Source organism: Muscardinus avellanarius (assembly GCF_963383645.1).
Source record: "Muscardinus avellanarius genome assembly, chromosome: 7".
Taxonomy (NCBI): domain Eukaryota; kingdom Metazoa; phylum Chordata; class Mammalia; order Rodentia; family Gliridae; genus Muscardinus; species Muscardinus avellanarius.
In genome coordinates, this window is record NC_137793.1 from 61,248,518 (window position 1) to 61,496,390 (window position 247,873).

A 247,873-nucleotide genomic window follows, 5' to 3' on the forward strand; every position below is an offset into this window, starting at 1 on the left:
CGTTCATTTCCTTAGTGGATTTCTCTAAGAAGTTGGCAAACTGGCTACTGCTGCTCGCTGGGTCCTGAGAGCTGAGGCCTGGAGCCCCCAACCCATCCTCAGCATGAGGGAAGCCACAGGGTCTAGAGGGGGGTAGCTGTCTGCTGGACCTTTATCCTCATCTTGGAAGAAAGACCAAGATGTCTCCAGACTTTGTCATCTTACAGGCAGCAGCAGACTCTGGGTTTTCTTTTACTTGGACATGGCTGGGAAAAAGGAAGAAGCCAGATTGATTTGTGGGACTAAATTTTTCTTCAGACTTTTCCTTCGTGCCATCTGTGAAAGAAAGGGTGCATTAATTAGTATTATTATTCTATAAGAACATTATTATTCCATAAGGACATTCTTCTATAAGGACAGTTTTCCAATTTCACTACTATAGAGAACTTTTAACCCTCACTAGTCAATGTAATCCAGGTGTGGTGGTCCACACCTGTAACTCCAGTACTTGGGAGGCAAACATGGGAGGATTGCAGGTTCAAGGACAGCCTCACCAACTTGTGAGGCCCTCAGACACTTAATGAGCCTCTGTTTCAAAATAAAAACAAAAAGGGCCGGGCATGGTGGCGCACGCTTGTAATCCCCGCGCTTGGGAGGCTGAGACAGGAGGATCGCACAGGTTCGAAGCTAGCCTCAGCTACTTAGTGAGGCTTTCAGCAACTTAGTGAGACCGTTTCCAAATAAAATATAAAAAAGGTCTGGGAGTATAGCCCGGAGGTAGAAAGCCTCTGGGTTCCACTCCCAGTACCACCAAAAAAAAAAAAAAAAAAAAAAAAAAAAAAACTACCAAAAAACAAAATAAAAACAAAAAGGGCTGTGAGTGTCGCTCAGAGGTAGGAATGCCCCTGGGATCAATCCTGGGTAGAAAGAAAGAAAGAAAGAAAGAAAGAAAGAAAGAAAGAAAGGAAGGAAGGAAAAGAAAAGGAAAGAAAGAAAAGAAAGAAGGAAGGAAGGAAAGGAAAGGAAGGAAGGAAGGAAAGAAGGAAGGAAGGAAGAAAGAAGTCAGCTGGGCATGGTGGTGCATAGCTTGTAAGTACTTGGGAGGCTGAAACAGGAGGACCATAGGTTTGAAGCCAGCCTCAAAAACTTAGCCAGGTCCTCTGCAACTTAAGTTTCCAAATAAGAAAAAAAAATCAGACTAGAGGTTTAGCTCAGAAGTAGAATGCCTCTGGATTCAATCCCCAGTGCCACACACACACACACACACACACACACACACACACACACACACACACCTCATTTGCTTCACATTCCTGTGTGTTTGCAGGCAAGAGTGTTAAGATGTTAAGGTAGGAGTGTTAAAGAAAAGTGGGGGGCAAAAACAGAAGGTATAAAACGACTTAACTGGATAGTTATCCATTCTAGGGATCAGCTGCGTGGTATGGAAGGGTTGGTTCAAAGCAAAACAAGCAAAACTTGGCTAATAATTGATGCTGTATATTAATCACATTAGAGTCCACTGAAATCAAAGCAAGCCGTGGTCACACAAATGAGAAATGTGTGTCTGTTTTGAGTTGGATATTTTTGGGAAAAACATAATTTAATTGGATCAAGAAATACATAATTTTGTCAGTAATGTCCAACCAGCATTTGCAAAGGGCACTATGTGGACACCATATATTTATGGAAAATCGGTGGCTTTGGTTATATGATTTTGCAACACACATCGATGTGATTTTGTGGGCTGTTAGAAGAAAGAAGAAAAAGAAAAAAAGAGATGCACAAATTCAGAAGGTAAGTAAAAAGAGCAAGAAGCAGAATGGGGTGGGGGTACGGCTCGGTGCAGAACACTCGCCTCGCTTGCACAAGGTCCTGTGTTCCATCCCCAGCACCATAAAAAAGAAAAAAAGTAAAAGAAATAGATTTGCTCACTCAGATTCCTAGCTGCTATCTGATTTTTTCCTTCTCTATCTAGCAAAGTCATGATTTCTGGGACATATGAAACTGGAATATTAAAGCATGAACTGAGGCCAGTGTGGTGGTAAACACCTGCAATCCCTGTTTTTGGGAGTCTGAGACAGAAGGATTTCAGGTTTGCATCCAGCCTCAGCAACTTAGTGAGACTCTGCTCAAAATAAAAACTTACGAAAGGGGCTGGGGGTAGATCTCAGAGGTAGACTATCTCTGAGTTCAATCCCCCGTTCCAATAATAACAATAACAACAATAACAAAAATAATAATGGTTGGGGTATAACTAATAAGTAGAATGCCCTAGGTTAACCCCTAATACCAACAATAATAATAACAACAACAATAAATAAAAATAAAAAGGGCTGGGGTATAGATAAATGGTTGAACATCCCTGGGTTCAATCCCTAGTAACACATACACAGGGGAATATGAACTGAAATAATTTCAGGCCTAGGATGTTTCTGGGAAGAGAGAGATAATTAAAATCCAAACAGAGGGAATAGCTGCGGAATTAGAATCGACTGTAGCATTAGTAGAAACGTACTCTTTCATGTTGAACGTGAACCCCCTTCTTCTTCCCGGAAATGCCATCTACTGAGTCCCTCTGTGCTTCTGAACCAATGAGCGGAAGGAACCTTAGGCTAGTGGGGCTCGGTACCTGGGAACCAGGAAGAAAGGCCAAGTTAGACATACTTCATGTGGTTGCTTTTGGAATGTAGATTTCAGGAGTAGGGAGTGAGGGGCAAGAAGAGTCATCTATTTCAAGTCACAACCGCTCCTAGTTGGTCATTGTTAATTATTTAAAATATATATATATATATACATGTTAGGTAGGGAAATACTAAGAATTGAACTCAGGGGTGCTCTTCTTCTGAGATAAACTCCCAGTCCTATTTCATTTATTTTATTTCTATTTTTAAACATACTTTTACTTATTGGTGCATTGTATTTACACATCGTAATGCAGTTTAGAGCGCTAGGGACACATATGCACACTTGGTGAGAACCCCCGGCTTCCTCCCCTCCCTAGACACCATATTAAAATTGACACTGCTATTTTCACATATGTACATAACATCAGTGGAACTGTTTCCTTCATTAATTCTTCACACTCCCAGTCAGACCCCCTCCATTGCCCCACTGGGGTTTTCCCTTCATTATCTAAAGTCCCTCTTTTATCCTAATTGCTCCTTAGCGCCTGCATCTGAGAGAAAATATATAATCCTTCACTTTCTGTCACTGGCTAATCTCACTTAATGTTCTCTAGGTCCATCCATTTTCCTGCAAATAACATAATTTTTTTGTTTTTGTTTTTGTTTTTTTTTTTGGTGGTGGTACTACGGGTAGAACCCAGGGGCTTTCTACCTCTGGGCTATACTCCCAGACCTATTTTTTTACATTTTATTTGAAAACAGGGTCTAAGTTGCTGAGAGCATCACTAAGTAGCTGAGGCTGGCTTCGAACCTGTGTGATCCACTTGTCTCAGCCTCCCAAGCGCGGGGTTTACAAGCGTGCTCCACCATGCTTGGCTTTTTTTTTTTTTTTTTTTTTTTGCCAAGTAGAATTCCATTGTGTAGCTATCCCGTAATTTTGTAATCCATTCACCTGTTGATGGACACCTACGTTGGTCCCATAACTTAGCTCCTGTAAATTGTGCAGCTATAAACAAGGATATGCATGTATCACTATGACATTCTGATTTCAGTACCTTTGGAAAGATACCTAGTAGTGGTATAGCTGGATCATGTGGTGGATCCATCCCCAACTTTCTGAGGAATCTCCACACTGATATCCATTGCACTAATTTGTAATCCCACCAACAGTGTATAAGAGTTCCTATTGCTTCACATCCTCACCAACATTTATTATTGTATTCTTGATGATTGCCAATCTAACTGGGGTTAGATGAAATCTCAGTGTAGTTTTGATTTACATCTCCCTGATTGCTAATCATATTGAACATTTTTTCACATATTTCTTGGCTATTTGTATTTCTTTTTACGTGAAGTATCTATTTAGGTCAATTACCCATTTCTAGATTGGGTTGTTTTCTTAATGTTAAGTCTTTTAAGTTATTTGTATATTCTGAATATTAGTTCTCTATCCAGAGAATGTGCTTTGTGAATATATATATATATATATATATATATATATATATATATATATATATATATATATATTTGGTGGTACTGGGGTTCCTGGAAGCCCTTCTACCTCTGGGCTACACTCCCAGACCTATTTTATATTTTTATTTAGAAACAAGGTCTCCTAAGCCAGCGCACGTGGCTGGCTTCGAACCTGCACAATCCTCCTGTCTCTGCCTCCCAAGCGCAGGGATTACAAGTATGCGCCACCACGCCCGGCTATTCTTTATCTAGAATATCACAGATATTCTGTGATATTCTAGATAAAGAGAATCTTCCATTCTCTAGGCTCTCTCTTTAGACTCTTGATGGTTTCCTTTGATGAACAGAAACTTTTTAATTTAATACCATCCTGTTTATTAATTCTTGTTTTAATTTTCTGACCTATGGAGTCTCATTGAGAAAGTTTCTACCAGTGAATATATGTTAGAGTGTTGGTCCTATGCCCTCTTCTAGTAAATTGAAAGTCTCTGGTCTAGTTTCTGGGTCTTGAATCATTTTGAGTTGACTCTTGTGTAGGGTGATTTGTTGGAGTTTAATTCCATTTTTCTACAAATGGATAATCAGTTTCCCCAATACTCTTTGTTAAAAAGGCTATCTTTTCTTCAGCATATGTTTTTATCATCTTTGTAAAAAAAAATTGCCTATAAGAGTATGGATTTGTTTCTGTATCTCCTGTTCTGTTCCATCACTCTATATGCCTATTGGATTTTTTTTTTTTTTTTTTTTTTTTTGTGGTACTGGGGGTGGAACCCAGAGGCTTTCTACCTCCGGGCTATACTTCCAGATCTATTTTATATTTTATTTGGGAACAGGGTCTCACTAAGTTGCTGAGAGCCTCACTAAGTAGCTGAGGATGGCTTTGATCCTCCTGTCTCAGCCTCCCAAGCGTGGGGATTACAAGCGTGAGCCACCACGCCCAGCTTAAGTGTCTACTGGATTGTAAAAAAAAGCCAATACTGTGCTTTTTTATTACTGTAACTTTAGTATAATTTAAATTCAGGTATTGTGATGCATCCTGCATAGTTCTTATTGCTGAGAATTGTTTTGGCTATTCTTTTGTTTTTCCATATATATTTTAGTACTAATTTTTATAGCTCTGTGAAGAATGAATGACATTGTTATTTTAATAGGGGTTGAATTTAATCTGTAATTCACTTTGGGTATGGCTAAAAATCAGAATGGCAACTTTGATATTTATTCTGCCTACTCAAGAACATGGGTGATCTTTCTATCTTCTAAGATATTCTTCAATTTCTTTCTTTGGTGTTTTATAATTTTTGTAGTAGAGGTCTCTTACCTCCTTGGCTAGAGTTTTGAGTACTATATTGAAAATTAATGTTCATATGGGGCATCCCTGTCCTTTTCCTGGTTTTAAAGGGAATTGCAGTTTTTCCCCATTCAAGATGATGTTGGCTTTGAGTTTGCTGTATACTACACTTATGATGTTGAGATTAGTTCATTCTATCCTGATTTTCTGCAGTGTTTTCAATGAAAATCAATGTTCGATATTGTCAAATGCTTTTTGAGCATTTCTTAAGATGATCATGTAATTTTTGCCTTTAGTTCTATTCATCTGGTGAAGTACATGTATTGATTTGCATATTTTGAATGAGCTTTGAATTTCTGGAAACCAACTTGGTCATGGTATAAAAATTTTTTGATATGGATTTGAAGGCATATTACTAGTACTTTGTTTAGAATTTTTGCACTTATGTTCATCAAGAATATTGGTCTCTAATTTTATTTTCTTGAGGTATCTTTATTTGGTTTGGGTATTAATGCGCTACTTCATAGAAGGAGTTTGGAAGAATTCTATGTCTATTTCACAAAATAACTTGTGAAGAATTGGGTTTAATTATTCTATAAAAGTTTTGTAGAATTCAGCTGGGAATCCATCTAGACCTAGGCTTTTCTTTGATGACAGTGTACCAGTATTGGGAAGAGGCATCAAAATGTATTAATGTACCAGTATTGGGAAACATTTTCAATTTTCAAAATATATCTTCAGTAGTAAAAAAAAAAAAAAAAAAGCCAGGAGCTTCAAGGAAAGGGCTTCGGATTTCCAGGCACCAAGGGTAATTAGTGAGAGAATAGAAGAAGTCCAAAAGCCTAGGGTCTTTTTACATTTCGAAGAGAAACAAACTTCCTCAAGGATGTGGGGGAATCCCAGACTCCCAATAAGCAACTTAACACATTTTGAAGTGTAACAAAAGGTGTGGGGTCTGTGTCAACAGTGCAGTTTTATAAGGAGGAATCTCCATATAGAAAGACCTGACCCAGAGAAAGGACACATCTAGTTGGGTCAGAAGACTGGCTATAAAATACTCTGTATCCAGGAATCCTCAGTGACTTCTTTACAGGCACCCCCCCCCCATATTATCCCACGTTAGGGATAGTATAGGGCTGTATTAAACTATATTCTATATTTCCATCTTTGTAATAATAAACTCATTTAAGCTTTCAGCAAGAGTTTGGACTAGTGTTTTATCTATACCTAGTTCAAAACAAGAACCCTCTCACTGGAACAATTTTGGGGGCCTAATAGGGTCCCTGGAACAGTTTTTCCAACCATAACAACATGATTGTTATTATTGTCAAATGCTTTTGGAGATTTATTAAGATGATCATGTAATTTTTGTCCTTCATTCTGTTGCTGATTCAATCTTTTTGCTTGCTATTGGTTGATTTAGGTTTTTAATATCCTCTTGGTTCAGTTTAGGTAGGATGCATGTGTCTAGAAATTTGTCAATTTCTTATGTTTTCCAGTTTATTGGAAGTATAAGTTTTCACAATAGTTTCTGATGATCCTCTGAATTTTCCTGTTGTCTCTGGTGATGTTTCCTTTTTCATTTCCTAAGTTTAGTAATTTGGGTTGATTGTCTTTCTTTTGGTTAGGTTGGATAAAGGTATGTCCATCTTGTTTATCTTTTCAAAAGCCCAGCTTTTTGTGTTGGCCTTTTGAATTTCTTTTCTTATATCATTAACTTCTGTTCTGATCTTATTTATTTCCTTCCTCTACTGGTTTTGGGATTAGTCTGTTCCTATTTTTCAAGGGCCTTGAGGTAGGTATATCAATGGGTTGTTTATCTTGTGACTTCCTATTTTTCTTATGTGGATTCTCAATGCTGTGCATTTTCCCCTTAACACTGCCTAGTGTTCCATAGGTTTTTGGTATATTGTGTCTCTAGTTTTATTTAATTAAATGAATTTTTAAATTTCTCTCCTTATTTTTTTCTATGATCCAGTCCTCATTCAAAAATTATCCAATTTCCATGTATTTATGTAATGCCTTTGGGGCTTCCTGCTGTTGATTTCTACTTTTATTCCATTATGATCTGAAAGAATCAAGAAATTATAGTAATTTTTTAAAATTTGCTGGTACTTGCTCTGTGGCCAAGAATATAGTCTACTTTGGAAAATCTTTCATGAGCAGTTGAGAATGTATATTCAGCTATTGTTGATTGGAATATTCTGTACATGTCTATTAGATACTTTTGGTATATAGTGTTTTTTAGGTCTGAAGAGTATTTACTAATCTATTATCTGGAATATCAATCTAGTGATGTGAGAAATGTGTTAAATTCTCCCAATATTATTGTGTTGGGGGTGTATCTGAGTCTTAATGTTCTCAAGAGTTTGTTCTATAAAAGTGGATGAACCTATATCTGGTGCATAAATATTTAGTATCATTATATTTTCTTGTTAAACTGTTCCTTTTATCAGAAAGAATTGACTCACTTTGTCTTTTCTGATAAGTTTTGGTTTAAAGATGCATGGAGGTCTTTTCAGTCCTCTGCTATTTGTGCTTCTTCTGGCTCAACTACATTCCAACTCTTTCTTCTATTGAATCCTGACTGCTTTTCTTCTGCCAAGAAAGCGGTCTTCCTGCTGGTTGAATTCCAAGTCTCAAAGCAAAAACACACTGACTTCCTCTATTCTACCATCCTTAATTTATATAAATAAATATATATGTATATGTATGTGTGTGTATGTATGTATGTATGTATGTATATATGTATATATGTATATATATATATATATATATATATATATATTTTTTTTTTTTTTAAGACAAAGTCTCACTAAGTTTTTAAGGGCCCGGATTCATCATTGAGGCTGTCTTGGGACCTGTGATCCTCCTATCTCTGCCTCCCAAATACTGAGATTGCAGGTGTGTGCCACCATCCCCAGTATAATTGTTATTTCTTAATAGACTGCTGTTAGCATCATCTGTTAGCTTAAGTTTTTATATCATTATAATGAGCATGTCCTTGTAAAAGAGAGATAACATTTAAAATATAAGTGTAAGCCAGGCATGGTGGTGCATGCTTGTAATCCCAGCATTTGGGAGGCTGAGACAGGAGGATCACGGTTCAAGGACAGCCTTAGCTACTTAGTAAGGCCCTTTGCAACTCATTGAGACCCTGTTTCAAAATAAAGAATAAAAATTAGGATTGAGGGTATAGCTTGGAGGTAGAATGCCCTGAGTTCCATCCCAGTACCACACACACAAAAAAAATCTGTTTCCTTTAAATAGCTCCAAAAAAATGAAATTTAAGTGTATGTTGAGATATTTAGTAGTTGGTTTATTATTTCTTGATTCATTAATTAGTTCTTTAAAACAAGTTAAAGAGGAGGGGGAGACGTGGAGGTAGGGATCTGAAAGGAAGGCAGAGGTCAGCACTGGGACTATCACAGAGGTAATGACAGTCCAATAATGTTTAAGGCAAGTTATTTGACCTGTTTGTGGTATAGAAAGAGAATGTGGTTGGGAAAATGAGATCAAAGAGTGGGGGCGAGGTTAGACCAGAGAAAGTCATATACCATACGACTTATGGGTTTTATCCTGTAGGTGATGAGCCATCAGGTTAAAATTCCTATAGAACAGCAGAAAGAAGTGATTCAACCCACTAACACATGAAACCCAGGGCTCATCTGGGATTGGACACCACATGTACACAGAAATATCAGTGGGTTAGGTTACATGGCTTCCCCAAACCTTACTTGGTATGCAGGATCCCATTCCTATGGGAAGTCAGATTTTGTGTTGTTACCCCTCTAGTCCTAGGAACCTCTGACTCACCCTGTATATAGGTAGAGAACCAAAAACAATCCCTGCCTCTCTGTTTTCAGTCAAGAAACCTTCCAGGGCATATCTGCGAATCTGCAAAACAAAGGAATGAATGTTTAATGGAAAAAACTCTGTCCATCAGTGGTAGAATACCTGGTTCAAATCCCAACTCTTTCACTTATTGACTTTTTCTCCTTGATTTTTAGGCATTCTTTATGTATGCTGGATACTAATATTTTGTGAGTTGTGGTGTTACCAAGGATAGAATGGATTTGGACAGATAGACAGATGCTGTGGAAGAGGCAGACTCCTGGGTGAACTGAACTATAGGGACAGAAGCCCAAGAGGAAGGTAGGTAGCCACAAGTTAGTAATGGGAGGTAAGTTGAGGCAGATGTGTTTGGTTTATTTTGTGCAAAAGTTTGAGGAAGCTGGGCGTGGTGGCACACGCTTGTAATCCCGTACTTGGGAGGCTGAGACAGGAGGATCGCACAGGTTCGAAGCCAGCCTCAGCTACTTAGTGAGGCTCTCAGCAACTTAGTGAGACCCTGTTTCCAAATAAAGTATAAAATAGGTCTGGGTGTGTAGCTCGGAGGTAGAGAAACCCCTGGCTTCCACCCCCAGTACCACACACACAAAAAAAAAAAGTTTGAGGAAATCCACAGTAATTAATTCATTCTAATTCTTTAGCTTCATGCTATATCCATTTTCTTGAGTGTTAAAAATTAGAATAAGCCGGGCGTGGTGGCGCACACTTGTAATCCCAGCATTCGGGAGGCTGAGACCTGGAGGATCGCGGTTCGCGGACAGCCTCAGCTACTTAGTGAGGCCCTCTGCAACTCAGTGAGACCCAGTTTCAAAATAAAGAATAAAAAATAGGGCAGGGGGTGTAGCCCGGAGGTCAAATGCCCCTGGGTTCCATCCCCAGACCCGCAAAAAAAAAAAAAAAAAAAATTAGAATAGACAGCAGTATACAACAGTATACCTTCCTCTCCTAATTCTGCCCTGAAGAAAATTGTGTGAAAGGTAGAATAACAGCTCCCAAAGCTGTCTGCATCCTGTTCTCCCCACCCCCAGCCTGTGAACGCCATGAACTGACTTGGCCAAGAAGACTTGACAGATGTGACTAATGGTGAGGACCTGAGCTAGGGAGATTTTCCTGGGTTATCATAAGCGTGCCCAATCTAATCAAGTGAATGTTTTGAACATTCTCAGTTTACTTTTATTTTAATATTTTTATTAGTGCATTGTAATTATACATTGTAGTGAGGTTCAAAGTGATGCAATCATACAGGCACACTGCACTTGGTGGTATGACCCTCTGTGTCCCACTCCACCTCTGAACCCCTCTCCAGATACGTTAGTGAGCTGAGGACTTATCCCTTCCTATATGGACATGGCATTATTTGATGTTTCCTCCATTAATTCTCCTTTTTCTCCTCCCCTCTCCCTGCCCCTCCCACTCTTCCACTGCTCTCTCTCCTCATTTAACTGAAGTCCCCTTGTTTCCCATTTTCTCTCCAGCTTCCACATATGACGGAAAACACACAACCCTTGACTTTCTGAGACTGGCTTATATCACTCAGGATAATATTCTCTAGCGTCATCCATTTTCCTGAAAATTACATAACTTTGTTCTTTTTGTTCTCCATTTTGTGAATGTACCACATTTTCTTTATCCATCTGTCTATTGATGGACACCTAGGCTGGTTAATCACATGAATCTTTAAAAGCAGCCAGCCAGAGACATGTGATATTCCTGGCTTTGAATTTGAAGAATGAGGACACAGACTAAACGTGGAATTCTCCCTGAGAGCTTCCAGGAAGAAATGCAGCGATGGTGATGCATCAATTTAAACCAGAGAGACTCAGGTCAGACTTCCAATTCACACACTTATGAAATCATTGATCTGTATATTTTGAAGGGTACTAGAGCTTGAGCCAGGGGTGTTCTACCTCTGAGCTATATCCCCAGCCATTTATATTTTGAATCATGGTCTCACCAAATCACTAAATTGTTGAAGCTAGTTTGAAACAATGATCCTCCCGTCTCAGCTTCCCAAGTACTGGGATTACAAGTATGTGCCACCATGCCCAGTTTAATCTGTATTCTTTAAGCCACCAAATTTGTGATAGTTTGTAACAGCAGCTATATAAAACTAACACACCAATTCAGAAAAGCAAAAGCAAAACATTTTTGTTTTGTTTTGTTTAGTTACCTTGGGAGAAGAAAGAGACTTGAAAAACTTAAAATCCTGTTCCACTTCAAAGGCCTTGAGAGGTGTGCGTTTGAAGAGTAACGACATGGAGCTTATCTTTTTCCATCTGCACAAAAAATACACATGAAGAGTTGAGTACGTACTCACACCTTTATTCCTTGCCAACTACACCGGCATTCACTATGTCCTTCCTCTCTGCTCCCTAGACACCTTCTTGCTTGGCACTACTTCCAATGATGCTCCCTCTGCGCCCAATTTTTATTCTATTTAGTGTCTCAGATTCCCTGCTAGGGGCAAAATGGTGTTTCTTCTTCTGTCTGCAGATCTTATGTAATTAAATTCATCCACGGTCACTTGAAAAAACAAAACCGTATAGTAAAAATGGGGAGACCTCTTTTATACAGTCAGTGCTTGACTTCTGTGTGGCCTATGGAAGCTTCCCCTATAGTTAAAACAAATTTATATATGTATTTAGAAAATCATAACCAAGCACTAAAACATTTGAAAGGACATTAAGCAATATGTCCTAAGATGAAGTTATTCTACAGAACGAGGCCCGTTTTATTACAGGCGAGCATAATGATTTAGCGATAGCATAACGTGAGTGAGATCCGCATTTAACCTCTCTCGAATATACCACGTTTTCCTACTTTCTTATCCGCCATGCACACCTATTCCCACTGTTTGTAATAATCTCCATTTGTTCCTCTTTGGTTATTTCACAGATATCTCTTGAGTGTCTACTAAGTGCTGACACTGAATTAAGAACTAGGGACACAAAAATTCATAAAACAAGACCTTAGTCCTCAAAGAACTCACTGTAGAATGAATAAGTAATCTAGCACACGTTAGAACACATTGTCTTAAGTACTGAGATACATAATGTTTAAGGCAAGAAATCACCCCAGGGACAGGACTGGGTAACTTTGCCTGTGGGGCCTGGCTCTATGCCGAGGTCTCTTCCATTTTTGCTGGCACTCTTCCCCGGTGCTTCTGGATGCCCTGAAAGTCCAGCCTTGGGCACACAATGGAGTTTGGCAGTCACCTTTTTGATTGTCCCCAAAGCATCTGGATTTCTACCTGAATTCTGCATGGTCACAGCCTTTCAACTAGCCTTTGTATTAGATAAAGGCATTGGGCCTGCCCTCTTCTGACTCATTTTGGGTTCCCCTAATGGGGTTGTCCATCAACAGCCCTCTCCAGTGCTTCCCACTTGGGATCATATAGTTGGCTCGCCAAGCTCCAACCGGCACGGTCAGCTCCCATCTGGCGAGGTCTGGACTCCTGAGGGCTACATATGTAGACATCTACCATCTAAGGTTGAGATGTGCTGACAGTGACACCAGATGAGTACCAATCTCTCCCACTATGACAAAGGCCCAAAAGCAGAAAATAGCTTTTTGCTGATTCTTTTTTTTTTTTTTTTTTTTTTTTTTTGGTGGTACTGGGAATGGAACCCTTCTACCTCCGGACTACACTCCCAGACCTATTTTTATTTGGAAACAGGGTCTCTTAAACCAGCAAGGCTGGCTTCGAACCTGTGTGATCCTCCTGTCTCTGCCTCCCAAGTGTGGGGATTACAAGCATGTGCCAACACGCCCGGCCAGATTCTATTTTTATTGGAGAACTCTTTTCCCTCGTCTGTGCTTTGAAGCATGTTCATGTCTCCCCAAAAGAAGCACACTAATGAAACAAACTTTTCTTGTACTCTAGAGCTATTTGTTTTCTTTAAAAAGCAACTGGGCACGGTGGCACATGCTTGTAATACCAGTGCTTGGGAGGCTGAGACAGGAGGATCGCGCTGGTTCGAAGCCAGCCTCGCTGGCTTAAGAGACCTTGTTTCCAAATAAAAATATAAAATAGGTCTGGGAGTGTAGCCTAGAGGTAGAAGGGTTTCCAGGAACCCCAGTACCACCAAAAGAAAAGAAAAAAAAAAGAAAATAGGGCTGGGGATTGTAGCTCAGAGGTAGAATGCCCCTAGGTTCCATCCCCAATACTGGGGAAAAAAAAGGCAAACCATATTAACTAATTTGTGTGTATGTGTATGTGTGTAGGGTGCTGGGGATTGACCCCAGGGCATCTACCTCACAGCTACACATCCAATCCTAATTTTTTTTTTTTCGGTACTGGGGATGGAACCCAGAGGCATTCTGCCTCCAAGCTGCAACCCCAGCCCTATTTTTTATTCTTTATTTTGAAATAGGGTCTCAATGAGTTTCAAAGGGCCTCACTAAGTAGTAGCTGAGGCTGTCCTCAAACCAGAATCCTCCTCTCAGCCTCCCAAATACTGGGATTACAAGCATGCACCACCACGCCTGGATCTATTTTTTAATTTTGGAAACAGTCTCACTGAGTTATGAGAGACTCATTAAATTGTTGAGGCTGGCTTCAAACCTGCAATCCTCCTGTCTCAGTCTCCCAAGTACTAGGATGACAGATGTGTGCCACCACACCTGGCTTAACTGTGACTTTTTATTCTGACTATCTTGCCTCCCTCTTTTCCCCTTCTCAGCCTCTCATGGTTTCTATCACATATTCCAGTGAATTTACCCACATAATAATCCTGAAGACCCCCAAAACACAGCAATAAGGAGATAGAAACATTAATCACTGTGGTTTGATCAATATGGATTCTATACATGTATTGAAATAACACACTGTACCGCCTAGATAAGTACAATTATTATGTGATAATTTTTTGTGTGTGATACTGGGAATTGAGCTCAGGGGCATTCTACCTCTGAGCTACATCCCCAGCACTATTTTTAATCCTTTATTTTGAAACAAGGTCAGTAAGTTGCAGAGGGCCTCACTAAGTAGCTGAGGCTGGCTGTGAACCTACAATCCTCCTGTCTCAGCCTCCTAAGTACTGGGATTACAAGGGTGTGCCACCATGCCTGGCTGAAAAAGAATTTTTTTTAAATTTTAAAGAGAGAAAAAAGTTAACTACCCTGATTTGATCATTAAATACTAGACAAATTTATGGAATTAGGACTCCATGCCCCATAAATGTGCACAATTACAATTTTAAAGTACCCTATATTATCTTCACCTCGTATTGCCTCCATTTCTCAGCCACTGCAATGTGATTTTCAACCATTGTTCCACTGAAACTCTTTTCTCTGGAGTCATTGGTGACTTCCTCACGCCAGCCCGGAGTGTTCTTTGATGGACTGACCTCGCTCCCACGTTGGACATGTGGGTCCCTCTCTGCCTCTTCACTTGCAGCCCTCCACCTCCTGGAGTCCCTGTGCCACTGTGCTCTTCCTCTCAACAGCTCTTTCTTACCAAGGGGTTTCACTAGTATCTCCTTCTCCAACTGATCTTTAGAGGCAGCTTCTTTATTTAGTCCACACTTTTCTGGTTTTTTCACTCAATACAGAAGACCTGCCTGACTTATTCACAGTGAAAATACTACTATGATAATGACTCCAAAATCTTTGTCTACAGCTCTTTCCTTTTTTAGAGAAATGGACAGATCTATTTGGGTGTTTATTAAATACTTCCATCTCTATGTATCATAAGGACCTCAGACTTAAACATGTCCCAGACTAAACTAAGGATCTAAGTTGCTGAGGCTGACCTCAAATCTGCAATTCTCCTGTCTCATCCCCCAAGTACTGGGGATTAAAGGTGTGCACCACTGTGTCAGGCTCTAACTCAGTACATTTTCCTTTATACCTGCTTTTCCTGTTGTGTATCTTGTTACAATGAATTCTTTAAAGTTTAAAATTTTTACATTGGCCTATAAAAAAGTCCACTGAGATGTTTCCCCTACAGACTGTTCTAGCTTTGTCTTCAGTGTTTGGCCTTTTACTGGACTAGTTAAAAGATTGTATCACAGCTGGTGGTACACACTTGTAATCTCAGGACTTGGGAGGTTAATAAGATCACAGGTTCAAGGCCAGCTTCAGCAATTAGTGAGACCCTGTTTCAAAATAAAAGTATAATTGGGCTGGATGTATAAGTCAGGTCCTCTGTATTGAGTGAAAAAAACAGAAAACTATGGACTAAATAAAGAAACTGCCTCTAAAGATCTCCACTAGCACACACATGCAAATGCACACACACATGTGCGCGCGCGCGCGCGCACACACACACACACACACGGCAATATCATAGTCTCTTCTTGTTTGGTGCCTCTGCTTAGGCAATTGCCTCCTTGATCTCTTTTGGTTAAATCCAATTTACTCTTCAGTTATTAAGAACCAGGTGTTCCTGATAGTATTACTACACTAAATTATAGTTTTTTTTTGTTCATACCTTTCTCCCTTCCACCAGGTTGAAAAATTATTAGAAATTTCTGGTATTTTCACTTTTGAATTCTTCATGTCTAGCCCAGTGTCATGGTATAGTACTTTAATTCTTATCTGTTCATTAAAAAAAAATGGTCTCACCTTTCCCGGTCAAATATTAGAGGATATTCATATTTTGGCTTCTTTTCTGTGAACTTGCTTTCCTCCTTTATTTCTAAGGGCAATTCATTCACATCACAAGGCAAGATGAAATCACTCGTTTGTGATAATTCAAAGGTCCGTCGCTGTCCAAAATATCCACAGTAGTGGCCATTGAGGGCATGCCAGAGCCTGGGGAGGGTTAAGGAGGGAAGGAGAAGCAGTTGCTGGAATCAAGGAGAGTGATCGGTCACCTTTTCATAGTTTACTTGTAGGTTGAGCTGGTCTACCAAGGGTGTTAAACTTGAGTCCAGAACTTCATACTGAGTACTACAGAGCTAATCATCACGTAAAATTGTATTCTAACCCAGGACCTCGACCGTATTAGGCAAGTGCTCTATCATTGAGCTACATCTCCATCCCGTATTGTAAACACTTACATCACAACTCTAACCTACAACTTTTTGGGGAACTGTCATTTTATACTCAAATGCTCTACCACTGAGCTATACTCCCTAGAAAATGTCACTTTGAATTTATGTTTGTACTAGTCATTATCGGAAAATGAGGAATAAGTTTTTCACAAAATCACATCTCCTTAGATGTGTTTAATTAGAATGCACATTGATAAAGTCTGTTAGTTACATCAGACGTTGGAATGGGCTATCTCTCAGCTGTATACTTAAAAAAAACCTACCACCAATAGAACTGGTGAGAGGAGGGATGTAGGGATGCCTTTAGTAATGCCAAATTTCTCTTAACCTTCAGGAACAATATAATGCCAAATTCCTTTCAACCTTCAGGAATAACCTTCCACCACCATGAAAACAACATCCTGGTCTATAGCTGAGCTGTGATACAGGGTAGCAGTACGCATTCCTTCAACACTGATTTACTCCAAAAGGGTCCTCTAAATAGCCCATGTGGCTTAAAATAATGTTGAATAGCATTTGCAGAAGTGTGTGTGCGTTATAGTATAAAAAGATAGCAGAGTATTTGGAAGACCTTCCTTTTGTGTCTTGATTTCAACTTCAGGGTAACAAATGATGGAAACAGTAATGATGTGCAATTGTGCCATAACTCAGAAAGAGAGGGACAAGATAAAGGAACTAAGAGTGAATTCTACAAAGCCCAAGCAGTATCTCGCCTCAAAGAGGCAGATACCAAGGAGAAGCAGAAGCAGAGCTGTCAGCCTGCACTCCCCACACATGAAATGTCCTAAGGACCAAACATGGACTTTCCACATCCCCTATTCACTTTAGTCTCCAGCACACAGAAGTGCTGAGGTATTGTCAGAGCCTTTACCCAGGGACATGAACCAGCCCCTTAACCCACTAAATTCCAGGTTTTCAATTCTGCAAATATTTCAGCAAAATCAACAGAGGCACATTAAAATTAAAATAGGTTGAAAATCTAGACCTTATATATCTTATAGATATAAAAATTTATATTTCAAATGCTCTAATGCTCTAATCATTCATCTATTACTTTTCTCAAAAGAGTAAGCTTCCAGCCAGGCGGGCTGGCACATGGTTGTAATCTCAGCATTTGGGGGACTGAGACAGGAGGATTGGGTTCAGGAACAGCCTCAGCTACAGAGTGAGGTCTTTGCAACTCAGTGAGACCTTGTTTCAAAATAAAGATAAAAAATGGATCTGGGGATGTAGCTCAGAGGTAAAATGCCCTTGGGTTCCATCCCCAGTACATCAAAAAATAAAATAAAAAACTATTCCAAAGTTATCATAAATAATATATTTGTCATTGAATTTAAGTTGTTTTCTTCTTTCGGTACAGGAGACTGGATACAAAGGCATTCTACTTTCAGGGTATATCCCCAGCCCTTTTCTGTTTATCTTTGAAGCAAGACCTTGCTAACTTGCTGAGGCTGTTCTAGAACCTATGATTCTCCTGTCTTTGCCTCCCAAGTACTGGAATTGCAGGCACCACCATACCAGGCTAAATTCATGCTTTTAAGAGCATAATTCATAACCATGATTTTAAGACATTTCAAATCAACAGCAATTTGTCTCTAGAAATGCCATGATAATTTTTCTCTTTATATATGCATCCATATTTTTAGTCTTTTGTCTGTATGTACTTAGCATTATCTAGGCAATTAAAGAACAAGTAGGTTTTCTAAGTTAATCACACGGTTAATAAAATAAACACTTTTATTTAACTCACTCACTTTTTTTTCACAGTACTGGGGATTGAATCGAGGGGCATTGTACCTCCAAGATACACTCCCAGCCCTATATTTTATTCTTTATTTTGAAACAGGGTCTCACTGAGTTGTGGAGGGCCTCAATAAGTATCTGAGGCTGGCCGTGAACCTGTGATCCTCCTGTTTCAGCTTCCCAAGTCCTGGGATTACAAGCAAGTGCCACCACACCTGGCTCACTCACTCACTTTTCTCAGTATTAGATGCTGATTAGAATTTTAGTTTATTTATTGATTTTTTTTTTTTTGGTGGTACTGGGAATGGAACCCAGGGGCCTTCTACCTCCGGGCTACACTCCCAGACCTATTTTTTATATTTTATTTGGAAACAGGGTCTATTAATCCAGCTGAGGCTGGCTTCGAACCTTTGTGATCCTCCTGTCTCAGCCTCCCAAGCGCGGGGATTACAAGCATGCGCCACCACACCCGATGTTTATTTGTTTTTTAGGGGGTTTTGTTTGTTTGTTTTTGAGACAGGATCTTGCTATGTTGTCCAAGCTGGTCCAAGAGATCCTCCTGCTTCAGCTTTCCCAGCCGCTGGGACTATAGGTGTGCACCATGATGCCTGGCTAGATGGCTGTTCTATGACTGTTCTATGACTTCTGATCCCAAGCCTCCTTCTGTGATCTTCTTTACACTAGCTCTCTGAGATGCCTATATTATATTACTTAGTTCTTAGAGACAGTTTTTATAAAAAAAAAACCCACTTCTATTAAAATATTATTCCTTGCTAGGCGTTGTGTCGCACCCTTGTAATCCCCACGCTTGGGAGGCGGAGACAGAGGATCGCGCAGGTTTGAAGCCAGCCTCAGCTGGTTTAATAGACCCTGTTTCCAAAAAAATATATAAAATAGGTCTGGGAGTGTAGCCCGGAGGTAGAAGGGTTTCCAGGAACCCCAGTACCACCAATATATATATATATATATTTTTTTTTCCTTTTAATATAGATGAATATGCACCTTGTTTTTTTTGTGTGTGGGGGGGTCTAGGAATGGAACCCAGGGGCATCCTACCTCTGAGCTATACCCCCTGACCTATTTTTATTCTTTATTTTGAAACAGGGTCTCACTAAGTTGCAGAGTACCTCACCTAAGTAGCCGAGGCTGTCCGTGAACTGTGATCCTCTGGTCTTAGCCTCCTGAATTCTGGGATTACAAGGGTGTGCCACCACGCCCAGCTTGCATATTGTTTTACTTGCACACAGAAAAAAAATCCAAATCAGTGATGGCCTTCTGAAAACCATCAACTTGTCATCCAGGCATGGTGCGCACACCTGTAATCCCAGTCCTTGGGAGGCTGAGGCAGGAAATTGCAAGTTCAAGGCCAGCCTCCAAATTTAGTGAGATCCTGTTTCAAAATAAAAAGTACAATTGGGCTGGGTGTTAGCTTAAGAGTAGAATGTCCTTGGGTTGAGTCCCAGTATCACACACACACAAGTTAACTTATTTATTCTAACCAGTTAGAATCAATTAGATTAATTCTAATCAGCCAAATACTTCAACTTCAGTGTTAAAGACTTTGACCTTTCCTACTCAAAACCCTGAGCTCTGGATGAAGCCACCTTACTTTACCTCACGGAGCCATCGATGGAAGCGGTAAGGACCACCTGCTTGTCCTCCACGTAGATCACTTGGATAATTTCTAAGGCGTGAGCACGCCAGGAGAGCAGCTGCTTGAGTTTCTAGAGGGCAACAACAGGATGTGTCACGTGAATTAGGGAAGACACGTGACCTCAGCAAAACCACTTCCCACCAAAGGGCTACGTTCACGCCTGGATGTTGGACATCTGCACTGATGACCTAGTCCCTCCCCAGTTAGCTCTCCTCTTCTTAGGGAGGTACCCAAAGCCCCCACGTCCATCAGCAGATGAATAGATTGTGAAACTGTGGCATACAGACACAAGGGATTTTACTCAATCAAAAAGAAGAGCAAAATTACGTAATCTGTAGGAAAATGGAGCTAGAGAATATTATGCTGAGTGGGATCAGCCAATTTCAGAAAGTCAAGGTTCATATTTTTTGTCTCATATGTGGAAGCTAGAGAGAAATTAAGAAACAAAAGGGACTCCAGATAAATGAGGAGAGAGAACAGGAGAATAAGAGGAAGGGGGCCGGTGGAGAGAGGTGGGGAAGAGAGGAGACTTGATGAGGAAACAGTTCAAATAATGCTATATAATATATATAAAGTTTTCAATACTGATCTCAATACCATGCATGGGGAGGGGAGGAGCGGGGGACCTAGGGGCCACACCAAGTGCTCTGTGCAATGTATTTCTATCATTCGGAACCTCATTATGATGTACAATTACAATGCACCAATAAAAGCATATTAGAACAAATTTTAAATACAAATAATAAAAAGATTTATTAAATGCACATACTCCCGGAAGAGGAAGTACCATATGTCTTTAGCAATTGACCATGGGATGATTGAGAACTGGCAGTTCCTTTAGTTGGTGGTCAGTGGATGACTAGCTGAAAAAAGGTGCCTTGGAAGAGGTTGTGGGGAAACCGAGAATGAACATAATCAGGCAGGAGAGGACTCTGAGCTGGGAGGCAGGGGCCAGAGGCGAGACGCAGAAATGCTTTTCTGTTTACAAATCTCATGGAGAGAACAGACTGGCTGCTTTGCTCTTCATTTAGTATAGGGGTAGGAGGTACATACTATAAAGGATTAATAGAAAGAGTGGGCCTATTCTCTTAAAAAAAAAAAAAGAAGAAGAAGCCGGGCGTGGTGGCGCATGCTTATAATCCCAGCATTCGGGAGGCTGAGACAGGAGGTTTGTGGTTTGCAGCCAGCCTCAGCTTCTTAGTGAGGCCCTTTGCAACTCAGTGAGACTCTGTTTTAAAATAAAGAATAAAAAAAGGGCTGGGGTGTAGCTTGGAAGTAGAAAGTCCCTGGGTTCCATCCCCAGTACCACACACACACACAAAAATAGGCTTGATGGTATGTTCTCTCAGTTTGTCCTAAATTTGGAGCCCCTGATGAGCCTTGGAAGACATTCACTTTTGAAATTAATAATATTTTATTTAACCCACTATGCCCTAGATGTAGTAATTTACCAATATAATTTACCAGTATAAAACTTAGTTTGCATTCTTATGCTTTGTACATTTTCAAAATCTTGTATATAATTACATTGATAACACCTCTCAATTTGGATTAGTCACTATTTTTGGTGATAGTGAAAACTGAACCAAGGTCATTCTACCTCTGAACTACATTCCTAGCCCTATTTTATTTTTATATTTTGTTTTTGTTTTTTGGTGGTACTGGGGTTCCTGGAAGCCCTTCTACCTCCGGGCTACACTCCCAGACCTATTTTATACTTTTTTTAAAAATGTGGAAACAGGGTCTCTTAAGCCATCAAGGCTGGCTTCGAACCTGCGCGATCCTTCTGTCTCCGCCTCCCAAGTGCAGGGATTACAAGCGTGCACCACCACACCCGGCTTATTTTTATATTTTGAAATAGGATCTTGCTAGGTTGATGAGTCTCACTACTTGCTGAGGCTGTCCTCGAACCTGTGCTCCTCCTGTCTGTGCCTCCTCTGGATTACAGGCCTGTGGCACCACACTTGGCTGAATAGTCACATTTCAGGGGCCAATACTCACATGAACCTCAATTGCAATGAAAAGGCACTGACTTGCACCTTGCCACTGTCTGGCACTTCTCCTTGTAGAGGAGTGTTGTGATCCTCTGCTAGTGTCCAAATTCTCTATTCCTTTTCTTATAGATTAGATCAAGACACACCATCAGCAGAATTTGCTCATTATCAAAGATTAAACTACGAGACCAGCACAATGCTGGGTACTAGATAAAGGGCAACATAGGCTGCTAGGAGGAGGTTAATTCACCATTCACCTAGACACCAACTTTGACAATAGGAGTGGTCAGTCTTTTTCTTCATAGCATTTAACACAAATACTAATTTCCTGGATTTCCTTACTTGTATTGTGTGTGCATCTGTTTCTTCCTTCTTCCATGAAGGAAGAAATTACATCTACCTGTTTGCCATTATATCCCCAGCAAATGCATGGGATATGTATCTGTTAAATCCATAACCATGTAGTGATTGTCAGCCTCAACCGGCTTGTCATCTTGTTACTGTGTTTTCCAGTTAGTGGAAAACATTCCACATTTTCTCAATAAAAGTAAGCAAGCACTGTGCCCAAAACAGTTTCTCATAGCCTACTCCAACAATTAAAAAGTAATTCAAAGTTCCCCACTAGTCAGAATCTTAAAATTTGGTCTTCATCTACTTTCTTCCTCCAACACATAACAAAATCAATAGTGGTTGAGACACAAGTTAACAAGTGTAAAAAGTAAGCCTTTCCATCATCCCCTGAAGGAAAGAAGAGTGAAGACTGTTTCCTACTACACAGTCAACGGAGACTTGGTACTTCAGAGCTCTGGAGACTTCAGAAGTGCCTTTGGCAATCCATTTTAAACAACAGAAATATTAACATAGTAGCTATGATAAAAGAAAACTTAAAACTGGCAAATGTACCGAGTTTTTTAAAAAGCCAAATAAAACACCACGTAATAACTATTGGTGAAACCAAAGGAAGGGGGGACTTATTCTTCAACAAGAGAAATAACATTGTGATGTAGAATCCTTTTGCTAATCTTTTTTTTTTTTTTTTCTGTACCAGGAATTGAACCCAGGGGCATCCTACCTCCCACCTACACTCCCAGCCCTTTTGAAACAGGGTCTCACTGAGTTGCAAAGGGCCTCAAAAGTAGCTGAGGCTGTCTGTGAACCTCCATCTTTTGTCTCAGCAGAATGCTGGGATTGCAGGCATGTGTCACCACACCCAGGTCTTTTGCTAATCTTGAGACTGTATGGAATGTAACATCTTGAAAAATGCCAGTAGAGAATGAGAAGCTCTTATAATTTTATTCTATCTGCAATAAAATTGTAGTTTAATAATATTGGTATTAAACAAATCATAGTAGTTTTGTGATTTTTAACACAAAACTCTCTAACTCCTAGTCCAGTGCTCCCTGTTTTCTAAACTACCAGTGTACATAAGCTTTTTGTTTTTTAATACTGAGCATTAAGCCCAGGGCTGCTCTACCATTGAGCTACATCCCCAGCTGTTTTTCTTTTGACACAGTGTCTGGCTAAGTTGCTGAAGCTGGCCTCAAATTTACAATCCTCTTGCTTCAGCCTCCTGAGTTGCTGGGATTACGGAACCACACGCTACCACATTTGGCACAGCATAAGCATTTTGTATCATTTAAAATATTTACTTATCTTCTGCGTATAAATCTTTTAACAACTGAATCATGTTTAATATGCACTAAAAAAATTACTTTTTCTTTTCTTCTGAGGTGAGATTTCCAGGGCTGGGGTAATCAGCCTCTTCAGTATGTTTTTCTTTTCTTTTAACATGGTCGCCTTGGTAACCGCTGGCATCACTGCCTTGGAACAGCGGGGTCCTGATCCTCCTGGTGCCTTCTCTTCTTCCTTTTCTTTGGCTCTTCCTCCCAGAGGTCACGCACATTACCACTGCACCCCGGGTCTTCCTCCTCCTTTGGAGTAACATCTGCAGAATCTGTTAGTTCTGTGGTGCCATTATTTACTTCAGACATTTCTGGGTCTTTTTTTTTTTTTTTAGAGCTTTTTCAACAGATTTCTTAGTGCTGGTTTCTGCCACTTCTTCAGAAACATCAGAACACTTGGGTTGTAAACTAGTAATATTCAGTTTTCCTCGAATGCCGAATACTCCAGCAGCATCCGAGTCTAGACGCAATACTTCAAATTCTAGTTCGGTGCCCACATTTATCTCCAGGACTCGCCACTACTGAGCTGACATCTGCTCGGGTTTAGGGATGGAAACATTAAAACACCTGTGTACTAAACAGCCAATGTGGCTACAAGACAGTTTGTTAACTGTACCCAGAAGATTTTGCAAGCTGGGTGTGTGGTGGCACACGCTTGTAATTCCAGCATTTGGGAGGCTAAGACAGAAGAATCGCGGTTTACAGACAGCCTCAGCTACTTACTGAGGCCCTCTGCAGCTCAGTGATCCCGTTTCAAAATAAAGAATAAAAAAATAGGGCTTGGAGTATAGCTTGGAGGTAGAATGCTCCTGGGTTCCATCCCCAGGACCGCAAAAAAAAAAAAAAAAAAAAAAAAAAGATTTGCCTTGGTTCAGGGCTAAAAATAACAACAACAACAAAAAAAGCGTCAATGTTAAGATGAATGTGTCCTTGTTCATTATATATATCTCCCAGTTCACGGACAACTTTGATGTTATCATATGCAACAGGGACACCTCAAAGGCTCTTGGAGTAGTGCAGGAGCTCAGCGACCAGTTGCTCGGGTGGCGGGCGAAAGGGCAAAGTGCTTTCGTGCAGCTGGGCCACCTGGCGGGAGTAGTGGCTGTTCACCAGGAAGCGTAGGCCAGCAGCTTCAGCAAGTGAGGACGCTGGCAGGTCCCATCCCCACCCCTCCAAGGCCGCCCTCAGCCGCAGCGCCTCAGACCCACCAGCAGTGGAAGACACTTCTAAACCGTGAGAATTAGAGCTGTTGACCAACTTGCTCTGCAGCAAGACCAGTTCTGAGCATCTTTCCTCTCTATCACTGATGAACCTGTTACTAAGAGGACTCTTCCTCCTGGGTTATCCACCTACCAGCCTGTGTCCTGGCCTCCTCTGAGTCTCCTGATTCATTTAGACTTTAACTGAGTTTAAGCATAATACCTCCTAATTTTCTTGGCCTTCTGACTCAATTCCCCTTGGCTGTTCTTAGCAAGCCGGTTTAGGGTAAAATATACCCTTTCTCATTTCATATTGTTTCAAAGGTGGTTGAGAATATCTGCTCAGGTGGTCATGATGGAGCACGCTTGTAATCCCAGTACTTAAGAGGCTGAGACAGGAGGACCACAAGTTCCAGGCTAACCTCAGCAACTTAATGAGACCATGTTTCAAAATTAAAAATAAAATAGAATTGGGGGTGTAGCTTGGAGGTAGAATGCCCCTACATTCAATCTCTAGTACCATATGCAATAGGGATTAATAATTAATCAATTAATTACATCAGTTAATCTGTCTACCATCTATTTATCTCCGGTCATCTGAGGTTTGTTTCTTTGGTTAGGATAGCATTCTCTAAGGCCAATGTTTCTCTAACATGGACCCTAGCTGTAAAAAAGTTGATGTTTTACTTTACATCCTGGTAAACATGCACATGCTTCTGAAACAATTTTTACAAAAGGTTCTTAACCTATGTAAAATGTAGGCTGATACTGTCTGCTCTATTGCATATCATTCCATTCCATTGTATCTTTGTAAAAATACTGTTGCAGCTCATTGATTTCATGACCCCTTAATGGATTAGAAACTAGGACTGTGATCATCTGCATGCTTTTGTTTCAGTGGAGAGGCCCTATCTTAGACTATCTGCATTGCAAGGACATTCTTTTTAGTAGTGATGTTGGGAGAGAGCAAGGTTCTCCTCTGACTTACAGACTGATGAGCGAGGCTCTCTCTGCAGCTGCCTCATGTAGCTGGACCTGGTTCAACACAGGTTAGTCTATGAGACAATGGGGCATTTATAACCAGTCACATACAGATGGGATAATCACATTATACAAGTACTGAAAAGGTGAAATGCTACTGAATATGAAAAAGAATTTATTTACTTACTTGAGGTACTAGGGATTGAACCCAAGGACATTTTACCACCGACAATCACCCCCAGTCCTATTTTATTTTTATTTGGAAACAGAGTTTGACTAAGTTGCTGAGGCTGGCTTTGAACCTGGGATCCTCCTGTCTCAGCCTCCCAAGTACTAGGAGTATGTGCCACCACACCTGGCTACAAGTCCTTTTTTGGTGAAATCTTTACTTAGTGTTGGGTGGATATCTACATACACATAAGAAGTTAATTTTTGCTTGGCTAAATGTCTTATTATTTAAAGTTTATTGGTGCATATAATTGTATATAACAGTGAGGTGCATAGTGATACATTCATATAAGTGCATATGTACATGTTTATAAAATAAGGATGGTGACATTTACACTGTATTAACACTAAAAGAGATTAAATGTACTTAAATTATAAAGAGGATTTAGGCTATATATATGAGGAAGAGTTTCTTGAAAATAATGGTTTTGCATTAGGTTTGCAAGAAAAGGTTATGGAATGTCTATAAGGATACGTAAGAGCAGTAGTCTGACAAGGAGTAGATAATCTCTGAAGTTCTTTAAATTCTGGGTTTCTGCAGAGACTCAAATACACCAAACAGGAAGGAGATGGGACGGGAGAAGCAGCTGGCTTGCTCCCCGCCAGTGCCTATTCCACCAGATCATGGTTCTTTGTCTTACAGCTCAAACTGCAACCACTATGTGACCACAGGGAGTCTTGCATGTCTATCTTTTCTAGTTCTAGCCCAGAGACAAGTTCGATCAATGTATGGTGATTCATTTACCAAAGTGGAAAACAGGCTCATACCTTTTCATCATGAGGTGGCTCCAGGAAGGAACTGATGCTGCAGAGGATGACGTGTCCTTCTGTGTAGGATTTAAATATTGGAATCCTTGATCAGATATCACATCGTCTAAGGAAACACTACACAGAATGCCAAGTCATTTTCTGTTTTCTTTTTGTGGTGCTGGGGATTGAACCCCGGAGCATTCTACTTCTGGGCTACACACCCAGCCCTTGTCATTTTTTATTCTGAAACAAGGTTTCCTTAGTTTGCCGAGAGTCTCACTGTGTTAATAAGGCTGTCCTCGAACCTGTGAGTTTCCTGTCAAAGCCTCTCAAGTACTAGGATTCTAAATGGGCACTGCCATGTCTAGCTGCCAGGTAATTTTAATTCAGGCATTTGATTGGCAAATACAATAGTATCTGAAAAAGCAGATGTGAAAGGAAGAAATCTCATCAAAGTGATTATATGCCATAATTCTTTTGTTGCTGAATCAGTGGGTCATAATGAGGTGGTTTATCTACTCAGTCAAATTCATTCTAAGCCGGGCGTGGTGGCGCACGCTTGTAATCCCCGCGCTTGGGAGGCAGAGACAGCGCACTGGCTTAGGAGACCCTGTTTCCAAATAAAAATGTAAAAATAGGTCTGAGAGTGTAGCCCGGAGGTAGAAGGGCTTCCAGGAACCCCAGTACCACCAAAAAAAAAAAAACCAAAAACAAAAAAATTCATTCTAGACATGAGGGCAGATGGTAATATAAATGAATAGATCACTACAAAATTGAGCCCAAACTCACAGAGATAGTCATCCTGGAATCCAAATGAGAGTCCCCCAAACCAAATACTAAAAAACAATAATTACACTGAGGCATACAAAGTTTAAATTACAGGAAAACAAAGATAGAGAAAAAAGTCTTAAAAAATTGGATAGGAAAAAACAAAAAGACAAGAATTATACCAAACTTCTCTTCAAAAACAATACTAGTAAGAAAAGAATACAATATTTTAAAGGATTGAGAGAGTAAAAAACACCAGCCCAGCAAGTTGTACACTGAGAAATTATCGATCAAAAGTGAAGAATTACTTTCTCAGACAAACAGTAGTTCATGGAATTTGTGAGCAGTAGATCTGTCTTGCATGAAATGTTGAAAGTTGTTCTTCAGCCGGGCTTGATGGCCCACACTTGTAATCCCAGCACTTGGGAGGCTGAGACAGGAGGATCGCACAGGTTTGAAGCCAGCCTCAGCTACTTAGTAAGGCTCTCAGCAACTCAGTGAGACCCTGTTTCCAAATAAAATAGAAAGTAGGTCTGGGAGACTCAGCAACTCAGTGAGACCCTGTTTCCAAATAAAATAGAAAGTAGGTCTGGGAGAGTAGCCTCTCGGTTCCATCCCCAGCACCACACACACACACACACACACACACACACACACACACACACACACGTTGTTCTTCAGTGAAAAGAAAAGTAATATAGGTCAGAAACTCAGATCTGCATAAGGTAAGGACATTAGTCAAGTGATAAGGTAAAATAAAAACTTTGTCTTATTCTTAACTGATCTGAAATGTAACAATTTGTATAAAATGCTAATAGCAACAATGTGTTTAATGCTTATAGTTTATGAATAATTGATGTGGATGAGTCATTATTCTAGGAGTGGGAGGAAGGAATTAGGAATGCACTGATATTATCAGGTACTTAAACTATCCATGAAGTGATATAGTGTTATCTAAAGATGGGCATGGATAAGTTGTAAAATGTATATTGTAAGCTTTACAGAAAACTACCAAAATTTTTTAAAAAAACTTGGGCATGGTGATGCACACCTGTGATCTCTGTACTTGGGAGGCTGAGACAGGAGGAACACAAGTCCCAGGATGGCCTCCACAACATAGTGAGACTCTCAGCTATCTAGTGAGATTCTGTGTCAAATTTAAAAAAAATAAAATAGAGCTGAGGACATAGCTCAGAGGTAGAACACCCCTAGGGTCTATCCCCAGTACCACCAAAAAATTAAATGAATAAAATAAAGTTTAAATGAAGCATAACCTATATTCTAAGAAAAGAGAAGATGGATGGAATTATACAGAAAACTCAATTCAAACTTCAAAAGATATGAAACAAGGAAAAAAAGGAACAAGAGCAACAAACTGAAAACAGTAACAAATATAGTAGTGATTAATTCAAGGATGTCAATAATCATTTAAGATGTAAATGGTCTGAATATACCAATTAAATGGCAGATTTTTGGAAGGAAGTTTAAATATCACAATTCAACTTATGTTATCTACAAGAAATACCTTTTAAATATAAACATATGTAACTGGGCATGGTGATACATATTTATAATTCTAGTACTTGGGAGGCAGAAACAGGAGGATCACAGTTTTAAGGCCAGCCTTGGCAACTTAGTGAGACACTGTTTTAAGATAAAAAATATGGAGAGCCAGGCATAATGGCACACACTTGTAATCCCAGTCTTTTGGGAGACTGAGACAAGAGGACTGCAATTCCCAGACAACCTCAGCTACTTAAGTGAGCTCTCCCGCAACTTAGTGAGAACCTGTTTCAAAATAAAGAAAAAAAATATAGGGCTGGGGTTATACTTCAGAGAATGCTTCTGGGTTCCACCTCCAGTACCACACGAAAAAAATAAAGATAAAAATATGATGCACCAACAAAATACTTTAAGAAGGGCTGTGGATGTAAGCTCAGTGATACAGTGCCCTGGGGTTTAATCTGCAGCACTGCAAAAAATAGAAAATACAGGCATGTGTATATTAAAAGTAAAGGAATAAAGAAAGATATACCATAATACCCCTAATCAAAAGAAATCAAAGGGACTTCCGGAAAGATGGCGACCAAGAAAAGCAGCGTTTACGAGTCCTGCTAAAACTCGATCTCTGTTGTCACAAAATCAGCACTTTTCATAGCCAGAAAACACCATCAGCAGAGAAATAAAAAATATAAACACAAGAGACAGAGAAAAAAAAGACTAGAAGACCAACCAGAGAACAGAAATCAAGCCCACAATGCGGCAGCAGAGCCGCGCAGGCGCCATCTTCCCTCACAGCACCAGGCTCCAGAGAGGAAAGGTAAACAAGGAGCTGAAGTGAGCAGCTGCAGATTATTTGGGTGTAATTCAGTGGTTCATTCAGGGCAATGAACATCTAGAACTCCCAGTGGACAAGATCATCACGCCTTCCAGGGACTCAGAACTGAGCTCAAAACCAGAAAAGAAATACACCAGCCTCACGGCCGAGGGCATGGCAGCGGCGCCATATTACCAGCAGCCACAGTGAGTTCACCGCGCCCCACCACAGCTCCAGATCTGCCCGCACAATAACCGTGAGTGAAATTGCGGCCCCTAAAGGAGAAATCCCTGTACTGCACTCCCAGCGACTTGCGCAGCTTTGATAATCTCCTTGGGTCGGATATTTTGCAGTCCAACTAAGTGATGGAGTAGCAGTGGCAGAGATACCACACCCTAGTCACAACTCCCCTTGAGAAAACGCCCAGCCCGGCACCCCCATGGTCTCACGTAGCCTCGATTAACTTCCTAGGTCTGAGACTTTGCGATACAACCCAGTAAAGGAGTAGTGGCAGCTGATATCACAACAGACTCGAGATACAGAGCACCATAAGTGAAGTCGTAGTGACCCGGGGAATGCAGAAAATTCTGAAATCGTGGGAAAGAGGAACAACAATAGAGCAATGAATGCCCACAACCCCATATTATCAGAACCTGATAACAGAGAAATTCAGAGATCTCCAGAAGAACAAATCAGGAATATAACTGTACAAATAATACAGGACTTTTGAAAAGACTTTAGAGAGAGTTTAAAAGGAATAAAGGAAGCAATCATTGAGGCAAAAGCCTCAATTTAAAGTATAAACAATCGATTAGACCACATGGAGAATAGAATCTCAGTCCTAAAAGAGGATCACTCCAAAAACAAATGCATAATTTATAACTTAGAAAAAAAAGCAGACAGCAGGAATCAGACATTGAAGAAATATGGGCCCATTTTAAGAGAGCTAACCTAAGAATAATCGGAATAGAGGAGGGAAAGAAGGTGAAAACAAAGGGATCAATAATCTCTTCAAATAAATAATAGCAGAAAATTTTCCACACATAGAGCAAGAGGTTGATACACAGGTCCAAGAAACTTATAAAACTCCCTTTAGACAGGATCAGAGAAGAGGATCCCCATGCCACATAATTGTCAAAATGACCAATGTGGAAGCCAAGCAGAGAATCTTAAAGGCAACAAAAACAAAAGGCCATGTGACATTCAGAGGCAAACCAATTAAAATCACTCCAGACTTCCCAAACCAAGTCATGAGAGCCAGAAGGGCTTGGAGTAACATATTCCAAACTCTGAAAGAAAACAACTTCCAGCCAAAAATTTCCTACCCAGCAAAACTATCTATCAAATTAGATTGGGAAATAAGAAGCTTCCATGATAAACAGAAACTGAAGGAATTTATGTCTTCAAAACCAGTGCTGGACAAAATATTCAGAGATTAACTACAAAGAAGTAATAGGTAATACACACCAGAATCAGAGAAACAAGATTTTCCATCCAGCAGACAATTAAGCAAAGAAGAATATATTCATGTGTTTATAGGTTAAAATCTTTAGAGATTCATATTTATTTCAGTCTTTTACCTACTTCTAAATTGTATTTCTAAGTTGTTGCTAATTTTTAGGATCTCTATTTGGAATATTAATATACCTTCAGATATAGCATTTGGAAATATTTTATATCATTCTATCAATAACTTTTAACTCTGTTTACATTGTCGTTGGATATACAATATTTTTTAGGAAGTTTGTTTATTCTTTTGTTGCCTGTGCCTTTGAAATCATATCCAAGAAATTACTGCCATTTTCAATATTGTGAAGTATAATGACCCACGTTTTCTTCTAAAAGTTTATAGTCTTAAGATTTATATTTAGGTCTTTTATCTATTTTGAGTTAATATTTGTATATGGTGTTAGGTAAGGGCCCAATTTTATTCTTTTTTCATGTAATTATTATCTTTCAACAATATTTAGTGAAAAGATTATTTCCTTCACCAAATTTTCTTGGAAACTTTGTCAAAATAACTTGGCCATATATGGAAGAATTTATTTCTAGGCTTTTTAATTTACTCCACTGGTTTATATATCTGCTTTTATAGCAGTACTACACTGTTTCAATTATTGTAGCTCTATATGGTTTGAAATCAGAAAATGTAGAAGGACTTCCGGGAAGATGGCGACCGAGAAAAGCGGGGCTTAAGAGCCCCGCTAACAACCAATCTCCATTACCACAAAATCAGCGCCTTTCATAGCCAGAAAACACCATCACCAGTGAAACAAAAAATCACCAGGCTCCAGAGAGAAAGCGGACTGAGAACAGAGCCACAGAGGATATACACCGGCCTCATGTCCGAGGACACGGCAGCAGCGCCATATTGCCGGTGGCAGTGGCGAATTCACGGGACGGCTACAGCTAGCCGAGGTGAGCCGCTGCGGAACAGCCAGGCGGGATTTTTCAGCGCAGGGTACATCTAAAGCACCCAGTGGCTGAGCTCAGCACACGCTGCAAGTTCTCAGAGTGGAATTCAAAACCAAGAAGAAATAAGCCAGCCTCACGGCCGAGGGCTTAGCAGCAGTGTCATATTGCCACCAGCGGCAGCAGCAGCAAATTCAACGAGTCCAGTACAGCTACATCTGCGTACTCAAGAACAGTGAGTCAAATTGCAGGCCACAGAGGAGAAATCCCAGTACTGTACTTCCTTGGACTTGATCCAGTGGGGGAGTGGCGGTAGCAGAGATATCACACCATAGGAGAACGTGCAACCTGGCACCCCCCATAGTTTAAAGCAGCCTCTATCGACTCCCTGGGTCAGAGACTCTGTGATACAACCCAGTAAAGGAGTAGTGGGGTCTGAGATACTACAGACTCGAGATCCAGAGCACCTTAAGTGAAGCCATAGTGACCCAAGGGAAGAACCCAGAGAAGGCACAAACCTCCGAAATCATGGGAAAGAGGAATAACACTGGAGTAATGAATGTGCACAGCCCCACAACATCAGAACCTGATAAAACAGAAAATCAGAGATTTCTAGAAGATCAAATCAGGAAAATAACTGTAGAAATAATAGAGGTGCTTCGAAAAGAACTCAGAGAGAGCCAAAAAGAGATACAGGATACAATTAATGAAGTAAAGGCCTCAATTCAAAGCACAAACAACCGATTAGACCACATGGAGAACAGAATCTCGCTCTTAGAAGATGAGCAATCCAAAAATGAATGCATAGTTTCTAATCTAGAAAAAAATATCCAACAGCAGGAATCTGACATTGAAGAAATATGGGCCCATCTTAAGAGAGCTAACCTAAGAATAATTGGAATAGAGGAGGGAAAAGAAAGTGATACCAAAGGGATCAACAATCTCTTCAAGGAAGTAATAGCAGAAAATTTTCCAAATATAGAGCAAGAGGTTGATACACAGATCCAGGAAACTTATAGAACTCCCTTTAGACAGGATCGGAGAAGAGGATCCCCACGCCATATAATTGTCAAAATGACCAATGTGGAAGCCAAGCAGAGAATCTTAAAGGCAACAAAAACAAAGGGCCAAGTGACATTCAGAGGCAAACCAATTAGAATCACTCCAGACTTCCCAAACCAAGTCATGAGAGCCAGAAGGGCTTGGAGTAACATATTCCAAACTCTGAAAGAAAACAACTTCCAGCCAAAAATTTCCTACCCAGCAAAACTTTCTATCAAATTAGATGGAGAAATAAGAAGCTTCCATGACAAACAGAAACTGAAGGAATTTATGTCTTCAAAACCAGCGCTAGAGAAAATACTCAAAGAGATTAACTACAAAGAAGAAATAGGTAACACACACCAGAACCAGAGAAACAAGATTTCCCATCCAACAGACAACTAAGATTGGTTATCTCTGGAGATTCATTACTTATGTTAGTCTTTTACCTATCTCTAAATTGTACTGTTTGCCTTTATTGTTGTTAATTTTTAGGATGTCTAGTTGGAATATTAATATACCTTCAGATATAGCATTTAGAAATATTTTATCCAATTCTATTAGTAACTTTTAACTCTGTTTACATTGTCTTTGGATATACAATATTTTTTATTTTTTAGGGAGTTTGTATACTCTTCTGTTGCCTGTGCCATTGAAATCATATCCAAGAAATCACTGCCAATTTCAATGTTGTGAGGTTTTATGACCCAGATTTTCTTCTAAAAGTGTATAGTCTTAAGATTTATATTTAGGTCTTTTATCTATTTTGAGTTAATATTTGTATATGGGATTAGGTAAGGGTCCAATTTTATTCTTTTCCATGTAATTATTATTTTTCAACAATATTTAGTTAAAAGATTATTATTTCTACCACCAAATGTTCGTGGAAACCTTGTCAAAAATAACTTGATAATATAGGGAAGAATTTAGCTCTAGGCTTGTATTTAACTCCAATGGTTTATATATCTGCCTTTAGAACAGTACTACACTGTTTCAATTATTGTAGCTTTATATGGTTTGAAATCAGAAAATATATATCTTCTAGCTTTGTTCTTTTTCAAGATCATTTTCGGTATCTAGAATCCATATTCCATATTAGGATAGATTTTTTTCTGAAAATAAATATATAAATATATGATAGTTTCACCTAAAAAATAGAAAAAAAATATTCTCTGGTAAGAAAGAAAGCAAAAAGAAATATTGAAATGTTATCTTTAAGTCATCAAAAGCTTGGTATCAGACAAATGAAACTGTTATGTGAGATTATCATTTTTAATTTTGGATAAATTGCTATAATACTAGATGTCAACCACTTAGCCAAGCATGGGAAGGAGGGATGGGGAGGGAATGGGGTGGAGATCGCGTGGGGGCTGACTGGGCGATGTGTGCATGTATGTCTACAAAAGTTTGTATCCCACTATGATGTATGAATACAGTGCACCAATAAAATAAATAAATAAATAAATAAATAAATAAATACCAAAAAAAAGAAATCAGAAAATGTACATTTTCTAGCTTTGTTCTTTTTCAAGATTGTTTTGGGTATTTAGAGTTCATATTTCATGTTAGGATATATCTTTTCTGAAAAAAAATAAATGTACTATAGTTTTACTTTAAAAAGAAAGAAAAAAAAATCCTCTGGTAAGAAAGAAAGCAAAAAGAAATACTGAAATGTTATCTCTAAGTGATCAAAAGTTTGATGTCAGACAAATGAATCTGTTATGTGAGATTATCATTGTTAATTTTGGATAAATTGCTATAATATTAGATGTTAACCACTAGGCCAAGCATGGGAAAGAGGGATGGGGAGGGAATGGGGTGGGGACTGGGTAGGGGCTAACTGGGCGATGTGTGCATGTATGTGTTTTTATCCCATTATGATGTATGAATATAGTGCACCAATAAAAAATTAAAAAATATATAGAATATATGACAAAAAAAGATAACAGAGGTAGTTATAGTGATTTCATACTGAACAGACTTCAGAGATTAAAACCAGTAAGAACAAAGAGGTTCCTTAAAAGAACTCTTTTTTTTTTCCAGTGGTACTGGGGGTGGAACCCAGGGGCTTTTCTACCTCTGGGCTATACTCCCAGATGTATTTTATACTTTATTTGGAAGCAGGGTCTAAGTTTCTGAGAGCCTCACTAAGTAGCTGAGACTGGCTCGGAACCTGTGTGATCCTCCTGTCTCAGCCTCCCAAGCACTGGGATTACAAGCGTGCACTACCACGCCTGACTAAAGAGAACTCTTAAAACTAAAAAAAAAAAAAAAAAAGGAGCCAAATTAAAAAAAAAAAGTGAGCAAAAGATCTGAACAGATACCTCACCAAACAGATAAGTATATGAAAAGATGACTCAAAGCTTACTTGGTCAGGGAAATGCAGAGAAAATCAACAACGAGATACCACTATACAACTATTAAAATGGCCCAAATCCAGAGCATGAGAAATGCTCTCTGCTGAGGCCTGAAGGTGCAAGAACTGACCTCCATTGCTGGTGGGAAATCAAGGCGGACAGTCACTGTGAAACAGTCGGGGTTGAGTTATTTTCTGCTTTAACTGAAAAGATGCTGTTTTATTCTAATTCTAACAAACGGATTTATTGTTTTGAAAAACTGAAAGGTAAACAATAGTAATGTTAAAAGCTATCTCAGAGTTGTGTGTGGTATGCCTATGAATTTAAAAGTTAGAGCTTTATGTTATTTTCAATAAATTAAGGTAAGATGATGGGTTGTCATATACACACTTTAAAGATGAAAGAAACAATGTTTTGCTTTCAGTGAAGAGATAGTAATCTAGGTTCTCCTGATATCCATTTATTCTTCTACTAATTCAGCAAGAAACCCATAACTCTGTTATGCTTGAATATATCTTTTAAGACTTTTCTTTTCTTTTCTTTTCTTTTTGGTGGTACTTGGAAACCCTTCTACCTCCAGGCTACACTCCGATATATATATATATATATATATATATATATATATATATATATATATATATATATTTTTTTTTTTTTTAATTTGGAAACAGGGTCTCTTAAGCCAGCGCAGCTGGCTTCGAACCTGCACAATTCTCCTGTCTCCACCTCCCAAGTGGGGAGATTACAAGCGTGTGCCATCACCCTCGGCTTTTTTTTTTTTTAAGACTTTCTTTATGCTCAATAAATATGTGTTTTTCCTGTAGCTATGTTGACAGTGTATGGATTGCTAAGATATCTGTGGCTAATGGAAGAGTAATGACTTACCCACGTTTCCAGCTAGTAGAATCCTGGAGCATGAGTCAGTGTATAGTGAAGTCAGAGAAATGGCAGAATGCTTTGTGAAAGGCAGCATGTCTTTTAGTAGTCTCCCCTGAATAAAAGACAATGCAAAAAAAAGCATTTTCTATGATCATAATCTCTGTAAATTCTTAATATTAATATTGAATAATCTTAATATGGAAACTGAATTTTCTCTGTATAGTTGTATAGTTCTTCCATCCAAGTATTAACCAGGTCTAGCCCTGCGTAGCTTCTGAGATCAGAGGAGACTGGGCACCTTCAGGGTAGTCTCTCTCTCTCTATTTCTCAATTATTAGCTCTACTACTGAAATGATTCTTCTACTTATAATATAAATGATAAAACTATCCATAAGCCAGCCAGCCTGCCTGCCTTTCTTCCTTCCTTCCTTCCTTCCTCCCTCCCTCCTTCCCTTCCTTCCTTCTTCCTTCCTTTGCTTCCTACTTCCATAGTGGGGATCGAGCCCAGGAGTATTCTACCTCTGAGCTATACCCCTATACCTATTTTATTTTATTTTTTAAAAAGAATCTCACTAGGTTGCTGAGAGTCTTGGTAAATTGCTGAGGCTGGTCTCAAATCTGCAATCCTTCTGTCTCAGTCTGCCAGTGCTGGGATTACAGTGAATGCCACCATGTTTAGCAGAATTTATTTTTTTGAAATGAAAAACTAAAAGCTTAGTCAACAATTCTAAGCATGTAGACTGATTATATTATAGAGTCCCTCTATTCCTGGGGTTTTCCACTGTTCTGTTGAAGTAGTTCTTCAGATGGTATTCTAATTTCATGTTCTCCACTTATACAAACACAAATTTGGAGTTTAAGCATTATCTCTGTTGTTCTACATAGGACTACTTCCTTTTCCAGAAATATCTGTTTTTCAATATTGGTGCAAGATAAGAATTGTAAGAGATTCAAATTCACCTCGACTGTTTTCAGTGCTTGGTGTAAGCCACTGCTGGGGAGGGCTTTCAAACCGATTGTTTCTCTTGGAGAATAAACATCTCAGCTTGAGAAGAGTTTGAACCTGCTACCTGTTTCTGGAGACTTTGCTTGGACACAATCTCTCTTGCTGTTCCTCTCACTCTTGTATTTTCCAGGGAAAAACAAAGGCACTGTTCTAATACCAAAACCATCTCAGAAACATTGTGTTTTCCAGCCAGGGTGTCACTCGCAAGCTGGAATCCAGGACAGACTGGAGCTGGTGCAAGCCTTCCGGCCTGGCACCCACTGCCGGCCGCATGCCCTGACTCTTCCCGGGTCTCCCTGCGGGAAGGAGCCTCGCAGGGCAGGTCGTCTCCGCGCCCTCTCAGGATTGCGCTGTCTCTATCCTGGTCTGCTCAAGAGCCTCCAGGCTTGTCCTAATTTGCAATTCCCATTGTCTTCCCCAAATTGCTTAAAATCTTCTGCTGAATGAAAGTTTTTTAGTAAACCGTTTAAGTTCAAATAATAGTATGGCAATATGTGACAGTGTCGCTACCAATCTCACTAACGTGTGGGGAGGGAAGAGCGAGGTGGGATATGAGGAGAAATACACCCAGAGCTGTGTGCATGTGTGTTCGCATCACACTGAACCTCACTATAATGTATAATTGTGGTGGACTAATAAAATAATTTAAATGTTGCAGGACACTCAAAAATTGCTTATACTCTGCATTTCAGTGTTATATTCTTTTACTGTATTATTTATATTCTTTAACATTATTTGAAGTCCAATAAAATATCATATATTCATAGCTTCATTTAAATATATGAAATGTCAGCAGTGTTGATTTAATTGCTCTCTCTCTCTCTCTCTCTCTCTCTCTTTCTCGGTACTAAGGATCGAAACCAGGGGTATTCAACTTCTGAGCTCTACCCCCACCCTTTCTATTTTGTCCTGTTAAATTGCTAATGATCTCACTAAACTACTGAGGCTGGCCTTGAACCTGCAATCCTGTCTCAGCCTCCCAATTGTTAGGGTTCCAGGCCTCACTGATTTGATCTCTTGAGTTGCATAACTGGCATATCATAAAATTTGAGTAGCATGATCAGCAAGCAGGCTGCAGAAACATTTAATTGGCCAGAAGGACGAAACACATCAGACTTGGAAGCCATATGGAAGAAGGCTAAGATTCATTGGATTATCTCTGTTCTCCTCGCCTTCTTTCCTGTCCCCAGAAAGCCCCATGCTCAGTCACCTCCAGGGTCCACAGGCGAAGGTGCCCGTCCTCGTGAGCGGTCACCAGGATGGGAGGCGGAGCTTCGGTCACACTGGCGACTCCCGGCTGCTTCTTGTCCACAGGCTGCTGCTCCTTCATCGCATCAGTTTGCTCACCTGTGGGAGGAATTAAGGAGGCATGAAGGTAAGTGCAGCACTTGGAATTCCAAATCTTATGGAATGTAAGAGGAGGCAGGCAGGAGAGTAGTGCAACAGTGCATTCTTTTCCCAGATTTTTTTTTTTTTTTTTTTTTTTGCGGTACTGGGGATGGAACCCAGGGGCATTCATCCTTTCACCTACACCTCCAGCCCTATTTTTTGTTCATTATTTTGAAACAGGGTTTTACTAATTTGCAAAGGGTCTCACTGAATAGCTGAGGCTGTCCATGAACTGCGAGCCTCCTGTCTCAGACTCCCAAATGCTGGGATTACAAGTGTGCGCCAACACACCTGGCCCCCAATTTTTTTAAAATTATTTTATTTGAGTTTATTTATATTTTTGAATTTAAATTTTTTAAAATTTGAATTTATTTATATTTTTTAATTTTAAAAAATTAATAATTTTTAAAATTATTTTATTTGAATTTATTTATATTAAAATTTATTTTACTTGAATATTTGTAATGAAGTTCATTGTGTGTTTCCCTCTACATCCCAACCTGCTCCCTGCTCCTTCCTCCTAACAAGAGTTAGTGAGACTGGTAGTGATACTTCACATATTGCCTCAGTATTTGAACTGCTTCCTTTTTCAGTCCTCCCCCTTCCCCTATCCTCTACCACTACTCTGCTGGTCTCTCTCAGCATGATCAAAGTTCCTCTGTTTCCTACTTTCTCTTTGGCTTCCACATATGAGAAAATCATACCATCCTTGACTTTCTGAGACTGACTAATCTTGCATAGATTTTTTTTTTTTTAACTCAAGAACAAAAAACTATTAAGGGAACAAAAAAGAAAAAAAAAAAAAACAGAATCCTGGATCACTGGGAAACTCTAAACGGCTTGTTTGGGTACTTCAGCAAACACCTCTATATCCTGTATATGACAGTACAGTGTATGTACATGTCAGAGAAAACCGAGACTCATCTCCTGTGAGTTGTAGCACATCCAGCATGGCTTTCAGATCGAGTGTAAGTTTTGGGGAGATAGGCTGGAGACTAAGGAGCTCTATAATATTGGGAATTTTTTAAACACAGAGTTAGTCTTTTTAAAGGTATCATCATGACAGAAAGTCTACCTAGTAGACCACCAAGTACCAACACCTGGACCTGTGGTCCAGTAAGGGCATGTGTGGAGAGCGTCTCAGCAAGGCAGGTCCCCACGGAAGTGTCATGGCTGGGCTGAGCGGCTGCAGGGCACCTGCCCAGCCCGTGTGACCCCCCAGGTCTGCCTCCAGCACTACAAAGAGCCAAAAGGAGGAGCTGTTTTGTTGTAAAGAAGAGAGGGACATACTGACCTTTAACCTCGCTGTCTTGTATGCTCTGCTTGCTTCCCTGAATGAAAGAAGAGGGGGAGAAAGGACTTCCATGACATTGTAAGGAGCCAACGAGCTGACAGTCCTGAGAGTTAACTTTGCATTCCTAAGCATTGACTTTAAAACTATTTTCAAATTTGTTCTCTGGGCAAACAATAAAAATGTACTGCAGAGATTTTTAAAGTTCCTAAATAGGGAATTCATAGTGCACATTTTCCTAGTGGCTCAGGAATAGCACAATAACGAGGATCATTAGATGTAACTCCAATGCACACCCAGCGTTTGGCGCACTTCACCTCAATTCCGTTATCCACCAGACCACTAGGTCTTCACTGTTCTCTTTTTACTGATGAACAAACAGAAACACATGGCATCTCTAAAGCTAACCAGATACCAAATGGAAGACTTGGATTCAAGTTCATGTCAGCCTGGCTTTTATGTCCATCAGTATAAGTTTATTCTTTTCATCATGATAACTCTTTTAAAATAATTTTTGAGACAGGTACAGTGGTACACACCTGTAATCCCATTACTTAGGAGGCTGAGACAGAAGGATACTCAGTTTAAAGCTGGCCTCCACAACCTAGCAAGACCCTCAGGAACTTAGCGAGACACTGTTTCACAATAATAAGCAAAATAAAATATGGCTGGGGTATAAGTCAGAGGTAGAATAGCCCTGGGTTTGAGCCCCAGTACCAAAATAAATAAGTAAATGAAATAAATTTAACTGTAAGAACTTTCCTTCAAACAAAATTCTCATTAGAAATATAATGTGTAAGCCGGGTATGGTGGTGCATGCTTGTAATTGAGTACTTAGGAGGCTGAGAGTAGAGGACTGCAGGTTGAGGACAGCCTCAGCAAGTAGTGAGACTCTCATCAACCTAGTGAGACCTTGTTTCAAAACAAAAATAAAATAGGACTGGGATGTTGCTGGGAGGTAGAATGCCTCTAGGTTCAATCATCAGTACCACACACAAATATAATTATATATTATATATACACACATATATATAATATATATTACATAAATTATATATATATATATATATATATATATATGAAATTGGAGTTGAGACTGAAGTTTGAAAACTACCGCATTATCTTCTGTGTTGTAATATAATTACATTTACCAGCTTTCTCGTCCCATAATAATTATTTTGTTATTTTATGAATACAAAAATGACACTGGGTAATTTGTTTTATTAATGACCATGTATTGATTCTTTACAGGTGTAGAAGCCTGAGGAAATTGAAAATGGCATAGGTACTGATTTTTAAGAAAAAACTAAAGAAAGCTTTCACACCCTCTCCATCTCCGCCTGGCCTTTTGTGGAAGGCGGGGCAGGCGGCTCACTGTTTTGACCAACGCGGAGCTCGCAGGAAGAGACATCCTCCGCCTGTCGCTTACCTTGCTGCTCTGCGGACCTTTGCTGGACTCGCACTGGGACGAGGAGCATATGGAGTCCTGGCTCGATCTCCTAGGACAGGAGGAAGGAAGCCCGGGGCGGACATGCAGGCGCTGTGACCGCAGGCGGGGGCACTTTCCTCACCCGTGGGCACTGGCAGCGCGCTTGGACACTAGCGGGGCCTTAGGTGTCAGAGACTGAGCAGTGCTGCAGCCCTGGTCCTGGAGGGCGCCCAGAGTCTGCCCCTCGCCGGGGCCCTGCCGCTCCAGTGCAGGAGAGGGGAGGGTTGAGGTGGCCAGCGGCTGGCTTCCTGCGCTGGCCTGGCACTGAGAAGTGGCTGAGGGCGCGGGGGCAGATGCACACAGAACACGTCCCCGAAATAGTCCCCAAATGGTTTCAATGACATTTCAAGCCAAGATGTAGCGAAGGTTGTATTCTGGCTCACTGGTACCTGAACCCAAACTAGCAGAAACCTTTGATTTCTCTCCAGAGACGTGTTTAACATTGTCTACTGCCTGAAAGCTAAAGTCCTCAAGCACTGCCAGAAGGGAGGCACATCTGATCCCCGAGGACCTGACTCCAACTATGGAAAGACAGATGGGGAAGACGCAGGAAGCCAGCAAGTCAGCTCAGCTCCGCACCCTTCAGGGATGGCTTTCTAACTGCTGGGATGAAGACAGCTCTTCATGTTGCCCTGTAAGTCCCAGGTGAAGCCCCCTGATCAGTAAGTCCCCTGTTACCTTGCACACTCAGGGCTGCGGAAGAGGAACAGTATGTCATTAATCCTAAAGCGCTGTGGATCCAACTCAGGGTCCACAGTTAGGCAATCTTCAGGTCGGTACCTGAAAAATAAGCACGCATGTACACTTTGTGTACACAAAGTAGATAAATGGCATTGCATATATCGTACATCCCTGCAGATCTGCTCCACTCAGAAAATATTGATACCTTTGAAGAGGACACCTAAAAGTGCAGAGTTTGAATGTGACCTTTTTTTTTTTTTTTCTTAACTGGAGGTATTCTACCATTGTGCTACACTCCAGCCCCTTTTTTATTTTTATTTGTTTACTTACTTATTTTTTATTTTTGAAGTTCTGGGAATGGAACCCAGGGACATTCTACCTCTGAGCTACACCCCAGCCCTCTTTTTTATTCTTTATTTTGAAACAAGGTCTCACTAAGTGGCAGAAGGCCTCACTAAGTAGCTGAGGCTGTCCACAATCCTCAATCTTCTTGTCTCAGCCTCCCGAGTACTGGGATTACAAATGTGTGCCATCATGCCGGACTTTGTTTTTTGTTTTGAAACAGGGTTTTGCTAAGTTGCTGAGGTTGGCTTCAAACTTAAAATCCTCCTGTCTCAGCTTCTCAAGCACTGGGATTACAGGTGTGCGTCACTGAGCCTGGCTGACTCTGTCTTCTTTAATAAGGCTCTGACTAACCACATATCATTTAAAGCTTTAAAAGTCTTTGAATTCAATTACTCAGACAACCCTTCCTAACTGAGTGTCTGTGCAGACATGTAATCCTGTGTTGGCACCATACAGTTTAAATAAGAGCATTCTCTTCTCTGAGTACCGAGTGGGTAATAAATTTGAATAAAGCATGGGTAACTACCCTCAAGGGGCTTATAACCAGGTGGAGAAGGACAGGTACTTTAGCAAAATCACTGCCTCCGCTGCTCAAGCCTCCTAGTGACCCAGATTCCAAGGTGTGATGCACCTTCCTAGGCAGTGCCTGGGAAGAGAGTAACGTCCCTCAGGGCCCCCGATGGCATGTCACACTTAGTCCTTATGCCACACTTCACATTCCTTTTGGCAAATAGACCTTTTAGCAGAATGTCCTTTTTTTTTTTTTTCCTTTCATGGGAATAACTTGCGCTCACTTGAGCTGAGGAACGTCAAGGATCTGAGGTGTCCTCCCAAGGCCAGACACTAAAGGCTGGGTCCCCTGTGTGCTGCTTTTGGGAGCTGGTGGAGACATTAACAGGTGGGCCTAGCGGAGGGTCTTCTGGTCACTGGGATGTGGCCTTGAAGGACAGCGGGACCCCACCCCTCTTCCCTTTTTGCTTTCCTGCCAGGTGAGAGGTTCTACTTTACCAAGTGATCCCGCCATGATGGGTTACCACAGGCCCAGAGCAAGAGGGCCAATTGAGCACAGGCCAGGGCTTGTGAAATCAGGAGCTCAAATAAACATTTTCTCTGTTAAGCTGGTTATCTCGGGCATTCGTTACCATAAGGGAAGGCTGACTAATGCAGTGGTGAAGGACCTCATGGGAGTGAACCAAGTTCAGAACAGAAGACTCTGGGCTTGATTGATCGTCGAGCTCAAAGTTCTTGGTATTTCTGCTCTGCAGATGAGCTGAATGGTGAATTCAATTGTTAATTAGCAAGAGTAATACTGAGTTTGGAGCTTGGTACAGTGGTGCACACCTGTAATCTCGGTACTTAGGAGGCTGAGACAGGAGGATAGGGGGTTCAAGACCAGCTTCATCAACTTAGTGAGACTCTCAGCAACCTAGTAAGACCCTGTTTCAATATAATAAAAAACAAAAAACTGTGAGTGGAGTTTGGAGTTTGAGTGCCTCTGGATTCAATCCTTAGTACCACAAAAAATGAAATAAAAATTTAAAAAGATGTTGAGGTGTAGCTCAGAGGTAGAATGCCCCTAAGTTCTACCGTAAGACGACATACAGCTCACAGGAGTGGTGCTTTTCTCTGACTGGGCATCTCATTTGCTCCTGTCCCTTGGCCCATCGCCTGGTACTTCCAGGAGGAGGGTCCCACCTTTAAGCTGGTGCAGTCTCAGGAGAACTGCCCCTTCCTCCTTACTGAGTCATATACAAGCTGACATAGCGCAGCACGAGAACTGTGTTGGTAAGGTGAGGAGCTGCATGGTGCCTGCAGAGCCAGCCGCCCAGCCAAGGGTGGTCTGCAAGAGGAGGAGCCCGTGGGTGAGTGCTGCCAGGAAGGGATGGAGGGAAGGTAGGACTGGAAGGACGGGCCCAGGTGCAGAGAGAGGTCTGCAGAAATGGCTACGCCAACTAAAGCTTCAAAAGAGAATAAATCCAGAGCCCAAACCAGAACAGACAATCTCCTCTCAAAGCTAGCTTAAACAATGACTCAAATTTGAACAGGAATTGGGAACCCAGTAGTATGTAAGGTTCTGGAGAGAGGCAGGGGTTGCTTAAATATTGTCCTCTGCCTTTCCAACTTTCTCTTCTCCTCTCCTTTATACATTTTCCTTTCCCAAAAATTCTTAGGCAATCTTGATTTTATTTCCATTTGTTGTTAAAATTCGTGGCTACAGTGAACCTTTAAATAAGATACATCTGTAATCCCAGTACTTGGGAGGCTGAGACAGGAGGATTACGGGTTGGAGGCTAGCCTCAGCAACACAGAAAGATTCAGATTAAAAAAAAATTAAAACGGGTGTAGCTCAGAAAGGTAGAATGCCCTTGGGTCCAATCCCGGGGTGGGAGGCTCTAAAAATCCCCTTGACCTGGGTGTTCACACATGGCCCTTGTAAACAGCCCAACTGCAAAATGGGACATAGATTGCTATTTACAATCCATTCATACAAATAATACAACCAATGTTCCTTTAAAACCTAGAGCAAGAACATTTAGAAATGGATGACAGGGGAAAGTGGATGGATGCATTGTGGTTCTGTTTGCTTTGTTGTGGTGGTGGTGTACAGGGGAATGGATCCAGGGGCATTCTACCTCTGAGCTATACCTACAGCCCTTTTTATTTTTCGTTTTGAAACAAGGTCTCACTAGGTTGCTGAGAATCTTGCTAAGTTGCTGAGGCTGGCCTCAAACCTGCGATCCTCCTGTCTCAGCCTCCTGACTACTGCAATTCGCATGCGCCACCACATCCAGATGAAAATATATATTTTGGTCATGATACAGAGTATCTCAGTCTAAGTATCTGAGAGGCAAAACTGTACCTGCCAGCTAGGCGTGGTGGTGCACATTTGTAATCCCAGTACTTGGAGGGGGGGGTGTTGAGACAGGAAGATGGCAGGTTTCTAGCCAGCCTCCACTACTTAGTGAGACCCTTCACAACTTAGTGAGACCATGTTTCAAAATAAAAGAATAAAATAGGGGTGGGGGTGTAGTTCAGAGGTAGAATGCCCTTGGGTTCCACCCCAAAAAACACACACATTGTACCTGCCACAGTGGCCCTTGTTAGCACCAATGCAGAATAAATAGGACATGTTAGGGTAGTGAGTGAGCAGGAAAAGCTCTCTTGGAGACCCCTCCCCATTCAGCTGGGTGGCTCAGTGGATGGCAGGGCTCTGGTAAGAGAGACTGGGGGAGGCGGAGGTTGAGAAGGACTTCAAGCACCGTGAGGCCTGAAGGATCTTGGTGGAAAATCCAAATGGAAATTGCCAGGAGCCAACTGGATATGTAGGTTTGAGTTCTGCAGAGGTTAGCATTTGAAATTACTATGTATTTTAAATATTTGTTAAGGTCATACATTTGGATAAAATCACACGTAAGAAGATCTGGTATTCATGTGAAAAGAGTAAAAGTCAAGGTCTCAGGAATATAAATCAGTGAGGCTCACCATACATTATATATATATATATATATATATATATATATATATATAATATTTTTTTTTCTGGAATTGAGACATTAAGTACATAGTCTCTTCATGCACATCACCTGCAAGAAAAGCTCCCTGACAGTCACCACTACTTGTATCAATGACAAATTTTTTAGTACTTTATTGCATGTTATTGTGAATCCTTTGTAGTCAGAATTTTATATAATTTAAGCAAAGACACAACTTACACTTCTTTGACAGTAGATGTTACGAAATTCCATAAGATGATCATACCATTTAAAGTTCCAGTAGCTATCAAGTTATACCCTTCTATTTGTAATAAATCAATGCAGTTAACCTCAATATTGATGGAAGGATTCTAAAGAAAGAAAGAAACAGATTCAGTAACCATGAGGAATACCACATCTAATCACTGCAGTATGAATACTGTGTCTTCTTAAAATTTCTTAAATCATGGAACACAAAACTTAGTAAATTCAGCTGGGCATGGTGGTGCATGCTTGTAATCCCAGTACTTGGGAGGCTGAGTCAGGAGGATTGTATAGGTTTGGAGCCAGCCTCCGCTGCTCAGTGAGGCTCTCAGCAACTTAGTGAGACCCTGTTTCCAAATAAAACATAAAATAGGTCTTGGAGTGTAGCCTGGAGGTAGAGGGCCCCTTGGTTCCATCCCCAGTACCACACACAAAAAAACTTAGTAAATTCGAATCTTTCTGGCATTCAAATTTTTAATTGAAATGGCAAAAATATACTCTTCATCTCTGCTGGCTCTTTTCTCTCAGCCTTGACTTATTCTTCCTTACCAACCACGAGCTAAACTTTCTTTCTTTTTTTAAAAATTTTTTATTGGTGCACTGTATTCATACATCATAGTGGGATACAAAAAAACTTTTGTAGACACACATGCACACATCACCCAGTCAGCCCCCACCTGATCCCCACCCCATTCCCTCCCCATCCCTCCTTCCCATGCTTGGCTTAGTGGTTGACATCTAGTATTATAGCAATTTATCCAAAATTAAAAATGATAATCTCACAGACCAGTTTCATTTGTCTGATACCAAACTTTTGATAACTTAACGATAACATTTCAATATTTCTTTTTCCTTTCTTTCTTACCAGAGAATATTTTTTTTTAAAGGTGAAACTATCATATATTTATATATTTATTTTTCAGGAAAAAATCAATCCTAATATAGAATATGGACTCTAGATACCCAAAATTATCTCAAAAAAGAACAAAGCTAGAAGATATATATTTTCTGATTTCAAACCATATAAAGCTACAATAATTGAAACAGTGTAGTACTGTTCTAAAGGCAGATATATAAATCACTGGAGTTAAATAAAAGCCTAGAGATAAATTCTTCCATATATTGTCAAGTTATTTTTAACAAGGTTTCCACAAACATTTGGTGGATGAAATAATCTTTTAACTAAATATTGTTGAAAAATAATAATTACATGGAAAAGAATAAAATTGGACCCTTACCTAATCCCATATACAAATATTAACTCAAAATAGATAAAAGACCTAATATAAATCTTAAGACTATAAACTTTTAGAAGAAAATCTGGGTCATAAAACCTCACAACATTGAAATTGGCAGTGATTTCTTGGATATGATTTCAAAGGCACAGGCAACAGAAGGGTAAACAAACTCCCTAAAAAATAAAATATTGTATATCCAAAGACAATGTAAACAGAGTTAAAAGTTAATGATAGAATGGGATAAAATATTTCCAAATGCTATATCTGAAGGTATATTAATATTCCAACTAGAAATCCTAAAAATTAACAACAATAAAAGCAAACAATACAATTTAGGGGTAGGTATAAGACTAACATAAATAATGAATCTCCACAGATAACCAATCTTAGTTGTCTGTTGGATGGAAAATCTTGTTTCTCTGGTTCTGGTGAGTGTTACCTATTTCTTCTTTATAGTTAATCTCTTTGAGTATTTTCTCTAGTGCTGGTTTTGAGGACATAAATTCCTTCAGTTTCTGTTTGTCATGGAAGCTTCTTATTTTTCCATCTAATTTTATAGAAAGTTTTGCTGGGTAGGAAATTTTTGGCTGGAAGTTGTTTTCTTTCAGAGTTTGGAATATGTTACTCCAAGCCCTTCTGGCTCTCATGACTTGGTTTGGGAAGTCTGGAGTGATTCTAATTGGTTTGCCTCTGAATGTCACTTGGCCCTTTGTTTTTGTTGCCTTTAAGATTCTCTGCTTGGCTTCCACATTGGTCATTTTGACAATTATGTGGTGTGGGGATCCTCTTCTCTGATCCTGTCTAAAGGGAGTTCTATAAGTTTCCTGGACCTGTGTATCGACCTCTTGCTCTATGTTTGGAAATTTTTCTGCTATTACTTCCTTGAAGAGATTGTTGATCCCTTTGGTTTCACCTTCTTTTCCCTCCTCTATTCCAATTATTCTTAGGTTAGCTCTCTTAAAATGGGCCCATATTTCTTCAACGTCAGATTCCTGCTGTCGGATATTTTTTTCTAGATTAGAAACTATGCGTTCATTTTTGGATTGATCATCTTCTAAGAGCGAGATTCTATTCTCCATGTGGTCTAATCGGTTGTTTTTACTTTGAATTGAGGCCTTTACTTCATTAATTGCATCCTTTATCTCTTTTTGGCTCTCTCTGAATTCTTTTCAAAACACCTCTATTATTTCTACAGTTATTTTCCTGATTTGATCTTCTAGAAATCACTGAATTTCTGTTTTATCGGGTTCTGATGTTGTGGGGTTGTGGGCATTCATTGCTCCATTGTTATTCCTCTTTCCCATGATTTTGGAAGTTTGTGCCTTCTCTGGGTTCTTCCCTTGGGTCACTATGACTTCACTTAAGGTGTCTGGATCTCAAGTCTGTGGTATCTCTGTCCCCACTACTCCTTTACTGGGTTGTATTGCAGAGTCTCAGACCCAGGGAGTCAATCGAGGCTGCTTTATACTATGGGGGGGTGCCAGGTTGGGCGTTCTCCTATGGTGTGATATCTCTGCCACCGCCACTCCCCCACTGGGTCAAGTCCCTGGGAGTCAGTACTGGGATTTCTCCTCTGGGGCCTGCAATTTGACTCACTATTTTTGAGTATGCAGATGGAGCTGTAGTGGACTCGGTGGATTCGCTGCTGCCACCGCCGGTGGCAATATGGCACCGCTGCCACGCCCTCAGCCATGAGGCTGGCGTATTTCTTCTTTGGTTTTGAGCTCTGCTCTGAGTCTCTCGGCTTGCTGTCTGCTGCTTCTCTCTGGAGCCTGGTGGGCTGTTGAGTGCGTTGGTCTGTAGCCGTAGCCATCTGGTGAGCTCGCCGCTGCCGCCGGCAGTAAGGTGCTGCTGCTGCATCCTCGGCCGTGAGGCCGGCGTATCTCCTCTATGGCTCTGAGCTCCATTCTCAGACCCCCTCCTCTCTGGGGCTGGTGATGTTTTTGTTTCTCTGGTGATGGTGTTTTTTGGCTATGAAAGGCGTTGATTTTGTGGTAATAGAGATTGGTTGTTAGCGGGGCTCTTAAGCCCCGCTTTTCTCGGTCGCCATCTTCCCAGAAGTCCTCGAGCTAAACTTTCTATACCTTCAAGCTTCTTGAAAGAATATTCTACACCAGCCGTTTCCACTTACTGACCTGCCTTTCACTCAGCCACTCTGAGCAGCTTCTGCCCCACCCCATCTGTGGAAGCCTTTTTTATGTTCCATGAAGGACTTCTCATTACCATTTCTACGTGACACTTTCCAATGATCTTGCCTGAGGGTCTGTTGGGCACCTTGGGTTTTTGGAATACAAAGTCAAATGGGATGTGTGGGACTTGAGACCTGTGTTGATTATTGTGCAGTGAGGAAGAGTTACATCAGAGACAGGCATAAAACTTGATGGGGACATGGGGAAAATGACATCTGAGCAAGACTGGAGGGTGAGTGTCCTGCCACTCTTGATGGTTCTCTTCTGGAAATGCCTCACTCTTTCGGGCCAGGCTCTCCCGTTCTGCTTATGCTGATTCAGCTCTGTAGTGTCCCTGGAAGGCCAATGTATCGCAGGCTTGTTTTCCAGCCTGTGGCAAAGCTTTAAGAGGAGTGGTGGGATCTTTAGAAAGTTGGACTTAGTGGAAAGAAGTCGTCATTGGGATGTGCCCTTGAAGGTTTATGGCTCTCTCTCTCTCTCTCTCTCTCTCCTCCAGCTGCCATGAGGTGAGCAGTCTCCTCTGCCAAGTGCTTCTGCCATGACATTCCAATTCTTCACAGGCCCCAAAGTGACCATGGAGTGAAACCTCTGAATCCATGAGCCAAAATAAACCTTCCTCACTTAAGTTGATTTCCTTGGGTGTATTGTCACAGTGATGGAGAGCTAACAGTCTGTGTCCCTATGGCCTTTGCCTTTGCCTTTGCCTTTTCTGTCTCCTATGTGGCACTGAGACGGAGCTGCTAGGGTTGGGCTGAGGAGAGGAGGCTTTGGTCTTGGACCTGCAGCTTACCTTGGCTCTTGTGTTCAAGAGCTAAAGAATTCAGCTCAGGAGACATAGGAGCCAGGGTACAGGGTTTAACAGGAGGAGGCAGCAAAAGGCAGCAGGGCTCCCAATAGGGTGGCAGGGTCCCAGCAAGCCTCTGTTGCAGCCACTTGCTGTTCTTCCACTCTGCAGCCTCTAGTATTGCTATTGTGTTGCTGCTGGTGGTGCAGCTCTGGGGCTGCGAGCGTCCTGCTCTTGCGGGCCACACTGCTGTTGCTCTTCTCCTTGCCATCGCTGTCCACCACTGCCCCTCCTTTCCTTCTGCTGGTTGTCATTGTTGTACTTGGTTTGCTCTCAGGAGGCTGGCTTATGAAGCCTGGCCACTCTTCTGATTGGTCCTTAGATCCAGGCCCTGATTGGTCCTTAGGTCTGGGACCTGACTGGTGGTGCAGTCTGGCCCTAATTGGCTCGTTTTCAATTCCTCCCTGATTAGTCTTAAACTAGAAATCAGAGAGGGCTGCCTGCCCCAGCCCTGACCCTGGCTTGCCCCCCTTTATCAGTACCTTCTTCTCTGCTATGTACACACACACACACACACACACACTGGGGATTGAACCCAGGGGCATTCTACCTCTAAGCAATGCCCTTAGCCCTATTTTTATTTTTATTTGTTTATTTTTAATTTTGAAACAAGGCCTCACTGAGTTGCTGAAACTGGCCTTGAATCTGTGATTCTCCTGTTTCACTGTCTCCCAAGTGCTGGAATTATAAGCATGTACCACCACCATGCTTGGCTCTGCTAGCCTTTTAAATGTTAATATCCTTAAGGTTTTCCTCCAGTGAATTTGCTCTTTCTTTTTCCAACACTTTCTGGGCAATTTCATTCCTTATATTAAGAATCACCCCAATGTTAATGACCTAATAATCTAGTCTAGTCTAGTCTCCACCCTCAAGCTTGGGTGGAGACTAATTACTTCTAATCACTACTTAGAGTCAAGCTCTAAGTAACCCCAGTACTTGGAAGGCTGAGGCCGGAGGATCACAAGTTTGAGGCCAGTCTCAGCAAATTAGCAAGACCTGTTTCAAAAGAAAAAGAAAAAAGGAGTTGGAGGTGTAGCTCAGAGGTAAATTATCTCTGGGTTCAATTTCCCAACCCCCCCAAAAAAATGTTTATGCATGTCCAAGATAACATGTCAGCACCTCACTGAAGCATGTTCTTGGAGCTGTTCTTGATTCCATTCCATATTGTCTGGCAGCCATCACTAGTCAACGATTGTAAATCCTGCTACTTTTATAGCAGGAATGTTTTCTGAAACCATCCCTTTCTCATCATACCCACTATCATGTCCTTGTATCTTTCAGCTCAGACAATAGCCTACTGCCTGAATCTTCTGCCTTCGGTCAGGCCCCATTCAAATCTGTCCCCTATGCAGTATTAAAACCAGCAACCCACAACACAAATCCTATCACGCCATTTCCCACGCAAAGCCCCTCAGCGATTTCCCATTTCTTACGGAATCATCAAGCACCTTGCCATCATGAAACTGAACGTAGGGACAGTCTACCTCTGAGCGATCCCTCCAACTCCTTTTATCTTTTTATGTGAAACAGGGTCTTGCTAAGTTGCTGAGACTGGCCTCAAACCTGTGACTCTCCAGCCTTTTTTCTTTTTCACTCCGTCTCCTACCATGCCAGTCTTCTCCAGCCGCACTGAGACATTTGTAGGTATTGTTCACAGATCATGCAAATCTTATTTCCATGAAATTATTGTTACCGGCTGTACACGGGACTCACTTTGTCCTTTCATATGCCTTAAAAATAAGCCTATTTGGGTCAGGCATGGTGGCGCACGCCTGTAATCCCCACGCTTGGGAGGCTGAGACAGGAGGATCACATGGGTTCGAAGCCAGCCTCAGCTACTTAGTGAGGCCCTTTGCAAATTAGTGAGACCCTGTTTCCAAATAGAATATAAAAATAGGTCTGGGAGTGTAGCCCGGAGGTAGAAAAGCCCCTGGGTTCCACCCTCAGTACCACCAAAATAAATAAATAAATAAATAAATAGAAATAAAAAAGAAACCTATTTGGGCCAAGCCAATGCCCTATAATTCTGTAATCTAGTCCAGCAACTGTCTTCCTCGGGAGCCCCTGGCTTCTGCTGCCCTCCTATAGTGCAGGCACCGGACCTCAGCAATCCTGGTTTTCCCGTGCTAAGAATGGCACACACAGCCGGGCGTGGTGGCGCACGCTTGTAATCCCAGCATTCGAGAGGCTGAGACCTGGAGGATCGTGGTTCGCGGACAGCCTCAGCTACTTAGTGAGGCCCTCTGCAACTCAGTGAGACCCGGTTTCAAAATAAAGAATAAAAAATAAGGCAGGAGGTGTAGCTTGGAGGTCAAATGCCTCTGGGTTCCATCACCAGACCCGCAAAAAAAAAAAAAAAAAAAAAAAAAAAAAGAATGGCACACACGACACAGGAGGTGTTCAGCATAAAAAGAATTTCCATGTGCAATCCAATTTTTCCCAAGTGACTCTTGCACTTTCTCTTGAGAGGCACTGTAGAGTACGCTGCAAAAAAGAGGTGCTATCATGCTAGTTGTTATACATACCAAGAATAAGAATTCAAAGTCAGAGCTAATTGATACTTGCGTACAACCCTGAAAGGCACTCGTATTAATATATAACACTGTTACAGTAGTCTTTCTTTCTTAAGGCACTGATGCTTTCATCACCCATGCAAGTCCTTGACACCTGCTTTGATCCTGATTGGCAGCATATTCGTCTCCTTCCTGGTTTTGTTGGCTATCAGCAAGGTTTCATCATCACACACAGTGACTGTACCTGGTTTCCCCATCAGGCATGGAGTGGGAAGGAGAAGTAGGCTGGAATTCCTCTATGAGGAGATATTCTGTCTTTCGCACACAGTCTGAAGTAATGTAATTATGATCCACCCACTATATTTCAACTTTAAAGGCTTGTTAGCAAACGAAATCTAATTATTTAAACTACCAACGGATTGAATTCAAATTGCAGTGATGAATTGACTTTAAATGTGGAGAAAAGTAGCATTATCTGCCTGTCCTATAGTAGAATGATAGTTTCCAATTCCACAAAACAGACTGTACCTTTCTGCCTTTACTATGCTACAGTTGATTCACTAACAGTAGGGGTCAAACACTTAGGAAGACCCTTCAATTGCTCCTCTAGAGCACACAGTTTTCTCCAAGTCTGGAGGGTCTGAGCAGTTAGTTACCCATGCAAAAGCTGAAAAGTGTGTGTAGTTTGAACTAGTATTAGAGTAAACAAATAAGGCTCAGGACACGTCTCACTGTGGAAACATCTACTGGTCTAAATGTGGGAGCAAAAGTTCAGCCTCCCTTCTCCCTCCTGGCACATTTCACCTCTCCAATGTGCTCGTGTGCCTGCCTGGTGTGGGGAGGGGTCAGGACCTCATACAAATGTTTTGGAAAAGACTGTGTGTGTGTGTGTGTGTGTGTGTGTGTGTGTATGTTTGGTGCTAGAGGTAGAAACCAAGGGCAGTCTATCTTTGAGCTACACCCACAGCCCTATTTTATTTTTTGTTTTGAAACAGGGTCTTGCTAAGCTCTTGAGGCTGGCCTCAAACCTGGCATCCCCCTGTCTCAGCCTTCTAGGTAGTGGGATTACAGGTGTGCAGCACCACGTCCAGCTAGAACTTCTTAAATGACCCTCAAGATGGCTGCAGTCACTAACATACAGATGGTGGGAGACCCTGGCACCCGTTGTCCAGTTTCTTCAATGCATGAATTGTTAGGGGGGGAAAGAGAAATGGAAAGCTGCTTATACACTAAAAGATGCTTAGTGGTTTGACAACTAAATGCAACAAATGGATCTTCTTTGGATCCTGGTTGAAACAAAGTAAAATAAAAGAAAAATTATGAGGACAGCTGTGAAATTTGAATGCTGAATGATAAAGACTTTTTGTAAATTATTTTCAAAGCGGTTGTCAATTTTTTTTTTTTCTTTAGTACTGGGGATTGAACCCAAGGGCATTCTACCTCTGGGCTACACCCTCGGCCCTAGTTTTTAAAAGTTTATTCTTTATTTTGAAACAGGGTCTCATCGAGTTGCTGAGGGCCTCACTAAGTAGCTGAGGCTGGCGGTAAATTTATGATCCTCCTGTCTCAGCCTCCCAAGTACTGGGATTACAAGTGTGCACCACCACACTCGGATTGTTGTCATTTTTTGAAAAAGTCATCATTGTTTAGAGATAAACACTGAAACATTTAGGGATGAAATGACAAAATATCTGGGATTGGCTTCAAAGCCCTTAGGTGGTTATTACAGGGAAGTGGCAGAAAGAAAATAAATTCAGCCATAAATAAATGCACAGAAAAGTTTCAAAGCTGAGCAATAGTACATAGAAGTTCACCATATTGTTTTCTGTACTTTTGTATATGTTCATAATTTTCTGTAGCAAAAATGGAAAATTAAAAAGTGAAGAAATGCAACTTACTTTAATATGTTGAGAAAAACTTCTCTGAACGATTAATTCGACATCTGGGAAAGGAATGGCCATGCTCCTGTCTTTCGTGGATGTCTTCAGATGCACAACGTGGTACCTGTCTTGTAGGTAAGGCACGGCGTCAGGCAGCTCCCATATCACCATGAGGAAAATATCATCTTCCTTACCCTTTAGTAAAAATTCAGTGAGTATATGAAGAGTCTGATTATTTATTATTACTTTAGGCTATTTTAAAGAAAAATAGATCATATGCTGCTGTCTTGAATCATCCAGCTTTATCAAGCCTTGAGCCCTGTCAGCCCTTTGCTGATACAATTGCTCTTCTTCCTCCCTCCACAGAGTAACCAGTACCTTGAACATGGTGTTAGTCATGAAACTTTTAATATATCTACATATACATACACATATTCTCTTTCTCCACACACCAACACACACACATGTATGCACATATGCATGCACACACTATTGCCTTCAGACTTTTAACCATATTATAAATGTTATCAAACTGTATAGATTTTTCTTCCAGTGGCTTCTTTCAAGGTTATGTTTATGGGATTCATTCTGGTTACGTGGAGCTCTAGTCCATATGTGTTTGACTATTTTGCAGTACTGTCCTAGTGTTCCACAGTGCAGCTGTCCATTCTCCTCTGTGGCCGCCGGTTCTTTGCTGTTTGCGGTTATGGCCAGGTGCCACATTTTCCAGGACATGAGTGGAGCATTATAGGACGGGCTCACCTCCAGCTGTACTAGCTCCTGCCCTATGGCTCTTCCTGACAGAATGACCGTGTATACTCACCAGGAACAGACGCCAGTGTTTCCCTCCGAATCCCACCCGCTGCCCCTCCCTCCCTGCGCGTGTCAGTGACATCGGCGGTGACGCCTTCGTGTGTGGACATGGCATTATTTGAGCTGTTTCCTTCCTCTGTCCTCCTTTTTCCCTCCCTGCGTCCCTCCCAAACCCCTCCCTCTATTTGACGGGTCTGTTTCCTCAATCCGAGGTCCCTTGTGTTTTCTATGACCTCTCTAGCTTATGCAAGTAAGATCAGCTGTTTGGAGTTTTTAGATTTCTTCTGCCTTACAAGAAATCTCTCCCATTTCTTTCTTTCAGGGCTTTGTGAGCACTATGATAGGCAGGGCAAGAATACAAATACAGAGAGAGGTATTCAGTCCTCTTCAAGCTGAATCTACAGGTTGTGAGTAGAGAACTGGAGTAAACAGTGAACCATGCTACCGTGCAATCCAGAATATTTCAGTGCCAGAGCAGCCCCACACCGCATGTGGCAGCACGAGAAAGGTAAAGAAAGGTGGTTTACACGCAGTGGAGTCCTACTCAGCCACGAAGAAGAGCAAACTGTTTGCTGTACTGGCAAGAAAATGGATGAAGCTTTTATGCTAAGTGAAACCAGCCAGTTTCAGAAAGCCAAGTATCATAATTTCTCTCATATGTGGAAGCTAGAGAGGAAACAGAAAAGGGGACTTTAGAAAAATGGGGAGAGAGGCCAACAGAATGGCAGAAGGAAATTGGGGGAAGCAGGTGGGGAGGGAAAAAGAGGCCTAAGAAAGGGCGCAGTTCAAATCCTGTTATGTCTATACATGAAGGCATCACCACCACGTGAGTCACTAACACGCGCAGGGAGGAGGGAGCGGAGCGGTGGGACGCTGAGGGAAACACCAGGTGCTGAGTACCTGTGAGTTTGCATGAGTTTGAACCTCACTGTGACGTATAATTACAATGCACCAATAAAAGTAATTTTAAATGGATCATTTCTCACAACAGACATTGATAGGAAGAGCCTCCTGGCAACAGCACCAACTTAAAGAAGGGAAGGTGACACCCTGCTGCACTTCAGAAGGTGCTACTGAGAGGTGCCTCTGCCTGGGCCGCTTTGGTGTGTGCAGACTAGAGGGGAGAGTATATGGAATCAGGCAGGTTTTCATTCCTTTTTACAGCTAAAAGGCCAGAAGTCATCTCATTCAATGCTGGGACTTCACGATTTCTATCCTCTAAAGACTTGTTTCCTAATCATAGCTTCCAGAAAGAGAATAATAAAAGCCATAAATCCTGAGTTTCTAGCTAATAGGGTGAGATCCTCTCAGCCAGGGTAGATAATGAAGGCTTCCTTTTAAATTTGGAGACGGCATTTGTATTCCCAGGTGGTTACAGACTCACAGGAGAGATAAACGAGACTGCTGAACCTTCCCTGAAGGCTCTGAGCAGAGGGCACCATTAACCTTAAAACAAGGGTGACAAGGGGAAAGTGGCTACGTCTCTGCATGCACCGGGGTCACAAGGGCCGCGCCTGCGGGGCAGCAGTCCTGGGAGCGGTGGCTTATTCTGAGAGAAGGTCAGTGGTGGCAGAGGCGGCGGTAGTGTGTGAATTTAACCTCCTGACACCAGCCATTGCAGAGTCCATCAGGTTCTGCAACAGAAGCCTGGCGGCCATGCTGCACCTAAACAGCTACTCTTTCTGCTTTTGCCTGGACCTGGACAAAGGGAACCCACAGCCTCACTGCAGGGGGGTGGATACATTCTGTATTCAGCCGACTGACCGCCTCCTCTGATGCCTGCCCTGCCTTCCCACGGCCACCCACAGCACAAGTGCGAACACAGGCATGTGGACCTGGATCATTCGGATGGACCCGTTGCGCTCCAGGGCCAGGATCAGGTACTGGTGCTTCTCCTGAGCCTTGAGGAACATCAGGCGCCGCAGCCAGTGCTCCTCCTCCTTCCAGTCCTTCCCCTCCGGTAGCACCTTCATCTCCTGCCCGCTGCCAAAGTCCCAGATTTTTACTGTTCCTAACACAGAGAAGAGACAGGTGTACAGAATGACTTACAGAAAGCTAGGCTTTTACCTGGGCATAACGGTGCAAGCCTATAATCCCTGGATTTGGGAAGCTGAGATAGGAGAATTGCAGGTTGGAGGCCAGCCTTAGCAATTTAGACCTTTAGCAATTTAGTTAGACCCTGTTTCAAAAGAAAAAAAAATATGAAGGGCTGGAAGTGTAGCTTGAGCTTGGATGGAGAATGACTTTGGGTTCAATCCCCAGTTCCACAAAAAGAAGGAGGGGGAGGAAAGGATGAAAAAAAAATCTTGGAATTTTTTGTTTGTTTCATAGGAGAGAAAAATATATTTGTTAAAACCTAATTCCCAATGTAATAGTATTTGGTGGGGATTAGGCCAGGCATGAGGGTGGAGCCCTTAAGAATGGGATTAGTGCCCTGATAGGAAAGGCCTTAGAAAGAGCGCCCTCACCCCCACCACCTGAGGGCTCCGCAAGGAGGTGCCGCCTATGAGCTGGGGAGTGGGTCCTCACAGACAAAAGGCCTGCCAGGGCCTTGGTGTTGGGTTTCCAGATGCCACAGGTAGGAGAAATAAATCTCATATGTGTAAGCCAGTCTGTGGTGTTTTGTTACAATGGCCCAAGAAGACACAGTTTCTGTATGAGTAACTATTCATTTGATTTAAGGGACCTGGACAAAGAGCCAGAATGTGGTGATTGTTGAGGGCTTATTTTCAGCTTATTACTAAAGAGAACAGAGAATTATCTCCTCACGTGGTGTGTGTGTGTGTGTGTGTGTGTGTGTGTGTGTGTGTGTGTGTTTTGAACTCAGGAGCATTGGACCTCTGAGCTACACCCTCAGCCCTTTTTATCTTTTATTTTACAACAGGGTCTCACTAGGTTGCTAAGGCTGGCAACCCTCCTGTCTCAGCTTCCCAAGTACTGGGATTATGGGTCTGTACCACCCCGCCCAGCCACTCTTGAGCCTTTAAGGTCATCCTGTGCTGGGTGTGGTGGCCCATGTTTGTAATCCCAGTACTTGGGAAGTTAAGACAGGAGGATTACAGGCTCATGCCCAGTCTCAACTACTTAGTAAGGTCCTCCCATCTTGTGAGATCCCGTTCCCCCCCCCTTCTCTCTTTCTCTTTCTTTTTTTATTGCAACACTGGCATAGGCATTCTACACCTGAGCTATACTCCCATCCCTAATTTTTATCATTTTTATTCCTTTTATTCTTTTTTTTTTTTTTTTTTTGCGGGTCTGGGGATGGAACCCAGGGGCATTCGACCTCCGAGCTACACCCCCTGCCCTTTTTTTTTATCCTTTATTTTGAAACCGGGTCTCACTGAGTTGCAGAGGGCCTCACTAAGTAGCTGAGGCTGTCTGCGAACCGCGATCCTCCGGTCTCAGCCTCCCAAATGCTGGGATTACAAGCGTGTGCCACCACACCCGGCTTTTATTCCCTATTTTGAAACAGGGTCTCACTAAGTTATAGAGGGCCTCACTAAGTAGCCAAGGCTGCCGCGAACCTGGGATTCTTTTGTTTCCCATGTACTTATGCCCAGCCAAGACCCTGTTTCAAAATAAAAGAATAAAATAGGGTTAGGGTGTAGCTTGGAGGTAGAACGGCCCTGGTTTCAAACCCCAGTACCACACACACACACACACACACACGAGTCATCGTGTTGGCTAGCTGACAGCCCACTTGATTTGTGTGTTGTACAATCTGCACGTCTCATGTACACTGCACCCAATGGCACTCTTACAGAAAGGTGAATCTGAACAATGTGCTGACTTATTTTCAGTCTGGTGAAATATTTATTAGTAACTAAAAAAACAGCTATTGCATTTTAATTTCCAACTTTAAAAATTTACTGAGCTATATGCTACAACAGACACGCTTCAAAGACATTATGCTAAGTGACAGAGCCAGACCCCAAATCCTGCACATTATATCATTCCAGTTACATGAAATGTCTTGCCAGGTGCAGTGATATGTGTCTGTAATCTCAGTACTTGGGAGGCTGAGTCAGGAAGATTGAAGGTCCAAGGTCAGCCTCAGCAACTTAGGGAGACCCTGGTTTAAAATACAAACTACAAAAAGGCTGGGGGTGTAGTTCAGAGGCAGAATGGCCCTGGGTTCAATCCCCAGTGTCAAGAAAAAGAGAAACAAAGAAGTAGCGAAAAAGAAAGAAAGAGAGGAAGAAAGAAAGAAAGAAGGAAAGAAAGAAGAAAGAAGAATGTCTCAAAGGGCAAATTTGTAGAGGTAGGAAGTAGGTCGGTGACTGCCAAGGGTTGGTGATAGGAGCCTATAGTGCATCTCACAAAACCCACACAGGATTATATTAAACCCTGGGCATCCTTCCAAGCTACAGCCCTGTTTTTTATTCTTTATTTTGAATGAGTCTTACTAAGTTGTGGAGGGCCTCACTAAGTAGCCGAGGCTGGTTGCAAACCTATGACCTTTCTGTATAATCCTCCCAAGAACTTGGATTACAGGTGTGCGCCACCACACCCAGCTTTACTGATTACTGCTAACATCACTATCAAGACATTATCATTAAATAAATAAGAAACTCATCACTCTTCACTGAGGCACAACAATCTCTCTGGCATGACGTATCCAGCCCAAATCATGTTTTCCTTGCACCCCCAAACTATTGAGATCTTAGCATAAATTCCCAGAACATTAAAGCACGGAGGCCATATTCTGGATATTGGTCTGACCATTATATGCTCCTGTGGCAAAAAGAAAACCACTGTCATCGATGGCTGCGGCCGTCAGCTCGACATTGAAGCCATGAGGGTCTAGAATCTGGTATATTTGGAGGCCAGTCTCAAGTTCCCAGACCTGTAGAAAAGAGCAACATAAAACACCAAATCAAATGATCCACAAAGATGCCCTTCCTGGCTTAACATGGTTTGCAGTATTCAAAACGGCCTCCCGGTCAGCACTCTGCACACCCGCGCCTTCGCCACCCTCTGCCCTGCACGCTGTCTTGATGAGAGACAGCTCTAAGGGGCGCAGAGGACGCTGTGGGGCCCGAGAGTCTGTGCTGTGCCTCGGCTGTGAGTGGGGTGAGGGAGGCGGCTCCCCTCCAGCTCCCTCCTGCTGAGGGGAGGCAGTTAGTTGTACTTGTTGTACTGGGGCCTTGAGTGTACCCCACCCCCTTGAAGGCCCCCAGCTGGGTGCAGTTGGGAGGTGGCGGGACCCCTAGGAGGTAGGGCGTGGTGGGAGGTCTTTAGGTCACTGGTGTGGTCTGGAAGGGGCTAGTGGGGGTGCTGGTTCCTCCTCCTCCTCTCTGGCGTCCTGGCCCTGCGGGGAGCAGCTTGTTCACCCACACTCCTGCCCCGCTTTGCTGCCTCACCACAGGCCCAAAGCAAGGGGCCCACTGACCCTCGACTGCGAGCCCAAATGGACCTTCCCTCTTAAGCAACTGCCTCTAGTCTTTTGTTACAATAATGGAAAGTGGATTAACACTGTAAGTGTGAAAAGTTAGGAGCAAATAGAAATGTAAAAAAAAGTGTGGCAGATAAAAAGAAATCAGCCGGGGGTTGTGGTGCACACCTGTACCTTCTAGTACTTGGAGGCTGACACAGGAGGACTGCAGGTTCAAGGCCAGCCTCAGCAACTTAGTGAGGCCCTGTTTCTATATAAAAAAATAAAGAAGGGTTGGGGATATAGTTTGGAGGTACAATAATCCTAGGTTTAACCCCCAGTTCCATACATGCACAAACAAAAATTCCAATTTGATAGAAAAAACTGCTTTATTTATTCAACACAGTATGTGGTATGGTAGCCAGAAGTTTGAACTGGCTTAAAATGCTGGGCTTTCATATATTCATGAAAACTTCAAAGAGCTTCCACGTACAATCATCATATGCACGAGCATATTTTGTCAATCATGCAAAGATTTACCGACCAGAAGAGAAAATTCTTTTTGCCCCGCCTCTTTCCGAGGAGCCAGCGTGTGCTCACCTTAATTATGGATTCCGAGCAGATGGTGAGCACCTGGTGGGAGTACTTGTTGTAAAGCATGACGTTGATCTCCCGCTCATGACTATGAGGGGTCTGTTTTGTGTCTTGAATCATCCTCGTCAAAGGATACAAGTCCATCACACTCGATCCTGGAACAGAAACCAGTTTCATAAGAGCTCAGTATGAGAAGCTGGGACTTATACAGGGTTTTATTCAACCAGTCTGGGTCTAGAAACAACCAGAGTCAGTGAGACTGACAATATCAACACCTAGGAAATCTAAGGAAGTTAAGATACATTTGTTTAATATAAAACTTTTTTTTGTGTGTGTGGTACTGGGGATGGAACCCAGAGGCTTTTTACCTCTAGGCTATACTCCCAGACCTATTTTATTTGGAAACAGGGTCTCATGAAGTTACTGAGAGCCTCATTAAATAGCTGAGGCTGGCTTCAAACCTGCACGATCCTCTTGTCTCAGTCTCCCAAATAATAGGATTACAGGCATGCGTCACCATGCCCAGCTACTATAAAACTCTTTGACAAAGTAAATATGATTCAACTAAAGAAAAACATTCATTCTAAACTATGTTATTTTTCAAGGGCATTCATTTTTTTCTTCTCCTTCCCTCCCTCCTTTCTTTTCTTCTAGGAATCGAATTCAGAGGAATTCTACCTCTGAGCTACACCCCATCCCTAGTTTATTTTTTATTTTGAAACAGGGTCTAAGCTGCTGAGGCTGGCCTGGAACACGTGATCCTCCTGCCTTGGCCTCTCAAGTGCTGGGATTACAAGTGTGTGCTACTGATTACCCCTTTTTAGTGACCCCCAATTTTCCATTTTTACCCCACTTTCCCTCCTCTCTCGTGCCTGCTGATGCCCTTCCCTCTGGAGCACAACGATGGCAGCAAACAGCTTTCTGCCAAAGCTGAACTTCCATTAAAGACTGAGGTTCATTGTTAGAGAGCCCCTTTCAACCAACAAATGATAGAGTGCCCTGCCAACACGGTCGTATTAAATATAATGAATGAGACTGATTGCAAGCCAGAGCTGGCAACATCATTGTTAAGGAAGATTAATTTCTACATTGCCACAGTGATGAATGCAGTTAGCACGGTCATGAGATGGAGGGGAGATAAGCCGGGCATGGAGGCACAAGTCTGTGATCCCAGTACTTGGAAGCCTGAGACAGGAGGATCGCAGGTTTGTGGACAGCCTCAGCAACTTCCTGAGGCTCTCCACAACTAGTGTCAACCTTCTCTGTGTCAGTTGAGCTGTTTGAGAATCAGTTTTGTCATTTATAAATAAGGAAATTAAGCCGAGCGTGGTGGTGCACGCTTGTAATCCCCGCGCTTGGGAGGCGGAGACAGAAGGATCGCGCAGGTTCGAAGCCAGCCTTGCTGGCTTAAGAGACCCTGCTTCCAAATAAAAATATAAAAAATAGGTCTGGGAGTGTAGCCCAGAGGTAGAAAGGTTTCCAGGAACCCCAGTACCACCAAAACAACAACAACAACAAAAACAAAATAAACAAAACAAAAAAAAACAGGAAATTAAGAATGCCTACCCTGTTTTGAACAAACAAATAAAATAGGGCTCAGAGGTAGAATGTCCCTGGGTTCAACCCCTGATACCACAATAAGTAAATGAATATTTGGTTTGGTTTTATAATTATACTACCATCTCTAAATATTAATGCTCAAAATCAACTCTTTGCATGTTCTAATTTAGTATAATATCTAGAAATATTAAGAATAATTTCCAAACATTTTGTAGTTAAAAAAAAAAACCAAAACTTTCTTTGTGGCGATGACATTAACAGCAGCAGGGCTTACACTAAGCTTCCCAAGTCTCCCTAAAGAAATCTCAACAGTAAGAGCTACTAAATATTTTACTAAACGGCAGGAGCTACTTACTAAACATTTTACTAAGGTGCTTAAAATTTTTATACTTTTAAGCCGGGCATATGGCGCACACTTGTAATCCTAGCATTTGGGAGGATGAGACAGGATGTTTCACAGCCAGCCTCAGCTACTTAGTGAGGCCCTGTGCAACTCAGTGAGAACCTGTTTCGAAATAATAAAAAATAGGGCTGAGGGTGTAGCTTGGAGGTAGAATGCTCCTGGGTTCCAATTCCAGTACTGCAAAAAAAAAAAATTATACCTTTATTGGTACAATATAATTATATATCAGAGTGTGAATCAAAGTGATACAAACACACACGCACTCAGCACTCGGTGTGCTGCCGTCCTTATACCTACCCCAAAGGTGTTTACATTTTAAGAAAAAGAAATCTATTCATGAGTGAAGGACTGAGATGGTTCATCTGAAAATATTCCTTGATACGAATACTTCAGTTCAGCCATGAGAGAGACCTACGGTAACCGGAGGAGCAAACTCGATACCATGATATTGATCCTGACCGGAACCAACTTCATTCAGAGTAGGCATCTGCGGAACTGGACAGGCTGAGAGACAAAGGGAAATCTACCTTTTTTTTTTTTTTTTTGGTGGTACTGGGGTTCCTGGAAACTCTTCTACCTCTGGGCTACACTCCAGACCTATTTTTATATTTTTTATTTGGAAACAGAGTCTCCTAAGCTAGTGCGGCTGGCTTCGAACCAGCGCAATCCTCCTGTCTCTGCCTCCCAAGCTCGGGGATTACAAGTGTGCGCCACCACGCCCGCCCCTTCTACTTTTTTTTTTTTGTTTGTTTGTTTGTTTGTTTGTTTTTTTGGTGGTACTGGGGTTCCTGGAAGCCCTTCTACCTCCGGGCTACACTCCCAGACCTAGTTTTACATTTTTATTTGGAAACAGGGTCTCCTAAGCCAGAGCGCGGCTGGCTTCGAACCTGCGCGATCCTCCTGTCTCTGCCTCCCAAGCGCGGGGATTACAAGCGTGCGCCACCACGCCCGGCTCCTTCTACTTTTTTGACTGGTTGTACTACAGCCGTGAAAGTACAGAGTAAGTGCAGACCCAGGCGTCAGGACCTGTGCCCACCTTCTGCTAGGCAGTTGAGTTGTCTGAGATTTCAGTTTGCCACTTATGAAGTAGGGAATGAATAATTCCTACCTCAAAGGTAGATAAAATGCAAAGGTAAAAACTATGCAAATGGTCCCTGTCTTCACAAGACTGATAATGACAATGGCAGAGGTGGCCGCAGCGTACCCCGCGGACCCTTCCAGAACGTGCTGCCTATGGCACCGTCGTTACTGAGACAGCTGACAGGGCTGCCTTGGCAGAGTCAAAGCAGGAACCAATAAGCTCCCTCTAATTCTGTGGTCACACTGACGGGCACACTCGGTATACACAATTTCAAGCCAGTGTACATTTCTAGTCCTAGTGTTTGGGAGGCTGAGACAGGAAGAGTGCAGGTTCAAGGCCTGTCTTAACTTAGCAAGGTTAGCCTCAGCAATTTAACAAGACTCTTTAGAACATCAACAATATACAGGGCTAGGGATGTAGCTCAGTGGTAAAACGCCCTTGAGTTCAATCTCCAGTACCAAATATATATTTAAATATATTTGCTATCCACACACATACAAATAAATATACATACATACACCAAATATGTATATACACACACATACACATGCAATTTTAGTGGTTAAGTACTACACATAGCTCTATATTTTTGCAAGGAGTGTTACCAGCGTCACATAAAATTGGGAAGAAGTTTTGATTCTTGTTTTATCTTTCTTCTTCTTGGTACCAGCATCCTTAGTTACTCTGATGATTGGGAATGCGAGTGGGGACTGAGAGAGACGATGTGAGTGTCATCGCTGGATGCCCTCTCCAGAAGCTGGACAGAGGAGCTGCTTCCAGCTGCAGCTAAGTTCTGTTTCATAAGCTGGAAGATTATTTATCCAGGATGCAGTGCTAGTTTACTCCCAATCCGGAGGGGAGAAAAACAACACAAAAACTAAAAATAATCATTCTCTCCCGGAGCTAGCGCCAGGCCCTTCTCTGCCTTAATTAATCCCACAGGGACTCAGAGCAGGTGCTGAGAGGGGGCGCACTCAGGAAGTGCCCGCCTGCCTTCCCAAACCAGGCGGAGGAGCTACTATTAATAACATTCACTTTCCTTATAAAGCCCATGGGGGCTCACATGAAGTGTTCAATCCAAATGTCTAAGAGTATTTTGTCTTCTGAATGTATCTAAGAAAAGTTGGTAACAAATCTGTCGGTGCAGGCACCACACCAGGGACTCGCCCTCCTGGTTCTACATTCTCGCCCCACTGCAGAGGCAGATGGAGGGTCAGTGTCCTACTTATTGGGTAATTGCCTGGCTGCCAGAGTGCCTGGGGCCAAATCGCCGCTCTCTGACCTTCATCTGCTTCTAGGCACTGTATTCCTAATTTCCAGGACTTAGAGAACCCATCTGATATCTTCAGAAGTGCCATTATACGTTTTATCCACCTACCCAGAGAACAACAAGAAAAAGTAGAAATGAAATAAATGTCCACTGCAGTGAATTATGATTTGTAATTTCCCCCTCTCCTATGGGAGGTCTTCATATTCTAATTTTTAAAAAAGCTAAAAGTCAATCTTGAAGCTGAGTATGGTGGTGCACACCCATAATTCCAGTACTTGGGAGGCTGAAGCAGGACGATCACAGGTTTGCAGCTACCTAGCAAGACCCTATATCAAAATTAAAAAGTAAAGTTGGGCGTGGTGGCGCACGCTTGTAATCCCAGTACTTGGGAGGCTGAGACAGGAGGATCACGGTTCGTGGACAGCCTCAGCTACTTAGTGAGACCCTTTGTAACTCAGTGAGACCCTGTTTCAAAATAAAGAATAAAAAAAAATAATAAGGACTGGGGGTGTAGCTCAAAGATAGAATGCCCATGGGTTCCATCCCCAGTACCACAAAAACAAAAACAAACCAAAAAATGAAAATAAAAATGGATGGGGTATAGCTCAGAAGTAGGATATCCTTGGATTTCATCCCCAGTACAAAAAAAAACAAAAAACAAAATAAACTCACTTCCGGTTTTCATTTTCCCCTCCGGGTGCACGCACCTGTGATGAGCATGCCGTGATTGGTGTCATAGATCATAGAATAAATCTGCATGTCTCCTGGTCCCCCCTGGCTGTCGTGGAACACTTGTAACAGGGAGAGAGTCTGTATATCCCACACCCTGAAAACCTGGAGGATAAAGCACAGAATTCACCAGTTTATGCTTTATCATTCTCATAAAAGAGATTTAGGTAAAGCATGTTCAGATCCTGCAAAATACACAGCCAAGTAGGATTTGCATTGTGAGCAGACAGCTGCTAAGCTCGAATTTGTTTCTTGGCTCCTTTCTTGTTCATTTACATAGAGAAAAACAAGCACACTGAATAAAGCTTCACATTAAGTTATGGGTTGAAGGACTGGAGCTTTCTATCAAAGAAAGGAGGAGGAGACAGTATTTATTGTTCTTTAAGAATTTGGAGAAGTCACGCAAGATTGATCGTGACTTAGGGATGAGCTGAAGCCACATTTCTCTTTCCGCCGTAGATGAGAAAACTGGGAAAGATGTGTAGAGAACCCTCCGAGAGAGGGAGGCTTCAAATGATTCTTTTGTGCTTTGTGAAGATGAAAACATCTCAGTGAGGCTTCTAAGAGCCTCCCCTCTTCCTGCCCAGAGATATAAGAACTGTAGAAAGCAGGCTTCGGGGATGAGGTCGAGGTAGTGAGAACACAAGGAAATGGGTTATGAGAGCCCCCCTTTGCAAGGAAAGAGAGCTACACAGTTAATCTAATAGAATGTAAGGCCATATAGAGAATAAAAAGAACAAGCCGGGCGTGGTGGCGCACGCTTGTAATCCCCGCGCTTGGGGGGCGGAGACAGGAGGACCACGCAGGTTCGAAGCCAGCCTCAGCTACTTAGTGAGGCTCTCAGCAACTTAGTGAGACCCTGTTTCCAAATAAAGTATATTTTAAAAAAAAGGTCTGGGAGTATAGCCCGGAGGTAGAAAGCCTCTGGGTTCCACCCCCAGTACCACACACACACACACACACACACACACACACACACACACAATAAATAAATAAATAAGAATAAAAAGAACAATAAGATACAGAAATTCTGCAAAACTAGGTCAGCTTTACACTTTATTATTTGAAGAACCAGTGTTAGTCTTCTTTGTTATGCTGTTTTTTAGCAAGGTACAATGTGAACAAATTTCAGAACTAAGTGTGATTTAATCAAAGATTATATTTTATACACATGCATCATTTCTAAGTAATGTGTTCATATTATAATAATTACTATTAGCCAATCATCAAAGACTCCAGATGCTCTTGGACTTGTGAAAAGGTAATGTCCCAATAAATAGAAAAAGTTGTAAGAAAAATACATTTACTCCACTTAAAACACGTTTAATTGACATTTTTAAAATTTCAAAACAGGATTTTACTAAATTGCTGGGGGTCTCACTAAGTTTCTGAGGCCGGCCTCAAACCTGTGATCCTCCAGTCTCAGCCTCCCAAGCACAGGGATTATAGATGTGTGCCACTGCGCCTGTGGCTGATTTAAGTTTAATGTTCACTCATCATCCCAGCCTATTTGTGCAAGCTACTAATATCTTTCCATTTGGTCTCATTTGTTAAATGTAGAGGTGCTTAGACCAAAGGGTTGTTATAAAGATTAAACTAATTTCTCCCATTCTTTAGGCTCTCCCTTTAGACTCTTGATTGAGAGAGGGTTTTGTTTGTTTTGTTTTTGTTTTTGTTTTTGTTTTTTTGTTTTTTTGTTTTTTTGGTACTGAGGATGGAACCCAGGGGCATCCTACCTCTTAGTTACACCCCCAGTCCTATTTTTTATTCTTTTATTTTGAAACAGGGTCTCACTGAGTTGCAGAGGACCTTAGTAGCTGAGGCTGTCTGTGAACCGTGATCTTCTTGTCTCAGCCTCCCAAATGCTGGGATTACAAGCATATGCTCCCATGCCTGGCTTGTGAGAGAGGGTGTGTGTGCGTGTGTGTGCGTGTGTGTGTGTGTGTGTGTGTGTGTGTGTGTGGTACTGGGGTTCCTGGAAGCCCTTCGACCTCCAGGCTACACTCCCAGACCAATTTTATACCTCTTTTTAATATGGAAACAGGGTCTCTTAAGCCAGCGCGACTGGCTTTGAACCTGCGCGATCCTCCTGTCTTGGCCTCCCAAGGGCGGGGATTACAAGTGTGCGCCACCACGCCTGGCTGAGAGGGTTTTGTTTTTTTGAAGCCATCCAATTTAATTGGATGTCATCCCATTGATTGATTCTGTTTTATTTCCTGAGCTTCAGGGAATCTTATTAAGGAAGTCTCTGCTAGTGCCTATATGCTGGAGTTGATCCTATGTTTTCTTTTAGCAATTGCAGTTTCTAGTCTAATTTCTAGGTCTGTGATCCATTTTGACTTTTGTGTAGGGTGAGAGATAGGGCATCTAATTTTATCCTTCTACAAGTGGAGAGCCAGCTTCCCCAGCACCATTTGTTGAAAAGGCTATCTTTTCTCCAGTATATGTTTTCGGCTCCTTTACAAAAAATCATCTGGCTCAAAGTGTAAGGATGTGTCTCTGTATCTTCTGTTCTGCTCACCAGTCTACGTGTATGTCTTTGTGCCAATGCCACGCTGGTCTTGTTCCTATAGCTCTGTAGTGTAATTTGAAATCGGGTGGCACAGAAGATGTGGTGTATACTCACAATGGAGTTTCACTCAGCCCGAAAGAACAAAATGAGTTCCTGTGCAGGAAAATGGATGGAACCAGAGACTATTTATTATGCTAAGCGAGATCAGCCAGTTTCGGCAAGTCAAGGGCAGTATGTTTTCTCCTATGTGAAAAAGCTAGAGAGAAAATAGAAAACCCAAAGGACTTTGGATAAATGATGGGGAAAACCAGAAGAATAGTGGAAGGGGGTTGGGGGTGGAAAGTGGGAAGGAGGAGAAGAATTGGGGGAGGAAGCAGTTCAAATAATGCTGTGTCCACATTTTTTTTTTTTTTTTTTTTGGTGGTACTGGGGTTCCTGGAAGCCCTTCTACCTCCGGGCTACACTCCCAGACCTATTTTATACTTTAAAAAAATTTTTTTGAAACAGGGTCTCTTAAACCAGCAGGGCTGGCTTCGAACCAGCGCGATCCTCCTGTCTCTGCCTCCCAAGCGCGGGGATTACAAGCGTGCGCCACCACGCCCAGCAGTGTCCACATATTTTGACCCCTACAAACCTCAGGAAATGTAGGGGAAGGGGACGCGAAGGTCAACACCAAACGCTGTGTGCACGCATGTTTGTGCCGCTTCGGATCTCACTATGATGCACTTACAATGCACCAATGAAGGTATAAAAGATAAAAAACACAAGATGAAATGAGGTCGTTCAGCGGGTTATTCAGCAAACATTTATCTCCCGAGAGTCAGCTCATGCAGCAGGTGCTACTCTGGAATCTGGAGATAAAATAGTCAGCACGCTGGACAAGTTCACGTCCCAGGAAGAGAGAAACAGACCAGAGAAGTAACAAGCACGCGAGAAGACGGCGCGGTGAGGATGGTAGTAACAGACACACAGCAACACCGAGTGAGCAACTGCCACCGCTCAGGAGGTGACATGGAAGCAGAAGCCTTCGTGGCCAGCGGAGCCAGCCCAGGAGACCTGGGAGAAGAGCGACGGAGGCAGAAACCACTGAGGCAGCCTGCCCCGGCCAGCAGGACCAAGGCACCGAAGCCTCAGGCAGGCTGCACACACCTGCGCCTTCAGGTCAGGGCGCACATCAGCTTTCACTGCGGCAACCTTGAGTAAATCCCTGCACCTGGGCCCGTGGAAACCGCGTGCTCCTCCTCAGCTCCGGAACACAGAGCCTCTCAGCCCTCCTCCCAATCTTGCAGGATCTCCACAAGGATATTATTTTCTCTTCCAACCACTAAAACTGTCTTTCTCTTCCAACTGCTAAAAGTACGCATCTAGTCACAGAGCTCGAGTGCACAGCAGTTGCGTCGTGTCTGTTGCTCCAGGGGAACCCACAAATGTTGCAAAGCCAGAAGACGTGCAAACGTCATCCCGCTCGCAAAGCCCATGGGGGCGCGGGCTGGCAAGCTCTCAGGCGCAGCACTCCGTACCAAAAGGCTGGCTTTTTATGCAGAAGAGAAGAAATACACAGGCCTTGATGATTTGCAACAGATTGCAACTGGGCGTAGAAGTTGCTGTTTTTCTTAAATTTTCACTTTACAAGTGATATGTAGGAATCTGAGAAGAAGGCAAAGCTAGCTAGGCTCAGGGTACACCTTAGTGTAATGAGCAATGGCCGAGGAACCCCAGCACTGGGAGGCTGAGACAGGAGGATTGTGGTTTGTGAACAGCCTCAGCTACTTAGTGAGGCTCTCCGCAATTTTGTGAGAACTTGTTTCAAATAAAGAATAAAAAACAGGGCTGGAGGTATACCTTGGAAGTAGAATGCCTCTGGGTTCCATCCCCGGTACCACAAAAAAAAAAAAAAAAAAAAAAAAAAAAGCAATGCCAGGACATGATGATGCATGCCTGTAATCCCAGTACTTGGGAGGCTGAGACAGGGTGATTGTAGGTTCAAGGCCAGCCTCAGTGACTTAGACATTTGTTTCAAAGTAAAAAATAAAAATAAAAAAGAGCTGAGATTGTTCTCCAAGTTAGAAGGCCTCTGGGTTTAATCCCCAGAACCAAAATAATAAATAAATAAATAAATGCAATGCCTAGAAATCAGGAGCCAGGTAGATTAGGTCGGCGTAAACACGAAGCTTTACAACCTGGGCTGCAGGTGGGCTGGGCTTCCGTTTGTCCATGACCACATCTAACAGTCCTATGAGGGTACCACTACACTCTTCCCTCCAGGGAGCATGCTGAGAGAATCCCCTTTAGAAGCAGGTAAACCTCAATCTAAATCCCGGCTTTGAAAATGACTGTGACCTTGGGTGAACCATTTGACCTCAGGGAGGTAACAGAGTTATCCTTACCGGGAGGAATAAATAAGGCCATGCAAGAGACATTGCAAAGCAAGCAAAGAACAGGAAGCTACCTCACATCCACACCGAATCAGTAACTTGATGCAAAAGCCTGTGAAGAGAAGGAAGGAAAAGCAGGCGGGAGGAAGGAGGGGCACCCCCTGGAGGATCTGAATGCCAGTGGATGGGAAGGAATATTAGGCACTTGCTGCTTCTGTCCTCAAAACATTTAAGAGGACCTAAAGCCAGTTACTGTGGTGCACACCCATAAACCCAGAATTTGGGAGGATTGTTGGTTTGAGGCTAGTCTCAGCAATTTAGCAAGACCCTGTTTCAAAACAAACAAACAAGAGAAAAGGGGCTTTGGGGATGGCTCAGAGGTAGCCAGGGAGACCCTGTTTTATTTTATTTTATTTTATTTTTTATTATTTATTTATTTATTTATTTATTTATTTATTTATTTATTTATTTGGTGGTACTGGGGTTCCTGGAAGCCCTTCTCCCTCTGGGCTCCACTCCCAGACCTATTTTATATTTTGAAACAGGGTCTCTTACGCCAGCACGGCTGGCTTCGAACCTGCATGATCCTCCTGTCTCCGCCTCCCAAGTGCAGGGATTACAAGCGTGCGCCACCACGCCCAGCCTGAGACCCTGTTTTAAATAAAAATAAAAATGCCTCTGGGAGTGTAGCTTGGAGGTGAAATACCCCTAAGATCAATGCCCAGTAACACACACACACACACACACACACACACACACACACACACACAGATAAGGAGTTTGGGGAGAAAATCAGTGCTCCACTGTTGAACCCTGGGCAGTGATAAACTGTCCTTATTCCATCAGTGAATTTCCTCTTCACTCATTCATTCCTAATACTGCTCTTGCTCTGGCTTTTTGTCTGCATGTTCATGCTAAAGACTTGCTATCATTTCACTCCCATCCTTCAGTGTGACTGAGCTTGACCCATGACTCTGGTCAACATCTCATCTTTTGACCCAATCTCACTCATTAATAAAGGATCAAATTCACTTATACATAAAGATACTCACTGTATGTCGTAAACTGAAAATAAAAAGTTATGTATATACTTTATATGCACATTTATATATAACAATTAAAAGCAAAGTGTTTGGATTGTTAGACTGGAAAGGTTACAGTGAATCTGTGTGCGTGGGGTGTGTGTATATGGTGTGGGGATTTTCTCTTCTGTTTCGTAGGTGTGACTCTGCCTTCGTCAACTTCTGTTCTTGTTTTTTATTATGGCTTTATGTTTTGATATCTGATAAAGTGTCATGTTGTAATTATATTTTCCAAAGTTTCTAGAATATTCTTGTATACCAATTTTATACTCATTTTAAACTTGGAAAACTGATATTTAACTAATCATGAATAGTATTAAGTATATTAATAGTACTAGTGTAGATTAATTTGTATTAAATAGATCAATCTGATGGAGAGTATCTTCACAGAACAATGTTCCCATGTAGGAGCATAGTATAGCTCTCTATTCATGTTCTTAAATAAAAGTACCTCAGCAAAACTTTTAAGAGTAAACTAAGAGAGAGACTTCCGGGAAGATGGCGACCGAGAAAAGCGGGGCTTAAGAGTCCCGCTAACAACCAATCTCCATTACCACAAAAAGAGCGCCTTTCATAGCCAGAAAACACCATCACCAGAAAAACAAAAAAAACCACCAGGCTCCAGAGAGAAAGCGGACTGAGAACAGAGCTCAGGGCCACAGAGGAGACACACGAGCCCGAGGACGCGGCAGCAGTGCCATACTGCCGGCGGCAGCGGCGAACTCAACGGATGGCTACAGCAAGCCAGGTGAGCCGCTGCGGAACAGCCAGGCGGGATCTTTCGGCGCAGACAGCATTTAAAGCTCCCAGTGGCTGAGCTCAGCACACGCTGCAGGGACTCAGAGTGGAACTCAAAACCAGAGAAGAAAAAATACGCCAGCCTCATGGCCGAGGGCGTGGCAGAGGTGCCATATTGCCACCGGTGGCGGCAGCAGCAGTGAATTCACCGAGTCCAGTACAGCTACATCTGCGTACTCAAGAACAGTGAGTCAAATTGCGGGCCACAGAGGAGAAATCGCAGTATTGGGCCTCCTGGGACTTGACCCAGTGAGGGAGTGGTGGTGGCAGAGATATCACACCATAGGAGAACGTGCAACCTGGCACCCCCCATAGTTTAAAGCAGCCTCTATCGACTCCCTGGGTCTGAGACTCTGTGATACAACCCAGTAAAGGAGTAGTGGGGTCTGAGATACTACAGACTCGAGATCCAGAGCACCTTAAGTGAAGCCATAGTGACCCAAGGGAAGAACCCAGAGAAGGCACAAACCTCCGAAATCATGGGAAAGAGGAATAACACTGGAGTAATGAATGTGCACAACCCCACAACATTAGAACCTGATAAAACAGAAAATCAGAGATTTCTAGAAGATCAAATCAGGAAAATAACTGTAGAAATAATAGAGGTGCTTCGAAAAGAACTCAGAGAGAGCCAAAAAGAGATAAAGGATGCAATTAATGAAGTAAAGGCCTCAATTCAAAGCACAAACAACCGATTAGAACACATGGAGAACAGAATCTCGCTCTTAGAAGATGAGCAATCCAAAAATGAATGCATAGTTTCTAATCTAGAAAAAAATATCCAACAGCAGGAATCTGACATTGAAGAAATATGGGCCCATCTTAAGAGAGCTAACCTAAGAATAATTGGAATAGAGGAGGGAAAAGAAAGTGATACCAAAGGGATCAACAATCTCTTCAAGGAAGTAATAGCAGAAAATTTTCCAAATATAGAGCAAGAGGTTGATACACAGATCCAGGAAATGTATAGAACTCCCTTTAGACAGGATCAGAGAAGAGGATCCCCACGCCATATAATTGTCAAAATGACCAATGTGGAAGCCAAGCAGAGAATCTTAAAGGCAACAAAAACAAAGGGCCAAGTGACATTCAGAGGCAAACCAATTAGAATCACTCCAGACTTCCCAAACCAAGTCATGAGAGCCAGAAGGGCTTGGAGTAACATATTCCAAACTCTGAAAGAAAACAACTTCCAGCCAAAAATTTCCTATCCAGCAAAACTTTCTATCAAATTAGATGGAGAAGTAAGAAGCTTCCATGACAAACAGAAACTGAAGGAATTTATGTCTTCAAAACCAGCGCTAGAGAAAATACTCAAAGAGATTAACTACAAAGAAGAAATAGGTAACACTCACCAGAACCAGAGAAACAAGAGTTTCCATCCAACAGACAACTAAGATTGGTTATCTGTGGAGATTCATTATTTATGTTAGTCTTTTACCTATCTCTAAGTTGTATTGTTTGCCTTTATTGTTGTTAATTTTTAGGATTTCTAGTTGGAATATTAATATATCTTCAGATATAGCATTTGGAAATATTTTATCCAATTCTATTAGTAACTTTTAACTCTGTTTACATTGTCTTTGGATATACAATATTTTCTTGTATTTTTTAGGGAGTTTGTATATTCTTCTGTTGCCTGTGCCTTTGAAATCATATCCAAGAAATCACTGCCAATTTCAATGTTGTGAGGTTTTATGACCCAGATTTTCTCCTAAAAGTTTATAGTCTTAAGATTTATATTTAGGTCTTTTATCTATTTTGAGTTAATACTTGTATATGGGATTAGGTAAGGGTCCAATTTTATTCTTTTCCATGTAATTATTATTTTTCAACAATATTTAGTTAAAAGATTATTATTTCCACCACCAAATGTTCGTGGAAACCTTGTCAAAAATAACTTGACAATATAGGGAAGAATTTAGCTCTAGGCTTGTATTTAACTCCAATGGTCTATATATCTGCCTTTAGAACAGTACTACACTGTTTCAATTATTGTAGCTTTATATGGTTTGAAATCAGAAAATATATATCTGCTAGCTTCGTTCTTTTTCAAGATCGTTTTGGGTATCTAGAATTCATATTCCATATTAGGATAGATTTTCTTCTGAAAAATAAATATATAAATATATGATAGTTTCACCTAAAAAAACAGAAAAAAATATGCTCTAGTAAGAAAGAAAGCAAAAAGAAATATTGAAATACTATCTTTAAATCATCAAACACTTGGTATCAGACAAATGAAACTGTTATGTGAGATTATCATTTTTAATTTTGGATAAATTGCTATAATACTAGATGTCAACCACTAAGCCAAGCATGGGAAGGAGGGATGGGGAGAGAATGGGGTGGGGATCGGGTGGGGGCTGACTGGGCGATGTGTGCATGTATGTCTACAAAAGTTTGTATCCCACTATGATGTATGAATACAGTGCACCAATAAAATAAAATTAAAAAAAAAAACTTTTAAGAGTGAACACTAGCTGGGTGCATGCATGTATGCCCCCCCTGGGTTCCACCCACTAGTACAAAAAAAAAAAACCCAGAATGAATACTTTTTGTTAAGGTTATTCCTAGGTACTTCATATTTTTATAATTGAGAAAACTTTGTCTCTAAACATTTTTTTCTAGCTAGTTGTGGTTACTATATAGAAATGTATTTTTATAAATTGCTATTATAACCAGCCACCTCATTAAACTTACCCTTTCTAAGAATTATAAGTTAATTTTACTGAATTTTGCAAGCAATCACATCATTTGAAAATATGGTAATTCGGTGTTCTTATTGCTAATATTTATAATTTATTTTTATTTTTTTAATTGGTGCACTGTATTCATACATCATAGTGGGATAAAAAAAAACACCTTTGTAGACATACATGCACACATCACCCAGTCAGCCCCTACCTGATCCCCACCCCATTCCCTCCCCATCCCTCCTTCCCATGCTTGGCTTAGTGGTTGACATCTAATTTATCCAAAATTAACGATGATAATCTCACATAACAGTTTCATTTGTCTAATACCAAGCTTTTGATGACTTAAAGATAACATTTCAATATTTCTTTCTCCTTTCTTTTTTACCAGAGAATATTTTTTTCTTTTTTTTAGGTAAAACTATCATACATTTATTTATTTATTTTTCATAAATAATCTATCCTAATATGGAATATGGACTCTAGATACCCAAAACGATCTTGAAAAAGAACAAAGCTAGAAGATACATATTTTCCGATTTCAAACCATATAAAGCTACAATAATTGAAACAGTGTAGTACTGTTCTAAAGGCAGATATATAAACCATTGGAGTTAAATAAAAGCCTAGAGCAAAATTCTTCCATATATTGTCAAGTTATTTTTGACAGGGTTTCCACGAACATTTTGTGGAGGAAATAATAATCTTTTAACTAAATATTGTTGAAAAATAATAATTACATGAAAAAGAATAAAATTGGACCCTTACCTAACACCATATACAGATATTAACTCAAAATAGATAAAAGACCTAAATATAAATCTTATGACTATAAATTTTTTTTTATTTGGTGGTACTGGGGTTTCTGGAAGCCCTTCTTCCTCCGGGCTATACTCCCAGACCTATTTTTACATTTTTATTTGGAAACAGAGTCTCTTAAGCCAGCACACGTGGCTGGCTTCGAACCTGCGTGATCCTCCTGTCTCTGACTCCCAATCACGGGGATTACAAGTGTGCACCACCATGCCCGATGACTATAAACTTTTAGAAGAAAATCTGGGTCATAACACCTCACAACACTGAAATTGAAAGTGATTTCTTGGATATGATTTCAAAGGCACAGGCAACAGAAGGGTATACAAACTCCCTAAAAATAAAAAAATATTGTATATCCAAAGACAATTTAAACAGAGTTAAAAGTTACTGATAGAATTGGATAAAATATTTCCAAATGCTATATCTGAAGGTATATTAGTATTCCAACTAGAAATCCTAAAAATTAGCAACAATAAAAGCAAACAATACAATTTAGAGATATGTAAAAGACTAACATAAATAATGAATCTCCAAAGATAACCAATCTTAGTTGTCTGTTGGATGGAAACTCTTGTTTCTCTGGTTCTGGTGTATGTTACCTATTTCTTCTTTGTAGTTAATCTCTTTGAGTATTTTCTCTAGCGCTGGTTTTGAAGACATAAATTCTTTCAGTTTCTGTTTGTCATGGAAGCTTCTTGTTTCCCATCTAATTTGATAGAAAGTTTTGCTGGGTAGGAAATTTTTTGGCTGGAAGTTGTTTTCTTTCAGAGTTTGGAATATGTTACTCCAAGCCCTTCTGGCTCTCATGACTTGGTTTGGGAAGTCTGGAGTGATTCTAATTGGTTTGCCTTTGAATGTTACTTGGCCCTTTGTTTTTGTTGCCTTTAAGATTCTCTGCTTGGCTTCCACATTGGTCATTTTGACAATTATGTGGCATGGGGATCCTCTTCTCTGATCCTGTCTAAAGGGAGTTCTATACGTTTCCTGGACCTGTGTATCAACCTCTTGCTCTATGTTTGGAAAATTTTCTGCTATTACTTCCTTGAAGAGATTGTTGATCCCTTTGGTTTCACCTTCTTTTCCCTCCTCTATTCCAATTATTCTTAGGTTATCTCTCTTAAAATGGGCCCATATTTGTTCAATGTCAGATTCCTGCTGTCAGATTTTTTTTTCTAAATTAGAAACTATGTATTCATTTTTGTAGTGCTCATCTTCTAAGAGTGAGATTCTATTCTCCATGTGGTCTAATCGGTTGTTTGTACTTTGAATTGAGGCCTTTACTTCATTAATTGCATCCTTTATCTCTTTTTGGCTCTCTCTGAATTCTTTTCGAAGCACCTCTATTATTTCTAAAGTTATTTTCCTGACTTGATCTTCTAGAATTCTCTGAATTTCTGTTTTATCAGGTTCTGATGTTGTGGGGTTGTGGGCATTCATTGCTCCATTGTTATTCCTCTTTCCCATGATTTTGGAACTTTGTGCCTTCTCTGGGTTCTTCCTTTGGGTCACTATGACTTCACTTAAGGTGCTCTGGATCTCGAGTCTGTGGTATCTCAGTCCCCACTACTCCTTTACTGGGTTGTATCGCAGAGTCTCAGACCCAGGGAGTCAATCGAGGCTGCTTTAAACCATGTGGGGTGCCAGGTTGGGCATTCTCCTGGTGTGATATCTCTGCCACTGCCACTCCCCCACTGGGTCAAGTCCCTGGGAGTACAGTACTGGGACTTCTCCTCTAGGGGCCCCAATTTGACTCACGTTTGTTGATTGCGCTGATGGAGCTGTAGTGGACTCTGTGAATTCGCTGCTGCTGCTACCAGTGGCAATATGGCGCTGCTGCCACACCCTCAGCCGTGAGGCTGGCATATTTCTTCTCTGGTTTTGAGCTCTGCTCTGAGTCCCTGCAGGGTGTGCTGAACCCAGCCCCTGGGAGCTTTAGATGCACCCTGTGCCAAAAAATCTGCCGAATTCCGCCCGGCTGTTCCGCAGTGGCTCACCTCAGCTCGCTGTCTGCTGCTCCTCTCTGGAGCCTACTGGGCTGTTGAGTGCGTTGGTCTGGTGCTGTCCGGTGAACCCGCCGCTGCTGCTGGCAGTAAGGCGCTGCTGCCGCGTCCTTGACCGTGAGGTCGGCGTATCTCCTCTCAGGTTCTGAGCTCTGTTCTGAGACCCTCCTCTCTGGGGCCTGGTGCTGCAAGGGAAGATGGCACCCACGCCGTTCCGCACCGCGGCTCTGGTCGCAGCACTGCGGTCTGGTTTCTTTCTGGTGTCTCGTTTTTCCAGCCCTCTTTTTCTCCATCCCTTGTAATTATATTTTTGTTTCTCTGCTGATGGTGTTTTCTGGCTATGAAAGGCGCTGATTTTGTGGTAATAGAGATTGGTTGTTAGTGGGACTTATAAGCCCCGCTTTTCTCTGTCGCCATCTTCCCGGAAGTTCACTATAATTTATTTTTATAATGACAATAACAGAATTGTGTACTTTTCAGCCATTAACTAGGATATTTCTGTCTATAATGGACTGCCTCGTGTGTGTTACTACTGAGGATAATATTAGTTTTCTTCTCAATATTCTGTCCTTTCTTTTCAATATTGTATCCTTTACCATTTGTCTTTAAACATCTTCTTTTGTGTGCTCTAATCTATAGAAATAAAGAACAGAAGCTCACCCATTCTTTCTCCACACTGACAATATTTTTCTATCAGTTATTTCATTAAAAAATGGTATATAAGCCGGGCGTGGTGGCACACGCTTGTAATCCCCACACTTGGGAGGCGGAGATAGGAGGATCACACAGGTTCGAAGCCAGCTGCACTGGCTTAAGAGACCCTGTTTCCAAGTAAAAATATAAAAATAGGTCTGGGAGTGTAGCCCAGAGGTAGAAGGGCTTCCAGGAACCCCAGTACCACCACACACACACACACACACACACACACACACGCACGCACGCACGCACACACACACACAAAATGATATATAAGCTAGGTCTGTCAATAGATAAGTTTAAGAAAAAGAAGCTGTTGCCAGATGTGGTGGTGCACGCCTATAATTATAGTACTTGGGAAGCTGAGACAGGAGGCTCCCGGGTTCAAGGTGAGCCACAGCAACTTGGTAAGACCCTCAGCAACCTAGTTAGACTCTGTTTCAAGAGAGACATGGGATGTAGCTTGGAGGTAGAATGACCTTGGGTTCAATCCGCAGGACCACCAACAGGAGAAGGAGGAGGAAGGGGAGGAGGAGCAGAGGGCTTTGCTTGTGTGACTTGCTACCTTGGCAGAGGACAGGCTGATGACATGCTGGTCTTTCTCGTTGGTGACGATCTCCGTGATGCTGAACATGTGTCCCACCAGTTTCCCCACTGGCTTGGTGCTAATGTTGGGGTGCCATAATCGGAGGACTTTATCATCTCCTAAAAAGGGGAACGGTGGAAGATTGTTAATTTTCTCAAGCATCCAAAGTGTAAGCAGTACCCCTCTCACTCAGCCTGTCCTCACCTTTGTCTGGTTGCAGCCAGTCCCCCCAGACTGTCGCTGGCTTGTGGCTGGGGACCAGCCCCTTCTTGCCAAGCCTGTGTGGTGATGGGCGTATTTATCCAGACAAGTGTGAGTTCTCATAAACTTTTTATGAGTACTTGTGTTGATTCCATATCTCCCTACACCTTTGAACATTAATATATTATTGATGCTTCATTTACTTCCACAAAGTATTTAAAGAAGCTGTTTTTTTTTTTTGTTTTTACAGTCCTAAAGCAGCCTAACATAACTATAAAAGAATTCAAACGAATAAGAAAACTACACATAACCTCAACATGGAACACATCGACTGCTGTTACTCTTCACTGTTCCCCTAATATATATCCACATGCACATATAATTTATTTGTAATTACTATCATAGCTCATCTCAGATACTTTTTTAACTCATCTGGGTACCATGATAGAAGATTTAAACAGTATAGAATTGCATAATTTTTGCATAAAAAGTCTTTCCCCCACAATCTCTAGAGCCGCTCTCCTATAGGAACTTATTGTTAATTATTTTTATACTTTTATTGGGGCCTTATGGTCTCACATTATAGTTCATAGTGATTGTGACATGATAACTTTAAAAATTATAAGCCAGCTGTGGTGGCGCATACTTGTAATCCCAGTACTTGGGAGGCTGAGACAGGAGGATCGCAGGTTCAAGGTCAGCCTCAGCAGCTTAATGAAGCCATCCACAAGTTAGTGAAACACTATTTCAAAATAAAAGAATAAAATAGTACTGGGGGTGTGGCTCAGAGGTAGAATGCCCCTGGGTGTTCCATCCCTAGTACCACAAATACAAAACAAATTTTTTTTAATTTTGTGGAACTGGGAACAGATTCCAAGTGCATCATACCTCCAAGTTACACCCCCAGTCCTATTTTATTTTCTATTTTGAAACAGGGTCTCACAAGGTTGTTGAGAGTCTTGTTAAATTGCTGGGGCTGGCCTCAACATGTAATCCACCTGTTTCAGTCTCCTAAATACTGGGATTACAGGCATGCACCACCACACATAGGATAGATACATTTTTATATCTACTATTTACTTTCTTTTGTTTTTGAGACTGGATCTCATTGTGTTGCCCAGGCTGGCCTGGGATGTCTGAACTCAATCAGTCCTCCTGCCTTGGCCTTCAGAGTGGCTGTGTACCACTTTGCCCAGCTCCTACTATTGTTTGTTTGTTTTTTTAAGTTCAAGGAAGGCCTATAATCTCATAATTATTACTTTAGTTAAAATGTCATAGTTTCTTTTTTAAAAGAAATGTTTTTATTTTATTGTATTTATTTATTTATTTTTGGTACTGGGGGTGAAACCCAGGAGCCTTTTACCTCCGAGCCCCACTCCCAGACCTATTTTATATTTTATTTGGAAGCAGGGTCTCACTAAGTTGCTGAGAGCCTGTGTAGCTGAGGCTGGCTTCGAACCTGTGCGATCCTCCTGTCTCAGCCTCCCAAGTTGCAGGGATTACAAGCGTGCGCCGCCATGCCCAGCAAATGTTGTTTTCTTTTCTTTTCTTTTTTTTTTTTTGCTGAAGATTTAAAGAAGTTTATTAGAAAGATAGAAATACAGAAAATAGAACTAGAGCTCCATACCAGACTGGCATGGAGGGGTGACTCGAAATGAATACACCCCAGCAAATGTTTTTATTTTAACTGACAAATATTAATTGTATACATTTATGGGATTAGTGTAAAATTCCAGTACACAGACATAATATGCAATGATCAAATCAGGCTAATCACCTCACACATTTGTTTCTTTGTGTTGAAAACATTCAAAATCCTCTGTGCTAGCTATTCTGAGTTAACTGTTGCCAGCCACTGTTGTTCTGTGTTCTCTACAGACATTAGAAGCTATCCTTCCTGTCCAACTGGGCACCTCTACCTACCAGCCTTCTTTCTTCGTCTCTGCCTCCCACACCCTTCCCCGGCCCTGGTGCCATGATTCCACTTTCTAAGCCAGATGTGGTGGCGCGTAAATGACGAGGTGCGTCTTGTCTTTTTGCATCTGGCTTGTTCCCCTTAACACGGCGCTATCCAGTTACATCCATGTTATTGCAAATGACGGAATTTCGTCCTTTCTCGTAGTTTCCCATTATGCTCTCACAATTTCATAACCATTCATCCATTGATTATTCAGCTACTTATCATTTTAAATTTTATTCAGTAATACTATAAGGAATAGTTATTTTATTTGGGTGATCTTTCCTTCTTTTGACCTGTGTACTGAGAATAAATTCCCAAGAGTGAAATCATTATGTTGAGGGTCACAAACATTATGACTTTGAATACATTGCTAAGTTGATTTCCAGACAGTTCTACCCAACTGAAGGCTGCCAGCTTCACCAAACACCACCCCGCATGGGAATGTTATCATGATATTAACTCTTTGCTATTAAGTGATATTTTACTTTTGTTTTAATTTTTATTTTATTTTTTTGTAGTCCTGGGAATTGAATCAGGAACATTTTACCACTGAGCTTCACCCCCAGCCCTTCTTATTTATTTTAATTATTTATTTATTTTTTATTTATTGGTGGTATTGGGGGTGGAACCCAGGGGCTTTCTACCTCCGAGCTGTACACCCAGACCTATTTTATAATTTATTTGGAAGCAGGGTCTCTCCAAGTTGCTGAAAGCCTCACTAAGTAGCTGAGGCTGGCTTTGAACCAGTGTGATCCTCCTGTCTCAGCCTCCCAAGCCCTGGGATTACAAGCATGCATCACCACACCTGGCCCAATTTTTATTTTTGAGACAGGGTTTCCCTAAATTAGCACATGCTGTCCTTGAACCTGCAATCTTCTTGTCACTGCGCCTGAGTTAATTTAATTTTATAACAGCTTGTGCTGTTATTTTCCCCCATACATTAATTTAATTTTATAACAGCTTGTGCTGTTATTTTCCCCCATACATATCTACTAATTTCAGCTCCTTCTATAAATTGCTTTATCATATCTACTGGAATTCTAATGATAATAAAAATAAAAGTTGAGTGAGTGAGTTTGCTACATTAGCCTATATATATATATATATATATATATATATATATATATTTTTTTTTTTTTTTTTTTTTTTTTTTTGCAGGACTGGGGATGGAACCCAGGGGTATTCAACCTCTGAGCTACACCCCCTGCCCTATTTTTTATTTTGAAACAGGGCCTCACTAAGTTGCAGAGGGCCTCACTAAGTAGTAGCTGAGGCTGTCCACGAACCGTGATCCTCCAGTCTCAGCCTCCCGAATGCTGGGATTACAAGTGTGCGCCACCACGCCCAGCTTATATTTTTTAAATGAGTAATATAAACTATGTGCAATAGTTCCTAAAATATAGAATATTTTAAGATATTGGATTTTCTGTTTCACTAGTAACTTATTAAATGTCATTTTGGAGCCAGGTATGGTGACGTATACTTGTAATCCCAGTACTTAGGAAGCTGAGACAAAAGAACGACAGGTTCAAAGCTAGCCTCAGCAACTTAGTAAGGCTCTGTGCAACTTAGTGAGACCCTATTCACAAATTAAAATAAAACCTTGGGTTGAATCCTCAGAACAACAACAACAACAAAAAGTCATTGCATGCCTGCAATCCCAATACTTAGGAGGCTATATCAGGACTATTGTAGGCTCAAGGCCAGCCTCAGAAATTTAATGAGACCTTCGGCAACTTAGCTAGACCTTGTTACAAAAATAAAAGTATAAAATAGGGCTGGGGGTGTCACTCAGAGATAGAATGTCCCTAGGTTTAATCCCCAGTTACACACACATACATGCACACACACTCACATGCACACACACACTAAATGAGATGGTACATGTGTAACTGGACTGATCCCAGATGACAGCTGAATGTCGCCATTACTGTTGTCCTTACTGTGAATCTCTGCCTGTATAGTACAGTCTACAAAATGACAGAGGTCGAGAGAAGCTTTTACATAGATATGCAACATGGTCCAGCTCTTATTATTTATATTCCAATAATAGCAATAAGGTAAGCATGAAATATATAGAAGTATTCACAGAAGGTATCAAATGTGTAAACAGGGTTTTCTATTATAATATATTAGGGCTCATAAGGAGTTAATGTCCTGTTGGCTATTTTTCATTTGACTCACTCCTTCCTTCCTTCCTTGCCTGGATTTGGATAAGACCTCTTAGCAAAGTACTGAGACTTGAACCCAGAGGCATTCTACCTACAAGCCACACCTCTAACCTTTTAAATTTTTATTTATTTATTATTTTATTTATTATTTTTATTTTTTGTGGGTCTGGGTATGGAACCCAGGGGCATTCGACCTCCAAGCTACACGCCCTGCCCTATTTTTAGTTCTTTATTTTGAAATAGGGTCTCACTAAGTTGCAGAGGGCTTCACTAAGTAGCTGAGGCTGTCCGAGAACCATGATCTTCCTGTCTCAGCCTCCCGAATGCTGGGATTACAAGCGTGCGCTATCATGCCCAACTTTATTTTTTAATTTTGAAACAGGACCTCACTAAATTGCTGAGGCTGGCTGTGAACCTGTGATATTCCTGTCTCAACCTCCCAAGCCTGCGCTTGGCTTAGAATGTTCTTCCTTGGAGCTGGGTGTGGTGGCGCACACTTGTAATCCCCGCACTTGGGAGGTGGAGACAGGAGGATCATGCAGGTTCGAAGCCAGCCTCGCTGGATTAAGAGACCCTGTTTCCAAATAAAAATATAAAATAGGTCTGGGAGTGTAGCCCAGAGGTAGAAGGGTTTCCAGTAGTTCTTGTGCTGGGTGGCGAGGCACTGTCTGACGGATGAGAAGGCTCCATTCACAGAGGAGAGAGAGCACAGGAGAGACTGCCTCTTGTAAGCCTGGTGCAGGGGTCCAGGAGCAGCACTGGGCTGGGAGCAGAGATCCCTGTCTCTGCCTCAGCCCCATCAGCAAACCGTGCAGAACTGTCTTCAGATTTTAACATACAGTTCTGACTTGCAAAGCAGCTTTTACTGTGCATTTTCAGTCACTGGCTGGCACATCCTGGGCGCTTTATGATGCGCTTGGCTGAGTTCCTAATCAACAAAGATATTCTTCTGAAAAAAATGTAGTTTTTCTTATTGAGAATTTGTATTTTCCTACTAATAGAGGCTCCCAAACATTGACAATTCCATAAGTGATTCATGGTGAAAAGTATTAGTTGCTTGTTGGTCATGCTACTAAATATTCGATTGCCTTTGTGAAAGCTAGAGCAGGTTTAATTAATAAGTTTTCAAAGGTATAAGTGAGGACTTTATATTATAATGAACACTGAGGTTAATGAAAGTCAAATCCCTAAAACCACAAACACTGAAATCATTTAAGTCCCAGGACTTTACCAAACATATTTTCCTATGGAAATGATTAAAACACTAAGATTATATTAAAGCTGTTATTTCTAAAGTTTTACTTTCTTTTGTGTAAGAAGAAAGGGCTGCCCAAAGGCACCGAGTCAGATCAATATGACAGTCACGCTCATCACATGGCAATCACAATTCAGGAATCAAATCTCACTTTGGCTATATATTGAAGTGCTGCTCTGTCGAAGGGTTCGAGTGTGGCTTTAGGTTGAAATATAATGGAAAGCTAATGTTCTTACTTAACTAAGGACCTACAGTGCTGGGGGCAGAGTCGATCAAGTCTGGCTCTCAGGCATTGCTTTGGCTTGCATCTGGAATGGCCCCACTGGCCTGGGCTGGTGCTGAAGGCATGGTCCCAGCCTGCATTGCTGTTGGGAGGGCATGGGACCTTCTATTAATAGAGCCCAGTGGGAGTAAGCTGGCCATTGCAGGGCATGCCCCGGATGAGATACTGGGGGCAGATCCCTTCCTGTCTCTTGGCTTCCTGGCTTCTGTGAGGTTTCCTGTGCCTTGTGCTCTTGGTCAGCAGGCCAAGTGCCCATGGACTAAAACCTCGGAATCTGAGCCAAAACAAACAAGTGGATTCACCCAGGCATTTTTTCACAGCAATGGGCAAGGACTGACTCACATGGGCCTGTTGACGCTTCATCACCACCACACTCTGCAAGCCTTCTTTCATCTCCGGGTGCCCACCACTTCTTTCTGACTTCTAGTCTAGGCCAGGAAATATGTCTATTTCCATTGCAAGTGATAAGCCAAGACTCTGGCAGAGGCCTTAGGAATCAAGAATCGTGATACAAGCTTCTAGCTTATTTTTTGAAAGCATCTAATTCCATAATTTGTGCCTTTGTGTGTTAGCAACTTCAGTGGGGAATCTTTAAAGACTCATCATAATTAGTAAAGTTGGGAGATTTGGCATCCAACGTGCTCTTAGAATCATAATCACCAAGTTTCAGGAAACTGGCTCCCTGGCCAACTCATAACGCCCACGTGCTACTCTGCAGACTTCTCCATGTGCTGCCTTTCTTTCTTTCTTTTTTTATATCCTTCACTGAATTTTGAAAGTTTATGGCTATTAATGCTTCCCTGTTCTGAGTGCACAACGCCATGACTATATATTGGAGTAACATTTAATTATCAAACTGGGTTCCAGACTTTCCAAAAGGTATTTCTAGTTTACCTTCCTATGAAAGGGAAGTTCTTTGGAAATTGTCACCACATTATATCAGGTCAAAAGGATCTCAGGATATACGTAGTTCAATTTCCTCATGAGGAAAATAAACAATAGGAAACAAATGATTGTTGAAATTATACGATCTATTAGAGGCTAGCTATCAGTACAACCAGCTCTCGTAATTTCTAGTACATTTGTTCTTATTTGTCTGAACTATAGGGTAGTTTCAGCTGAGTATTATGGAAGGCATATAGCTGAGCACAAATTGAAATATAAAGTCTGAATGCACAGTGCATTTGTAATAAAACAATATCTGAGCCGGGCGTGGTGGTGCACGCTTGTAATCCCCGCGCTTGGGAGGCGAAGACAAGAGGATCGCGCTGGTTCGGAGCCAGCCTTGCTGGCTCAAGAGACCCTGTTTTCAAATAAAAAAAAAAAATAGGTCTGTGAGTGTAGCCCGGAGGTAGAAGGGCTTCCAGGAACCCCAGTACCACCAAAAAATTAAAAAAAAGAAACAATATATGATTGCTCTCAGGGGAGATTACCTAGTTCAGATTTAGGAGCATAGTTGACTTTATATTTAGTAACACAGGCATCTTGGGGCTGAGGCTCTGATAAAATTTGGATTTTCCAGGAAACTGTACATAAGCATACAAGTGTCCTTATGCCTTTGGGGACTCCAGGACTCTTTCAAAACTTAGGAACCTGTGTTCACACACATGAAAATAAGTTCTTAGATTGATTAAAGCTCTAAATAGAAACCATAAAACAACACAATAAAGCAAACTATAGTAAAATAGAGGGAAATTGGTTCACATATCCTGGGGCTAAGGAAGGTTTTTCTAAGCATGCCATCATATCCAGAAGCCACACAGAGAGAAACAGATTTGACTATACAAAATTTTAAATTCCCTAAAAGTGCATTCCTGGTAGTAAGTACAGGAGAGCTCTGTTTGAAAGGCAGAGCGTGTCTCTGAAATGTTCTCTCTTCTCTCACCTCCAGTCACAATCACGTTTGCTTTTACACAGTAGCAAAAGGTATTCGCTCCTCTTGGCATGGCGAATTCTCTGACAGGCCTGGGAAACAAAAATTAGACGTAAAGTGTGTATATTTTCTTTATAAAGCTAAGTCCAACTTGTAAATAGATTATATTCAATAAGTAATTTGCTTATAAATTGCTTATAAATTCATTTGCCCACAGAAAATATAAGTAATAAGTAAATCCTCACTGACCCACAGGATTCACTTGCTCTGTGCTATGGCTTGGATAAATGTCCCCTAAAGTTCCCTGTGGCAAGGGCTTGGTCCCCAGGTCCAGGTGCTACAGGATGATGGTGGAACCTTTGCGAGGTAGAGCCCAGTGGGAGGAGGTTAGGTGATTGGGTGTGTCCTTGAGGGGATGGCGGGTCCCTGGCCCCTCTTCTTCCTCTTTGCTTCCAGCTGCCATGAGGCGAACACTTTGCTCCATCATAAGCTTTCGCGATGTGCTGCCTCCCCACAGGCCCACAACTGATGGAGCCAACCAGCCAGACTCGAACCTCTGAAACTGTGAGTCAGATCAACCTTGCTAAGTTGATTACCCCCAGGTATTTGCTACAGGAACAGAAAAACACATATCTGAAAGGATAAAAACTCTGTAATCCCAGTTCTTGGGAGGCTGAGACAGGAGGATTGCAGGTTCTAAGTCAACAATTTAGAACTCTCAACAACTTAGTAAGACCTTGTTTCAAAATAAAAAAATAGAAAGGGGCTAGAGAGTAGAGCTTGGTGGTAGAATACTCCTGGGTTCAATTTCTAGTACCCCCCCCAAAAAAATATAAAAGCTAGCCTTAGTTCACGGAAGTTATAAAAACTAGTGGTCTATGGAATTTGGCCTTCCTCCAGGCCGTATTTGCTCATCCTTGCTGGAGATGCAGGAACGGGAAACCCAAACCCATGCCAGCTGATAGCGACTGCACCTCATCTCCTCTGCATCCACATTTTATTTTCTAGTGCTTTTCAGTGTATTTCTTAGTTCTTAGGGGAACAAGAAAGACAAACTAACATTTATTGCATGACACTGTGCTAGGAATTAAATCAGGCACTTTCTATGAACTGATTGATGTAATTTTTATGACTATGAGGTAGGTATGTTCGTTCTCATTCACAAATGGGAAAGCTGAGGCCAAGCAGAGAGAGCTGTCCTGTACTCACTGGTCCCAGAGCTGGTGCAGGGACAGTTACCAGTTTCATTTGGTTCCACAGCAACTCTGTAGAAGGCACTAGCAACTTTCCAACAGAATAAGCTGCCTCCTCATTGTTCACTAGTGAGAAGTAACACTGAACTGTTAGTTGTACATCTTTTAGAAGCTGTCAAGCCATCAAGGGGTAGAGGTTCACTTCTGTATTACAACAGGCCAACCTGCCCTGCCAGTCGTAATTAATTGCAGGTGTTCATTTTCCTGCTGGTACAAAAATTTCCATACCAAATTATAAGCAGAATGGTAATCAGTTCTGAAATGGAATTTTTGCAGCAGCAGCAGCAGCAGCATCACCAGGGATTGAACCCAGAGGCATTCTACCTCCAAGCTACACCCCCAGCCCTATTTTTTATTCTTTATTTTGAAACAGGGTCTCACTAAGTTGTGGAGGGCCTCACTAAGTAGCTGAGGCTGACCAAGAACCTGTGCTCCTCTTGTCTCAACCTCCCAAGTACTGGGATTATAAGGTGCACCACCACAATCAGCTTGAAATAGAATTTTTTTTTAGAGGAGTTTTCCCCTGCCTTTTGGGGAGCTGCACTGGCTCCTATTTTAACAGCTGGACAATTGTGTGTTTGTAGAAATGCAGTTTCATCTAGGTCAACTTGAAACTCATCATGGGAAATTGTAGAAACGGGAACATGTTGCATCTAAGAATGAAGGCAACCCAGCTTTCACTCTGCTGAGATGAGTGTCCAGTGGCTGCAGGATTCAGAGGCCATGACTGCTCAGCATCACTAAGAGGCCTCCACAGCTGCGGGGTGGAGAAGCCAAGTGGTCCAAGAGGAAGCAGCTGAAAGGCTCGGCCAGAACCTGCTCACAGCTCACTGTTTGCTGAGCCCTCTGTGTATTTTTATCTCATAGTTTCCTGGCTCTTGACTGATTATATCACCGACTGAATTCCTAGAGATGGGGTAAATAGGAAAGTCCAGAACTAGTTTCATAGACAGATTCTGGACCACTGCAAAACAGATGCTCTTCAGAGCAAACTGTAATGCACTGGCTAGTTGTAAAATTAAACCTTGAAGACAAGCTAAGTGTTTATAATTACTAAATATTAAGTCTATGGGACACCATAAGCAGTAAGAATTTAAATTCCTTACAATGCCATTCCATAAATTAAAAATATATTCAGCCAAGAATGGTGATACACACCTATAATCTAAGTACTTGGGATGCTGAGACAGGAAGATCACAGGTTCGAGGACAGCCTCAGCAAGTAGTGAGACTCTCATCAACCTTGTGAAACCCTGTTTCCAAATAAAAATAAAATAACACTGGTGTGTAGCTCAGAGGTGGTATGCCCTTGGGGTCAATCCTCAGAACCATAAACCAAAAACAATAATAAAAAAACATTCACACATGTACTTTGAAGAAAACATATAAATGAAAAGATGCATAAACCCAGTAGAATATCATGGTGTGTGCGTGTGCGTGTGCGTGCGTGCGTGCGTGTGTGTGAGACAGAGTACAGAAATAAAAAAATAAAATAAAATAGTCTAATTCAACACTAGAATCATGCTAGTTGAAAGGTACATTTTTCCTGATTAAAAAATGGGGGAAGCCGGGCGTGGTGGCGCACGCTTGTAATCCCCGCGCTTGGGAGGCAGAGACAGGAGGATCGCGCGGGTTCGAAGCCAGCCGCGCGCGCTGGCTTAGGAGACCCTGTTTCCAAATAAAAATGTAAAAATAGGTCTGGGAGTGTAGCCCGGAGGTAGAAGGGCTTCCAGGAGCCCCAGTACCACCACCAAAAAAAAAAAAGAGGGAAGGTATCTAATCAGAGTGAGATTAAAAAAAAGATTTCTGCCTCATTTAAAAAAGATTGACCTCATTTAAAACTTAATACAAAAACTCACAACTTGACTGACAGAGCCTAACACCTAAAAAGAAGAGGTCATCGTCATTTGCTCCTGAAGGGAGATGTATCTCCTTCCCGGCCTCAGGGCCTGGGATATTGATAATTGTTGTGGATTTCGACAGTACTTGGAGCACAAAACCCTTGTAAAAGTCCATTTCTCATGAAAGGACACATGCACTATAAGCAAAGCAGAGCACTTTCATTATTTTGTTTTTGCTGTGGAAACTCTTATCTTTTTTAATTAATTTTTTATTTGGTGCACTGTGATTATACATCATGTTGGGGATGTCGTGATAGGAGCACACATGCACCCTTGGAGCACTTCTCTCTGAGTCCTACCCCTCCCTTCCTCTCCCCCTCTGTCAAAAACTGGGATTGGTCCTTTTGTATAAATATACAGCATTATTTCAGCTCTTACACTCCTTAAGTTCCTCCCTCTTCTCCCTTCCCCCAGCGCCCTCAATCATTACAGCTTTTTCAAACCCTGGCCCCCACCTCAGCTTCCTGGAGCCACCTATGAAGGTTGAGACGGTTGCCTTTTGTAAATGAGGTTACTGAGATTCAAGAAGCTCCAGTACCACACCAAGACCACGTGGCCCCCACAGAGCCGCAGAAGTGACCGCAGGTCCAGCACTCTTTGCCCTCACCAGTTTCTCCCTTCAGTCACTGGCCATCAACCGCCATCTCCTTCTGGCCGTCAGGATTCTCACTCCCTTGCTGTCTGCCTTCCCCATGTGGCGGCAGAAGACTGCCCTGTAACCCCTCATCTGACAGTCTCCAGAGACCTCCTTATGTGCCAGGTTAGAAATCAGAAGCCTCAACACATTTTTCTAAAATGTCTTTCATGAAGTATGATCTCCATACCATAAAATTCAGCATTTCTAGGTGTCTAATTCAGTGATACACTTATGTGTACAAACACCACTATAATTTTGAAACAATAAGCTTGATCACCCTAGAAAGTTCCTTGGTCCATTTGGGACTCTCGTTCCTGTTACTGGCTCAAGGCAACCACTGATCTACTTCCTGTCTCTATAAATTTGCTCTTTTGGACATCTTTCTTTCTCTCTCTCTCTCTCTCTCTCTCTCTCTCTCTCTCTCTCTCTCTCTCTTTCTTTCTTTCTTTCTCTCTCTCTCTCACTCTTTCTTTCTTTCTTTCTTTCTTTTTCTTTCTTATTGGGGGTGGGCATTGGGAATTGAACCTAGGGTTATTCTGCTTCTGAACTATACCCCCAGCCTTTTCATAATTTGTATTTTAAAAGAGTCACACTAAAAAATAAAAATAAAAAAGTCTTGCTAAGTTGCTGAGGCTGGACTTGAACCTGAAATCTCCCTAACTCAAACTCAGCCTTTCAATTGCTGGTATTATAGACATGTGCCAGCGCATCTGACAGGATATTTCATATAACTGGAATAATATAATATTCAGGATTTGGGGTCTGGCTTCTGCTACTTAGCATAATGTCTTTGAAGTGTGTCTGTTGTACTATATAGCTCAGTGAATTTTTAAAGCTGGAAATTAAAATGCAGTAGCTGTTTTCTAGTTATTAATAAATATTTCACCAGATTGAAAATAAGTCAGCACATTGTTCAAATTCACCTTTCTGTCAGAGTGCCATCTGGTGCAGTATACACGAGACGTGGTGACACACGGACCAAACATGCCGTCAGCTAGCCAATGTGACTTTAAAAGTTGGGTGGCTGGGCGGGATTACACACCTGTAATCCTAGTACTTAGAAGGCTGAGACAGAAGGGTCACCAGCCTTAGCTACTTAGTGAGACCCTTAGCAACACAGTGAGAGCCTGTTTCAAATAAAAAATAAAAGGGCTAGGGGTATAGCTCAGAAGTAGACTGCCCCCGAGTTCAATCTCCTGTACCAAGAAAAGAAAGCATAAACAAGGCACGGTGGTGCATGCTTGTATTCTCAGCATTTGGGAGGCTGAGACTGGAGGATCATAGTTTGTGGACAGCCTTAGCTATTTAGCGAGGCCCTTTGCAACTCAGAGAGACCCTGTTTCAAAATAAAAGAATAAAAAGTAGGGCTGAGGGTATAGCTCAGAGGTCGAATGCCCCTGGGTTCCATCCCCAGTACCCCCCCTCCACACACACACAACATAAAATTGACCAACAGAACACTGATTTGAAAATGCAGTGCTGGATGCAGCTCCGTGGACTGATTCCAAGAGGCTGCAGCATTAATGACAAGTGGCCAGGAGAAGGGATGTGCTTGAGGTATCTCGGTTCCCTTCTGAAGATCTAATTAAACTTACCAAGTAAATGGAATAGTTCACACCTGATTTTTCTGCAAAGCAGTCTCAGAGCTCACGGGCTGTAATGGGCTTGTCACCACAGACATTCTGGAAGTCACAGACCGTTCATGCACACAAACTGCCGTACTTACAAGTTATCCTCCAGTCTCTTCAGGGACTCCAAAACCAGCGAATGAACACTGTCCAAGGAGCAGGACCCAAAGCAATTCAGGGCTGGAATATATCGGATTTTCATGACCCAGTCATTGTGTAGCTTTCTTTTGATACTGGGAATGAAGAGAGAGAGAGGGTAGAGTGTTACATTCAACTCAAGTAAAATTCAGTTTTTTTCTAGTTAGCATTGCACTTGACTTTCACCAACCTGCAACTCCAAACTCTGCTGAAGTCTTGTCCGTATAGTACAATCTTGTGCACTATAACAGTGCTTTTTAACTAGTTTCCTAATCTAGTATATTTATTTATTTATTTATTTATTTATTTATTTATTTTTACAGTTCTACAGGGTGGAACCCAGGGGCATTTGACCCCCGAGCTACACCCTCTGTCCTATTTTTATTCTTTATTTTGAAACAGGGTCTCACTGAATTGCAGAGGGCCTCACTAAGTAGCTGAGGCTGGCTGCAAACCACGATCCTCTGATCTCAGCCTCCGGAATGCTGGGATTACAAGCGTGCACCACCATGCCTGGCTTAATCTAGCATATTTAAAATAAACTTTCATCAAACTTTGAGCTGTCAATTCAGAATTAAAGGAAAAATCCAGAAGAATTTCAGTCCAATATCAGCAATCTCATCCTTACTTTGTTGATCATTCAAAAGAAAGATTAAGTTTCATGCAGTTCTATGTCTTCTGAGTCAATTCACTTGAAAACATACATTTGCATTTTCCATTGATCCAAGTGGGACCTTTCTAATGCTGGTGGCTGGTGAGGCTGGGCTGGCTACCCACCCTACCCTTGGGCAGCATGGCTTTTCATCAGTTCAGCTGACACTTGAGCAAGAGCCTTCAGGTTGGAGGCCAAAACCTTTGCCTCGAAAATCTTGTCTTGACGAGATCAAGGCAGCCTCGTGGTGCTACACTTACGCATATTTAATGGCTTGTCTCCTCACCAGGCATGTATTTGAAGCACCTAATCTATCCCAGGTACCAAGGATGAATGGGTGATTGCGGTAAAACTTTTCTAATTGTGGTTCTTAGATTCTAACTTAGGGATAGAGGTTTCTAACTCAAGGTATGAATAGTATGGGATCAACAGAACAGAGAGAAAGATTTTTTTTTTTAACCATGAACCATTGGGCTAAAAGAAGGGCTAAAAGATGTGAAAAAATATTTTCTTAGACATTATACTTCCCACATAAAATGCATACCCATGTTCTAGAACAGCCCAGATGGCACTGTGTAAATAACTCAATGAGAAAAATAGACCCCGCATAGTGTTTTATTGCTATGAGCAGCCTTGTGAGAAAATGCCTCTCATAATTTCCATGTCCCAAACATGTACATGCATAAAGCATCTTTATTTTCAAATGTATGTCTTCTGTATTCATCTGATTATCATTCTTTAAAATATCATTGACTGCCTAGCATTTTTTTTAATGTACTGGTAGCTGGGCACAGTGATGCATGTCTGTAATCCCAGTACTTGGGAGGCTGAGACAGGAGGATCACAGGTTCAAGGACAGCCTCAGCAAGTAGCGAGACACTCATCAAACTAGTGAAACCTTGTTTTAAAATAAAAATAAAAAGTAGGCTCAGAGGTAGAATGCCCCTGAGTTCATTTCCCAGTACCAAAAATCAAATATTGGAACACTGTAATTGTACATGATATTGATATTTACAGTAACACATTCATATATGCATATCACTTGCTCTGTTTCCATCCACAGGCCTCCCCTCTCCCTCCCACATCCCCTCTAGTCTCTTTCCTAATTTTTATGAGATCTCTTTTCTTTACTATTTTCTCTCTGGCTTTGACATTTGAGAGAAAACCTGCAGCTCTTGATTTTGAGTCTGGCTGATTTCACTTAGCATGGTGATTTTTCTTTCTGTATGCCAGATTTTAACTTCAAACTCCTGCTGCTGGCTAATGGTTTAACGTGTACAGTGTTCAGGAATCGGTGTTGGATACCCACACCTTTGCCCATTCAGAGTGAAGGATCCGGTGCACGCCAAGGCAAGTCACTCGCACAGTGACTCGGGAATGAGCCACTCTTCCGCCTTTGCAGCCTTCATCCAGTCAAGGCTGAGGATGTCTTGGTGCAGGAAATGTCTCAGCCTTCAGCCTCTCTATACATCTGAGTCCTGAGAGACTGAAATCGAGCTGGGCAGTGCAAATAAATGATCAAACAACATTTCAAAGTGACCATCAGACAAAAATGCTAGCAGTTGTCACCAACTGGTAAGATAATGAGTAGTTAGTGTCTTCTTTCCATTCCAAGTGATATGAGCAACTTTTAGTACAAAATGTGTACTTCTTTTTACTAATAAAAATATATATACTTTACTCTAAAAATTTTAAAGACAGCCGGGCGTGGTGATGCATGCTTGTCATCCCAGCACATAGGAGGCTGAGACAGGAGCCTGTGGTACACAAACAGCATCAGCTATTAGTGAGGCCCTCTGCAGCTCAGTGAGACCCTGTTTCAAAATAAAGAATAAAAAACAGGGCTGGGGGTATAGCTCAGAGGTAGAATGCCCCTGGGTTCCATCCCCAGTACTGCAAAGAAAAAAAATTTAAAGACATTTTAATTTTAAGGAAGACAGTAATAACCACCCATATCTTATCAGTTGGTGATAACTGTTAGCATTTTTGTCTGCTGATCACTTTGAAAATATTTTAATAGATTGATCATCTATTTGCACTGTGTTGGTATGTGGGTGACTTATTGATTCATGGTTCTTGTTCATTCCCTTGGAGAATTAGTGTTTTTTCAATTGAATTATAAGACCTGTTAAAGAGTATTGGCCCATTGTTTGTAATACTTATGACAAATATTTATATTATGCTTTTTATTTATTTATTTAATTTTGTGGTAATGAGGATTGAACCGAGTTTTTTTTTTTATTTCTGAGCTACACCCTTCAGCTTTATTTATTTATTTATTTATTTATTTATTTATTTATTTGAAATGGGGTCTTTCTAAGTTCCTGAGGGCTTTGCTAAGTTGTTGAGGCTGGCATCAAACCTGTGATCCTCCTGTCTCAGCCTCCCAGGTACTAGAACTACAGGCATGTGTCACCGTGTCTGGCTATTATTTGCTTTTTAAATAAAAATATTGATGCTTAAGAGGTTTTATTTGGTAGTTGAGATTTTTATCTCTTTCTTTGAATTCTATATCTATTGGTTTTATGCTTAGAACCTTACATATTAAAGTGCTAGCAATCATATACATACATATATGTATGTATGTATATATATTTGTGATCTAAATTTTTTATTTAACGCTTCAATATATTCAAGAACTTGTAGGTTTTAGCTGGCAATAGTACTTTAAAAAATAATTTCAAAGCCAGGCATGGTGGCGTACTCTTGTACTCCCAGTACTTGGGAGGCTGAGACAGAATGATTGCAGGTTCGAAGCCAGCCTACACAACTTAGCGAGGCCCTCTACAACTTAGTGAGACCCTGTTTCCAAACAAGAAATAAAATTGGACTAGGGATTTAGCTGGGAGGTAGAATGAATGCTTCTGGGTTCAATCTCCAGTACTACAAGAAAAAAATAATAATAATTTCAGTTGCTTATTTTCCTGCTGTCCTATTACACTGGAAGTTCCTTAAGACAAGAAGCGTGTCCTCTTCAGCTTTGAGTCTCAGATCTGTACTGTGGGACTGGCATCTTGTCTTCTCTCTTTATATAATTGAACAATGACTGTAATAATGAAAGCAAATGCATTTCTCATACCATACTCGTACCTTTTAAAGTTCTTTGAGTCTAAGACCTGAGTTTGTAATTTCTTCTTGGATTTTGCCTGCTTTAGTCCAAAGTCATCACTGTTGACTGTGAACCTGTTCACAAAGCCACCATCGTCCCCCAGGAGGATGTCGTCTCTGCACAGCTGCTCAGGCAGAGGTACCACACATACACACAGGAGGCAGTGGTCCATGGGCTTAATGACAAAATAGTTCTCCTGGAAGCAGAAGAATGCGTTGAATGGGTCATTACATCGCTCTAATTAATATTAGCCAGGTGCAATACCATATAGTACCTGGGAGGCTGAGGCAGAGGGATTATAAATTCGAGGCCAGCCTTAGCAACTTAGTGAGATCCTGTTTTGAAATGAAAAAAGAACTAGGTATAACTCAAAAGCAGAACCCCCCTGAGTTCCATTTCCAGTACCACCCCCAAATAAATAAACAAACAAATAAATAAATATTGCCAGGGCTGGGGGTGTGGCTCAGCGGTAGGGCATTTGTTTAGCAAGCATGAAGCCTGGGCTTTATCCCCAGCAGTAACAGTAGCAGTAGCAATAGCAATAAAAAATTTCTCCATTATTTGATAACAATTTTACTATGTGACATTTCTTTTTTTTTTTTTTTTTTTTTTTTTTGGTGGTACTGGGGTTCCTGGAAGCCCTTCTACCTCCGGTATACACTCCCACAGGCTACACTCCCAGACCTATTTTTTAACATTTTTATGTGGAAACAGAGTCTCTTAAGCCAGCGTGGCTGGCTCCGAACCAGCGTGATCCTCCTGTCTCCGCCTCCCAAGCACAGGGATTACAAACGTGCGCCACGTGCGCCACCACGCCCGGCGCTACGTGACATTTCTTACTTTAAATACTTACTTTAAATACTTTAAATACTTACTTTAAATACTTTTTTAAAGAGGAACTTTAAAAAAAAAAGCAAAGTTAACTAAATAAATGTTAATGACCAACATTATGTGTTTGTGTATTTTGTGGGGAAAGAGGTAGAGTACCTACCTTTGGCTCAATAAGTAATGAGATTTTATGATATATTACTTTGAATAGTCTTCTCTTGAATTTGTAAGGAAATATTTTAAAAAGTATAAATGGGTTCAGACAGGCATGCATGTTGGCACATACCTGTAATTCCAGTACATGGGAGGCTCAGACAGGACAATCAAAGGTTCAAGGCCAGCCTCAACCATTTATCAAGGCCCTCAGCAACTTAGAGAGACCTTGTTTCAAAATAAAAGTAAGCCGGGCGTGGTGGCACACGCTTGTAATCCCAGCATTTGAGAGGCTGAGACGAGAATCTCGGTTCACAGCCAGCCTTAGCTACTTAGTGAGGCCCCTTGCAACTCAGTGAGACCCGGAGTCAAAATAAAGAATAAAAAGTAGGGCTGGGGGTGTAGCTTGGAGGTAGAATGCCCCTGGGTTCCATTTCCAGTACCGCAAAAATAAATAAATAAATAAATAAATAAATAAATAAATAAAATAGTGTTGAAGGTATAGCACAAGGGTAGAATTGCTCCTGAGTACAATCCCTAGTACCAAATAAATAAATAAATAAATAAATAAATAAATAAATAAATAAATAAATGGCTAGGGGTATAGCTCAGAGGTAGAACACCCCTGGGTTCAATCCCTAATGCCACAAAAATAAAATAAAAATAAAAAGTTTCAGGTATTAATATATTGACCTAAAACCAGATGGCTAAAAAAAAGAATACCAAGTGTTAAAGTCTCATGTACTTTATTAGTTACCAGGAAAAAAATCCTAACACTCAAGTCTATCTAGCAACATTCAACAAGCTCTTGCCGCGCTAACTCTGTCCCACGGAATGGGTTCACCAGGTTATGCAAGTATTGTTCTTCCAGGACTGAATCTCTACCTAAACTAGAAGAGAATTTTTTTTAACATTTTTTGTTAGTTCTATTTCCTTTCAAATGAGTGAGAGCTGAACATATATAGAGGCTTACTCAGTCACTCAACATATTTTCTGAGCACCTACCATATGCCAAGAATTATTCTAGACACAGTTGCATAGTGATGAACGAGACCAAGCTTCCAGGCTGGGGTTGGAGTGTTGGAGCGCTTGCCCAGCGTGTGCAAAACCCTGAATTCAATTCAATTCAATACGATGGGGGGGGGGGCAGCAAAGTTTCTGATTTTGTGGGGCTACCATCTAACGGGATAGACTGAAGAATAAAATACATCATGTAACAGGACTTGCAGCTAGAAAAAGGATTTGGAATTTGAAGCGCTGTATACAGAGGGAAGGGGCCACCTTAGGTCCCACAGGCAGAAAACGTGACCTTTGATCTATCTGGGTGATGAAGAGCAGAAAGGGGCCCTAGAAGGAGATTTGTGCCAAAGACGTAAAGAGGAAAAAGACCACAGAGCTTTGTCCAGCAAGCCAGGAAGAGATGCAAAGTCTTGCAGATGCAAGGCTATTTTGTCTTCAGAGAGAGGGGGAAGTCAGGTTGTGTTTCTCCAGTATGACTATAGATGGGAGGGCTGGAATTTGAAAAAGGACAAGAAATAGATTCAGCTTGTCCAGTTAAATAAGAGCAAATCCATCTTCCAGGAGGGAGTGGACTGAGAATGAAATTCTGGAACACTTGGAGGAGCTGGAGAGCCAGGTGGCCAGGACACACAGCAGAATGGCCGGTGGAGCCACTGAGGCTGAGTCCGCAGAGCCTGGGGTTGTGGCGGTGCCCACTACAGTAGCTTGTGTCCTTCTCTGGCCACACCAGCCAATGTGAAAGAGCAGGGAACTCTAGCATCTCCAGGTGGAAAGCTGGGGATGGCGGAGGAGGCAGGGAGGATGACCAGCTCACGCCATCAGGCCAGGATGTGCTGGCATTGGAAAATTGCTCTAGTATTAATTTCCAAAATGTAAAAAGCAGTCGGTGTCTAGGTGCTGTGCAGGCACTCAGGCAGGGAGGGGCGGCGGCTGTCACTGCAGAGCTCCCCCCTCTCTCGGCCCTTTGTTCTAATGATTACTCTATAGCAAGGATGTAAAGGAAATTAAGGCCTTTAGCCTTAAAAGCCCTACAGACAATTTAGCCCTTTAGCCCTAAAAGTATGTAGAGGCAATCAGTGCCTCTGTCTCCCTCCTCTCCTTTGTGAGCTGGCCTGGGTATAGGACAGGTAAACTGTGTGTTGCTACAAAGCACTCATAGTGGGTGAGCAATCAGTACAGCCTAATACAATAGAGGCAGAAGCCAGGTAGATTACTGACCCCTGCACTTAGTAAGTACACTGTCTGGAGGCAAAGAGGCACTGCCTAGCTAATAAGTTACTAGCTGATTGCCTTGGTAACACTGATACACACATACCAATACAAAATCTATTTAAAGGCCAGGGATGGAAAAGGTGTCAGAGTTTCATTTTCAGCCTCTCTACATGCTGTTTTTACTTCTTTTCTCTCTCTATTTCCTACTGATTTTGCAACAAAGACTTGTTAAAGCTGCACCAAGCTGTCTATTAGTTTTAATTTCCCTATTCCGCAAATCTGAGTTGAACAGAAGAAAAGGAGCCCACAGCGCCATTACACAGGCAGGAAACAGAGCTGGGGGGGGGGGGCAGGGGGGGGCTTGAGGCTGGGGAGGAAGCTTCCCACAGAAAGGGGAAGCGAGAGTGGCAGCAGGAGAAGTGGAATCAAAGTCCAGGGCCTTCTGACAAATGAGTAAGGCTTGGGCTCTGCCACCGGTGAGAGTGCCAAGCACCTGTGACGCTCCCTGGGCGCTAGCACTGTGAATACAGAGCCCCGCTACCAGCACTTGCCAGCCTGGACGCCAACGGCACAAGTTTAGCTTCCTCCTGAGGCTAGAAATAGGCAAGGCATGGAGGGAGGTTGGATTATCTCCTAATCGTCCATGTTCTTCAAAGCCAGCCTGCTTCCTGAAGACGGTTTTCTCTCCCAGTGCTCAGCAATCCGCCTCTCCCTGAGCCCACTGTCCGTGCTCCTTTGTACTGTGTCGTTTGATGCACTGTTACAGCAGCATTGCTTCTTCCCTTGGGGTCCTTCACGACTGAGTGAGTGGGGTCTGATGGCGAGGAACATGTTCATTCCTTCTAAGTATCTGCAAACTCTAGAAACACTGTGGATGGTTAACGAGGAAGAGCGCAGCCACGGGGACCACCTCCGTACATGTTTTTTTCAGAATTAAGTACCTGATTTTTGCAATGTTCCTATCCAGTGAAGGTGGGCTGGAGAGAAAGGCTTTGGACTTGAAAACAAGATAACAAGGAAGATGATGCTTGGATTCAGAGAGGGCTACAGAAGGAGCCTGGAAGTATTCTCTTCTCAAAACCAAAGCAAAATAGAAGCCCCGGAATTACCCATGCAGTAAATGGGAAGAACATTTCCTTTCAATAGCAGAATGTTAATGCTGAACTTGATCTGAGAGTTATTTAGTTAAATTGTCTCATTTTGTAACTGAGGAAACCGACATTCACTAGAGAATCCTGTTTTAAAAAACAAAAATAGTTGGCCGGGCGTGGTGGCGCATGCTTGTAATCCCCGCGCTTGGGAGGCAGAGACAGGAGGATCGCGCAGGCTCGAAGCCAGCTGGTGCGCTGGCTTAGGAGACCCTGTTTCCAAATAAAAATGTAAAAATAGGTCTGGGAGTGTAGCCCGGAGGTAGAAGAGCTTCCAGGAACCCCAGTACCACCAAAAATAAATAAATAAATAAATAAATAAATAAATAAATAAATAAATAGAAAGGGCTGGGGGTGTGGCTCAGAGGTAGAATGTCCCAGGGTTCAATTCCCAGGGCCAAAAATAAAAAAGAAAGAAAGGGAAACAAAGATAAAGGTTGTTGTATCCTCACCAACATGCAAAGACAGTACAGACAACCACATTCCTTTGCGTGCTCCTCTTGGCACAGTACCTGGCTGTTCCCTTGGGCTTTGTAATCCCAGACAATAATGGTCCTCTCTGTAGTGGCAACAATTCGTTTTAACTGGGGGAGGTAGTCACAGCCTGTAATCCAGGAGGTATCCTGATAGAAAAGCAAAGAACGGAGGGTTATCCTCTGTTTCCTTCCGTGACATGGTGTTGGGTACTGGAGTAGGTTACTGACATTAAGCATCATAAGGAAAAGTTCCCATCTGTCTCCTGTCCCCCTTGCCCTGACTTTCTCAGCACCATCAGCTGGAGATGGATGAGCTAGTACAGGAGCTGCTACGCAGAAGCACCCGGCAACTGAAAAAACTGGTTTTTGCACCACAGGCATAGGCAGACTAGATTCAGGGCGCTGGCTAAGCAAGTTCTTTGGCCCTCTTATTGCATGCTAAAGCGTGTGTGTGTGTGTGTGTGTGTGTGTGTGTGTGTGTGTGTGTGTGTGGTTCTGGAGAACTCATGGCATTCTACCTTGAGCTAGACCCCCAGCCCTATTTTTTATTCTTTATTTTGAAACAGGGTCTCACTGAGTTGCAAAGGGCCTCACTGAGTAGCTGACACTGTCCACAAACCCAGATCCTCCTGTCTCAGCCTCCCAAATGCTGGGGTTATAAGCGTGCACCACCACGGCCAGCGGCATGCCAAAACTTTTAACTAGAAAAGACCTTAGCAAGCACTTGATGATGCTAAGCTGACACTCATAGGTTTGTCTTGTGTCTTACCTAAAGTTTCCCAGCTAGCACAGCTGGAATCTGTAACATCAAGGACAGACCACCAATAGACACAACGGCTTTCATTCACAAAGGCCTAGTGTGCCAGAAATGATGTGAGTTCCAAGAGGCCCTCAAACCTTCTGTAAAATCAGCTAGGAATTCTAATGGGTTTGCTTAGTTTAAGAAATGGAAGCTCAGGGGTTTAAAGGGAATCTAGATCCCTGCGCCAGGCAGCACAGCACCCTGCTTTATAGCTCAGTGTGACTGTCCAGCACATGCAAGAGGCTGATAGTTGAACACCTCCTGTCTCTCATCAATCCACACAGGATTCAGAAATCAAGCTTTCTGCAGCTTCACACTGCCCGCCGTGATACAGACTACAGGAATGACATAGTGAGGAGATAGAAAGGAAATAGGCAGATAGGGAAAAGGCCTTGGTAGAAAAAAGTTAATTTCCTGAGTTTCGTGAGGGGCAACAAATGCCTGAAACTCCAAAGGCTCAGAGATAAGAAGGCCAGAGCTTCACAAAGCCATCTGTTTACTAATCAACAAACCCAGGAGCCCTCACAGAGCAAGTGGACACTCCTACTGAATGAAAGGAGATGAGCCCCTTCAAAGGACTTGCAAATACCCTATGCAAATTCTCCTTGGAATCCCAAAGTCACCCTAACCAAAAATGGACTTGCAAGCGGTCAGGCAAGGCCTGCCCAGATGATAAATGGGGGACTTTCCCGCTCAGGGCCCCCTCCCCTTTTGGGGAGCTGTTCTCTCTCTCTCGCAGGTCGTGTTGGTCCTGAGAGAAGGCAGACTGCATCTGAGGGCACGTGGCTCGGGCAACTCTCAAGTAGTGACCTGAAGACCTCTGCTGGACATCATGGCTGGCCAGGCCCCTAGGGGTGACCTGTACCTCTTTTCTGGCAGATCGCGTGGACTCTGGGAGAAAGTAGTTTGCAACTGATGGGCACCTGTACCTCTTTTCTGGCAGATCGCGTGGACTCTGGGAGAAAGTAGTTTGCAACTGATAGGCACTTGGCTCGGGCGACACTTGGGTAGTGACCCTGAAGGCAGCTACTAGACCCTGAAGTTCCGACCACCCCTTTGGGGTGTTCGGCCACTTTTCTCTATTCCCTTCTGGCAGATCGTGCGGACTCTGGAAGAAAGCAGCCTGTACCTGAAGGCAATTCGGCTTGGGCTACTCTCAAGTATTGTCCTGAAGGCAGCTGCTGAACCCAGAGTTCCAGCCCCTTTTGGGTGTTCAGCCATCCTCCCCCCATTCCCTGCTGCTTCCAATAAACCTTTTACTCCCCTTCCTGAGGTCTGTGGGTGTCATTCTTCACTCAACATAGACAAGAACTCGCCAGGTTTCCTCTCAAGAAACCCCCCGTTTCAATAGCTGCACTAGAATGATAAATTTTCAAGATAGAAATAAACTGTTCTCAGTCAGGCACAGTGGCACACACCTGTAATCCCAGTGCTTGGAAGGCTGAGACAGGAAGATCAGATATTCAAGGCCAGCTTCAGCAATTTAGTGATACCCTGTTTCAAAATAAAAGATAAAAAGGGTTGGGGGTATAGGTCAAAAGTAAAGCACCTCTAGGTTCAATCAACTTCACACCAAACAAACAAACAACCAAAGTGTTCTCAAATTATTTCATTGGCTACCTCCTTGTTGTTATGAAAACTGAGATTTATGTTCATTTTTATATCCCTTGGTCATGGGTGCCCAGGAAAAAAATCAGAAGCTTTCAAATTGAAATTTCCAAGGAACAACCAGTTTCAAAATAATTCTCTACAGATAATTTAGCTCCAGGAAGCAAAACCTAGGTCTTTGCTATTGCGCAAGTATTCATAAACCGGGTGTGGTGGCGCACACTTGTAATCCCAGCATCCGGGAGGCTGAGATCGGAGGATGGTGGTTCATGGACAGCCTCAGCTACTTAGTGACGCCCTTTGCAACTCAGTGAGACCCGGTTTCAAAATAAAGAATAAAAAATAGGGCTGGGGGTGTAGCTCAGAGGTAGAATGCCCCTGGGTTCCACCCCCAGTACCACACACACACACACACACACACACACACACACACACACACACAAGGATTCATTTTGGCCTTATTAAATAGGTATAAATTTACAATCTACGAAACATCTTAAACTCAGAGCCTAGTCAGGCACTTCATTAGACTCTGCTGGTTTATGGAGGGACTACAATCACAGCCTATGTCTGACTTCATTAGAAATTTTTAAAATGTACTTACTGTTACATTGGTGCTGGTCTGAACTCTCATCTATGAAGAAAGGAAGAGAATCATGAAACCTAGTTGGCACTATAGTTGAAGATAAGAACAAGGAGACTGTGGCCGCACACCATCTCCCACATTTACTAACTTATTCTACCTGCCACAAGTTTCCTTCTTGTTCTCCTTCCCCTGAAACATGTGGCTCTGTGAAATAACGCAGTTTGGATTGAACAGGTTTAAACCTCAATGGCTTGTCCTCTGCTGTTAAGGATCTCAAACTTAGCCGGGTGTGTTGGCGCACTCTTGTAATCCCAGCATTCGGGAGGATCGCGGTTCGCGGACAGCGTCAGCTACTTAGTGAGGCCCTCTGCAACTCAGTGAGACCCGGTTTCAAAATAAAGAATATAAAATAGGGCAGGGGGTATAGCTTGGGGGTCAAAAGCCCTTGGCTTCCATCCCTAAATCCGAAAAAAAAAAAAAAATCTCAAACTTGTGCCGGGCGTGGTGACGCTTGTAATCCCCGCGCTTGGGAGGCGGAGACAGCGCACTGGTTCGGAGCCAGCCTCGCTGGCTTAAGAGACCCTGTTTCCAAATAAAAAATATAAAATAGGTCTGGGAGTGTAGCCCGGAGATAGAAGGGCTAAAAATTAATAAAAAAATAAATAAGTAAGTCTCAAACTTGCCAGGCATGGTGGCACATGCCTATAATCCCAGTACTTGGGAGGCTGAGGCAGGAGAATACCAGTTTTGAGGTCAGCCTCAGCAATTTAGTGAGACCCTATTACAAAAATAAAAAATAAACTGGGTATGGTGGCATATGTTTGTAAATCCCAGTACTTGGGAGGCAGAGACAGGAGGATTGCGGGTTTGAAGCCAGCTTCAGCAACTTAGTAAAACTCTCAGCAACTTAGTGAGACCTTGTTTTCAAATAAAATATAAAGTAGGTCTGGGAATATAGCCCAGAAGTAGAAGGCCCTGGATTTTATCTTCAGTGCCACAAAATAATAAACAAATACATAATACATAATTAAAAAGAAAATGGGATTGTGACTGCATACCATCTTCAATGACAAAAAAAAAAAGTCTCATAGTTTGGTGACTATTTTGGTCTTTCTGTCTGCAAACCACCTAGTGTCTTTTAATTTTTAGCACAATATTTGATAACAAAAGTTGGAAATGCAAATTCATTCTAACATCAATAACAAGAACATTTGAAAGACTGCTTAATAGATCAATAGAAACATAGAGCTAGCCGGGCGTGGTGGCGCACGCTTGTAATCCCCGCTCTTGGGAGGCGGAGACAGGAGGATCGCGCAGGTTCGAAGCCAGCCGCGCGTGCTGGCTTAGGAGACCCTGTTTCCAAATAAAAATGTAAAAATAGGTCTGGGAGTGTAGCCCGGAGGTAGAAGGGCTTCCAGAAACCCCAGTACCACAAAAAAAAAGAAAAAGAAAGAAACATAGAGCTATGTAAAACAAATAGAACATTATATTTGACAGATCTTTCTCCAAGTTATTGAGAAACTCAAAGAATGTTTTACACCAAGGAATGTGAGCACGTGCATCTGTAGCACTCTGAATTCTACTATGATGTACAATTACATTGCATCAATAAAAGTACACATGTGTGTATATGGACATATGGATATTTCCATTCAAAGGCCTCCTCTTTTAGTCAGCATCTGCCGGGGGAAGACTCTGCTTTAGGTTCTGCGCTGGATGAGAGTCACAGACTAGTCCCATGCAGAGAGCTGGAAAGTGCCAGAGCCCTCCACAGCCGGAGGGGTGATGACTGCTCCCTACATGAAGACAGGTCATGGGAGTAGCTCTATGGCCCCCCTTCTTTTTTCATGTTTGGATTGTGAAGCAGAACAAGTCAGGGAGCACTGGACTGTCTGATATGGCCACTCACAGGCTATCTCTCATCTGAAGAGTTCAGAAGGGCTTTTCCAACCAGGGACGTCTGCTGTAAGAAAACCAGCAAGGAGCAGCAGAACGCCTGTGGCTCCTGTTCTCTTCCTCTCCCCAGCTTCAGGGAAGGCCGCCTGCTCCAGCCTCCTGTCCTCCTCCAACTCCCACAACCCTAGGGACCTCCCGAGTGTGTGTGTGTGTGTGTGTGTGTGTGTGTGTGTGTGTGTGTCTGGGGATGGAACCCAGAGGCATTTGACCTCCAAGCTACACACCTGCCCATTTTTTATTCTTTATTTTGAAACAGGGTCTCTCACTGAGTTGCGGAAGGCCTCCTAAGTAGCTGAGGCTGTCCGCGCACCGCAATCCTCAGGTCTCAGCCTCCCGAATGCTGGGATTACAAGCGTGCGCCACCACGCCCAGCTCCTCCCAAGTTTTTAAAATCTAGTTTTTTTTGGCAGGAATTTTTATTAATGACATTTCCAGTCTGTATCATCAAGAAAATCCTTGCGTGTATTTATTCGACTTCAGATAGAGCCTAAATTGTGGATTCATTTATTTAAAGACACTGGAAGTTACAAATGGCTACCTTTTAGCAAATCATCCACATGACCTACACATCCAGATTACTTCTCTTGCACATGATTTGTAAGGCATGTACCAAATAAAATAAAATAAATAAATAATAACTATTTCACCTGGCACGATGGCACACACCTGTAACCCCAGTACTGGGGAGGCTGAGACAAGAGAATCACAGGCTTGAGGCCAGCTTTAGTAATTTAGTGAGACCTTTAGCATCTTTTATTTTTCAGTACTGGGGACGGAACCCAGGAGCATTCTGCTTCCAAGAGACAACCCCAGCCCTATTTTTTATTCTTTATTTTTTGAAACAGGGTCTTGCTGAGTTGCAAAGGGCTTCACTAAGTAGCTGAGGCTGTCCTCAAACCACGATCCTCCTGTCTCAGCCTCCCAAATGCTGGGATTACAAGTGTGCGTCACCACACTTGGCAACCTTTAGCATCTTAATGAGACCCTGTTTCAAAATAAAAATTGAAAAGGGCTGGGGTGTAGCTCAAAGGAAGAATTCCCCTGGGTACATCCCCAGTATGCCTCCCCATAAAAAGAGCTATTTAATCCTACAGACCATTACCTTTCCTCATGCAGAATTTCTTAAGTAACATCTTAGTTCAGATTTTGAGGAAATAAAGGTGAAAAAATGAGGAGGGAGATAACACTCAGGGGGAAAAAAAATAGACACAGAAAGTTTTTTCATGTTAAATGAAGCAAACATTTCTGTTTTCATGTCTTTTGCCGGCCACACTTGTGGGTTTTACCCCATGTGCATTGACTCATTTAACTAGCACAACTCTGTTGGGAACAAAAGCCCATGGTTCTGGATAAGGATCCAGGGCACGGAGATTCTGAGGGCTGTATACGGCCAGGCTGCAGGCCCACACTCAGAAGCCCAGGCGCTGCTCCCGCCCTGCTGGGCCTGCTCTGGCAGAACCCACTGCCCGCCTGAGTCTTCAGTGTGCGAAAGACTCCTGAGTGGAGCATTGCTGAGGGCTGAAAGGTACTGTGGAAACTGTGACAAGGGTTGATTATCATAAATATATTTTACACTGGAAATCAACTAATAATTAGATTGTGGTTTGTTTGCGCATGTGTGTGTTTGTGTGTGTGTGTGTGTGTGTGTGTGTGTGTGTGTGTGTGTGTTTTATCCAGGTCCTGGGGGATACACCCAGGGCATCCCACCTCCAAGCTACACTACCAGACCATCTTATTTTTTATTTTTGAAACAGGGTTATGCTAAGTTGCTGAGGGTCCCCCTAAGTTGCTGAGACTGGCCTCAAACCTATAACCCTCCTGTCTCAGCCTCCCAAGTTCTGGGATTACACACAGGCACCACCACACCCAGATATGATATATTTAATATGTAACATTCACTTTTTATATGATATATTTAATATGTAACATTCACTTTTTATTTTCATAGTAGGATATTATGTAGAATATATAATTACAAAGTCTTTTAAAATATCTTGTATTTTAAAAAGTAGAAGTCCAGGACTTCCGGGAAGATGGCGACTGAGAAAAGCAGTGTTTAGGAGCCCTGCTAAAACTCGATCTCTATTGCCACAAAATCAGCACTTTTCATAGCCAGAAAATGCCATCAGCAGAAAAATAAAAAATGTAAACACAAGGGACAGAGAAAAAAAAAGACTTGAAGAACAACCAGAGACCAGAAATCAAGTACGCAATGCAGCAGCAGGGCCGCGCCAGCATTATCTTTCCTCACAGCACCAGGATCCAGAGAGGAAAGGTAAACAAGGAGCTGAAGTGAGCAGCTGTGGATCATTAGGGTGTAATTCAGCAGTTCTTTCAGTACAAAGAACGTCTAAAACTTCCAGTGGTCAAGCTCATCACGCCTTCTAGGGACTCAGAACAGAGCTCAAAACCAGAAAAGAAATACATCAGCCTCACGGCCGAGGGTGTGGCAGCAGCGCCATATTGCCAGCAGTGACAGCGAGTTCACCGCGCCCTCGACAGCTCCTGATCAATACGCACAATAACCGTGAGTGAAAGGAGAAATCTCTGTACTGCATGCCCAGGGACTTTGATAATTTCCCTGGGTCTGAGATTTGCAGTCCAACCCAGTGAAGGAGTAGCGGTGGCAGAGATTACCACAGACTCGAGATACAGAGCACCCTAAGTGAAGTTGTAGTGACCCAGGGAAGGCACAAACTTCTGAAATCATGGGAAAGAGGAACAACAATAGAGCAATGAATGCCCACAACCCCATATTATCAGAACTTGATAACAAAGAAATTCAGAGATCTCCAGAAGATCAAATCAGGAATATAATTGTTGAAATAATACAGAACCTTTGAAAAGAATTTAGAGAGAGTCAAAAAGACATAAAGGATGCAATCATTGAGGTAAAGGCCTCAATTCAAATTATAAGCAATCGATTAGACCACATGGAGAATAGAATCTCAGTCCTAAAAGAGGATCACTCCAAAAATGAATGCATAATTTATAACTTAGAAAAAAAATCCGACAGCAGGAATCTGACATTGAAGAAATATGGGCCCATTTTAAGAGAGCTAACCTAAGAATAATCAGAATAGAGGAGGGAAAAGAAGATGAAACCAAACGGATCAATGATATCAAAGAAATAATAGCAGAAAAATTTCCAAACATAGAGCAAGAGGTTGATACACAGGTCCAGGAAATGTATAGAACTCCCTTTAGACAAGATCAGAGAAGGGGTTCCCCATGCCACATAATTGTCAAAATGACCAATGTGGAAGCCAAGCAGAGAATCTTAAAGGCAACAAAAACAAAGGGCCAAGTGACATTCAGAGGCAAACCAATTAGAATCACTCCAGACTTCCCAAACCAAGTCATGAAAGCCAGAAGGGCTTGGAGTAACATATTCCAAACTCTGAAAGAAAACAACTTCCAGGCAAAAATTTCCTACCCAGCAAAACTTTCTATCAGATTAGATGGAGAAATAAGAAGCTTCCATGACAAACAGAAACTGAAGCAATTTATGTCTTCAAAACCAGTGCTAGAGAAAATACTCAAAGAGATTAACTACAAAGAAGAAATAGGTAACACACACCAGAACCAGAGAAACAAGATTTTCCATCCAGCAGACAACTAAGCAAAGAAGAATATATTTATGTGTTTATTGGTTAAAATCTTTGGAGATTTATTATTTATTTTAGTCTTTTACCTATTTCTAAATTGTATTGTTTGCTTTCATTGTTGCTAATTTTTAGGATTTCTATTTGGAATATTAATATACCTTCAGATATAGAATTTGGAAATATTTTACCCAATTTTATCAGTAACTTTTAACTCTGTTTACATTGTCTTTGGATGTACAATATTTTTAGGAAGTTTGTTTGTTTATTCTGTTGTTGCCTGTACCTTTGAAAACATATCCAAGAAATCACTGCCAATTTCAATGTTGTGAAGTGTTATGACCCAGGTTTTCCTCTAAAAGTTTATAGTCTTAAGATTTACACTTAAATCTTTTATCTATTTTGAGTTAATATTTGTATATGGTGTTAGGTAAGGATCCAACTTTATTCTTTTTCATGTAATTATTATTTTTCAATAATATTTAGTGAAAGGATCATTATATCCTTCACCAAATGTTCTTGGAAACCTTGTCAAAAATAACTTGACCATATATGGAAGAATTTATTTCTAGACTTTATATTTTATTTCACTGGTTTATATATCTGCCTTTATAGCAGTACTATACTGTTTCAATTAATGTAGCTTTACAAGGTTTGAAATCAGAAAATGTACATCTTCTAGCTTTGTTCTTTTTTGAGATTATTTTGGGTATTTAGAGTTCATATTTCGTGTTAGGATAGATTTTATCTGGAAAAAAATGTATGATGGTTTCACCTTAAAAAAAAAAAGAAAAAAAATATCCTCTGGTAAGAAAGAAAGCAAAAAATATATTGAAATGTTATCTCTAAGTGATCAAAAGTTTGATATCAGACAAATGAATCTGTTATGTGAGATTATCATTGTTAATTTTGGATAAATTGCTATAAAATTAGATGTCAACCACTAAGCCAAGCATGGGAAGGAGGGAGGGGGAGGGAATGGTGTGGGGTAGGGGCTAACTGGGCGATGTGTGCACGTATGTCTACACAAGATTTTTATCCCATTATGATGTATGAATACAGTGTACCAATAAAAAAAGAAATAAATTAAAAATAGAAGTCCAAAACATTTGGAAAGAAACATTGATAATATAGTAATGTTTTGCATTTACGGAGGAATGTATTGTTCAAAAAGTGCTTTTACAGCTGCGATGAGAATCTGTTTCTTTTGTATGAATTTTGCTGCTTAGCCAGCAAGTAGTTTACTCAAAACTGACACTTCCCCTCATTTTCTTTCTCCCTCTCCCTATCCATAGGGAAAGCAAGATCAACATTCTTATCATGTCTTCCTTGTTTACATTCTTTTATTGGTGTTTTGCAATTACACCTCACAGCGAGGTTCACGGTGATAGGAGCAGGCGTGCACGCAGCAGTCGGCGTGTTTCCCCCCCACACGTTAGTGATACCTTCAGATATAAACGTGACATTTGAACCATCCCTTCCGCAATTCTACTCTCCCGCTCCCCACTTCCCTCCTCCAATCCCCTCCCAGTATCTCACTGTCTCTCCTCATTTAGCCAAAGTCCCTTTTGTTTCCTATTTTCTCTCTAGGAAACAAAGCATGAGAGAAGACACACAACCCTTTACTTTCTGAGACTGGCTGACCTCGCTTAGCATAATATTCTCTAGTCCCATCCGTTTTCCTGCAAATGATGTAATTCTGTTCCTTTTTTTTTTTTTTTTTTTTTGCGGGTCTGGGGATGGAACCCAGGAGCATTCTACCTCCGACCTACACCCCCAGCCCTATTTTTTATTCTTTATTTTTAAACAAGGTCTCACTAAGATGCAGAAGGCCTCACTAGGTAGCTGAAGCTGTCCTCGAACCATGATCTTCTGTCTCAGCTTCCCAAATGCTGGGATTATACGCGTGTGCTACCACGCCCGGCAAATTCTGTTCTTTGTTTTATGGCTGAGCAAAATTCCAAATGTGTGTATAGACCACATTTCCTTTATCCATTCATCTGTTGATGGGCACCGAGGTTGGCTCTTGTACATTGTATCCCTATGAGTACATGAAGCATGTATCACTATAGTATTCTGTATATGGAGGTACCTCAAAATGTATATGGAGGCTTAGTGGTTGACATCTAATTTTATAGCAATTTATCCAAAATTAACAATGATAATCTCATATAACAGATTCATTTGTCTGCTATAGTATTTTAATTCCGTTAGAAAGATACCGAGGAATGGTATAGCTGGCTCACACAGTTCTTCCACTCCTAGTCTTTTGAGGTACCTCCATATCGATCCCAAAGTGGTTGTACTAATTTACAATCCTATTAACAGTATATAATAATTCCTTTTATCTCCCCCACAAAAAAGAGCAACTGAACTGAATAGAGACTTCTCAAAAGGCAAAAATCCAAATGGTCTATAAATACATGAAAAAAAATGTTCAACACTGTTATCGTTCAAGGAAATGCAATTCAAAACAACACCAAGATTCCATCTAAGTCCAGTTCAAATGGCAGTGTTGCGGACAGTAATGAGAGCTGGCGTGTGCCTTTCAGGACACTGAGTGGACGGATGAGGATCCAGGCCACAGGGTCTGAGGAACACTTTCTCCAGGACACTATTTCGACATAAACTTTGTTTTTTGATAAATATACCTGAAGCTTAGTCCTTGGATCTCTTCTTTATTTTTTTTAATTTTTACTTTTATTTGCTTGGTGGTACTGGGGTTCCTGGAAACCCTTCTACCTCTGGGCTACACTCCCAGACCTATTTTATATTTTTTTTAAATTTGGAAACAGGGTCTCTTAAGCCAGCGAGGCTGGCTTCTAACCTGCGCGATCCTCCTGTCTCTGCCTCCCAAGCGCTGGGATTACAAGTGTGCGCCAGCACGCCCGGCTGGATTATTTATTTATTTATTTATTTATTTATTTATTTATTTATTTTGGTGGTACTGGGGTTCCTGGAAGCCCTTCTACCTCTGGGCTACTCTCCCAGACCTATTTATATTTTTCATTTATTTAGAAACAGGGTCTCTTAAGCCAGTGAGGCTGACTACAAACCTGCATGATCCTCCTGTCTCCGCCTCCCAAGCGCGGGGATTATAAGCCTGTGCCACCACGCCTGCTGGATCTCTATTTATTTTTATTTTTATTTATTTTTATTTTTATTTTTTGGTGGTACTGGGGTTCCTGGAAACCCTTCTAACCCCGGGCTACACTCCCAGACCTATTTTATATATATTTTTAATTTTTGGAAACAGTCTCTTAAGCCAGTGCGGCTGGCTTCGAACCTGCGCGATCCTCCTGTCTCCGCCTCCCTAGCGCGGGGATTACAAGCGTGCACCACTATACCCGGCTAGATCTCTTCTTTAAAAAGGCTGTTTTTCTTATTTTTGAAGGGAGGGTTGTCAGCTATTTTCAAAGGCCAGTTCTCTGTCTTTCCCTATTGTCAGCAAATCAATAAAACTTCTTTTCCCTTATTTCAAAGCCCAGACTGTGATGATTTGATCTGGCATTGGACAGAACTGAGATTTTGGTATCACATTCATTGTTTCATTTGATCTTGCCTACCTACAATCCTCTGAGGAAGAAGGGGCTGGTCCTATTTCCTTAATGTTGTAGTTACAAAAAAATCAGATAATTAAAGATATAAATGACTCTAAATTTCTCTTGCAACATCATCACTGGTAAATAAAGGGGTAAAATGTGAGCCATTTTATCTACTCCAAGTCTAGGGTTATTGTTGGGACCTTTTATCATTGGCCAAGTGGTGACAAAATTACTCGCTTCTGATTTATCTTAAAAATTATCTGGTGCCAACATTTAATTGTGCCACACTCTCAGAAACAGGTGCAGTTACCGAAATCTCAAAACTGTCTCAAGGCTCCTCATCACCATGTGTTTGATTATATTTTTGGAATAACTCTGAAATATGGCCTCTGGTTTTGTTTCTGTTTTTTCTTTTGGTAGTAGAGTTTGGGCCCAGGAGCATTCTACCTCCAGGCTGTTTAAATATGTATTTATTTATTTATTTATTTATTTATTTTTGCGGTACTAGGAATTGAACCCAGAGGCATTTGACCTCTGAGCTACACCCTTAGCCCTATTTTTTTTTTTAGTTATTTTTGAAACAGGGTCTCACTAAGCTTCAGAATGCCTCACTAAGTAGCTGAGGCTTTCCGTGAACCCAAGAGTGAACCCAAGATCCTCCTGTCTCAGCCTCCCAAGTACTAGTATTACAAGCATGCACCACCACACCCAGCTATTTTTTAAAATTTTGATACGGTCTCACTAAGTTTCTGAGGTTGGCCTCAGACCTATGATTCCCTGGTTTCCGCCTCCCAAGTACTGGGATTGCAGGCATGTGTCTTGGCTTCTGTTTTACCTGAAAGATATGCATAGGCAAAGCAAAAAAGAGGGGAAAGGAAGAGCAAAAAGGAAGACAAGTGAGGGAGGGATGGAGCTACGCTTTTAAGTTACCTGGCTGTTAAAGACAGTAATGAGGCCTTTCTGAGAAGCTGTTATGAGTATGTCCAGCTGGGGAATCTTAACAATGCACTTGATCACATCCCGTCTTCTGCTACCTGTTGACAGCATGAGATTCATTTCAGTTCCCAGTGGTAAAGGCTCTGGAACTCATTTGTAAAGTTGGCCTAAAGAAAAAGGAAGAAGAGAAAGAAAGGAAAAAAAAGAAAGACCCCAAAAAACAAAACCACCCAACATTTTGCTAAGTTTTCAATTCCTTAAAAAGTGAAGTAGAATAAAACCCAGTAACCATTGCTTTCTAAACATACTCAGAGATACAATCTGAATAATTTCTAACTAAATGTGGACCACGAATTCCCAAATAAAATGGAAGATACACACCACGCGCCATGTACACACACATGTATGTGTGCACGCTGCACAGAGGGTTAGTTTTCTAAACATCACTTCTGCTGTGAGGTTTTTCACATCTCTTAGGGATTTTTTCTTTCAACTTCACCATTGTGGTTTACATGGAATGAAAACATAATATCTCATGCTTTCTGCTATACAAGAATAAAACTATTTCAGTGCTGTTAGCAAGTTTTTTTCTTTTTCTTTCTTTTCTCTTTTTGTACTTTTTTTTTTTTATCAAACCCAGGGCATTCTAACTCCAAGCTACAATGCAGTCCTATTTTTACTCTTTCTTTTGAAACAAGGTCTCACTAAGCTGCAGAGGGCTTCAGTAAGTAACTGAGGCTGACTGCAAACCTGTGATTCTCTAGTCTCAGCCTCCCAAGTACTGGGATTACAAGCTTGGACCACCATGCCTGGCTGGCTTTTTTTTTTTTTTTTAGTTGTGTGCATTTTGGGGAAAAAGCCCACTGCACTCTGATGTCTCGATGCCCACATACTAGATGATAGTGCCATGTGTCCTGGATTTTCCCCGGGGTGATTGCAAAGTCTTAGAGGAAGGCAGCAGGAATGACCTCATACCCCTGCATCAGCCCCTCACTTGCGCTCCCACAGAGATCTGAAGTGTTAAATGTCATGGAGCGGAGGTGCTGGGAGAGGAGGGGAGACTAGGGGAATGTATCATAAAAAAGGCTCGTGACAGAGCAGCAATGCAAAAAGGATTGAGAACCACCATCCTGTTCCAAGTCGCCGCCACCCTCTCTGCATCCTCTCCTTCCCATTGTAGATAATTTTTAACGCAGACGCCAGCAAAACATTTAAAGAATAGCTCAGCGCATGGCTCCTTAGTCCTACTCAAAGGTCTCTGGTTACCTGCCTCACTCAGAAGGCCTTGGTGTAGTCACAGATCCCCACACACTGGTCCCCTGGGCCGCTTCCCCTGCAGCCTCAACACCAGCTCTTCTTGTCCACACCACCTGGGCTCCTGGCCAAACGCATGCCTCGGGCGCTCTCTTCTCTCTCTCTCTCTCTCTCTCTCTCTCTCTCTCTCTCTCTCTCTCTCTCTCTCTCTCTCTCTCTCTCTCTCTCTCTCTAGTGTGTTATAATTGGTTGGCTGGTACTGGGGATTGGACACAAGGCATTTTCCCTCAGAGCTACACCCCCAGCCTCTGAGATTCTCACTAAATTGCTGAGGCTGATCTCAAAACTGTGATCCTCCTGTCTCAGGCTCCCACTTTCTCCAGGTCTTTTATGGACCATCCTCTTGCCCCATCCACAAACCAATTTCTACATCTAATATTCTTGCTTTAAATTTCTTCATAACCTGCTTATTTAATTTTTTCCCCAACAGTATTTATTGCCATCTGACTTACTGTATATTTTGCATATTTGACTTTTGTTGTCTTCTGTCTCTCCTTATGAGAATGTAAACTTCATGAGGTCAGGGGTTGAGTCTGTCTGTCCCCAGCTCTTGGAAATGTACCAAGCCCACATTATACAAAATAAAGAAGAGAGAATCCACGGGGTCAATAGTGGAGAAGTTAGGCTAAATTTGAATATAGACGCCGAGTGTGGTGGCACCTGCCTGTAATACCAGTACTTGGGAAGCCGAGAAAGGAGGATCACAGGTTCAAAGCCAACCTCAGCAACATATTGAGACCCTCAGGAACTTAGTAAGACCCTGTTTCAAAATGGTAAAAAGGACTAGGGTGTAGCTCAGAAGTAGATACCCCTGGGTTCAATCCCCAGTACCAAAAAATGAAAAATAAAATAAAGTAAATGTTCTTTGCCCTCACATTTTCTTAGTGTCATTGAGAGCCATACTATTTCAATTCTGCCTACAGGAAGAGTCTCTTCCTGTGACAGCACACACGTGTCACTCCCCCCCGTTATGAAGAATCGAGCAAGTGAGTAAAGGTGAGTCTATGGAAATGGCTGGTCCCAAAACCTATGTTTGAAAAAATACGAAAGCGCATTCTAATTTGGAAGGAAAATTAAAAACGTCACCTGAAATTACAATTCGTTGTTTTCTAGACACAAGAAAAACCAAGTTTTCTTCATCCAGCTGGGAAGCAAGAGATTCATCTTCAGAGGAGAAGTATCCAAAGATCTAAACCAAACAGCACGTGTGAGCACCGGCAGCATCGCAGGACTGGCTCAGCGTAACGACACTAGGCGTTGTACTAGGGATTGAACTCAGGGGCATTTTTTTTTTTTTTTGGCATTACTGGAAATGGAACCCAGGGGCATTCTACCTCCAAGATACACCCCTGCCCTATTTATTTTTTATTTTTTAATTTTTTGCGGCACTGGGGGTGAAACCCAGGAGGGTTCTGCTTCCAAGCAACACCCCTAGCCCTATGTTTTATTCTTTATTTTGAAACAGGGTCTCACTGAGTTGCAATGGGCCTCACTAAGTAGTAGTTGAGGCTGTCCGTGAATCGCAATCCTCCTGTCTCAGCCTCCCAAATGCTGGGATTACAAGTGTGCGTCACCACACTCGGCGGCATTCTACCTTTGAGCTACACCCCTACCCTTTCTGTTTGCGAAAGGGTCTTGCTAAGTTGCTGAGGGTCTCACTAATTTTCTGAACCTGACCTCAAACCTGTGGTCCTCCTGTCTTAGCCTCCCAAGAACTGGGATTACACACGTGTGCCACCATGCCCAAATAGAGTAATAATACATTTAATATTGGCTGAATCTAACTTAGTCTAACTTAGATTAGCAGCCAGCACTTTGCTTTACAATGTTATGGAGTGCCACACAGGAAAGAAAAACAGTTTAATATATTCAACAAACTGCAAACTAATGGTACATGATTTCTGAGTGGTCGCTGATTTTCCTTTGCTGTGGAACAAGCAATGTTCCAAACCAGTGTGTCTGCTGAGACAGAGATTTATTAGAATCAACAGTTATTTGTAAATCAAATCAGCCTTCATCTGGCAAGGTCTCAGCTAGGAATTTCCATAATGAATTTGCTCACTCTCAAATGATTGCTCCTAATTTTTATTCTGGTTAGAGGGAGTTTCAGAATTTAAGAGTTGGCACAATTTTTTTTATTTAATTATTCCAAACTCTACTCTTTAGAACTTGCATGAGAATAAATTATAATAAAGATCAATCCTGAAGAAAAAGTTGATCTTTAGCATAAATAAGTTTTTAAGTTATGACAATTTAAAATTCTGGGGAATCTGAAAAAAAATAATAGTTATAGGTTAGTTATGGTGGCATATGCTTGCAGTCTCAGCTACCTGGGAGACTGAGGGAGAAGTGTCATTTGACCCCAAGGGTTTGAGGCCAGCTTGGGCAACATATTGGGATCCATGTCTCAAGAAAAAACAAAACAAAACAAAAACCTGTTTTTCAATTTTATTATTGGTAAACAGAAATAAAATTCTTATATGTTAATGAGAAACTTTTGAAATATTTAAAATTTATTTTTAATTGCTTATAATTAAATTCTTGCATAGTTAATATAAAATATTTCTCATTAAGTTCAGATTAACTGAAGGTGGGCATGGTGACCCACACTTATAATCCCAGCATTTGAGAGGCTGACACAGGAGGATCAAGGTTCCTGGACAGCCTCAGCTACTTAGTGAGGCCCTCTGCAACTCAGTGAGACCCTGTTTCAAAATAAAGAATAAAAGAGAGGGCTGGGTGTATAGCTCAGAGGTAGAATGCTCCTGAGTTCTATCCCTAGAACTGAGAAAAAAAAAAAAAAGATAAGATTAGCTGATGCTTGTTAAAGAAAGGGTAGCCAAGTCGGGCATGGTGGTGCAAGCTTGTAATCACTGCACTTGGGAGGCTGAGACAGGAGGATGGCACAGGTTCAAAGCCAGCCTCAGATACCTAGTGAGGCTCTCAGCAACTTAGTGGGACCCTGTTTCCAAATAAAGTATAAAATAGGTCTGGGAGAAAAGCCCCTGGGTTCCACCCCCAGTACCAAAAAAAAAGAAAGAAAGAAAGAAAGAAAAAAAGAAAGGAAGGAAGGAAGGAAGGAAGGAAGGAAGGAAGGAAGAAAGAAAGAAAGAAAGAAAGAAAGAAAGAAAGAAAGAAAGAAAGAAGGAAAGAGGCAGCCAAGCGTGGTGGCACACACTTGTAATCCCAGCATTTGGGAGGCTAAGACAGGAGGATTGCGGTTCACGGACAGCCTCAGCTATTTAGTGAGGTCCTTTGCAACTCAGTGAGACCCTGTTTCCAAATAAAGAATAAAAAGAGGGCTGGGGGTGTAGCTCAGAGGTACTGGAAAAATAAAGAATGGAAGAAAGGAAGAAAAGGCAGCAGCTTGGGAGTGTTTGGAAATGTTAGCACACACACCAGCCACCCAGAACCCTGCAAATCCTGTTCCATAAATACAGGGTAGGGTCCTTTTTTTTTTTTTTTATAGGTACTGGGGATGGAACCTAGGGGCTTTCTACCTCTGAACTACACCCCCAGCCCTAATTTTTATTCTTTATTTTGAAACAGGGTCTCACTATGTTGTAGAAGGTCTCACTAAATAGCTGAGGCTAGCCACAAACCGCAATCCTCCTGTCTCAGCCTCTCAAATGCTGGGCAAGCGTGCGCCACCACGGCCAGCTAGGGTAGGGTCTTAGAGGCTGTATTTCCAACAAGCTGCCCCAAGGACCATGCTTTAATGAGAAGGGAACTAGTGATAACCAGGCCAATTGAAAGTAGGTCAAAACCAATGGTACTTCAGCTTGGTTTTGTTTTGTTTTGGTACCTCGGAGCCATACCCCCAGCCTTTTTATTTTGAAACAGAACCTCATTAAGTTGCTGAGCCATGCCTTGAGCTTGTGATCCTCCTGTCTCAGCCTCCCAAGTACAGGGTCTTACTAAGTTGCAGAGGGCCTCACTAAGTAGCGGAGGCTGTCTGTGAACCGCAATCCTCCAGTCTCAGCCTCCCGAACGCTGGGATTACAAGCATGCACCACCACCCTCTGGCATCAGCAGTATATCTTAACATGTGTCCTAACACCAGCTGCTGCAAAAATGTTACAACTTCTCCTTTACAAACCACATCTAGGCCTCAAAACTTATGGAATCTTACTAAGATGCTGAGAGCCTCACTAAGTAGCTGAGGCTGGCTTCGAACCTGTGCAATACTCCTGTCTCAGTCTCCCAAGTACTGGGATTACAAGCATGAGCCACCATGCCTGGCTGGAAAAAAAATTTTTTTTTTTGATGTACAACTGGATTCAACTTGTTAACATTTAAGACTTGGGATTTATATTCATAAATATTATTGGTTTATAGTTTTAATCATCTACCACTATTTTAGCCTTTTAAAATTAGTTGGATAGCCGGGAGTGGTGGCGCACGCTTGTAATCCCCACGCTTGGGAGGCTGAGACAGGAGGATCGCGCAGGTTCGAAGCCAGCCTTAGCTCCTAGTGAGGCTCTCAGTAACTTAATGAGACCCTGTTTCAAAAAAAAAAAAATGGGTCTGGGAGTATAGCCCGGAGGTAGAACGCCTCTGGGTTCCACCCCCAGTACCACCAAAATAAAATAAAAAATAAAATTAGTTGGATAGCTTGTCAGGTTTTACTAAATTATAACAAAATCAATATAAATGAGAATTATGTTTTCTTTTGAAGGCTTTAGTAGAAACTAGTTTTTGTTTGCAATTTCCCCAAAGTTAATTATTAATTTTGTGCTTGTCTTATTTAGTTGGCTGTGGGGTTTGGGCTATCATCTATTTTAAGTTTCTAATTTTGTTCTAGTGGAGTTTATTGATAGGTTCTCTTTAACCTAATATATGATAAATTTTGTGATGGTCCCATGTGTAGTTTAAATCCTATGTCTTTGGTTCAAAGTTTTATTCACACATGTTTGTCAAATTCTTTAAATAATTACTTTTCCCCTTGTCTATGATATGTACTGATTTTTGAAAGCCAGATAACTCTGTGTGTGTGTGTGGGGGGGGGTACTGGGGGTGGAACCCAGAGACTTCCTACCTGTAAGCTATCCTCCCAGACCTATTTTATTGTATTTTTTTGGAAACAGGGTCTCACTAAGTTGCTGAGAGCCTCACTAAGTAGCTGAGGCTGGCTTCGAACCTGTGCGACCCTCCTGTCTCAGTCTCCCAAGAGTTGGGATTACAAGCGTGCGCCACCATGCCCGGCTGAAAGCCAGATAACTTTTAAAAAATCATTTAATTGTTCTGTACATAGGTATATACTTTTTTATTAGTCAATATTGTGACAACCAGGAAACAACTCACAGAATGACAGAAACAGCCATGTCTTAATGGCTCTAGGCGTTGAAACATAGTGTGACCACCTTGTGTATTGAATCCCGGCGGGAGTATGCTTTGAATTGTCTATCTGAACAAATGCCCAAGTCTCATACTACACACATGAAAAGTGAGTACCTCACACCAGTCTATAGCTGCATCAGGGTTGTTGCAGAGCTTCCGATAAAAGCACTTCACATCCTGGTCCTTCACTTCTGGGCCAAAGAGCTCCTGCACCAAGGCGTAAAACTTGTCGTAGTCAATTGCTTCTGCAGTGGAGAAAGTACAAGCCCGCCGCCATCAAATCCAAGGATCATATTTCATATTTCACTTCTTCTGTTTCCTTTCTACCCCCTACTTCAACCTATAGAAATCAAAGTTATCTACATTTAAAAGATCTTGTCTTTGGAATCATATCTATGCCTTTGGCCAAAATGTTAGCTACTAAATCAGAAAATATTTCCCTTTGTTGTTCTGGGCCTTCTCCATAGACTTTGTTTCACCTATTTTAGGAATTTTTTTTTTTTTTTTGCAGGAACTCAAAAATAACAAAATGAAGCACTTCTTTCTTACTGTGAAAAGTTTCACCAATTGTAGTCTCTGCTAGAATTCACCTCACATGGAGGGTAAAAGTGTGCAGGGAACAAATTATTGGTTGGTTCTTTGATACCCACACACACGGGCTTGAATCTTAATTTTTCCAAAGCTACTGATTCTCTAGGGTAATACTGTAGTCTAAGGTCAAGAAAGAGCTAGATGCAAGGGTTCCTCAAGCTATATAGATCAGAGTCTTTTATTGAGTTACCAAAAATATATGGAGCATCTGTGTCAGAACTGAGCTTGACATTGCACTTGAGCTGGAAATGCATTGAGAGAGTCCCCTTGTTGCCAGGGAGCATACATTCTAGTAAGAGGATCAGAAAATTAAAAGTAAACAAGTCACAGATTATGACAGACAAGGCTCATTAGTAGAGATAGACATTAAATTAGTGGTTCTTTACAAGATGGGAAGTAATATTGCTGCAAAGAAGTTCTGAGAGGATTTTTTGCAGTGCTAGAGATCTTCGTGTGTGTGTGTGTGTGTGTGTGTGTGTGTGTGTGTGTGTGTGTGTGTTACTGAGAATGGAAGCCAGGGGCCTTCTATCTCCAGGCTATACTCCCAGACCTCGTTTTTATATTTTAGTGCTTCACTAAGTAGCTGAGGCTGGCTTGGAACCTGCACAATCCTCCTGTCTCAGCCTCTCAAGTGCTGGGATTACAAACATGCACCACCATTCCTTGGCTTTTTAGAGATGTTCTTTGTTTTAATTTGGTTGGTGCTTATGGGTATGTTTACCCATGTTCATACTTAGGGAGCTACATAAGATTAGTGTCCTTCACCTGGGTGTGGTCATTGCGTGCCTGTAATCTTAGAACTCAGGAAGCTGAAACAGAAGGATCACAGGGTCAAGGGCAGCCTCAGTAACTTAGCAAGGCCTTCAATAACTTTGAGAGACTCTAAGAAAAAAAAATATAAAGGAGTTGTACCTCAGAAGTAGAATTTTCCTGGGCTCAATTCTCAGTAACCCCTCCCCCCCAGAAAAGGTTGTATACTTTATACTTCATAGGTTGGTGGGTGACTTCATGTCCACACCCAGTAAAAGCTGCCTGAAATAAAATAAAATAATAAAAATAAAATAGGTGAAAGAAAATGTTCTATATGCACCCAACGGAGTTTTACTCAGCCATAAAGGAGAACAAAATTATGTTATTTTCAGAAAAATGAATGGAGCTAAATGAATTCTTCCAGTCTCAGAAAGTCAAGGGATGTATATTTTCTCTCATATGTGGCAGACAGAGGAAAAGAAAAAGATAAAAAGTGACTTCAGGCCGGGCGTGGTGGCTTACGCTTGTAATCCCCGCGCTTGGGAGGCAGAGACAGGAGGATCGCGCAGGTTCGAAGCCAGCCGCGCGCGTTGGCTTAGGAGACCCTGTTTCCAAATAAAAAATGTAAAAATAGGTCTGGGAGTGTAGCCCGGAGGTAGAAGGGCTTCCAGGAACCCCAGTACCACCAAAAAAAAAAAAAAAAAAAAAAAAAGTGACTTCAGACCAATAAGGAGAAACACCGGTAGCAGAGTGGAAGGGGGTTGGGGAAGAAGGTGAAGAGATCAAGGAGGATGGGGAAGGAAACTGCTCAGATAACGCCATGTCCATATAAGGAGTTACTACGACCAATCTCACTAAATGTGGAGGTGGCAGGGAGGATGCAGAGGGAGGCACACTGAGCATGTAGCACTATGAATCCATGATGAACAGTTGTGTTTGTTTGTGGTACTGGGGATGGAACCCAGGGGCATTCTACCTCCAAGCTATACCTCCCAGCCCTATTTTTTATTCTTTATTTTGAAACAGGGTCTCACTGAGTTGCAAAGGGCCTCACTAAGTAGCTGAGGCTGGCTGTGAGCCTGTGATCTTCCTGTCTCAGCCTCCCAAATGCTGGGATTATAAGTGTGCACGCACAGCTTGGAGACATTTTTGATAATCACGCTGGGTTGGGGTGGGGGGCTGCTGGCTCCTAGTGGGTAGAGTCCAGAGATACACAGCAGAGGACGCCCCAACCTGCCCTGCCTCACCTGCCCTCACCCACACAAAACACAGAACAGAGTCAGTCAGCTAAAGCGTCAATGGCACCATGACACCTTTTTATAGGATGACATTCAGGCTTCTGGTTTCAAAATTCAGAAAAATGCTAGTAATACTTCCCAAGAAGAAGTAACCAGGGAGGAACTGTACCTCTTGGGGAAAACAAGGTGCTCTATTTGTTCATATTAAATTTGAAATTCCTATGAGACATCCCAGTAGTTAACTTAGTTGTTTTCGGTTCATACAACAAGTAAAAGATATGTGTTTCCTTGTAAATGTCCCTAGATAAAAGTGATAAGATTTTTCTGTTCTGGGATGATTTGAATTCTACCAGGTCATTTTGTCAAGATTTAAGAGCAATATTGCTGGGGCTAATTGCTTGAGTCTACTCTAATATCATTTTTTGCAGTACTGGGCATTGAACCCAGGGACATTCTACCTTTGAGCTACATCCCCAGTCCTATTTTAGTCTTTATTTTGAAACAGGGTCTCATTAAGTTGAGCAGGGCCTCACTAAGTAGCTGAGGCTGTTCGCAAACCCACGATCCTCCTGTCTCAGCTTCCCAAGTACTGGGATTATATGCATGCCCCACACCAGGCTGTACCCTAATATCATTTTTTAGGTAGATGCTGTTACTTTAAAAGTGGTCTCTCAGCTGTGTATGGTGGTGGAATACACCTGTAATCCCAATTCTTGGGAAGCTGAGACAGGAAGATTGCGGGTTCCAGGCCAGCCTCAGCCGCTTTGCAAGGTCTCAGCAACTTATATTTCAAAAATAAAAAATAAGCCAGGCGTGGTGGCTCACACTTGTAATTCCAGCATTCAGGAGGCTGAGACCAGAGAATTGCAGTTCATGGACAGCCTCAGCTACTTAGTGAGGCCCTTCGCAACTTAGTGAGATTCTGTTTCAAAATAAAGAATAAAAAACAGGGCAGGGGGGTATAGGTCAAAGGTTGAATGCCCCTGGGTTTCACCCCCAGACCCATAAATACATACATACATACATACATACATACATACAAAGGGCTGGGAGTGTAGCTCAAAAGTAAAATGCCCCCTAGGTTCAATTCCCAGTACCAAAAAAAACAACAGCAAAATTCTAATTCTTAGTTCCTTGCCTGTAGTAAAAAGTCACCCCTATTGATGAGTATGAATTTATTTCAAACAGTGTTAGAGGGTGATACAAGTTATGATTATATTTTTCCCTCTTCCAATCTTTCAGACCAATTTTTCACTCATAATCCCTGGTCTAATCATTTGTATAGCAGTACTTAGTAGCAGTACTTAGTCTTTATATAATCTTAAACACTCTAGAGTAAGGCCATTTTTAGTGTGGCTTTGTGACTGCTAGCTTCTCTGTGAAAGCAAGGTGAATGCATTTGCTTCTCGGATGTTGAAGGAATATCTCGACCTAGGCTTGCAAAACCTTCAAAGCACTCAGGTCAATGGTGGAACAGAAGGGACAGGAACAAACACACATGTATCAATTTCAGCAGGCTAAACCCAGCCGGCCAATTCACTGAGAGCAATGAACAGGTCAGCAGTGCTGAAGGTGCTGAAGGTAACTTGGCTTGGGGGAAATGTGGGAGTTTTTACAGAGAGGTTTACATTCAATTTGGGTCTTAAAAGATGAACAGAAGTTTACAGTCAGAGAGAGAGAGAGAGAGAGAGAGAGAGAGAGAAATTTTTAAAAAGAAAAAAATGGAACTGTATATTGGGGAATGATATGCAAAATATTCAGCAAAAGTATGACATATTTAGAAATGCTGAAAAGTTCATGATAGGACAGAAGATTCAGAAGTCAGAAGCCAAGGCTGGAAAGGTAGGTTGAGACATCATTATAAATTGCCCTGCATGCCAAATTAGTATATATATATATATTAGAGGTGAGCAAATAATCCAGGAAAATGGAAAACTCTTCAAAAGAAGTACAGAGGAAAAACAACTCTTGGCAGGAAGATTATCACATTAAGAGGCCACTGAAATCACCCAAGATAAAGATGATATGACATTGTCCAAATTTATCCCAATATATGTGGCTTAGAAGATGAGGTAGATGGTTTTAGGCCATAAGACTGATTGAGAACACAATAGGCAAAGCTCAAGAGAAAGAGGAAAAGAAAGAATGAGTTGGGAGGCTGAGACAGGAGGATTGCAGGTTTGCGGCCAGCCTCAGCAACTTAATGAAGTCCTCTGCAACTTAGTAAGGCCCTGTTTCAAAATAAAAAATAAAAATAAAATAAAAAATAGGTCTGGGGATGTAGCTGTGCTCTGAGGTAGAGTGCCCCTGGATTCAATCCCAAGTACCACAAGCAAGTGGTATGCAAGACTCAAGAGGAGAGTGTCTCTTGAAGCAGAGGCAGCTAAAAGTGCTAATCCAGAGAAATCACCAAGAAGGCTGCAAAAGAGAAAGCAATTGATTAAACCTGGCAACCGTATTAGGTTGCAAATGTCTCACCAAGTGTCAAGGAAAGCCAGGCTGGAAGCAGTTCCAGTGACCTGGTCATGCTGTGAGAACAGAGGAAGAGACGCCCAACCAGCTTCGCAGGCAGAGAAGCCAAGGTCAGGGTGCTTGGGGATATTTTTAGATGAGAGGACAAAGCCGGTGGGGAAGGAGATCTTGACGCTGGGGCAGCGAAGTCGTAGGCTTGGAGGGAAGGAGAAAGGTCAGGTGCTGCTCAGGTGGCTTGGAAGTAGAGAAAAGGGAAATTGAGAGCTTCTTGTTTGGGGCCTGGCTTTCTCAAATAATGTAGGAAGCTCGGTTGGGGGGAGCAGAGATCTCATAGAAGAATCAGAAAAAATGATAAGGATTTGGAGAATCGGTATTAGGGAGGTGAGACAGGAGGATCGCAGTTTTGAGGCAAGCCTTGGCAACTTAGTGCGCCCCTCAGCAACTTGGTGAGACCTGTTTCAAAATAAAAGAAGTAAAAATGACGGGGGTTTAGTTGGAAGCTAGAATGCCCCTACATTTGGTCCCTAGTACCCCTTCACACACGCAAAGAATTTGGAAAATTAATTATAAAAGAGAAAACACACTGCCTGGAGGAAATGATAGTTTTGTTGAGTATTTTCAAAAGCCTAATCAAGTTCACAACCATCCACAAAATGCAAATCTAAAAGGTGTGAGTCCTACCTCTAATACTTAGAAGCTGAGTGATGTGGGTAGGTGACTCCTCTGGCTCTCCCATCTTTTCACACAATGGACATATCAGTAATCTGACTATTTGGATTGCCATGCAAATCTTGTCAAATTATATCTACTAAAGTGGACTGAAGTTATTAAAAGCTATTGCAATAATACCTGTTTGAATACCCAGAGTCAACATGTTTACTTCCATATGACTATCCCACCTGGCACAGGAGGAGGCTGGCCATGTGGAACCTTCAGCAGCCGGCTGAGCCTATTACTTTTATTGTATTATCAGGAATTTTTCTGTTGGGTTTTTTGTTTCTTTCTTTCTTTGTTTCTTTCTTTCTTTGTCTTCTTCTCTTTCTTCTTCATCTCCTCCTTCTTCTTCTTTCTTCTTTTTTGTATAGGAGACTGAACCCAGGGACGTTCTACCTCCAAGTTACATCCCCAGCTCTATTTTATGTTTATTTTGAAACAGGGTATTGCTAAGTTGCTGAGGGTCCTTCTAAGTTGTTAAGTTGCCAAGGCTGGTCTCAAGCCTGTGATCCTCCTGTTTCCACCTCCAAAGTATTACAGGCATGTGCCACCATGCCCAGAAAACCTTTCCTCTTCTTAAGTCAGTCCCCTCAGGTGTTTTATTACACTGACAAGAAGCTAACACAGTGGGGCACATGGCTTGCCACATGGTCACATGCATGATCAAGACTCTCAAAAAAAATAAAAAATAAAAAAAAAATAAAGGCCAGCGTGGCGGTGCACATTTGTAATCCCAGCATCTGAGAGGCTGAGACAGGAGGATCGTGGTTCGCAGATAGCCTCAGCTACTTAGGGAGGCCCTTTACAACTTAGTGAAACCCTGTTAAAAAAAAAAAGAATAAAAAATAGGGCTGAGTGTGTATCTTGGAGGTAGAATACTCCTGGGTTCCATCCCCAATACCACAAAAAAAAAAAAAAAAAAAAAGAATCTCAGGTAAACCAGCTAGCCATTAAAGGATGGTGCCTGCAAAAGAACCTTCACTGTCACTTAATGCAATCCTCTATTTTTTTTTTTTTTTTGGTGGTACTGGGGTCCTGGAAGCCCTTCTACCTCTGGGCTACATTTCCAGACCTATTTTATATTTTTTATTTGGAAACATGGTCTCTTAAGCCAGTGCGGCTGGCTCCGAACCAGTGCGATCCTCCTGTCTCCGCCTCCCAAGCGCGGGGATTCAAGCGTGCGCCACCACGCCCAGCAATCCTCTAATTTTAAAATGAGACAAAGAAGGGTCAGTCCAATTAGCTTTTGTGGGACAGAGAGAGAACACAGGCTCAGATCTCAGACCCATCTGTGCCTTTGCTATTAGCTATGCTGTTCTTCTGGGATGGTTTAAAATACTCCCCAGTTCAAACCAAACACCCCAACTGGACTTCTCTGTAGTCACTGTTCTTACCTTCTTTGGAGACAAACAATCCTGTTCTTTCATCTCTTTTCTGAGCTGCTGTCTGTTCAATCAGTTTTTCAAACCCATTCAGGGCTGTTTTGAAATTGCTAACCTGAAGTGTAATGTTGAAATTCTTTTTCTCTCTGCCATCCATATGCGCGTAGGGTATCTTTTATTTCTATAGAGAAATAAAGTATTCTTTTATTTGCCAGTGTGAGAAACCTTCCAGCTCTTCTGATGCCTCTCTGCTGTCTCAAGTTTTGCCCCAGGTCTCATTCCTTCCATCTTAAAATCCCATCCAGAGGGAAGGAGTCAGAGTCCCTGTTGGGATGTCACAGGGAGGAGAGCAGGCTGGGTCCAACGCAGCTCACAGAGGCCGATATTTCAGCAACAGCCCTGACCTCATAATGTCACCAGTGTCTTCTGCCTGGTCCATACTGCATCATAATATCTCAGTGGCACACTGCTGTCTCACAAGGAGGATACTGACATGTGTTTCTCCCAGAGGTTATGTGGGTGTTTGACACTCTTTAGAAAGATGAGTAGGTAAAGACCAAGTGACAAAACTGGGTGCTACGCTCTCTCTCTCTTGTATCACGTCTTACTGCAAATCCTTTGTCTCCTTCAAAGGGCTGTGAGGAAAGTTCACTCTCATTTTTGTCTGTGTGTAGTACTGGGGATTAAACCCAGGGGCCCTTTACCTCTGAGCTACACTTCCAGCCCTATTTTTTTTTTTTTTTGAAACAGGGTCTTACCAAATTTCTGAGACTGATCTTGAACTTGTGATCCTCCTATCTCAGCCTTCCAAGTCCTGGGATTACAGGCCAGCACCACCATACGCAGCTCATTCCCATTTTGTATATACACTGGATATGGAAACTTGAACTTCTAAAGATAAAAATGCATCTCAGCACCTATCGTCTCTACCTCAAATTATTAGGACACTTTTAGAGATCATAAAGAATAACAGTGCCTCTTCTTTCCTCATGACTGGACCTTCATTTCACAGAATCAAGGGGATGGAGGACAAGGAAGCAAGAGTTCCTGACGGTGAGGGAGGCGTTTCCAGGTGAGATGCTGGCTGGATGAGAAGGCACCTTTCTACACACTTTACTTCCTCTAATTGCGATCTTTAATCCCACTTAGTCCAACTATTATTTATATATGCATGTTGGTGCATTGAAATTACACATTATAGTGAGGTTCAAAGTGATGCAACACTCATGCACACAGCAATTGGCTTCTTTTCTCTGCATCCCACCCCCGCCTGCCTCACATATTAGGACTGATGGTGATACCTTCATAAATGGACATAACTTTTTTGCGGAGGAGGGAATGGGGATTGAACCCAGTGGCGTTTCTACCTCAGAGCTACTCCTCTTTATTTTTTATTTTGAAATAGGATCTTGCTAAGTTGCTCAGGCTGGCCTCAAACCTGCGATATTCCTGTCTCAGCCTCCCAAGTACTAGTACTACAGGTGTGCAGCACCACACCTGGTTACATGATGTTATTTGAACTATTTCCTTCCCCAGGCCTCATTTGCCCCCCTTCCCCTCTTTTCGCAAACCCCTTCCACCATTCTACTGGTCTCTCTCCTCATTTATCTCAAGTTCTTTTCATTTCCTATTTCCACATATAAGAGCAAACATACAACTCTTAATTTTCTGAGGCTGGCTGATCTTAGCGTAACATCCTCTGGTTTTATTCATTTTCCTGAAAATGGCAAAATCTTGTCCTCCTTTATGACTGAATAAAACTCCATTGTGTGTATAGACCACATTTTATTTATTTGTCAACAGACACCTAGGTTGGTTCCACAATTTGACTACTGTGAATTGTGCTGCTATGAACATGGATATGCATGTATCCTGTAATGTCCTAACTTTCATTCTTTTAGAAAGATGGATGGTAGTGGTATAGGTGAGTAATATCGTGTTTCCATTCCTAGGCTTTTGAAGACCTCCACACTGATCTCCATACTGGTTGTACTAACTTACGATCTGACCAACAATGTATATGAGTTCCTATTTCCACACATTCTCAATAGCATTTATTGTTATTTATAGTTTCCTTCCTTCCTTCCTTTCCTTTTTTTAGGAACTGGGATTGAACCCAGAAGCATTCTACCTCCAAGTTATACTCTCAGCACTTTTTATTTTTTGTTTTAAAACAGGGTCTTGGTAGGTTGCTGAGGGTTTTGCTAAGTTTCTGAAGCTGTCCTTGAACCTTCAATCTTCCTGTCTCAGGACAAATGTCATTCCAACTAAAGTTAGATAGAGTTCCAGTGTGGTTTTAATTTGCATTTCTCTGATTGCCAATGATGTGTTCATATTTGTTGGCCATTTGTATTTCATACGTGTGTGTGTGGACTGAACCACTGGAGAGTTTCCCCTGTAACAATGAAAATATAGAACAAATAAAATATAGATTATGAATGTGGTCACAGTTCTTCAAGAACTGTTTGCCTACTTCAGTTTCTGCAAGGTGCCTAACAAGACACATAACAAGGCATTCAACCTTCAAGGTACACCTCCAGCCCTATTTTATTTTTCATTTGGAAACAGGGTCTCATTAATTTCCTGAGACTGGCTTTGAACCTGTTATCCTCCCATCTCAGCCTCCCAAGTACTAGGATTATAGGTGTTCACCGTCATGCCTGGCTTGCATTTCTTCTTTTGAGAAGTACCTAAATGTCTATTCAGCCCATTGTTTGATGTGTGTGTGTGTGTGTGTGTGTGTGTGTGTTAAGTTTTTTAAGTTCTTTGTATATTCTAGATATTAGTCCTCTATCAGAGGAGTAATTATTGATTCAAATTTTCCAGTCTTGGTGACTTTTTTATTTTTTTGGTACTGAGAATTTAACCTGGGGGCCTTCTATCTCTGGGCTACATCCCAACCATAGCCTGGAGGTAAAATGCCCTTGGGTTCAATCCCCAGTACCAGGAAAAAAATAGTAATAATTTTGTAACAGAGTCTCTAAGTTGTTGAGGCTGGCCTTGAACCTAAGATCCTCCTGTCTGAACCTCCCAAGTACTGTAATTATAGGCATGTGCCACCAAATCTGTCTCTTTATGCCTTTTTTTGAGGAGGTGTTGTCTTTCAACAATTCATTAGCTTCCCATGGTTTAGATGGGTTAGATGAAGTTCCTACCTCTTGGAAATCCATCTTTTAAACATCTTGCAAGCAGGGCGTGGTGGCGCACGCTTGTAATCCCCGCGCTTGGGAGGCAGAGACAGGAGGATCGCGCAGGTTCGAAGCCGGCCGCGCGCGCTGGATTGGGAAACTCTGTTTCCAAATAAAAATGTAAAAATAGGTCTGAGAGTGTAGCCCGGAGGTAGAAGGGCTTCCAGGAACCCCAGTACCACCAAAAATAAATAAATAAATAAATAAATAATAAAAAATAAAAAATAAACATCTTGCAAGATCTTCCGTTTTAGAGATGAATCAAATGACTCTGACAGGCCAATGTCAGTACCTTCAACCCCAGTACATCTCTGGGTACTATCTCTGGCTAGCATCTTTTAGAAAAGAAAATATATAACATCTTACACAGAGAAGAATCTCCTAACTTTATTTGTTAGATCTCAACATACTAATTGGGGGAACACAAATATACCCATGCATTGTTAATGTGCATTTTGCAGTTATATTTTAGAGCTTCATACTAAAATATTTATTGAGAACATACTGTAGACAAGGCAGTAGGCTGAAAACATAGTGGACATTAAACATACAGAATTTAAGTGGTTGTATAAGTCTTTGTTGGTAAATATCATATGTTGATAAATATCAAAACAAGGAGTGCAGAGCTCGACAGCAGGAACAAATTTATTCAGGGATAAATCTGGGAGTAAGCATCTGACCGGGTGAGAGTCCACTAGAATTAGGGGCTCCTGCATTACAGACTAGGGGCTTTTTGTGGGGCATTAAGAGGAAGGGATAGTAACACAGTTGTGGCTTTTCCCCATTGGTGGTCTTAACAGGGGGCAGACAGGTAGGTTTATGGGCAAGGGGATGGTTAGGGATACTTTTCCTGCCACTGCTAGAGTTCTTTGTTCTCCACCTCCTCTAGACAGGCCTCCAAATGCCCACGTTCCAGAGATTTTATAATATTTATATTGGGAAACGGGCAGCTAGATTTTCTCTGGCTACTTTCTGCTTGACAATGGGCCAGAGGTACACTGAGGGCTAGGCGCTGTGTTGCAGGCACTATGAGAGTCTTCAGAGGTCCTGTGCATTTGGGAGAATGTATTGGCCTTTGGTCTGCAAGAGAAGAACCTTGTTAACAGAGAGGTTACTGAGGTTTTTTGTTTTGTTTTGTTTTTTCAACCTTATCAGGTTGATTATGCATGGCCCAAAGAGTAGGATGAGGAGAAATAAAGGAGTTAGAAAGGGCAAGAGCCATGCTAGCCAGGAGGAACCATGCCCAAACATTCCACTTGATTGGTAAGTATTGTCTAGTTGTTTTTACATATCATATATTAAACTAGTTATGTTTTTTCATTATTGGCAATACTAAAACAAAACATCCCAGGAAATTTCTGACATCCCAAATGATGGAGTAAGAGCAGGTAATCAATTGTTTCCTTATTTTATCTGTTATGGGAAATATGGACAAGTGATAAAACAACAAGGGCAGTGAAAGCAAGGCAGAGTGGAATAAAGCAAATTTGAATGAGGGAATCAAGGAGAACGGTATAACAAGGTTGGTCATAATCATCTGGAGCTAGAGGGCTGAAGGAGTCTGGTTATCTTGGCTCAAAGTCATTTATGGTGGTTCAGTGAACATCTACATGAAAAAAACTGTTACAGTAATCTAGATACCTCACTATAATGGCTTTTTCATAACCTTATGCCATCCATTTGTTAGCATTCTAAGTTGGAGGCCAGGTAGCCAACCCATTTGCAACAGGCCATGAGTCATTATATATAATACCTCAAGCCTTTTGTGGCACAAATCTTGAAAAAGATCATTTTTTGTTTTGCGTTTTGCAGTACTGGGGATGGAACCCAGGGGCATTCTACCTTCAAGCTACATCCTCAGCCCTATTTTTATTCTTTATTTCGAAACAGGGTCTCACTGAGTTGCAAAGGACCTCAAACTAAGTAGCTGAGGCTGTCCGCAAACCGCGATCCTCCTGTCTTAGCCTCCCAAATACTGGGATTACAAGCATGTACCACCACGCCCAGCCAATAACATGTTATTTTGGACTTAGCTCAAACAGGGTTTTTGTTTGCAGGATTTTGAACAGGACTCAGATCTTCTAGGAGTTTGCAGGAAAGGAATTTCCATTTTTTGATAGAAATCTAATGGCCCTGGCCCTGTAAAATTTCAAGAATAGCAAGTTTAACTTTACAGCATCTTATAAGGACTTAACTGGAGGGAGTTTTTGGGTATTGGTGTCATATCTTTTTATTTTGTGGATTAAAAGGTAGAAATACTGTATAAATGGCTTTAGTACAGATCCTTTTGCCTCTGATTATACTGTTTTTCTGGTAATTCAAGGCCAAGCTGGAAAAACATATATATATATATATATATATATATATATATATATATATATATATATATATATATATATATTTTGGTGGTACTGGGGTTCCAGGCTACACTCCCAGACCTATTTTATTTTATTTTATTTTATTTTATTATTTATTTATTTTTTGGTGGTGATACTGGGGTTCCTGGAAGCTCTTCTACCTCCGGGCTACACTCCCAGACCTACTTTTACATTTTTGTTTGGAAACAGGGCCTCCTAAGCCAGCGCGCGGCTGGCTTCGAACCTGCGCGATCCTCCTGTCTCTGCCTCCCAAGCGCGGGGATTACAAGCGAGCGCCACCATGCCCGGCAGACCTATTTTATTTTTGGAAACAGGGTCTCCTAAGCCAGAGCGGCTGGCTTCGAACCTGCGCGATCCTCCTGTCTCTACCTCCCAAGTGCGGGGATTACAAGCCTGCGCCACCATGCCCGGCCTGGAAAAACATATATATATATATATATATATATATATATTTTTTTTTTTTTTTTTTAACAATTTTGCTGTTAAGGTCAGTCAAAGCGCCTAAGGATTCAGGGACTTGGTGAGGCTTCACCTCTACCAGTCGGACAGGTCGTGTCATGGTACTGCTGACCACTTGGCTTCACTTGAAGCATAGAGAACATTTTCCTCTCTGATGACCTTCCCTTTGCAGAGTCTATGTTGATGCCTCTTTCTTTGTGGTCTTCACAATCTCCCTTTTTGGGAGATTGGGTGACTTTCCAGAATTTACAAAGCCCTTAGAAGTCCCATCATTTATTCCCTGGATTGTATTTGACCTGGGAGGACTAGGACCAAAATATTGGTGGTTTTTCTTTAGTCTCTTATTTCCAGATTGTTCTATAAGTCTCAGTTTGATGACCCAGTTCCACCAGGTCTCTTAAGCTGCCGTGCAGGTGATGGAACAATTGCATAGCTCTTTTGGAAAAACACAAAGCAGAATTACCAGTAAAGAAGATGGTAGTGTAATTAAGCCTGTACATTTTGGGAACGCAAATATTAAAATAATATAGTCCATAGATATACACAGGTTTTATAAAACTTCATCAAAGTCAGGTCAGTGTGGTAGGAAGGAATCATCACAGCAATGTATAGTTCCAGGGACAAAGAAAAACCTTTAAAAGCAATGAACATTGTATTGGGAAATGCCCATGAGCTCTAAAAGAGTGAAAATGGCCATATTTCCTATAATAAATGCTACATTTCACTGTAAACTTGTATAGAGGCTTGCATAAGAAGATGAGTTTTGCAACTCACCCTTTTAGGTGTGTTGAGTTCCTAACTGGGAACAAAACCCAACCTACCATACTGAAAGCATAGATCTTTAGTAACCAGGCCACTATATTTATTTATTTATTTATTTATTTATTTATTTATTTATTTATTATTTTTTGTGGTACTGAGAGTGGAACCCAGGGGCTTTCTACCTCCTGGCTATACTCCCAGACCTACTTTGTGTTTTATTTGGAAGCAGAGTCTCACTAATGTAACGTTGAAAATAAGCAGCTTGAAAATAAGCAGCGGTGGTGAAGGAGGTAAACACCAGCCTAGTTATCAAAAGCTGCTTTAATCAACCGGCGCCTTCAGGCGGGTCTGCTAACCATGGGGGAAGGGACCAATGAGCCATGCGGTCAGCAGAATCACCTGGGGGAGCAGAAGTACCCCGATATATATATATATATATATATATATATATATATATATACATATATATATATATATATATATATATATATATATATATATATTTTTTTTTTTTTTTGGTGGTACTGGGGTTCCTGGAAGCCCTTCTACCTCCGGGCTACACTCCCAGACCTATTTTATATTTCTGAAACAGGGTCTCTTACGCCAACGCGGCTGGCTTCGAACCTGTGCGATCCTCCTGTCTCCGCTTCCCAAGCGCGGGGATTACAAGCGTGCGCCACCATGCCGGGCCATACCCCGATATTTAAAGTGGAGATTTGGGTGGGGCTAGCAGTGTGGGAATGCCTATTCTCTCATAACACCCAGAGTCTCGTGATGCCTGGAGTCTGTTTGCGATGTTTGGAGTCTCGTGACATCTGGAGTCTTGCAACATCTCTGCTCTGGCTTCCAGGGTTCCACCTCCTGTCCCCACTGCGGGGTCCCGTGGGGGAAGGGAGGGACCCAACCTATTATCCCGGCCTTTTGGTGATATTGGGTGACAACTGAGTACATAACTACTTCCTGCTGTCTGGGGACGTCATAGGGGGTCCCTTGGCCAGGAGATGTCGAGTCCTTCAGAAGTGGGCAGGTGGGAGTATGGCTGCAGCAGGAGTTGATTAAAGGTTACCCTGGACAGCTTGGTAATGCATGTTCAAATACACTTTACCAGATGAGGAGCTATTAAAAGAAAAGGCAAATCACGAGAGCGAGTTCTGAAGGAAGAAGCCCATCAGCTACTGGCCCTTGCCAAGAGGAGAAGGAGCCCAGCAGCTGCTGGCTTTTTGAACCCTTTCAGATATGAGGTAGACTGTTAATACTGTGTTTTTAGAGTCTTGCTTAACTTGGTCAGAGTTTAAATGCAAGAGCCACTTGAAAAAGCAATATGGGTCAGTCTGGTTAAATGGAAAACATGCTATTGGGTCAGGAGCATTAGTAATGGATTTTAGAGAGTTTAATACTTATGGCTGTCTAGCATCCAGAGAGGGAGAACACCATACTATGTAAACAAGTCGACCTGCTGAAATAAAAGCATTAAAGAGAATTATGCCAAGAGAAACGGAGCTTAGTGGGCCCCAACACTGTACAGGAGAATTTGTCATGAGGTTGCTGTAATGCAGCCATTTTTAGTCAAGTAAGGTGATACCAGTTGGGGTCCCCCAGCAGTTTGGCTGCAGTAGGTGTGCTGGGGAGCACTGTAAAAGGCCTAGTCCACTGTGGTTGCAGATGTTTCGGTTGGAACGACTTGAGGAGGACTTGATCCCCTGGCTTAAGGGCCTTGACTGCTGGGTGTGGAGCTGCTTCTTTAGCCCCAGGTTGGGGAAGATATCCGTCAGCATGTTCCCTAAGAAGTTGCCTGAGAAAAGACAAGTAAAGGAGATAAGAAACCAAAGGAGGGGTTCCTAAGGGAGAGTGTAAGTAAGCAAAAAAGGGTGACCATCCAGCAATTCAAAGGGGCTCATGAAGGTGGGGCTTCGAGGGGTGGCTCTCACACATGGGCCAGAGCCAGTGGTAGGAGTTTCAGGCCACGATACCCGCAGCTCCAGGGAAAGTTTTGTTAGATGTTTTTTAAAAATCCCATTCATGTTTTACACCTTTCCTGATGATTGCGGTCAATATTGGATATGGAACTTCTAAGAAATGCTTAAGGCTTGTGTCACCTGTTGAGTAACCTTAGAAATAAAAGCTGGTACATTATCAGACTGTAAGGAATTGGGGAGTTCAAACCGAGGGATGATGTCTGAGAATAGAACATTGCCCACCATGCTGGCTGTCTTGTCCTTTGAGGGAAAAGCATCTACCCAACCTGTTAGGGTGTCAACCATAAGAAGATATTTAGGTTTTTTTTTTTTTTTTTTTTTTGAGAAGGCATATGGGTGAAGTCAATTAGCCAGTCCTGTCCTGGCAAGTGTCCTCTCATTTGGTAGGTGGGAAAAGGGGCAAAGGCCTTCTTGGGGAGGAACAGAAGCAGACGTAGAACAGGAGGCACTGACTTTACTAATCAGCTGTTGCAGGAGGGGAGAATAAAACAAGGGGTTTAAAAATGTTTAAGTGCCGTAGGTCCCACGTGTAGGGAATTATGTATTAGGTTAATGACCTCTTTGGCCTGAGCCTCAGGCAGGACAATTTTGTCCTGTAAAAGAGGGCCTGTAGTGTGTGGGTGATTGGCTTACTCACTACCTTGAGAATTACCCTGGGCTGGCAAGTATGATAGCAGTTGAGGAGTCCAGGAGCTATCCGTCTTTGGCCAGGCCAAGTAGGGCCAGCAGTGGGATCTGGTCTGGAAGAGTGGCCCCCCTGTGTTGAGGCACCTGGGCTCACCGCTTTTCCTTTCTTTTCTTTTCTTTTTTGCAGTACTGGGGATGGAACCCAGGGGCATTCTACCTCTGAGCTACACCCCCAGCCCTATTTTTTATTCTTTATTTTGAAACAGGGTGTCACTGAGTTGCAAAGGGCCTCACTAAGTAGCTGAGGCTGTTTGTGAACCCGGATCCTCCTGTCTCAGCCCCCCAAATGCTGGAATTACAAACGTGCACCACCATGCTCAGATGGCTCACCGCTTTTCTAAGGGCACTGTTCCAGTGGCCCTCCTGGCCACAGACCTGGCATGGTCTGGTTGGTGGGCGTGGCCTTGCCGCACTTGAGGCAGGCTCCTGGAGGTAGTTGTTGTTGCTGTCCTCCACCCTAGGTGGCACTCCAGAGGGCTCAGCCTCCACCACTGGCCACAGGGCAGCTACCAGGGCTTGAGCCTGAAAATCTGCCTTCTGGCGAAGTTGGCGTGTATGCTCCATCTCCACTTGTTCCTCTCTGGAATTAAAAACTTTAAATGCCATGTTCACCAAATCTCAGATAGGGGTTTGAGGGCTATCCTCGGCCTTTTTAAATGTTTTTTGAATATCAGGAGCTGATTGCCCAATCAAATGGGTGCACAATCCTCCTGTCTCTGCCTCCCAAGTACTGGGATTACTAGTGTGTGCCACTATGCCTGGCTCTTCCCCAGGCCATTTTAATGTTCCTTTAGGGGAGGTAAATGCAGAGGCAAAGCTGAGGTGTGTTCTGGGAAGTTCTGTGTCAAGAAGGACTTGGCAGAGAGATACAGAAAGTGGGGGAGGGGCAAGAGTGGAGCAGAAAGAAAGTCTGAAAAAAAGGAGTTTTCCTCCTATCCTTGGCTGTTCCAGGCAATGTAGTTATCTAAGTCTGTAAGATTTTGGGGTCATAGTTATCTAAGTCTGTAAAATTTGTGGGTCAAATATGCCACTTTTTTGGCAAAACCTAGAGGGGGCTCTGAGGAATTGTGAAATTTGGGAGCAATAAGACAACTGCCAGGAGACCAAGGCTCTTCACCCAGCATCCCAGGGGGAGCATTGCACTCAGTCTGGATCACTTGCCTGGTGGGTGAATGGGTGGGGCCAGAAACAGAAAGGCAGGCTCCCCACATTTTTGGTTTTGGCAGTGAACAAAATATCCAGGAGAAAAATTTGGGAGGAGATTTTGGGGGAGCTCTCTCACATGTCAGATGGGGGCAGGACTTACCAAGCCAAAATTGGTGATCACTATTGCATGCTAAAGTCCCAGATCAACAAAAAGACCTTCAAAATGCTGGAGCTGTACCAAGAAGAGGAGTGGAAAGGAGGTGTGCTGGCCCATTGGAGAGTGACAGGCCAAAACCCAAAGCTTTCTGGATAAAGTTCTGGCCACCACTTTTGTCCCGAAGTTTGTTTCCCAGCCAATGCACCATTTGGTAAATATCAGGATAAGGAGTGCACAACTCGACAGCAGGAGGAGGCACCTGACTGGGACAGGAGAGAGAGTCCACGAGAGTCAGGGCCCTGGCTTACAGACTAGAGGCTTTTTGTGGGGTATTAGAGGGAGGGACAGTTACATAATCGTGGCTTTTTTCCCCCGCTTGGTGGTCTTGACAGGGGGCCAACAGGTAGGTTTATGGGTTGGGGGTAGGGGGATGGTTAGGGCCACTTTTCCTGCCACTGCTGGAGTTCTTTGTTCTCCACTTTCTCCGGCCCACTCTTTCTTTCTTTCTTTCTTCCTTTCTTTTTTGAGATAAGGGGACTTGAACCTGGGGCCTTGTATATACTAGGCAAATGCTCTACCGCTGCGCTAAGGTAAATCCCCAGCCATGTTGTAGTTTATCTTTTTGTACGTGTGTGGTACTGAGGATGAAACCCAGGAGCTTTCTGCCTCTGGGCTGCACTCCCAGACCTATTTTTTATATATATTTTATTTGGAAACAGGGTCTCACTAAGCTGCTGAGAGCCTCACTAAGCAGCTAAGGCTGGCTTCGAACCTGCGTGATCCTGCGGTTTTAGCCTCCCAAGTACTGGGATTACAAGCCTGGACCACTGTTGTGCCTTGCTTTAAGTGTTTTGTTTAAAGTTAGATATTAAGGCTTAGTTTAAGTTTTGCCAATACAAAATTTGTTATAATCATTAGTAAGATCAATAATTTAGTGTGTTTTTAGAAGTTATATCGTAATAGAGTTTGATTCTGTAAGTTATATTTTAGTCTTAAATTTAAGTTTTTTAGCTTAACTTCCTCTTGAGATTTAAATCCAGGCACAGGGCGGGAAATAACTTATAGGAAAATTCCTAAGGCAGTTAAAGAACAAGCGCCAGCCGGAGCCAGCTCCACTGCCCTTGTGTCTGAACAAACATTCCATAGATAAGAGACCATCTTCCGTGAGCCCCTGCCACCCCGAACATCTATGCGTCTCACGCAATTTAAACATAGGAGTTATAAATTTAAAAAGTGTATACCTTCCCAAGCCTGCTCTCCCTCATCTCCTCTATCTAATTAGCAGATAGAAAGACAAATGGGGCAAGGAACTCCGGCTGTCCTTGGGGGAAGGTAAAATAAAAGCAGCAGCCGACTCACACATCCCCGTTATCTCATTCCTCAACATCTGGGTAAACATACCATAAGAGGAGGGACCCTGTTCCCAGGTCAGTTGTGTGCTTTATGGTTGCTTTTCAAGTTGTAAATATCAAAAATGTCCAGGCTGATAGAATGACTAATGTCCTTGTAACAAGATGCTATATAAGGAGAGGGTTAACAAAAGACGGGGCCCTTGTCATTACCTGCTGAGCAGAGATGCTTGGGTCCAGGTTTGAACCTGTTAAAGTGTGGCTGTTCGGACAAACAATTGGCTATGGACAGTTATTCTTGCTCGCTAGTGTACAACACCACCAAGCCCAGCTAGAAGTTTATCTTGTAAAATAGTTTGGCTGGACATGGTGGTGCACGCTTATAATCCTAGCATTTGGAAGGCAGAGACCAGAGTGTCGCAGTTCAAGGACAGCCTCAGCTACTTAGCGAGCCCCTTAGCAACTCAGTGAGACCCTGTTTCAAAAAATAAAAATACTAAAAAGTAGGATTGGGGGCATAACTCAGAGGTACAATGCCCCTGGGTTCCATCCCTGTTACTAAAAAAATAAATAAATAAATAAATAAATAAATAAATAAATAAATAAATAAAATAGTTTAAGGGTGGGTGGGCTCCCAGAAGGCAAATCCAGGTTAGAACCCTTAAAGGAAAATAAAGATTTTGAGGGCACAGTACACTGCCCTTGACTATTTATTGCCCATTACATCAGACAGGCAATTGTCTTAGCTTCCACAAACTGTTGCAAGTCATCAGTGCCCAGGAGGGCCTGCGTGTGGCTCAGGTGAAGCCGGGAGGTGCTGGGTGCTCCCTCAGTGGGGCCATGTTAGGCACCATGAAGAAACGGAAGCAGGCTCAGTCCTGAAGAACCATGGCCACGTTCGCAGTCTATATTTGACTTGTACTATATTTTCACTGCTGCTGGGGAAATGGTCCAGAGGAAATGTGTGCTGTTCTAAATATAGCAGCTACTTCTCTATACCTGCCAGATTTAGGTTGATGCTTTGGGGGCACAGGCCAGCAGTGGCTTCTGGTGAAGGGTTGCAGCAGGCCCAGGGACCAGGCCTACCTGGATTTTAGAGCAGAATGGAAAGGCATGGGGGGGTCTAGCCTGGAGCTTCCCTCCTTATCTGGACCCTTTCTTCGGGAGGCAGGCTTCCTAAGCCCTGGCATTGCAGCACACTGCTTAAAAGTCCTTGGGCGTGTCCTCCAGCTTGTGGGTATGTGTGTCTTATAGACTTACCTATCATTTTACAGTTTTTTTCTCTCAGTTTCCTTGTTTAGTAACATTGTTTGGTACCTTATCCTAAGTTTTTGTTTGTTTGTTTGTTTGTTTGTTTTTGGTGGTACTGGGGTTCCTGGAAGCTCTTCTACCTCCGGGCTACACTCCCAGACCTATGTTTACATTTTTATTTGGAAACAGGGTCTCCTAAGCCAGAGCGCGGCTGGCTTCGAACCTGCGCGATCCTCCTGTCTCTGCCTCCCAAGCGCGGGGATTACAAGCGTGCGCCACCACGCCCGGCTATCCTAAGTTTTTCAGTGTTTCATTTATTTTATTTACATCAAGTGGATGAGGCACGATGGATGCTATTTAAGCTTCCCAGGAAGGGAGAGAAGACCACCCTGTAAATGTTTATGAATGAATGAAGGCCTGAGTGATAGGTTTGGACACGGCTTCCAAGGGAATGAGGAGCCAGTGAAGGAGGCCCCTTTATCTCATTCATGCACATCTGCCTAGGAGAGCAGGGATGAACCCAGAGAGGGGGCGGGGCTACGAGTGCGCGGGGCGTGGGGTGGACAAGGGCACGCCCATGGGGCGGGACTAGGAGGTGTTCCTGGACTGGGGGTGCAGGGTGGGAAGGGGCGGGGCCTTCTCACTTGAGGCCGTGGCCTGGTCGCCCGGGGAGGTTTACCCCCACAGGGAGGGAGGGGCTGGGAGGTGCCTGGGGGACTGAGACCACAGGCGGAGAAGGGGGTAGGGCCGGGTCAAAAGGGCACACCCACAGGGAGGGCGTGGCTAGGGGAACGCCACGGCGGGGCACGCCCACAGGGGTGGGGCCAGGGTCGTGCCTGGGTGACGAGAGCCCGCGGGGCGGGGCCCACCTCTGGGGGCGGAGCCAGGAGTGGCCGGGCGGGGGACAGGCTGGCGGAAGTGGGCGGGGCCCGGGGCGGGGCCTCGGCGGGGGGCGTTCCCGGCGCGGCGGCGGCCCTGGGGCTGGCGGGCAGAAGCGGGCGGCGGAGCCGGCCCCACCCAGAGCGCCGCGCGCCGCGCCGGGCCATGTTCTCGGGGAACGGCAGCGCAGGCCAGGGCTGGTGGGAGCGCGGCGGCGCGGCGGGCGCCGAGGGCCCGGCGGGCACGCGCAGCCCCGCGCCGCCCTTCAGCCCCGGCGCCTACGAGCGGCTGGCGCTGCTGCTGGGCGCGCTGGCGCTGCTGGGCGCGGGCGGCAGCCTGCTGGTGCTCGTCGTCTACTACAAGTCCCCGCGGCTCCGCGCGCCCGCCCACCTCCTGCTGGTGCACGTCAGCCTGGGCGACCTGCTGGGCTCGCTGTGCGGCGGCGCCTTCGCGCTCGCGGCCTGCCTGAGGAGCGGCGGGGCGTGGGACGCCGCGGGCTGCGCGTGGGACGGCTTCTGCGGCAGCCTCCTGGGTGAGTGGCGGGCCCGCCGCCCGCGCCCGGCCTGCGCCGGGGAGGAACCGGGGCCTGGGTCCCGAGACCCCGGGAAGAGGAGCTTAGCCCCGAAAGTCGGAGGAGGGGACGCGAGACTTCCTCCACACGCTACTGGCTCCCTAAAATCGGAGGCAGAAACCCCAGGTCGTAGCAGTGTGTAGCATTTATTGTCCTTAAGCTCATTAGCAGTTGGAAACCTTTGGCTACTTCCCAGAGAGTGAGAAAGTTTCATTCGCGTCCTCAGAATGAGAATCGGCATTTGCCCCATAAACTTTTTTTTTTAACTGTATTTTCCTCCCTACAGTTCCATCATCAAAATTTAAGGTGAGATCATTACAGATGGCTCCAAAAATACCGGTTCAGGTGAACAAATAATTAGCAGTGCAGCCCCTAGATTTCATTAAAAGTGGAACCTGGTCGTTAACTGAACATTTATTTGTACAGTACTGAGAAGATTTAAGTCACGTTGAGACTTGGTATTTTGGTAGTCAGTCCCGTGTATGGTCTTTTAAGCTTCAGAATGAAATTATTTTTCTTGTATCCTCCAAGAATTCCATTTGTACAAAGCTTTGGAATAGAAACTTGTATTTCTCAGGTCTTAAAGTTCCTTTTTTAAAATCCCAAATCCATTGATAATTTATTACTGCCTTTGTCTTGGCAGATATTGGAAAACAAAATTTGTGTAGCATTATTATAAATAGTTCTTATTCACCAGCCTCTTGTACGGTGACAGACCCAATTATTATACTCTTTTGTCATGATTCATTTTTTGATATTTCAGAGGAATCAACATATCAGGAGTCGTTATTTCATATATTTGATTATCTCAGTGATTCTGATATTCTCTCCCTCCTCTCCAATAAGTATTAATTTTAATTTGAGAATTTTCTTCGTATAAACATTTGAAACTGAGGGGCTTTAAGGTATGTTGGTGGTGATATAGATGGCTATGTGGCTACACCCTTTGTACTAATTAAAGATACCTATCAGGCAATTTTTTTTAGACACAGCTAAGTTTAAAGAAGGTGATTCAAAACCAAACCAAAAATGGCATCAGTAACGCTCTCTAGGGTGGGCAACAGATGATTTTTTGTTGTTCAGAGATGAAAGTTCTCTTTTCATGAAGTGCCTTTGCTGTGCTGGGAAATTCTGTGAACCTGGAAGTTCAAAACCAAGGAGATTGAGTTGTTTAATAAGTGCTAGCTAGCATCCACAGCTTCCTCAGATTTTCCCCTGCCAGCCGCACCTCCGTGTGTATTCTGCTTTCTTCTCTTCACCATTTCTCCTCTCCACTCATCCCAATCAGAAATGATTTTTCTAAGATTTCTAGCAATATTTATTTTGTCATATTTTACCTGACGGCTGCTCTGTTTCTCAGGGTGTTTCATTAGTGTTTTTAACCATGACTTTGTCCTCATTTTAGAATTACAGATAGACTTTGGGATTAGAGGATAGAAGACTTGCTTAAGCCCTGAAGGCAATTTCAGAATGAGGTTACTGTGGGGCTTAAAAAGTTCTTGGTCAGGAATTCCTTTGCTGCAGTATGTTTCTAGATTAGGGTTAAGAATGAAGAAAGGAAAATGCTTCTCTCCTTTTTGTCCCTGAGCAAGAACATGCCAACCATGGAGTATTGAAGGGAGAGGAAATTTTGAAATGCCAGGAGTAGCTGTTTGTTCCAGAATATTTGGAGAGGCTTTTCCATCCAGTGGGAAGATCACTAGCCTGAAGGCACCAGGGTGGATCCTGCTCCTCTTTCTGTGGCTGACTCTTTGGGTGGGCTTTCCCCAGGCATTGTTTTCTCATGTTTATTATGGAGTAGTTGAGCTTACTGTTCTTTAAGAACATCCCACTTGCTCTGTATTTTGAAGGACTCCTTTGATATCTGTAGGTTAGAAAGTGTGTTTATGGCCAGTGCCCTTCTCTCTTACTTCTCCATCAGCTCCATGGCCTTTTAAGCCAGGAGAAGGCAAATACTGTGGGTATGCTTCTTCAGATACCCTGTAGGTTCTTTCTCCCTGTTTTCTGTATAAGTAATTCAGACATACACATGCATCTACACAGACCAGGCAACTGTTCAATTCTATGCTCAGATCCTGATTTCTCAGGGGAAGCTGAAAATTTGTGGCAGCTCTGATATTTTTGAAGCCGAAACTGTACTAGATAAGGCTGTTAGGACCACCATTTCAGTTATATTGACCAGTCAGGCCAGCCATTTAGTTTTAAGTTGTGAATGAATTGCTTGTTTACCAATACCCCAAATAGTCAGTACTTTTAGTCTTGGCAGGTCTAACTTGTACCCATGTACGTGTCAGTAGATTAAACAGTAATGAAAGTTAGATGTTAAAAGATCACTCACTGCTACTGTGCAAAGACTGATAAAGGCTAACGCTATGGTAGGGTGGGAGGGTGCTTTAGTCTGAACACTTACATATGAGTATGCCCTTCAGGCCCTTGGCTGTGCCACATCTGGCCACTCCTGTCATTATAGAGATGTTCTACACAAAAAACATAGCCCACATTATGCTGCAGGTTAATTGAAATGACTTCCCTCACCACCCCTTGGGGGTTGGGGGGGGAACCTGTCATTGTTACTGTTACCCTTGGTGGAGAATGTGTAGAATGACCTTTTTGGGGGAGATACAGAGATTCAGTTTGCAGAGACAGTCTGGTAAAATGCAAACATCTCATTCAATTGTTACAAATGTTAAGATATTTTAATATATGAAACCAGAATTTCCTTTTTTTAACTTATAAAGCATATATATATATATATATACATTCATACAAAGATATGTTATAAATACATTTCCCCTCAGTAGGCCTATTCTTTTGTGCACCTAAATATTTTAAATACCAGCTGTTCTATTAATTCTTTTAATAATCTAACTAGTTAACTTAGACACAGCAGACTCGTGTTGCTTCCATAAGATCCTAAAGGTGACTGGGCAAGGAAAGGTTGTCTGTTCTGCTGTGCTGGAATCATTTACAGACTTGACCACAGAAATACTCCTAATCATAACCATATACATGTGGAACATAATCTGTTTCCTTAAACACAGTGAAGTCACACATTCCTTTTAGTCTAAGCTCATAGCTGTGTTTAGTTTTATTCAAGTATTCTTAAAATCAAAGAATTATATCATGTTAATTCCTTTTTTATTTTTGTGGGATATAATGTCCATTCTTTTATTATTGTAATACCTGATTAAGAGGAGGTGGTGGTATATCTCCACTATTCATTTTCAAGAAATTAGAAAATATGTGAGAGAAAGCATTTAATTATTTGTTTTGGTAGAGGTTTACAGCCAGATAAATCAGGCTTCAGTGGGTTTTAATTACTATTGCATGAAATTACTTCTCTTAAATTGTTTAAAGTTGTATTCTTTCTTGAATTTTCTTCTTTCAGAGAAGAGTTCCAGTGACAAATGCACATGTGATGCATTTTGATATTTACTGCTAAGCCGAAACGCAGAAATGAAAACCACACATCCATGTTAATATTCACAGATGTGATTAGATGTACTTTGTCATGTTTTTATGCTACTGACTTATAAAAAAAAGTATGTAAAAACAGTAACAGTTAAAACAGCTAGGACCAGCAAACCCAGTGCTTCTGGGATGAACTGGAACATCACAAGGAGAGTTTTTATTACGCACAAGCGCATCTCAGCGGAGCCCTCAGCCTAGATTCAGACACATTTCTCTTATCAGCAACTTCTGCCAGACCCTTTTCCTTCCAGGATGGCTGACAGTCTCCCCACAGAGTTTGATGTGATTATAATAGGCACAGGTCTGCCTGAGTCCATCCTTGCAGCTGCATGCTCAAGAAGTGGACAGAGGGTTCTGCATATTGATTCGAGAAGTTACTACGGAGGGAATTGGGCTAGTTTTAGCTTCTCAGGATTGCTATCCTGGTTGAAGGAGTATCAGCAAAACAGTGATGTTGAGGAAGAAAATACTGCTACGTGGCAAGACTTGATCCATGAAACAGAAGACGCCATCACTCTTTCCAAGAGGGATGAAACCATCCAACACATAGAAGTTTTCTCTTATGCTAGTCAAGGTATGGAGGAGGACTGTGTTCAAGAGACTGGTACTCTACAGAATGGTCTTTCCTCAGTGGCATCCAGTGCCCCCATCAAATCTCTGGATTCTGTGTACTTACCTGAAGAAAACCACACGTCATACTTTACTAGTTACAAAATGCCTGCCACACACACTCAAACAAGTGTTAGAGAGATTTCACCAGAAGTAACTGATGTAGAGGAATCAGTGGAGGAAGAAAATGATTGTGGAGATAAATCTTGTCTCCAGACAGTTTCAGATGGATATAATGATGGAAAAAAACCTACAGTGGAAGACAACACTAATCAACCAAAGATAAATAGAATTACTTACTCTCAGATGATTAAAGAAGGCAGGAAATTTAATATTGATTTGGTATCAAAGCTTCTTTATTCCCAAGGATCACTTATTGATCTTTTAATTAAATCAAATGTGAGTCGTTATGCAGAGTTTAAAAATGTCACTAGGATTCTTGCATTTCGGGAAGGAAAAGTAGAACAAGTGCCTTGCTCCAGAGCAGATGTCTTTAATAGCAAAGAACTCACTATGGTTGAAAAAAGGATGCTGATGAAATTTCTTACATTCTGTTTAGACTATGAACAACAACCTGAGGACTACCAAGATTTCAAGCAGTGTCCATTTGCAGAGTACTTGAAGACTAAAAAATTAACACCCAGTCTCCAACATTTTATACTGCACTCAATTGCAATGACATCAGAATCATCTTGCACCACATTAGATGGCCTCAAAGCAACAAAAAACTTCCTTCAGTGTCTTGGACGGTTCGGCAATACTCCATTTTTATTTCCCTTGTATGGCCAAGGAGAAATTCCCCAGTGTTTCTGCAGGATGTGTGCAGTTTTTGGTGGAATCTATTGTCTTCGCCATAAAGTACAATGCCTTGTACTTGACAGAGAATCGGGAAGATGTAAAGCAATTATAGATCACCTTGGTCAAAGGATACATGCTAAATATTTTATTGTGGAGGATAGTTACCTTTCCAAGGAAACATGCTCAAATGTGCAGTATAAACAGATCTCAAGGGCAGTGCTCATTACAGATCAGTCTGTACTGAAGGCAGAATCAGATCAGCAGATTTCCATTTTGATAGTGCCTCCAGTAGAACCAGGAGCTTGTTCTGTTCGGGTCACAGAATTATGTTCATCAACCATGACATGCATGAAAGACACCTACCTAGTACATCTGACCTGTTTGTCTTCGAAAACAGCAAGAGAAGACTTAGAGTTAGTGGTGAGGAAATTATTCTCTCCATTCACTGAAACAGAAGTAGAAAAAGAACAAATCAGAAAGCCAAGACTCTTGTGGGCTCTGTATTTTAATATGAGAGATTCCTCAGGAGTCAGCAGGAGCTCCTACATCGGCTTACCCTCTAACGTGTATGTCTGCTCTGGGCCTGATTCTGGACTAGGGAATGAGCATGCAGTCAAGCAGGCAGAAACACTATTCCAGGAGATCTTTCCAGGTGAAGAGTTCTGCCCTCCTCCTCCAAATCCAGAAGACATCATCTTTGATGGTGATGATAAGCAACCAGATACTCCTGGAACTAACAACGTAATAATGGCCATGCCAAAATCCCCTGAGGACAACAGCATCCTAGAAATCCCAGGGAAGAACCTTCAAAATTAGAAAAGAGCAAGCTGGAAATGTTCTTCATCCTGGCATCAGAATATTTTCCTTTGAAGGACAGCTTCCCATGTGACTAAATGGAAATGAGTATATGATGCATACTATGCAGATATTGTCTTCAATTCTCTTTGAGACATTGGGCATTGAGTCTCTTTCTTGACCTATCACTAACTGATTTATTGATCATTGGACTTTCTGTTTCAGAATCAATCAGCTCCATGACCCAGAATCTTGAAACAGAGTTGATATTTTGTATGTATATGAGGGTTCCATATTAGCAACTTTGCTTAAAGGAAGGTAGCATTGTGCCTGCTACTGAGCTTCAAGTTTTATCCATTTTCTGGAGAACAATTAATGATAGACTTAAGAAACACTTGAGTAACTTATGCAGCTGTTAAATTTGCCACCACTGTGTTTGAATGGGGAAACACATACACAAATAGTAAATTATGTGAGTCTTCTGTATATAATATAAATTTGTAGACTTGATAGGAGCGACAGCAACTAATACAGATGCCAATGTGATGAAATACAGTTGTCTCCAGTTATGTTTGGTGTTTACAATATATTTTGTAGATGACTTCACCTACTTGACCCTTGTAAACAGTGAGAAACTCAGATCACTGTAGCCTTCTACTTTACAAAATAAGTTGGAGTTAGTAGTTGAAGACGTACATGGCTTGTGGGAGATACATTCAAAAGAAAAGTTAGAAGATAAGAGATTAGTTCAAAAAATTTCTATAGACCCCTGTTCTAATGCCTAAAAGAATACCCAGCAAGTAATTTGGGTCAACATAAAAAAATAAAAATAAAGTACCCCAGAAAAGATATGTTAGGATAGCTTTCTGAAATTCTTAAAAGGGAATTCCAAAAAGAAACCAAGTGAGGCATTTTTAACTTGGCATCACAGTTTTAGAACCCTCTATAAATAGATTTTCTCATCCCAGTTTTCTCAGGATGAAACATACCACCTTGTTGTCTCTACCATTTTAGTTAGCAACACTGGGTAGTAAATTGAGTCAGAATAGTGTTTACCATGCCCCTTTGGTTGTCCCATTCCACAGATGGTGAGGTGACCGTCTTCATAATCGTTTATGCCTCTTGGCTGGGATCTGAAAAAGAACTTTTCTCTCAGAACCATCAGAAGTAAATAAAACACTGATGTGCTTTAGTAGTGAACACCTGTAGGCTGTAAGAGAGATGTATCTCCTCCTTCCTCAGGCAAAGAACAGTTAATCCTGTAGGAAATGAACCCTTTCATAACAGGTTTTGCTTATAACAGCATTACTCTGTGCTAAGTGCTATTGTGCTTTCTCATCACAGGTTCCCAACAAAGTAGATACAACAGCATACACTTTCAGAGAGGAATGGAGACTCAGTTACTGATTTTCTCTGAGTCTGCTTGTGGAAGAGCCAACATTGGAAACCACTCTCATGATTCTAAAACTTTTCATCAAAACGGAGCCTGGTGGTACATAACTCTAATCCCAATACTTGGGAGGCTGAGACAAGAGGGTTGCAGTTTGGAGAATAGTCTCAGCAAGTAGTGAGACGTTCATCAATCTAATGAGACTCTTATTTCAAAATAAAAAATAAAATAGGACTGGAGGTGCAGCTTGGAGGTAGAATGTTCCTGGGTTTAGTCTTCAGTGCCATAAAAATGAATAAATAAATCCCTTGATCTTTCCACTAACATCTATGGTTAAAAGAGTGAATGGTATGAGAAAAAAATGATCCCCTTGAAAATTGGGATCTAGTGTTGCTGGAGAAGATAGTATTGCTGTACTGGTCTTGCAGCTTATTACTGAACCAGAGAAATATGAGTAAGAGTAATATGTTTTTGAATCTCATTGAAGCAAAATTTGGCCAAGTCTTAACAAAATAACGCTCTTCAGCAACATCTTTTGATCTGAAGACTATGTTATAAAAATGTTACTAGGCCAGATACATTCTGATTTCAACTCTTCTTTGTATGTGAGGGAAATGAGGCAAGACAGATTTAAGTAACTGACAGCATACCAAAAGTAGAAAAGTCACTGTTGATATTTAATAGTGACTTTATAGTTACAGTAAGGTGAAACTGGGTAATCCTAGAGTTTAAACCTATAAAAACAACTGAAATGCCTGCTGGCTGACCTACAAGATAGTAATTTAAGTGAATAAAAATTTATATACTTTCATTGGTACATTGTAATTATACATCACAGTGAAATCTAAAGTGCCACATAAATGCATATACATTATTACCTTGTATATGCATAGATTTTAAGATAATTAAGGTGATGCAGACTCACTGCTCAGCATCACAGGTCATAAGAAATCGAGAAAAAGAATAATGAGAAGTGGAGAAAGGTGATGTTAGCCTAGGCCACAGTAAGAACCGTTTTTAAAAATTAACGAAATACATTACTTAATTAATACAAAGTAAAAGTTGAAAACGAGACAAATTATAAGCCAGTAAGAAGCATTTAAAAATGTATGGAATATTATAATCCAGTGTTAGGATCTGACTCTAATTGGGCTTATTGGTGAACTTTTTCAGATTAAAAGGAAAAAATATCTATTTGCATATCATGAAAGATGGTATGCAATTAATTACATTTTGAGGTAAATATGGTTTCAGTACTAAAGTAAAACATTCTTTAAAAAGTCACGTTCAGAGAGCTGGGCGTGGTGGCACATGCTTGTAATCCCAGCGTTTGGGAGGCTGACAGGAGGGTCACGCAGGTTCAAAGTCAGCCTCAGCTACTTAGTGAGATCCTGTTTCCAAATGAAGTATAAAATAGGTCTGGGAGTATAGCCCGGAGGTAGAAAAGCCCCTGGGTTCCACCACCAGTACCACCAAAAAGAAAAAAGTCACATTCTGAATACATGCAGAATGAAAAATGAAATTTTGGCAAACAATACAGCTACAAGTAAAAACATTCTACTTGTGACTTAGGATAAGAACAGCCATTTCATCAATATCACTAAAACAAAGGTGAAGATCTGAACTATTAACTGCAAGTAACTTTTAAAGAATTTATCATTCATCTTTGATTAATTATCTTTTGTAATGATTTCATAGGTTTCTCATAATGTGATAATTACTTAAAACTAATAACCTAGCATTCATATTGGGGAAAGACATAAGAAACATTTCTCAAGTCAAAAGCAATGTAGTCAGGCACAGTGCCACATGCCTTCAGTGATCCCAGGATTTGAGAGGCTGAGATAGGAGGATCACAGGTTTGAGGCCAGTTTCAGCAATTTAGTGAGGTCCTCTGCAATTTAGACTCTGCTTCAAAATAAGACAATGAAATAGGGCAGGGGTGTGTGTGTTGCTCAGAGTTTGAATATCCCTGGGTTCAATCCCCAGTAACACACAATCACACACGCACAAGCAATGTTGGTGCCATTTTTGTTTTTATGTGGTTGAAAAAGCTTGTTATTGCAATAAAAATTTGATAAAATGACAAAGATAAGAAAGCAACAAAAACATTATTTCCTGTTTACATGGCTTTATAACTAGCTAAACCTATTCTACCATATAAATGTACTAAACAATAAATAATTTATGAATTTTCAGGGTATATAATTTTTAAAGTTTTATTTCTGGGTTCCAACAGTGACTACAATGTAAAAAGCATTTGGGTGTTAATAGATATGAGCCATTTAAAGAATGTTATGCAACTATTTTGGGATAATTTAAGAAAGATGCTTCAAAAGAAGCAGGTTGAAAGAGCTAAATTTAAAATATGAGCATACTCCCCTGAGAGACATCTTGGTTTAGTGGAAAGTACTAAGTGTGGGGGGGTGTCCTTGCATCACTTCTTTTTAGTTGTCTCTTCTTGGGATAGCTAACCGGTCTTATCTTCTATTTCACCATCTGTAAAGTAGAAATAGTGAGGATTAAGTTAGTGAACATGACACCATGTCCAAAGAAATGCCAATATGTGGCACATGTAGATTTATTATAATACCATTTAACATTCCAACTGGATGCTTTATGTAATTTGACAGAATTATGATAAATTACCTAGAAAGATAATTAGGCAGAGATAGATGGTTTAATTTAGGAGGAAAAAATGAGAGCTTTTCCTTTTAAGTCCTTAGAGTATGCCATTAGGCAGCTTTTCTAAATACTTTGTGATGCTGGGTAGAAAGCTTAATACCAACAAACCTTTTAAGAAGTATTTAATAACTATTGGTAGAATTGCTGGAGCTGGCATGGTAGAGCACACCTGTAATTCCAGTACTTGGGAGGCTGGAACAGGAGGATTAAAGGTTCAAGATCAGCCTCAGCATTTAGCAAGACCCTGTTTCAAAGAAAAAAATAAAAATGGCTAGGGGTGTAGCTCAGAGGTGGAACCCCACTAAGTTCAAACCCCAGTACTAGAAAAACAAAGAATAGCTGGTAAGTGTGGAGATAGACACTAGTTCCTCACTTTCATGTTGTAGTGCAATTTATTCCAGATAAAGTGTTGTATACAAAAGTAAAAAGACTGCAATTTTCATCCCAAGAATGGTGCAAAGGAACTGTGTGGCAATCAGAAGTGTTGACAAAGTAGATCAATTAAAAGAGAAAAATGTATACTAAATAAGATGGAATTAACAAAAAACGCTGTCTGCATTATGTAAGTGGTATTAATCATGTTTTAAAATGGATGCAAATCCTTAAGCATTTGTCTTCTTTACTAGGCAAATTTAGAAATTGATAGCAGATGAGAAGATACAAATAAAAACAATTTTTAGGTAACACTCAAATGACTATTAAAATACAAATTTAAGCAACTCTGACCTAGTTCATACTATTATTTAAGCAATTTTTTGAAATATGTGCATGTATCTTCATACCAATGACATGTTAGTAATAATTTTAAAGAACTGTTTGGAAGACAGATAAGAACTCTATAATCTTTTGACATACTAAGTCACTTTGAGTGGCATATACCTAGGAAAATATTTAAAGGACAAAAAAGTACTTGTTCAAAGATATTTGTAGCAATTCCACTCGTACAAGTTTAAAAAAAGCCCGTAATTGAGAACTGAATAAATGTTGGTGTTTTGCTATTACTATCATAAATACATAGCCATTAGTTAATACTGATATATGTCAACTTATATGCCAAAATGTGAGAATGAAAAATGTTACAACAAATTAAATCTGTTGATTATATTTGTAAAAATGTAGGTCTACATTGAAAAGAATGAGAAGATATAAATAATTGGAGTTTAATACTAAGGAGTTCTTAGTGTTTCTGTAAAAATATTGATGTATGCAATAAAAAATTAAGTGATTGGTGAATTGGTTTACTGAATTAATAAGAAAATCACGGATTTCTTGGAAACTTCTAAAATTCTCTTTTAAATCTATTTTTAAAATGCTTGTCTAAATGTTAAAGTAAAAAAGACAATCTCTAAAAATGTATGGTAGAAAGTTTTATAAGTCTTGGTAGGAAGGAGAACTTAGTCAAGATGGATTTTGTATCTTTTGTTACTTACATGTTCAGCACTGAGGAATAATAGAAATAGTTGCAATGCAACCAGGACATCAGCATGAAGACATTTCATACTAATTAAAGTATGCCCCCAAATCCAAGAACACAGCATTTGGGAATGTGGGAGCGCAGGGAGATGAAGACTGGAGTCACAGACTTGGCATTTCCTTGGGACTGAGGATATGGGCCAACCCTTCCAGTTGCCGGAGAGAGCCAAGCCAAGGTGACTTAATTCCACAAATGTCACTTAAACACCTAGTGTTGGTTTTGAGTTGGCATTACTCTGGGGTTTCGAAATATAAAATGAACAGAACAAGTCCTCTGTACCTAAGAAACAGTCTGTTGGAACATGGAGCTTAAGGTAAGGTTCCTTTTACCTTAATGAGCATTTGAACCTTTTCTACTCATCACACTTTTCATTTAACTGCCACTACCCTACCATTAATTCACAAAGAGAAGAAAAGGAATCCTCTGACTTGGGATGCAAAGCATTTCTTTTAAAGGATGCCCACACCTTGTATTACACTGTTGGAAACAAGCTGCTTACAGTTAAAAGCTGGGCCAGTGAACCCTTCTGCACTCTATTGCAGCTAACATTCATTTAATTAGGTCTGACAGTCGAGTCAGGCTTCTCTTGCCTGAAGAGTGAGCAAAGAGAAAGATGCATTGGGTCTGGAAGCCCAGGGGAGGTCAGGGAATAGGAAATGTAAAGAAGTCCATGTGTAAGTAGATCATCAAGCTTCAATACCAGGAAGTTATCTGATGATTAGTTTTATTTGCCTTCTTGGTGGGTCAAGTGGGGGTCACAGTCCCATTGACCATGAGGTACTCCTCTTTGAGGATTTGTGTTTTAGTAGGTTTGCCTTAATTATGGAGGCCTTGTTTTCTAGGATCCTTCCATTTAGCCAACATCCTGATGTGTTCACACTTCAATGGCAGGAGGCACAGTACCTCTAGTTTTCTATAATGCACAAACAGTACAGAACATACATGATCCAACTGACAGGATTTGACTATATTGTGAATACTGTGAAACCCGTTCTGCTATAGTGCAGGCAGAAATGATGTTCTTCCGACAGCTGTACTCTGGTCTTTGGGATAGCTAAGTAAGGTAAGAAAGGGCAAGTGTTTGTACCCACTTTATAGATAAGACCTGAGGGTTAAGGTAACTCGCCTGGACTTACTCCTCCTTAGCATTTACATCCATTAATTAGACTTGAAATGCTTCTGTTCCACTTTGCCTCCATCTCAAGAGTGAATTGGTAAATGTTAGAGTACATAGCACATTAGGCACATGATATTCAACAATTCACTCTAAAAAGTGGTTTCTAGAGTTTTAGAGTGTTTTTCTGAAAAACAAATCCTATGTTAAACTAAAAATTGTTTAAAGTGTATGGATGGGTTGAAAGAGGAAATGGGGGTTATTTAAACTAAAAACAGACTTCATATCCTGGTATTGATGTCAGGGGCTTCATCATAATTTCATTATTTTCTGCTATTGACCTATGATTTTAGCATTTTCTTATTGCTATCTATGTCTAATTCTTAACACTCAGAACAACTAATTGAAAGCATACATGTAAGGAAAAAGCGATGACTTTGGATTCAGAGGTATAGCAGGATCACAGTTACCTGTTTATAACTGGCCAGGAAATACCATCTGTAGTTATTTTATAAATTTAAGAGAAAAAAAAATCCTTAGAGACATTAGTTCATTAGGTTTTATGCCAGTTCTTTTTATTACATGGTATACAAAGTCCTTTTAGTACTTCATTTCTGTTTGAGACTTATTTGGTCCTTTTTTTATCCATCCCTTTTATATAAAAATAACAGAACCACTCTGCAACTTAGAGCTTGTTTTTAAAGTAAAATAGGGATGGGGATCTAGCTTAGAAGTAGACTGCCCCAGCCAGGCATGGTGGCGCACACTTGTAATCCCCACGCTTGGGAGGCGGAGACAGGAGGATCGTGCAGGTTCGAAGCTAGCCGTGCGCTGGCTTAGGAGACCTTGTTTCCAAAATGAAAATGTAAAAATAGGTCTGGGAGTGTAACCCCGAGGTAGAAGGGCTTCCAGGAACCCCAGTACCACCACGAAAAAAAAAAAAAAAAAAAGAAGTAGAATGCCCCTGGATTTAATCCCCAGTACCAAAAAACAAAAACAGAAGCCTACTAACCTAGTAAAGCATAAAAGTTCTTGTAAGTTTCACAACATTCTTGTGTGGGGGGGGGGTACTGAGGATGGAACCCAGGGGCATTTTACCTCCAAGCTACAACCCCAGCCCATATTATTATTATTATTATTATTATTATTATTATTATTATTATTATTGGTTTGGGGATGGAACCCAGGGGCATTTGACCTCTGAGCTACATCCCCTGCCCTATTTTTTGTTCTTTATTTTGAAACAGGGTCTTACTAAGTTGCAGAGGGATTCACTAAGTAGCTGAGGCTTCTGTGAACCGCGATTCTCTAGTCTCAGCCTCCTGAATGCTGGGATTACAAGTGAGCGCCACCATACCTGGCTTCCTATTTTTTATTTTGAAACAAGGTCTCAGTAAGTTGCAGAGGGCCTCACTAAGTGCCTGAGGTCATCCGTGAACTTCAGTTTTCCTGTCTCAGCCTCCCAAGTACTGGGATTATAATCGTGCGACACCATGCCTGGCTGTTTCAGAACTTTTATTACCATTATAAAGAAGAAATTCTATAGAATATTCTACTGAAGAAGATACAGTGATTTTGGTTTTTAGGCAATTAATACAATTGTGGATTTATGGTTTCAGGACAAACCTATATAAATCAATGAGACTACTTGAAAATAGTGTGTATTTAAGTAATCTATAAACTGTTTCATCTAAACCAGGCACACACCTGTAATCATGGTACTTTGGAAGAATAGGCGGATTTTAGGTTCAAAGCCAACCTCAGCAACTTAGACCCTGTTTGAAAATAAAAGAGCTGGGCTTGTGGCCCCGAGATAGAAGGCCCTGGGTTCAAGGGTAGTGGTTCTCATACCAGAGTTTTTGCCCTTTGACATTGGGGAATATATCTGGAGGCATTCTGGGTGGCCCAAACTGGGCAGGAGGAATCTAGTAGCATCTAGTGAATAAAGGGCAACAGTGCTGGTGGACATTCTGCACTGCACAGGACAGCTCCTCGAGCAAAGAACTACACAGCTCCAAATGTCTGGTGGGCCAAGGCTGGGAAACTGCATTATATAACGAATACTTTGGATCTTCAAAGGAATCTGCTTTCCTTCCATTTATGCTTCATACTTCTGCCTCTCAAGTTTTCTGTTTCCATAACTTGTTCTTGAAAGGCACTCTCAAACCTTTGCTTTGCTGCTCCAGTCCATATTCCCATCTCCATTCCAACACCAGAATCAGAGGCTTCCTTCTGAAAGTACATGATAACATAAACTCCAAAACATTTCAGGGAATGAGGGAATAATTCTCGTTCTTTTCCAGTCATCAAAGAGTAAGTGTGTGGGATTTTTAATCATTCATTTTATAAAAATATAACTGCAAAGCAATTAGAAATGAGAGGATATCTTTCTACACACTGCAAATAACTACCTCAAAGTCAATGGAAAAATAGGTGAGCCTACTTTTTTTTTTTGAAAGGGTGTTACTTAAGCAACTCTGAGTGAATTAATAGAACTGCAGGTATATAACTATGTCTTGCAAGTTTCAGAAGAGCCAGTACAAGACTAAATAAGCCAGCCACAATTGAAACCACTCACATTTACACCCAGTGGAGGTGAGCTGCTTGACATTTGATAGATGAGTATTAGCTATGGAAATACCTAATTGTGATGGAAAGAGTCAGATAAAAACTGGACTGGATGGCACTGCAGGTAAGACAGAAGGCTGAATCCAACCCAACACCCAGCGAGCATAGAGCGTGTCACAGTTGCTGGGCCAAGTTTGGGGATGCATAGGTGGAAGTTGTGACTAACTTTCAGTGAACACAGCAGAGCTGTAGGTTCTTATTGCATCTGTCTTACTTAACTTCCTGACAGCCCAATCGGGTAGGTACTCTTGCCGTCGACTTTTTGCAGATGGAGAAGCAGACACTTTGAAGACAAAGAACTCAACCAAGAACACAGGCTGTGATGGTAAGTGGTAGGAGTGGATTCCAATCCAGGCAGCCTGACACTAGCCTCCACAAGATGTGACCAAGATGTGCTGCATTTGCAGAGGCATCAGGTCAAGTCTAGTGACACAGGAAACGACTTAGGTTCCAGAACTCTTCTCATTTCTCCAGCATAGTATCTCAAGTTTTAAAACAGCCCTGTAAACTGGGCATAGTGGTGCATGCCTGTAATCTCAGTACTTAGGAGGCTGAGACAGGAGGATTGCAGGTTCAAGAATAGTCTCAGCTACTCAGTGAGGCTCGCATCAGCTTCACAAGATGCTGTTTCCAAATTAAAGTAGGGCTAGGAGTGTAACTTGGAAGTAGAATGCCCCTGAATTCAATCCCTAGTACCAACCCCCCCAAAAAAGAAAGAAAAACCCAACATTTTGAAGGTTATGTATTGTTTCCATGTAGGTTTGAAATGAGGTTAATACCCAATTTACAGAATTAGGAGTGCAACTCTGGATTCATGGAGCTGATTGTTGCACAATCACTACATCCATTAGACTGAAATAATGAATTGTGATATAGGCATAGACTTTAATGGGTACACAGAGAAGTACTTTTAGCCTGGGGAAATCTGGAGATGTTTTATGAAAGAGACCCCAAGGTTGAAAAGGATTCCCACAGGAAAACATTCCACAGGATGAATCGTAGAAAAACAACAACAACATGCAGATCTGGTGCACCCAGACGTATGAGAGGTAGGATTCATGGGTAGGGTCCAAAGCATCATATTCGAAAGGCATGCTAAGGCTGGGACCTGTGTTCCATGGATAAGGAGGCACTGCAAAGTTTTCTAACAAGACTTAAGTGACAAAAGTGAGCCTGGGATAAGTGTGGGGAGGCTGGGAAGAGAGTGCAGAAACTGGATGTAGGTGGCTGATAAGGGGTAAGAGTGACAAGGCCTGGGCAGGGGAGGCAGGAATGAGAGGGGCAGAGAACAATTCAGGGTGGAAATCCAGGACCCAGAGAGTGCTTATGTGTCCCAAATAAGATCAAGGGAGAAGTAAGCTGAAAATGACTGAAATTTCATCTTTGGTCCTTAAATGAATAATACATTTAACCAAGCCTGGGATACAAGGTGATCACGATGTGGATTGGAAAGCCTCCGAGTGCTTTGTAGGCCATGCTAAAGAGTTTCAACTTTATCCTAGCAGAGATGCACTTAATGTTAATACACAAGAAAATGAGTTGGGAAACACACACAGACTTAACCTACTAGGGTCCAAATGGAGGATGATTCCCAAGGAGGTGAGACTGAAGAAGAAAGACCAGTCATGAGACTACACAATAGTTTGGCAGCAGATGAGAGGGTCTGAATGAGGGCAATAGTAGGCAGGACAGAAGGGCAGGACTGAGAACTACTGAGAAGATTAACTCAGCACGACTCAGCGGTTGCTATATGCTACTCAGCGTTGCAAGGAAGGAGAAAGAAGAAGAAAATTGAGAAAGATGGCAGGTACAAACCTGGAGGGAATATGGGCATGCGGCCAGCTGGGGTCTGACATGGGAGAATTCTGGTTAGGAAGATGCCTTTTCTAGGGCTCCCAAGGGTGCACTCATTAATTTGTTTGTTCCTTCTGGGCTTGTGAAGGATGAAGAATTTGAGTAGGCAACTTCCAGTGCCTTGGTGAGCAGAGTCTGTCCAACTCAGGCCAAATAGAGATCAAGCTAGAGATACCAGGAGGGAGATCAAGTCCTGGTGACAAAGCAGAGATGATGTGGCTCATGCTTATTTCTATTCAGCAGTTATGCTAAAATTGAGTACCTTCTATTTTTTTTTTCTTTCTTGCAGTGGTGAGAATGGAACCTAGGGCCTCACACATGCTAGGCAAGTGCTCTCCCACTGAACTATACCCCCAGCCCTCCCTCATAATTTTAATGTGTTCTTCTGGACTGACTTTCTTCTCTTGGTGATAGATTAGTAATGTAGGGAAGCACTTAAAAGTAGACTCATCGTTGTTGGCAGACCATCACAGGTCTGTTCCACAATTTATTCATATGTTGAATTTTTAGAAGAATTAAAAAGACCTCAAGCTTTTTGGTTTATCACAACCAACTTGCATTGTCAAATTTTTTTAGGGAAAATTTTTAAAAGAACTATAGACTAGCAGTAAGAAAATCTGGGATGTGAGAACTGGGCATGGTGGTACACACCTGTGACTCTAGTACTTGGAAGGCTAAGACAGGAAGATAGCAGGTTTGAGGCCAGCCTCGGCAATTTAGTGAGACCCTTTTCCAAATTTTTTTAGAAAGGACTAGGTAGATGGCTTGGAGTTAGAATGTACCTGGGTTTTGTTCCCAGTACAAAAGGGAGAAGGGGAGAGGGAGAAAGGGAGAAGTGGAAAAAGGAAGGAAGGGAAAAAAAGTAAATCTAGGTTGTTTACTTAAGGGGTTCACTCTTTCTGTAATAGGATTAATAGCCTCTTCTGTTCACCTCTTTTTCTGACTGGTTGAAATGCACTTACTCTTTAAGGCTAACTCTGCTTCCCACAGAGGCCTCCTCCTAGGTTGAATGTTCCTCTCCCCACTCATTGATGGAGTTTCTCTTTCTGTTCCCTTCTTTGGTGCCAGGGTTGCTCCTTGAAGGCGGGTCCATATCACATTAAGTTTTAATCTAACAAATAGGCATTAAGAGATCTGGGCTAGGGGCCAGTGAATACCTGTCCTAAGCACTTATTTTGTATAAATTTAGTAGTATAAAACTATTTATTATAAACTAGCTTCTCCAGAGTCTTAGACCATTGAACTATAAATAAGCTATTCAATATGGCTATTCAGGGGGCAAAGTAGAAAAATGGCTTCATTTTTAGGTACTTGTACTTATTTTGGGGTGCATAATAGATTCATCACACAAGCTCCAGGTACCTTAAGCATTAGGATTCTACTAAACACATTTCTATTCTCTTTTAACACACACACACACACACACACACACACACACACACACACTGAGATAGCATTTGAGTTTCATTATCTCTGTTCTACTGCTGAGCAAATCAAGGAATGTTACTCCTTTCCCAGAGTCACATAGTGATTATGTAAAGAAATTGGGATCTAATTCAGGAATTTGGCCCCAGACACACACCCCTGCTCTAAAACTCATCACACTGTTTTATTACTTGTTCCTGTTCAAAACTCACTTTTGTTTTCCCTATGTCCGTGATGCTGCTTCCCATGCTACCAGTGTGCTATGTATGTTTGTTGATAAATACAGAAAATGAGTGCTCTGTCATCAAGTTATATCAAAGACTACCTGACTCAAACTCATGCATGGAGTTAATATTTGAGTGCCTCTTCAATCTATGCTTTTGTACAAATATCCTTGGCCTTGAAATGTCTTCACCCTGTCATCTTGATGAACTCCTTCCACTCATTTCAGACACCAGTCTCCCTAACCCCCTCCTGGACGTCCCCTGACCTGGCTTCCTGGATACAGCTCTGTTTCAGCTGCATCTCTGTCTCTCCAGTCCCATGTTCCTGTAACTATAGGTTTACACAGCTGTCTTTTCCACATTCAGGTTTGCTGTCAGCATTTCAGGCAGAGAGGACAGTAGCAGCAAATTAATCAGCTCTGAGCTGGGTACCATGAAGCCTGACTGTAATCCCAGTACTTGGGAGACCGAGACAGGAGAAGTGCAGGTTGGAGGCCAGCCTTAACAATTTAGTGAGAACCTGTTTCAAAAATAAAAAGGGCTGGGGGTATAACTCATAGGTAGAATGCCCCTGGGTACAATCTCCAGTAATCCCTCACAAAGAAAGTAATAACAAAGTGCATTTTTATTATATGTTTTGCTTCTATTTAACAAAATATTCTGATCATTTGTTTTCTATAAATCATGTAATTACTATTAAATTATATAAATTACTATAAATTATAAATTATAACTCAATATAAATTGTAAATTGTAACTCAATATAAATTGTAAACTCAATTCAAACAATTAAAAAAATTTATTGGTGCGTTGTAGTCATACACCTTAATGTGGTAGAAGATGATAGAGGCATACACAAGACAACTTTTAAAATAGTTAGAGCCTTATTGTTCAGGAAATTAAAAATTTTTAGTTTCAAAATACATTTTTTTTCTTTTTACTTTTTTTTTGGGGGGGGGTACTGGGAATAGAACCCAGAAGCATTCTACCTCTGAGCTACACTCCCAGCACTATTTTTTATTCTTTATTTTGTATTTTTGAGTGTGTGTATTGGGGGGTCTGGGGATGGAACCCAGAAGCATTCAACCTCTGACTATACCCCTTGCCCTATTTTTTATTCTTTGTTGCAAAGGACAGCTGAGGCTGTCCGCAGACCGCGATCCTCTGGTTTCAGCCTCCAGAATGCTGGGATTACAAACCTGTACCATCATACCCAGCTACATTTTTTTCATTTTTACAGAATGAAGTGGATAATCCAAAGTCTCTCAGCCATACCAATATATTTCTTTGTGATAGCATTTTTAGCATAAAGGTGGAATTGATATATAAGTTCAAATGATAAGTCATTATTGCACATGTATGTTTTATATATATATATATACATATATGTACACAAACAGGTATATATGCCTATGTCTACAAAATCACTAATATATTTACAAATCATTCGATACACTGGATGTATTTATGAATGAGCTAATGTTTTTTAAAATCTTTATATTTACATTAGATAATTCTTTGTGTGTATGTGCCTGTGGTACTACTGGAGAGCGAACTCAGGGGTGGTCTACCACTGAGCTATACCCTAGCCTTCTCTTATTTTTTTTTTTTAATTTTAAACAGAATCTCACTACTTTGTAGAGCCTAGCCTCAGACCTGCAATCTTCCTGTTTCAGCCTACCAAGTGCTGGGATTACAGGAATAAGCCATTGCACCTGGCTTATATTTTATTATTTTGTTTTTGTGGTACTGGGGATTGAACCCAGTAATGCTTTATTTTTACTTTTTACTTTGAAGCAGATTCTTGCTAGTTTGCTGAAGTCTCGCTAGGTTACTGAGACTGCCCTCAAGTCTGGTTCTCTTGTCTCAGTTTCTCAAGTACTGGGATTACAGGCATGTACCACCATGCGCAGCACATCTGGCTTATATTAGACAATTCTTTAAACTTGGGATTTAAAAAATATAGATGAAACCCTTTAAGATATGAGCATGCATATAGTTTTTCAAAATTTGAATAGGGGAAAATAAATTGATGATCTCTACTGTGGATTTGCCTTCATAGAAGTTGCTCTTCTGGCCAGAAATAATGACTCCTCGGTTTCTTTCTTTCTTTCTCTCTTCCTTCCTTCCTTCCTTCCTTTCTTCCTTTCTTTCTTTTGTTCTTTCTTTCTTTCGGGTGCATCTGGGGATGGAACCCAGGGACATTCGACCTCCAAGCTACATCCCCTGCCCTATTTTTTATTCTTTATTTTGAATCGGGGTCTCACTAAGTTGCAGAGGGCCTCACTAAGTAGCTGAGGCTGTCCGTGAACCATGATCCTCTGGTCTCATCGTCGGGTCCTTTCTACTCCTTATACACATTCCATCTTTTAAGATCCAACTTAGGTTCTATCTCTTAACGAAGTCCCCACATGACACATTATCCTAGAGTCTACTTTTTCTGGTTTGCACTATAAACTTAAGTGGTTACCCTCCTCTATGTTGCGAGTAATTTAGTCCTGTCTTCATTAAAACACAACATTGCCGTCTGGCCTAGGGCAGGTACGTCACGGCTCTCATTCCTCCTAAAAGCGACTAAGTGAGACAGAAATAGGGTCTCACTAGGATCTCAGCACAGGGGTGGGTGCTTCAAAGGGACCCACCCATCTCAGCTCTGCAGGGAGAGACTACTGCCTCTACCCGCGGGTCGGCGGGAAAGGAGAGGTCTCCCTCTAGTGGTAGCAGGTGGTGTAACGCAAAATCACGAGTTTCGAAATCAATGCTGGGTTCTGAAAACTGGCCCTTAACCCTTCTGAGTAACACACTTCTTTTCCAGGAGGATCAACGTATGTAGGGCAACTGCCATGGAGCCTGCTGCATGGTTGGTTTCCAGTTTTCAGGAGTCATCTCCCCCTTTGCGTTCTACAGTTTTAAGGGAAACAAATGGGCACGTGGAACGATTAAGCTCAATTCTAGCTAAAATGCTTGTGCGTGCCAGGCGTGGTGGCGCACGCTTGTAATCCCAGCATTTGGGAGGCTGAGACCTGAGGATCGCGGTTCGCGGACAGTGTCAGCTACTTAGTGACGCCCTTTGCAACTCAGGGAGACCCTGAAAATAAAGAATAAAATTATGGCTGGGGGTGTAGCTCGGAGGTAGAATGCCCCTGGGTTCCATTCCCAGTACCGCAAAAAATAAAATGAAATAAAAATGCTTGTGCAAGGAAAGAGTGGTAAGACAGTTTATTCGTTATCATCTGGGTGTGTTCTGGAGGTCAAATCGAAGTCAGTGAATACTTTTGACTCGGGACCCACACTCGTTGGTAAATAAAATGTTCATGGAAAGGGAGATGTTCCTGCATAATTTGCAAGGAAGATGTCATTTAGATGATTTCTGATAGTTAGCCTTGAAGATTAAGTCAGTCTGGCTACTACAGCTATTGATCTCTACACCCAGGCTTTCAAGAATGAGCTGAGAAATGCAAGGTTTTCTCTTCCTAGGTCAGTACTGAACGTAGGCAATTGAAATCAGGCACTTGAAACATACTGTACTTGCCAACACAGAGACACCCCAAAAACTACACTAAGAAATTCAGTCTTGAGGCTACTGGGGCTGGAACTCTAGGGCATTATACTGCCAAGATACACTTCAGCCCTTCTTTATTTTTATTTTTTAAAACAATTGTGTGTGTGTGTGTGTGTGTGTGTGTGTGTGTGTGTGTGTGTGTTACTATGGATGGAACCCAGGGGCATTCTACCTCCGAGCTACACACCCAGCCCTATTTTTTATTCTTTATTTTGAAACAGGGTCTCACTGAGTTGCAAAGGGCCTAAGTAGCTGAGTCTGTCCTCGAACCATGATCCTCCTGCCTCAGCTTCCCGAATGCTGGGATTACAAGCATGTGCCAACACTACCGGCTTAAATTTTGAAATAGGGTTGCACTAATTGCTGAGGCTGGTCTCAAACCTGTGGTCTTCCTGTCTCAGCCTCCCAAGTACTAAGATACAGTTGCTCACACATCCACACTCCCTTCCCAGCCCAGGCCTCTGTCTCTTCGTCCCCTCTGTCTTCCAGTGTCAGCAGAGTGCCTGGCACACATTTGGTGTTCAACAGGTACATACTGAGTGAGTAAATCACTCTCTCAAGAGCAATGCACCAAATATATATATATATATAGTTAAAGTGCCTCTGTTACAAAACAGAGGTAAGCAAGAAGAGAGCAAAGACTTTCTGCCCATCCTTGGGGGAGGACCACTCCTACACTGCCACCTGCTGGTGGGAGTCTGAAACAACCGGCTGCCTAATTTTACCAGGACCTGCCATTGTGAGCCTGTGGAGCCCACTCTGATTAAAATATGCTGAGAGAAGATGAAACTAAAGGAGACACTGGCTCACATGCTCTCCTGCCTTGCTCCAGAGTTTCTCCTTGGCAGAAAAATGAATGCAATAGCTACACCACTGGGGCAAAGCTGATCAAAGGCTTTGAATTGTGTCCTATAACAATCCCCTCACCATTTTCTCTTTTCTCTTTTTCCTTCCCTGTTCTTCCTTTCTTCCTCCCTTTCTTTCTTTTTTAGTACTGGGGATTGAACTAGGGGACATCCTACCTCCACACTATATGTCAGCCCATTTTTTTAACTTTTGAAACAGGGTCTTGCTAAGTTGCTGAGGCTGGCCTTGAACCTGCGATCTTCTCACCTCAGCCTTCAAAGTACTGAGGTTAAAGGCATGTACCACTGTGCCCAGCATCATTTTCTATGCTATATATTTTATATAGTAAATACATTCCTAATCATATCTCTCAGGGAATCTTTTGGGTTTCAGAGCCCATCTCCATGGTCCCAGATACTCTCTGTGGATTTGCTTCTCCTGTGCTGGCTTCCTGTGGCCCTGTGCTATACTTTGCTCCTTTCTCTGCTTGCAGGTATTGTTTCCATTGCCACGCTGACTGTGCTGGCCTATGAACGTTATATCCGTGTGGTCCATGCCAGAGTGATCAATTTTTCCTGGGCCTGGAGGGCCATTACCTACATCTGGCTCTACTCCTTGGCATGGTCAGGAGCACCTCTCCTGGGCTGGAACAGGTACATCCTAGACATCCATGGGCTTGGCTGCACTGTGGACTGGAAACCCAAGGATACCAACGACTCCTCCTTTGTGCTCTTCTTCTTTCTCGGCTGCCTGGTGGTGCCCGTGGGCATCATAGCCCATTGCTATGGCAACATTCTGTATTCCGTCCGAATGGTGAGTTGAAGATGATGAAGGGCCTCCCCTGAAACATACCTGGGGTAGATTATTTTGTTTGTTGTTGGTATGGGGATTGAACCCAGGGGCATTCTACTTCTGGGCTATACCCCCAGCCCTTTTTATTTTGGAATAGGGTCTTGATAAGTTGCTGAGGCTTGCCTCCAACCTGTGATCCTCCTGTCTCAGCCTCCCAAGTACTGGGATTTACAGGTGTGCAACACTGCGCCAGACTCATGGTGGAAAATTTTGTGTGGGAAGATTCAAATCTTCCTACATAGTAGCTAGTTGCCCAGAATCACAGAAATTCCAGGGAGCCCCCAAAATTCCTTGTGGTATAATGCTGTACCACGAGTCCTCCCCTGGAAATATCAATGAGGAACAACATTTATTCTCTACATTACTCTAAACTAAAGGAAGGAAAGGGATTCTGGACAGATCAAATCACCAGCAACAACAAAACCCCCTAAACCATGCAGTACTCTTAGAATCTAAGCACTCTATAAAAGGGAACTCTATATTCCCATTATTTATTTACTTCGTTTTACTTTTTGTCACTGGATATTGAACCCAGGGTCATTCTTCTTCTGAGCTACACCTACAGCCCTTTTTATTTTTTATTTTGAAACAGGGTCTTGCTTAATTGCTGAGGCTGGCCATAAACTTGTGATCTTCTTGTTTCGCCCTTTCAAGTGCTGGGATTATAGGCATGTGCCACCACATCCAGTTTCATAACTTTTTTTTTTCTTTTTGGTGGTACTGGGGTTCCTAGAAACCCTTCTACCTCCGGGATAAACTCCCAGATCTATTTTATATTTTTATTTGGAAACAGGGTCTCTTAAGCCAGCACGGCTGACTTCGAACCTGCACAATCCTCCTGTCTCCACCTCCCAAGCACAGGGATTACAAGCATGTGCCCAGCCTAGTTTCATAACTTTTTAAGATCACATGAACCCATTATAAGAAAACTCCATGGATGTTTAGTCTGGAAATCACATACTAGTCACCAAGGACTAAATGTGACTGCAACAAATTTCATGATGGGAGCCAGTAAGAACGACATATGAATCAACCAAGAGTGTGGGACACTCCAGATCCTCGCCTCCACCATTGGCCATGTATGGTTATATTTCCTTATTCACCACATTAATAGAGCTGAGGACAAAAATAATATGATTATCTTAATAGATGCAGAAAAAAAATTTGACAAAATCCAATGCCCTTTCATGATAAAAAAAAATACTGAGGGATTTAGGAACTACCTCAATATCATAAAGGCTATATATAATAAATCCAAAGACAGCATCGTTATAAATGGAGAAAAACTGACAGAATTTCCCAAAGATCAGGAACAAGACAAGGATTCCCATTGTCACCACTTTTATTCAACATAGTACTCAAAACTCTAGCCTCAGCAATAAGACAGGAGAAAGGAATCAAAGAAATACAAATAGGGAAGGAACTGAAACTATATTTGCAGGTGATATGACCCTTTACTTAGAAGTTGCAAAAATACTCAACCAGAAGACTTCTAAAAGTGATAAATAATCTAGGTGTGGTGGCACACACTTGTAATCTCAGACTTTGGGAGGCTGAGACAGGAAAATGGTGGTTTGAGGATAGCCTCAGCTACTTAATGAGGTACTTTGCCAACTTAGTGAGACCCTGTTTCAAAATAAAGAATAAAAAACAGGGCTGAGGGTATAGCTCAGAGGTAGAATGCCCCTGAGTTTCAACTCCAGTAATGCAAAAAAAAAAGTAATAAAATAGTTTTGGCAAAGGCAGGATACAAAATCAACCTATGAAAATCATTAACATATCTTTACACTAATCATGAATCCACTGAAAAAGAAATACAGAAAACAATTCCATTCACAATAATCTCAATAAATATAAAATACCTAGGATAAATTTACCCAAGGAGGTGAAAGACCACTACAATGAAAATGATAAATAACTAAAGAAAGAAATGGAAGAGTATTTTAGAAGATGATTTCCTTATTTACACATCACTTCTTTCTATTCCATTGCGTCTTGCCTGCCTTTCCCTCACTTTCTTGCTTGCCTCCTTCCTTTCTCCCTCTCTCTCTCTCTCTCTCTCTCTCTCTCTCTCTCTCTCTCTCTCTCTCTCTCTCTCTCTTTCTTTCTTTCTTTCTGGATTGACCCCAGAGGCATTCTACCTCTAAGCTACTCCCTCAGCCCTTTTGATTTTTTTAGATTTGCAACAGGGTCTCACTAAGTTGCTGAGGCTGGCCTCAAACCTGTATGCTAATTTAAGACAAAAGCAAAATCTACTCTCAGTTCCCTCTGCCAGTCACTTTATTTCTCTACTTGCAACTGTGACCTCAGAGAACCATTGGTGGCTTTTGGTATCACACTGCCATTCAATAAGCATTTACTTAACTAATATATACTAAGCATATCACAGGTGTCAATCACTGTCTGTCATAGGCTGAAAGTTGTATTCCCCAAATTCAGAGGCTAAAGCCTGAGCCCCCAGTGTGTGGTGTCGGGAGGTGGGGCCTTCTGGAAGTAATTGGAGGTAGATGAGGTCGTGAGGGCAGCACCCTGCTCTGACAGGATTCCTGCCCTTAAAGAAGAGGAAATGGGGGCCTGCTCGCTGGCTCTTTCCTTCTTTCTTTCTTTCTTTCTTTCTTTCTTTCTTTCTTTCTCTTTCTTTCTTTCTTTCTTTCTTTCTTTCTTTCTTTCTTTCTTTCTTTGGGTCTGGGGATGGAACGCAGGAGCATTCAACCTCCAAGCTACATTCCCTGCCCTATTTTTTATTCTTTATTTTGAAACAGGGTCTCACTGAGTTGCAGAGGACCTCACTAAGTAGCTGAGGCTGTCTGCGAACCGTGATCCTCCTGTCAGCCTCCCGAATACTGGGATTACAAGCGCACACGTCACTACGCCCGGCATGCTCTTTCTCCCTGGCTTCTTTCATGGCAGCAAATGGAAATAGGGCCTCTCTCAAGACAAAAGAAAAGACCTCAGAGTGAAGCACACTTAGCCAACACCTCGATCTTGAATTCCGACCTGCATAATGCTGAAAAGTGAACATCTGTTATAGTTCAAGCCATCAGTAGCTAATGTGGCTGGCATTCATTCCTCAACCCATTAATTGCAAATCAGCACCTTCTTTCTCCACCAAACTCTCTGAAACAGCCCTCTCTCAGAGGCAGTGATGATCCCACACATTAGACACAATGGATACCTGTCTCTTTGTAGTATTTTCTGGCATAAGTGGTATTTAAGACTTGACAAACTCCACTTTCTTAGAACTTTCTTTTCCCGTTGATTCAAGGACTCTGTTCTCAGCTGTCTTTATAGCCAATTCTCCAGCTCTTTTTTTAAAAGATTGTACTGAGGATTGAACCCAGGGGCTTTCTACCACAAGCTACAACTCCAGTCCTTTTGATTTCTTGAAATAGGGTCTCATTAACTTGCTGAGGCTGGCCAAGAATCTGCAATTCTCCTGTATCAGCCTCCCAAGTCCTGGTTTTGCAGGTGTGTGCCACCGTGACTGGCCCAGCCTCTTCTTTAAATATCACCCGCAGGAGCTTCTCTTCCTTGGGTCTCCACAGCAGTCTCTGCTTAGTTCTTATCTCTGGCTACACATTAGCCTGGGGTGATCTCATATATTGCCAGAATTTCTCCTTCCAACAAGATCTTGATGACTTTGAAATTTGCATCTCCAATCTAGGTCCTTCTTCTAACCTGTCAGCTGTACCTTCAATTGCCTACCAAGCACCTCTATTCAAAGGATCCATAGACTTGTGAAATCCAACATACGTGAAGAACAATTCACCATCTTAACACATCCCCTACTCCTCCATTTCCTTCTTATTGTGAGCCATCATCAGTCCTGGTTACCTGCCCAGAAAATAGGGCATCATCTTGACTAGCTTCATCCGTGTCTCCCTGACACCCAACTCATGATTAATTCTTATCCTATTTAAAGATTTTTTTCATTTACCCATTTTTCCTCTCCCATGAACATAGACTAGATTAAAAAAGAACTTAGTTCTCTGTCTTTTATTCTGGCTTTCTTCTGATCGATCAATCCATTTTCAGCTCACTGCCACTTAAGGAAATCTACTGCACTCATGGCTTAAAATAAAGTATGGTGGCACACACCTGTAATTCCAGGTCTTGGGAGGCTGAGGCAGGAAGATTTCAGGGTTGAAGCCAGCCTCAGAAATTTAGTAAGATCCTGTTTGAAAATAAAAAATAAAAAGGGCTGGGGATGCAGCTCAGAGGTAGAACATCCCCAGGTTCAATCCCTGGCAACAGGAAAAGAAAAAAAAAGGACAGAAGCGAAAAAATAAATAAAGCCCCCGAGAGTAGCTCAAAGGTCCTAGGTGGCATCTCCTGTCTACAAGTCCAGTCTCATTTCTCACTTTTTTCTTTCTTTATTTCTTCCTTTCTCCTTCCTCCCTCCCTTCCTTCCTTCCTTCCTTCTTATTGAATCCAGGAGCATTCTAACTCTGAGCCACATCCCCAAATATTTTTATTTTGAAAGGATCTCACTAAATTGGTTGAGGGTCTTGCTAAGTTGGTGAGGATGGCCTCAACCCTGTCCTCCTGTCTCAGCCTCTCAAATACTAGGACACAGGTGCATATCACCTCACCCAGCCCAGCCTCATTTTCCCCCAGTCTTCCTGCCCCTCAGGCTCCAGTCAGCTACGTTTCTTGTTCCCAGGTCCTGATGTGGCATTTGACGTCCTGCCTTGGCACTTTCCCTTTCTCTGTGACATTCTGAAGTGTCTCCTCCTTCCTTGGCCAACTCCTCACCTCAGAAGGGCGGCACCAGGACTTGCCTGTTCTGCCCCGCCCTTGGGATGATGTCCTCTCACAGGCCCTGCTCCCTCCCTCCCTCATGGTATGCATCACCTGGGGAAGGGACTGAGTGTGCAGGCCTCTCCCCTCACCAAAGCTGATTGCTCAAGAGCAGAGCCTGAGCTTCTGCAGCTGGGAGAGCCTGCGTGGGGCAGGCCATCAGGCACTATGGGGTTTTTTGTTTTGTTTTTGTAATATTGGGGATTGAATCCACAGGTGTTATACCTCTGAGCTACACCCCCAGTCTTTTTTGAAGCAGAGTCTTGTTACTTGCTGAGGCCAGCCTCTAATCTGTCTCAGCCTCACAAGTACTAGGATCACAGGTCTGTGCCGCCATGCCCGGCTGATCAGTCACTATCTCTGAAATGAGTTACAAGTAAAGGCCATAGAGAGGAGAAGACAGGGGAAATGGCAAACTGTAAAGAAATTTGATTTAAGACGGTGCTACTACCTCGATGGAGAACTGGGTGTGAGTAATTGCCTGTCTCCTTATTCAGTGAGGGCAATTCTCAGGTGCGAGGAGCCTCAGCTGCTTACAAGAATGGGACTCCTGTGAAGTCATCATGACCTGCAGGCTCTCAATAAGCAGGGCATAAGCCTTTCTATAGGAAGGTGACACTGCTAGAAGGGATTTGGAAAAATTGTCTTCAGTGGTTGTATTCACTTGCACCTATTTAATTATTTAGGTACTAGGAATTGAACTCAGAAACATGCTAACTCCTAGTGACACTCCCAACCCTATTTTGTTTTTATCCTGAAACAGGGTCTCGCTAAGTTGCTGAGGGCCTCACTACGTTGCTGAGGCTGGCTTTGAAACTGAGATCCTCCTTTCTCAGCTTCCCAAGTACTGGGATTCCAGGCATGCACCATTATGGCCAGTTTAAGTGGTTTGTTTCTTTAGGAACATGTTCTTGTTTGGTCTTAGTGGTTAAATAAAGGGTTGAGACATAAAATAGAGCTCTTAATTTGGAAAATGTTGGCGAAGCAGAGGGAAGGAACAAGGAGAATGATGGGCAGAGATAAATAAACATGACAAACTTACATAAACAAATGCAGTGGTCAGAAACTGGAAACCGCTGGTCAGGATCTTCTCCTGTGCCAAAAGGGATCTGGGGAGCATAGACCCATGTCTGCCTAGACAAACTCCCCAGCAAGCCTGTGATTCCAAGGTGAGGAGCTAGTACTTTGCTCTATTTTGGGGTGGGGAGGGTGCTGGGGATGAGATCCAGGGGCCTTCCACCTCCAGGCTACACTCCCAGACCTATTTTATATATATATATATATTTGGAAACAGGTTCTCACTAAGTTGCTGAGGGCCTCACTAAGTAGCTGAGGCTGGCTTTGAACCTGTGATTCTCCTACCTCAGCCTCCCGAGTACTGGGATTACAAGTGTGTGCCACCACAACAACAAGCACTCTGCTCTAATAAGCAGTGAGTGAAAGTGGTGACCGACACACCCAGAGAGCAGCACAGAAAGCCCTGCGGGGACCCAGACCACGGGGCAGAGGACAGCGGATCCAGATGTGGATGCAGATTCCCAAGTGTCAGAGTGATGACTCCAAGCATCTTCTTGACCTAAAAGCACATCTGCAGATGTGAGTTTTGATGCAATGTGGATATAAGTGAATACCTGATCTCCAGGGCAACTGCGAAAGGTCAGTCCTGCTCCATGTGGAGTTAGACCCGCTTCTGTGATGCCCACAGCTGTTTGCTTTAACCTCTCTTCCTCTCTGCTTTTGGAGATGCAATGGACTTGCTCACCATCACCCTGGAGGCAAGTGGGAGCTTGGGTATGAATCCATAGCAGCTGAGTCCCCATCAAGAGCTTCATCAGAGCCTCTCCATACGATGGAGGGAGGACCCCTTCCTTCCCAAGAGTGGTGCTCTGGAAACTCAATCATATCGTAGCATACTCAGTAAGACAGCTTCTCTTAAAATAGAGTTGGACACACAAGGAATAGTCATCGCAGAAATGGACCCCCCCCCCCACATACACACATGTCTATCATCCCTACTGTGAAAGCCAAATGTTTTAAGCCAGGCATTGTGGCACATGCTTGTAATTCCACCTGTAACTTGGGAGGCTCAGACAGGAGAATCACAGATTGGAGGCCAGTCTCAGCAACTTAGTGAGATCCATAACAACTTAATGAGATCTTGGTTCAAAATAAAATAGGGCTGGGGTGTAGCTTAGAGGTAAAATGCCCCTGCATTTACTCCCAAGTAACACACACACACACACACACACACACACACACACACACACACACACACAATTAGAAAAGTATTAAAAACCACAAAGGATATAAAAGGCTATTTAGTTCAACCATTGTGTGTTACGGCTGAGAGACCGAGGCCAAGAGAGCTGAAGGCGGCTGCAGGGCTTGGACAGAGGCCAGTTTCTCACCCTCCTGCTCATCCAGGCAAGCCCAAGCACGCGACCATATGCCGCCATTAAGAATAGCTGAAGAAAACACGTCTTCCGTTCTCAGCCCTCTCTCCCTCCCTCTGCAGCTTCGCTGTGTGGAAGATCTCCAGACAAGTCAAGTGATCAAGGTTTTAAGACATGAAAGGAAAGTGGCCAAAGCGTGCTTCGTGGTGGCCTCTGCCTTCCTCGTCTGCTGGATGCCGCGCATCGTGACCTGCTTCCTGGTAGCTAACGGTTACGGACACCTGGTCACTCCAACTGTGTCTATTGTTTCTTATCTCTTTGCTAAATCCAGCACTGTATATAATCCAGTGATTTATATCTTCATGCTCAGAAAGGTAAGCTTTATAATTGATTGTTTTTGCCCTAGTGGGGGAGTTGGGAAATATAATACTTTTATTGAAGCAATACAGAACAGCTTCAATGACAAAAACCCCAAAACAAGACAGGTGCAGTGCTACACACCTATAATTTCAGCACTTGGAAGGTTGAGACAAAAGGATCACGGGTCTGAAGCCAGCCTCAGCAACTTAGTGAGACGCTCAGCAACTTAGCAAGTTTTGAAATGACAAATAAAATGGGGCTAGGGGCATAACTCAGAGATAAAATGATCTTGGGTTCAATGAATAGTACAAAAACTTTTTTTTAAAAACTTTATGCAGTTCAGGAAGACAAGAATATTTGAAAAGAAAAGAATCATTCTAAGATCTACCAGGAGGCTCACAGTTTCGAGGCCAATCTCAGCAACTTAGTGGGGCCTCAGCTTTAGAAAAGCCCTGTTTCAAAATAAAAAATAAAAATGGCTTGGGGGTGTAGCTCAGTGGTAGGGCATACCTGAGTTCAATCTCCGGTGCCTCCTCCAAATAGGTATTTAGTGGGTCCTTTGCTCAATATTTTGCATTTTTAACAAGCTTCTAATTGTGCACAATGTCCCCAGAAACACACTTGAATTAGACAACAGACCCGCAGAAACAAGCAGAAAAGAGTTCTTGTCCACAAGAATTACCATGTATTTGAGAAAGCAGCTTTTAGAATACATGCTCTATTTAATGCTTATAATAGAATGTCTTCAGCATTGAACCTGGTTTTCCAAAAAATTATTTGGTGAATAAATACTCAAACAAGTAAGTATTTTTAAATGTAAATATAAATTAAACACTAGCTTGCACATATTGAAGAGGCTCAAAGACAGAAATCAATGCAGCTATTAATAACTCTGGATTTTTTCTTTCTTTCTTTTTTCTTTCTTTTCTTTTTTTATTTTTTAGTTTGTGGTACTGGGGATGGAATCCAGGAGACTTCTACCTCTGAGTTACACCTATAGTCCTGTTTCATTTTATTTTATTTTATTTTATTTTTGTGGTACTGATGATTCAAATGTGAGCCATCACACCCAGCTTATTTTTTTTATTTTGAAACAGTTGCTCAGCATCTCACTAGGTTGCTGAGGCTATCCACAAACCTGTGACCCTCCTGTCTCAGCCTCCTGAGTACTGTGATTATAGGTGTGAGCCCCCACACTCAGCTTATTAATAATTCCAATAGGAAAACATACTCCACCTAATTAAAGTGTTAGCTCTGTCTTTCTCTACCTGCCTTTGCTGCTTATAGCCCCTCTAGGTGGTAGTACAGTTTCTGCCACTTAGTAAATATCTACTCACTGGATATTCATGGGTAAGTTTGTGCTCAAAATCCCTTAGACAGATAAAGCTGCCTTCAGAGACTGTGCACACATACTGAAGCTATGGAGAGTATAGACTACTAAAATAATCCTGTATAGTCTAGTTAATAAGAGTGATGTGAATAAAAGGCATAGAATTCTGAAGTGGCTCGGGCAGACTGGAGGACCACCATTTAACTCTACCCAGCACCAACTCACAAAAGCAACCCAGACGAAGCTCCCCTAATCTTCTTGAATATGAATCTGGATCAAAGACTGAGTTCATATCTAATGATCCACTCTCTCCCCGCGCAGTTCCGAAGATCCCTGTCACAGTTGCTGTGTTTCCAGCTGCTCAGGGGTCAGCAGCCTGCGGAGGACCGACCCGCAGCTGGGAGGGAGATGCAGGTCAGGCCTATTGTCACGTCACAGAAAGCTGGGGGCAGGCCGAAGAAGAGAGTGACGTTCAACTCTTCATCCGTCGTCTTCATCATTACCAGCAATGAGTCCCTCTCCGTCGATGATGGCCACAGAGCCCACGGGGCCAAGGCTGATGTCATCCAAGTGCGTCCTTTATAGGAACGAGCGCTGGGTCCTTGGGTCTGATGCCACATTTGGACCTCCCTTACGGATTGCTCTGCAAGCACCATTCTATGTGATGTCAACAGAACCTCTGTGGCCAGCAGGAAAGCTGAATTGCCCACAGGCTCTCGGGCCTCCACATGTGACAGAGCAGGACAAATTCTTTTAATTCAATGGGTGCTTTACATAATGGAAACCACTTGCGGCACAAGATGGGTGTCTGGCGCCATGGTCTTCTAATGTATGGGACATTTTATTTTGGATACATTTTTAAATGACTCTGTTTGCCAAAGCACACACAATGTTTCTCAAGACACTTCACTGTAAAAATAACTTTGTCTCATACAAATATGCAAAATAGCTAGAATTCCTTGAATTCTCTGTAGTGTTGTGTCCTATTGAGTCATGTCCTATGACCAAATTAAATTTATAAAAGAGATAATTCTAGGATGAAAATCAATTCCTTACCTTTATCTGAATCAAGAGACTGTTGCTAGCCCGGCACAGTGGTACATGCCTGTAATCCAAGTACAAGGTCAGCCTCAGCAATTTAGTGAGACACTGTTTCAAGATAAAAGATAAAAAGGTCTGGGGTGTAGCTCAGAGGCAGGTGCTCCTGGTTGTGATAGGTGTAGTATAAATAAAGCTTCATGCCAATATGCTGCTGAGCAAGTTCCAGTCCTGCAGTGTATAGTCAAGGTCCTGTAGCAGGTCAGTGTCTCCTCTTTCATCTCATGCATGACCATGGTGGGATTGCCATTTCTCTTAAAAAAAAAACAAAAACTTCTCATCTTTTGCCAAAAGTTTCGAATTTAGATATAGAGTTCCAAGTAAATGAACAAACATTCAAAAAGGAATGAAAGTAAATGTTTACGTGTATTCATATATTAATTTTCATCCCCCCTCAGTCAGTCCAGTGGATAGCTTACTGTTAGTGTTAGTGACAATGTCGTTTATCCATAGGTCTCTGTTTAGACTTGTGGGAGACCAGAATATACTGCTCCAAAATAGGCCCCATTTTGCATAAGGATTATTTCAACCTTGAGAGGAAGTAATACAAGAAAAACTCTTTGCTCTCCCTCTATTTGTCTAAAAGCAGGACATATGTTTACAAAGGCATAGCCCTCGCCTCTCTACCAGGAAGAATCTCCATAGACAATTTATATAGATACTTACCACCCTGGAGACAGCCCCAGAAAACTCTACACAAAGCACTCACAGGTATTCACCAGCCTGCAAGGTATCGCCCTGGAGCCTCAAGACCCTCTTCCTTGGTCTCACCACTTCTACAACTCACTGTTCTTTACTGAAGATGCTACATGAGCCAGCTCTTTAAGATTTACTCTTCTTCAGGTGTCTCCAGTGTAGATGCTAATAAATGTCTGTGTTTGCTTTTCCCTTGTTACTCTTGTCTATTGTTACAACAAACCTAAGATATATTAAGGTTGTGATGGCACTGTGGGCTCTTTTCCCTTTATTCAAATAGGATTTGTTGAATAGAAAAATTAAAACTAATAGACAGCTTCGTGCAGCTTCAACAAGTCTGTTCTAATCAGCAGGAAGTAGAAAGGGAAGAGAAGAAAATCAGCATGCCTGGGGGACACTGGAGAACATGAAATTGGCACTTACCCCCATTCGGGGCTTTTAAATAGATTTTATCTTGGTATTTTTTTATTTTTTAAATTTTTTTGGTGGTACTGGGGTTCCTGGGAACCCTTCTACCTCCAGGCAACACTCCCAGACCCATATATATATATTATTTGGAAACAGTGTCTCTTAAGCCAGTGAGGATGACTTCGAACTTGCACGATCTTGGTATGTTCTTAATCAGCATTACCAAGGCAATGGGCTAGTAACTTTTTTTTTTTTTTTTTTTTTGCCAGGTGCTGCCTCTTTGCCTCCAAGCAGTGCACTTACTATGTGCATGGTCAGTAGCAGACCTGGCTTCCGCCTCTATTGTATAAGGCAGTATTGGTTGCTCATCAACTATGGGTGCTTTGAAGCAGCACATGGAGTTTACCTTTCCTACACCCAGGCCAGATGGAGAGGAGGTAAACAGAGACACTGAGCACTTCTTAATTGTCTCTAGGGCTTTTATGGCTACAGGCCTTAATTTCCTTTACATTCTTACTATGGGTTGTCATTAGAACAAAGGGGCAAGAGAGAAAGGCAATATAACAGCCCGCCCCTCCCTGCCTGAGTGCTTTTTACATATGGTAAATTAATTCCAGAGCAATTCTCCAATATTGTCACAAGATGAATAAAAGGAAAAAATATTTTTATCCTGCACACTAAACATGGATTATTAAGACTCAGGATGCCTTTGACAATATGAAAAAGAAGCACTGAATTTCTTTATTTTGTTTTTATTTTATTTTATTGCCTAGTTCTTTATTTCTTAGACAGATCTCTTATGTGTTCTATTATTACAATTAGTCATGTCTGGAGGGCTTCCTTTTTTATGTTCTAAATGCTTTCATGCAAAGACTACTGAGCCTGAAGGACTTCTAAAGAACATATTTGGCCTATTAAAGAAAGAAAAATTAAAGAAAACATTTTTGTTAAGTGCACTTTAAAAAATCAAGCTTAGTCCATCACAGTGTCACATGCCTATAATCCCATTACTTGGGAGGTTGAGACATGAAGATAGTAGGTTTGATACCAGTCTCAGCAACTTAGTGAGACAATTTAAAAATAAAAAGATCTGGGGGTATGTGCCAATATTGGGAATGGCTTAGGAAGATTTGAGAAAGCTCTGATTATTAATAGATATATTTCAAAAATGATTCTGTCAAAATAGCAGACCTGGAGAGAGAAAAACTTGGTTTCTGTCAGGAATCAAACAGCTATTGAAACTTAGATTGACTTAGCTAAAAGTAATTAGCAAGTTGATAGGAGAGGGAAACTGGACTTTCTCTGTCTAAAGACAGATCTACGTAATAATTAGATAATCTAGCTAGGATGGGAGGAGGGGGTCGACCTGACCTATGATCATGACCTTCATGAAAAGAGACCTAGGCGGAAAGGACACTTGGGCCCCACCTTGGCAGGGAAATAAGGGGACTATGTCAGAATTACATGAACAAGATGGAGGTCATGTGTATAAAAAAGCCGGGTCCACATGTTGTATCTTTGGTGAATTTGTTCGAATTGCCGCCCCCGGCCCCCGCCCCGTGCCATTTCTGAGTGGCATGGGGCTTTAACTGTCTTCTGTACTTCTTGCTTTTTAATAAACTTCTTTAAATCTTCAGCAAGAGTCTGGGCTAATGTGTCTTTACCCTTAGCTCAGGACAAGAACACGCAGTTTTTCTGTTTTTTTTGTTTTGGGTTTTTTTGTGTGTGTGTTTTGAGGGAAATTGTGTCCGGAACCCTAACAGAGGTCCTCGGGGACAGTTTTCCCAAAACCATATCATCTCAAACCATAACAGGGTATAGCTCAGAGGTAGAATGCCCCTGAGTTCAATTCCCTGTAAAACACACACAACCAAGTCCATTGATTGGTGGTTCTATCACAGTATGTAATTAAAAAACAAGTTACTGAACTGTTTCTTAGGGCCTCAAATGGAATAAAATATGGTTTAAGATTTCTATAAAAGCTTCCCCCCCTTGTTTTCTTGCCACTCTCTTGCATAAATATTTGATTTATGAATAAAATCATTTTTTATTCTTTACTTAGTATAATAGCAATGGCCTTTATCTTATCTTCTGTCATGGCACAGACAGAGGATGGAAAGGAATTTCTAAGACAAAGAGTAAAGCCACAGACAGGTTTATTCAGGAAAGCAAGAGATACATACTCAAGGGAGAACATGGGCCATTGCCAGAGTGAGAGTGTTATGGTTTGGGAATAAGTGTTACCGTTTGGGAGAACTGTCCCCGGGGACCCAATTAGGCCCCGAGAGGTTATTCCCCATAACTACGGGTTCTTGTCCCAACTCAGGACAGATGTACACTGGTCAGGACCCTTGCTGAAGATTTAAATGAGTTTATTAAAAAGATAGAAATACAGAAGACAGTTCCAGCCTTATGTTACCCAGGAATAGCATGAGGGGGTTGCCCAAACAAAGTCACCGAACTACAAAACACAGAACAGTTTTTATAGATACGACATCCTCCATCTTGTTCTCCTATGTAATTTTATGGCATAGGTAAAGTCCATCCCCTTAATTTTCCTGCCTAACTCTTGGTTTACACCCAGGTCTCTCCTTTCAGGAAGGTCAATTCCTTCCTTCCATCCTCTTTACTAGATATCAGTTATTATGGAAACCTGTATTAGAATGAGAATGTCCTAGCTCACTCCTCTTCCCATTTGCTAATTACTTTTAGTGAGGATACTTTACATTATAATAGCTGCCTGATTCCTGGTAGTAACCAAGTCCTGACTTTCCCTTTCCTCTTACAACTCTGAACTTCATCTTCTGTGACCCAATTTTTGAAATATATATGTTAATAATGAGAGCTTCTTTCTCAAATCTCCCTAGGCCATTCCTAATACTGGTACAAGAAGACTCAGAGACTGGCCCTTTATTTTATTTTATTTTATTTTATTTTATTTTATTTTATTTTATTTTTGGTGGTATTTGGGGTTCCTGGAAGCCCTTCTACTTCTGGGCTACACTCCCAGACCTATTTTTACATTTTTATTTGGAAACTTGGTCTCCTAATCCAGCACGCGTGGCTGGCTTCGAATCTGCGCGATCCTCCTGTCTCTGCCTCCCAAGCGTGGGGATAACAAGTGTGAGCCACCACGCCTGGCATGGCTCTTCTTTTAAAGGAAACTTGGTAGATGATAGGCGCAAGGAGGGACTAAGCCCAGGTCCTCTGCTCAAAGAGTACAGAGCAGAATGGAAGTCCAGTTCTCAGAACCTTCATGTACCAGTATTGGGAATGGCCTAGGAAGATTTGAGAAAGCTGATTATTAATATATTTCAAAAATAATTGTGTCAAAATGGTGGCAGGCCTGGGTAAAGAAAGGACTTGATTTCTGCCTAAAAGAAGGCAGCTATTCCAATGTAAATTAATGTCACTAAAAGTAATTACAAGTCAACAGAGGAGAGCTAGGGCTTCCTCTTTCTAAAGACAAATCTACATGATAGTCTAGGGAGGATGGAGCAGGGGGTTGACCTTGTCCTTCATGAAAGGAGATACCTCCCCACACCTTGCTGGGGGAGGTACCTTACAGGGACGTTCACTAGTCAGTATTACGTAAACAAGATGGAGGTCATGGGTATAAAAAGTCCTGTCCATGTGCTGTATCTTGGGGGGGTGGTGAATTGGCTTGGACCACCCTCCCCCCATGCCATTCTGGCATGGGGCTGTAACTATTTTCTGTATTTCTATCTTTTTAATAAACTTCTTTAAATCTTCAGCAAGTGTTCGAGGTATGTACACTTATCCTTAGCTCAGGACAAGAACCCATTTTTTTGTTTTTCTGTTTGTGTGGTTGTGTTGGGGGAATTATTTCTCCCCTCACACACCACAACATATTTCACTGTAACATATTTGGCGCCCACGCAGGGCTGACTTTGTTTTGGGTCGTCCCACTGTGTCACTCTGTGGCGTGGTGCTTTACTCTAAGCTCTAGCTTTCCCTCTTTCTAAGGGCACCAAACCATAACACTTCAGGCTGTTAGAAACAACTTTTCATGGTGACAAGAAAAGGCATGTTCAAAAAATGCTTGGTAAGGCAATTATACTTTTTTTTCTTTTCAAAAAAAAGGTACTCCCTGATATGCAAGAAAGCACACCTAACAAAGAACCAGGTGGGTCTTATACCCCTGTTCAGCTCCTTCTGTGCTGAACTCCGATTGGTGAGAGTTACAGCTTCACATTTTTCTGGTCAGCTACAGCAGAAGATAGTGGGGGGAGGGTCAGCACCTGCAATAACTTAAGAGATGCTAATTTTGTGAAGGAATGTAAGTCCCTACCAGATTACAAAATGATAGTTTAAGTTTAAACTACTCCTTTGATAGAAAAGCTACAATTATATTCTTACAAGGCTGATGTCATATGGTTGATGGATGACACTGGGGCTATAACAAGTCTTTCTTGATACTTTTTTTTTACCAGTCTAAAAATACATCTGTAAGCTAACAAAACATGTAGGCTCCAATGAACTGGACTCAGAGTGCCCTAACATTTACTGGAGCTTTTTATGAATGCAGGCTTGGAGAAAAACAGGCCTTCAGAGTAAAGGAAAGGGTGATCATGGAGTTTTTAGATTTAAAGTTACAGCCCCTCTTTCCTTTCCATTTGTCTCCCTTTTACCCATTTCTTTTATTTCTTCCATCCTACCTCACCCCTACCCCTTTGTAATGTGCTGCGCAGCGCCCCTTTTCCACATTTAGGCAAGGCACCACATCTTCATGTCATGGAAAACACAATTCCTATGGGTTCTTGGCTTCTGTGGTGAAAAGAATTTCAGCACTCACCAGTCAGAGATAAAGGTAAAGTTTTTAATTAGAAAAAACAAGGGATTCGAGTGGAAAGGGAAGCCATCTTAAGGGGTGGATGGTGTCTGAGCAAGATCAAAAAAGTAAAAAGGGGGGTCTTTGTCACTTTTTCATTTCTTTTTTAGAACTTATATGAGCTGGTAGGTGGGGTCCCATAGTGGAGGTCTGGACTTCCTCTTAACTTTCGGGTTCCCATGGCAATGGGGAGTGGTGGCTGGTATCCTCCTCCTTCAGGACTCTTTGTTTACTAGGAATCCCAGGTGAGGAAAGGGAGCATTGTGATTAAAAGTGTGGGCAGCCAGCCAGGCATGGTGGCGTAGGCTTGTAATCCCAGCATTCAGGAGGCTGAGACAGGAGGATTGCAGTTCATGAACACCCTCAGCTGCCACCTCTGCTTCCTCTTCACTCGCATAATTGGCTGATTGTTTAAAGAAAGCAGTGCCCCGAGGGGGAGCGTTGTCTCTGGCCAGAGTATACCCCCACTCTTAGATATTCTTTCATAACTATTATTCTTTTGGTAATGATTCTTTTAACTTTCCACAGGAATTGCTCCAGTGATGTAAGATCAGGACTGTGGGAGAAACTGAGTCCGTGGAAAATAAATTTTCTAGTAATTTGTCTGAGCCTTTAAATGCCCTCAGCTTTGCTCAAACAGTAATAAAATCTCGTCAGAATTCAGATGCTATGGTAGCATTCCAGCTACAGCAATTACAAATGCAGAATTCCTCTCTATCTCTGACCTTCATTCTAATCATTAACCTATAGTAAAAGCCTTAAGAGTCAGCTGAAGTCATTAGCCCTAAAAACTTGCAAGGGAGGCAACCGGTGCCTCTGTTTACCCCCGCTCCTTGTGATCCGGCCTAGATACAGAGAAGATAAACTTTGTGTGTGACTTCAAAGCAGCCTAGCTGATGAGCAGCCAATACTGTCCAATACAATAGAGCCTGAAGGCTAGGAATATTCTTGACCTTTACACCCAGTATGTGCACTACTCGAGACAGGGAGGCACCACGTGGTTAAGAAATGAATGTCAGAACAAAGGACAGATATAATAAATGTGCAGGTGTGAAGAAAGGAAATATGGTGAGAATAAGAAAGCATTTTTGTATGAAGAGAGTTTATCCTAAGATTGTCCCAAATGGGAAAGAGAGAATTAGGGTAATCAGAAAAATTAAAAGGAAGTTGCAGAAGGTTTGTGGTAGGAAAATGGATCATTAAAAGAGGAATAGGCTTCTAATAAGCCTATCATTTGAGGAAAAGTGCTCAGCAGCTAGAGAAGTACATCTGACAATTAAATCTAAAAACTTCATGTTACTTTTTGGTGTTTATCTGCTAAACTGTGTTGTGAACTTGTTTAAGCTTTCAGACTTTAGATGGTACTGCAGACAAAACCTGGCAGACCTCCATCGCAGCCCTTTGGATCGCCATATCTCCCCATGCCAGCCATATGGACTAAGCCCTAGGAATGGAAAGTTCTGAAAAGAGTTAAAGGAGATTCCATGAGAGGCCAAATTCTCCAAGCCCTGGGCATTGCCTGTGCCTTCTGGAATTTGCCCTTTAGAGCCGCCTGTCTGCAAGGGCAGGGGGCTGGATTTGGTCACAGGATCCAGAGCTAATCTTGAATGCCGGACTAGTATCTTTTTACCTTGTTTACATGTCCTTCACTATTGTTTTGTGGTGATTACACTTCTTTTTTTTTTTTTTACTATTAATCTCACTGGTGAAAGAATATAAATTTTCCTGGGTTCTTGTAATAAAGTGTCAATTTCACAAGAGGCAGTTGTCCATGTTAATCATTTCAGATTTTTCCTGGAGAGGAATCTCTACTTTCAGTGTCGTAGACAGAAACTTAAAGGAGTTTATTTCATAAAAAGGGAAAAATTGCTGTAGAGAAGTCTCTGCAGAACTACAACTGAAGCCTTTGCCCACCTTTCTGAGAATCTCGGTCCCGAGCGGACTCAGTGCCCGGATTTATTGCCCAAGCTGAGCCAGTCTGTCGCACTCAGCTATTTAGTGAGGCCCTTTGCAACTCAGTGAGACCCTGTTTAAAAAAAAATAAAGAATAAAAATTGGGTTGGGGTGTAGCTTGGAGGGAGAATGCCCCTGGGTTCCATCTCCAGTACCTCAAAAAAAAAAAAAAAAAATGCGGGTAGCCTACAGGAAAAAAGAAGTCATTGTCATTAGTGTGGGCCTAAGCATCTGCCTAAGACAAACTATGATCTCCTTTCTTGTATTAGTATTGGGAAGAGGTTTCAAGATGTATTAATGTATCAGTATTGTGAAAGATTTCCAATTTTAAATATATCTTTGGTACTAAAGAAAGTCAGGAGATATAGGAAAAAGGGCCTTTTTACATTTCTAAAGAGAGGCAAGGTTCCTCAAGGATGTGAGGAAATCCCAGGTTCTGGAGAAGCAACTTAACACATTTTGGAGTGTAACAAAATGTGTGGGGGTCTGTGCCTGAGACAGAGCTGTCCCCTGCCTCAGAAGGGGCGAATCTGGCTGGGTTGGAGACAGAGCAGAATACCTGGGTTAGAGATAGGGCAGAATATCTACATATCAAAGGACCTGACACAGACTTGGTTGGGATAAGAACACTTGGCATGCAGGGATTTTTGGTGATTTCGTTCGAACCCCCCGCCCCCACCACTTCTGAATGGCATGGGGCTGTAACTATCTTCTGTATTTCTACCTTTTTAATAAACTTCTTTAAATCTTTAGCAAGAATCTAATGTTTATTTATCCTTAGCTCAGGACAAGAACCCGCACATTTTTATCTTTTTATCTTGTGGTTTGAGGGAAATTGTGTCCGGGACCCTAACAGGGGTCCCCAGGGACAGTTTCCCCAAACCATAACATATTCTCAAAACCATAACATTTCTTTCCCAACTTTGTCTCATTTCTACCTAAAACTTTATTTCTTCTATTCTACCTCATCATTCAGAAGGTCATGCTGACATTTGAAGACTGGGAAATAAAGCAGGTCTACTCTGTACCCCTATGGATCTCTCCTGAAACTTTAATTGACATTTCTAATTTTATCAAGTGAATAAGCACTGTAGCTAGACAAGCTCCATCCATGCGACCAAAGCCAACCAACCAACCAACCCACTGGGCATGGTGGTGTTAGATGTAACTTTTTGGGGCATTAAGAAAAGACAAGTGGTTAAAAATTGCTTGGCAAGGTGATTTTACTTTTTTTTTCTCTTGCAAAAAAGGTTTCTCTCAGGTATGTGAGAGAGCACACCTAACATCTGTCACAGAAAAACACAATGACTTCTGTGGGTTCTCAGCTTCTATGGCATAAAATAAAAATAAAAATAAAAAATAAAAAAAATTCAACATTTTCCTGGCAGAGATAAAGTCAGAGTTTTTCATTCAAGTAAAGACAAGATACACGTTCAGAGGAAATCTGGCCTTCTCAAAAGCATGAAAACATCTATGAGGAGAGAGACCAAGAGCTACCCTCAAATTACCTAGATATGGCAAAGAAAATGGCTCAAAGAAAAAAAATGGCAAAATGGCTCAAAAAAAAAAAAAAAAAAGAAAGAAAGAAAAAGACAAAAATGGCCCCAAATTGCTCAGAGCTCTACTTTTTTATGTGGCTTATTAGAGTGGGGGTGGCCAAGTCACATGGGATAGCTGCCTCTTTTGAAGCTTCCTGGTTCACAAAAGGTGGGAATTGCTTTTAGATAAGAATCCCAAAGAGCAGAGACCTGAAGCCAGGAAAAAGGAAAAAGGGAGCGAGTTAGGATGAGAGGGCATTGGATGAGGCTCTGATGGTGGGTTGAGATCAGAGAGGGAGGGTAGGTGGGGGGAACGGGTGGTGAGAAGGTGGACTCCGGTGGTGAAGGGAGATTAGCTATAGAGTAGCTGTGGATCCTCATACCTTTTTGAGGATCTTTCTGGAGACAAAATATGAAGCTCTCAGGTTTTAATTGCCTCAGGAATTTCCTGGGCCAGCCTATTTTTATTTAAACATGTGGGCCTGACCCAGGCATGGTGGCACTCACTTGTGATCCCAGTACTTGGGAGGCTGAGACACGAGTATCACAGGTTCGAAGCCAGCCTCAGAAACTTAGTGAGGCTCTCAGCAACTTTGCATACCCTGTTTCCAAATAAAAAATAGAATAGATCTGGGATTGTGGTCATTGCCTCTAGCTTCTCTCTTTGTCTAAATGCGCAGCCATGTCAGAGTTGTCCCAGACAACCAGGTTATCCTCCTCTGGCCCTAAGAAGGGAGTGGAGGCATCCCTCCCTCCTCCCTCTTGGCCCTGTTCCCAGACATTAAACAAGACAATGGGGACCCCTATCTCCTGTTCTTTGTTCTTGCCCGCAGATCTATTCCAAAATAGATCCCCAGTCCCTGCTGGGTTGTCCCCTTGCTAATCTCCAGACCCTGGGATTATTGGAGGATTTACACCCTAAGAACCTCTGCTTCTACTGTAACATGGTATAACCTCAGTACAAATCGAATAATGGGTCTCAATGGCCAGAAAATGAAATTCTGGATATCAATATCCTGACCCATCTCAGCCACTTTTATAAGCAGTCTGGTAAATGGTTGGAAGTCACTTATGTCCGGGTCCTATTTGTCTTGTGCTCCCATCCCTCCCTTTGTTCCCACTGTTCCACTGCCCAGGTTCTGCTGGCTCAGGACACTTCCGCCCATTCTACCCAACCTCCGACCCCATTTTCTAATTCTGCCGAGTCACAGTCGCCATCTTGTGACTATTCTGAGTTATAGGTGTACCAGTATTGGGAACGGCCTAGGAAGATTTGGGAAAGCTCTATTATTAATATATTTCAAAAGAAGATGATTGATATTTCAAAAATAGTTGTATCAAAATGGTGGCAGACATGGGTGAGGGGCAGATCTGTGCAAGGACTTGATCTCTGTCTAAAACAGGCAGTTATTCCAATGTAAGTTAACCTAGATCAAAATAATCACCAAGTCAATAGAGGAGAGCTAGGACTTCTGCTTTCTAAAGAGATCTACATGATGATCTAGGGAGGATAGGGCAGGGTTTGACCTTGCCTTTCAGGAAAGGAGCCGCTTTGCCACACCTGGTTGGGGGAGGTACCTTACAAGGTTAAGGGGAGATACCTTACAGGGACATTCACTACGTCAGAATTACATGAACAAGATGGAGATCAAGGGTATAAAAAAGGCTGGGTCCACGTGTAATTCCTTTGGTGTACTCATTCGAGTCATCCCTCCATGCCAGTCTAGTATGGAGCTGTTCCTGTTCTCTGTATTTTCATCTTTTAATAAACTTCTTTAAATCTTCAGCAACTGTCCAAGCTATGCATATTTATTCTTAGCTTAGGACAAGAATCTGTGGTTTTTCTGTTTTCCTGTTTGTGTGGTTGTGGTGGGGGAATTACTTCTCCCCTCACACACCAAACACATTTCAACCATAACAATAGGCACCATCTTCTAATTCCACCCCTAATCCCCAGGATCTCTCCTCACCGCCTGACCACCACCCTACTCTATAGCTAATCTCCCTTCACCACTGGAGTCCACCACCTCGCCACCGGTTCCCCCCACCTACCCTCCCTCTCTGATCTCAACCCACCATCGGAGCCTCATCCGACGGCCTCTAATCCTAATTCGCTCCTTTTTCCCCCACCTTAAGGGACCTTAAGGGACCAACACTTACCTTCCTCTCGCCTTCCCTCATAAGTCACCATACCCACTCCAAGGCCCCCCTCCACTCTTACCCCCACTCCGTGAGGTGGCTGGTGTAGAGAGTGTGGTCCTTATCCATGTCCCTTTCCCCACCTGGATCTTGCTCAAATTGAAAAAAAACAGTTCTTTTTCCACCAGTCTATCTGGTTTTATTAAGGAATTCCAACAGTAGAACAAGCATGTGATCTCACATAGCAGGATCTTCATGTTATTTTAGCCTCTACCTTAACTCCTGATTAACAGGATCATATCTTAAAGGCCACCTGAGAATGGGCCGACCAGGCCCATTTGACTAACCCTTCCCTCCCTACTGGAGCAACCACGGTATCTTCTGAAGATCCCCACTGGGATTACCAGCCAGCCCCACACAGTAAGGGTGAGGAAAAAGAGAGACCATATGATCCTATGCCTCCTTGACAGCATGCGGGCTGCTTCCCATAAGATGGTTAACTATGATAAACTTACAGAAATCACCAAAGGTCCAGATGAAACCCCAGCTGTTTTTCTTAAATAGGTTCCATGAGGCTTTCACCCTCTGTACTTGCTTAGATCCATTTACTGAGGTGGGATCTGTGGTGTTGGCAACCCATTTCATTGGGCAATCAGCCCCTGACATTTGAAAAAAAATTTAAAAGGTGGAGGATGGCCATTAGACCCCTCTTTGAGATTTGGTGAATATGGCATTTAAAGTTTTTAATTCCTAAGATGAACAGGCTGAAGTGGAGCACACGATCTGGCTCTGCCAAAAGGCAGATTTGCAAGCCTGTACCTTGGACCCCATAAACAGGACACAAACTGCAGCATGCCAAAACTCCTTAAAAATGTTCCTTTGTGAACCTCAGAGTTAAATGGGTCTAGTCCTGTTCAGTGTCCTCCCTTTTCAAACTAGCAAATGAACAAAATTAGTTTCCACCATCACTCAGGCCCCTCAGGGGACTTTTCTCTGGTGCAATGGGATGTTATACACCTTCATTAATTCTTCTACTCCAGGCCCTTGCATACTAACAATGGTGGTTCCACAGCTCACTCTGTACAGGAAGGGTGAGCTCTCTTGGCAAGGAGCCAAGAGATGCATCTCCTTTCTACCTAAAATTTCTACCTTAACTACAGTGGAAGATGGGGGAAGGGGTCAGCACCAGCAATCTCTTAAGAGTTGCTAATTTTGCAAAGGAATATAAGTCCCTACCACATTATAAAATGGTAGTTTAAGTTTAAACTACTCCTTTGACAGAAAAGATACAATTATATTCTCACAGTGGCACACACCTGTAATCCCAGGCTGAGACAGGAAGACCCCAGATTTGAGAACAGCCTCAGCAACTTGGCAAGATTTTGAGCAACCTATTATCATGGGAAAACATGATAATGAGGCAGGGCAGAGGACCTGGGAAAAAAACAAATTGAAGCAGCCATCTACATCCCCCTTTCTGTGAGGTTGGAGGAGGCAAGCAGGAAGGTGAGACTCATGGGCACCAGGGAATCAGGCCCTGACCAGCCCACAGATAATCATTCAAACTAAGGATTGAAACTTTGCAAAAGTCATTGGTCCCCCAAACCCAATTCTGGTCAATCCTAAAAAACAGATAGATAGCCTCAAGAAGGTTTAAAAGTCCACTCCCCAAGGCTTCAAGGTCTCTCTCTCTCTCTTCCTGGGACATACCCCTGGGGGGGGTGCTGCTTTGTCCTCTATCTTTACCTAATTTAATAAAACTTTAATATTTCTATACCCTTCGCTAGTTCTTGGACTTCATTCTTCAAGATCCATAGGACAAAAACCCTAATTAAGAGGAAGCACTCTCATTTCATCTTTGATGCTTTGGCCAGGAAGAATAGGTGGGTACATAGAAAAGAGGATAACTCTTCGGTGGCTTCTGCAAAGTTTTCTTATAGGCCCAGATCAGGCATTTGAATCCTATGTGGCTCTTTTTTCCCCCCCCTGGTACTGGGGATGGAACCCAGGGGTTCCTCCGAGCAACACCCCCAGCCCTATTTTTCTTTTATTCTTTATTTTGAAACAGGGTCTCACTGAGTTACAAAGAGCCTCACTAAGAAGCTGAAGCTGCCATGTGTGATCCTCTTGTCTCAGCCTCTTGAATGCTGGGATTACAAGCATATGCTACTACACCCAGCTTGCATGGCTCATTTTAAACTGGAGAAAAAACAAAAGGCAAATAACCAGAAGAAAATCCCCCAAAGGCAGGGCCTCACATAGCTGCTGCAGCCCCCAGTTGGCAGATGCTGGCTTCATTGGCCCCAGGTGCAATTTCCCAGTTTGGGGCCAGGCCACAGCTGTTCTGGGCTGGCCAGCCTGCCGCCCGAGTGGGCCAGTGCCTAGGTTTGAAGAACAAGGCCAGCCGGGCAGGGACAGTCAGGAGCCTGGGGCAGGTAGAGGCACTGGTTGGATCATCGACCCATGCCAGCATGCACTGGGCAGCTGAGTTCCCACAAAATGGGAAGGAAAAAGCGGGCAGCTGGCCTGCTCATTAGGTCCTTCTAGCCTCCAGCCACTGCGATGGAGGTGGGCCAACCTGGGCTGCACTTGGTAGCTCTGGCACACAGGCTCACCAGTGGCTCCACCACTGCTACAGGTAGTGCTGTGGCTGACAACTAATTCCTGGTGTGTGGATCCTATAGCTGAACATGGTGTCTTGGAAATTTGAACCCTGCAGCCTAGAGTCCCACAAAAAATGCAGTTTTCTTTTTTTTTTTGTTGGTTTGAAAAGCCCTATCTTTTTATTATATTGGTTCAATTTGAAGATGGCACACAATGATTTGTGTCTAAATATTTTAATTTTTCCACCAATCAATTAATAAAGTGAAAATCGATTTGTGAGAATAGTTGAAAGAGAGAAGTAATAAAGATGGAAATGATTTGCTTTAATATATATTTTAATAATTACAATTTTATATATTTTGAGATGGAATTATAAGATATTTTTTAACTTTTTATTTATTTATTTATTTATTTTTAATTTATTTATTTATTTTTAAAATTGGTGCATTGTAGTCATATATCAATCACATTGGAGTACAAGACTTGAGAGCATATACAAGCTCACATCATCCAATTAGCCCTCCTCCAGCTCCCATCCCATTCCCTCCCCCTCCCTCGATCCCTTGCTTGTTTGGTGATTAACTTTGATACATTTGTTTATGTACCTCCTGTGTTTTAAAGAGACTCCGTCCTCCACTATTACATACCCTCTGATTGGTCACATTAGTTGCTTCACTATAGGGCCCTTTCTATAGCTCAACCTCTTCCTGTTGCCCCTTTCCTCCTAGTTATTGCTGATTAAGAGAAGCGTCTGATTTATATTTTCTGCGATATTTCTCTGTGCATGCTGCGTTGCAAGTACCGATCCCACTCTTGAAGGCCCCAGTAGTGGACTGGCTACTCAGTGGACTGATCCAGACCTCGCTGGCTCAAGCAGCGGCCTTGCCTCATGGGAGGCCCCGGTTCTGGTCTCGCTGGCCCCTACACCGGCCTAACCCCTCAGCTGGCTTCGGTCCCAGCCTTGGAGGCCGCAGGAGTGGCCTTGCCTCACGGCAGGCTCCGATGCTGGCCATTGGCCTCTGCACCGGCCTAACCCCTTGGCAGGATTCCAATCCCGGCCTCAGAGGCCCCAGCACCAGCCTAGCATCATGGCAGGCTCCAATGCCGGCTTCGTTGGCCCCAGCACAGGCCTAACCCCTCAGCAGGTTCCACTCCCGTCCTAGGAGGCCCCAGCACTGGCCATGCCTCACGGCAGGCTCTGATGCTGGCCTCGCCTCACGGCAGGCTCCGATGCCGGCCTCGCTGGCCCCAGCACCGGTCTAACCCTTCGGCAGGCTGTTATCCTGGCCTCAGAGGCCCCAGTACCGGCCTTGCCTCAAGGTAGGCTCTGATCCCGGCCTCGGAAGCCTCAGCACCGGCCTTGCCTCACGGCAGGCTCCGATGCCGGCCTTACTGGCCCCAGCTCCGGCCTAACCCCTCGGCAGGCTCCAATCCCAGCCTCGGAGGCCCCAGCACCGGCCTTGCCTCAAGGCAGGCTCCGATGCTGGCCTCGCTGGCCCCAGCACCGGCCTAACCCCTCGGCAGGCTCTTATCCTGGCCTCGGAGGCCCCAGTACCGGCCCTGCCTCAAGGCAGGCTCCGATCCCGGCCTCGGAGGCCCCAGCACTGGCCTTGCTTAACGGCAGGCTCCTATGCCAGCCTCACTGGCCCCAGCTCCGGTCTAACCCCTCAGCAGGCTCCAATCCTGGCCTCGGAGGCCCCAGTACCAGCCTTGCCTCATGGCAGGCTCCGATGCCGGCCTCGCTGGCCCCAGCACCGGCCTAACCCCTCAGCAAGCTCTTATCCTGGCCTCAGAGGCCCCAGAACCGGCCTTGCCTCACGGTAGGCTCCAATGCCGACCTCGCTGGCCCCAGCACCGGCCTAACCCCTCAGCAAGCTCTTATCCTGGCCTCGGAAGCCCCAGAACCGGCCTTGCCTCAAGGCAGGCTCTGATCCCAGCCTTGGAGGCCCCAGCACTGGCCTTGCCTCACGGCAGGCTCCGATGCCGGCCTCACTGGCCCCAGCACCGGCCTAACCCCTTGGCAGGCTCTTATTTTGGCCTCGGAGGCCCCAGTACCAGCCTTGCCTCAAGGCAGGCTCCGATCCTGGCCTCGAAGGCCCCAGCACCGGCCTTGCCTCACGGCAGGCTCCTATGCCGGCCTCACTGGCTCCAGCTCCAGTCTAACCCCTTGGCAGGCTCCAATCCTGGCCTTGGAGGCCCCAGTACCGGCCTTGCCTCATGGCAGGCTCCGGTGCCGGCCTCGCTGGCCCCAGCACTGGCCTAACCCCTTGGCAGGCTCTTATCCCAGCCTCGGAGGCCCCAGTACTGGCCTTGCCTCACAGCAGGCTCCGATGCCGGCCTTGCTGGTCCCAGCACCGGCCTAACCCCTCAGCAGGCTCTGATCCCGGCCTCGGGGGCCCCAGTACCAGCCTTGCCTAATGGCAGGCTCCGATGCCAGCCTCGCTGGCCCCAGCACCGGCCTAACCCCTCAGCAGTCTCTGGTCCCATCCTCGGAGGCCCCAGTACCGGCCTTGCCTCACGGCACGTTCCGATGCCAGCCTCGCTGGCCCCAGCACTGGCCTAACCCCTTGGCAGGCTCTGATCCTGGCCTCGGGGGCCCCAGTACCGGCCTTGCCTAATGGCAGGCTCCGATGTCAGCCTCGCTGACCCCAGCACCGGCCTTACCCCTCAGCAGGCTCTTATCCTGGCCTCGGAGGCCCCAGTACCGGCCTTGCCTCATGGCAGGCTCCGATGCCAGCCTCACTGGCCCCAGCACCGGCCTAACCCCTCAGCAGTCTCCGGTCCCGTCCTTGGAGGCCCCAGTACCGACCTTGCCTCATGGCAGGCTCCAATGCCGGCCTCGCTGACCCCAGCACCGGCCTAACCCCTCAGCAGGTTTTCATCACTGTCTCTGTGGTTATTATTTCAAATGTTCCAGCTGTAATGTATCAGATGTCTGCCTCCCCTGAGTACTGGCCACTGCCATTGCCACTGCCTCCACCATTTCAAATCCTTCCCAGGCTCTTTTTCCACTCTGAATGTTGTCCAGTGTTCCTAAGCATGCGTGATGGTAGCATTCGACATTTGGTGTAATTTCTCCAAAAAAATAAGGTTGGTAGGATCCGGTTTCTGCTTCTCCTGAATACAAGTCTCCACCACCATCGCGGAGATCTCTTTCAACACTGCCTTTCTCCTTGGTCTCCGCTAAACTCTCTCCTTACAGGTGATGTCCGTGATTCTTAACAATATAGAGAAATAGCAGTCCTCCTTCACGGGGAATTTTTCCATAAATTCCAGTGCATTTAAATAAGTTTTGTCTGCATCTCCAGTGTCCTGGCATCCATAACAGCTTTCTTATCTCCTCTCCGATATTTTTCTTTTTCTTTTTCTGTTCCTTTTTTTTTTTTTTTTAATAAGAGAAGACAGTATATGTGGTTTGAGGAGGTAGTGGGATCAGGCACTCACTCAGTAGCACTGTAACCCGGTCGGTTTCCCCATGGGTCCAGAGTGATCCACACTACTCCGCCTGGGGCCCAGGGTCCTGTGACCCGGCCCCGGCTGGCCTGCTCCGCACGACCCCTGCCCGGAACCCAGGGTACTGAGCCCGGTTTCTCCAGGGGTCTGGCGTGTTAAGCGCATTTTGGCCCACCTGGGCCCCGGCTGGCGTGCCCCGCGCTCGACCCCTTTCCGGAACCCAGCGTCTTACTGGGCCCGGTTTCTCCAGGGGTCTGGCGTGCTAAGCGCATTTCGGCCAGGGGCCCAGAGTCCCGCGACCGACCCGCCCTGGCTGGCGTGCCCCCTGCAGTTTTCTTTGTAGGCAGCTTGCAGATGCAATCACAACGGGGGTAGTTCAGGCAATGGGAACCCCTGAGCCCCAAGCTTTAGTGAAGAAAGCTATTCTAACAGCCTAATTTACATATAAAAAGACCCTGTAGCCTAAGCTCAGAAAACATAAAGAACTAGTCAGAACTGAGCTGCCTGGTTCACAGGGGATCTAAAAATTTAGGAAAGGCTCTATTGGCAGCTTCTGGTTATGAGGGTGGGGTTAAGCCTCTGCCCCAGGTAGTGTGGTTGAAAGGAGAACAAGCGATCTCCACCAAACTATATTTAATATGCATGAGAAGGGAGGTGTCTGCCTCTGAACCTGGAAGACACTGGAAGAGTCAAGCAGCCCCTTTTGCCTTGATGACTGTTAACAGCTCATACCTAGGCCTCTGATGCTGCAGATCAAGCTCACAAAAGATGCTTATGTTTAAGTGTTTCTTATAAAAACCTGTAAGATAATTCTATTTTCAGCTGAGCATGGTGGTACATACTTGTAATCCCAACATTTGGGAGACCGGAGGATCACGGTTCACAGAAAGCCTCAGCTACTTAGTGAGGCCCTTTGCAACTTAGTGAGAACCTGTTTCAAAAATAAGGAATAAATCGGGTGTGGTGGCACACGCTTGTAATCCCTGCACTTGGGAGACTGAGACAGGAGGATTGCACAGGTTCGAAGCCAGCCTCAGCTACTTAGTGAGGCTCTCAGCAACTTAGTGAGACCCTGTTTCCAAATAAAATATAAAAAAAGCTCTGGGAGTATAGCCCGGAGTTAGAAAGCCTCTGGGTTCCACCCCAGTACCACCAAAAAAATAAAGAATAAAAAATAGGCCTGGGGCCATAGCTCAGATGTAGAATGCCTCTGGGTTCAATCCCCAGTACCACACACACAAAAAGATAATTCTATTTTCTAATGTGATTGGTTCTTTTACATACTAAAAGCCAATTTTGAAGATTATAAGAAGAAAAAAACCCAAAATCTTCTTATGTAACAATTTATATAAGTTTACAACAAATATGGCTTTTTATTACAGGAAATACAGCTCTTTTTGTTTTTTTAGCTCATGGATGTTTAAAAATGTCCCCCTGGATTTGTGCATATATATTTTCTGTTTTGATTAATTTTTATTTTGTCTCTGATTCATTTATTTTGGTTTTGCCTAGCTAGAGGCTTATCTTTTTAAATTTTTTCTCCTGCTGTCTTTATTCAGCAGCTATTGAAGTATCAATTTTCTTTGCTTTATTTTTTTAATGTTTTAATTTTTTGCGGTGCTAAGAATGGAACCCAGGGGCTTTCTACCCCTGGGCTACACTTCCAGACCTACTTTATATTTTACTTGGAAACAGGGTTTCTCTAAGTTGCTGAGAGCCTCACTAAATAGCTGAGGCTGGTTTCAAACCTGTGCAATCCTCCTTTCTCAGCCTCCCAAGTGCTGTGACTACAAGCTTGCACCACCACGCCCGGCTTCAATTTTCTGTTTAGTGTCTATATGTTGTTTGTTATGTTCTGTATGTAATGTGTCTGTCTATATGCTACTACAAATTAGCATATTAATAAAGTGAGTGCTCATAAAATTTTTAAAAAGCATAAAATCAAATGCCTCTGAATTTATATGACTTAAATCAATCTAACAATTGAGTAAATTTAAGATTTGTTCATGCCAATAAAATAAAAATGTCCTAAAATTATTAATACATCCCTTTTTCCCTAGGTAAATAGTCAATCAAGATTATTTTTTTCTCTTTAGAATGATAAAGGTTTTTCTTTGTCAGAAAAAATCTTTTAAGACACTAATGAGGGCCAGACATGGTGGTGCATGCGTGCAATCCCAGCACTTGGGAGGCTGAGACAGGAGGATCGCACAGCTTCAAAGACAGCCTCAGCTACCTAGAGAGGCTCTCAGCAACTTAATGAGACCCTGTTTCCAAATAAAGTATAAAAATAGGTCTGGGTGTATAGCCTGGAGGTAGAAAGCCCCTGGGTTCCACTCCCAGTACCACAAAATAAATAAATAAAGACACTTAATGATGTTTATCTGACATCTTAATTTTCAGGGGGTAATCTATAATTTAATTATTAAATTGGTAAATGCAAAATGTAACTAATGCTTTAAAATGTTCTTGGCTTCTTAGGTTCTAAAATAATATTTTTTGTATAATTAAATAAGATTCTAAATTGCCGGTATAACAAAAACCACTGTTGCGAAATGGCTTTGTTTTTGGGTCTTTATTGAAAGACAACAAAGGTTGCTGGAAATCAGGGTTCAGGTTAATGTGTAACTTTGCGTACATTGCTTTGATTAAAAAATAACTATGTATACTTTTACCTGAACACCCTAAAAATTGAAAAAATAAGGATCAGGTCAATTAAACACTCCTTAACAATCTTTAGCTGATAAAGTTGCAGATGCTAGACATCCTGAATTTCATTTCCTTACTGGTCATCATCCTAAGAAAAACTAAACACAATTAGACTACATATACTTCCCTTTGGCAACAAGGGAGGACACAGGCAGCAACATGTGCTGTGTTTGCCAGGTGCAGTCAGGTCCACAGTCGTCAGGGTTTGGTCTCCTGGCTCACTGACTCTACTACAGATATGTCACATATGTATCTGGCAGTCATAACTAGGCGTCAGCTCTTTGTCATGCTGGTAAGCATGGATAATCCCAGTACTTGCACCCTGTTTATGGCCATGCATAAAAAGGGTGCCAGGTAATGCAGAGGACACTCTGGGACAAGTCACACAGTGAGAAAACTAAAAGGATGCTTTTATTTCTACTCTGTCTCTCAGACGGGAAATGGCCCATCTGCTGAGCCTGCCAACACTCCCCTAAATTTCTATTTTTCTCTGTGCCTGAATTTGATAGAATAGACCAAAAGACAGAGAGGGTAGCCACCAAAAAAAGGGGAAAAAAAAAGTATACTATGTGTTACGGTTGGGGGAACTTTTCTGGGGACCCTGTTGGGCTCCTGGAAACTGTTCCAGTTACAGTGAGAGAGAGATGTAATCACAGTTTCTTGTTCTGAACTAGGTGTAGATAAAACACTAGTCCAAACTTGCTGAAAGCTTAAATGAGTTTATTATAACAAAGATGGAAAGATATAACATAGTTTAATACAGCCCGATACTATCCCTGACCTGAGATAGTATAGGGGGGTGACCTGAAAAGAAGTCACCGGAGTTCTAAATACAAAACAGTTTTTACAGGTACATAGCCTTCCATCTTGCTCTATCAGGTAATCCTTTGGCCTAGGTGTAAGTCCACCCCTTAACTCCATGCAGGTCCCTTTTGTCATGATTATGGGGATTTCTGGCCCTTGAAAAATCTTCCTGCCATACTGTAGGTGTAAGCCTAGGTTTGTTTGTTAGGACCAGAATGATCCACAAGGTCAGGGGCCACGTGGTATCTGCTCTCCTTTCACAAAGGCTGGTACCCTCCTCCTGCACTCTTGGGGAATTCTTAGCTTTTTGCTAGATGTCATTTATTACGCAAACCTGTTTTTAGAATGTGAAGGTCCTAGGTTCCAACTCCTCCATCCACTTGCTAGTTACTTTTGGTGAGGGTATTTTGCATTATAACAGCTATCTGAGTGCCTGGTAGTAACCAGGTCCTAACAGCTTTTCTTTTTCATTTTTGAACTCCACTTTTGATAAATAATATTTGATATATTAATACCAAAACTTTTTAAAAAATATTTTTAGGCCATTTCCTTAGACTGGTACACTATGACACTGACTTGTAGCTAGATGTGTTTTACAAAGAAAAGGAAAGTAAGGAATAAAGGATCTAAAGTTTGTATTAAGAAAAAATCCAGTTATGCCAGCAAGGTAAAATCAGTATGGCCTTTCTGGCCACACTAACAGATAAATGTCATACCGCCAAGCCCAAAATAACATTTGTGGACACGAGGGATCTTATAGTAAAGTTTAAAAAAAGACAATTCTACATTGAATTTCATTATATGCCATGTTTTTTATCTTTAAGAGAAACATTTGCTACCTCAGAACCTCTATGTCACTGGCTAATAAAATAGGGACTTTGTTCCAGTGACTCCACGAAGTGTGCAGGGAGATGTGCCCCACGGTCTGGAAGCAAACGGTTCCAGCTCCAAGGTCTTCTCAGGTAGTCCAGAGGGTTCAGTGTGGTGTAGTGCAGGAGCAGGTAAGTGCTTCCAATGGCTGCCAGTGACCCAAAGACAGTGAGTCCTTTGCTTATCACCTGTCAGGACAGCAAGAACTCTCATGTCTCTTGTCCAGAGATTAAATTGGGAAATAACTTCATTCTTACACTCCAAAGGAAGTTACAGTTTCCTCTCTTTTTGTTTTGTTTTGTTCTGTTTTTTTGTTTGTTTGTTGTTCTTTGCACTGGGGATTGAAGCCAGGAACATTCTACTTTTCAGCTACACACCCAGCCCCTTCTTTTATGTTTTATTTAAAACAGGTTCTCTCTAATTGGCTAAGGCTAGCCTCAAATCTGCAATCCTCCTGTCCCAGGCTCCCAACTACTGGGGTTACAGGCATTTAAAAAATGTTTTAATAGCATAATTCGTTCCCACCTTCTTTTGCCAATGCCAGCGCAACACTGCCTCGTGATATCTTATTCTGGAAAAGGTGACCTGTGGAGAAGTTCAAAAGTATTCATGTGTCTTCTTTAATGGCTAACAGTGGTTTAAGATGAGAACAAAATCTTAAATCCAGGACTCACCATGGTATAGAGAGGGATAAAGGTAGATGGCATAAGGGCATGAAGGACTCTCTCGATGTTCTTCTGAAAAATGAACCACCTGGAATTGACGTGTGCTCGCATCTGCAACGATAAGAGTCTTTAACAAATACCTTGAGCAGAAGAGCTCTATTCCTCACTACTACGTGTCACTTCTCATTCTCACTCACCTTAATGCTGGACACAAGGCCGTCAAACAAGTTTCTATTTTCATAAAATTTTTACACACTGTTGGTGGGATTATAGAATAGTACGACCACTAAGGAGATCAATATGGAGGTTCCTCTAAAGACTAGGAGTGGAAACTCCATACAACCCAGCTCTATGACTCCTCAGCATCCTCTCATAAGAATTAAAATCAGAACATTATAATGATACATACATACCCATGTTATAGCAGCACAATTCACAATAGCCAAGTGATGGAACCAACCTAGGTGTCCCTCAACAGAGGAATGGATAAAGAAAATAGGCTTTATGCACATTATCAAATATTGCTCAGCCATAAAGAGAAACTGCTCACCTCGGTAGCACATACACTAATTTTAAAATATGTACATGGGAAACACCCAGTGTTGTGTGCACGTATGAATGTACCACTTCGAATCTCACTGTGATGTATAATTACAATACACCAATAAAAGTATAAGAAACAAACAAAAAGATCAAAATTATATTATTTGCAGAAAAATGGATAGAACTAGAGAATATTATGCTGAGTAAAATCAGCCAGTCTCAGAGAGACAGGGTTGTAGGGTTTTTTCTCATATGCTGAAGCTGGAGAGAAAACAAAAAAGGTAAAGGTCTTTAAACAATGTAGAGAAAGAACCTGAAGAGTAATGATAGGGGACTGGGGAAGGAAGTTAGAGAAAGGAAGAGGGAAAACTGAGGAAAGAAACAGTTGGAGTAATACCATAGCAATATATGAAGATTTCACTACCAGGCAGATTGACACATGTGGGGAGGAAGGAGGGGAGAGAGGGCAGGATCTCGGAGGAAATACACCAAGAGTATGTACATGTATTTTTGATCATATTCAACTTCACTATGATGTATAATTGCAATGCAATTAATAAAAATATAATAAAAGATAATAAAAATATTATAAATAAAATTAATAAAAATATAATAAAAAATAAAACAGAAAAGCAATTTCAATATTGCAAGGTATTATCTTGAAAGTGTACAGTAATGAGATAAAGCTTATTAGAAAATTCTGATTTGCTCAGGGATCAGTATAAAAGCTTTATTTCAGAAAAAAAAAATTGGTTCAACCAAATCTGTGGGTAATCTGTCAACTCAAAGATTTGACCAAATTCTGTTGCTTCTTGATTGGTTGGTTGGTTGGTAATATCGATAGTAACAGGGATTATTTAAAGTTATGTTATTTGGACCTATTAGTTTTTATAAAGGACGAATATATGTTGTAGCTATCTATCCTTTAAAAAAAAAAACTCAGGAAAGATACATCAATAAAGTCTTCCATTATTTCTTTTCCACATATGATGCAATTCTACTCAGATCAAAGCCCCTGTATTTCTCTTTTTCTTCAGGAGAGATGAAAAACAGTCATTTTCTTCCTTAAATTTATCTTGTAATTTGCTGTTATCCTAAAACTATAATAAAAACTATTTGTTGTAAGCTTTTCATGTGGCTGACTCAAAATGGAACTAATGTGTAGTGTATTTTTTTCAAAGTACTCATCTTTCTAGCTAGGAATTTCTTGGGCATTGTAACATTTTATTTAGTAAACAAGTTTCCAAAGGATATTCAGTGCTACTCTAAATATGCAGGTTTTAATGTTGAGGATGGAAAGTCATTTGACATTTCTTAGGTTTTGTAATTAACATGTCTCCAAATTATTTTTTCATTAAAGATGAATATTACTAACTCTCCTAATGTGCTACGTTTGAGCCTATGAATCACTAGAGATTTTGTTATCTCTGTTACCTCTGAACGTCCCTGAGTACAGGTGGAAATGATGTGTGTGGGTCATTGCCATTGGCTACAAAGTCACAGTCCACCCACGCCTAAGGAATGCTGTGCGTTCTTGTCTGTAGCTCTTCTTACTTAGGCAGTGTGCAGTAGATGGGGCTGGATCAAAGAAAAAGAAAATATTGCTAGTCTATCAGTGTACCATTGTGTGGATGGAGCCAAACCTCGCTCACCTCTATGTAATTGTACATAGATAGGTCTGAAATCGCATGGTCATCTGGGATTCTAAATCTTGAGAATTCAGGAAGACACATACCTGGAAACCAAGTTAAATAATACATGTTTTCAAACAGTCTATAAAAAATATGCCAGACTTTATCTAGGTTAAATAAAACAGTATATTCACTACCAATATTCTGTAATCTCTTAAAACTATGGATAGCCATTCTGTACAACCGACTTTCTGGTATTATTGAACAATATTCATAGAGTATTTTTAGTTGTTATTAAATAAAACTCACAATGAAATGAGTATGTATTATGCATCTTTGTGTGTGTGTGTGTGTGTGTGTGTGTGTGTGTGTGTTACTAAGGATTGCACCCAAGGGCATTATGCCTCTAGGTTATATGCTCCCCCCAGCCCTTTTTATTTTTTGTTTTGAAATAGGGGCTCACTAGGTTACTGAGAGTTGTTAAGTTGCTGAGGTTGGCCTCAAACCTGTGATCCTCCTGTCTCCGTCTCCCAAGTATTGGGACTACAGACATGCACCACCACACACACCTGAGAGATCTTCTTGATTGATAAAATTATTACATTTATTATTTCACAAAGAGCAAACAGTTCATATAAATGACTATAAATGACCTTCAGCCCCACTTAGAACTTGTAACTTTCTTTTTTATGCTTAATCCCTGTGCATACTTGTTTCACTATTCCTAACACACTTTATTAGCTTAAACACTGGCTCACCCTCATTCTGTGAGCTAGAAGGCAGCCTCTATATTTTCTCTATATCTCTCTATATAAAATCTTAACCCAACATAGAGAAAATAGTGAATAAATACTTAACAAATGAGTGGGCGATCCCACTTTCATGCAGCTCACCACCTCTGGTTGCTGGAGATGCCGTTTCCAAAGTCTCGAAACCTATGCCCAGGCCCCAGGCCCACCATTTCCTAGCTGCATAAATTGAGAAACTTAACTATTTCTAACTTTATAAAATGGTGACAAGACTAGTATTTATGTCTCTTTTTGTGAAGATAAAATGAGATAATGCATTTAAAAATAGCAAGATGACAGTGATCGGTAACATATCAAGACCCTGTTTCAAAGTAAAACAAAAAGGCCTGGGGTATAGTTCAGATGTTGAATGTCCCTGGGTTCAGTCCCTAATAGTGCATGTGTATGTGTACACACACACACACACACACACACACACACACACACACACCCCAAGATGCCCAACTTGTGTTAAGTGTTCAATAGTGTTAATTATGATTGTTGTTTTATCTTTCTTCTCTACTGCTCAAAACCAACATAGTCAGCATGTTCTGATACATGAACTCTCCTCCACCTTTACCACTCCACGCAAACCAATCACCAAGAAGAAGTGAATCAAATGCCCCTGGATCCTGAGCATCCACATGAGCAGGAAAGGAAGACTGTGAGGAGGAGAAGGAGCAGCAGGAGGAAGAGATGACTCCCAGGAGCCCTACAACCCCTTTAGATCCAGGCATAGCATCTCATGACTTCCTGTAACACTATAAAGAACATTCATTGACTGTGAGCTTACTTTATGACAGGTTTTCTTTTTCTTTTTTCTTCTAGACATTTAATATAATTATTTAATCTTCACAACTCTCTGAATTAGTATTATATTTAAAAAATGAAGGCTTTAGAAAGATTAAGTGATTTGCTGAAGATCACACAGCAAAGAAGTTGATGAGTTAATACTTGAATCTGGATATACTTTCCAGGCTAGTTTTGTAGTCTATCCTTTACCTGAAACAGGTTTAAATTTAGAAATAACCTTTGAGAACATAAAATGCTGGGAAGCAAAAGAAGGTTGTCCAGTCCTGAGGCTATTATGTCCACTTCCACATGGATATACACATATGTGTATGCATATTTAAATACCACATATATGTACACATACTATACATGAGCATTTATAGTGTTTGCATATACGTATATATTGAATTCCATAATTACATATAAAAACACAGAGCCTCAGTATTAGAAACATTAATACATTGGCTGAACCAGTTAATCCAAAAGCAAACAGAAACACCAGATGCCACCTCTGATGGGCCCCACACGGAAGCGCTGCACTGCTCATGTCCAGTTGCGACAGGGAGACAGTCAGGGTGCCACCCAGGTGGGCCAGAGAAGCAGCCACTTGCCAAGCTTGGTTTTCTCAACTTTTATCTTTGCATGGGCCTTGTTTCAGTTTCGATTGTGAATGTTCTTCAAAGGTCCAGGCGGTAAATCCTTGCTGCCTGGAAAGTGTACTGGGAAGTGGCAGGACCTTTAAGAGGTGGGGCCTAGTGTCAGATCTACAGGCCAAAGGAAACCTTTTCTTTTTATAGGCTAATTATTTCCAGTATTTGTTAAGATAATGGAAATTAAAAAAACAAAACACAGTTTCCCTCTCTGGAAGCTCATTGTCTGACATGGGTAACAGTGGTGCATTAATAGGAAGTTTTATGATCCTGAACAGGGAATGGACAGCGTGACTTTGTGATCCCCAGACTCCAAAATAGGTTGATATTAACCATTTGGGCTAGGCCATGTCCAAATTTTACTTACTAAGATCATTATTGAATTTATCCATTAACTCATCAAATACCAAGCAGTCTTCAAAGCCCTAAAACAAAACAAAGTAAAATAAAAAAACTCGAGGAAAATAAAAAACCGGAAGTAATAACACTTCTTATCTTTGAATGGCACTTCCACCAGTGAGTGCAAAGCATGAGCTGTTTGTCTTCAACCAATGTGCGGCACAGGAATTGTCCGGCATCAAATTATGCTCATAAAATACCATCAAGTCCAAGTCTGACGGTGGCGTCTTTGCCCAACTCTCATTCCTATTCGATATAACAATTTTGAAGATGACCTAAATTTTTAATTATACTATTACAATATTGATGGATTCCAAGATTTCTTTGGAAAGAACAAATAATTATATTGCTCTACTGAGAGTTTTAGAATTTAATATTGAAACTATTCAACTCTTCAAGAGTCACATTTAGGACAACTTAATGATAGAATAAAACTAACTTAGCTCCACAAATCAAGATTAAAGCAAGCTCCTATGTTTAAGACGTCCACAAAGTTAGTATTCCAAACACAGTGGAGAATAAAAATGTCAAAAACTATTCCTGTTTTTTAGAAATTCAAATTATAGTTTTAGAGGCAGTATAAAATATTTAAAATCATGTTTCTCTTATCAGTTGTAGAGATTACATCTAAGCAAGTAAATTTAGTTGTCAAATTAATTATAGTACATAGACTCAATACTATTGGACTATAGAAATAAGATATAATTATATGAGGCTGAGAAGATAACTTAATTTATCTTATTTATCTTATTTTATTTATTTATTTATTTTTGTGTGGTACTGGGGATGGAACCTAGGGGCATTCTATCTCTGAGCTACACCCTAAGCCCTATTTTTTATTCTTTTATATTTATTTATTTATTTATTTATTTATTTTTATTTTTGGTGGTACTGGGGATGGAACCCTTCTACCTCCAGGTTACACTCTCAGACCTATTTTATATTTTATTTGGAAACAGGGTCTCTTACACCAGAGAGGCTGGCTTCGAACCTGTGCAATCCTCCTGTCTCCACCTCTCAAGCACAGGGATTACAAGTGTGGGCCATCACGCCCGGTTTATTTTTTTATTTTGAAACAGGGTCTCACTGAGTTGCAAAGGGCTTCATTAAGTAGCTGAGGCTGTCACTGAACTTCAATGCTCCTGTATCAGCCTCCCAAATACTGGGATTACAAGCGTGAGCCACCATGCTTGGCTAGAAGACAACTTTAAATTATTAAAAAAAATCATTAACTTGATCCAAACTTCTGAGTAGTTATTATTAAATTCCAGTTTTACAGATGAGAAAGTAAACATAAAGGAAGTAAGTTGTAAATGACACACTGAAGTAAATCCCAGAGCTGAGATTTGACCTATTCTAAAACTGGATCTTGGATACTCATCCATCACCCTACGTTTGATTTCTCCTTGTGTTTTTACAAAACAAAATATTTACCATTGCTTGCAGAAAATATGATGAATTCATCAATTATTTTTTACTTGGAATATAATTAAATCTCCGAAACAAGATATGAGTAATGATTACCAATTTATTAGCATGTGAGTTGTGCACATACACAGGACATTAGTTCAGGATTTTTTAAATTAGCATTCAGTATTTAAGAACTATTTTTTCCTGAAACTTCCTCCTAGCCAGAATAGTGCAATGTCCATGAAGGCAGTATGACCAACATCTACTCTTCTCCACAGTTTTATTTAACCCTGTGAATCACGTATCCCTTTCCTTTGGGGGGGAAAAAAGTGGAGAAGAAATAGATAATTTGGGATATTTTCTGTCTTTGAGGCTAATATCATTTACTTTTTTTTTTTTTTTGCGGGTCTGGGGATGAAACGAAGGGGCATTTGACCTCCGAGCTATGGCCCCTGCCCTATTTTTTATTCTTTATTTTGAAACCGTGTCTCACTGAGTTGCAGAGGGCCTCACTAAGTAGCTGAGGCTGTCCGCGAACCAGGATCCTCCAGTTTCAGCCTCCCGAATGCTGGGATTACAAGCATGCGCCACCACGCCCGGCTGCTAATATCATTTACTATGCATAATTTCTAAGCAAACATTATTTTAAAAATTAAGTCTTCAGCTGTGCACGGTGGCGCACATATGTGATCCCAGTATTTGAGGGGCTGAGAAAGAGGATCTCAGGTTCAAGGTCAGACCAAACTCAACAAGAACCCGTTTTAAAATGAGAAAAGACTGGGGGTGTAGCTCAGAGGTAGAATTCCCTTGGGATCCATCTCCAGTACCCCCCACCCCCAAGGAAACAAAAAAGAAAAAGAGAGAAAAAGGAAGGAAGGGAAGAAATGAAAGGAAAGAGAAATGAAGTCTTCAATTGCTGAAAACCAATTATCCAAATTTCTAGCTTATGGAAAATTTTTCAACTGAAAAGAATCCTGTATTAAGCTTTATGCTTTTTGTTTCTACATTGGATTATAGGATCTAATAATGCACATCTTGACTAGAGTTTGCTATCAATGTAGTTCAGTAACTGGCATGCCGGCTGAGTTGACTGTGTTCTTGGGGGTCTTCTGGGGATAGCCTTTGGCTTATCTTTCATGTAAGATCTCTTGGTCAGCACTGACCGGAACTTACCTGGGGAAAAAGGACTCACCGCGTTCATTCCTTGCCCAAAAAATGGCACGATAGCGTGGGCAGCGTCGCCCAGCAGCACACAGCGTGACTCGAAATGGTAAGAGGAGCACTTGACGGAGATCATGGGCTGGGCGGGCAGCAGAAAGAAGTCCCGCCCCAGGGCCTGCCTGCAGAAGGCAAGTGGAGGGTGCATGTGAGATGGGCTGGCAAGTGCTACAGCATTATCACTAGAGGAGTTTACTGAAAACTACAAGGATGCTAGTTATCCCAGTACTTGGGAGGCTGAGACAGGAGAATCACAGGTTCTCGGCCAGCCTCAGCTACTTAGGTTCTGTTTCAAAATAAAGAATAAAATATATGGCTATGGATGTAGCTTGGAGAATGTCCCTGGGTTCGATCCCAAGTACTGCAAAAAATAAAAATAAAAAATAAAATTCACTGGGGCTGGAGCTTAGAGCTATAATGCTCCTAGGTTCAATCCCACATATAGCCGGGCGTGGTGGTGCATGCTTGTAATCCCAGCATTTGGGAGACTGAGACCGGAGGATCGTGGTTTGTGGACAGCCTTAGCTACTTAGTGAGGCCCTCTGCAACTCAGTGAGACCCTGTTTCAAAATATAGAATAAAAAATTGGGCAGGGGGTATAGCTCGGAGGTCAAATGCCCCTGGGTTCCATCCCCAGACCCGCAAAAAAAAAAAAAAAATAATCAATCCCACATATATACATACATACACAAACACATACATACATAATTAGGGTTTGGGTATAGCTCAGAGGTAGAATGCCTCTGGATTTAGTTCCAGGAACAAAAAAATAAAATAAAATTCTCTTCTACTGTAGCCTGAATGTATATGTGCCTATAAAATTCATATGTTGGACTTCCGGGAAGATGGCGACGGAGAAAAGCAGGGCTTACGAGCCCCGCTAACAACCAATCTCTATTACCACAAAATCAGAGCCTTTCATAGCCAGAAAACACCATCAGCAGAGAAACAAAGAATGTAAATACAAGGGACAGAGAAAAAGAGGGCTGGAAAAACGAGACACCAGAAAGAAACCAGACCATAGTGCTGCGGCCGAAGCCACGGTGTGGAGTGGCATGGGCGCCATCTTCCCTTGCAGCACCAGTCCCCAGAGACGATGGGGACTCAGAACGGACCTCAGAGCCAGAGAGGAGATAGCCGGCCTCACGCCCGAGGATGCAGCAGTAGTGCCTTACTGCCGACGGCAGCCGCGAGCTCACCAGACGGCACCAGACCAACACACTCAACAGCCCAGCAGGCTCCAGAGAGGAGGGGCGGACAGCAAGCTGAGGTGAGCAGCTGCGGATCAGCCGGGCGAAATTTGGCAGATTTCTCAGCACAGGGAGCATCTAAAGCTCCCAGGGGCTGGGCTCAGCACACCCTGCAGGGACTCAGAGCAGAGCTCAAAACTAGAGAAGAAATACAACAGCCTCACGGCTGAGGGCATAACAGTGGCGCCATATTGCCACCAGTGGCAGCAGCAGCAAATTCACTGAGTCCACTAGAGCTCCATCAGCACACTCAACAACAGTGAGTCAAATTGCGGCCCCTAGAGGAGAAATCCCAGACTGCACTCCCAGGGACATGACCCAGTGGGGGAGTGGTGGTGGCAGAGATATCATACCATAGTCACAACTCCCAGCAGGAGAACGCCCAACCTGCCACCCCCCACCCCATGGTATAAAATAGCCTCAATTGACTCCCTGGATCTGAGACTTTGCGATACAACCCAGTAAAGGAGTAGTGGTGACTGAGATACCACAGACTTGAGATCCAGAGCACCTTAAGTGAAGTTGTAGTGACCTAGGGAAGAACCCAGAGAAGGAACAAACTTCAGAAATCATGGGAAAGAGGAATAACAATGGAGCAATGAATGGCCACAACACCACAACATCAGAACCTGACAAAACAGATTCAGAGATTTCTAGAAGATCAAATCAGGAAAATAACTGTAGAAATAATAGAGGTGTTTCAAAAAGAATTCAGAGAGAACCAAAAAGAGATAAAGGATGCAATCAATGAAGTAAAGGCCTCAATTCAAAGTATAAACAACCAATTAGACCACATGGAGAATAGAATCTCGCTCCTAGAAGATGATCACTCCAAAAATGAACGCATAGTTTCTAATCTAGAAAAAAAAAATCCAACAGCAGAAATCTGACATTGAAGAAATATGAGCCCATTTGAAGAGAGCTAACCTAAGAATAATTGGAATAGAGGAGGGAAAAGAAGGTGAAACCAAAGGGACCAACAATCTCTCCAAGGAAGTAATAGCAGAAAATTTTCCAAACATAGAGCAAGAGGTCGATACACAGGTCCAGGAAACTTTTAAAACTCCCTTTAGACAGGATCAGAAAAGAGGATCCCCACGCCACATAATTATCAGAATGACCAATGTGGAAGCCAAACAGAGAATCTTAAAGGCAACAAAAACAAAGGGCCAAGTGACATTCAGAGGCAAACCAATTAGAATCACTCCAGACTTCCCAAACCAAGTCACGAAAGCCAGGAGGGCTTGGAGTAACATATTCCAAACTCTGAAAGAAAACAACTTCCAGCCAAAAATTTCCTACCCAGCAAAACTTTCTATCAAATTAGATGGGGAAATAAGAAGCTTCCATGACAAACAGAAACTGAAGGAATTTTTGTCTTCAAAACCAGAGCTAGAGAAAATACTCAAAGAGATTAACTACAAAGAAGAAATAGGTAACATACACCAGAACCAGAGAAACAAGATTTTCCATCCAGCAGACAACTAAGACTGGTTATCTGTGGAGATTCATTATTTATGTTAGTCTTATACCTACCCCTAAATTGTATTGTTTGCTTTTATTGTTGTTAATTTTTAGGATTTCTAGTTGGAATATTAATATACCTTCAGATATAGCATTTGGAAATATTTTATCCCATTCTATCAGTAACTTTTAACTTTGTTTACATTGTCTTTGGATATACAATTTTTTTTATTTTTTAGGGAGTTTGTTTACCCTTCTGTTGCCTGTGCCATTGAAATCATATCCAAGAAATTACTGCCAATTTCAGTGTTGTGTGGTTTTATGACCCAGATTTTCTTCTAAAAGTTTATAGTCTTAAGATTTATATTTAAGTCTTTTATCTATTTTGAGTTAATATTTGTATATGTGTTAGGTAAGGGTCCAGTTTTATTCTTTTTCATGTAATTATTATTTTTCAACAATATTTAGTTAAAAGATTAGTATTTCCTCCACCAAATGTTCGTGGAAACCTTGTCAAAAATAACTTGACAATATAGGGAAGAATTTATCTCTAGGCTTTTATTTAACTCCAATGGTTTATATATCGGCCTGTTATTATATATCGGCCTTTAGAACAGTACTACACTGTTTCAATTATGTAGCTTTATAATGTTTGAAATCAGAAAATATACATCTTCTAGCTTTGTTCTTTTTCGAGATTGTTTTGGATATCTAGAGTCCATATTCCATATTAGGATAGATTTTTTTTCTGAAATATAAATAAATAAATGTATGATAGTTTCACCTAAAAAAGAAAAAGAAAAAAGTATTCTCTGGTAAGAAAGAAAGCAAAAATAAATATTGAAAAGTTATCTTTAAGTCATCAAAAGCTTGGTATCAGACAAATGAAACTGTTATGTGAGATTGTCATTGTTAATTTTGGATAAATTGCTATAATACTAGATGTCAACCACTAAGCCAAGCATGGGAAGGAGGGATGGGGAGGGAAAGGGGTGGAGATCAGGTAGGGGCTAACTGGGCGATGTGTGCATGTATGTCTACAAAAGTTTTTTTTATCCCAATATGATGTATGAATCCAGTGCACCAATAAAAAAATTTAAAAAATAAATAAATAAGTAATGCGAAAAAAAATCATATGTTGAAATCCCTGTCATCAGTGTGACAGTTTTGGTGTGGGCCTGAGAGGTGATCAGATATGGGATTAACGCTCTCACAAGAGACGCCTCCCACCGTGTGAGCTCACAGAGATGTCTTCTTTTTTGTGTGTGTGGTATTGGGGTGGGGGTTGGAACCCAGGGGCTTTTCTACCTCCAGGCTATACTCCCAGCCCTATTTTATATTTTATTTGGAAACAGGGTCTCACTAAATTGCTGAGAGCCTCACTAAGTAGCCGAGGCTGGCTTCAAACCTGTGACCTGTGTGATCCTCCTGTCTCAGCCTCCCAAGCGCGGGGATTACAAGCGTGCGCCACCACGCCCAGCCTGAGAAGGTGACTTCTATGAACTAGGAAGCAGCTCTCCCCAGGGCTAAATCTGCTGACACCTTGACTTTGGACTTCCTAGGCCTCCACAAATGTGAGAAATAAATTTCTGTCATTTTTAATCCTCCCAGTTTATGAGATTTTTTTGTGTGTGTGGTACTGGGGTTCCTGGAAACCCTTCTACCGCCCAGCTATGAGATTTTTGTTACCGTAACCCAAGGGGACTAAGACATTCTTCTGCAGCATTGTGCTGCCCAGTATGTAGACGTCTGGGAAGCTGGTGGCCCATCTTTCCAAAAGAAACCCGCCGTGGCCTGAGCTTCCTCAGCATTCTTGCTCACAGCAGGTCAACCACTTGGACTTTCCCTCTAATGTAGATTTCTGCCCAGGTTACCTCATGATCCCCATGGTTAATCAAAACTGAAGTAAGTTGCATAACTTTATCTTGAATTTGGAATAACTGAAATGATGGAGCCCAAAGCACCACTGAACACCTTGAAACTTACTCTCCGATGAGAGGGATGGAATCGGGGAAGTACTTCTGGAAGAAGGCCAGTACATCCTGACTGGTGAGTAGTTTCTGGAACTCTTCGAAGGGCATGAACAACGTGCAGGTGAAGGATTTGTTCTGTGAGAGAGAAACAGCATGGGGTCGGGCGGGCTGGGGTGGCCGGCTCTGAGCCAGCCCCCACGTCACAGGGCCCTCGCAGGGCCCAAGCCACTGCTGGAGGCCGTGGCCCAGCAAAATGGAAGGCACCGTCACCTGGCCCTCTCACCCTGAAAGGAAGCTTCTGCGAAGCCCGGGGCATTCCCAGCTTCCTCCTCATTAGAAAAAAATCTCTACCCAGCAGACTTCCCTGTCTACCAAGCAAACGCTGCCCTTCTCAAGTTCCTAATAGGTTGCTTTATTTGATGTCTTTTCTTTTTCTTCCTTTTAAGACATTATCAAAAAGGCACAGTACCCAGGACAGGGCGAAAGTCCCCAGGGTCCAAAGAAAGAAAAGCCATGCTCTGCGCCGGGATTTAGCTCAGTGGCCAAGTGCCTGCTTTGTAGGTGCGGCACTCTGGGTTCGATCCCTGGTTCCAAAAAGAGACCAAAAAAAAAAAAAAAAAAGAAGAAGAAGAAGAAGAAGAAAAGCCATGCTCTTTGTTGATAATGTCAATGTGCCAATGTGTCCTACAGACCTTAAAGGTTGGAGCTTTTTTTTTTTTTTTTGGTGGTGGTGGTGGTGGGGACACTGGAGAGAGAACCTAGGTGTGCTGTACCTCCAAGCTAAACCCCCAGCACTTTTTATTTTTCTATTTTGAAACAGGGTCTTGCTAAATTGCTGGGATTAGCCTTGAACCTGTGACCCTCCTGTCTCAGCCTCCCAAGTACTAGGATTACAGGCATGCGCCACCACATCCAGCGGATACGTCTTAATATATCACCTCAGATCTCTTTGGTTTAATTGGAAGCATTTCCTTCCAAATTGAATTTATTTGTTCACACTCCCTCACCCCAAAACTTCAGTTATCCATTCAAGTAAGTTAACTATCCCTTCCAAAGTAAACAATTGGACTTCCTTCCTTTCCACATTTTTTCTTAGTAATCTACGGTTACGAATACGCAATCACTAAGTGGGTAATCACAAATATGAATAAATAATCACAAATATATAACCGTTCAATGGAGATAGCAATTAGGTAGACATATGTGAAGTACCAAAGTAAGTAATGAAAAACATTAATTATAGAGGCAAAATTCTAGTTAATAGGAAACTCTATACTACCGTGTTAGGAAGAGCAATCATCATAAAGGTATTTCTAGGCCAGATGTGCAGATAATTCGGTTCCATGGCGTACTGCGGGAAAAAAACAGAATGTGTGTTTGATTAGGGCGTTAATATAGCATATCTCTAGTCCTGGCTCTGCTTTGTGTTGTTTCTGTGGTAATTTAAGCCAGTAACATATGCATGATCATAGGCACATCTGTTACTACACAAAGAAGAATTTGTCTTAGAAAATACTTTGTGTTAGTTGGGTGTGGTGGCACATGCTTATAATCCCAGTATTTTGGAGGCTGAGATAGGAGGACCGCAGGTTTGAGGACAACCTCAGCAAGTAACAAGACACTCAGCAACCTACAGAGACCCTGTTTCAAAATAAAAATAAAGTAGGGCTGGGGGTGTATCTCCTGCCTCAGCCTACCAAATACTGAGAGTATAAGTGTGTACCACTCTGTCCAGCTATGACTTAAAACAACCATTAAATGATTAAATCTCTAAAATATTACTATTAACTATGTAGCTAGAAAATAAGTGGCTATATTGAGTTTGCCTTTACAGGCAAAATTCTCCTTTTCTATTATGCTGTAATCCGGAATTATCTGATGTTGGGCTATGAGAACAAGACCCACCAGAAAGCAACTCAGTAAGCATTGGAAACTTAATGCGTACATTCTTGACCAGAAGAAAAGAAGAGAAAGGCAAGCCAGGCATGGTGGCGCACGCTTGTAATCCCCGCGCTTGGGAGGCTGAAACAGGAGGATCGCGCAGGTTGGAAGCCAGCCTTCGCTGGCTTAAGAGACCCTGTTTCCAAATAAAAAAAATATAAAATAGGTCTAGGAGTGTAGCCCGGAGGTAGAAGGTCCCTGGGCTCCATCCCCAGTACCACCAAAAAAAAAAAAAAAAAAAGAATAGAAAGGCAGCAAGATGCTGAAATATAGATGTCACTGGCTTTATTTTTTGGTACTAGGGATTGAACCCAAGGACATCCTACCTCTGAGTTTCACCTCACCTCTTTTAATTTTTTATTTGAAACAGGGTCTCACTAAGTTGCTGAGGCTGGCCTTGAACCCGTGATCCTCCTGTGTCAGCCTTCTAAATGCTGGGATTACAAGCATTCACCATCATGCCCGGCTTCTCAGCCTCCCAAGTATTTTGGATCACAAGCATGGGCCAACACACCCAGCTTGGACTGAACTGACTTTGGTAGTTTATTGTATTTTCTACCACTATTCCACACTTGTGTATGTGTGTGGGCGGGCTCCGGAGATTGAACTCAGGGGCATTCTACCTCGGGCCTACACCCCAAGCCCTACTTTAGTTTGAAACAAGGTCTCGATAGGTTGATGAGTCTTACTATTTGCCGAGGCTGTCCTCGAACTTGTGATCTTCCTGTCTCAGCCTCCCAAGTACTGGGATTACAAACATGTGCCACCACACCAGGCTCACTATTCCACACGGACTCTGTTACAGATTCTGCATTTCATCTAGAATAGATTAAACCAGCATCTTAAAGGGAGGTTCTCTCTAGCGCCGGGCGTGGTGGCGCACGCTCGTAATCCCCGCGCTTGGGAGGCTGAGACAGGAGGATCGCACAGGTTCGAAGCCAGCCTCAGCTACTTAGTGAGGCTCTCAGCAACGGAGTGAGACCCTGTTTCCAAATAAAATAGAAAATGGGTCTGGGAGTGTAGCCTGGAAGTAGAAAGCCTCTGGGTTCCACCCCAGTACCACACACACACAAAAAGGGAGGTTCTTTTTGCAAATCAAGCATTGGACGTTATCCACTTATCCTTACTTATAAGACAATATCTTTATTTCTTCTGCTGATATTTTAATTTTCTTTAACACAGTTCTACACAGTTATTTGACCATGACAAAGCAAAATTAAAAGACAAAATTTATTTTATTAAATATTTGTTTGGCACTGAGGATTGAACCCAGAGGCATTCCACCTCCGAGCTATACCCCAGCCCTATTTTATTTTTAATTTTAAAACAGAGTGTCTCTGATTTGCTGAAAGTCTTGCTAGATTGCTGAGGCTGGTCTCAAATCTGGGATTATCCTATCTCAGCCTCCTAAGTAGTGAGAGTACAGGTATGTGTCACCAAGCCTGACTTAAAAGTAAGTATTAGGATGTGTGTGTGTGTGTGTGTGTGTGTGTGTGTGTGTGTGTGTGTGTGTGGTACTGGGGATTGAATCCAAGGGTATTCTACCACTGAGCTGCATCCTCAGCCCCATTTCTTAAATTCTTTATTTTGAAACAGGGTCTCACTAAGTTGCAGAGAGCCTCACTCAGTAGCAGAGGCTGGCTTTGAACCTGCGCGATCCTCCTGTCTCAGCCTCCCAAGAACTGGGATTACAAGCGTGCGCCACCACGCCCGGCTAAGTATTAGATATTTTTAAATTTCATAAATAATTGTTATAGAGCTGGGCGTGGTGGTGCACGCTTGTAATCACAATCACAGCATTCGGGAGGTTGAGGCCAGAGGATCGTGGTTTGCAGACAGCCTCAGCTACTTAGTGAGGCTCTCTGCAACTTAGTGAGACCCTGTTTCAAATTAAAGAATAAAAAAACTAGGGCAGGGGGTGTAGCTCGGAGGTCGAATGCTCCCGGGTTCCATCCCCAGACCCGCAAAAAAAAAAAAAATTAATGTTATATAAAGTTTTGCTGCTGCTTACTTTTCTCTGAGGTTGCATATTGCTTGACAATGGAACCAGGGAATGAGGAAAACACAATGGAAATCTATTTGCAACAATTAGTCATTTGACTTACTTGATTTATTATTTATCTATTATGTCGGTTAGTCATTATTGTAGGGATTCTGATTGTCAGGATATGGGAAAATAAATTCTCAACCTGTTTTCTTCTCCCAGGAAAGCATAGGCAAATGACATGGTTATGGCTGGGCGTGATGGTGCACGCCTGTAATCCCCGCACTTGGTGGGCTGAGACTGGAGGATCAGAGGTTCAAGGCCAGCCTCGGAAAAATTTAGAGGCCCCAGCAACTTACTAACCCTTTCACACACACACACACACACACACACACACACACACACACACACACAAAAAAAAAAAAAAAAAAAAAAAAAAAAAAAAAAAAACCATAACGATAGGGGTGTAGCTCAGAGGAAGAACACCTGTGGCTTCAATCCTAGTGCCACAAAAAGAGAAAAGCGGGTATTAGAAGAGCACGGACTCCCTGTGTTTCCAGGAGGTCGTGGGAAACTGCTCTTCCTTCCCACTCAAGAAGCCCGTCAGAGGGTCCGAGGGTGACCGCGGGCACCTGCACTTCTGCCTTAAACACGTTAACCGAGTTCTCTGCAGACCTGAAATGACCAGGAAAGCCGCGGCGGCCGTGGGGGGGGGACTCACGTCGCCGCCCCGCGGCGGGATGCTCAGCTCCATGTAGCCGTGCGGGATGTAGCTCTGGCTGTAATCGAAGCGCGGCTTCTTCATCAGGTGGGTCCTGACGGCCGAGTAGGCGCCGTCGCAGCCCGCGATCAGGTCGTAGGTGACTTCTTTGGGGACTTTGTCAGGTCTGAAAAATAACAGCCGAATGCAAACCCAGCTGGGCGTGAAAGGCGGCCCGGGGCAGAAGCGCGGAAAGCTGTCTGTGAGTCTAATTTGGAGCTCTGCTCCAGGCGGGAGGACCCAGGCTGGGATGAGACTCCGGTCCTGCTCCCGAGGCCACGCAGGTGCGGCAGAGGCCAGCGCTAAGCAGGGCTGGGGGCTTGAGGAAAGGCTGGGTGTCCCTAGCGCCCAGTCATGTATTTTTTAGTTTGAAACAAGGTCTCAATATATTGCTTAAGATTTTGTTAAATTGCTGAGGCTGTCCTCGAATCTGTAAGCCTCCTGTCTCAGCCTCCCAAGTATGGGTATCACAGGTGTGTGCCAGCACACTTGGCTCTCATATACTTTAAATTATCTCTAGAATACTTATAACACTTAATTCAACATGAGTGCTATGTAAATAGTTGTTACATTGTTTAGAGGCAGCATTTTTGTTTAGAGACAATATTGTTTAGATAATGACAAGAAAAAGTAGGCTTATGTTCAATACAAGTGCAAAATGCTTTTTCAAATAGTCTTGATCTGGACTCGATCAAATCTATGGATGAGTAACCCATAGATATGAAGGGCTATTTATACAATGTAGGGACGGGAAGGAAGGAAAAGAAGACAGTTTCGGTATAAAGACAAAATTTTTAAATATACAGTTCTGGCAAAGGGGAGAAAATTTTTCTACTAGGCTGGGCATGGTGGCACACACCTGTAATCCCAGTGCTTGGGAGGCTGAAAGAGGAGGAGCAAAGGTTTGAGGCCAGCCTCAGAAACTTAGCCAGACCCTGTTTCAAAATAAAAAATAAAAAAGGTCTGGGGGTGTAGCTTGGGGGCAGAATGCCCCTGAGTTTGATCCTCAGTACCATAAATAAATATATAAACAAGTAAATAAATAAGACTCAATGGTCCAGTATTCAGAAGGCAACCAGCTTCTATTGTCAATGTAAAATTCCTTGAACCTAGGAACTATTTCAAATACCCTGTCGGTAATCACTTTAAACCCTGCTGAGCGCGCCAAAGAACGTTCACAGATACCAGGGGTCCACCTCGAGGTCGGGCGGCCGCCCGTGATTACCCGAGCAAGGTGACGGTCCCTTCCTCCACACGGCACTTCACCAGCTTGTGGCCAAAATGCACCTTGGCGTTGGGGTACCGCTCGACGGCTGGGGAGACAGAGCAAGGCCACTGCAATTCCTGCTTCACTCCAGCAAATCAAACATTAGTCATTTTCTGGGAACGGTGATGGACATGTTTATTCTTAACCATAGGAAGTAAGTTTTTTAAAAAGGTCATTTGACAACTGTTTGGCAAATGTCCTGGTATGATTGTGTGTGTGTGTGTGTGTGTGTGTGTGTGTGTGTGTGTGTGTGTGTTACCCCAGATTGAACCAAGGAATGTTACACCTCTGAGCTACATCCTCAACCTTTTTTTTTTTTTTTTTTCGGTACTTGGGATGGAACCCAGGGGCATTCTACCTCCAAGCTACACCCCCAGACCTATTTTTATTCTTTCTTTCTTTCTTTCTTTCTTTCTTTCTTTCTTTCTTTCTTTCTTTCTTTCTTTCCTTCTTTCTTTCTTTTGTTGGTATTGAGGTTCCTGGAAGCCCTTCTACCTCCGGGCTACACTCCCAGACCTCCTATTTTTACATTTTTATTTGGAAGCAGGGTCTCCTAAGCCAGCGCGCGGGGCTATCTTCAAACCTGCGCGATCCTCCTGTCTCCGCCTCCCAAGCGTGGGGATTACAAGCGTGCGCCACCACGCCCGGCTGATTCTTTATTTTAAAACAGGGTCTCACTAAGTTGCAAAAGGCCTCATTACATAGCTGCGGCTATACAAGAACCGTGATCCTCCAGTCTCAACCTCCCAAGTACTGGGATTACAAGCATGTACCACCATACCCGGCTTTCAACCCTTTTATTTTTCAGTTTTGAAACAAGGTCTCACTAAGTTACTGTACACTAGCCTAGAACTTGCAATCTTCTTGTCTCAGCCTTCCAAGTACTTCCATTACAGGCATGAATCTCTGTGCCTGGCTAGTTTAACTGTTTATTGTGGTACTGTGACTTGAACCCAGAAATATTCTATCTGTGAGTGACACCCTCAACACACCTTTTTATATTTTAGTTTGAAACAGTCTTGCTAAAATGCTAAGGCTGGCCTCGAACATGCAATCCTCCTAACCCAGCCTCCTGAGTATTTGAGATTACAAGCATGTGTTACTCCACCTGGTTGGTATAATTTTTTAATAAAACAGGTAAATAAAAATCAGTTGTCCCCATTTTGGAAAAAAAAAAAATCTGGGGCTAGAGCTGGAGCTCTGTGGTAGTTTGTCTAGCATGCAGGGGGTTTCATCTCAGCATGTGCAGGTGCACACACACACACACACACACACACACACACATTCACACACATTGCATTGTGCAATTTCTTGTATCCCTGTGGGTGTTAATGCTCTTGGAAAGAAATAGGCATCAGATATTTCAAAAGTCGCCTCTAATATTTTTTTACCTTTTTGGTACTAGGAATTGAACCCAGGAGCATTCTATTGAAGAATTATACTCCCAGCCCGATTTTATTTTTTATTTTTATTTTATTTATTTATTTTTTTTAGTGGTACTGGGGTTCCTGGAAACCCTTCTACTTCCGGCCTACACTCCCAGACCTATTTTATATTTTTATTTGGAAACAGGGTCTCAAGCCAGTGAGGCTGGCTTCGAACCTATGTGATCCTCCTGTCTCTGCCTCCCAAGTGCGGGGATTACAAGCGTGAGCCACCACGCCCGACTTATTTTTTATTCTGAAACAACGTCTTACTAAGTTGCTGAGGGCCTTGTTAAATTTCCAAGGCTGGCCTCGAACCTCTAATCCTCCCGTCCCAGCCTCCCAAGTACTTTCATTACAGGTGTGCACCACCATGCCTAGCTAAAAGTTGCCTCTAATGTAAGGCCTCATTTGTGATTGGAAATATTCCACCAACCCCTTTCCTCAGAGTGGGCAGGTCTTTCACTCTTTTCAGCAAGACCTCTGGAATTCTGATTCAAGTTATCATACTTATAGATTATTGATCATCTTTTAGGAACTGATCACTGGCATTCAGTGTGTATTCCTGTAATCCCAGGATTACAAATTCAAAATACATATAAGATATTTATCCTTTTTATTTGTGGTACTAGGGATTTAACCCAGGGGGTCTCCTACCTCTGAGCTATACCCCCAGTAATTTATTCTGTGTGTGTGGTGCTGAGGGTGGAACCCAGGGGCTTTTCTACCTCCGGGCTATAGTTCCAGACCTATTTTCTATTTTATTTGGAAACAGGGTCTCACTAAGTTGCTGAGAGCCTCACTAAGTAGCTGAGGCTGGCTGCGAACCTGTGATCCTCCTGTCTCAGCCTCCCAAGCGCGGGGATTACAAGCATGTGGAACCACGCCCGGCTGATTTTATTATTTATTTTGAAATAGGGTCTTGCTCAATTGCTGAGGCTGGCCTCAAACCTGTTATCATCCTGTTTCAGCCTCTCAAATATTGGGATTACAGGCCCCAGCTAAGTTTTGTTAATGTGGTGAATATACAGCTAAACACCAAGTGCTGGGGTGTGGCTCGGTGGTAGAGCACTTGCCTAGCATGCATGAAGTCCTGAGTTCTAGCCCCAGCGCTACAAAAACAACTAAAGCCGGAAATCACACTGGTTGGTGCTGCTCTAGAAGGGCCGCGGTGCAGACTGGATAGTAAAGGCCCTGAGGATGACTGCAAGAGAAAAGACTTAGTGTGATGCAGAATTTATCACACTAACCTGGTCATATTTTTCTTTTGTCTTGTTTGCTGAACAATCACTAAAACCTCAGAGAATAGTGTACCAATAAACAACCGCCATGAAACGCCGGCAGAGGAGGGATCAATGGATCAATGGGAGGTGTGACGGGATGGTTACCCAGACTACACATTTCACTTAGAGCCCAGTGGTGTTTCCATTAGTGAGTGGGCCTTTCTGGTTATTTGAATTAGACACTTGAGGGTCGTGTGTGTGTGTGTGTGTGTGTGTGTGTGTGTGTGTGTGTGTGTGGTACTGGGGTTCCTGGAGGCCCTTCTACCTCCGGGCTACACTCCCAGACCTATTTTTATACTCTTTATTTGGAAACAGGGTCTCCTAAGCCAGCACGGCTGGCTTCGAACCTGCGCGACCCTCCTGTCTCCGCCTCCCAAGCGCGGGGATTACAAGTGTGCGCCACCACGCCCGGCAGGAGTTATATTTTATATCTTCCTCTTTCTCAATCCTGTGCACTCCCGTCTATCTGGCCTCCTATGGCTGTCATGAATCTGCAGCCTCCTCTCCAGCCGCATACTCGCAGCTGTGGCCAGGGCCCATGTCTGCACACCGGGGTTACAGTGGCACCCAGGAGCACAGCCCTCTCCAGCCCCCACACAACCGCTCCTTTTCTTTCTGAAATGTACAGCTAATCCTGTCCCTTAGCAGAGTGTCTGACTACAGATCAAAGTGTCTGTAGTCTCTCCAAGTTGAATTCTTCCCTGGAGAGTGAGCCCTCATTTATTCCAGTGCCTAAGAGACAACAGGTATTCAACACAGACAATCCATTTAGATCATAAAAATCATTTAGGTTTCCAATTAGATCATAGATAAGAAGAGAAGAGACACTGGAGGTGACACTCCTACTGCTATTTCAAGACTTAGTGATGTACATAGTCTTCCTCTCTATATCCCATAAACAACAATAGTGAGCAAACCCCACAGAATCACATGGCAAGCTGTGTCCCCAGTGCTTTACTCAAACTGGTGATTGAGAGCATCGACTTACCTGTCAGCAGATCCTTGTTCAAATTCTCTCTGCTTATAGAAAGAATATACTGCAAGAAAAATAGAGGAGACACTGTTTCTGGAGAATGGATGAAAATGATTTTAAACGACTAGGCAACAGGAAATATTACTTAGCATAAGGTTGCAAGCTCAGTTTTATAATCATTTAACTGAGTTATCTTAAAACAAATGAACAAAACACGGTCAGGTGTGGTGTCAGTGGCACACTCCTATAATCCCGGTACTCGGGAGGCTAAGACAGGTGGATCACAGGGTCAAAGACAGCTTCATCAACTTAGCAAGGTTCTCAGCAACCTAGAATTGTTTCCAAATTAACAAATTAAAAATAGGGTTGGGAAGCTGGGCGCAGCGGTGCATGCTTATAATCCCAGCACTCGGGAGGCTGAGATAGGAGGATCGCGGTTCGAAGACAGCCTTAGCTACTTAGTGAGGCCTTTGCATCTCAGTGAGACTCTGTTTCAGAAAAATAAAGAGTAAAAAAATAGGGCTGGGGGTGTCGCTTGGAGGTAGAATGCTCATGGGTTCTATCCCCAGTACTGCAAAAAAAAAAAAAAAATAGGGTTGGAAATGTAGCTTGGATGTAGAATGCCCCAGGGTTCAATCTCTAGCAACCCCCCCCCACACACACACACAAAATGCACACACTTCAACCAAGGAAATACAATGCCCAAGAAAACTTGGGCTTTTTCAAGGTTTGATGAAAAAACTAAACCCTTCTGTTGTAGCTAAAATATTATTTTCTCTAAGATAGTTTTTTTGTCGGCAATAAATCATAAATGTCATTTTCACTTGAGATCTCTACTGGAACACTTCAGTAATGACAGAATTATTAGTATAAATGCTCAATTTCCTACAATGTCTACCTCAGACCTTTGTAAAAAAGAAAAGTGTGTGTGTGTGTGTGTGTGTGTGTGTGTGTGTGTGTGTGTAGCAGGTCTAGTTCTCACAGGGACATGTGTTGGTTATTTCTGATTTTACAGGACAATTTAGCAGGGCTGACAGTCCTAAGAGATAAAGTAAACACAGTGTCTAGGACCTTTAGTACTTGCAGGGAAACATGAAGATGTTTTTAGGAACAAAAGTAAGTACAATAATATTAAATGTATAGTAACAAATCCAGTCTGGGTTATATTCATCTTTATACAATACACTTATAAAATCTATTTTCTGCGTGTGTAGTGCCAAGGGTTGAACCCACTGCCTCTCAGCTACACCCCAGTCCTATCTTATTTTTGTTTTGAAATATGGTCTAAGTTACTGTGCACTGCTTGCCTAAAACCTGTGATCCTCCTGTCTCAGCCTTCCAAGGATTACAGCATCCGCCTTTGTGCCTGGCTTAGAAACTAATTTTTAGTATTTATTGTTTTACGGTTCCTGCTGTGGCCTGTGAGAGTTACTATGCAGCCTTGAAATTCAAGGTAAACCAATTTCTTTGAATATTTAAAGCATATAATTCTCCAAATCATGAAACATTGCAATATTTTTAACACAAATATGCTAGTTTATGAAACTTAACCTCATCCCAAAGTAGAACTTTATGTTAACAGCTAAATCTAAACTTGATGTAAAAATAACTTGGTCATACCACAGCGGTGAAAACCAAAAAAGAACTTCCTGTCTTTGCTGTAAATGAAAATAAACAGGAGGAAGCTCCTCGCTCTGGGCTTCGTGGTTCTGTTCTCCAGTCTCCTATATCCTCAACTGTTTTAGTGGAAAACAAACTTGTTGCTCAACATATGTTAGGATAGTCAGGGGGAGTGGTGCTTACCTGTAATCCCAGTACTTGGGAGGGTGAGCCAGGAAAAGGGCAGGTTTGAGGCCAGCCTCCTCAATTCAGTGAGACCTTCAGAAACTTAGTGAAACCTTGTTTCAAAAACATAAAAATGATGAGACAGGAGGATCATGGTTTGCAGACAGCAGCTACTTACTGAGACCCTTTGCAGCTCAGTGAGACCCTGTTTCAAAAATAAAAAAATAAGTAAAAAAATAGGGCTGGGGGTGTAGCTTGGAAGTAGAATGCCCCTGGGTTCCATTCCTAGTACTGCAATAAAATAAAATAAAATAAAATAAAATAAAATAGAAATGAAAAGGGCTGGGGGTACAGCTCAGAGATTGAAGACCCCTGGGTTCATTCCCTAGTAACACACACACACACACACACACACACACACACACACACACGCGCGCGCGCGCGCACGTTAGGAAACATTCAGATATGAAGACGCATTTCCATTAATGTGGGAGCCTATCCTTCCCTTGTTAGTTATTGTCGTGGGTGGCATTTGCTTCAGCTGAGCACTGACAGACAGTCCTGCAGGGACACCAGGATGTCCCCATCCTGCCTGCTCCAGATCTCTGGACAGGATCATATTGTAACAAAGAGTCTGAGTCACTCTGTCACACTTCTCTAAAAGACTGATCTTGGGAAGAACAAATAAGAACAAGTCAAGAGGTACTAAGTGGCCCCTAAAACAAAAACAAAAAATGATGATACTAGACACCTCGTTGGGAATCCGTGAGGAAACAGTTGCAGTGCCTCCCGTCTCAAATACATTAGGAGGAAGTGTTTAGTTTTCTCTCCTGGTGCCTTCAAGGAGAAGGGTCCCTAGGAAGGGGTCATCCATTGTTTGCCTACCTTGAGCTTGGGGCTTAGGAGTATGAATTGGGGGAGCAAGTCTGACCTTCTGTGTATAGTAGGGAGTGTTTTGTAAGTTTCCAGGATAATCTGGGACGGGGGTGGGAGCAGTCAGCTAGCCAGGAAAAGCCTGCCTCTTGCACAGGAAAAAGGGCTAAGAGAAATCCGCTGTAAGAGGAAGACCAGAGGAGGGGTCAGAAAGGATTTTAGAAGCCAGATTTTGCACATTTGGAATTTCTAAATTGTTCATGTGTTTTGCAAAGTGGTCCGTGCAGAATGGTCCCTCCATGAGGTATGTATCTTCAGCAGACCCATGGGTCTCTAGAGTAAGTGTTTGATCAGTAGCTAACCCAGTATGGCCAACAGGAGGACAGTTGTTTACTGGGCTAACACGTTTAGGACACAGGGCTTACTCTTGACTTACATATGTAAGTGTTCCTTGGCAATTCACTGCTCATTTCTATAGCACCTGGCTTAGTTGGGGGCCAATTTAAACAGGGCATATCAATTCACTAAAAATGTTTATCTCACAAAATAGTGTAATGCCGGGCGTGGTGGTGCATGCTTGTAATCCCCACGCTTGGGAGGCTGAAACAGGAGGATCACACAGGTTCGAAGCCAGCTTCAGCTACTTAGTGAGGCTCTCAGCAACTTAGTGAGACCCTGTTTCCAAATAAAGTATAAAATAGCTGGGCGTGGTGGTGCACGCTTGTAATCCCCGTGCTTGGGAGGCAGAGACAGGAGAACTGCGCAGGTTCGAAGCCAGCCGCGCACGCTGGCTTAGGAGACCCTGTTTCCAAATAAAAATGTAAAAGTAGGTCTGGGAGTGTAGCCCGGAGGTAGAAGGGCTTCCAGGAACCCCAGTACCACCAAAAAAAAACAAAAACAAAAAACAAAAAACAAAAACAAACAAAGTATAAAATAGGTCTGGGAGTATAGCCCAGAGGTAGAAAAGCCCCTGGGTTCCACCCCCAGTACCACCAAAAAAAAAAAAAAAATAGTGTAGTCTTCCTACATCTCCTTCCACTTGACAGCCTCATGCATTAAGACTCTGTACCTATGCTCTTATAATAACAAAACAAGCAATTTACTATTTCTTAAAAGCCACTAAACAGATCGTTTATCTTGCCCCATTCCAAAACCCTTAGTGGTTGGAATGTTTTACTATTCAACCACATTTATCATCACAAGATTCACAAAGACCTTGTTATCATGAACACATCCGTTTTACCTCTTGCTACTAAAAAATGTGATCTGTGGACCTGGGAATTGTTCAGCCTTCATCCCAGCCCTGGTGGTTCAGACTCTGCACTGTAACAAGATCTCAGGTGAGTCTGAAATCAACCTGCACTGGGAGCTCTGTTCCGAAGAATACGAACCTCATGGACTCTGCATTTAATAAGACAGTGCCAGGTAAAAATAAAACTGGTTGGAGTTTTCCTCTTGTCCATGAGTGCTTGATACATTCACTGCTGTGCAAAGAAGCAGACTCAGAAAGCGTAATGAGATGAAAATACAGATGGGGCGTGGTGGCACATACGTGCAATTCTAGTGCTTGGGCGGTTAAGACAGGGGATCACAGGTTTAAGGCCAGCCTCAGCAACTTAGCAAAACACTCAGAAAACTTAAGAGACCTGGTTTCTTTCTTTTCCTTCCCTTCATCCCTTCCTGTATCAAAATAAAACATAAAATAAAATAAGACAGAGCTGGGAGCAAGTCCTGGTGGTGCACAGTTGTTATCCCAGTGCTTGAGGGGCTAAGACAGGAGGACTGCAGGTTCAAGACCCACCTCAACAATCTAGTAAGGTTCTCCGCAACTTAGACCCTGTTTTAAAAAGATAAAAATAGGACTGGGGGTATATCTCAGGTGTATCCCCACAGAGCAGGATATGAATTTTCATTCATGTACTCTTCATCACCACCTGCCTCTGTTGTTTAGAAATTTAGTTCTGAAAGCATTTCTGGTTCATGTTCTGTGTTCTATTATAAGCGGGCTTGAGGAAAGGTTTAGTTGGGGAAAGCATCATAAAAACCTTCCTGATTGTCCTTGTACATTATGCTTGACCACAAATAGCATGGTTGCTTTCTCTAATCATCAAGGGGACGGAGGGACAGGGTATCCCCAGCAGCTGGATAGCAGGAGCACAGTGTGGAGAGGAGAGGAGCCCAATACTGAGAGTATAGCCACGGCAAACTCTTCTTCAGTGTGTGTTAGGGGCTAAGCCCAGTATTAAGCATCTCCTGTAAATCCAGTTCCTGATTAGTGTACACGTTCCTAGGGTATAGATAGGAGTACCCAATGGGAAAGGGAGGGTCAGAGAGGAAGGGAAGGGGAGAGCCAGACACTAGGCTGAGCTTTAATTGACACACAGACCCTTATCCCCGGGGCAGACCTACCTGAGACTTTGTCCCATAGGGAATTACAGACTTTTTTCCTGAAAGAGAATGAATCATTCTTGCTCTCATGGGGACACCTTGGGAAACAATCTGAAAAGAGCCAGAAACAGCGATTTCCATTATTGTAACACAGCATCACATAAGTAAGATATGTAATAAGTTTAAACATTTAAATATTACATTTAAACTGTGAGTTTAAAACATTTTTAAATATTAATAACTGTAGAAGACACTGAAGCCCAGCAGAGTAAAAAGTCATTCAATAAAAGCTGTGTTCCTAAAAATCACAATATTTTTTGTACTAGAGATTTAGTACCTTTGTGAACTACACCCCTAGCCCTTCATGTATTTATTCATTTATTTATATTTTGAGATAAGGTCTCCCTAAGTTGCAGAGGCTGGCCTTGAACCTAAGATCCTCCTGTCCTATCCTCCCAGCTACTGGGATTACAGGCATTTGAAAACTTTTGTAGAATGAATTTTCAGGCAAAGGTCCTTTGTCATTCAATGGTATTTTGAACCAGGATCAAATCAAGACCATGAAGTTGTTGAAAACCATCAGGTACTATCTTCTATGAGGACATTAACAAGGTACCTGATCTTCCAGGCCGAGGGCTCTCAAGGCTTGCCGTCCTCTGTAGGAAAGGGCCAGGTTGATGCTTCTTCCACGTGCAGATTCAGCTTTTCGGATATCTAAGACATTGGATTAAATCTTTTTTTATTATTTTTAGAATTTTACTGGGGCAATGTCGTTATACATTGCAGCGAGACTCACGGTGACACATTCACAACCGCATCTGGGTGCGGTTTCCCCCCCTGCTCCATCCTGCTCCCTTCTCCTCCCTCCCCCAGTAAGCCTGCTCGCCATCCCTCCATATGTGGACATCGGATGGTTGGGTCTGTTTCCTTCCTCAAGCCTCCTCAGCAGAGGATGAGGGCAGTGCAACACCTGAATGGTTGTAGCACTCTGAATCAATTAAGACTGTTGAACTCTTCTAAAAAGTAATACTAAGAGCAAATTAGTATTCCATTACATTTAGATCATGGAGGTCCTCAAGATTGTTTAAAGTTCTTATTCTTAACTTGATTTAAAATTATATATTCAGAAAATCTTAAGAGAAAGAAGTCAAGGAATAAGAATTATGCCTCTTGCTTTTTGCCTTTTCTTACCTTCCCGAGCTTCATATACATCCACTTGGAAATTTCTCTTTGCAAGGAAGCATGCATTTAGTGATCCAACCTAGGGATAAAACATGATTTTTTTAATATCTTCATCTGATCCCACACAAATAGGGAATTTTTTAGTTGCAAATAAAATAACATGTGTGGCTATTGTTATACTGATTTCCTCAGTGTCTGTTGGAAAGTACCAGTTGCAGAATTTTAAGATTATTAAAGATTAAGTGGTATAATTCCTTGTTTTTGCTTTTACTTTTTAGAGTGAGATAAAACTTTGATACAGAAAGAACATGAAAAAAGCCGGGAGTGGTGGTATATGCTTGTATCTCAGTACTTGGGAAGCTGAGACAGGAGGATCTGGGTTTGTGGCCAGCCTCAGCTACTTAGTGAGGCCCTCTGCAACTTAGACCTAGTTTCAAAATAAAGAATAAAGCCGGGCGTGGTGGTGCACACTTGTAATCCCAGCATTCGGGAGGCTGAGACCGGAGGATCATGGTTCGCAGACAGCCTCAGCTATATAGTGAGGCCCTCTGCAACTCAGTGAGACCCTGTTCCAAAATAAAGAATAAAAAAAAAATAGGGCAGGGGGTTCCATTCCTAGATTCACACACACAAAAAAAGAATAAAAAATAGGTCACAGGGTTCCATTCCCAAACTCACAAACACAAAAAAAAAGAATAAAAAATAGGGCAGAAGGTGTAGCTTGGAGATAGAATGCCCCTGGGTTCAAACCTCAGTATTGAAAAAAAAAAAAAAAAAGGAAAGAACATGAAATAGTACACAATGGATAGTTTGTAGAATCATTTAGAGCCAGACATGGTACGCACCTGTAATCCTTGTAATCCTAGTACTTTGGAGGCTAAAGAAAGAAGGATCATAGGTTTGAGGACAGCCTCAGAAACTTAGTAAGGTCCTCAGCAACTTATTGAGACCTTTTTTCAAAATAAAAAATAAAAATGGCTGGGGTGTAGCTCACAGGTAGAATGTTCCTGGGCTGAATTAATAATAATAATAATAATAATAATAATAATAATAATAAAAAATAGAAAAAAGCAAATCTTTATAACTTCATAATCTTTAAAAATATTACTCAAGTTAAAAATAGAACACTGGAGCTGGGCGTGGTGGCGCACGCTTGTAATCCCAGCATTTGGGAGGCTGAGACAGGAGGATCACGGTTCACGGACAGCCTCAGCTACTTAGGCCCTTTGCAACTTAGTGAGACCCGATTTCAAAATAAAGAATAAATTGGGGGGGGGGTGTGGCTTGGAGGTCGATGCCCCTGGGTTCCATCCCCAAACCTCCAAAAAAAGAAAAAATAGTAGAACATTGTCAGTCTCATCTAACACCCCCACCACTCTACCCAATTACAATACCTTCTCCACCAAGGGGACACAGTAGCCTGATTTTGTGATAACCCATCATTGCTTCTCCAGAGTCTGACATTTAGGGATATGTCCCTAAGCAATACAGTTTAATTCTGTCCATTTTGGAATCATATAATTAGAATCACACTCTGGGTATTTCTTCTTTTTTGCATCTTACTCTTTAACATATTTTCATAAGATTCATTCATATGACTACATGAAAACTTTAAGTCATCCATTCTTATTCTTATGATTTTTCACTGCATGAAATATCACAGATTCCACATCCTTCTGTCAAAGAACATTTGATTGTTTCTGGTCTGGAAATGTGATTCACAGTATTTCAGAGAACACTTTCGTGCATATATCCTGATATATGTGATGATATTTCCCCCTCTCAAACCATTCCAATGCAATCTCTGGCCAAGGCTTTAAATTGGTCTCCAAATCTAGTACTACTTTACTTTCCTACCAGTAGATTCTGAGAACTCATCTTTGCCAGTACTTGCGGTTCTCAAACTTTCAAATATTATGGGGCAAGAGCTGGTTGAGATGGAGAAGAATATGGTTCTAGTCTGCAGGCTCCTGATTATTAAACAGGTCGAGCACTTTTCCATATATTAAATGACCGTTTGGATCTTGTCTTTCTCAAAGTACTTCATTAGTCTGCCTTTTTTTCCTTTCCTCTTTAAAAGTTTATTAATAGGTTCTGAGTGCAGAATCTTTGTGTATGTGTGCGTGCGTGCGTGTGCGTGTTCGTGTGCTTGCGTGCGTGTGTGTGTATGGTACAGGGGATTAAACCCAGAAGTGCTCTACCTTCAAGCTAAACCTCCAGCCCTTTTTTTTTTTTTAATTTTGAATCAAGGTCTCACTAAGTTGCTGAAGCTGGTTTGGAGCTGCCTCAGCAACTTAGTGACACATTCATCAACCTAGAGAGACCATGTTTAAAACAAGAAAGAAAGAAAGAAAAAGGGACTTCCGGGAAGATGGCGACCGAGAAAAGCGGGGCTTAAGAGCCCCGCTAACAACAAATCTCCATTACCACAAAATCAGCGCCTTTCATAGCCAGAAAACACCATCACCAGTGAAACAAAAAATCACCAGGCTCCAGAGAGAAAGCGGATTGAGAACAGAGCCACAGAGGAGAGACACCGGCCTCACGCCCGAGGACGCGGCAGACGCGGCAGCAGCGCCATACTGCCGGCGGACCCGGCAAATTCATGGGACGGCTACAGCAAGCCAAGGTGAGCCACTGCGGAACAGCCAGGCGGGATTTCTCCACGCAGAGAGCATCTAAAGCTCCCAGTGGCTGAGCTCAGCACACGCTGCAGGGATTCAGAGTGGAAATCAAAACCAAGAAGAAAAACACCAGCCCCACAGCCGAGGGCGTAGCAGCGGCGCCATATTGTCACCGGCGGCGGCAGCAGCACCGAATTCAGCGAGGCCAGTACAGCTACATCTGCGTACTCAAGAACAGTGAGTCAAATTGCGGGCCACAGAGGAGAAATCCCAGTACTGTACTCCCTGGGACATGATCCAGTGGGGGAGGGGCGGTGGCAGAGTTATCACACCATAGGAGAAGGTGCAACCTGGCACCCCCCACAGTCTAAAGCAGCCTCTATCGACTTTCTGGGTCGGAGACTCTGTGATAAAACCCAGTAAAGGAGTAGTGGGGTCTGAGATACTACTGACTCGAGATCAAGAACACCTTAAGTGAAGTCATAGTGACCCAAGGGAAGAACCCAGAGAAGGCACAAACATCCGAAATCATGGGAAAGAGGAATAATACTGGAGCAATGAATGCCCACAACCCCACAACATCAGAACCCGATAAAACAGAAAATCAGAGATTTCTAGAAGATCAAATCAGGAAAATAACTGTAGAAATAATAGAGGTGCTTCGGAAAGAACTCAGAGAGAGCCAAAAAGAGATAAAGGATGCAATTAATGAAGTAAAGGCCTCAATTCAAAGCACAAACAACCGATTAGAACACATGGAGAACAGAACCTCGCTCTTAGAAGATGAGCAATCCAAAAATAAACGCATAGTTTCTAATCTAGAAAAAAATATCCGACAGCAGGAATCTGATATTGAAGAAATATGGGCCCATTTTAAGAGAGCTAACCTAAGAATAATTGGAATAGAGGAGGGAAAAGAAAGTGAAACCAAAGGGATCAACAATCTCTTCAAGGAAGTAATAGCAGAAAATTTTCCAGACATAGAGCAAGAGGTTGATACACAGGTCCAGGAAACTTATAGAACTCCCTTTAGACAGGATCGGAGAAGAGGATCCCCACGCCACATAATTGTCAAAATGACCAATGTGGAAGCCAAGCAGAGAATCTTAAAGGCAACAAAAGCAAAGGGCCAAGTGACATTCAGAGGCAAACCAATTAGAATCACTCCAGACTTCCCAAACCAAGTCATGAGAGCCAGAAGGGCTTGGAGTAACATATTCCAAACTCTGAAAGAAAACAACTTCCAGCCAAAAATTTCCTACCCAGCAAAACTTTCTATCAAATTAGATGGAGAAATAAGAAGCTTCCATGACAAACAGAAACTGAAGGAATTTATGTCTTCAAAACCAGCGCTAGAGAAAATACTCAAATAGATTAACTACAAAGAAGAAATAGGTAACACACTCCAGAACTAGAGAAACAAGATTTTCCATCCAACAGACAACTAAGATTGGTTATCTGTGGAGATTCAATATTTATGTTAGTCTTTTACCTATCTCTAAATGGTATTGTTTGCCTTTATTGTTGTTAATTTTTAGGATTTCTAGTTGGAATATTAATATACCTTCAGATATAGCATTTGGAAATTATCCCCTTCTATTAGTAACTGTTAACTCTGTTTACATTGTCTTTGGATATACAATATTTTTTTTTATTTTTTAGGGAGTTTGTATACTCCTCTGTTGCCTATGCCATTGAAATCATAACCAAGAAATCACTGCCAATTTCAATGTTGTGAGCTTTAATGACCCAGATTTTCTCCTAAAAGTTTATAGTCTTAAGATTTATATTTAAGTCTTTTATCTATTTTGAGTTAATATTTGTATATGGGATTAGGTAAGGGTCCAATTTTATTCTTTTCCATGTAATTATTATTTTTTAACAATATTTATTTAAAAGATTAATATCTCTACCATCAAATGTTCGTGGAAACCTTGTCAAAAATAACTTGACAATATAGGGAAGAATTTAGCTCTAGGCTTTTATTTAACTCCAATGGTTTATATATCTGCCTTTAGAATAGTACTACACTGTTTCAATTATTGTAGCTTTATATGGTTTCAAATCAGAAAATATATATCTTCTAGCTTTGTTCTTTTTCAAGATCGTTTTGGGTATCTAGAGTCCATATTCCATATTAGGATAGATTTTTTTCTGAAAAATAAATATATAAATATATGATAGTTTCACCTAAAAAATAAAAAAAATATTCTCTGGTAAGAAAGAAAGCAAAAAGAAATATTGAAATGTTATCTTTAAGTCATCAAAAGCTTGGTATCAGACAAATGAAACTGTTATGTGAGATTTTCATTTTTAATTTTAGATAAATTGCCATAATACTAGATGTCAACTACTAAGCCAAGCATGGGAGGGAGGGATGGGGAGGGAATGGGGTGGGGATTGGGTGGGGGCTGACTGGGAAAAGTGTGCATGTATGTCTACAAAAGTATGTATCCCACTATGATGTATGAATACAGTGCACCAATAAAAAAAATAAAAATAAAAAAATAAAAAAAATAAAAAATAAATAAAAAAAAGAAAAAGAAAAAGGGCTGGGGGTGTAGCTTAGAGGTAGAATGCCTCTGGGTTCAAACTCTAGTGCCAAAAAAATGAAAAAGCATGAAATGTACCCACCCGTTTCCTGGGAATCTGACTGTAGTTGGGACAGAGTCAACATAGCAAGTGTGGATTTGGTGACTGTGTTGGAAGAGAATCCTGCCCAAACCAGTGTTGCGGCAATGATCACTTCCGTGCATTTGTTATTGACTAAACTTGACTTTACTGACCTGGGGAGCTGAGGGCTACCCTGAGTGGGGGTCTGCCTCAGTCCTTTCTAAGGCTGACAGGTGTGGATCGTGACTCTCCAATATTCCTGTGTGTTTGCCAATTAAGCATGAATTCAGGGTTCTTCATGATGGAGAAAGAAAGAAGGAGCCTCACGTGGTGTGGACACAAAGGACTAAACATGATCCTGTTCATGAAAATATTAAGCGCTAGAGAGGACGAGAGCTACCCTAGGCATTGCTTGTAGTCATCTTGTCAAGTTGAATCTTCATGCATCCAACCAACCAGCAATTTCTCTTCTGGCAATAGACCTAAGAGAAAACGTTGCTGTTTGTACATCAGGGGATAGGCTGGAAAGCTTATTACAGCACTTTTCATGACTAAATAAACAAGCAGATACATCACAAACGCCCCAAATGGCCACCACGAAAGAATGGATGAATAAGTTGTGATAAAGTCATAATGAAATGCAATATTATGAAAACATTAGCAGTAGTGTAACTGAAAAGAGGGCGACCCAGGTGATGTCATGCTGCGGCAGACTCTGAAGAAGAGGAATTGTTGGCTGGTTGATAGTGATATACACACATAATTGTAATAATATATACAGCAAACATGTATATTATATATGTGGCTATATATAATAAAAATATAAAAAGGCAAAAGAATAAAAAACAATATTCAGGGCAATGCTTCCAGAGGGTGGAGGAGAGCTAGGTATGGTGGCATACACCTGTAATCCCAGTATTTGAAAGGCTGAGTCAGGAGGATTGTTTAAAAATAAAAATAGCCTGGCGTGGTGGCGCACGCTTGTAATCCCCGCACTTGGGAGGCAGAGACAGGAGGATCGCGCAGGTTTGAAGCCAGCCGCGCGCGCTGGCTTAGGAGACCCTGTTTCCAAATAAAAATGTAAAAATAGGTCTGGGAGTGTAGCCCAGAAGTAGAAGGGCTTCCAGGAACCCCAGTACCACCAAAAAAATAAATAAATAAAATAAAATAAAATAAATAAAAAAATAAAAATAAATAGTGGAGGTAAAGCACAGAGATTGATAGAACTCACTAGACTGTATTCACTCTAGTGTTGAATGGTGGGTTCTCAAATACTTAGCATATTAATAAGCAAACAAAACAGCCAGTGAGTGTCTTCATCAGGCCAGTCATGCCAGTGTGTCACAGGCTGTGATGAGTCCTGTTGTATGTAACTGAGGTTCAGGTAAAGAAACAAAACTATAGAGAACTTACATATTCACAATATAGAAGTTCAGCTGGAAGGGCTGGTAACATAGCTACTAGTGTAGCTTTTAGATTCCATTTCTCCTTCTCTCTTTCTATAAAAAGTGCTTAATTAAGAATAACGGCCAGTATCTGCTTTAGCTGTTCCAGTGGCACTAAGACTTAGACAAAAAGATACAGAAAGAAACGAAACTATGTGTTATGGAACACTCTCCACCACAGGCTCTCTGTTAAAGTACAGCTGGGTTCCTAACCACAAATAGGGAAGAAGGTTGGTGAGAGGGGAGGAGAAATTGGGTAGAATTAAGCACCTGGGAGAAAAAAATCAACTGGATTTAATAAGGACAATTTTATTAATGACATGAACAATGATAAAATGTTTTTGTATTCAGGGTGTTTTTAGGTGGGAGTGCTAGTGGTACTGGGGATTGATTCCAGAGGCATCCTCTATCTAGAGTTAAATCCTAAATAAAATTTTTGAGTAAATAAATGAGCCAGGGAGTTGAATGCACATTAGTCAAAGGCTTCCAAATGCTTCGACCAAAGGTGAACACAAAATGATTACATTTTAACCAATTGGGATGTTCTTCTGAAAGAAGAGTGGGCTGAGGGGAGAGTTCACAAGATGGACGCAGCGGGCGCTGGAGCCTAGACAGAGGGCCCAAAATGCAGGCCTTGTCACATCTTGCTAGGTGTGGGACTCCTCTCTCACCTGCTCAGGTAAGTGGCCAGCACCTCACACCACCTTGCGGGGGCCAGCACTGGACAGCAGCGAGCCAGGCGGCCAGAAAGCCGCATTCCCCAGGGTCACATAACTCCTGAAGCCCGCTGGCCTTTCACGCCGGCACCGTGCTTCTCCACCCTTTATTCTCATAAACAGTGTTAACCGTGTTATTGACCAAAGCATGTCAATTTTCTGAACCAAATGACTATTTTTTTTCTGTGTGTGGTACTGGGGATGAAACCCAGGGGCATTCTACCTTCAAGCTATACCCCCAGCCCTATTTTTAATTAATTTAATTTATTTTTAAGGCTTTATTTTATTTATTTTTACTTTTATGTGGATCATATTGAAAATTGCATACATTCAGACTGTGCTTGGTGGCCCCCGACTTCCCCCCCCCAACAATGAGTGTCCAGGTTAACCATGCTACATTCATACTTTAACACATATTCAGATGTAGCGCCTCCATTAATCAACCTCAGCCTTCTTCATCTCCTACCCTTCCATTTCAGCTTTGCTGAGGTTTCCCCTCCATTATCTGGAGTCCTTCTGCTATGAAACAGGGTCTCACTGAGTTGCAAAGGGCCTCACTAAGTAGCTGAGGCTGTCTGCGAACTGCCGCCCTCCTGTCTCAGCCTCCAAATGCTAGGATTATAAGCATGAGCCACCACACCCAGCTTCCGAACCAAATGACTATTATAAGACTAATTCTTATTAAACCATGGCCAATTTGGAGATAGAATCAACTTCAGTTTGAGTTTAGTTTTTGTTGTACTGGGGATTGAACCTAGAAGCATTCTACCTCTGAGTTACACTCCCAGCCTTTATCGTGTTTTATTTAGAAACAGAGTCTCCCTAAGTTACCATAGGCTGTGCTCCAACTCTGAGCCTCCTGTCTTAGCCACCTATTCAATTTGCTTTATTTTTGCTTTTTAAGAAGTACTAAACCAAGCTAGGCATGGTGGCGCATGCTTGTAATCCCAGCATTTGGGAGGCTGAGACCAGAGGATTGTGGTTCCTGGATAGCCTCAGCTACTCAATGAGGCTCTATGCAACTTAGTGAGACCCTGTTTCAAAATAAAGAATAAAAAATAGGGCAGGGGGTATATCTCGGAGATTGAATGTCTCTGGGTTCCGTCTCCAGACCCACAAAAAGAAAAAAGAAAAAAAAAAGAAAAAAGGAATAAAAGAAAAAACAGAAATATATAGTGGTACTGGAATAAGTGTATTTAAACATTTAAAATGTTTCTTTGGGCTGGGTGTGGTGGTGCATGCTTGTAATTCCAGCATTTGGGAGGCTGAGAAAGGAGGACTGTGCAGTTTGCAAACAGCCTCAGCTACTTAGGCCCTCTGCAACTTTGTGAGACACTGTTTCAATATAAAGAATAAAAACTAGGGTCGGGAGTGTAGCTCAGAGGTGGAATGCCCCTGGGTTCCATCCCTAGTACCACACACAAAAAGTTTCTTTGAGGAAGTGCTGGAGATCGAACCCAGGAACATTCTACCTCTAAACAACCCCAGCCTTCTTAATTTCTTTTCTTTTCTTTTCTTTTCTTTTTTTTTTTTTTTTTTTTTTACTTTGAAGCAGAGTCTTGCTAAGTTGCCGAGGGTCTTGCTCTGTTGCCAAGGCTGGCCTCAAACCTGCAATCCTCCTGTCTCAGCCCCCTAAGTACTGGGATTACAGGAGTGTATCACACACATTGTGTGCCAAAATGCCCAGTTTAAAATTGTGTATTTAAATATTTTAGCCGGGCGTGGTGGTGCACACTTGTAATCCCAGCATACTAGAGGCTGAGACCGGAGGATCGCAGTTCGCAGACAGCCTCAGCTACTTAGTGAGGCCCTCTGCAACTCAGTGAGACCAGGTTTCAAAATAAAGAATAAAAAATAGGGCAGGGGGTGTAGCTCGGAGGTCAAAAGCCCCTGGGTTCCATCCCCAGACCCGCAAAAAAAAAAAAAGAAAAGAAAAGAAATTAAAAGTTTTCACAAAAAATTAACAATCCATGATCCAATAACAATTATTAAGGGAAATAATAATATAATGAAGCAACAGTACTCATACATCTAAGTAGATTCTTACCAAGCCACCACCGATGACAGCTACTTTCTTCCTTTGAATGTCAGAGGATTCCATGACTGCCGAAGAAGAAGCGCTTTTCACAACTGTTGTTTCCGTCACTGAGAAAACCCTCAAGCTCCTTGCGTTACTTCTCTCTCTCTCTCTCTCTCTCTCTCTCTCTCTCTCTCTCTCTCTCTCTCTCTCTCTCTCTCTCTCTCTCTCTCTCTCTCTCTCTCTCCTATGCGCTGATTTTTCTCTGTCTTTGTACTGACTAAAGGCCAGTGGCTCTGGGAGCCAAGCAGAATGTTGAGCCAGGGCTAACTTCCCCTGACAGCATTTAACTCATCAGTTGCTGAAAGCACAACCAGCTCAGCTTTAGAAAAACAGAGAAGCTGGGCGTGGTGGCACACGCTCTGCAATCCCAGTACTTGGGAGGCTGAGAAGGGAGGATTGCAGGATTGAGAGTTGAGAGCAGCCTCAGCAATTTAGCAAGGCCCTACTTCAAAATAAAATAAATAAATAAAAAAGGCTGGGGGCATAGCTCAGTGGTAGAATACCCCTAGGTTCAATCCCAGTACTGAGATTTAAAAAATCCAGCCAAGCGAAGACTCTTTTACATGTAAGACACAGAATATTAAGAGCAGTATTAAGCCTGTTCTTCTTTTTCTACAGCAAGTATTAGTTTCATTTTCATTCATGACAAACCATGAAGAAAACTTCTCCTGTCCAAACCAGAAAGCATCTTAACTTCCTCACAGCAAGATGACCTGCTTTCATAGTTGATCTGTGGCTTGTTCTTGTAATTAAGACCAACCAGGAATTTTACCTACAAACTGCAATGGATGGTCTTTAACAAACTCCTTCAGGGGAAATTCTTTTGCCCAAGATTAATTTTCTTTCTTTCAGTCTTTCTTTTTTTTCTTTTTTTTTTTTTTGGTGGTACTGGGGTTCCTGGAAGCCCTTCTACCTCCGGGCTACACTCCCAGACCTATTTTTACATTTTTATTTAGAAACAGGGTCTCCTAAGCCAGCGCACGCGGCTGGCTTCGAACCTGCGCGATCCTCCTGTCTCTGCCTCCCAAGCGCGGGGATTACAAGCGTGCGCCACCACGCCCGGCTCAGTCTTTCTTTCTTTCTTTCTTTCTTTCTTTCTTTCTTTCTTTCTTTCTTTCCTTCCTTCCTTCCTTCCTTCCTTCTTTCTTTCTTTCTTTCTTTTTCTTTCTTTCTTTCTTTTTTGCAGTACTGGGGATGGAACCCAGGGGCATTCTCCCTCTGAGCGACACCCCCAGCCCTATTTTTATTCTTTATTTTGATACAGGGTCTCGCTGAGTTGCAAAGGGCCTCACTAAGTAGCTGAGGCTGTCCTCGAATCTCGAATTCTCCTGTCTTAGCTTCCCGAATTAATTTTCTACTGAGCAGTTTTTAGTTGTATCACTGGGTATACCTTTTTTTCTTTCTTGGCATTAGTTGCTACATAATTTATAATCTAATTTGTGAATTACTACTAGAAAAAAAGGCTGGCTTTATGCTTCTGTGAACTCTTTTCTGACCTCTTATTGTCTACCTACTCGTTTTTTGCACCCCATTTGAAATGTATATCATTGAGGTTTGAGTTGATTTGATTTGATACTGGAGACTAAACCCAGGGGCATTCCACCTCTGAGCCACCTCCGAGCCCTTTTATTTTTTATTTTCAAATAGAGTATCACTGAGTTGCTGAAGGTTGCCTAAATTACTGAGGCTGACCTCAATTTCTTTATTTTTTTTTTTCAGAACTGAAGTTTGAACCCAGAGGCATTTTAACTCTGAGCTACACCCCCAGCCCCATGTTTTATTCTTAATTTTGAAACAGGGTCTCACTAAGTTTCAGAGGGCCTCGGTAAGTAGCCGAGGCTGGCGATGAACCGTGACCCTCCTGTCTCTGCCTCCCAAGTACTGAGATCACAAGCGTGGTGGCGTACGCCTGGCTTGGCCTCGAACTTTCGATCCTCCTGTCTCATCTTCCCAAGAACTGGGATTATAGGCTTGTGCCACTGTGCCTGGCTGGATTTTTTGTTTGTTTACTTTGTTCTGTTTGCATATTTGCTAATTGCAATAGGGCTCAGGGTGTCACTTGGAGGTAGAATGCCCCTGGGTTCCATTCCCTGTACTGCAAGAAAAAAAAAAAAAAAGAAAGATTCAGATCAGCCCCCCCAACTGGAATCAACCGTCATTCAATAGCGACCCCTTGTGGATATATATATATATATATATATATATATGATTAGAGTTGCTAGAAAATGTTTTGTTAAAGGACTTCTATTTCTTTTGGATAAATATGCATGTGTTATGATATCCGAGACACAGTGAATAACAACTCTAACCCTGACTCCTCCATCCTGTCTTCTAGCCACACAAGCACTGGGAGGTGGTACTGGGATGAGGATTTCCCTCTTCTTCCTCGCCGTCACCCCAGCTCCTCTGCTTTCTGCCTTTGCTCTCTCCCTGTCCTCCATCGCCCCTCCTTTCTTTTTAAGGATGAACGGCAGCAAGTTTGGCATTCTTCCCCACACCCTAGCTTTTTTTTTGTACTGCAGATGGAACCCAGGGGCATTCTACCTCTGAGCTACACCCCCAGCCCTATATTTTATTCTTTATTTTGAAACAGGGTCTCACTGAGTTGCCGAGGGCCTCACTAAGTAGCTGAGAACAGCCATGAACCTGTGATCCTCCTGTCTCAGCCTCCCAAGTGTTAAGATTACATGCGTGGGCCACCACGCCGGGCCACATACCCTAGCTGTTCAGCTTCCAGCATATGATCCAAGTATTCTTCAAGGTCATTATACTGAAAAGTATGCCTTTCTTTGAGTCTTTTTAAAATTAGGGACTCCGGCCAGGTGTGGTGATGCACACCTGTAATCCTTGTAATTGGGAGGTTGAGACAGGAGAATTGCAAGTTTGAGGCCAGACTCAGAAACTTAGGGAGGCCCTGTTTCAAAATAAAAATTAGAAGAGAGCTAAGGTTGTAGCTCAGAGTTAGAACACCCCTGGATTTAATATCCAGTCACACATACATACATACACAGAGACACACACAAACACAAACTTGCAGAGTGTGTGGGTGCATTGTGTGTGTGTGTGTGTGTGTGTGTGTGTGTGTAATTATGGAGTATAATACCAGAAAATAAGGTACATAAAGCACAAATGGAGAGAGTATTACCTTCTGTAAAACAAGCATCCACATAACTACCATCCACGTCCAGAGAGGACGCTGCTCCCAGCCCCGAAGTCCACACGTCCTCCATTTCTTCCATCATGCATGAAAGCTCCCAGCTTCCCAAATTATAGCTTCCTTGCTTTCTTTATGATTTTCTTTCATAATGCACCTCTAAAATAAGTTAGTTTTGCCCTTTTCTTTAACTTTACCATAAATTCACTTATACTGGCTGTTTTTAACTCTGGCAGCCTCCTCTTCCTCTTTTGGGTAGTGGAGATCGATCGCAGAGCATTTTACCTCCGAGGTATTACCCCAGCCCCTCTTTTTTTGCAGTCTTGGAGATGGAACGCAGGGGCGTTCTACCTCCGAGCTACACCCCCAGCCCTACTTTTTATTCTTTATTTTGAAACAGGGTCTCACCGAATTGCAAAGAACCTCACTAAGTAGTTGAGGCTGTCCGCGAACCACGATCCTCCTGTCTCAGCCTCCCGGATGCTGGGATTACCAGCCACCATGCCCGGCTACCCCCAGCCCTTTTAAAATGATTTTTATTGTGAAAAGGGACTCACTAAATTTCTGAGGCTGGCCTCGAAACTTGTGATCCTCCTGTCTCAGCCTCCCAGTTACTGGAATTACAGGTGTGTGCAGCCACGCTCAGCAAGCAATTTGCTTCTTTTTCTCAGTATTGTGTTTCTTAAGACCTTTTTGTTGAATTCCGCTCCGGTCCATTCATTGCTATCATCTGATATTATTCACCCATTCCACTGGCTACGGACTTGGGTGTTTCCAACTTTCCAGCATTACAGACAATGCCGCTGTTGCGAGCTTCCTCATCTGCACAGTGTGGCATACGGAAGGCAGGTGTCTTTGGGAGTCTGTGCTGGTGATGAATATTGTTAACATTCCTGAAGGGCCAAAGTTCCAGTCAAGGCACAGGACTCGGTGTGCTCAGGGCTGTCTTCTCCTTCCTTCCCCTGTGTACTGCTGGAGTTGTTCGTTTTTGTCAGGTGGGTGAGCATATATCTCACTGTCCTTTTTATTTGTCGTGCTGATGATTAAAAGAAGTTGGGCTCCTTCTTACCTGATTTTATTTTCAACTTCTTTTCTTTCTTGGGCATTCAGTGCTCATTTGGAGAGGGGTTTCTTTAAAAATTCACATTGGATACTAGTTCTATTGTTTATAAATGTGGCAAATAGCCGCTGCTTCTTTTTGTGCTGGGGATTGAACCCCGAGGCATTCCACCTCCGAGCCACACTCCTAGCACTTTTTAGTTTTTCCTTCGAAACAAGTCTCACTAAGTTGCTGAGGCTGGCCTCAAACCTGCGATTCTCCTGCCTCAGCCTCCCAAGTGCTGGGATTATAGGTGCTCACCACCATATCCGGCTCTTTTGTTCTTTTGAGCTTCCCGTGGCTAGTATCTTTTAATGTATTACTCCATTTAGCAGTCCTCTTTGCTGCTGTGTCTCATCAACTCCCAAACTCATTCACTGTGGGCTTTTTTTGTTTTTTGGTTTTGTCTATACTGGGATCAGGCCCAGGGTTTCTCACATGTGAGACAAATACTCTACCACTGAGCTACACCCCAGCCCGGTCCTTAATTTTGATTATTGTAATTTTTAGTTCTGGAATTTTTATCTGTCTTTTTTGATATATATTAAATTACTTTTAGTTTCCAGGAGCCTTGCTCAAATTCTCAACCTTGTGTCTTATTATCTAACATAACAAACAAAATTGTCTCGTAGTCTATCTGATCATTCTGATTATAGATTTGTTTTTTGTTTGTTTTTGTGGTTCTGGAGATTGAACACGGGGGCACCCTACCTCTGAGCTACACCCCAGCTCTATTTTATTATTATTATTATTATTATTATTATTATTATTAATGGTACTGGGGGTAGAACCCAGGGGCTTTCTACCTCCAGGCTATACTCCCAGACCTATTTTATACTTTATTTGGAAACAGGGTCTCACTAAGTTGCTGAGAGCCTCACTAAGTAGCTGAGGCTGGCTTCGAACCCGTGTGATCCTCCTGTCTCCGCCTCCCAAGCGGGGGGATTACAAGTGTGCGCCACCACGGCTGGCTTATTTTTTTATTTTGAAACAAGGTCTCACTAAGTTGCGAAGGGCCTCACTACGTTCCTGAGGCTGGCCCTGAACCTGGGATCCTCTTGCCTCAGCCGCCGAAGTACTTGGATTATAGGAGTTGCCTGACTTGTGAGTTTATTTTCATGGTTATTTATTTATCTTTTTGTAAGTACTCACATTATGTAATTTCCATGTGAACATTTTAAACTGAGTGCTCAAAATCATATTTGAAGAGCCAGCTGTAAGTAGTCTGAAGCTTAGGCTGATGATATATTGCTTTAGCAATTCTCTAGTTTTGCCTCTGCGCCCGCCTGTGAGTGACTCCGCTCTCGGTGAGCAGTGGGAGTGAAGCCGGCTTGTCTCTGGAATGGCCGCTCTTTGGGTGTCTGTATAGTCCACAGAAGACCACAGCCTCATGCTTTTTGCCTGTGTGTGTGTATGCCTCTGTGGGCACTAGAGACTGAACCTGGGGGCATATACCTGTGAGCTACACTCCCAGCCCTTTTCAAAATTTGTTTTGTTTTGAAAGAGTCTAACTAGAATGCTAAGTCTTGCCACACTGCTGAAGCTGTCCTTGAACCCACAATCCTCCTGTCTCAGCCTCCCAAGCATGGGAGCTTATTTGCACACTGGGCTTATTTGTGCCGTCTCTCTCTCTCTCTCTCTCTCTCTCTCTCTCTCTCTCTCTCTCTCTCTCTCTCTCTCTCTCTCTCCCTTCTCTCCCGCCTCCCTCTGCACTACAGGTTGAACCCAGAGGCATTCTATCTTTAAGCTACACCCCCAGCCTGATTTTAGTTTTTATTTGAAACAGTCTAAGTTTCTGAGGGGCTCCCTAAGTTGCTGAGACTGGCCTTGAATCTGCAGTCCTCCTGTCTCAGCCTCCCAAATACTAAGATTACAGGCATGTTCCTGGTTTATTTGCTTTCTTAACCTACAGGTTTCCCCCCATGTATGACAAGTTCATTTAGAATGTTATTCATCTGGAAATAAGTTTTCATGAAAGAACTAAAATTGGCAGTTTGGGCACATATAGGATAGCCTGAAATGTATATACAATTCTCTGCCTATTTGGTAGAAACTTACTTTTTCCCTTCTGTTCAAAGAAGCACACATCTGATAGTATATTGCTATCTGAGGAACACTGGGTCTGTTTTTAGTTTAGGTTTTTTTTTGTTTGTTTTTGTTTTTGTTTTTTTTTTTTTGGTGCTGGGGATGGAACCCAGGGGATTTTCTATCTCTGGGCTACACTCCCAGACCTATTTTAAACTTTATTTGGAAACAAGGTCTCACTAAGTAGCTGAGGCTGGCTTTGAACCTATTTGATCCTCCTGTCTCAGCCTCCCAAGCTATGGGATTACAAGCGTGCGCCACCACGCCCGGCAGTGTTTTTAGTTATTAAAAAATCATTTACAAGACGGTGCTGCAGCTCACGCCTGTGTACTTGGGAGGATTGAGGCCAGCCTCAGCAACTTGGTGATAGCCTGTTACAAAATAAAAAATAAAAAGGGCCAGGGGTGTAACTTGGGGGTAGAATGCCCTTGTGTCCAATCCCAGTACAGAGGGGGTGTAGCTGAGAGGTCGATGCCCTAGGTTCAGTCCCCAGTGCCAATACTTAAATAAATAAAATCACAGATTTTGATACCTTGCTTCTCATATATGAGATATTGAGACCCACATCATGACTGATCTAGATAAAACAGTTTTAACATTGAAATTGCTATCAGGTTGCTGATAATTATGATGTTTCCAGATACTTTATAAGTTGAGTCAAATAACTCTCTAGCTATTGCCCATATATCATAGACCAAGCAAATATTTAAGATAAAAGAGATTACAGCTGGTTGTGGTGGTACAGGCCTGTGATCCCGGTACTTGGGAGGCTGAGACAGGAGGATTTCATATGGTAACTTGTGAGACCCTTTCAAAATAAAAAATGAAATATGGCTGGGAGTGTAGCTCAGAGGTAGAACCTCTGGATTCCATCCCCAGTGGATTCATAATGAAACCCATGGTTCGTTTGCACACAATCTACATGTATACTGACACTGCAATTACTGTCTTTACCTCTCAGCAAGGCATGTAAGTCCTCCTGCTTGTAAGTCCTGGCTCTGCTCTCAGTTCATTCTGGGAATAGATACAAATTATTTTGTATTATTACCTCTCAAAAAATTCCCCAGTGCTATAAATAAGGAGAGCCAGTTATACCTGGCATTCCCCCCCCCCCAGAGATGACCATTTTCAAACCTCATCTCAACTCCTGCTTTTGAGCAATCCAAATAAAAATGAAATTTGAATTGATAACATAGCACACTTTATAACAACATCTGAATCATTGGATCTGATGTTCTTTGGGGCAGAAGAATAAGAAATGATTAACTTCTGGAATGAGGTTAGATAAGAGAATACAGATCTGGATGGAGCACCACAGCTGCTGACTTAAGCATTGCAAAGCTAAATGAAAAGCCTGGGAAGAGAGAGGGCAGCAAAAGTTAGAACACAGCTTGATGATTAACAAGTTGCAAGTTGGCCCTCTGTCTTCCTAAAATCTCTCCTCTTCCTAAAAGTCAGACAAGAAGCTTTACCTGGGAGGACTCTCAGGAAGGTTTGAGATTGCCACCTTCTTTTTCTAGAGAACGTTCTTGAGGAAGAGAAGAACACAACTGTCTAGTGTCCTCTCCCCATGCTCTGGGCCAGAAGGCGTGAGGCTATAGGACAAAACAGGAATCTTAGGGGTAAGTCCTGCCAACAGCATCAAGCAAGTCATCTCAACTGAGACTAGTTATTGGTTAATCCCTAAAATGGGCGTTTCGTTTTGTTTTGTTTTTACAACAGAATGACCCCAAGAGGAGCTGGCTTTACATCATGCACTGAGCACACCTGTAATCCCAGCATTTGGGAGGCCAAGACAGAAGGATCATATGTTCGAGGCCAGGGCAGGTTAATATAAAAATAAAAAGAGCTCGGGATATAGCTCAGTGGTAGAACACCCTGGGTTCAATCCCTAATACTACCAAAAAAAAAAAAAAAAAGAAAAGAAAAAAATAGAAAAAAAAGGAAGGAAAAAGACATACATTTATACATTGAATGAATCAGCATTATTGGGGATAAAAAATTTATGAAAACAACTACACCGTAGCAAAGGATCCCATGTTTGCTCTGTTGCTTTCGTCATTCTCGTACTGCTGACGGTGGCAGAATCCTGCCCTGCTGTGCTGGAGGAGCTCTTGCTCAAGAACTGCGTGTGCAGGTCACCAAGCCCTTCCCACTTGCACCTCTCTGCCAGGAACGCTCTTATCTCTCATCATTTGTATCTCAGCTCAAACACAATACCCATAGCCTGGCTACTGTATCTAACAGAAGTATCGCCATCATGACCTGAACATAATCTTCTTTATTCCCTTTCTTGCACCTATTGTTACATGAAATTACCTGGATTGTTTACTTATCTGATCAACAAACAGAAACTGGCTGGAAGTGAACAAAGAGGAAAGTGGATGGGAGAAAGCTTTAATTTGGAGATAGACTATCCAGGACCTGTTGGTAAAATTGGCACAGTGCATGCATGTGTTTGGGAGTGGGCATAGTGTTCAGGAATCAGGTAAGATTCACAGGCTAGTGAAATGCTAGGGCAGGGTGTCAATTAAGATTTATCATTTGAGGTAGTTTAAGTTGGAAATGTGAGTATTGAATTATATAACTAAATAGAGATGTTAAGTATATAGTTGGACATATGACCCTGGAGCTAGGAGGAGCCCAGCCTGGATAAATAAATTCGGAATCATAGTCCATCAGTATAAACATGGTATTGAGAACTATAGCAATGGATAACTCGCATAGGAAGAGAAGACTGGTTTAGAAGCTAAGAATGAGAATAACATGTATAATTAAAATTCATTTATATAAATTTTGGGGAAATTGGTTTTTTTTGTTTTCTGATTTTGGTATGGGAGCATTCTACCTCTGAGCTACATCCTCAGCCTATTTATTATTATTATTATTATTATTATTATTATTATTATTTTGAAACAGAGTCTTGCTTAGTTACTGAGGCTGGCCTTCAACTTGTGATCTCCCTGTCTCAGCTTCCCAAGTGCTGGGATTACAGGTATGGATTGCCAAATTCAATTTACATAAAGTTTTTTAAATGTACAAAACAGATGGGCATGGTGGCACATACTTGTAATCACAACATTTAGGAGGCTGAGAAAGAAGGATCGCAGTTCTTGGACAGCCTCAGGTACTTAGTGAGGCCCTCTGCAACTCAGTGAGATTCTGTTTTAAAAAATAAAGAATAAAGCCGGGCGTGGTGGCGCACGCTTGTAATCCCCGCGCTTGGGAGGCAGAGACAGGAGGATCGCGCAGGTTCGAAGCCAGCCACGCGCGCTGGCTTAGGAGACCCTGTTTCCAAATATAAAATGTAAAAATAGGTCTGGGAGTGTAGCCCAGAGGTAGAAAGGCTTCCAGGAACCCAGTACCACCAAAAATAAAAAAAATTAAAAAAAAAAGAATAAAAAAAGGGCTGGGGTGTAGCTTGGAGGTAGAATGTCCCTGGGTTCCATTCCCAGTACTGAAAAAAAAATGCATAAAACATCTGTACAAATTGAACAAGAATACATATAAACATAGGGGTACAAACCAAACATTGTAATCATTTTCCACAACTCTGATAACAGAAAGGGCATATGGCAATGGTAATGGAAATGGAAATAAGTATTTAAATAAAATAATAATACATCTTATATTCTCTAACATGCTATAAAGTTAGTGTAGTTCACTCATCTCTCTCTACCTGTGGTGCCACTAACATTTTCTTAAAAGGAAAAAAAAGAAAAGACCATTTAACATTGCCCCTGAGCCTCTTCCTCACTCATAAACAAAGATCCAGTGAAGAATGGTATGAGAGAACAGCCAGTGAAATAAAGTGGGGGGGGAGAAAAAGAGAGTTCTACAGTTCAGGGATCAAGAAAGAGCTACTTCCAGATATCTCCAAGAGGAAGCTGTGTCAATTGTGCCGAATTTTATTTTATTTTATTTTTGTCGTTGT

General features: G+C 42.1%; 4 protein-coding genes and 1 pseudogene across 5 annotated transcripts; 2 read left to right on the forward strand and 3 right to left on the reverse strand.

The window, feature by feature from the left end:
- Positions 1–231: 231 nt before the first annotated feature.
- WDR64 (WD repeat domain 64) lies at positions 232–129,100 on the reverse strand (the record flags this gene model as incomplete). The annotated part of the gene is made up of 28 exons (XM_080699412.1): positions 232–315; positions 2,495–2,608; positions 9,181–9,261; positions 11,387–11,492; positions 15,784–15,972; positions 19,572–19,681; positions 26,464–26,522; positions 36,226–36,331; positions 38,436–38,572; positions 39,909–39,945; positions 41,335–41,404; positions 42,073–42,174; positions 46,134–46,264; positions 54,840–55,016; positions 57,470–57,645; positions 60,357–60,480; positions 61,609–61,757; positions 66,624–66,750; positions 80,186–80,325; positions 87,962–88,041; positions 93,467–93,601; positions 97,249–97,463; positions 102,141–102,251; positions 105,119–105,148; positions 115,137–115,240; positions 117,543–117,645; positions 121,911–122,041; positions 128,956–129,100. 28 exons carry the CDS (start codon positions 129,098–129,100, stop codon positions 232–234), a joined length of 3,273 nt encoding a protein of 1,090 aa, XP_080555538.1.
- Positions 19,766–24,679, reverse strand: LOC308265551 (DNA-directed RNA polymerase I subunit RPA43-like; annotated as a pseudogene). The gene is made up of 4 exons: positions 24,641–24,679; positions 24,153–24,550; positions 23,318–23,920; positions 19,766–19,883 (listed from the first exon to the last, which is right to left on the reverse strand). The product of its transcript is annotated as a DNA-directed RNA polymerase I subunit RPA43-like (transcript).
- A 14,240-nt stretch (positions 129,101–143,340) lies between the features above and the next one.
- On the forward strand, positions 143,341–176,941 carry OPN3 (opsin 3; the record flags this gene model as incomplete). The annotated part of the gene is made up of 4 exons (XM_080698554.1): positions 143,341–143,707; positions 167,115–167,434; positions 174,789–175,040; positions 176,678–176,941. 4 exons carry the CDS (start codon positions 143,341–143,343, stop codon positions 176,939–176,941), a joined length of 1,203 nt encoding a protein of 400 aa, XP_080554680.1.
- On the forward strand, positions 147,470–149,440 carry CHML (CHM like Rab escort protein; the record flags this gene model as incomplete). The annotated part of the gene is made up of 1 exon (XM_080698218.1): positions 147,470–149,440. The coding sequence occupies one exon, from the start codon at positions 147,470–147,472 to the stop codon at positions 149,438–149,440; it is 1,971 nt and encodes a 656-aa protein (XP_080554344.1).
- A 22,523-nt stretch (positions 176,942–199,464) lies between the features above and the next one.
- Positions 199,465–237,625, reverse strand: KMO (kynurenine 3-monooxygenase; the record flags this gene model as incomplete). The annotated part of the gene is made up of 15 exons (XM_080698696.1): positions 237,569–237,625; positions 228,133–228,202; positions 227,558–227,655; positions 226,963–227,052; positions 221,911–221,959; positions 218,174–218,261; positions 216,910–217,075; positions 213,543–213,614; positions 212,277–212,398; positions 207,551–207,698; positions 204,917–204,974; positions 202,341–202,423; positions 200,155–200,256; positions 200,006–200,065; positions 199,465–199,668 (listed from the first exon to the last, which is right to left on the reverse strand). The coding sequence occupies exons 1-15, from the start codon at positions 237,620–237,622 to the stop codon at positions 199,465–199,467; spliced, it is 1,464 nt and encodes a 487-aa protein (XP_080554822.1). The 5' UTR covers positions 237,623–237,625.
- Between the last annotated feature and the right edge of the window lie 10,248 nt (positions 237,626–247,873).